The 272,658-nt window shown below is 43.5% G+C and overlaps 1 protein-coding gene, 1 non-coding gene and 1 pseudogene across 5 annotated transcripts; all 3 read right to left on the bottom strand.

The window, feature by feature from the left end:
- Nucleotides 1–29,078: 29,078 nt before the first annotated feature.
- On the bottom strand, nucleotides 29,079–238,673 carry SASH1 (SAM and SH3 domain containing 1). Of its 4 annotated transcripts, none has more exons than XM_054570086.1 (20): nucleotides 238,655–238,673; nucleotides 153,370–153,498; nucleotides 116,390–116,440; nucleotides 116,206–116,255; nucleotides 96,183–96,223; nucleotides 93,905–93,991; nucleotides 91,472–91,584; nucleotides 84,533–84,634; nucleotides 61,770–61,902; nucleotides 56,521–56,867; nucleotides 51,181–51,255; nucleotides 48,891–49,034; nucleotides 45,870–46,005; nucleotides 44,945–45,114; nucleotides 44,000–44,209; nucleotides 43,065–43,215; nucleotides 38,550–38,663; nucleotides 33,510–34,636; nucleotides 32,107–32,238; nucleotides 29,079–30,959 (listed from the first exon to the last, which is right to left on the bottom strand). In XM_054570086.1, the coding sequence occupies exons 2-20, from the start codon at nucleotides 153,412–153,414 to the stop codon at nucleotides 30,696–30,698; spliced, it is 3,492 nt and encodes a 1,163-aa protein (XP_054426061.1). In that variant the 5' UTR covers nucleotides 153,415–153,498; nucleotides 238,655–238,673; the 3' UTR covers nucleotides 29,079–30,695. The 4 variants fall into 4 exon arrangements, with proteins under 4 accessions (XP_054426061.1, XP_054426060.1, XP_054426063.1 ...); XM_054570085.1 differs by lacking the exon at nucleotides 238,655–238,673 and adding an exon at nucleotides 194,164–194,372; XM_054570088.1 differs by lacking the exons at nucleotides 116,206–116,255; nucleotides 116,390–116,440; nucleotides 153,370–153,498; nucleotides 238,655–238,673 and adding an exon at nucleotides 106,809–106,833.
- On the bottom strand, nucleotides 200,834–200,937 carry LOC129067989 (U6 spliceosomal RNA). The gene has a single exon (XR_008528812.1). It is a non-coding gene; the product is annotated as a U6 spliceosomal RNA (small nuclear RNA).
- Nucleotides 218,021–258,534, bottom strand: LOC129066940 (60S ribosomal protein L35a-like; annotated as a pseudogene).
- Nucleotides 258,535–272,658: the final 14,124 nt, after the last annotated feature.

Below are 272,658 nucleotides of genomic sequence, written 5' to 3'. Positions count from 1 at the left end.
TCCATGTCTTTCCCCCATACAGTTAGCTCCCCACAGTTTGCTGCTTCTAAAACCTGAACTCCTTTTCCTTTGTCTTGTCACCTCTGCACACATTTTTTATTCTTTAAGGTGCAATAGAGGCCTCAGGTTGTAAACGCCACTTTGAGTTGCTCATCTCTGAGCACAAATCAACAAACTTGTTTTTCTCTTTTTGGATCTCACTTTTGTCAGCTCAATTTTCAGAGCCCCATTCACAGAACCCAACAGGTAGAGTTTTTTTTTTCTCTCTCCTGCAGTAAATACTATGGGTGTATAAATGTGATAATGGAGGAACTTGGATCTCATCTTTTGATCCTGGAAGGCTTTAAAGATCCTGGATGTGAAAAGTCACAGACTCGATGGCTCATTGGAAGAGGGGGAACTGAGAAAGTTGAGGGAACACTCCAGCAAGAGAGCGATGGACATTCAAAGTTGTGCCTGAGTTCTAGTCTTCAGCCACTCATCTGAGCCACAGAACACAGAGAATTATCTGAGTGACTTTTTTTTTTTAAAGTTCTTCCAAGGATGTTACATACTACTCCCACTGTAGAGGCTTAGGAAGTTAACCCATTCACTACACACAATGGATGGCTTCGGGCATTAGGGCCTAACTAGGGACTTGGACTTGATGTAATCAGGTAGAAAGTGGTTCAATGGCCTTGGGCACTCATTTTGAAAGGAACATACCACAGAATTCTATGCAGATGTTAAGAGAAAAAAAAGAAGATGTGGTCTGGTATATAACATTGAAGTATGTTGTTACTTCCCTTTTACCACAGAGCACAAAATGCCACATTTTATCTTTTTAAAATCCTATATGCAATACATAAGAAGAAAGCAAATTCTGGAAGAATCTACATCAAATTAGAGTAGAGACTGCCCTTGAATAATGGGACTCAAGGGAAAGTAATAGGTGAAAAAGATACATTTTACAGTTTATTTTTACTGTTCAAATTTCTTCAGTGAACATCTATTTCTTTCGCAATTAAGAACATTTTTTTCTTTTAAAAAAAGAGTATAAATTGGTTGTTACAGAATGGTCACGGGGATGTAAAGTACAGCACAGGGAACAGAGAAGCCAAAGAACGTGTAGGCGTGATGCACGGACAGGGACAACGGTGCGGGGGTGGCTGGAGCGGGGGCAGCTGGGTAGCGGGGGACAAAGCGGGGAATTCGGGACAGCTGTGATAGCATAAACAATGCAGTGTCACTAAAAATAAAAATGACGCAAAAAGAATTTTTTTTTAATCCCCAGTTTAGATATGCTCAAAGGATCAGGATGTGAAAAAAGAAGGTAAATTTGCAATGAGAGCTGTGGGTGGCAGGGGCACGGAGTGGTGAGGGAAGCCGGCGGCGGGAGTGGGGGCACGTGTGTTCACAGGGCCGGAGGAAGCCCCGAGCAATCGGAGCGTGCAGGCTGGGACGCTCGGGGCTGGCAGGGGTCCGGACACGGCCTGGGCCGGCCGGGCCATTCGGGAGGAGGACCCATGTGATACAGAAGCTAGCCCAGCACGGAGCACACAGAGACCTTCTGCCTCTGGAACTCCACCGCCTCCAGGGGGCGGTAGCATCAAGGCCCAGGGGCCCCAGGGGAGAGCTTCTCCGCCTGTGTAACCGCGGCAGCTCATCCCCCAAGTCAACCACTCATAGCATCTCCACGGTTTTTGCCTTGTCTTCACAGTAATTCTCTACTCGCTCATTTTAAAAATCTAATTAAATTTGACTCCCTCCTGAGCAATAACACCCATGAAATTAGTTTCCATGTTAGTTATACTTTCTGCCTCAGAAAAATTATTTATTACAATAATTTTTAAAAGGCATTTTCCTACATTGCATCCAAAATCATCAGAGCATATCTGAGGAAATAACAAGTTACATTCTACAAAGTCATCTCTTTGTATCCACGGGGCATTAGTCCCAGAACCCCCATGGATACCAAAATTCAAGCCCCTTTTATAAAATGGCAGGCATAGTATTTGCACATCACCTATGCTTGCAAGGAGGCTACAGCGGGACACACATTCACATCACTTTATTTGTATGGACTCAGGGTAGCTCGGTACACGGCAAATTCAAATCTTGCTTTTTGAAACTTTCTGGGATTTTTTTCCAAATATTTCTGATCTGTGGTTGGCTGAATGCATGGATGGAACACTTTTGGATATGGAAGGTCAACAGCATATCAGATACAATATATGTTATATCACATTTTTATTAAGATCATGGTACTAAAAAGAGGAAGTTAGGGGTTTTAAGTGTTTAAACAGAAAGTATCGATATTTAAAGTGACAACAACTGAAGGAGCCATCACTAATCGCAGGTCAAGTACAGGGCCCTCTGTGCATATGTGTGGAAGTTCCGTCAAGGAAGAGGAACGATGGAGAGTATTGCGGAGCAGGGCTTTCCTATAGAAATTAGACCCGACACAGCTGTGGGAAGAGCTGGGACGTATCGGCCTGACACGGGGGCTGGAGAGTCAGGGACAGTCCCCTTACCAGCCCTCCTGCAGCATTGGTGCCGCGGAGCAAGGTGACCTCGCAGGCGCCTGGGAGGCCCTGGACATGCAGGCCACGGAGGGGACCACCTTAGAGAGCTGGTGGGGAGGTCTGTGGCAAGCTGCTGCTTCTCCACTGGGCGCAGGACCAGGGCGCTCTTGAGGAGCAGCCATTGCGATGAAGACCTGAAGGCAGAGTAGGAAAGCGTGAAGGCAAACTGGCAGTAACCGGCCCCTCAGTTTTGTTTCTCCCAGAGTGTGCTTTGGCCCGCTTACCTTCTTCAGGCCACCGTGACCTCACAGCCATGCTGGGAAGAGGGTTCTGGGAAAGGTAGTTGCAGTGAGCCACGCTGACACAGTATAAAGCATACCATGGGAAGAAAATGCGAGGCTAAGGCATAGGGGACGGGAAGTACAGCCTCCAGCCATGAATGGAGACCAGAGGTGTGACCGTGACACTGTGGTCTCAAGAGGCTGCTTGCTACGGCATGTTTCATTCAGTCCTTTTCGTTGGGCCTGCATGGGCTTTAAAAATGCCACAAATGCAGACATTGTAAAACCTGAACACAATACAAGCAGACAAAGCCAATACTTTCTACTGTGCCTACACATGTGTTCATGTTCACTTCATATCCCTGTAGGCCTGTGTGTTTGTAACCTTACTGCAGACACACTACCCGCTGAGATCATCTCGCCATTCATTTAACCGGTATCCATTGATCACCGATGTGCGAAGCACTGGTCCAGGAGCTGAGGATAGAGCAGTGAACTCAGTAGACCAGGTCTCTGTTGTCCTGAGAAGCAGACAGGCAATAGCCAATCTATGTACCTACCGAATGTAGTATGGAGGGGAGAGCTATGAGAGGAGAGCAGGGTACAGGTCTAGAGTGGGACTAGGGATGCTCTGGTACGTAAGGCCATCAGAGAAGGCCTCTCTGGGGAGGAAGTTGAGGAAGGATGGAGGCATGCCGCTCTCTGGAGGGGAAGTCTTCCAGGCATAGCAACGGCATATGCAAAGGCTCAGAGAGTATAAGACACTTCCCATGTTGAAGCAACCACAAAGGTTCAAGTGTAGTTGAGTGATAATTTAACTTTAAACTGAATGAAAGCACTAAAGTATTGAGAGAGCTCATTTTTCTCCAGATACTTTGTTTTAAAATCATGCCCCACAATTGGCCAAGGGCCTCATCTGTCAGAAATTCAGCCTCTGACTTGAGTGTGGTTCTGCTGCCAGCTGAGAAGTTAGGCCCTAGTTGGGACCTGAGGCAGCTGGGCAGTGACAGCAACTCAGCTTCCTGTCCCCTTGCTCCATGTGGCAGAAGCAGGTGGAAAGAATGGGGTTGTTCCCTCAAAGAGAAGGCTGAACCGGTGAGTGTGAGAGGCAGTGGGGGAAGCAATTGCTGAGTCAGAGTGGTCTTCGCAGAGAGAATGGGTTGTGTTAGTATAATTTGAACTTAAACTTTTATTTCATGGCCAAATGCTAGTTAGTCCTCATGGTCCTAAAATGGGATAAAAGAGTTTAGAGAACTTTAAGGCCTATAAATGATCAAACTGTACTAAGGAGCCTTATTTTTAATGTCTCACAGCTAATGAGTGGCAAAGATAAGATTTGAGCTCAGGTCAATCCATCTGACAAATAAGCTATAACTCATAGCTTCTATGCTATCCTTAAGAAAAAAAAATTATCAGCAATTTAGGTAGTAATGAGAGGTAGTAACTCTCATTACTACCTAAAGAAATTTGTTAAAATGTTTAGAAAAACTATAAAGGCTAATATAACATTTATAAAGCTATTAATATTTTATTTAACACATTCTTCATGTCATGCGTACTATAAGCAGGACGCTCTTCTAGGTGACTTACAAGTATTAACTCATTTAATACTTCTGATAGCCCTAAGTGTTAGTCACTATCGATAGTCCCAATTTGCACATGAGGAAAACGGAGGCACAGAAAAATTCAGTAATTTGTTCGCTACTAGTAGAAAAAGGATGGAAACCTATTAAATGCTACACACAAAAGAAATAATTCAAAAGATAGGCCTCTGTCTGACCTGTACTCTCTCATGGTTTATTGGCTGAAACCCAGTCACGTAACCACGACTAACTAACTACAAGGGACGCTGGGAAATGCAATCCAGTGTGTGCCCAGGAGGAAGAGGAGTAAATTGGATGAACATTGAGCCATCCCTTCTACTATAGACACAGAAAATGGTATATAACATCCTCAACTTACTTGGCAATTGCTGCACTTCATTTTATTTAATTATACCTCTAGGAGGGCTAAATGACAACAGGTGGTACACTTCTCCAGCAAATGGCCTTCTCTGGGCAGCCACGGGCCTCGCGGCAGAATCACAGCATGACTATATGGGCCTGTGCCACAGGTAGGCAGAGTGCAAAAGCAGCTCGTCCTCCTTGCGTTTTCTCCCTGACTCCCGCTCTGGGCCCTGTTCCTTCCACGCAGCCTCATTGCCTCCTCTCCCACTTTCCTTGTCTTCTTTGTTTTCTTCCACTCTGGCCTGTTATATGGGTGAAGCCAGACAGGGTGACCGACCACAGGCAATGCTGGGTCCCCTAACTGGGGCGGCTCTTGAGCGGAAGGAAGGAGACGCTGTTTTCTGGAGCAGAGACAGAGCGGGGGCGGACCAGCGCCCAGCATCTGTCAGCCCCTACACCATCCAGTGCCAGCTGACCTGGGACAGCTTTGCTCTGGATGAACCTCAGTTTCCCCGCTGGTTAAGGTCCAGGTTGCAACTAGACGTTCTCAAGTCTTGGGAGGGGAGAGTCCCTGTCTTATTCGGGGAACCATGTATGGAGGAATGTGAGTGAGCAGTTTCAGAGGACAGGGGCATGAAAATCTTGGAGATGAAATACTTATGGGTAAGAACCAGAATACTTGTGGATAGGCCGCCGGAAGGGGACGCAGCCTGGGCTGAGGAGGGGGTGAGGCCCTTAAAGAAAAACCTCAGCACAGCAATCACTCACTCTACTCTTATGGTGACCGGTCAAGCTCCCAAATATGCCAGGCTGGCCAGGGTCAGGGGTGAGGGGAGGTCAGCAGTGAACTAAGCAGCCCATGTCCGGGGCAGCTCCCGGAAGAATTTGGGGCCACTGTGGTCAGACAGACCAACTTTTCCAAAGAAATGGAAAATGAGAACTTTCTGCAGCTCTTCATTCTAAATGGTTTATATCTATTTTAAACCATGTCTAAAAAAATACAAGTTAAACAAAGCATGTCAGATATTGCATAAAACAATGAAATACTATGTCACACCCATGAGAAGGGCTACTATCAAAAAACTAGAAATAGCAAGTGTTGGCAAAGATGTGGAGAACGGGGAACACGTGTGCTGTTTGTGGGGATGTAAACTGGTGCGGCCGCTGTGGAAAACAATATGGAGCTTCTCCCAAAACCCTAAAATTAGAGCTACCACATGATGCAGCAATTTTATTTCTGGGTATTTATATGAAGAAAATGAAAACACTGCCTCCAAAAGATACATGCACCCTTATCTATGTTCATTACAACATTATTTACAATATCCAAGATACAGAAGTAACCTGTGTTCATCGGTGGATAGATAAAGATGTGGCATATATATACAATGGAATACTACTCAACCATTAAAAATATGAAGTCTTGCCATATGTGACAACAAGGATAGATCAAGGGCATTATGCGAAGCGCAATAAGCCAGAGAAAGACAAATACCATATGATCTTTATATGTAGAATCTTAAAAAAAATTAAGCTCATACATACAGGGAAAACATTAGGGGTGGGAATAGGCGGAATGGGTAGAGTTTTGGTCTTTTTTTAGTATAAATCCATTGAGGAAAAATGTGAGATAACAGTGACGGGAGATGAGATGAAGAGGCAGGCAGGCACCAGCGACCTGGAACCGGAACCCTCATCATCCATACTAAGGAGCGTGAACTTAGACCCCGTAATCATGAACTTTGACCCAATGGCTGACCTGACCAGGAGAGTGGCATGAGTTAGGAGGAGGCAGGCAGGGACCACTGCTGGCAGACTGTTGAACTCGGGGAGGCGTCTAAGCCAGAAATGACAATGCCATGAACCAGGCCTCTGATGGCGCCGGGACTATTATGGACCTCGTAGACGTGCCCTGGAATGTCTCATCGCAGGGACGGTGAGAGGGATCTGCCTTAAGCAAGTAAGATGTCTCCCTCCAGTGCTGTTTACGGCAGGGCTGGGAACTGTCTTCGAAATTCACACTAGATGTGCATAAATCTTCAGTCACCCAGTAACTGATTCAAGACACCTGTTTCGATGGAGAAGCCTGGGAGCGTTTCCCTGATTCCTGGGCATTGCTGGGAGGGGATTGCTGGGAGGGAAAGAAAGTAAATTAACAGGACTAATTAAATGTTTGAGTTTAAAAACAGCAGCAACAACAACCCTGCAAGTTTACTAAAACGTGTACAGGTTGGATGACCCCAGGTCAATAGTTTGTGACAGGGCACAGTCACCTCTGGTGAACTGTCTGTCAAATCAGGAGCCCGGCAGCACCCACTCCCGCCGCTTGGCCATGTGTCTGCTGACCTCCCTTTCCTGAGCGTGGCAGGAATGATGCTCTGGGACTCAGTAAACAGGAGCCAGTAATGATGAACATAATGTGGTGATGGTGAACCGCTGGCCTAATTTTCATCTGGGGAGAGGATTCCTCATTCTTCCCCAAGTCTACAGAGCCCAAGGTGGCCACCTCATTTCCATAATACAACGTCCTCCTTGTGGGCGACAGCTTCCCAGACGCTTTCCCCTGGAGTCCGGGCTCCAGCTTCCCTGGTCACCTGAAGCGCATCAGCTCCCCTGTGTGGTTGGGTTTGGTCAGCTCTGCTGTGGTCAGCGGGATGGATGAGCCCAGAAGCTGAAGTGATTTTTTTTTTTTTTAGTTTGAATTATGGCAATTGGATTGAATTTAACATACACTTAGAAAGGTTAATGTTCATACCAATCCTCTGGGGAAACTTTTTGTAAGTCAAGGAATCTTCTGGGCAAATGGACAAACCATCCCTCCGCTCAGCTCTTCTGATTTCTGGTACACGTTCAGAATTGTGAAATCAGGTTTTCTGGAAGGAAGGCTCCCAAGAACCTCAAACAGGAACATGTGGGCAGGGGTGGGGGTGGCTAGGTGACCTATTTGGACTCCAGTTCAGGCGTGTAATTCCCCTGGCCAACGACCCCCTGACTCTCAGGGTGGGGGTGGGGAAGAAAGCATAGAACCCTATACAAGTAAAAAGGGTAGGCTTTGTTTCAAAAAAAAGTTTTACTTTTAAAACTATTCATTTATAGTACTGTATGATTTCACTTATATGTGGAATCTAAAAAAAAACCCGAAAAACAAAACCCAAATGAACAAACAAAACGGAAATAAACTCCCAGAGAACAAACGATGGCTGCCAGCGATGCGGGGGTGGGGTTGGGTGGAAAGGGAAAAGGGGATTAAGACGCACAGACTTCCAGCGATAGAACAGGTCACGGGATGTAACATACAGCATAGGGAACGGAGTCAATATCGTAGTAACTGTGTACGGTGACAGATGGATGGTTACTGGGCTTATTGCAGTGACTAATTTATAAGGCATATAAGTGCTGAATCGCTATGTTGTATGCCTGAAGCTAATAGAACACTGTATGTTACGTATAACTAAAAACAATTTTTTTAAAAGTACATAATTAATTGCCACCTGGCAAAGGCATTAGTTTGTTATATGAAAATATCTTGTGTCTGTTTCTGCAATATATGTTCATTTAAAAAAAATTGATTTGGTATTGGATTTCCAGTTGGAAGAAGTAATATATTCTTGATTAAATGCGTTGGTTTCTAGTAAAGGGTGTATTTCCTGCCACCACTAGATAGATAGATAGATAGATAGATAGATAGATAAGAAAGACCATTTATTTAAAATTGTCCTGACATGGATTTTGAAAAGTGTTAAATGTATAAAAAACTTCACTTGAGACTTACATTGGCCTGAACTATGAATTTCTGTGACATGGAAAATTCCATATACTTAATTGTTATCAGAGATTGTTTTTCTCCCGTTGTAAGTGCCTCGCAGTTGGATTTGGGACCAGCATTTGTTTAATTATTCCAAGTCCCTGTTTTTGCAGCCTCAGTGTATGTACGGATGGCGGTTCCAAGGAAGAATGACTTGCAACTCTGAGCTGAACTTCAGGATAGACAGTGTCCTTGACCCTGGGTTGCTCTGGTGCAATGACGCACTCAAACAGATTTCATCTTGTCACTTCAACAACTTAATGAAATCCAAACTCCTCATTGTAGCAAACCAGCCGCTGCACAGTCTTGCCGCATTGCCTTCCCCACCCAGTGCCCCGGAACGCCTGGGCTGACACAGGAGGGCACAGGGCTGCAGGGTGAGAGGAAAGGCAGTCCAGCTGGATGCGTGCGATGGAGGGCGCTGGGAGCGGGTGTCTCCAGGGAAGAGCAACCATAGCAAAATGATCCAGCATCTGATAGGCTTGGACATTTAAAGAAAAAAGTCAATGGATATAAAAATAGTCAGATGGGAAACAAATTATCTCAGTGTATAGAAAGCAAAACAATTATAACTCCAAGGAAACAAAGCACTTTGCAAGAATGAAAACATGATAATAGTGGATTACTTGGGTTTTACAATGAATGTTACTTACACGAGTGTACTAATGTAAACACCTATATTAAATACTTAGCTAACAATGGGATAAAAACTAGTGGGAGGATGGCAAAAGGGCAAGTGGGGGAAAACCAAATCTTCATCTATCCCAACAGAAAATTGATAAACAATATCCAATTTTTTTAAAAATGATAATTCAGTAAGCACGCCATTTAGAACTCTAGAAGTAAATCGTTCCCCTCGGTATACCAATCAGAATAGTCTGTTTCCACATTCTAGATGCTCAGTTTGGAAATGTCTTCCTCTTCCAAGAAACTTTGTTTAGCTAATAGCCAATGTCCCAAGTCACAATACACACTTAGGTTAAGGTTGATTATTACCGATAACGGATGTGAATCTCTTTTAAGACTTTCTTAAAATGTTTGAGTTTTTTTATCAATTTCTGATAAGATAGAATTAGATGATCACTATAGATTACTTATATTACAGGATCGACAGAGAAATCATCCTGAGGCCACCTGCTCACGCTTCCCTTTTCTACTCGTCCATTGTACTTGCCTTATCAGCACTTACTTGTCCTTCTGTGAGCATCATCTCACTTCACTTGGGTGACACAGCTTGAAAGCTGCTTCTATAGTCACACAGAAAAGGCAATGCCTTAGAAGTTTTCCAGAGAACAAATAAATGAAGTGCACTGTCACACACACACACATACACCCACCCACGGCCATCTTGTGGAACTCTTTCCTCGAGGTTCCAAGTCACATGAAGCATCGGCCATATGGACCTAAAGATGATGACAATGATGGCTCACATGTTAGTCATGGTTAAGCATTATTAATATAAAAGTTAAATAAAATAGAGGTTTTAATATTTTTACCTTTTAGTCTAGTGAGTTGCCTTTGATGCCCCACTAGAGGGTCCCTAGGTATTTCCTTAGAGGGCTCACCTCAATGAACTCTCTCCTCAGTCTGTCCTAATCGTCCCTGAGGCAGGAGGAGGGAGCATGGGCCAACAGGGGAGGCGCAGGGGTGTCCGACCTGCCACCCACTGGCCACACATGGCTCAGGATGGCTATCAATGCAGCCCAACACAAAATCGTAAATTTACTTAAAACATTCTGAGTTTTTTGTGATTATGTGTTGCGATGTATTTAATGTGTGACCCAGAGATGCCAAAAGGTTAGACACCCCTGGAAAGGAAAGGGGAGCTTTGGCCGGTACAGCACACGTAAGACATTTCCCTGAGTTCTTGTGTTCCATCCTAATATTTTATTCACATCTTGTCCACCTACAAGCATTCTACCCATGCATGTTATGTTCACACGTGTTTGTGTCAGTCACATACATGTGACTCAAAGCCATAATTCAGGCAGAGGCCTGGGTTTGACTTGTTGTTCAAGTACATCCTTTTTGAAGCACATTTGAGGATAAAGGAGTAATGTTGACCTTGAATTTATCATTGAAGAAAGCCAGCTATTGACCAAAGCAGTCACTGAAATGTTCCCCAGGAGGCTGTAACTTCCCAGAAATAGTAATAGGAACTTTAAGCTTCCAGGTACTAACTTTTCAAAGCCACCCTTTTCATTACATAGTAACTGTGGGTCACCTTATGCTTTGATAAGGGCGGTTGGCTGCTTCTAATAACTCAGCAATTTAAAAAATGGATATAAAATATACAGCAAAGGGGGCGCAGATGAGACCGCAGTGCCAGGTGTCAGCTGGTGGGGGGGGCGGCAGAGACACTGCTCAGCTGGCCTGCCACTTTAATTTGCTCTGAGTTAGTATCGCCTTGTCGCAGAGGCCTCTCCTCTGAGAAGTGCGCTGTTTACAGGATGAAGGTGCTAATGGGGAAACAGAAATTGCTCTCAAGACAGAGGCATAAATAATACAAAGCCGAAGCTTAATACAGCATGTCACAATCAAAGCATGGATCCCCTGCTGTGAGGGTAGCAGAAGGAAGCATTTCTCCTGACTTAGAGAGAGGGATGGGAGCGAAATAGAGGTTTTGAAATCTTGAGAGAGGAAGTGCTGAAGCAGATCCAGGGAGGTGAGACTAAGAAATCCAGAAGTGGGCAGAAAGGGTAAAAACATGCAACGAAGGGGTTAAAGCAACGATTTTGAAAAAGATAGGCTATCTTCGTTTTTAATGGATAATTTAAATAGTCATTTATTTGCATGCTTCTAATGCTTTTCAGTTCCTGTAATTGACTACATGTGGTATGGTAAAGACATTTTTATATTCATCACAGTGGCAGTTTACTCTCCAGATACATTTGTAGCCATAAATATTGTAACTTTAAAGCATGATGTACAAACTCAGAAATACTTGTTGCTAGCTCATAGGAGTTCTATTTTTTACATGTTGTTTGAATTAGTCTTTGTTATGGGAAGAAAGAAAATGAACTAGCACTAAATGGTTTATAACAACAAGCAGTTGTCCTCGCCTCACTCCCCCACCTCCCCCACCCCGATTCTGTCCCTCAGAGAATACTTCAAATTCTTTAGCTGTTTTGTTTGACATTTATTCCTAGATTTCTAAGTAGTATGCTTATATGAGGTTTTAAAATTGGACACTATCTATTGACTTTCTGCTATGCTACAGGAAGATGTACTGTTTCTATATTCCTGCCCCCGCTTTCCCTCTTGCCATCTTCCCAGTACTTACATCGCCTTCTTAGCTAAGTCAGCGAAGGTGCTGACATTAGTGTGTTCATGTAAATAACACCCTTGTAAAACCTCAGCGATCTATTATGATGTCTCCTTTCTTGCAAAGTGTTTTATTTTCCTGGACTTATAATTGCCTGTTAATCTTTTCCTTTGTAGTTTTCTACATTTTGAAGGCTTCATTTTCCCCTATAATTTTTAAAGGATTTTATTTATTTATTTTTAGAGAGAGGGGAAAGGAGGGAGAAAAACATCTATGTGTGGTTGCCTCTTGCACGCCCCCTCCTGGGGACCTGGCCTGCAACCCAGGCATGTGCCCTGACTGGGAATCGAATCGGGGCCCATTTTGCTCACAAGCTGGCGCTCAATCCACTGAGCCACACCAGCCAGGGCTCCCCTATAATTTTTTATATTATTAAATTCATTAAGTAAGGAGGCAAGACTGAGGTGGATCTAATGCCGTGGTGGCCTATATACGCAATCCAAAAAATCCATTTTGTTTGTTAGAAACAGACTCATAGATAGAAAACAGACTGACAGCTGTCAGAGGGGAGGGGTGTTGTGAGGCTGGGTGAAAAAGGTGAAGGGATTAAGAAAAAAAAACCCCTCCTAGACACAGACAACAGCACAGTGATTATCACAGGGAAAGGGGGGCTGGAGAGAGGTAGAACACGGTCAAGGGGCGATAAATGGCAACGGAAGGAGATTTGACTTGGGGTGGTGAACACATAATACAATGTACAGATGATGTGTTATATAGAACTGCACACCTGAAACCTATATAATTCTATTAATCAGTGTCACCCCAATAAATTCAAAAATGAAAAGGAAAATACAGGTAAGCCTATAAATGCCTCAACATTAGGAAATCAAAATAATAAAGACAACCAACCACAAATAGCCAGCCAGGCTTCCAGCTCCAGCCAATCAGTTCCCTTGCTTTGCTTCCGCCCTCGCTCTAGGTGTCTCCTCTGCCTCCTGTGGGAGGAGCACAGCTAACCACGGCTGGGCTGGCGCGGCCCTGTGTGACTGACTTTTGCTCAATCTCTTAAAATGTTTAATATGCCTCAGATCATCTTTTAACAGCATCAAGCAACTTTTTAAAACCCTTAAGCCTATCAGATGGTCTATCTAGCTTTCTGCCACTTTTTCCTGGAGACCTCCCTCCCAGCGCCCTCCATCGCCCATACAGTCTGACCTGACTGCTTCCTAGCTCTGCTATGCAGTATCACCTGGGACTGCTCTGCTATTTGGCCGAGTTGGAGCCTCTGATTTCTGGCTGTTCTATTTTCTCTTTCCCAGCCTATTCTCTCATTTTCCTACCACACCAGCGGCCCGCCTCCCGTTGTCCCCAACCCTCCGTGCTTCCCGAGGTTTTTGCCCCTGTGTAGTCCCCTCCTACCCTCAATAAGGACCCACCTGTGTGGCAAGTTGAATACAATGAAAGGGGGGTGGGTGTAACGTCTGAGGCTGAGTCACGAAGGCACCATGACTCCCAGGCGCGCTGCCTTGCTGTCTTGGGTCCCTGGCCTGCCTTGTGGGAAGGCAGCTGCTATGCCAAGTACAGACACATGCCCTGCCCAGGATGAGGAAGGCAGCGTAAAGCTTCGTTTGTCGCCACTGTCAACCCTGGGAGAGCAACAAAGGCACCAGTCGGAGAGCTTTTCATTTCAATGTTGTACCGAGTTAATATCCTTAGATTGGGTGAACGATGAACACATGAATGCACCCTAGTTTCATATGTATTTATTCATTTCTGGGCAAGTCTGGGGACATGGGATATCTTTATATTGCCTTTGGGCACCATTTGGCCTCGCTAAGCCACTGACAGTTACCATAATTTAGTAAGCTCAGCCAATGATGTTCTTCTTCCTTTTGTGACACATTCCAGTGTGCCATTAAACCCAAGCTCATAAATAAACCCTCAAATCTCTGTGTCACCAAAGGCAAATCAAATGTTCAGAAACAAAGTATATGTGTGTATATATCTATTAAATAAATAAATAAATAAATAAATAAATATATATTTTTATATATATATATATATAAATAAAATCAAGAGTGCTCTCATGGAAAATGGCATTTCTGATTGGTGCGAGGTCAAGGGCTATTGGCACCCCTGATAAAGTGGAACAATTTACTTAAATCTCATACTTTTAAATCTTGTTTATGTTTTGTCATGGGTGTAGTATGTTAGTACTGTGACACCCTTACACAACCTGTTAATAAATAAATACGCCTGTATCTGTGGTGTGTGCTCAAAACTTTGTAACTGACAAGCATGCAAGGTCAAGAGAATTTGGGGAGCCCTGATACCATGAAGCGTCCGTTTTCAAGGGTTGCGGAGGAGAGGTAAGGCCTGGCCCCAGGGACTGCGCTCCCGGCTGGCCCCTCGGCACTTCCCCTTGTTCACAGCTACGGCCTTAACATCAGCTGTGAGCTTTTTATACTTTATCTTGTTCTATGAACTGATAATTAGTCCCATTTACCAGATGAGGACACTGAGACCCTCTAGGTGTAGTAAGTGGCACCACGTTCTATAACTAAGTAGCACAGCCTGTATTTGACCTCAGATCACACTGACCCCAAAGCACCTGTTCCTTTTGTTACTCTGCTGCCCAGACCTTCTGCACGGGTGGCTTCCTTACCGCGTCATCTTTTTGTTCCTTGAATACTCCGCTTCGCCATCCCTAGAAGGTACGATGGTTTCACATTTGAAAGTCTGGGAAATCAGGCCAACTCGGGCAGCTGAGGAGGTTTCGCGCCTGCTCACAGCCAAGTGGCAGCCCTAATGCCCTGGTTGCTGCATGTGTGTGCGCTTGGCTGGCTTTCTGGGGTCATGACATGACTGGTCTATTGCCACTATGCATGGTTTTGGTCCCCAAGCCATTTAAGGACCTAGGGATCCTGCGTGCTGAGAACAGTGATCTTTTTTTTCCAGGTTTAACATCTTCCCTTCTTTCAACATTTCCTGACATGGTTTTACCAACAAACTATGCCCAGTCTTCTCTGTGCCTTTGTTCCTGCTCCTCCTTCTGTCTGAATCGTCCTTCCCTCCTTCTCCTCCTGGTTTGCCTGCCGTTCTCCAGGCCTCCGTTCCAGTGCCACCTGCTCAGAGATGCATTCGCACAGCAGCCACCACGCATTCCACCCTTGGCTGGCTCCCCAGGGCGCGTTCCAGGAATGGGGGGCCTCAGCCATGTCCACGGCCCTCAGCATAGAGAACTTAACACACGCTAGTATACACATACACAGCAAACGCCTGTCGGATGAATAAGTGAGCAAATGAATGAACGAAGCCAACAGCTCGTTGGCTTCTGGATGAAGACTGGCCATCATGGTGGGGCTGAGAACAGCCTGCTGGAGGCCTGCACAGACACCTGCAGTACAGAAGCAGCATCGCCCAGCGGAGGGCCCTCGGCCTGGGGGATAAAACAACAGTAACAGCAAAAGTACAACTGAGTTGAGCCTCAACCCTGTCGCCTGCCAACTGTGGCACCTTGGGAACGTTGAACAACCTCTGTGTAAATAAACGGGCATGAGGACAGCACCTACCACGTAATGTTGAGCAAAGATTGAAAGTCAAGTGTCTGACACATATTTGGTCAGTTTTCTTCACTCTCCTGTCAGGGTTCAGTCAGGAGTGAGAAGTTGAACAAAGAGAATAGTTGTCTCGTGCCAAGGGGTTAGCTATAAAGGGGTAAAAAGTTATTCCTAAAGAATGCCCACAGGCCGAGAGGGAGTGCCGAAGCAAGGAGCAAACTTCAGTGGAGTCCCGCCAGATCCATACGTGGAAGTCCTAACCCCTAGTGCGTCAGAATGTGACCTCATTTGGAAATCACTGTAGATGTAATTAGTTGTTAGGATGAGTGTACTGGAGTAGAGTGGAACTCTAATCCAACATGTCTAGTGTCATACCTAAAAAGGGGATATTTGAACACCAACATGCACATGGAGAACACCGTGAAGTTAGAGATCAGGGTGATTCTTCTACAAGGCAGAAAATGCCAGTGGTTGACAGTAAACCCCCAGAAAAGTGAAAGAGTCTCTCTGTCTTCGGAAGGAACCACCCTGTTGACACCTTCATCTTGTACTTCCAGCCCCCAGAGCTGTGAGACCACACATTTCTGTTAAGTCCCCCAATTTATAGCTCTTAGTTATGGCAGCCCTCCAGCTCTGAGAACTACACCACTAGCTTTCTTGGGTCTCTAGTTTGCAGGTGGCAGATCATGGGACTTCTCAGCCTTCCAAAAGTGTGTGGACCCATTCCTCATAATAAATGATATATATCCATATCTATATATATATATATCTCCTTCTTTGTCCCCATATATAATATATAATATTTATATGTACCTCCTATTGATTATATAACACACACACACACACACATATGCATATACATACCTTCTATTGGTTTTGTTTCTGTGGAGAACCCTGACTAATACATATGTTACACAGGTAAGTATTTATGAATGCATTAGAAACAAGATCTACCAGTGAGTCTAATAGTGGCCTAATTTCTAAGTAGCAATGACTTGGAAAGATGTGGGATACCTGTAAAGACTGCAAAGTGATCTGAAAATTACCTGTAGCTTGTATTGGTGGCAGTGTTACGGGCGGTCCTATTATTGATGGTGTTGCTTACATTCATCATTGAAGAAAATGCTAAATTTCAGTTTAGGTTACTGGGAGAATAAAAGGATGTGGTTCTTCTGTTTCAGTCTGTGGACTGTCTGAGTGAGAACCACTGTCAAGAGGAAATTGCAGCACCTGAGGGTGACCCAGGCCTCTCTATGCCCCAGGAAGGCAGTTCTAAGGCTCAGGCCAGGAAGACAAATCACCTCAACACCAGGCATTCCGACGCTCCGTACAATGCTGTTTGTGAAGCCGCGGGTGCCTCCCACTGAAGGCCTCTGCTGCTCTTCTCACTCTGCTCTCATGGAGTCCCTGCCTCCCGCACAGGGCGCTGTGCAAAACACAAACCAATGTGGCCTTAAAGGCGAGGAAAAGGAGGTTCCTGGCTTCACAATGCTTTCTCACATGGGAACACAATGACACACTTCATAGTTTTGGGTGGAGGGGTCACGTGGTTCTGGCTACATCTTGGCCAAATGAGTCAGTCGAAGAGAAAATGCTCGTGTATTTGCATGGGAGGTGCTGGATGGGACAACTGACCCACTGACCACTTGGCTGGTGAGGATGGAGACAAGGGCTGACTTTCCTCATTGTGCTCCACAGTTTGCCAGCCTGTGTCCTGACAGCCAGACCCAGGGGCCAGTGCAGAGGAGCCAGGCTGGCCAGCACGGGAGGGACCACATGCCTCAAGTCTGAGGCTGCGCATCTGCTTGTTGCCCAGTGCCACTCTACCTTGGGGTGGCCTCATGAACACACACACACACACACACACACACACACACACACACAGAGACAAGTAGTTGGCATACTTGACTGGTGCGTTCTGTTCACTCAACAAATATCTACTGAGCTCTGGCACGTGCCAGGCATGGCGCTGGATGCTAGGAAAATCCTGGAGAAGTATTGAAGCCTCTTGGAGTTCAGTCTGATGAGAGAAACAGACAAGAAGGAAAATAACTCTAATGTGATAACTCTATAGGTGCAAGAGTCCACCCAGTGCTGTAGAAATAGGGAGGTACGAAAGCGTGTTCACCCCATTAAAAAGGAACTCCACTTTTAAAAAATGACATGATTTGAAAGTTGCTAAGAAAGTAAATCTTCTTCTTTTTTCCAATCCTTATCCAAGGACATTTTTTCATTGCTTTTAGAGAGAGAGAGGAAGGGAGAGAGAGAAACATTGATGCAAGAGAGAAGCATCTGTCATATGTGCCCACACTGGAGATCACAGGTGCCTGGACAGGGACCAAATCTGCAATCCTTTGGGTTTGCTCCAACCAACAGCCACATTGGCCAGAGAAAGAGAGTAAATCTTAAAAGTTCTCATGGCACACATAAAATATTGTAACTGTGAAGAGAGGGATGTTAACTAAAAGTCTTGTGATCAGTTTACAATATACACGTATATCAAATCATCACGTTGTACACCTAAAACTATTACAGTGTTATATGTCAGTTATATCTTAATAAAATGGGGGGGATATGTGTAAGGGAGATATATTCAAAGTAAATGTTTTCATTTATACACACACAAAGAAGAAAAATGACATGCAAATGCTTTACTTTAAACTATTAAAATGAAACGGTCTAAACCCTGGGTTACTTTCCTTTTCAGGAGTTTTATTTTACCCTGTGAAGAAAAATAAGCAACAGATATCAAGTCCAGAGGAGAAAATGGGGACCGAGTTTCTTGTCATCATCCCTGGTCTACCCCCACCCGACTTCTAACACCCCTTTCTGCAGTGTCACTCCCTGGAAAAGTCAACAAAAATTCCAACAAGAAACAAGGATGAGACGATTCACAAAGTTCCATAAAACAAATAAATTTGAAAACAAATTCTGGTTGCTGTCTCTCTGAGAGAAGTGAGCAAATTATTGTGTGGGGACAGACAGAGACTTCTGCTCAAGATGGAGGCAGACATGGCTTGCCTCCTCACACAACCACATCAAAATTGCAACTAAATTATAAGACAGCTATTACTCAGAACCATCAGAAATTGAGTTGAATGGAAGTGTGACAACTACAGAATTAAAGAAACCACATCTCTCCAGACTGAGAGGAGGGGCGGAGATGCAGAACGGGCTGACCCCACATCCACATGTGGTGGGTAAAAATTCAAGAAAAATATCTCAGGAGTGAGGACTCCCAGTCCCACACCAGGCCCCCCAGTGTCAAGAAGGTAAGTCCTCATAACTTCCGGCTGCAAAAACCAGTGGAGACTGAGTCAGTGGAAGAAACTTCTGGAGTCCAAGCAGTTCCTCGTAGAGAACCCACACATGGACTCACGCAGACTCACTTCCTCTGAGCTCCAGCATTGGGGTAGCAGATTGAAAGGTACCGGTGGCATGTGGGGGGAAACTGAAGGGTCTGGCATCAAGGTGAGAGCTGGGGGACAGCTTTCCCTCAGATACAATGGCAGGCAGAGGCGATTGTCCCTTTTCTGAGCCTTCCCCAAACAGACCCACAGGGCTGGCAGGTGGGTGCCATATCTGATACTCCATCAACCTAACACTGTTTGCCCCCAGAGATCCCCTGGCGATCCCCTGAGACTCTGTCCACCCGAACGGTTAACAGAGATGTTTCCATATGAATGGTTGGTCTTAGCTCATGCTTCACAACTTCCTAAATCCTCTCAAATAAGCAACTGTCCACCTCATCAAATCCCCAGCCCCCATACCTCTTGCTAAGTGGCCCCAGGCCTGGCACTAGCAAGAGGCAGGCAGCAGCCAGCCTAGATTCACAGCTTGGCTTCATCTGGGAATCTTCAAACCCATCACAAGCAGCAGCCATCTCAGATTGTTTTATAGCTTAGGTAGGGTGGACCCAAGCAAAACACAGGTCGGGGCTGGCTTCAGCCTGCTTCACTCAGGAAACCCTTGAGCCTGCACCTCCAGTGGACCACAGACCATAGACCACAGACCACATCGGAGTACAACTACACTGCCCCTACATAGCTGATCCTCCATAGAGGGTGGAGATTGGTGGTCGGTATCACAGCCAGTCCTTGCAGCTGACTGGCCTGAGTAAATCCTTCCCATTGACCTGCCAACAGCAATCAAGGCTCAACTACAAGAGGAGTGTGTATTCAGCCCACACAAAGGGTACGCATAGAGTACCCAGCTTGGGTGATGGGGAGACTGTGCCACTGGACCCTACAGGTCACCTACTACATTAGGCCATGCTACCAATACATAGAAACAAACACAGGGAGGCAGCCAAAATGAGGAAATAAAGAAAAATGGCCTAAATGAAAGAAAAGATCAAAATTCCAGAAAAAGAATGGAATGAAATGGAGGTAAGCAAGCTATCAGATGCAGGGTTCAAAACACTGGTTATAAGGATGCTCAAGGAACTTAGTGAGGACCTCAGAAGCATGAAATAGATCCAGTCAGAAATGGATGATTCACTAATTTAAATAAAGAACAATTTACAGGGAAACGACAGTAGAGTAGATGAAGCCAAGAATCAAATCAATGATTTGGAACATACGGAAGCAAAAAGCAACCAATCAGAATAAGAAGAAAAAAATGAGGAATGTGTAAGCAGCCTCTGGGACAACTTCAAGCATTCCAACATTTGCATCATAGTGATGCCAAAAAGAGAAGAGAAAAAGCAAGAAGTTGGAAATCTATTAGGAAAAAATAGTGAAAGAAAACTTCCCTGATTTAGTGAAGGAAATAGACATGCAAATCCAGGAAGCACCGAGCCCCAAACAAGATGAATGCAAAGAGGTCCACTCCAAGACACATCATAATTAAAATGTCAAGGTTAAAGATAAAGAGAGAATCTTAAAAGCAGAAAGAGAAAAGTAGTTAGTTATCTACACGGGAGTTCCCATAAGACTGTCAGCTGATTTCTTAAAAGAATTGTGGCAGGCTAGAAGGGATTGGCAAAGAATATTCAAAGTCATGAAAAGCAGGGACCTACAGCCAAGATTGATAGCTCTATCCAGCAAAGCTATCATTTAGAATCGAAGGGCAGATAAAGAGCTTCCCAGGCAAGAAAAAACTAAAGGACCTATCATCACCAAACCATTAGTATATGAAATGTTAAAGGGTCTTCTTTAAAGAGAAGAAAAGATGATCAAAACTATGAACAATAAAATGACAAAAATACGTATCTATCAACAATTGAATCTGAAAAACACACTAAGTAAACAAGAAGAACAGAGACAGAATCATGGATACAGAAAGAGTTTTGATGGTTGCCAGATGGGAGGGAGGTATAGGGAATGGGTGAAGAGGTGAGAGGGTAAAGAAGTACAAATAGGTAGTTACAGAACAGCCACGGGGAGGTAAAATACAGTACAGGAAATGAAGTAGCCAAAGAGCTTATATGCATGACCAATGGTGTGGCAATTGCCTGAGTCGGAGGGTGCTGGGTGGAAGAGGGGCAAAAGGGGGAAATTGGGACAACTGTAATAGCATAATCAATAAAATATAATTTAAAAAAGAAAAAAGTGACCAAACTTGGACCTCTGAGCAGTGTAGCGATGCGGACCCCACTCAGGTGGGCCAGCACTCGGCTCCCTGGATGCATCCGGCAGGTGATGCGGGGAGGAGGCCTCCCGGCGAACCGTGCTGGTGTTTCCACCGGCGCTGATAGAGGAACTGCCTCTGAGATCTCTTCTTAATGACATGCCGTTTCCTGGGTGGGAAGGAGGGAGGGGGAAGCTGGGGCTGAGAGCCTAGGCGCTGGCACAGTTGGTCGCCTTCCTAGCACTCAGGCAATTACTGCATGTCGGGGCGGGGCTCTGGTAACGCAGTGGGTCCTGGCAAGTCCTCCTCTCCTCCGCTGCCAAAACTGAAAGAGGGAATTAGTTGTCCAATTTGCACATTTTGAGAGCGCTCTGAGCAAACCCAGCATTTCTGCTTCGGGCACAAATTTGACTTCACCAGGTTTGGTAACCATGAGCCTAAAGCAAAATTTTGACTCCTTGATTTGTGAACATCAGTCTTGCATGTACTTTTTTTAATAGATTCCCCAAAACAAACGCTACACATTTTCTCTAATTTTGGAGGGGAAAAATATCTGCAAGGAAACTTTGAGTATTTATAACATGATGCAACCAGCACGAACCCCTCATCAAACCTTTTGTGGGGCAGCTGTCTTCAACCTCAAAGCTGCCGGAGGAGCAGTTCTGAGGAGGTGAGCAAGCAAGGTCCCCGGAGGCTCGGGAAGCCAGTCTCCACTGGCGATGCTGACAGAAAGCAGAGAATCACCCTGGTGTGTCTCCCAGCCAAGCCCTGTTCCATACGTTCTGAGCCTGGGACGAAACAGGAAGAGCCCAGGTGCCAAAGTAAATGCGGCTCCTCCCTGGCACGGAGCCAAAGCCCCTGGTTTAGACCACAGCTGAACGGGCCCTTGGAAAACTTTTGGAAACCTCCCCTGGGAAGATGGAAGAAATCCACACACTGTCCCTGTATCCAGGGAGACGGCCCTGAACCCGCTCTGCCAGAAGCTGCGGGGCTTTGCAGGGGGTGCAGCCCTGGGATGTGGGGCCTTAGCTGTCCTGCGGGGGTCCCTGATGGGCACTCGGACTGTTCTGGAAGCAGTGAGCAATCTGAGGCCAGGAGCCCAAATCAGGAGAAAGGGCGACTCTCTAGTCAAAGGCTCAGGTCCCAGGTCTAGGACAACTTCTCATTTCTTGCCCTTTACCCTCCTTCCCTGCAACCCTATGAACACCCACTGTTCCAGGCACAGCCCATCGGAAGAGATCCCAACTTGGCACCTGCGATGGAAGCCAAGAGGAGGGCTCTTGGAGCTAAGTGTGGACTGGTGTTGGCCAATAGGGAAAGGAAGGATTGAAGTGAGCCTCAGAAGAGCAATGCGAGAGGACAGTGGGTGGGGTGGCCCCTTTTTCTGATGTGTCCTGCTGGCCCAGAGGTGGCATCCCCAAGCCCCACGCTACCACCTACCCATGTGATGGAGAAGTGAGCGTGGGCAGCCCTGCTCTCGGCTGCTTTCCTGGCCCGCCCCATCCCCACCTGGTCTTCTGAGGGAGGCCCATGCCCACAAAAATGGGGGCTTTCCCAGGTCTATTGTCCCAGACCAGCTGCACGCAAACTATGCTGGATGTTAAACAGGTGCCAGGAGAGAGGCTGGGGTGTGTTTAATGTCCCTGACTCCTACCGTGTGACTCTATCCAATTCTGACCGCAGCTCCCACTCTTGGGAAAGCCTGAGCCCCTTCAGAGTTTACAATCTGAGCTCTTACAAGCCTGGCTAAGCAGGACTTGAAGAAGCTGTCAAAACAAACAAAAAAATCAGTTATTTCTCTGTCTACCTGGATACACCAGACACCCAAGCAGACATCTGATGGCATCTCACAGTGATTCTGTTTTAAAGCAAGTAGTCGCTAATTACCCTGGGACATTTGTGACCTGCACAACTCAGTTGCCTCTCTAGTACAGGCACTATCTTCTCCGTGATGATCCCAACAACAGTAAACCAAGTTCTGGGGGCAGGCCTGGCGATACTCGAAGTTCTTAAGCTTCACCATCATCAGGATATCCTGGGGGGAGATACCAAAATAGAAGAAATGAATGTCCAGGTTCCATCCCTTGAGACGCAGATTCAGGCGCCCAAGAGGCTTACTCTCCAAAAGCCTTCTAGGTACAATGGTGTTTTTAACATGTCCACTTGGGTCGGCTACTGTTACAAACTGAAGATCTGTGTTCCCTCAGAGTTCATGTGTTGAAGGCTTACCCCAGTGGGATGGTGTTGGGGTGCGGGGACTTCGAGAGGTGGATTAAATGAGTCAGAGGGTGGAGCCTTCGTGAATGGGACTGGGGCCCTTATGAGACACCTAAGAGCTTGCGGCTTCCTCCTCTTCCCACCCTGTGAGGACACATCGAGAAGTCGGCAGCCTGGAACCCAGAAGAAGGCTCACCCCAGAACCTGCCAACATGGACACTCTGGTCACGGACTTCCAGCCTCCAGAACAGGGAGAAATCAGTTTCTGCTGCTGCTAAGCCATGCGGTCTTTGGTATTCTGTTTGGTACAGCAGCCTGAACCAGGACAGCTACGGCCTTCACTTCTTCAGTCAAACTCTAGGCATTTTGTAGATATGATTGAAGTCCATGATCAGTTGACTTTAAGTAAAGGAGACTAAATCTGAGTGGGCCTGATTCCAGTTTTGGAAAGGCCTTTCGAGCAGAGCTGAAGTGTTGCTGAGGAAGAAGAAACCCCGCCTGTGGGCACAGCTGCAGCGTGGGCCAGGGGCTACAGCTCGGGCGAGGGCCCCAAAGTGCCCTGCAGACCTCTGCCTTGCCCGGCCGGCCCTCCCTCACGGAAGCCAGCCTGTGCAGCGAACGTCTCGATGCGCATTTCCTATGGCTTCTGGTTCCTGGTGGAACCCAGACTGATACAGCAGGTGATTTTTATCATGTTGCTCAGGCTGAGAACCAGGGGGTTATTCAGGCGTGGCTGAGCCAAAGGGCATCAGAATAAGAGAACCAAGGTCACCCTGGTTCATTTGGTGGGAGTGTCATCCCATACACAAAATGTTGAGGGTTCAATCCCTGGTCAGGGAATGTACCCAGGTTCCGGTTTGATCCCCAACCAGGACGCATGTGGGAGGCGACCAATCAACGTTTAACTTTCTTGTCAATGTTTCTCTCTCTCTGTCCCTTCCTCTCCCTAAAATCAATAAACATAAACTCCGGAGAGGATTAAATAATAATAAATAAAGTACTATAACCAAGGCCAACTCTTATCTCTCCTCTCCACACCTCTGTAACTGACTGCAGGTCCCTCAGCTGTAAAATGGGCCTCACAGTGTCCACTGCACAGTCACAATGTCAATAAAGGTCTGGTGAGCATCTGGCCCGAATGGCGGCCGCCGCTCTTCCAGTGTCAGCCTGTTCTGGGCCACAGCAATAAATGCCATTCAAATAAACACACACAAAATGAGCCTGGTCTCCCAACTCATTGCACGACATCTAAAGTTTAGGACTTTGTTATGGGGTCACCTAAACACTCCCTCCCCCTCCCTCACTACAGCAGGCTGGAGAGCACCTGTGCGCTCACCCTGTGCAGCAACGGGTGAGTCACCCCGATCCCATAGCTAAAGGAACTAGTAAGGCGGGGAGCTGAGAGCTCCACAATGTTTATTAAAGCGGATTTTTAAGTTTCAGTGGTCACTGGTCAATAGCCTCCAGTGATGTATTAATAGGTGCTTTGGTTGCAGGGCTCTAGGTCTTGCTGGTAACTGGGAGAGTCACAGTGGCCCTGCTCTCCTTCTCGACGCCTCATTTTGCTCGGCGGGGGGGGGGGGGGCGGGGCGGGGGGCTGGCGGTGCTCTCTGCTCCCCCTGGCTGTGCCGGTGGGCACTTTCCTACCCGGGAAATTCCTCCTCTCGTTGCCCGCCCTGCAGGCGCTAGGTTCGGCCTCCAGTCTGGCACATCAGTGCCCTCTGGCGGCCACACGCTGCAGCAACTTCTCCGTCTGCAAGGTCGTGCTTGCTGGTAGCAGCTCTGGGAAATTCTGGCTTGCTCTGATTTCTTACGCCGCGGATGCTGACGTGCTCCAGCAAAGCCTTGGTAGGGAAGGTCTGCCTCTTTATCATTTACTCTGTCACTAGCCATCTGAGTGTGACCTCAGCAGCTCCTGCTATCTCTCCGGGTCTCTGTTTCTCACTTGTAAACTGGGAGGATTAAAATAGATCATCTCCAGCTTTAACTTTCAAGGTTCAAGGGACATTCATTCAAGTACTACATGTCAAGTGTAGAGAGGTTCAGGCTCATCAGCGAGCGAGCAAACCTGTGCATTCCTGGACTTTAAATTGCAGCGGAAGACAGTTAATAAGCAATTAGCATAACAAAGAAATGAAGTGTGTGCGTGTGTGTGTGTGTGTGTAATCTATTAGGAAATGACCTATTACATGGGGGAAGTAGTGCAGGTATGGGAATGGGGCGCGGTGGCCAAGGGAAGGCTAGGGAGGGTGCAATTTTAGGTGACAGAGTCACGCGAGGGCTCTGAGCCGTCACCTTTGAGCAGAGACCTGTGGGAGGGGGACAGAACGGGAGTTAGTCCTGCAGATTTTCCAGGTAAGAGCATCCAGGTAGAGGAAAACCCACACAAACGCCTGACGTGAGAGCCTGACTCTACGTGTGAGGACCCGTAAGAAAGCCGTGGTTCCCACAGCCCTTTGTAAACATCTCTTGGGTGGCCCCGACCGCACTCATGACCCACGTGTTGAGGCTACATGGGATGGCGGTCAATTCTGGCCAGATTACTCTTAACCATGGTGGCTCCCGCAGCCACGTCCTGGCGTCCTCCTCCCATATCGGGCTCAAACGTGGTTTGATAGGACTTCTCACGAGTTTTTATTAAAGTGCACCAGAGGCGACAGCTACATTCCCTTTCCAGTGTTCTCGGTCAGGGTTGGAGGGGGGCCCTGTGAACGGGAACGCTTCCGAGTAATGCTGTCCCCAGTCCCCGGAGGAGGGGCCCAGGCCTGCCCCTGAGTGAGCCTCCCTCCTCTCTCCCAGGAAGCACTGTGTTTGCTCTGAGGGGGTCTTCATAGAGAAGAGGAAAGGAAGCCATTATTCCAAGGTTTCCAAGTGAGAGTGTAGTTACAGAGTGACTTCCACCCTTTGCTGTTTTCCCTCATCAAATGATGTTCTTTGTAACTTCTAAGTGAGTGCAACTTTAAGTTTCTATATATGAGGTGAGGTTAGAATAAACACCAAGACTCCAGTCAAAGCTTCTTAGAAATCATAACAAAAAAGTAATTTCTTTGCGTTGAGCTATTGAGTCTTAGGAGTCTCTTGAGATAAGTCAGATCTGATGTGTATGGTTAGTTCTTGAAATTGATGTAGCACGTCAGATGAACATGCTAGATGGCATGTAGATGAAATATTTCCGTCTACAAAATGGACTGAAGGACTGGGGATTAAGACAACGATTCATAAATAGAAGCTTTAATGGTAAAGCTTCCTTTCATAAAATCCACCAGTGGATTTAAATTATTCTATCAAAATTTTAAATACACATAATTTTAACACAGCAATTCCACATGCTAAGTATAAGGATATTCCTAACAGCTTTTTAAAATTTTTATCCTCACCCATGGACATTTTTCCATTGCTTTTAGAGAGAGAGAGGGAGAGGAACATCGATGTGAGGGAGGAACATCAATTGGTTGGCTCCCGTATGTGCCCAGACAAGGGATTATACGGTCATGGACCAGGGATCAAATTTGCAATCCAGGCCTATGCCCTGACTGGGAATCGAACTCACAATCTTTCAGCTATGAAAAGATGCTCCAACCAACTGAGCCACACCAGCCTGGGCCATAAGAGCTCTTTTATATAACAGCAGAAGTTTGTCCTTTCACACAGTACTGGTTAAACAAATTATCTGCATAACCGAATACTACACGGCAATTAAAAGAATTGGGGGTGGGGGCGGGGAGGATTGACATGCCAAGACCTCCAAGAGGTACTGAATTTAAAAGCAGCGTGAAGAAGTGTGAAGAATATGCCGCCATTCCTGTATAGAAAAATATATATACAGTTTAATGTGCAAATATAGAGCATTTCTGAAAAGATAAGCACACACTGGTTGTGGTACCTGCCCGTGGTGATCAATGGGCGGCTAGGCAAAAGGGGGGTGATTTTCTGTGGTTTTGTCTCAAGTCTCAAGAGCATGAATGGCCTACTCAAAATTTTCTATTACAAACACACATTCTCTCAACACAAAACATATTTTTATGCCAAATGTGGTACACCAATGTTGAAAAGGACTTTTGTGTCAAGTTGATTAATTCCTAGAATATCCGAACCTACATTTGTTTTTCTGTCAATAGAAAATTTGGGTTTCGTTAACTGTAATATTGGGAGAGTCAACCACCGATGTGGCCTCAGAACTCTTCGTCTGGAAATGACAGGCTTATACTATCAATGACTTCCACCAGTCTCTTTCTGGTTTAAGATGTGATTATATCACTCAATTTTGCAATATTTGAAAACAACTACAACACATTGGTAAAGAGAAACGGTGCTGTGGCAGAAGCACTTATATACAGCTATTGCTATTTTTCTAATATTTTATTCTTAAACCACACTCTCCCATTCATATTTGAAATATCCCAGGATCAACAAAAGAGGCATATTCAACTGAAGAAATTTATTTACTTTTTTTCCCTAGGTACATAGAGGACAATTATAGACAAGTTTTGATACATAGGAAAACCCTTCCGTCCTTTCTCTTTGCTAAATGAATCGTCACAATAATTTTTACAATTTTTAAAACAATACACAGCTTTCTTGGGCTGAAGCAATCGCAAGAACATATTGGTACTGGTATATTACAGCTACTTACAATGTTTAAAAACAGCAATGGAGAAAAATAAGTTATTTAAATACTGATTTCATATACAGAAAGTGCAATGTTGTTAGTTGTTATATAACTTGCTTGACTGTTTTCTCTATCAATTTAAAAATCAAGATAACTTGGACTCAGACTACTAGATTTATTTTTCTGAAAATAATACAGTACACACATGCAGCATTGACTTGGTGAATGGACTTCTTTTGCTGCAGTTATGAAAGCAAACTTTGCTATGTCAGGAACTGATTACCAATACACCAGTAATTCCAATGCCGCCCACTCCCAGGTTCAGGACAGAGAAAAGGGCCTCTGACTAGGGCAGGCCATGAAAATCTATCTCCTACGTGGTTACTTAGGAATGTACACAGTGGTTGGGGCTGGCTGCATCTCCTTCCAGACAGCTTCAAAGTAAAAATTTACACAATGCACATGGAGCTACCTGAGCCTACCTGCCTGACCAGGTTTCTGTTGTGCTTTCCAAAGACAATTTTCTCCGTTCCTCAACATTCTGTACCGAGTGCAACTCATTCAACCTGGATATTGCTGGCACCTAACCTGTCTTTTACATCCACGGGCGGCCCCAAACCACCTCAGTCAAAAGTCACACGCAAACACTGAGGCTTTTCTATGATCAAATGAAAAGTTTAAAGTAAAAGCAGGCCAAACAAATGCTAACGATAAAAAAAAGGGGGGCGGGTTTTAAAAAAGCACAATAAAGTAAAAACCACCTCAGACCTTTCAGATTAGGAAGACCTTCCCAACGACGATTATTCGTGGTCCCTGAATTGGATTTTTCTCTGCAAAGGCAATGATCTCCGAAGAAGAGTGACAAAAATGTGGTTTGGCATTCTCAGAAGCGCAAGCTCAGAGAATTCCCTTTTCCAATGCCATTTTTACCTCGATGAAAACGTGAGAGTGAAAATGAAGTGAAAGTTGGGAAGTGACACAAGATTTCTCCTTCCTCTTTGTTACCTACCACACGTGTGGTACTTGCTCAGCTTAAACTATGAGATGCGTCTCTCAGTTGTCGCACTGAGATTACTGCAAAAACAGCTGAGAGGGCCTGTTTAGAGCCCTCTTCCTCCCAGTCACAGGAGACCCCTGCAGCCTTTCCAGGTGGGCTCTGCTGACAGGGATGTCAAAACCCGGGGCGACGCATGGGCTGTGTGAAGAGCGCCACAGAAATTCGGCAGCTGTACCTCTTTATTTGAGATTTCCACAACTTCTTCACATGGCATCTTACAGAGGGTATTATTGAAGAAATATATATTAATTTTTTTAAAAAAATGCATGCCGAAGCATGAAAAAAATATATCACCTGAGAACATCCTTTTCCTCAGAAACATGGATCTAAGTCTATAAAGCAAATGCTAAAGATGGCTTTGTAATTAATGAAATCATTTTTTTTTTTTCCCTGAGGGAAATCATTTGTTTCAGTGAGTAGATAAAACATTAAAGAACTTCTGATCAAAGCTTTGTGTTCAAAAGGGTTTCTATTGTAAATGATCACATTCAATGCTTGGAATAGTGCTCATGATAAGGACGTAAAGCAAAATCATTCTGTAAGCAATGGAAATCTTATTAGTTTAGTTGTCTAAATTTCAGTTTGCCAGAAAATCAGACACAAGACTAGAAGAGGATAGAATACGCTGAAATCAGTTGGAAACAACGGGAAAAATGCAAATACTTAGTACATGGCTAATGTGGCTGGTCTGGCTCCGAAATGAACCTTTACTTGAATTAAAAGAATTATCTAACTAAGGAAAGAAGAAAAATAATATCTTAATGGTCAAACTGGAAAAAAAAAATCCTTAAAAACATCTCTTAAAGGAATTCCCTTTCTGAGAACCCCTTTCTGAAAACTTTAGCCTTACGCTGACTCTTTGCACAGGCGACCTGTTCGCTAGCTGATGGCCAAACGTGGAAATGGAGAGATCAGGAGATCAAGTCAACGCTGCAGCACAAGGACCCATGTGGCAAAGACAATAAACCGGTTCAAAGGAAAGGCGGTTACTATAAACACCCACACCCCCCCTCCACACACATACACACACACTCACATGTACACACATGATGTCTCTGGGAATTTCAGACCGTTTTCCACTGGATTTGTAGTTGGTTTAAAAACTGAACGCCAACAGGAAATTTGTGCCCAATAAACACTCCTACAAAATAAGCCATGTTAGAATGAGATAATCAAAAGAGCCCATTGTTTGGCGGGAAACATCCTAGACACGTTAGACGGCAGTCGAAGCTGAAGATATGGAGCTATGGTTACAGGGTAGTGAACACTAGTTCAATAACTGCTTAAAAGCTCATATTAAGGCAAATAAAAGCTGATTGCTAGAAAGCAATTATTAAAATGTCTCTTGTTTACCTAAAGGAGAATAGGACTTTTTTTTTTAAATTTTTTCTAGTGCAGACAGATTTTCTTCTGAACCAACGAGCATGTCAACGTTTCCAATCACTCCCGAGTCTGCTGCTTTGGCCTAGCTAAGCCTGCCTGGTCCTCGGGTGACAGGCAGGAGGGCAAGGGCACTGTCGGAATCGAAACTGGCTGCCCACCCCCCTGCTGCCCCCAGCCCTCTTCCCAGCGCACCAAGACAGACCGGAGGCACGGCGTTTGTGGCAAGTTGGCATCTTGGTTCTATTACGTTCTGGAAATAAAAATAAGTGCTTGTCTTTTCTTTGGGGGTGGAAGAGAACCACACCAATTTCCTCAAAGGGGCTTTTCTGGGTAAGAGAGGGTCACCGGTCCTGTGCCAAGGATTTGCGCTCTGCCTGGCCACACGCTGGGCCGCGCTCCTATATCTGGTCTGCACGTGCAGGGAAGGAGGAATTGCATCGGCGTCGTAAGCACAGTGAAAGGGCGGCTCTCATCCAGGGCGGTCCATTGCGGGCCGGCTACATGGCCTCGGGGCCTGGCGGCAGTTTGAACAGTCTGGCTGCAGACACCAGCTTGCTTATGTGTCTCTCCTCTGTGATGCCGGCCTCCTGAAGGCAAGTGTGGGACAGAGAAGGCACCTGGCCCAGTGTGCTAAACCCCGCCTCCGTGAGGGCGCTGGCATACATGGGCAGACCGATGGAGATCAGCCAATCCGACACGGACGAAACGCAGCCGGGAGAGAGGGGCTTCCTGCAGATCTCCGTGAGCCCGCCACTTGGGATCTGGGCAAAGAGAGAAAGCAATGTGAGGAAGATTGACACATGCCATTGGAGGGCTGCTTCTTAGATGCCTGAAAAGGACATTACTAACATATTACACTGCTATCCTATCAGGAAGTGATGATGTTATATGTCAACAACACAGAGTTGCAGAAAGACTTCTTTCTTGACTTTTCAACTGTGAGACAAATTTTCCAAGGAAGTGTTTGAGGCTCTAGAAGGTACCTGGAATTAGATCTAACCCCAGTTATGTGTCCAACTCTCCAAACTGTGAGTGTGTCTATTTCTGGCTACTTTGTCTCATTCTGGCTCCTCAAGGAGGAATCCCTAAGGAGACCTCCTGAAGAGCAATCCCGGGAACAGTAAAACAACAACGCTCAGTGGCTGGGTGCTTATGAAGCATATTTTTCCACTGTGTTTTCAATCTACAGGAACAACTAGAAGATTAAACATTTTAACAATATACTTACAAAGAATCTAAAATACAAAGTGACAAGTATTGGCCAGGGCCGGGAAATAAACATCTACCCTTGACTTCTGGGAAGACCCAGCGCTATACCTTTCAAAAGGTAACTGACTACCGAACACGCAGACCCCTGAGATTTTCTGTGGCCTTGATGAAGCACGCCCTCGTACAGTAAGGTATCCTCAGAAACGAACCTTAGATGCCTGCAAAGACTTAAGAATGTTTTCACATTGGAAAAACCCTAAATGGTTCACCAATATGCACTGGCACATTCACCTACTAGATCACTTCGAAATATTGATACTGTAACAGAATTTTAGTAAGAGAACTACATTCATGCTCTGACGACTGAAAACAATCAGTTTTCAAAACTATGCATTTACTATTATATATGTGCAGCGAAATGACTCGATGGACTTAAGTTTTTCATAGTACTGGGGATGTGGATAATTTTTCCTCCCCCCCGGACCCCCAAAAACGGGATTTTAAAACTGTGGGCTGAATACCTAGTGCTTCCCCACCAGGCGTCTCCCTTGATGGTTATGATGAGCCCTGGGCTAAGCAGTGGTTGCCAGGGTGGTCGTCATTAAGCTCTATGACCAAATGGACTGAAAAAGCAGCTGTTGGGCGGGGGGGGGGGGGGGGGGAGGAGGGGAAGGGGAACCCCGGAGTGTGGCTGCTCACCGCCATGCGGTGCTGCTTGCGAAGGAGCTTCACCCGGATCTGGTCCATGGTGGCAGCGACGTCCCTCTCAGGCTGCCCCAGGTCTTCTGCGTACCTCTGCACCAGGGCTTCGGGAATCCCGCAGCGGCCATGCTGCATGGGGGACAGAAAGGTGATACCAGGTGTTGTAGCAGGATCTCTCTCCAAGAGCAGCAAATGAAAGGGCGGATACGGCATTTAGGTACTAGGAAACAGCGCCTGAGGTTCTCATTGGAAGTGAATATATTTTCTCTATAGTCAGGATGTTTTAGAGAGAATACTTCTACATCTTTATGTTTCAGGTAGTAATGAGCTCTAGGGAAATGTTCTGAAACTCAATCATTCTACTTTTTGGGGGCCAATGCCCTCCTCTCACACTACCTGATCATTGGGCAGCAATGCTTTTTTGGGAAACCATTCCTGAACTGCAGGGGAGAAGGGCAAATGTCCTGCTCCGCAGATGCCTCCTGCGGGGCGTCATCTATTAGGACCAACACTGCTCACGTCGGTTGGTCGGCCGGCCAGCATTTACGGCGGAGTGTTCTCCCTACTTCCCATTCAAAGGGGTTTATTCTCTAGACATTCAGGAGGAGGAAGGCGTTCCAGTCAGGCATTCGTGGTCGTAACAATTTTATAACAAAGACTCCCAGGATTGCATTATTTCACAGTTTGCATTTCCAGGAGCAATGTACGGCTCTATCTGTTCTCATTTGTCTTCCCAGTCATTGTGGTATTATTCATAGACCTACTCTTTGTTTCAAACGAGAAATGAGTTTTCATTAGAGCTCAGTGTTTTTGGTAAAATGGTATTTCCACATACAAGATAATTATACATTTATTACATCGGAACAGCATTCTACAATTTTCAGAGTAGGTTCACATTTCACTTGCTCCTAATACTAGCTCCAAGAGGTAGTTATGTAGGTTATTATTCATTCCACGGTACATATAAGAAAATGAAGTGTGGATCTGTTCATGCCTAAAAACATGCATGTTGAACTAAGAGAGGAAACCTGGACCTCAGGTCTGTCCTGTCCTCTAAACCAAACCTTCCAGGAGCCAGGCCTAGGACTGACTGAGATTTCTCCCTGTAACATAGAGCCACCAAAAATTAAATATCAACAGGCAAAAGAAAAAAAAAAAAAGAGAGAGAGAGAGAAAGAAAAGAAAAATGCAAAGCTATATCTGCATTCAACTTGGATACTGCGCTCCCACTGGTGCCGCCACCAAGGGGCTGAGGCGCCTGCTGCAGGCCGTCCTGTGCTCCCCCTGCTATGGTGGCCCCCGCCTCCAGGCTGCCCTCTCGGGTCCGCCGGTGTCCTCTCGCCTGGCTGCCTGGCCTACTAAAGCAGAGGGCTGTGAGGCAGGGCCAGGGCCCTTGATACCTTATCAGAATACGGCTCCTCGGTGAGATCGATGCCTTCAGCCCGTAACTTGTCTTCGGTGAGCATCTCCAGATCCACCCCCCGGGCGCAGGAGATCTTCCTGGTCAGGGCCGGGCCCAGCTTCACGCCATGTTCCTGGAGGCTCGCGCTCTCCGGCAGCTCCGAGAGCCAGGGTGGTGGCCTCGAGCTGGGCGGGCTGCCAGGCTCCTGCCTGGAGGGGGGCCTGGGAGCCTGAGGCGAGGGACAGTCGCTGGGGCCGCTGGGGCCGCTGGAGCCGCCCTTTTTCAGGGGCAGGCTCGGTGCGCTGGGGCCAGGAGGGCCGGGGTGCAGGCCGTTGGCCATGGCCAGGCGCTCTTTGCTCTTCTTGGCAGGAACAGGAGGAGGCTGAGTGGGATGTCGGGCCGGCGTCTTGGCCTCAGGGCCTCTCTGCTCACCTTCTTTGGTGCCCGGGGGGTGACAGGTTCCTTCAAAATCGAGTCCTTTTCTGTGACCCTCAAGAGGAGTCCTTGTTAAACTGTGTCTAACTCCAGGCGGTTGAGCGTCATAGTTTTTGGGTAAACATGGGGGAGGCGACAGGCCACGCGGAGAGGCTGCACTCGAGCCACCCAGTTTCTTAGTAGTCGTTTTCTGAGGTTCAGGAAATCTATTGCTTTGGGTCAGTAGCAATGCATTGTCAACGGCAGAATCTCGTTTGGGGCTGGGGACCTTTGTGATGGAGGGGGCTGTCTTTTGTGGCACTTCTGGTACAATCTGAGGGGAGGGTTCTGTCGCTGCACTAGGCACATCTTTTTTAGCATCAGGCTCTCCCTGAAGGTCGTCCAGGGAATGGGATCGGGGCCAAGTTTTCACCGGCTGGGGGCCCTCCAGGGTCTCACAGCTCCGACAGATGGAAACGGGGAGGCTTCTCCGGTTTTTCATCAAGCCAGTCACACACGGCTGCTCACAGCGCTTGAGGGTGTGAGAGGTCAGGCCACGGCCCAGCCTGCTCTCTTCCCCCTGCTGCAGGGTGTCCGCCGACTTTGGCAGCGGCAAGGTGGGGTAGTTGCCCAGCTGGCTCCTGTTGAAAGACTTCAAGCTGGACTCAGTGGATGACTTGGCAGAGAGAAGGCCGGTTTTCCGGGTCTTGCCTGAGAGACAAGGAAATAGGTTACAATCACATCTTAAGAGGCGAGTCACTCAAACTGATGTGGAGAAAGGTGTGCTAACAAAATCGACATCACCAACTCTTATGTCCCATTGTTGAAATACATACACAAAAAGGACTGAAAATCACCATTTATGATGTTGAGTGATAATAGGGTTATTATAGTCTTGTTTTTATTTTTAGAAAAAATTCTTAGTCTTCATAAAAGGACTCATGGAGGCTGAATTAATCGAGTTATGTGGTAAGGAAATATGCTGTGTCAGGCAATAAAATAAATCCAGGCCTCCTGTCTGCTCCGACCCTCCATCAGCATGGAAGAAGGTTGATCACCTGAACCGTACTCGGGAACCACATGGGCGGGATTTCTGTCTAGGGAGTACAATTCCCTCAGGTTGTGGTGCCGGGGGGTGGCGGACTGAGTTCTGGGACAGGTTGTATAAATGGTGCCCCCAAGGTTCACTCCTTACTTCTCCAGTTACCTTCAAGCCCTCCCCTCTTAGTGTTCTGTGTATAAAAACAAATGAATCCTAGAAGCAGTCAAACAACCCTGGTACAAGTAAGCAAGCAAGCTTATGTGAGTATTTTGCCTGAGGCAGTCTACAAAATATTGACACAGTTCTTATTTCCTGTGAAAACATCAGCCCTGATTAAAATAGACTGTCAGACGATTAAGCGAACCATCAACCAGGCATAATCAATTTATGTAACAACTGTTGATTGATATTAACTTCTATCACTGCTTGCTAAGCTTCACTAAGAATTTACTAGCTATGGATAGGTCAGGCACTGTGCTAAATGCTTAGTTTTCACCAATATCTATCTCCCTCTCCCTCCAAAAGCACCCTAATGTTCTCTATTCTATTTTGTCTCACAAAACTGCTGCTTATGATGCTCTAAAATGATTTTGCAACCCACTAATGAATTGCAAGCAGCAGTTTAAAAAGCTTTGCTAAGTGCTCAATAAATATTTTAACCAAAGGGATTCCAACAGCAGCTAAAAACGGTCAGCCCTGAGCATTTTTCACGAAGGCCTTCCAGTGTTCAACCGTAATCTAGGGGAACCCTTCACTGCGTTTCGAATCTTCCTGCAAATGGGAGCTTGCGGGGAACAACAGCGAACCTCAGAGCCCCCCGTGGCAGAACTGAGTTCACCCGAGCCCATTCCCCTGCAGACATCTCTGCTGCTGGAAACAAGTGAGCTCCCTGAAATTTCCCAGCGACCGCTTCCCAACTGTTAGGCTAGCAGAGCAACAAGACGTGCGGCCCTCAAATCGCCCTCTTCCCCATGATCGCTGTGTCCCCAGCTGCAGCTGAGACACTGACGATGCCACTGCTTCGTGACCCTGACGGATGGGCTGCCCAGTAAATTGTTTTCCTTACGGACCTGATAGCTCCCGACACTCAAGTGCTGGTTTTTATTGCGTAAAGGAAAGGACATAGGAGACACACAACTTGGGATTTGCAGCTGCGCGTATTTTAGACAGAATTTATTCACCACACGCAGCAGTCAGGAGGAACAGACATTAGAGGCAAACTACAAACTAGAATGGTAGGGAGGTCAGAAAGGAAAAGATTAGCCCTGAGTTCATCGTGGTAACAGAATCATTCTTTCTCAGAAAACGGGACTGGTGAAGTCAGTGACTTTTAAATGAAGCTTCATTTATATTGTAAAATCAATCAAAACTGCAGGGTGGCTCAACGCAAAAGCCCAGGCACGACCCCACCCCCTCTGTGGACAATGCCCCTCCCCCATCACCCCCCTACCCCCCCCCCCCCCCACGATGGTCCCTGAGGAATGCAGAGCCTGACCACAGATCAGCTGAAAACCAGAAGTTACGAACTGCATAAGAGGCCCTGACTCCTTTAAACACACCTTGCATCGATTTCTCCCTTCTAGGAAAATACTTCCCTAGTGAGAACTAGAACAGAACTGTGCAGCCTAGTTTAATATTCGAATAACCAAAGGGCGGGGCCGGAGTGGGGAAGGTACCATGTCCTTAACTATTAAGTGGACAAAGACAAAAAGATGAAAAGAAAAAAAAGTCAAGTCTATTTTGAAAACATCTTGCTTTTAAAGTGCTTTCATTCTGTCTGAATTATGGACTGCTGGCAATTTCAGACCTTTGTTGTATATTTCACATTGCTTTCCAAAATGAAATTTATGGTTGATCCTGTTGCCTCCAAATGTCTTTCCTGTGCATATAACTACAGCTGGTATATTATATGAGCCACTGATTCCAAGAGGCCATCATTTGCAGTGGGTATGGGACTCCACGCTCCAACTAAGATCAAAAACACATATTCTCTAAGAACCCCTAGTAACTAGACCATAGGTAGGGCTGGCCCAGCAATGTGAGCGTGGGGATCATAACTCTGAGCCCACAGCCATGCTTTCTGAAGGAGAAGGAAGGAAGGAAGTGCCCTATTAGGTGTGAGTTGTTGTGTTCTGTGTAGCTGGTCAGAAATCCTGAGATTAAAAATTAAAAACAAAAGCAAAATGTAATATTTTATGATATAATCATGTACCCTTTATTTTCAGAGATCTACCTTCCACCACAAAATGAACCAATGAATGTTTGGATAAAATCAAGTCTTTTCACTTTATTTTAATATCGATTAGATATGTTCACACTGTAACCTCTGACAGACCACAGCCAGACTCTATCTTTTCGTGGAAGGAGTCACCCTGTAACTGTGATGGCCGAGCCAAAGAGCTTGCCCGCCTCACCAGCCAGGTCCAAACACGGAGGGCCGTCCCTGCTGAGGCTACTGCGTATGAAAGCGGAAAAACCGAGGTAGGGATGGTGACGGTACTCAAGGAACCAAGCTTTCACGCCCTGGCTTGGCGCCATGTTCTCAGAGAGGCTCCTCAAAATCCTCGTATTGCAAACAAACATGCAAAGAGGTCCTCCCTGGCATGTGCTGCCTTTTTTCTTCTTCAAAAATAGGTCCACTTACTTTAATCAATCCATGGTTTTTGAAGGTACTTATTATAATAACAAATTAAAACTACATCCCTTCTGGCTTCAAGTTCAATGAAGCCCAGACACCACTGGTTGATGTCTGACGACACTAAGTAGAGTATGGGCTTGAAAATGCATGTGGTATTGGACAATAAGGTCTAAAATAATGACTGAGAGCCTATTAGGAGCCAGAGTGTTGGCAGCTGAGGAACATGGTCTAAAGGAAAGGAACAATGGCTTCAGTTACTACGTAGTCTCTCTGAACTTTGAAGTCTTCATCTATAAACTGCCTTGCAGGGTTTGAGTGATAATTAGCAATACCTACATAAGCTCCCAGCCCACTGCCCAATTCACAGTCATTGTTCAATAACTGCTGAATATTATTAACATCTTACTGCTCTAAGTCTTACAACAACCTATGAAAGAGAAACTCATCTATTTCAGAGCTAAGGGGGCTCAGAAACATGAAATAATCTGACCGATGTCTTCAGCTTGTAGATGTTCTACTCAGGGTCCAAACCCCAGGTCTCCTTTCTTTCAAACCCCAAGGCTCTTTTCACGACCTACACTGGGTGCTGAGACTCTAAGAGTATCTGGACAATGGCAAGCTGAGGGTCCCTCTGTCTGACGTGCTAGTTTAGTCTTGAACTCTCCACATACGCCCTTAGAGGGTCGGAAGGGTAACGGAAGAGAAGACCGCTATAGTCCTTTCTCAAGACCATCAGTTGCCTAGGTTCTTGAGGGATATTCAATTCTCCTATGGATGTTAATTAAGCACCAATGATCCTGGAAAAATTCCTCCTTCTCTGGCCAGGATTTCCCAAAAGCTCAGGCAGAGGGAGGGAGATAGTCATTAGCTGAAGCGCAGATGGTAGGAAATGACCAAGCGGCTTGCACTGAGGCTGTGCGCCAGGCTACCCGTGATGACATTACCATTTTCCAGGTTCTCGCTGCTTTCGTAGCAGCCTGAGTCTCGTGGCGAGCATCCGCTCAGGCCCTGGCTGTCCACGAGCAGCTTCTCCTGGGACCCCGACTGGTCGCTGTTACCTGCAGAAGGGGAACACAAAGCACGGCATCACAAAGGGAAGGGGAAGCGGGTTTCTGGGTCCACTGAGTCTCGGTCTTACCCTCCGTAATCACCACGTACACCACACATTTTTAAGCCTGGATTTTTTGAAGAACACTAATTATTTCAAAGTAAATGAGGGGGGAAAAAAATGAGTAAGCTCTAAACATTTTTCTTTTCAAAGAAGGTACAACATGAAAATAAATTTGGAGACTGAGAGTACATATTTGGAGTATGTCGATGCCTTTTACGTTACTCAGAGCATGACTCTGGCCTCGGGCCAGTCACCAGTCGCCAAGACAGACACTCTGAGCTGGTGTCAGCAGTGAGCAGGGGTGGGGGGGTGGGGGGGCGGAGACAACCCCAAGGGCTGGGCCCACGGCAGTGCACACAAGCCGAGAGTGAGCATGTCCCTTTCTCAAGGAGCTGTTAGGTCCTATGCCTTCTAAAAATCTCTAAGAGTTCACGCTTTCCAATGTCAAATGGAATAGCAAATCTTAGTCCAATTTTCGAGCAATCTTTGGCCTCGGTGACATGTGCTGGTCCTTGTATTATGTCCATGAAATGAGGCGGCAAAAGGGGACGCAAACTCCACACCAAGGAGAGCCCAGGGGTGAGTGTTGGCTGGATTGAGTTGAAGGTCTTCCTTTCCCTTTGCTTTCTCCTTTTGCGTTGGGTCAGTATTTCTGTTCAAGGGATAAGGCTCAGGGAGCCTTATATCCAGGGCGTGGAGTAATGAATACTCTTAAGATGAACGGTAAATGTCCTCATTCGAAGGAAGCCTTCTAAAGAGAAGCAGATGTTTCTGTGGCATGAAAGTCTGCCTAGTGTGAGTCACACGGGAAGTTCCGGGGGCCTTCTCCAGCCAGCGGTGTCACTGTGCACATTGCATTGACAAGGGCACGTGTGGCCCGATCTGGGATTGAGGTTACAGGAAGAGCATCTTTTTATTATTACGCAGAGTATGTGCATGGTCACATCACACAGAAACAAAATAACTAGTTGCATGATGAATGACTTTATTTTCTTTTTCTCTTCCTTTGTCCTCCCCCTACCATATACACAAAGAAGGAAGAAATCAGTAGACCAGAAATCTAATGCCTTTTCTCAGGTCATTAAAAAAATAATAATAAATTGTGGGAAGGCAGAGGGCTGCCATTCCACATCTGTGCCAGCTGTTGCAGCTGTCCGCTCACCACTTCCTGTTTGTATCTCTCACATGGAAAGCATTTTATAACACAGATCGTGGCAGAAATCATGGCAGAAGAGGCCCTTAAATTAGACCCCCAAGTTAAGAAAAGCTATTTTTAAAATGACTAATGAAAAATAAATTAATTGGAAGCACAAGAGCAAATCCTACCTCCTCCCCTGCACAAAAAGTGGCACATTCTAGGGTGATGTCCTCATTGTGTGCAAGAGTCTGTGGGCTTTGGGGTGGCCTTTGTCCTGGCCTAGCATGTTATTTAGGAAAATGATACTTCTAAAATGAGAGCTCTGAGCTATCAGTTACAACCCAGGAAGAGGAATCCACGTGGTTTGTCCTTGGAAACACAGTTCAATACACTGCCTCGGCTAAAACCAACTCCAAAGTGCTGACCGACAGGAATAACACAGAAAGCTGGGCCCCTGCCACTGCGTGAAGACGCAGGCTGCGTCTGCCTCTTTGGGGATGCCAGCCTCATCAGACACAGCACGGGGCCTGCCCGGAGGGACTGGGTCATTTGCGTTGCCTAGAAAACAGTTCAGTTTATAAAATCAAGAGGCGTATGGCAAGGAGCTACTGCCACGTTTTTTTTCAGTCAGCAGCTACTTAGCAGAAACTTCCATCAGAGAGACTGGAGAGGCAGGGTACCCCCTTGATGCGCAGCTGATTCAAGGCCATTTCCTCTCCCTGCACTTACTAAATTAATGTCAAGGTACAAAGAAGAAAGAAGGTGAGCTAAAGTCATGAAAATTTCACACAGACAAACAAGAGCGGAGGACTGGGTTGTGGGGCTGGAACCCCACTGGGGCATGTGCCAAACTTGGCCCTGAAGGGACTCTGCTTGGGCTAAAGGCCTCCCCCAACCCCCCTCTCACCGCGACACACACATGTACACAGACACGAACGTACACACACACACACACACAGGAAGGAAAACTATGCTAATCCAAACGAGGGCATTTACCTTGGAAAGAAAACGGAAGAGAATGGAATTTTTGAATGGCAGGCCTCACAATGGGCTTGAAACATTTACTTCTTTAAAACAAAAAAAGTATCAAAGCAAAAATGTTCTCTTTAGCTGGACTTAAGAAGTGACTATATGGACCTGTTTTATTTTTCTCTGTACTTTCCTGCGTATTTGAAATGACTGCTCATTACAATTCTTATGAAAATTACTTTCTTAAGGAAGAGAGCTTTCAGCGGGCAGACCTACGACAGTGGGTTTGGGACCAATGTAAGCAACTGCTGTCGGGCATGAAGTCTCTTCCAAATGGAACCCAGCAGCAAGGCTGGCGCGGCCCGGGCCCGGGTGAACAGGACCGCTGGTAGATGCGCTTCCTGCTCCTGTGGGAGGCTGAGCTAGAAGACTTGAGACATCTCCGAAATCTCTGTAGATCTGCGAATCTACACAGTAGACATTTAATTGGACATATATCTATTGTGTCCCGCTAAATTACCAGTTACTTAGAATATGGCTTAAACACAGAATTTAACTGCACTGAATGTAAAACCTTATCATCTGGACCCAGAGCCTTGTCACTAATTAGCACCCTGAGCCTTTGTCTTAGAGCCAAAAGAAGAGGGGCTGCTTCACGCGTTAGGAATGTTGGAAACGGTGGCACGGCATATGTTTGAAGTGAAATTTGTGAAGAAGGAAAGAGTCCTCCTTGGACTTCTGAGTGAGCATCATGATGGGCAAAGATTCCCTGTCACAAACTGTCTCCCAGGGCAAACCACAGGGCACGATTCCAGAAAGGACCCTGAGTCTGAGCCCATGAGATACGAGAGAGACTCAGTGTAGAGCCTGAATTACACTCAGCTTTTAGCATTGCCCCTCCTAAGTTCTGAGTGGTAAAGGAAACATAATGGGTAGGGTTTATAGACCCGCTGTTCTCAGAGTCTGAGGAAGAGCAAATGAGCTATTTTACAGAGCAGATGTGGTCCAGAACACTAGATGGTTTAACTTTAATTGTTATTAATATAGCTGGTTGGCCACACCAGGCACTGGGCCAGGCTCTTTGACACACAGCCTGGCCACAGACCCCCAAGAGACAACTCTAATACTAAAGGAACCTGCTTATAAAGTGATATTCACTACAAAACACAATTCCCTCTAAATCTGTCCCTGAAGGCGGTGTGTTTATCTAAGGTTCAGACATCTATAAGATGGCGTGTGGTCCCCCATGTAATCAGTTAATTTAGAGGGAGGACCTACCATGCAGAAGTGAGTGTAACTGGGCCGAGAGTGTCATTTGCTTCCTTGTCTCCTGGGCCTGATACCTTTGGTAATGTATACTTTTTTTTCCCCCCACCATTAACCATGGTTTTGGTGTGTCTTAACAATAGAAATGCTATTAGCTACTGATACTCTGAAACAGAGCACTTCAAAGAAAATGCATTTGAATTTAGTAACTGGAAATGATGCTTCCTTTGTGATGTGTCATTTCAGGAATATTTCTGATGTCAGACTAAAGAGCAAGAATAAAGAGCAAGATAAGACTAAGTCAATGGAGCAAACGATGCCATGTATTCAAATAGACTTCATGAAAGCTGCGAGCTCACTGACTTCTGCTCATGGGCTGTAAAAACGAGCTATCATCGTGGCCGAGCCTTTGCGATGTGGAATTCTCTGCTCCACACATTCGCTGCAGCCATTTCCTGCTCCTTCAATGGAAGCTGATGAATTTCACTTATTCATGAGCCAGCCTATTCAGTGAGAAAAGAACTCCTCGTGTGCTGAGAAGTAATTAACCTTTGGCTGGGCGACACACTCCCAGTTTGTCAGTCCCTCTTGTGCCCAGGTGCCGTAATGACCTGTGGAAGGCCACACAGCCCACGAGTCCCTAACGTGACTTCTACTGTGTTTCGCGAGAGAACTGTAATTCCATCCTCGGTCACTTAGAGCAGCATTTTCCTCAACGACTACCTAGACACACGCCAGAAAAGACATCAGCAGGAAGGTCTTCCTTTGCTCCCACTTCAGCAGGAAGGCCAGCGCTGGGAATTTATGTCTTTGTGCTATTTGACATAATGCAAAACTGACCTTGGCTTTGGAGAAAGCAGGACCAAATGAGTGACTCCAGGGACCTCAGCATGGGCGGGCCACTAACGGGAGGACAGCGGGTGGCCTGCGGATGCGGAGCTCTGGCATGAACGGCCCTGTGCTGGGGGGACTTACTGTCATACTCCTGTAACAGCTCCACCGCGGTCAAGAGGACAGCTCTGTGCTCCGGGTCCCTGATATTTAACTCATCCAAGTCTTCCTCCTCCAGGAGCTTAAAGGTGTCCAGATCTTCATATCCGTTGAACAGGAAGGTGGGCATGTGCTCCTGGGAGGGAGAGAGCACCAAAAGGCATCAGCGGGCCCAGCGCCATGATCCACAACCCACAACCGGCCTCACACCCCCCAACTTTTTCCATAGTTGTATCTATGCTAATTGAAAGATCAGTAAGTATCATTTGTAAGCTTTGTGCCTCCCAGTCCTATGGCTCAGTAGGCAGGCAGGCGCTGCGTTAATCATGGGTTAAGAAGACGCTCACTGCAGGCTGAGACTGGCTCCCCTGGCTTGCGTTTTAATTGTGCCCTTGCTATGAGCTGTCATCTTTGATGCCACATAGCGCTTGGTGGAGGAGGCTGTTCTTTCATTTCCAGAGCTACTGAAGTCCAACTCAGAAAGGCCTGTGACTTCCCCAGAAACAAGACGGTTTTGCAAGGAGGAAGCAACCTGCCGCTGCAGCCCCCGCCCCTCACTAGGTGTTGGGAACAGTGGTGGGAGATGTGGGGCGAGGGACTCCTCGTGGCCTCTGTGGAGCCAAGGGAGCAGGGGGCTCCCTTCCTGGCAGTAGCTCGATGCTCAGAGTTCTTGGAAAGCTGCTCTTGGGGTGCAAACAGCAAACCTCGACCTGGGGCTTAGCTACTGCCTGCTGCAGAGGTCATGGGCAGTGTTAGAATACTGTTACCTACTTCTGTAGAGCCATGGCTACTCATCACAATAACGGGCCACCGCTGTTGGATGACATAAGAGTACCCCCGCCCCTTCCCCGAAGTGTCCTCTCTGGCGTGCTTAGTTTAGAAGGAGAGGCAATGCGTGACCAGAACAGAACAGAACTGACTTTCAGGTTAATCCGATCAAGGAGATCCTCCACAGATTTGGGCTGGGGTGGTCTTCCTTTCCTCCTCCTCCTGGTGGGGCGCTTGGGCTTCTCCTCTTCCTCATTTAACACGTCCACATAGATGAATTTGAAGGTGCCCACCTTGTTGTTCAACAGGCCCATCCAGGTGCCCATGGGTGGTTTGCTGATTATATCGATGATGTCTCCTTTCTGCAGCCCAGGGAACAAAGATCTTTCCATTAGGCACACCTCTAAGCATGAATCGTGACTTGATGAGATGTATGAATCATGCAGACGTGAGAATACTACAAAGGCCAGAATCAGGGTTCCACAAGCGACCTTATGGATGGGGGTTTGGGAGAGGGCCAGACGGAACCCTCCTGGCTGCAGTGGATACGAGGGCCAGAGACCTCACACCCTCCGCCCTCCCACACCACAAGGTGCGGCATCTCCCAGTGCTCATGGCTCGGTGGAGGTGCCTGGCTCCCTGAATACCTCGACACCATCCAGAGCTCCTAGGGCCTAGAGAAAGAATTTCCCCTGAATCAAATGCCGGCGGCAATCCCCACTCTGTAACTGTACGTACATGTTGTGGAACTCCATCTGCCCCATCTAAATACCACTGACCATACAGAGAAGGCAGTGAGGTTTCTTCAGCGGGAGAAAGCACAGAAATTGGAGGCTGGAGGGCAACAGAAATTCTAGAGGGGAGCTGAGGTCAGAGGTCAGGGCCAGGAGGGTGAAGTGGTGAGGACAGAGGATTAACACAAGACCTGTCTGCCCCAAATGCCGGCCGGTTCTGATCTGTTTCAATACAGAGATCAGCTTATGACAGTAGCCAAGACACTGGCCCGTATGCACCATAGTAGCCCAGCATTCGACAGTAAGAATGGGATATATCTTACAGAACAAAAAGCCCAGGTCTAAGGCCAGAGAGAGACATACCTTGAGCTTGAGCGAATCTGTGTCATAGGGACTGGGGGTGAAGTCGGTGTGCACCCTGGCACGCCCACAGAAGGGGCCCCGGTAGGGGAGCTCCTCGTCATCACCGTCTTCCGACTTGACACTCTCCCTGTTGCTGGTTGAGGAATCGGTGGTACTCACTGTCTGACCGCCTGTTCAGGAAACACGGGGAGAAGGATCAATGCAGGCTGCTTGCAGAGCAAAGCTGAAAGACACTCACTAAACTGCAGGTTAGGCCTCTAGAGCGCAGAGGAGCGAAATCATGAGCCACAGCCACGCCGGGACCGGAGTGAGCCCCAGTCAGGAGTCCGGGGAGGAGCTGAGTGTTCTGATTGTTACCCACAATCAAGCCCCTCATTGGACACGTGGGACTCCAGCGAGTTACCTTTACGATGTGGCAGGAGCCCTTCACATTCACAACTCCCTGGTGGTCTGGCATACTGTTTTTGTCCCATATTACAGATGAGGAAACAAACTCAGAGAAGTCAAGTAACTTGCTCAAGAGCAAGTCCTTTTAAAGTGGTGTTTAACTGTGGAAACTTCCCCCACACCATTCTACAAACATCACCATTGGTCAGAGAGGCTGACTAGTGCTTGTTATCAGTGACATTTATAATTCTCTTCCCTTCCCCCATCTCTTAAGACTTCTCCTTTCTCCAGATCCTTCCTCTGAGATGCTTGCCCTATCTTCTGCAATCAAAACTCACCACCCCCTCTTTTGTGCTACGGCCGTGCCACCACTGAACAAATACGACTCTAGGGCCAGATATTTTGCAGATCTAGCTCTCTATGAGCATCCTAAGGATAAAACTTGGACTTCTTTATCTTGGAGTTGCCTGGACCTGACACCCAGTGAGTCTGATTTTGATTCCGAAAGAAAGGATCTACAATTACAAAGTAGACGTACTCATCGAGCTCTGTCCGCTCAGAGAACTCCGCAGACTCTCTACAGAACCCCCGGCTTTGAGCTTGGGCTTGTCCATGTGCTCACTCTCAGGTTGGGAGGACGGAGGGGAGCCCGGCATTCCATCGAGGCTCGAGTCCTGCAATGGAGTTCAACAAAATTGTGTTTCATCAGTGTGGACGACTGCCATTTGGTAATTCAAAGCAATTTAGCCCTCAATTAAATCAATCAAATTTGATGCCACAGCCAATATTCTCCGACTTTTTAATCTATATTCCTGCTCCATTTTAAAGTTGTGGCCTGTGTAACTATTAACTAAGCCCTTAAAAATTAGTTTTCATGCTCAAATAGACACTTTATTCGAGGCTTAGAGAATGCTAGCACACTCAGCAATCTGGCAATGAAGCTGGACTCCAAGTGCAGGTCGAGCAGAATCCACTAGCGAGGGAATATTTAATCTATTTGAGGGGAAACATTTACACTTAAAAAAAAAAAGCATATTTCTTATGTTAAAAAAGACCACATTTTTATGCTTCTAGTGACACAAATTATTGAAATTGGCTAATGAAATACCAACTCAGACCCAGATACATAGCAAAAACACCATTTTTCAGTCTATGAAGAAGTTGCCATAGGTCCTAGTTGGTCAGTTGTTCCCAGGTTTAGGATCTATCACATCTTTTTTGTGTTGTCAATAAAAAGCTGTGATGCCCCTTTCACGTCACTTTTGGGGAGGCTATGTCATCTGCTTGGTGGCCCCTGGTTTGCACACAGAAGTACAGCAGGCTCATTTGATGAGCGGTGCAACACTGTCTCTCTTCAACAGTCTGCAGTGAGGATGGCTTACTTGCCAAAACAGAAACTTCTCTGGCATATTATACGGCCATGGGAGCACCAAACCGTCTAAACAAAACCTGTTATTTGCATGGTGCCGACTCATCAGAAGGACTTTCACAGGATCCTGTGGGTCCTGCAAACATTTAAGGACAACAACCACGGCTGCTTCTGATCCAACACACATTCTGCTTTACATTGAAGGACAGTAAGCAGATGAACTCAAAAAACCAAACTATCGACGGAGGTACCGTTATTTGGAAGTTACTGAAGCTACAAAGTATGAACCCTTGAATACATTTTTTCATTTCTAAATCATAAGACATCTATCCAATTAAATTCTTTTTAATGCTTCTGCTAAAAGCACATGTTTTTATTTTTAAAAGTGATATTAAACATACCTCTCTGATACTGAATGTTCTTAAATGCTTTTAAAAATTATTAATTTATTCATCACATATTTATTGATTACCTACAAGAACAGGCACTATTCCAAGTAATAGGCACATAACAGGAACAGACAAAAATCCTTACCAGAATCGTTGGTGTATTTACTAAAAAGTTAAAAAAAAAAACAAAGCTTGCAAAATTAATCTTCTCTTCTCAAAAGGCATTATAATGGTTACTTATTCCTTCTCTCTTTCTTCACTTATGTGAAATGACTGCTTTAAAACAACAAAGAACTAAGAATACAAGGTGGGCATATAGTAGTAAAATTATAGAAAAATGCTCAAATGGCATTAAAATTCTATGCTCATGATCCATAAAGCAGAAAACCCTTACGGGTGTTAAATTTACATGAGCTTTTAGGGGAAAAGCCAACGAAATGAAGCAGCTTAAATTAGAGGTGCCGCTTTTACTGGCGTGCCGTTGGCTTCCAAGGAGAGTGCAGTGCGCTTCGTTTCTGGTCGGAAATACCGATCGCCGCCTCTCCTACGCCAAGAGGGACTGGAAGTGCAAAGAATACAGAAGGCAGCGGTAGCGAAGACACCCTGGGGGTGGCCCCGACTTCCCCTGAATGTCAAAGAAGCTAGGGTTTCTCCACCTGAGAACTATGAGCATTCTGGATGAATGATTCCTTGTTACAGGAATGCTGTCCTGAGCATTATAAGATGTCTTCCTGGTCTTTATCCACTAGATGTCAGAAGCACTCACCCCACCCGAGCTGTGACTGTCCAAATGCCCCAGGGGAGCAAAATCACCCGCAGCCCCTGTGACAACCACTGCAATAAACTGAAGATGTTGTGCAGGCTTTGTCTGAATCCCTGTGGCTAGTTGGTGTTCACAGTGATCCAAACACGGTGATGCTTGGATTTTTGCTTACTATGCCCACCAGAGGGCAGCAGCTGAGCCACAAAGTCTGCTCTTCCTGGTTTTATCTGGTAGGTAAAGCGGCATTACCCACGTAGTTCAAGTAGACAACCAGCGCACGCAAGTACTTCAACAGACTACAAAGTGAAGACCACAGAGGTGCTGGAAGAGGCTGCTTTGAAAAATCTAATGGTCAGAATTAGCTAAAGGCTCAGCTCTCCACACATCTTTATTCCCTCTACCCACACAATTAAGATAGAAACTGGCCTTTCTAGTGAAGGGATTATATAGAATTGGATGGGATCAATTCTGTGACATCTTAATGGCTGCAGGTAGAGCCAGTTAGGGAAAGCATCCCCATGGAAACATGATCATTATCAAAGTCCTGTAGCCAGGAAGCATTTTCTGGGGTCACTGCTCAGATTGGCCGTGCACTTCTGCAACAACTCGCGGTGTATTGGAAAAGTCTGCTGCCTAAGAAAACTCGAGTGTCTTCTTTTGAGATTTGATTCTGGTGACAGCCACTTTGTAGGAAGGGATATTTTAGAAAATTAAGGTCCTTCCTTTGTGTATAAATTGTAGTGCTTATTGCACTAAAGAAGAATCATTTTTTCATAGGTCTGTCTTTCCTCCTGTCTATGCAGAGAAGGTCTGCATTTTGTATTCCCAGCGCCACGCATGGTGCTAAAATGATCCTAAGTGCGCACTAAATGTCCACGGTACCAAATGTGGGTCTGCGGAAACCCAGCGTGGTGGTGGAGCTGGGTTAGTGCCAATGAATGTCTGTATTTAGCGCCCTTCACGATCTCAGGCTGACCATCCTCGGCTCTCCTCACTGTCAGGGGGAGCCGAAGGGCTTTCTGCTCGGTGGCTGCGTACCTGCTCAGAGACAGGGCTGCTGTATTTTTTAGACATTCTCTTCCTCATCGTCTCTTTTACCGATTTGACCTTTTTTCCAAGAGAGATGCGGGAGGCAGTAGGTGATTTGATAACTTCCTTGTACACAAAATCTCCTTCTTTACTCTGCAAAACAAAACACATACCTTTAATCACAGAAAATAAAGTCCCCAAAGAGACTTTATTATCCAAATGGTTTTATTATCCAAACCATTAATGTTCTCTCTCTCTCAGAAAAATACCACCATCCCCCAGGACTTGGAAGATTTTCCTATTAACTCAGGGCTATCTTAATTAATCACTGGTTAACTTTTCTTTTGTTTACTTCAACTTTTTTTTAATTTTTCAATTACAGTTGACATTCAACATTATTTTATATTAGTTTCAGGTGTACGTTATTTGTCTTTTTTATTAAAAATTGAAAGCTACTCACTACGGGACTTTTGTTTGTTTAAAGTGGGATGTGAGATACATTTTATTTTATTTAATCTTAGTACATTCCTCTCCTATTATGCTTTTTTCCATCATTTTAAATACCCAAGGGGACTGCAGTTCATCAATAAAGAGTGATTCAGATGAACCGATATTCACATAATCCCAGCAGTGGGGAGAAGAGAAGGACAGTATTACGAATCGCCCGGGAGAGTGGCGAGAACACAGCGGGGAACCTCAGTCATTACAAACCAGCATCTGATCGGATCTGCATCAGGGCAGCACGCGGTGTGGTCAACTCCTAAGAGTCAGGGGGTGGGTAGGGAAGAACTCATACTTCCTTTTATTGTTTAAAAGATGGGCTACCTAAAATTACTGGTTTACAAATCAGCCCTGGCTGGTGTGGCTCAGTGGAGAGAATGCCGACCTGCAAATCAACGGGTTGCAGGTTGGATTCCCAGTCAGGGCACATGCCTGGGTTGCAGGCCAGGTCCCCGGTAGGGGGCGCATGAGAGGCAGCCACAGACTGAAGTTTCTCTTTCTCTGTCTCCCTCCCTTCCCCTCTCTAAAAAACAAATAAATAAAATCTTTAAAAAACCCCAAATCAATAGAACTTGATATCTAAATAAAATAGTTTTATTCTTCCAGAAAATGCTCAAACACTTCAAAAATGACAGATGGGTGTTTTAAGCTGACACTTGATCACAACAATATAAAGTGGTTTGCTGACACAATGCATGAGGGGACAACAGAATGTTATGCAAAACTTGCCTACGTCCCGGAGCCTTAGCAAGTAAACCCAGGGAAGGAAACCTGTACAGACCAGTCCCCAGGAATCTCAGCCCTCAGGGCTCTGCTTTGCTTTGTCCCCAGGGAGACTGGGTTCATTTGGGGACATCCCAGAGCAGAAAGACCTGGGTTTAATATGGGGCTAGGAATTGGCCTCTGATAAAACTGGTTTTTAGAAATTCTGGCAAATACTCTTGAACCCAAATCACAGGGCTCCATCCCGCTGCACTGCTGGAGTGTAGCAGCCATGAGCACTCAAACCTAGTGTGAGGCCACAGAGGGCAAACGCAGCTGGAGCCGCGACTTGGAGAAAACTGGAAACACAGGCACAGAAGGAATGATGCTACCCGTAAGGACAGAGATGGAGGCCAGAGGTGGTCACAGCTGAGCCCCACAAAGAGAGGGGTCTCTAAGGGGAGAGGGCGGGGGGCTGGGTGCGAAAGGTGAAGGGATTAAGCAAAGAACAACCTCACAGACACAGACAACAGTAGGGTGATTACCAAAGCGAAAAGGGAGGTGGGGGGAGATGGTAGATGGAGACTTGACTTGGGGTGGTAAATGCAATATAAGATGAACTCTGGCTGGTGTGGCTCAGTGGATTGAGCTCTGGCCTGCGAACCAAGGGTCACCAGTTCAATTCCTGTTCAAGGCACATGCCTGTGTTGGGGGCCAGGTCCCTGGTTGGGGGCATGCCAGAGGCAACCAGTCGATGTACTTGTTACACATCGATGTTTCTTTCCCTCCCATTCTCCCTCCCTTCCAGACTCTCTAAAGATACATAAATAAAAATCTTTAAAATATATCTATAGATGATATATTATAGAATTGTACACCTGAAACCTATATAATTTTATTATCCAATATCACCCCAATAAATTCAATAAAAGAAGATTTCTTTCAATAGGTGACATAGGTCTTCTTTTCAAATACAATTGAGGATCACCAAGGAAAAGGCTACCCAGTATCAATCCTCAAAAACACTGGATGTGAAACTATGTCAACCACATCGCTTGAATCCAAACCTTTGGCTTTTCCGTGGATGGGTACTCACCATTGGGTCAGAATTATTACTGCCAATGTGCAGAGAACGATTTGTCAAGTCAAATCCTCCAAAACTGCAGGTTCTCTGTGGAAAGGAGAGGGCAGGACCATTAGGCTCAAGGCAGCCGGCAGCGTGTCAACCCAACACAGCTCCCATTTGCAGGATGTCACTGAACCACAAATGCCATACAGGATGAAAGTAGGACGAGAAATGATGAGGAAAAAAAATACATGATTCATGTTATAAGGAAGCTTCCCTCATTTTACCCTTGCACAGGCCGCTGGAACGGTGCCTACACCAGAGGTCCAGAATCCCCTGGTCATGCAAAACCAACTGGTTAAAAAAAACACACACGCAACAAAACACCATCCACGTGTTAACCGCTCCAAGTTTCCGTCTCTCAGCAACAGACTTCCCCTCCCAGCCCAGCTAACGTCAGCTGCACACAGTGGTGGCGAGGAGGGAAGCCATGTGCTCAGAAGGGTCTTGGAGCCCCAGGTCTGAAATCCTATGGCTCTGCAGCCGACGGGCAGGCTTTCCTAACAGACTCTTTTGTTTAGTTTTAAATCACTAAGAAGGGGGAAAATGGGGTATGTTTACAGAGGCCCAGTCAGGCCAAGGGGATTACTCACTCACTGCTTTCCTGACGGAGCCAAAAATGCTGGTAAGTTTCCCATCTCACTGCCCAACTTCATTAATTATGACCCTTTTTTCTTGGTGGATGAAGTGGAAATGCCACATGTGTCCAGAAAGAAACAAGTTGATTCAGTGACTGTCTTTGACCACAGTCCGTAATTTCAACAGGAAAAACACAGATGTTATGAAAAATGAAAACTTTAATGTTCTTCCTGTTGGTTTCGCATTTTGTGAAACTGCATATATTTCAGTGATTTTTCTATTTCGAGAACTTGGGTTGAATTCCCTTTCATTTTTCTAGCAAAAGGTACTCAAGGACCATCTCTGTGATGCTCCCTGCACCAATAAATATATAATAAGAAAAGAGAAACTTAAAGCACACTATTTCTATTACAACTGATTATAGTTTAAGAAACTGGTAATAAAAGCTGAATAGCAGATTTGGGTTCCATTATCTCTATACTGTTTCTCACATAACTCTAGTCAACAGCTATTAAGTAGAAGAAATGAACACAAAGCACGATGTATACTGTTTATTTTAAATAAATGCCCTTTAGATACATATTGAGTTGCAAAAGAACCATCCGGAAGGAAAATGCCTCTGGATTTTTGAAATTACACAGAGGTGGATTCAGATCCTAGGTTCTGCCACTAGACGTGCTGTGTGACCAGAGGTAAAATACTTAAACTCTGTGAGCTTTGGTTTCTTCAACTGCAAAATACTACCTATATCATATAGTTGAAGACTTCTAGAACGCTACCTGGTACAAAGCAGACACCCTTCCGAATGTTACTGTCCTCCATTACTTCTCATTTGGGTTAACTGTTATACTGAAGTTTAGGCTTAGACAACATGGCTTAGACGTCATTAATCTGCAAATGACGGACCAGAGCTTAGTTCTGTGCCTTACATTCTGTGAGCCTCAACGGTAGCACCAGAGCATCCCAGAAATGGGTCCAAAAGGGAGAGTGAGCAGGTGTAGCAGAACGGAGGGCCCAGGGAGGCAGGGCGTTACAGGAAGTGTTTCGGGGTCTCCGACGTTCAGGGCGTCACGCTGCTCATCTCCTCCCCTGCAGTCGTCGCTGCTGTTTTAAATAATCTACCACAGACAGGATGTCCAGTGAACATTATTCTAACTTTACATTAAATGCCAATGGGCAATCTGATTTCCCCTAGAGTCATCTGAACTAGACCTGTATCTATTCTATAAAAACAGACAGACTTCTTTATGCAAAAACATTCACCAAATCCCCTAACCTGGGGAGCAATGCTATGAATACCTCTCCCGGCTAATTTTTAACATTAATTTCCCTTTCTTGCTTATAATGTCAAATAGATATTTCTCATTTTTGCAAAGGCAGTAATTGTCTTCCAGCTCTTTTCCTGTGACTCCGGGCTTCACAGACACAGTATGGCACCCAGATGCCGCCTCATTTTATGGCTTTTGCACTTTCCTGCTTTAAATTCCAGCAGTAACTGCGACACTGGAGCCCAGCATGTTGTTTCTGATGCATGTGAAATAACTGACAAAGAATTTATATGGAAACTGTAACTGTAATAAATTAGAAGCTCATTTATATCTTCATATGCCTGCTGTATGCATTTATTCCTTGAATAAAAGTCTTAAGAGTGGACCGGTTTTCATAACCTCCAACTAAAACCTCTCTCAGCAATATGCTAAGATATCTGGAAATGATTCTTCTTTATCATTGTAGGAGAACAAAGACTGTAATCAGGAACATGACTTGAACTAATCTCTACTTTTTCAGTAACATTAAGTAGTTCTCAAAGCACCACCCCTTCAACAGAGAAAAGAGATTCCAGACAGAATAGTGAAAGAAAGTAAACCGATCTTCAACTTCGGTGGTCTCCATCAATTAAGCCTAAATGAGAGCTGTAAAGTTCATACTTCTCATGCGTAGGTAATTGTAAGGACATTTTAGAGAGATGCTTGTGGATGAGGAGGTCCAGGCAATGGAATGGTCATGCGGTTGAAAACATGTTTTTGGGGGGGCAGGGCTGAAGTTTAAAAATGGACGAAGTTCCAAAATGCCATGCATGTCTGTTCCACCAAACGAAAACTGAATGACCAAATAAAAAGCGAGACGTGACCATTTTCAGTGAATATACAGCATTATCATTTCCCTGAAGTTTCATCAAGCAAATATGGCACTTTTTTTTGAAAGACAAAAAGATAAAGGTTGAAGATTAAAGAAAACTTTGGATAAATGAAGGAGCTATACGACAGAAGAATAGAAAGAAACTTCCAAAATAAACCAAGCAAAGAAATTTTCTCAATCTCTTAAAAATAAAAGTATCTTTCTGATGTTTAACATTATTTTCCCGTATATTCTCTGAATAATTATAAAATTTTGTTTTCCTGATTGTACTACTATGCTTACAATAAAAGATACATGTAAATTTCTAATTTAGCACTGAACACATTATTTCAACAAGTATCAATACTGCCCAGTACTGCCTTGAGTTCACGGCACCTTAGAAACAGCCAGCCTCTGGCTGACACTTGGAATAGAAACTACATACACCACCCTTACAGGGGAAACAAAAATGCTCAGGTGTCCTTATTCAATGTCAGTGGAGAATCAGTGACTGTCCTAGCACATTAGCTCAAATCTTGCAAAGAGAACTTCTGGACAGAAAAAGCTCAATCAAATTGTATCATTAACTTGGTAATAACCAACAGGAGGCACACACGAACAACTCCAAGTGCTCAATGTGGCAAACTTCTCAGTATTACATGACTTAAACTCATGAGAGCTGAGTCATCAATTAACAGAGAAGAGGCGGATCTGTTCTATCAAGGCCCTGCCAGACAGCAGAGAGGCACAGAGGCTGGGCAGAACACTTCTAAAGGTAAAATGTTAATCACACCGAGACCGGTTAACCACAAGTATTTTACAAAAGATCTGTGGGTCAGAACTGAATGAGTGAGAAAAAAGAATTCTGTTATTTTACAACAAAACAGAATCACCAAAAATGGTTGCCATGATGTTGAAGGAACTAGAAGAGAAGTTGCTACTGGCAGTTATGAACAGTACTGTAAGACTGATAGGAATGTGAAAAGAAGGACAAGTATTAGCAAGATGGTCAGCTCACGTGGGAATATTTGGAAAACGGAAGGGCTATGGTCAGACCGAAGGACCTTTTGGAGCAGAGAAAGCCACCTTAAGGATAGCACTGGCCAATCAGCCTCTGTTTCCACAAAAGCAGAACTTCACTGAATGAATTTAAGTTACAGTAATCATCTGCGGAGAGCATCTTACTCGTGCATGTGGATGAACCCTGGAGAAAAACCCCCCAAGAGGCTGCAATGCAGACTGCTCCTTAGGCCTTTAAAAAAGGGGGACAGAGCCCGCAGTCCCGCGGAACTCAGCAGTGCGCCCAGGCCAGCAGGGCCTGGAGGACGGGTGGGAATTTCAGGGAATAAAGTACCAATATTCTCAAGTTTAGAGTAAGTCATGCCCTGAAGATAAGTTTTACAAAGTTGGAAAATTCAGTAATAAAACTAAAAAACATTGCATTATTTGAAAATAAGTACATTATTCTTTGCCATGTACAGAAGAACAGAGCTGTGCAGGGCATTTTTGAATATTCGTTCCTTTGACTAAAAAGATTGAGACCATCCACTAGGCTTAAGTAAAAGAGCTTGAATTTTTTTGCCCTTTAGAGTTAAGAGTTTTCCATTTGCTTCTATTGATAAAAGAAACATACTTGACAACGTTTCCAAATCACCAAACTGGTGCTTGCGATGATGGCAATCTTTCCATGAGCTAGTTCCTATTGTTTTAATTAAGAAAAACAATAAGCATCTCTTTTAAGGGCAAAACGTCCTCTGTTTTGAATCAGCTTCCTTGAGATCAAGTGACATGATGGCTGGGAAAGAAGACAGCCCCTCCTAGGAGGAGGTCAGACTCCACCCCACTACTCTGAAGGCCCTTCTCTGGATCAGCCTCACTGTTTAGTTTTAATTAAAAATCAAACAGCGTCAACTGGAAAAAGGACAATGGGGAAGAAGGAGAAGCCGCTGCTAAATGACAGCAGGGTCGGAAACGGGAGAGGATGGTGGGATGGGCCCAGAAGGGAGGAAGTCAGAAGTAGAAGCAGGGGTAGGGATACCAAGCTCCACAACAGAAAGGCCATAATGCTTGACTCCACATCACAGAAATGACAAGGCCGTCCTGGGGACCCTCTTGGAGACTCACGGACTTCTGGTGGATTCTCAAGAGAACCCTCTTAGTACAGCGGTCGACTGTGGCGGCCCACTTCCTCTTGGCCTCCTCATCCTCCTCCAGCAAGCGCCGCCTCAGGTCCTGCTTCTCAGCCTTGCTCAGGCTCCTGTCTGAGGCAGGACGCACTAGCTGGGCCAGGTTCAGGTGGCTGTACAGGCTCCGCTCCACCACGTAGGTGATATTGAACTCGCTGACTGAGGGGCGCCCGCGCACCCTCCTGCTGGGGGCGCCACAGCTCCCTCCCCCTTTGGGTCTCTGCCGGAGCAGCTGCAGGTCACAGGTCGTGCTGTTAACTCCTTTTCTGGAGGGACGCTGGCAGAGGAAAGCTCTGGAACATGAATAATTAGTATCCGTTTTCTTCAAGCGGATTTGCTTGCGGACGCTCTGAACCTCCTCCAGGGACACTAGAAGGTGGTGCCTACGATGGTGGTTGTCATAGAAGCAAATACCATCCGTACTTACCCCGTGGCTCAGGGACCCGAGGCTCTTCTTCATCTCGCCCTCAGTGAGGGAGCGGGACACCTTCTGGGCCTTTTCTTCTTCTGGATAGGAGAAGAAGGTCCCCATCTTCTTGGGGGGCTTAATGAGGCCCCGACTTTCGCCTTTGCTGAAGGTTTTGACCAACTTCCGGCCAGCTCCCCAGGTCTCCGGGTTGCCAGATGATGGCGAAGTGGCGACAGAGTCTGAATCATCTTCCGGAGGTTTCTCGGGGGAGCCATCAAAGAAAAATGGCTTCTTGTGCACTCCAGAGTAGAGGGCAGACCTCTCATCCAGCACTGGGGAGTTCTCAAACACAGGCTCCTCTCCACCTGGAGAGGAATCAACACAGACACGGTCAGGGCCTCCCAGAAACAAACCTTCGTGTTCTCTCAAGACCTTTATTTATGCACCCCCCACAAAAAATACGCTAGTCCGAGCAGAAACCCCAGGGATCCCCCTCCCCGTATCCCTTACACTCGTCATAAACCTGGCTCCCACTTAAATAGAGGCATGTAAAAAAGAAACAATCCAACTGTGCAAACGTATGTTTTCGCACGGGTGTCATGTTAAAAGGTTTCGGGTGTGTTCCTTTTTCTTCAAATATCTTTATAGACCAAACACCTTAACAGGCCTATTACAAATGCCATGTGGACAATGTGAACCAGTCATTAGCATGATACGTGTTCCTTAGCCTTCAAAGGCAATTAGTCTCCCCAGTTTAAATGCAGTGATCCTCAGGAGCTGAAAATCAGCATCTCTCCCCTTCTGAGAGGCCCTCCTGTTGAGGCTGGCTGCCTTTTTATGCTCGGAGTGTGATGCATGCCGTGCGGCTGACAGCGATTTTTTACTGGTGCATATGCTGTTTAATTAAGTCACCGAGGCAGGCTGGGTGCGGAAACACCACGAGGGGTTGTGCCTTGCAAATACAGCCGACAAATGGTCCCCAGTTGACAGGCCAAACTGAAAAAGTGAGGGAACTGAGTGATCCCAGCCAGACGTTCCCATCAGCTCAGGCCCTGGAGCAGCAGCAGGGGCATTTCAGGGCCGGGACATGCAAGCAGCCCCACCGGGCGGTCTGCTGCGTCTCGAGGCCTCCAGCCCCCGGAGCCCTCGCTGGGGCCAGGTATCAGGCCAAGCCCCCCGGAGCCCAGTGGAAAGGTCTGGGCTTGCTGGCAGGAAAACTGAGTTCTTTTCTGCATGTGTGATGTGAACAGATGTGAGAAAAAGAAGTAGGTCAAACTGTGGGTGTAGTGACCCCATCTGGCTGCATCCCTTTAATTATAAGGAAACTTTTGAGCATGGCAGGTTTCCACCAGCTGAACTGTGAAGGGGAAAAAATACAAAGTTTCCTGGAGCAGAGGGATGGCGCTAAATATACCAGCTGGGACGAGGGTGCCAGTGTGTGGAGAAATGTCAGCGACCAAGGGAAAGGACTGCTCACTTCAGAGCGGGGAAAAGAGGAGGGAGTTGGTAGCAGTCCTTTAAAGTTCCAAAAGTTCCCTACTTTTTCAACTGATGGGACTTAACAGTTAAAAACATGAAGGAAAAAAGGTACCACTGCTATTAAGTACAACCCAAGCTTGGCTCAGATGTCAAGGAGATGGCGGTGCGAAGGGACCGTCGAAAGCTCTCTACAACCTGCAGCACAAATATCCTCACGCAAGATTTATTCCCGGATCCTTCCAGAGAGTTTGAAATCAGGGTTAGGACAGGAATTCACCAGACCAGAGGCAGTGAGCGAATCTCGTGAAAGTCTCCCGCTACTTCCTCAGGATATCTGACTAATAAAGTGTGCACACCAAGGGTCCCTGTGTTGCCGGAAGTACAAATGGCAACCTCTTCTAGATGGTCCATTCTCATCGGCCAAGACGAGAGGCACAGCCTTCTCTGCAAAAGCAGTCCAGTCACAGATCACGGCTTTACCAGCAGCCCTGGTGTCTGCGGGGGCGTGCAAAGGCCCTTATCTACCCACGACCCTCTGGGGCTTCAGGGAAATTGGGTGGGTTGACTAAATAGTTGAAGAACCTGTCACTCAGCAATGGGCTGGAAATTTTCTGGGCTCTGCCTAGGGGCTGTCATCGGAGATTCCAATTCTTCCATGTCACATTTGAGTTTGGGACCAGCTGGGGCACACATAGCCATGACATATGTAGCTCTACCTCCTGGTCCTGGAAGTCGGCATCTACTGAGAAGTTGGGAGGGACATGCAGCCGATGTTTCCAAAGTGGCTGCACAAGCCGGTGCAGACGGCAGGCCTCCCAGGTGTCGGCTCCCCTGTCCGCCAGCTTCAGCCTGAAATCCCAGCCCGGGCTTGACTCCTTGGGCTCCGAGCACTGCATCCTTGATTCTCCTCTGACTTGACAGTGCAACTACCCTACCGGGAGAATGACGCTCGAGAGTGCTCACTCCGTCATCACCTGGTGTGATTTGCTTCACATATTGACCTTTATCTATTTTCTGCAGCTGAGATCAGAATACAGAGGGAATCCAGAGATTTATGCCCTGGATTCCAGCCCTGGCTTTGCCACTCAGCATCTCCGTGACCTTGGGCAATTACTTCAATCTCAGAGTCTGTTTCTCAGTAATACTACAGGGGCATGGAGAGGAAAAAAATAAACAGAAAGATATCTGTGAAGGGACCCTATAAGCTGAAAAGCGCCCTATGTGAGCGAGTGATTCACTACCAGGTTACGGATAAGCTGGAGCAATGAGGGAAGGGGATGGGATGGTATCAGCTCTGGAAAAAGACACAGAAAAGAGCAGAAAAAGGGCACCGGCCTGGCTCACAATTTAATATTGTCTAGGGCCACCTGTGCCCCAGATAGGGGCTTGAAATTCAAGTGACCAGGTGAGCCTGGGTGAAGGATTTTAACTGTCCAGGGTTTTCGAAGCCTGCAGAGCTGGGGGCTGAGGGAAGGCATGGGAGCAAGGTGGGACCCAAAATGCAGAGGATGCAGGCTGCCCGGACTTGGCTCTGGGGCTTGTGCTGGCTGGCTTGGTGGGGTGCCCTGGCGTAAATTACTTCACCTCTTGTTGTCTCAGTTTTCTCATTTGTGAAATGAGCATGGTATGAATCCTGCCTCTGCTGGCCATTGGGAGAATGATTGAGTAGCAAGAACATAAAGTCTAAAGTGTTTAGGAAATGCCTGGCAAGCAGAATGCTCTCAGTAAATATTCAGACAACTTAGTAAGGGCACAGGCATGCAGGAAGTCAAAAGGATCCCATCACTGGAAGTCTGGGGCAGGGGTTATGGGGAGTATGAATCTTAACTGCTTGCAGAAGCAGGGGCCAAAGTAGCAAGGACCACTTCTTTTGCTAATGAGGAACCACAGAAAGTTCTATGCAGGGGTTGGAGGGAGTTCTTGTCTAGCAGGGTGTTGGGGACAGCGCGATGCAGAAGTCCTGAGCCACACACACACCTGGGGCCTCTGTCCGGGATACCCACAAGCCCGGCCAATGGCGTCCCAGCTCCCCAACTCAATCAGGACTCAGCTCACTGAACCCACCGTCCACCAGAGACATGGAACTCATACCAACATGAATTCCAGTTCAGAGTAAGAAGTCCACGTGGTCATTATTTTTACCCTAGAGCTATCTCTTTTGGTATATATTTTTCCTTTTTGCACCTACATCTCTCAGAGTTGGTTGAATTATTCATTCTGAGGGGAATATGTGAGTTAGAATATTTCCGTGTTTTCACAAATGTTATCCTAGTGGAAAGGCTGCCTCAACACACATGACTATCATGTACAAAGCGGTCAACACTAACTACTCCACACACTGTATCTCATTTATGAACAAGATGTGCCAATTAAGTTGTGATCCTTGAGATCTGAGATGGGTTGAGTGTGCATGAGGTTTTAAAATGCGATGCCCCCAAGGTTCAATGATGGCGACCCCATGTGATTCTAGCTCATGTTCCTAATGGACACTGTGCAGGTGATTTCAGTACGAGCTGCCGCAATGAGAGGAAGCCATGTAAGTCTTCCATGTTGAGAAGACAATGACTGGCAGGCAGATATCAAAACAACCAAAGGTAAAATCAGCATTGCATCCATGCAAAAAAGACACCCAAACAAAAACCCAGGTAATTCAATACAACTCTAAGTTTATGAAATTGGCCATATAGCAGGTTTCTTTCAATTTCTACTTCTTCCCTTTCCCTTTTAACTTCCACTCTCCCACAGTAACCACTTTACCTTCAATATTCCTCCAGAGGATTTAAACTGATAATCGCAACAAATTAAAATAAGAAACAGCAATAATGGCAGCGGCAAACTATCATCTACTTAAACAAAGAGAAATTCAGTTCCCACCACAGTTCGACTTTATCTATGTACCAAAAAAAGGTCCCTACAATGGTACTTTCTAAATCTACACGTTAAAATTTTTAAATTCTTCACAAGGTAGGTGTGACATTTTAACAACATGCAAAAACAAACAAACAAAAAACAAAACACAACAAAACCCCAAAGGGACGTTCTTTCCAGTGTTTTTTCCAAACAGAACATCTTATTCTTTTATTTTTTGGGGAGATTTTTACAAGATGCTGCAAATGCACATTACTAACAAAAAGGGAGACAGATCCAATTGTGATTTAAACTGTCATAATTACACTTGAAAGGTTAACTCTTCATTCCAATAAATGCAAGCTCATTGCCCCTTTTGACACTATTGCTTCATCTAACAAGTGGCTTAGGCAGCAGTACAGCTCTCAAAGATCCACTTAGCATGGCAGGTCCTTAAGGCCCCATTTGAACTCAGGCTTGATCACCCCTCAGAGGTCAAAGAAGAATGGGAAGTGCCTTAATTGTCAGATGTTTGTTTGAAATGGATGTATATCAAACTTCGACTAAATCCACTGGGCAAGAACCAACCACTGTCCTTTTCGGGGCAGAGGCTTATACTAAGAGGAAATTATAAAATCAAGTTACTATAAAATGATATAAGCTCAAAATGAAAGCTATGCCACACCTTGAGAAGATTTCACTGTCACATACAAGCCAGTTCCCAGATCTGCACTATTTTAAAATACCAAGCCCCCAAAATGCTGGATGCCGGGCCCTTCACCCCATAATGTCGTGAGCACCGCCTCGCAAATATGCAGAACCAATTCTCCTCTGCCAGAACTCAATCCATTTTCCACTTGAAATCATACACTTTTTTCTGCTGAAAAACAGACCCCACATGATTTGCTTTGGAATAAGCAGGGTGGAGTTTGCGTTTTTACCTTCTGTGCTGGGTTTTTTCATTTCTTCCACTCTGATTAGTTTCTTCCTCACTCTGCGAGTGGAGTTCACCAGCTTGTGTAACCTCTTAAACTTCACCGACTCCTCCGTCTCATCATCCGATTGTTCTCTTGACTGGCAAAGAAACAGAAGAAAAGTTAATCATATAATTGGTTCAGAGCTTTGCTCTTGCAGCCGGGCGCAGCCCAGCCTCACCGCCTGCGTGCACCCGGGCAGTGCTGCAGCTAAACTCTGGGCTCCAACGAATTTGCCCAACAGGTTCCCGAAGCTCCACCTACCATCTTAAAGTCTAAGGAGTGGAGAATCAGGTCCTAAGCAGCACAACACACACCCTTGCCCTTGACCGACATGGGGTACATTTTTGTCTCAACTACTTCCCGGTTGGTTCTCTTTTAGGAGAACTCCGCAGGACTCTCTCCAAGGCCGGCCCTGTAATTCCCGTTTCACTGCTGTGGTTTGGGCCAGGCTCTCATCAGCCTGGCCCACCAGGACTTGCTGTTTAAACGTGGTCACCAACTACTTCTCCAAACCAAAATTCTGTTGACTTGTTCCAGTCCTCCCCGAAAATCAAAACCGGCACGGCCGGAAAAAGAAAGAGATGCAAAAAAGCTGCCTTCTACCTTGCTTGTGAGGCCTGCCTGCCACATCTCAGCCATGCCTACAGCCTCTCCCAGCTCCCTCCAAGAGCTCACCAGGCAAGCCTGAGGACAGCCCCTGCATTCCTCCAAGAGGGACAAGGGAAAAAGCTGACCTTTTCAGCCATACGCTACAGTCCATATTCCCCAGCATCCCATTCCGTTGTGCAGTGATTCAAGTATGCTCAGCCCAGCTGTTTTCCCTCAAGTATCCAACATTACAGACAGAAAAAAAAAAAAAAAAATCTCTCTCCGCTGCAATGACCCAGGCAAAAAACAATCCTTTCCTTGTGAACGAAATGAGGGTTTCACTTCCAAGTCAGCTCCAACATTCAATATGCAGCTTCCTCTGTTTTATCTGTTCAAAATGTAAAAAGGCAAAAGAAGTCTCCAATGAATTGGGCTGTTGCACGGCTGGGCTCCGGCGTTCCCGGGAGCACAGAGCCGGCGGCAGTGCGCAGGCGCGGCACACCCTAGGCAGCTGGTGCGACTCCAGCCCATACTGCACGTCCTGGCAACAGCTTTCTCTCCGTTTCCTCAAACCTACTTCACTGAAGGGGTCGGGAGAGGACTACACTGAATACACAGGACACAAACAAACCGGGTCTCCGAGCACCAGTTTCATATGGAGACTCCCCCCGCAAGAAGTGAGTTCATTCATCGCAGCATTATAGACAATCAAATAGGTAAGCAAGAGTAGGCAGAGAAGGGTTCAAGAGGAACCACCGTTGAGATGATAGGGATTACCGTATTGTACCTTGTACAACGCGCTCCCGTGCATAGTGCGCACCTACGCTTTTGTCCCAAACTTTCAGGGGGGGAAAAAATCTTTCTTCTTAATTTTTTTAATTCAGTTTTTTACTTATTTATATTTAGGAACAAAACCAATGATCACATTCCAGGGTATTATTTTACATATGGGTATCATTACTGCTTTCTAGAGTTACACTTTTTGCCACATAGGCATAAAGAAAAGAATTAAAAACACATATAGATATGGAATTAGTACTATCCATGTATAATGTGCATCCTTAGTTTTCCCGCAAAAATTTGGGCAAAAATGTGCGCATTATACACGGCAAAATACGGTACCTAGGTATAAAAATGGTGCATGTTGTGAGACTAGAATCATTTCCGCAGCACTTCGGCTCTACGGAAGGGGCAAGTACAAGCCAGTTCCCGGCCGCCTTCTCCCACTGGAGGTCCCAGCATTGAGCCACTGCACCTTCTTTCTGTATGACCCTGCGCAAGTCATTCACCCACTAAAGATTAATTAACATTCCCCATGAATGACAAGTCGTCAGAAGGGGATTTCTCAGGCTTCAGTTCCATGAAGAGTATCAACGCTCATGTACAATTTCTCTAAAGTTCTCAGATATAATGTTGCATGCACTTTCCAGAATCTAAGTTGACTACTGGTTACCTGGTGAGTAAGAATAGAAATTGCACCCCCGGGTAATGGGGGAAGGAGGCTACACTGCATGCCAGTAATTAGGCTTACTGCATTCGGCCTAAAACTCAAAATGTCAAATAACTGAAATGAATATAGCTCCTACTCTATAATGATTTGTCCAGTTTGAATTTCTTTTTTACTTGACTGGACTGTTACATGTGATGAAAGGGTTGGAGTGGTCAACCAGAGGAATGAGAACTTGCTTAACACTCTTTCTGGATAATCAGCACCTGAACAAAACCACAATGCAAGGAACTACACAAAAACATTTTAAAACATCCTGCCTTCTTGATGTGTCTCAAAAGCCAGGTAAGTCTCAGAGAAGAAGAATCAACCTTAGATTACAGAAAGTCTCTGTACATATCAATGGGACAAACCTGTGTGTCCGTATATCTATAACCCCCACGTTAAAAAATTCTGAAGTGAAAATGAAGTAAGTATAGGTTGTTTATAATCAAGATATAGGAAGCTACATTAGAGAATGACAATCGCTGATGCATTGGTGTATACACCTCACACCTAGTTTGCGGGCTGCTGGGGGCAGTGGGGCGCGTGCATGTGTGCGCATGCGTGTAGGAGGCGGGGACGTCAAAAGGGAAGTAGAACAGAGAAAGAACTAATACAAAAACCTTCAGTCCACAAAGGCATAAATCATATGTAGGAAACAGGCCATCACGGGGAACTTTTCAGGGGGAAATAAAAAAACTTAAACCAGGACAACAGATTTAAAGGCAATGACCCTCATTCCCCCTCCCCGTCAGCCCCAACTTCCTCTGTCCAGAGCCACGTGGTGAGAAATAACATATTCCAGGTATTTATTTAATTGCTTTCACATGTTCCATCTATTTTTGAGAAACAGAAGCTCTTTAGAACTCTGCACTAATATTTATTTTTATCTTTCTAAAAAAAAAATAAAGATTTTGGAGGTGTTTGCCTCTAACAAATGACAAATCATGGGAGCCAATAAGTTTCTTTTCATTAATGTATTTTGAACACCGGACAAGATAGGTGCAGCACAATTTATATAAAGAAAAACGTAAAATAAAACTAAATATATTTCTTTTTTAAATGTAAGATCCCTTAAGTAGCCTAGAAGTTACTAGAGTGGAACAGTATATTCCAAGATGTTTTTTATTGATAGAGAGGTGTTGACTTCTCACTTCCTCCTGCATCCAGAGGAAAAGAGTTGTGAAATATTTGCCTTTATAAAAATTCTCTCCAGCTGTTTTAACATAAAGACTCTGTAAAGGCATTGCATTTCTTTTAAACTTAACTTCCTTTTAAGCTTAAATCCTCCACTTCGCATCTCTCCTTTTAAACAGGAAAACATATGCCACTTCCCAAATGCTGGAAATGACATGTTGAGTCTTTTCATTCAGAAAATACACCCCCAAATATGGGGGTGTGAGAATTTACAATTTCCTGCCTAGAATATAGTAGAAGATGAAGGAAATCTGCACTGTATATAAAATGAATGACTGATTCTAAGAAATAAATTCAGAACTACTATAAGACAGGTTCTAAATAAACTACAGTGAAAAAAATAACAGTAAATATTTACATACATTCAAACAAGAGATGGGCTCTGCTCCCCTCGCCGCCCCCCACCCCACGGAGTAAAATAAACTTTAATTTGATCATCTTCTAAATGAGGTGAAAACAATTATCTGCATAAAAACCCCCACCTTTAAACCTTTGATTTAGAAAAAGGCAACAATTTATCCCACCAAAGGATGTGAAAAACTGGCTTTACAGTATTGTAAATAGAAACATTTGATTTCCAGCCTCTCTCCTGCAGATTTTTCCACCAGAAAGCCCATATGGCTCAACTTTTAATTACTTTGGCTAATGCTATATGTAGTGATTCTGTGGTGAATGCTTAAGTGTTTCATTTCTGGTTTCCACAGCAACATTACATCAGATTGCAGACAGCTGGCTGCACATTTTAAACCATAACAAAGTGGCCAAGCCAAGGCACAACACTGTAGCTGCTTTAAAGAGATAGTACGCTGCCTCCTGCCAGGGTGCGGAATGAGGAACCTAGGGGGCCTTCTGGCTCGTGAAGGAGGGTGGAGCCTCCTTCCTCCTCAGCTTCTTTTGGAACGTGTGCATCCTTGACACATCTGCAATGTTCTAATAGGAAAGACATGGAGCCAGCGTGGAGAACTTTTTATAACACAGCTACATGAAGGATGATCGGAAAAAAGAAACGCGATTAATAGCATCTGTTGATACAAACATTTGTGTGCTGGCGCGAACTCAAAGCTTCCCCGCACTGTTCAACTTAAGCCTGCCACTGCAGGTCGGCAACATATACTTCCCCGGACCCTGTAACAATTCTTACAACTCTGACTGGATAAATGCTTCCCAAAAGCTGCATGGCACAGTGGTGCAGGCAAGGGAGTAACGGGCAGTCAGTGATAAAGGTTAAACCGAACTTGCAAGGAGCAACTAGAACTCTTTGGGGGCTGCTTGAGACCACGCTGAGCACGGGGTTACAACGGAGCCTTTTCAAGAAACCCACTCAGCTTGCTTCTCTAGCTCCAAACACCCCTCACGCAGCCTCATTTAACAGCCACACTGAGTCGACTTACCTCCCCAGAGCCAGCACATACCACTATAACATATGTAAGCATTTCTGAAAAGTATTCTGCATTTGGGAATGTAATTCACTTGTGAAATTCACACCACTGTTACTGGTTAACCCAGCAAGTAAGCAGACGTAGGCGCTTCACCTTCCTAGGTCCTCTTTACCAATGGCATTAACCTTAAAGTTAAGGGAAGGAAGCCGATCGGCTGCAGCTCTATGGAAAGCGGTGTGCCATGCTGTCTGAGGTCAAGTCCTCCACAATTGGCAACTGAGCTGCACACTCAACCCCTCGCATGCTCCCTGCATTCTCAAAATAATATTCACTTTTCTCCAAAAGAGAAGCCTTATTATTAGGTGAACAGGCTAGAAAAGAATGCTCAGAATTACAAGGTAGGGAATTAAACAAGGGAAGAGCAAATCCAGAGGAATCCAAATAGAAAAGAGAAAAGCGTTGTAGCCAGAAGCAATCCAGAGCTGCTTCTTGAAGAGCCAGAAAGCACATTATCCCTTTTGCATTAAACACACCAGTGAACTTACCGGCTTCGGCATTGAGCAGGCCTAAGGGAGCAATTTTGAGCACGTCCGGTACCCCCACCCCCTCCCCACTCTGAGAGCGTCTTCACTCTTGTTCCGTCAATTCCGATCTCAAAGTGAAGATTAGGCACTTCTGGAACATGCTCCTTGAGTTACATGTACAGACAGGCTCCACCAGCGCAGCTTAGGATCCGAAGGGGAAAAAAGTGAGGATACTGGATTCAATTAGCTGCTTTTTGCTCGCCGAGCTTCCAGTTACTTGCTAACTGCATAACTTGTAAGAAAGGCATAAGTCATCAGCTCTAAGCAAATCTTCTATTCACCACAAGGAAAAAAGAGAGTGTTGTACGTGGCAAACAATCCCTGTTTTCACTGACGAAGGCTCCCTGACCTCCCCCTGGCCTCCAGTTCCTTAATTACTGTCTATGGAATTCCAGAGAAAGGAAAAAAAAAAAAAAAAAAAAAGGAACGCGAGAATCTGAGCAAATCCGGACAAGGACTAACCCTTCCAAGCGACTGGACTTAAAAAAGATCTCTTTTGCAGATATTCTTCTCAACACCGCCTGAAGGAAGTAGTCGCGATTGAAAATAGACACCTTCCAAAGGCTATTTTGGAAATTACTGAATTAAAACTTATGATTGTGGTTTTCTCCTAGAGCTCTCACTTTCTCACTGTCTCTGTCCCCACGACTCCTTCTTCTATTTTAACCATGAGTGGCAACACAGGACGTCCCCCCTTCACGGACGCTTCTCAAACTGTCTTAGCAGACTGTTCCAGTGACCCTTTCAGAGCAGCTGAGTTCTGGATTCTGGAAATGGGAGCACGGGGGGCTGTGTCGCAGACGGTCGTTTCTTTTTCTCAGGGGCGTCTGGGAGCAGCGTGCACATGCTGTTACTTAAACAGAACAGCGTCTGAGCAAGGCAGGACTGAAAACCCCTCAAGTTTCCATGTCGTGGGCTGCAAGTCATGTCTGTATTTTTGGAGCTAAATTCATTCATGAGGGAAGGTCATCGGTCCTCACTGAGCCGTAGGGGCTGCCCTTTCCTAGGTGCCTCTCTCGTTGTGTGGGTCTTATGTTTTATGCAAAGTCCCCTCTCTTGAAAAGACACTACGCAACACAAATGCACACTGACCACCACAGCTCACCTCCTTCTCCCGGGCACCTGTCCTGCTGTTTCTGTGGGCCCCAGGGGCATCTCTCACTCTTCAGCAAGAACCCCACCTGCCCCCATTTTCTGTCTCAGAAATGTGTCCCCCGGCCCTTATGAAATTTCCCAATTATTTCTCCCCGCGAGGGTTCGCCGCACTTCCCTATTCTGCCCAGTTCCCCATTTCACGAATCTTCACCAACACCCACCTTGGTTTCACACACACCCTCTTCCATCCGAGGGCCCACAAGTGCCGCAAAGTGTGGCAGGTGTGTTCTCCACGTTGTACTCCCAACCCCCATATACATCAAATGCCCCCAGTTCCCAGGCGCCGTGCTACGCATTTAGGGACGATCTCGTTTCAGGTGGTGAGTGGGGGAGGCCGGTTCCGAGACTCTGTGGCTTTGTCCCTGCACCATCCCACTGCTGTGGAGGCTTTTTTCACCCAAGACAGACAACCACACTATACGCAACACTATGCTGAAAGTTCCTTAAAAATGTCAGGAGAAGTACTCGTTAAATTTGCTGCTTGAACAAAACTAAGACAATGCGGATGCCCCCCTGGGAGTGAAGTAAAGGGCAGATGGAAGCCCAGTGTCTTTGCAGCCAGAAGGACTTTGGCTTAATCTCCAAGTTCTCCAGCCAATCACTTCTCTTCTATGGGTTTTAGTTTTCTTCCGCATGAATTTGGTCAGATAACACTTATCTTGGTTTGTTGTTTGAAAAATTGTCTATGTGTAGTCGATGGTAAGAGCTCAGTCAGTGCTTACAAGCTGTCTTTCGCTGACTGGAACTCAAACAAGACCCGTTGTAATTCTTAGAAATTGCTGTTTTAGGTGCTGTGTAAATAGCAAAAACAAAGGAAACATGTAAAAACTAGTGGTATGGCCAACTTTTGAGGCTCAGTCTGCACAGTTTGATTAGATGCAGATAAGATGCTGAGCACAATTAGGAACATGGGATCTGGGGCCCTTATGCTGCTTGTGGTCTTGGGTGTGTTTCTTAACTTCTCTTCTTCTTCAAATAGGCAAAGGTAAGCCTCTGATGTTCTTGAGGAAATGAAAAGTGACCTTGGATGGAAGTAGCGAAGCCTCTATCACTGGCGGATCTGCAGGAAGCTGGGCAGAAACTGAGCCAGGCTCTGTGAGGAGGGTGGAGGGAAGGACACACTGCTCATCTGTCTGGAGGCCACCTCCTCCTGTACACACCTTTTTAACTGCCACATGGGCACCCAACACAGGCTTGTCTTTCAGAGGACAGGAAGGTCCCCAGGGACAGGGACCCCTCCTGGTATTCAGTGCCCAGTGAAGGTCCCACCAACAGTGGACCCTCACTACATATATGCATCATTAATGTGGAATGAAGAGGTTTACACTCTCCGGCCCCATAGCTCCCAGCCCTTACTATGCACCAGAATAAACTGTGGGCTATTTGAAAGACTAGGCCAGGCCAGGCCACCCTGGAAAGCTTCTTGGTGGAGGGAAGGTAGAAACAGCAGGGACTGATTTCATGAGGACAAGGTATGGCTGGTCTTGTTCACTGGATAGCAGACCTGAACTTACCCAGCACCCAGTAGGTGTGCAATCTGCTGAGGACAGATTTGACTCCCACCCTAAGGCCTGTTCATTAGCTCCTCAGGGTAAAGTCCAAAGGCCTTACTTATCATGCAACATGACTTTGCATGGTCAGAGCCCTACCCTTATTTCCAGTATCTTCATAAGCAGATACTCTGTGGAGACGGCCTTTCATTGTACCTGGTTCTCATCCTCAAAGCAGCTCAGATACCTACACCCTCACGTGCCTGAGTGCCTTTGCACTTGCTCGTGGTAAACATCTCTGCCCACCCCGTCCACCGCCCTAGCCGCTACGCGCCCTTCAGTATGCAATCCCACGCGTCACCTCCTCCGGAAAGCCTTCCTGGCCTTTCTCCTCACTTTCCTGAGGCTGTGTGGTTGTCCAACAACCTAAGCAGACTGTGTCACAGGGCTTAACACAAAATATTCTGTAATCACGGTATCACTTAGCCCCTCAATATACTTCATCAAGACAATGAGCAATGTCATATTCATCTCTGTGTCTGTATTTTAGTAATATTTATTGTTTAAGTTCGATGGCACATGATATATATTTAATTATAGACAATTTGGAAAATTCAGAAATGCAAAACAGAGAACGAGAAATCACCCATGTCCCTTTACTTCGATAGAAAAGTTAGTAATATTTTGGTGTACGCTCCCTCACTTGTTCCAGATACACACACACACTACACACTCTTGCGCTCCTGCGTTTTGTTTTTACAAAGAATGATGACCTCAAGTTCTTCAACTGCTCCCCCTCCCAAGGTCACTGCCAGGGTCTCCAAAGTCTCCCTCAGGTGAACACAGAGTGTAGGAAGAAATAAAGCATTCTCTTCAAATCTTGACCATCTTTAGAGAACCCCGAGGCCTCCATAAAGACTGGTCAGACTGTTTTATAACCTGTGTTTTGAAATTCTGACCCTTTCCCTATGTTAATATTCAACAAATAAGTACATTAATCATTCAATAGCAGTAATTCATAGAAGTATACCATAATTTATTTAAACAAGACCCCCATTTTTGGATATTTGCATGTTTCCATTTTTTAAATATTGTAAATAATACTCTGATGGACATTTTACTGTAAGATTTCTAAGACATCTAAACATCTTTTTATAGCATAGGTTACTAGATTATAGAATTGATGGGTAAACAAATGGACATATCGTTAGATCTTTTCATACACATTAACAATTTGCTCAGAAGAAACAATGTATTATTTTTAAATCTCAGAGGTAATATAAAAAGGGTATCTGTTTCCCTACACAACTGCCAACACTGAACATTACAATATTCTTTTCCATTTGAATAGTATCTATGTACTACCATACTAAGTAAATCGTACTATCAGAAATTCAGAAATACGATTCATATACATCATATCTGTGATAAATGCACGTGATAAATGCATATTTGATAAATGCATGAGAGGAACATAGAGGGACAGGGACTGGGGACATGGCAGAACTCATCTTTGGCTGGGAAATGGGGGTGTTTCCGTGAGGCGGAGGGCACTTGCCACGGGTTGGGGGTATTCCCATGTTCCTCTAGGAGCCTACATGTCCAGCGCGTAAGTGGCCATGGGGCCCCACTGTTTTCTCCTCCCCTAACCTCAGATGCCTGTCTATCTGGACAGTCAAAGAAGAGCTGGGCTGATGCTGTTGCCTTTATAAACAGCATGTGACAACAATCAACAACAGTTTTAGGTCCTCCTCTTCTCCAAGTGGGATTTCATAATCTCCCCAGCATTCTTGATCTCCTTCCACTAGGCCAAGAAGTGATGCATTCACGGTCACTCCCTACCTTGGGGCACATTGGCTCCAGGCAAGCTGTGGCAGGGGCCTTCTGGTCCCAGCCATCAGGTTAATGGTATTCTTTGAGTTTATAAAATAATTCTTCTCACTCTTTAAAGAAGCCAGAATTATTTTAAAAAGTGTTTATGAGTTGTCAGAGTAATAAAATATGAAACACATTGCGAGTTTTTTTAAAAACTTATTTCACAAAGGATTAAGGGAAGGACTCGTGTTTAGTCAGAAATATTTTGCTCATTAGCTGGTGACATCATTGCCCTCTGAAATTAGGAGATTTTTGTCAGCTTATGGAGAAAAAATGAGATTCCATTCTTTTCCCCGAGGTGCAGTGTAACACTGAAATAATCTCTCTGGCAGTTTCAAAATTAACTAGTTGTCGCCAGATTTGAAGGAAAAGGAGGAGGAGGAGGAGGCAGAAGAGGAGAAAATTACATGATGCTTTTATTTGTAAAAACATGGGAGAATTTGAGGTAATATTACCATCCCCTCGGGGCAAAGGCTTGTCAGCACTTAATTCACTTCTGTTTAGAAAACTGTTTAGAAAACTATAAAACCAAAGGAGCAGCAAATGAATGCTACCTTCCACAATAACCTTTATTTCTTAAGCTTATGAACTCTGAATTGCTTTTAATCACCCCCCAAAATAATGTTGTAAGTTTCTCCATGAGGAAGAGAAAGAATATATAAGACCTCTGGAGTCCTAAAGCCAAGCAAATGTAGAGAAACTTGGATTGCAGGTAACCCCCCTACCTACACTCTGCAAGTCGCCTGGGGCAGAGCAAACGTCTTTCTTTCGCCTTGAAGGCGAGGGGAAGGGAGAGGCGGGGAGGGGAATGGAAGGGGAGGAAAGAGAACTGACTTTCCCTTCACTCTGTACATCTTTGGAAGATTTTTCTGCTTGAGATTATGTTACCCTGCACATAGGTCAGAGAACTCTCTTGCTCATATAAAAGGTGAGTTAAGGTAACAAGGAAGTGTTGGGAAGGCAGTCCACAGCTCTAGGGGTCCCTCTGGTTAAGAAGGGGCTGTGTTACCAAGAGGAGATCGATGGTGTCGGGACACACTGAACTTCGGCAAAACAGCAAACCCACTCACTCCCCAGTGCATTCGATTCTCACATCGTCCGTGCCATGGAAAAAGGATGATTCACAACAGGACTGCCAAGTAGGGCAATTACACATGCGTTGGAGGCTCCAGCTGCTGGAGCTGATGGGAGTTTTCATCCCAGAAGCGGTCAGTGTCCCATGGGGTTGGGTGGTGTTCCCAAAACCACATTACTTTTATGGCATCTTAGACGGACTGATTTACGCATCAGGCACGATGATTTCTTGGACAGAGCCGCCAGACAACCTGGCCTAGGCGCACGATGGTGTGGACGTGTGGGGAACCGATGAAGCCCCCGGGTAAGGGAGGGACGGTCCGGACACCATGCCCTTTCCTCCAATCACAGCACAGGTCGCCAGGTAGGCACAGTCATCTGTGGAAGCTGGAGGCAGGTGGGCCGGTGCCCTGTCCTAGCGTCACAATCTACAACCTTAACATACTTCTCCTTTTGTTTGTAGGATAATAAGCAAGTTACCTTCAATTGAATTGCTTCAATCAGCAAATTTACTTTCAAATTATAGAAATCTAGGCTGAATCCTCAGAAAAAGGATCACAGTTAGAGAGGTGGTTTGAGGTTACCTCAATGGCAAAACTATCAGGTCTGTGATGATTGCTGAAATGGAACCACAGAATATGCTTCACAATTAACAAAATGAGTAATAGCCCTCATCCACAACACACACACACACACACACACACACACACACACACACACTGCTATAAAATATTCTATCAAGAGCAACCAAACAAGGAAAGGAACATAAGCAAATACATTCAACTGTAAAACTCCATGATCAAAGTAAGAAACAAATTTCTGAAGACCAGCAGAAAAGGTCCTCACTTCTCCAATAACCAGATTGATGGGAATCTTGAATATTATGTCATATAACCTTAAATTTCAAAAGAAGCAAACTGTGTGGCCTTTACTTTTTCTGATCTCGGAGCAGTGAAAATCACTTCAGGAGAGTCATGAGTGAAAAGAAGGAAAGTCAATAGTAAGGCTGATCCTGATGGAAATAAAGTCCCTAGAAATTCACCAGGAACTGGAGAAATGAATTAAGGCAGACTGCCTATGCCCCACCTATTCCCCCTATCCGTAATCATGGTGCAGCACATTTAACAAAATCTTAGGTGGAAGAAAGAAGAGCCCAGGTATTCCAGTGAAGAACACTGACCACCTCAGCTGGGTTTCCTTCTTTCCTGGCCATTACCTCAGGCTACCGCAATAACAAACATAAATGGACTTCCAAATAAAGCTCTCAGCTGTGGCTCAAAAGAAAGAAAAACAATCTATTGTCAGATAACATGGGAAAAAGGTCAAAAAGTAGTTTACATTATATCATCACAAACAGAAAATCTGATCCAAACCGCGTAGGCATGAAATGCATGAAAACTATTCAAACAAACTAGAGCAAGGAGGAGAGGGAAAAATAAAACTAAACTAAGAGGAAAAACATGAACACCTCAAAGATCTTATCTTTTGATCCCATCTCTCTATCATGAGAAAATATAACTCAAGGAATGGAAAGAAATGATTCCTGACAGTTGCTTCACTCTATAAAATAATTTAGTGAGAACATAAATTCAATTAAATGAGACTGCAGAGACAAGATGAAAAACATGAATATATACTTAAAAATTGCAGTCATAAGAAAATAGATTGCCCTGGCTGGTGTGGCTCAGTGGACTGAGTGCTGACCTACAAACAGAAAAGTCGCTGGTTTGATTCCCAGCCAGGTCCCCAGTTGGGGGCATGCCAGAGGCAGCCAATCAATGGATCTCTTGCACATTGATGTTTCTCACTAAAAATAAATGAAATATTTAAAATTTATATTTAAAAAAGAGAGTAGATCAAAAGAACCAATTATAACCAATTTTAATTAAATGTGTACATAAGAATGAGCAAAGAATAGAACCCAGAAGTTAAAATACTGATACTGAGAAAAGCTGTATTATTTGAATCCACTTTCTCTTATGACCCAGGTTTTAAGACAGATCCAGCTCTTTACCTGGGGCTTTGCCCTGCTGCCCCCTCTACCTGGCCTCTCACTCCCTCTGGTGAATTCTCGCTGGGTTCCAGCCGCCTTCTCCGGGAAGGCTTCCACACCCCCTCGCTGGGGCTCCCAGGACTTGGGGACATGTGTGCGTACTTCCGGCACTACACAGAAACACCCCAGTTAAGACCCCACTCATGCCGTCCATTTGTGTGCCTCTCCGTCTCAAATACAAGCTCCTTGTGTATAGGAACCGGCAGGCAGTAGGACCTGAATAGATGCACAATGTATAAATAAAAGAGTGTTCAAGATGATGTCCTTTCACCTACACTCTGGATCAAAAGTGCAAGGTAAGAAGCGTCCTGTTAGGACGTGAACACGCAATGCTGCCAACATCCTACTAGTAATAGCACCATCACCATTAGGACATCCATCAGAAGGTGTGGTCTGGCACACAGAGGGAGAGGGGCAGGGAGAGAGAAGAGAACAAAGGGATATTTCTACAGAAATTACTTTGTGACTAATTTGTATTTGGTTGTTAAAATATTGCTTTTCAAATGAATGTCACTGTCTGATCACTGACTACAGTGCTAAGAGTTTTGACAGAATGGTAACTGGGGGGGGTCTTAAAATTCACATGGGCCGTAAAGGGACAGGCGGCCCATGCCTTCAGCCAGTCAGCTCAAGCTGTAGGTGGCCCTCAGCCAGGCTCCCACTCAGGCACCACAACAGGGCCCAAGTATCTCTCCAACCAACCTACCCACTATCTGAGATCTGTCATTAGGAATTAACCTGTGATGAATCAACAGCCTTAAACAAGTGACAGAAATCCTCTCTTACCGTCAGCCCCCTGAGGTTACTGCCGAGACCAAAGTAAGAAACTGACATTGCAAAACCTAAATGCCAAACTTTAACCCAGATTCTATCACAGACATTTGTACATAGATATAATCAGCTAGCAGGGGAATGCGGTATGTCCTGTTTGCCATTCAGGTATTAGGTTGAACAAATGAAATTGCCACTTTTACAGTTCAAAAGCTAGTATCTCCAGTTTCACATGGCTCAACCTACTAAGAGAAATGAGAGAAACAACAGACCAGAGTGTATCAAAAGGTATCTTAAATGTAAAATTTTTCAAAAATAGGTACCCGAGTATTTTGTTGTGTGGTACCTGGGTATTTTGCCGTTATTTATTTTTGTTCATGGGGCCCTGTGTGTGTTGAGGTGAGCCAGCAGGCAGCACCTTCTACTCCCTGCAACTGTACAAACCAGCAGAGACAGAGATGTGCCTGGTTAGTCTGCTGGGTGCAAAGAGCAAGGTTTCCAGTTATTTCTGGGGAAGCCGAAGGCATGCCCTCCAACCCAACAGGTATGGATGCCCATACTCACACGGGCGATGGGACGACCTTAATTAGCACTAGATGACCCTAGAGAGTTTCTGTACAATTAATTGCTTCTTCTTCCCAAATAGCACTCCTAAGGCCAAACACACTAACTGAAATCATGTCGGATTCCCCCCCCCCCCGCCGACTCTAGACCCACTTACATAACAATACCTTCTGAAACAGAAAATAAACTGATTGCATGATTGGTAAAAGCATAATCAAGTGAACACGCACTATGTACATTAAGCTTTCTGACAACTCTAGCCTATCTGCTGTTAAGTATAAGCATTGCTACCATGTTAATGGTATGTACCAAAGTAGCACTTCTACAGGAACCCAAGTATTTTAAGAGTAGCAGTTAACGGAAAGGTAGAATACCTTCGTGTAACGTAACAGAAGCTGGCATTCATTGGGTATTTTGTGCCATTTCATCCTTGCAACACCCATATGGGATAGAGAGCAAGGAAACTGAGGCACAAAGAGCTGAAGCATTTTCCCCACAGATGCAGAGTTAACAGACAGTAGAGCAGGGATCTGAACCCAGCATCTGACACAAGTCTGTGAGCGTAACCAGCCGCCTTGCCTGCCCACGCGGGGCCAACGCCTGGCTTTCCTGAGGCCAAAGCCTCCTTCTTGTCTAACTGTTTAAATAGCATGATCTTTAGGACTCACAGCAAACACATGCCTCAAACTCTGGCCCTCGTCCCAGGGTGAAGGCTGGGAATAGGAGGGTGATGTGGAATAAATGACAGGTCATCTAAGCAGTGGTTCTCAGTCAGCTGTCGGCCAGTTAGAACAACATTTTTCTCTAAGGACTTTGCTATGTATACTGTTCCAGGGGGATGTCTTTGCCGTACACTCTCACCTCCAGCTGCCGGTCGAAAGGATCATTACTTTTACTCTTCTAATGAGAATTTTAATATCCCCTTATTTTACTATCATTTTAGTCTCAAAATCACTTTTATTAAAATTAAGAGTAATATTTCTTCCTTTGCATTCCCACCCAGCCAAATAAAAAAGAAAAAATTATAGAAATTATCCATAAAAGTGAATAATCACCTGAAGGCTTTAAGTATGTACTAGAAGACAAGAATCAATAAAAGTTGTTTTAAACTCACCTACATTTAGAAAGATTTAGAAAAGTGTTAATTTCTCAAGCACATTGTAACAAAGCATGTTATAAAGAATCACTGGTACGTGTCCCAAGGACACCCAGTATAAATGCCCTGTGGTGAATTACTGCTAGGCCATGTTTCTCTCTCTTTCTCCTGGTCATATTACAAGTCAAATGGGTAAAGCTCTTCCTCTATTCAAGGAATAAAGAGCTGAAGCACACATCCTGCCGCCCTGTGTTCCATTGTAGCTAAGACAACCATTCAAGCTTCAACAAGGAGAACCATTTTCTAGCCCCGATCAATACCGACCTTGCCAATTAGAATCCTTTTAAGCTCCAACCTATATATTAAGAATTAAGGCGGGGGGAGGATTCTGTAGCAAAAGAGATTTAAAAAAAGTAAAGCAGTTTATTTAGGAATATAAGTTATTTTTATGCTTGGACTTTACCCTCTTAAATTTTCTTATAAAACACAATAATGTAAGAGCCTATAAAAGTAAAAGGAAGGTCAGCCATTTTCATGTAGATACCTTTACTATACCTACGTGCCAACTCTAATACTGTGGTATCTGTGAATCCTCTCATGATTTATACACCTAGTAAATCTTCTCTCAAAGTCAGCAAAAATATGAAAATCCTGTATTTTTTCAATTGCTGAGAATACCTAAAGGTGGATGAAATTTTTGTATATTCATCCAGCATCATCATTTTTTAAGTTTTCTTTAGGGATCAGATGTCCCCAAATGAGAAACCTAATGATACTTGGTTTATTTGTATTCTTTGGAATATAAAAAAATAAAATTTCTGATATATTTATTTTATAGACATTGTCTAGAAGTTCAACCTGGTTTAAAAAAAAAAACATTCAAAATAGCCAACACTTTCAAAATCTGGCTCAACCCCGAATACCTAATATCTAAAAAAGGCACCGTGGACAGAGGCAGGACACACTGCTCTGCTCCCAAGGGTCACCTCGTGGGCCCGAGCTCTGTTCTTCCCATCTTCTGTACTAAGTGACTGAACTGTTAGCCTTTCCTTTGGCCATAACAGAAATTAAGCCACCAAGAAAGCAACCTTGTGGAAGGCTCCCCTGGCTTTCAGCACATTATCTTTTAGGAAGTTCTAGGTTAGACTAAGGCTACGGCAACCTTTCCTACCAGAACCTGAAACTTGAAATCTCTGGCTTAAAGACAATGGCTGCTGTTCTCTGTGAGCCTAAGTAAAATCCGTCTGCTGGCAGGAGACAAGTTTATGGTTTATAATTTTAGAAAGCCCCAAAAGATTTAACGATCTTGCATTATGCCACCCAAAACATCTCATAATACGGGGATATTTCAGTTGAGACCTTGAAAGACCTCAATCAAGGAAACACTCACTTAAAATAGTATTTTGCAAAAAGTGGAAAAAGTAAACCACCTGGCGCTCTGTCTCTCTGTTACCCAGAATTTTAAACACAGTTCAATCACATGGCTCCCCTGTATCTCAAACCAGGTTCATGGCAAAGATATATTTATAGGGGGAAAGAAAGCTATAAAGAGATGCACACATTGATGTAAGGTATTATTATAACACCGCAGTTATGACATTATTATAGCATTCTATGCACAAATATTTTCCAGCTCTGAATTTCCCCAAGTGTAAAAGTATTCAGTTATGAAATGATGACTCGCCTTACAAAATAACTCAGTCACAAAATAGTTCACCATCGTTGCTTCATCCTAGCAAGGAGCTCCAGCTACAGAAACACAATTCCAACTTTCTCTGCAACATATTCTATGTGATGTGGAACAGTTGAATGGGACCAAAATCGTTGTTTGCCATTGGCCTCTTAACAGTTTTGGTGCTTCATTGGCAATTTTGTTACTCTAATTTTTCTTTAGACATTACATATTAAAAAAAATAACTTAGCACCATAATCAAATACTTTGCAATTTGACATTTTTTGGAAAGATGCTTCTTTGCTACAAGCATTTTCATTAATATTTAAGCACCAGGTACAGATCACCAACTCTTAAGTGCAGATTTTGTAGAAACATAGAAGCTATGATTTACTCAAACTTATGGCCTGAGAAAAGAAGTATAAACCCCAAAGAGGGACAGCATAATTTCCTCCAGCATTTTGTTAACCAGAAGGTAAAATGAACCTGAAGGCACAAAGTTGAACGCTTAAAATGAGAACTCTTATAACTTTATCCTGAAGGAGGCAAACAAAAACAAAACATACAGAAAAAAAAATGAAAAAAAAAAAAACAAAAACCAAAACCAAAACCAAAAACAAAACCCTATTAAAACAAACATTCAGATATTTACAAGGAAACAAGTAAAGTACTCAGCCGGAAACTCTTTTTAACAACTCGAACACTCGCAACAGAAGTTTATTATTAGTGAAAAGCAGCAAAGAAGACATTCTCTTCTGGCAAAGACAGAGCTATTTTTCACTTCCCTTGGTCACTATCTTTAGTACTTTACATTCTTGGAAACCAGGAATGTGAATATGGATTTATTGTGAAGCAACACGCAATTATCTAATGCCAGTTATGGGGGTGGGGAAAGCCTGTGAAATCAATGCAAATGAAATCCTAAAGCATGACAGACATCAATATAGGCATTGAGGTCTGGTGACAAAGGCCTTATGGTCCCTGAAACTTCCATGGCCTGGGCATTCCCGACTAAGGCCAGTGAGCTATTTACATCTCAGTACAGAAAAGAATCGATAGAAAATGGAAAAACCCTGGCTTTCACACAAAAGATAATCAAAGTGCCTAACCCACGGCGGCCGCAGTGGGACATGGGGGAATTATCTGAAATTAATTACTCTGTTCTCAGGCAAATCTGGAAAAATTGAGAAGGAATATTTTGGATGGAGTTTCTTGCTGAGTCTCTGTAAAAGCACAGGACAGACGACCGTCAGGGTAAGAGGAGTGAGAGTCACGTACGTAAGGATCCCAACCCAGTTCAAGCCAACTTCAGTGTCCGTGGCGGCGGGCTGTATAATGGCCAGCGTGACTGGAAGGGGCCGTGGTGTCTGCAGAGAGTCAGCTAGCACAATACACAGGGTAAACAATACTGCTCCAGCACACTCTCTCGGTCGCTGAATAGTCACTCTTTACCTACATCCCTCCGCAGAAGGAGACATCATTCTTTGGACTCGCACGGGACACCCTAACCTTTTGGCATCTCTGGGCCACACTGGAAAAAGAAGGGTTGTCTTGGGCCACACATTAAATATACAAACACTAACAAAAACTGATGAGGAAAAAAAGGTTTTAAGTAAATTTATGATTTAGCATTGGGCCTCATTCATAGCCATTCTAGGCTGCAGGCTGTGGGTTGGACACCCCCGTGTAGAGCTTCTGGAAGACTGTGCTAATTGGAGGAAGCATATGGCATTCCTGGCCCTTTGTCCAATTTTTGAGCCATCTATGAAGGCACAGTTTGCTAAAAAGCTAACAGAGCAAGTGTGCACGTGGTATGTTGAGTCTCTGTGGGGGTGATTTTACCCCCTGCGCTGCAGTGACTGTGTGCATGTCAGGGCACGTCTGTCCGTTTCTCCTGCATGTCTCCTTTGGATCCCAAATGTCTAGCACCGTGCCTGCCTGGTACATAGCAAGCACTTTGTAGATGTCCCCTAAACCAACAAAGAATTGCTCAAGGAATGAAATGCCTACCCTTTAAGAACCCATTTCATCCTGACAGTTTACGTCAAGGTGGTGGTTCTGATTCACAGCCTAAAAGGAGTCCAACAAACCCGTATTTAATGCTTTCTTAGCGGCTTGTTCAAAATGCCTACTAAATTTATATTAACTTTTTCCTAGGGAGACAAGCCTCTCTCCTTGCCGTCTAAGTGGGTGGGGTTTTATGACAGTCTTGGTTCTCTGAATGGACAGTCTTATCACCGCTCCTTGACTCAGATGCTTTTAATCAGGACAGTGCACTGTGAGTCTGATAGTAAAGGACCCACTATAGACAACTGGGTCTTTGTGTTCTTCTCCGAGTTGGGTTTGACTCACATTAGCCCTGAGTAGTGCACTTATTCTTCATCATTCCTTAGGTTCATAATTTACATTTATATTACATTAGTCTTTAGGAGTTGGGAATAAGAGACCCAAAAAGGCACACTGAAAACCACGGACATGGTTCTTTTGATTACCTCATAGTCCCAGGACATGCTGCTGGCTACTATACAATACATTTATTATTATAAATGGCAACATCTTGGTCACTTTCACACAACAGCGAACCAAGTAGAGGCTTCGAAATTAATAATCTTTTTTTTTTCTTAGCTGCCATGGAAATCTGGTGCTTGATTCCAGAAATCATGGAGAAGTAGGTAGTAGGAGGGTTTTATGTACTTCTGATAAGCCATCATTTGTTGCTCAGATGCAAAGAACGGCAAAGACTGAGTGTAGTTGCAAAACATAAAACATGTTCTAAAGCAGCCAGGAAGGATGAACATTCAAATACAACTTTGTGCATTCAACATTTTTCAAACATGCTGTACGAGCTGACACTAAGTGAGGCACTCACTAGAGGCACACAGTAACACAGCGTGCCTTTCCTGCTCAAGGAGCTCACAATTTCCAAGGAGAAAGGAACATGTACCATTTATTCTGGTCCTCTAGGGCAAATTTAGGCTTCATGTCTACATCTAGTCTTGCAAAGCACAGACTAGGACACAATCAACTACACAAGAGGAGGTTAAAGAAAGTTTCACAGGGGAGAAGGCAGCTGGGCTTCACCTTGCAGGAGGCACAGGTGTACACCTGAATACGTTTTAGGGGGAGGAAATTACATGAATGAAAGCAAAAAGAGTGAAAATACAAGCTGTATTCAGTAACATGCAGTGTCCAGTGTGGCTGGAGGGGGACTTCCTGGGGGAGGAGCGGACAGATGAGAGTGGAGAAATTGATTAAAGCAAGATCACATCCGGTTTTGGATGTGCCAAAAACTTTGGGAATGTACCTGATAGAACTAGAAAATAACCAGGCCCCCCCCCTTTTTTTTTTTTTAACAACAACACAAGATTGCAAGGAAAAAGGGTGTGTTTCAGAAATATGACTGGCTGCATGGGTCATAGGTGGAAGGCAAAAGGCTGACGACATGAAGGCCAGTTGCTTCTAGATTGTAAGGAACAGATGACCAAACAAACAGAACAACTCTGTAACAGAAGACTTCACAGTTTGATGATGACACCATGGAATGTAAGTTTGCAACTCTGGAATCTTAATTCCTAAAATCTCTATGGAACTCCTAGTTTAAGAAGCACTGCTCTCATTAAAGCAGCGTGAATAACAAAAGACTCCAACATGGGAAATAAAAAGTAAGATTATCTCTGTTCATAGGTGACATGATCTTATCTGTAGAAAGCCCTAAAGATTCCACATATATACACAAAAAAATATTAATGATAATAAACAAATTTAGCAATGTGTGAAAATCAGTTCCATTTTTATACTGTAACAATGAACAAATTTTAAAAAATAAGAAAAAAATTTTGTTTGCAATAGCATCAAAAGAAAAAATACTTGGGAATAAACTTAAGGACGTGAGACTTGCTGAACACTGAAAACCACAAAAATTGTTGAAAGAAATTAAAGAAGACATAAATTGAAAGGTATCCTGTGTTTGTGGATTAGAAGACTTCATATTGTTAAGATGAAAATACTACCCAAATTGGTCTGCAGATCCAGTGCTAACCCTGTTAAAATCCAATGACTTTTTCTTTTTTGCAGAAATAGAAAAACCCATCCTAAAATGCACATGAAATCTTCAAAGACCTCAATAGACAAAACAATCTGAAAATGAAGATTTAAGTTGGAGAGCTCACAATTTCCAATCTTGACACTTACTACAAAGCTATATTAATCAAAACAGTATGACACTAACAAAAGAATGGACACATAAACTAATGGAATAAATAGAAATCCCAGAAATAAACCCTTATATTTGGTCAATGAATTTTCAAAAAGGGTGCCAAGACCATTTAACGGGAAAAATATAGTTTTTTCAACAAATGGTTCAGGAAAACTGGATATCTACCTGCAAAAGAATGAAGCTGGACCCATATATTACATCATATGCAAACATTAACTTAAAATGGGTCAAAGCACTAAAATTACAAAACTCTTAAAATGAAAATATAGGAGAAAATCTTGATGACTTTGGATTTGGCAATGATTTCTTGGATATGATACCAAAAGTACAGGCAACAAAAGAAACGTGGACTATGAAGAGAGTGAAAAGGCAACCCATAGAATGGGAGACAATATTTACAAATCATGTATCTGATAAGAGATAAATACCCAGAATGTCCACAACAACCAACAACAAAACAAACAACCCAATTCAAGAATGGGCAAATAACCTGAATAGACAGTCGTCCAAGGATACACAAACGGCCAATAAGCACATACAAGATGCTCAACATCTCAGTCATTATGGGAATGCAAATCAAAATGACAATGAGATACTAGTTCACCCCCATTTGGATGACTATTAGCCAAAAAAGGGGGAGAGAGATAAAAAGTTTTGGTATGAATAGAGAAATTGGAACTGTTGTGCATTGTGGCCAGGAAGGTAAAATGATATAGTCACTATGAAAAACAGTATGGAGGCTCCTCAAAAAAGTTAAACTCAGAATTACCTTATGATTCAGAAATTACACTCGTAGGTATCCTTTGGGTATCCAAAGGAACTGACCGCAGAGACCCAGGTACTTGCATGCCAATGAGCACAGCAGCATTGTTCACAATAGCCAAAGAGCAGAAACAGCCAAGTGTCCATAAACAGATGAATGGATAAAAAAAATGTGGTTTTTATGTACAGTGGAATCAGTATTCCACTTATTCATACATCAACAAGAATGAAGGTCTAATATATGCTGCAACATAAACCTTGAAAACATTGTGCTAAGTGAAATAAACCAGACCCAAAAGGACAAATATTTTATGATTTCACTTATATGAGGTACCTGGAATAGTAAAATTCACAGAGACAGAAGGTAGAATGGTGGTTTCCAGGGGCTGTGCGGAGAGGAAACTATGGAATTATTGTTCGATGGTTATGGAATTTGTTACAGATGATGAAAAAGATGGTTGCACAGCAATGTGACTATACTTAATACTGCTGCACTGAACTCTTAAAAATGCTTATAATGGTAAATTTGAAGTTATATATATGCTACTACAACTAGAAAAAACCCAGCATGAATAGCACTATTCGTACTACATGTGTTTCTACTGGGTAAAGAATACTGAGTTAACATGTAAGAAGAAGCACTCCATTTCAGCTCCTGGTGGGAGCTGAGAATTGCTAGAAGAAATCGTGGGGCTGAAATTGTGCAGACTGCCCCCTCTTAGCAGAGGGGATCAAGATTTGTCGAAGAGAAAGCAAACTTACATTGCAGTTGGATGAGCCGTCAAATGTCGGGCAAGAACTGTCGGGCCAGTCGGTGGGGTCCAGGGCAGCTGACTGCCGGTGCTGAGCCTCGTACTCCTTGAGCTGCCACAAGAGGAAACGGAAGATTGAAATGGAAATAAGGGCCAGCACTGTCTACCAAGCAGCAGAGAGAGCATTTTGGCACCTTTTTCATGCCATTGTTGCACAAAGTGCCAGCCAAACAAAGGTCTCAGAGTCAAAAGACCCACTCTGTGTCCTGTGGGTTTTCATCTAAATTAAACCAACACAACCAGCTCTTTGTATTCTATTATCCCAAAAAGAACCTCACCCCCCCCCCCAACACACATCAAAACTTATCTTTCACAGTTCAACTGTAAATTCTAAAAAAAAAAAAAGTGGTCTACAGTTTGGCCTCAAATTACCTCTCTTTGTAGGACACACAATGCCAGTAGACTATGAACATTTGGGCAAAACAGATGGAAGCCTGAACCTGATTTTTAAATATCACTTGCTTTTCTTGTTCTAGACTGCTTCAAGTTATCAGGTCAGTGTCCTTACCTGATAAATACAGTGGGGCTTACTTGGGACACTTGTGGATGAGAGGAAAGGAACAAGGGATCTAGAATATGTGCAGAGGTGCTTAAAGTTGGGGGTTTAGAAACAAGGTTTCTCCTTTTTTGAAAAACACAGGAAGTGACATGTTGTAGGAAATTATCAAATGGAATGCAGCAGAATTAGATAAAGGAGCCTTCTGAACGGCTAATGGTGCATTTTCATAAAACACACAGAAATGTAACTCTGTTATATCATACGATGAAACTGTCATTGCATTAAAATTCAACTATAAAGCGGTTTTTATATATGAATTTTAAGACACTGATCAAATCATGTTCCATGAGTAAAGCCACCAAAAAACCAGAAGCGATCCAACCTGACAGCCGAGGCGATGGGGCAACACCGTCCTCAACCGCTGGGGCTATGTGGGTGGGTATGGCCAAGCCGCCAAACTGACAATAGCCTTCTCACAACTTTCCAAAGCATTGCTTCTCCTCCGGAATCCTTTTCTGTGTACACATGTGACTGGAGGTGCACAGGGCAGGGGGGCACTCAGTACTGATTAATGGGTAAGAGCTTAGTTGCAGAACCAGACACCAGCTGAGGAGCCCGTGGGCAAAGTATTAACCGCCTGAGCCTCAGTCCCTCCTCCATCAGAAAAATGGGGATGACAGTAAGTCCGTCTCATGGGACTGTTGCCAGAATTGAGATAAAACAGCAAAGCTCTTAGCGCACTGCATCTATGCCAGAGATGTATTATCCAGCATTATTATCATCACGCTGTGGTTGCAGATAAATGAGAGCTCAAAGTTCAGTCTCCAGGTATTTGCTCTTTTGCTATTAGCAGCAGTAATCTCATTTTAATCTTTCTAGGGTATTAGGGCAATAGTGTGGTTCTACTTTTTGTAGTTCACTGAAGTTACATATTAGAATGCTCTCTCCTTCCAGATATATTAGTTTCTGCAAGGCTACATTCTAGCTGTATTCCGAACAGCTGCCAGCTGAACAATGGGGTTGGCGCTTCCTCTCTCCCGGTCTTGTGTTCCGCTTTTATACACAACTTGAGCCCCAGCTCCTAGGAGCCATGAAACAAACTTCATTGTTGAAAACAAGGCAAATTCCTAATTAGTCAATCATAAACAGAATTTATATTTTTCTTCTGCCATCTGTCCATTTCCTTGTATCATTTCCTTTGGAGGGCAAGAGTACCTGCATTTCTCCAGATGTAGATTTACATCTGTGTCCTACCCAAATTTGCCACTTATTTAATTGTCCTAATTTCAAAAGGCTGCATGTTTTATGAGAGATCCTGTTACAAAACACAGTCCCTAAAATGTTCTTCTTATTTTTTTAATCCTCACCCGAGGACGTTTCTTTTTCTTTTTCATTGCTTTTAGAGAGACAGGCAGGAAGAGAGGGAGAGAGAGAAACATGGATGTGAAAGAGCAACACCAGCTGGTTGCCTCCTGTACACGTCCCAGCCCAGGGATCAAACACACAGCTTTTTGGTGTAGGGGATGATGCTGCAACCAACTGAGCCACACCGGCCAGGGTTCTAAAATGTTTTAAAGGGAAGGAAACCCTGGTTTCATTTATATAATTTTATTTTTTTATATGCCACTCTGCCCCTGAAGAAGTTATGACTTAAATATAATTTCATGAAGAAAAGACAACTGTTAATTTAATTTGAGAATTTATATATTTAAAGCAAATTTATAGAGTTTTAATTTAATTCCAGAACTTTAAAAATAATGACATTTTACTCTGTGTGTGTGTGTGTGTGTGTGTGCGTGTGTCTGAGGAGAAAGTCCTCCCCTAACCCCTGCCTTCCTAGCCTGACGGCTTTCTTGTGCTTGGAGTCTATGCCATGATTCTTACAGGGGCGGGCCATCTTTACTAGATTAATGCATATTCTACCTTGAAGATTTCTAGGGAGAGAGATTCCAGAATGTTCCCATTCCTAAGAGCACTTACTGTAAAGAACATTATATTACATCTCCTCCAAATCCCCGCCAGCTGCAGTTCTAACTCATTTCCTTTCATTCTGTCCTCAGTTGAGATTAAAACAAAACACTCTCCAGTACATCCTCAAGATGTACTGTTTAATAATCCCTCATATATACTTGAGGAAACCGATTAAACTCTTTTCTGCTTCTTCTCTGAGATAAATCCTTTCCCATTTCACCCCATGGGACCTATTTAAAAAAAAACACAAAAAACCAACACCTTAATCACTTTGTTGCTTTCCTATGGACTCTCTCCATGAGCCTCTCTCATTGGCCAAATTTCTGGGATTGACACTCAATAGCTGCTACAAGGGAATAATTCGACAACACATATCAATTCCCAGTTCATGGTGTTGTTCTCTAGTCCACCAGACGCCCAGGCTCCCTTTACAAAACCGTTCGTTCGCCTGCTCCCCGGTTCCTGCAGAGACGGGCTCACATCATCCCTCTGCTCCGGAGAACTACCCTTGGCTGACAAGGCACTGTCTCCCCGGAGGTGCCCAGAGACTGCTCCCTCCTCCCCATCAGGCTGCAGCCTCTTTTTCTCTGGCAGGACAAGTCCTATAATGTCCCTCACCTCCCAGGGCTCCCCCTCCCCAGGGATGTGGGCTGAGCCTAGCCTTCTCCTGAAACCCCATTTCTGTCCTCTGCCTCTCCTACTTCCCTCTCTCGATGAGATGTTTCTCCTGAAAGCTACGCCTAAGAATCCCCATCTCAGGCCCTGCTTCCAGGAACCTGATGGAAGACCCTGGCCTTAAGAAAAGTTCACCATGCCAAACAATCAGTCAAGTCAGTGACAAACGTCACATGCTTTAAAAATATATATATATTGTAAGGACTTCAGTTTGAACTTTCATACATAATGTGACCTTGTGGAACCAGACACGTATTTATCAGATGGCTAAATATGTACTATTTTGTAATTAGATGAAGTTACATGAGCAGTCTTTAGTATTATTATGTTATTTTTTAGAAAATATTATTACATCATGGTCACAGATCTATTTCCTAGAGGCAGTTCTTCTAGATAAAATGTCAAGGGACATATTTCTGTACAACACGGCTCATCTTTGCTGGTGCCATCACGCTAAAACAACAGTGTGCTCTTTCATCCAAACCTTTACAAGTGAGTTTATTCCATACTCTCCCATCCTCACTCACACGCCACAAAAACTACCCAGATAAACGAACACCCTGTGGCTTCCAAACCTTCCAGAGCAAGTCCAAGGTTTGAATACACTAAACTTACTTGTCAAGAGGAAAATTAGCACCTGGAAATTGCGTTCTTTAAATACACCAATTACCTAGATCCTCCTAAACAATTTTTTTTGGAGCTCTACTTCCTTAAAGCATGTGTTAAGTTTTCATCATAAAACTATTAGAAAATATTTGAAATGCCATTAGATTTGACGGAACTATTTCTTTATTCAGTTAATAAAATTTTAAAAATCGTAAGTTAAGCTGCTGTCGTTTTTAAATTATACACTAAAAAAACCCCTACAAAACAAAAACCCACTGTGATTTGTTTCATAAACCTTCAAAGGCCTGTGCAACTTAAGAGTGTTTCACACATTAGTTCCTTGCAGTCTTTTTCATTTTGACCTGGGTTCCTTTTGATAACTAGGTTTTCAGGGGTATGTATCATGGAGTATACTTTACAGTGCAAAAATATTTATCAACAAGACTAAATCCATGCAAACAAAGCATAGTAGACCAACTTGTCTTCGCTGGCACACAGCCAACATTTTCCCCAATACAAGGATGTGCTGGGGGCTGTACGCAGCTCCAGGTGGCACATGGACAAACTCCCCTCCTGATGCTGGCTTGTTCTCTCAGGATTAAAGTCTGTGCGTGGGTCTTCACGCCTCTGACCGTGGGAGAAACGCACCCTGATGCGCTGGAGGAATATTCTCTTTATGGTCATTACAGGAGGTCCGAGTCTTGCTGTTTCCTTTACACAGCAATCATGTAGATCTGGATCCTTGAGCTGGTCCTAGGTCCTTAGGAAGTCTATCCTCTCTGCAGACTATTTTGTGCACTAACATTTTTCTTGAAGTGATTGCACTGCAGCCCATAAGAAGCCCTCGTAGCCACCAGTGGCTGAGGATGTACCTGCGCTGCCAAAGCAGATCACCCAGCTTCCCCTCCTTCATCTGTCCAAGGACGCCCATCGCTGTAGGCAGAACCAAGTAAAGTTTAAAGAATGTCATCAACTTTTTCTTCTGTGTTTCTGGATTGTTCTATAGAAAATACTCTTGATCTCCTGATGAGCTCCCTGCTGAGGCTTGGCCAGGCTGCACAGCTACAACCTCGGCCCAGGTGTGCACAGGGACTTGACTTCTGATTTCCTTTCCATGCAAGCAATGGCTTCCTGCTAAAATTATGTGCTCAGAAAGAGCTTCAAACAATTTTTTCTCCCCAACTTTCAAAGTATTCTGTTGTTTCTTTCTCAATTATAAAACCATGCTACCTTACGTGGACTACGTTAAGGCTATTTTTAACATTTTCTTCTGCTCCAAGAAAACAGGATTCAGCACTTCACATGCAACCCCCTTCCCAAACACAAGTGTTGTCAGACAACCTGCAACGTCTTCTGCATTCGGATCTTCATTTTCACCATGAAGAAAGGAGTGCGCCGGGTTGCTCCCCAGAAAGTGGCCTGCCTCTCAGGGTCAAGCTACCACAGGTCCCCATTTCTCATGCGCCTTTTCTAGGAACTCAAATGGACTTTTCCCAAATGGGATGGCGCATTCAGGAAATAGAACTGGAGAGAAAATGCATGGTGGATGTTTCGCCCCAGCTGGTGGCCAGGCTGGGGGGTAAGAGGCGAGGTGCCGCGGGTCCGGCCAGGCTGAGGACAAAGGGGCAGGCATGGGTGATCAGCAGCACGGACAAGAGGCTGCCACCTGCCACCAGCTCCATCACTGCCCGAGGGACGCTGGAGGCGGAGGCGCCTCCGTTCCTGTGAATCGACAGCGTGGGAGAAGCCAGCAGGTGGCCATCTGGAGGTGGCCTTGGCCCTCAGGACTCCCGCTAAACCCATTCCCACCTTCCATGCCCCTCAAGTATGTTCCTGTGTTTTCGCATTGTCTCAGCAACAAATTAAACTTCTTTTTAAACTGCTGAAGTTTAGAGCCAGGGATGCTCAACTAAATTAAGTGAGCCTGTCACTGTTCCAAGGTGACAAACCTTCGAGATTCTACTCAGTGATAAAGTCATAACTCCTTCAATGGCTTTTCAGTTGACCTGAAAGTTTTCATTAATTTCTCAACCTGTCTAATTCATGACTTGTCCACACAGTAACCAACTCTTCAAAGTGAAACTCCAAGGATCAGTCAGTGTGTTGGGCAACAACAAAGTAGGAAATCTCTTAATGATTGCAATCTCACTGCCCTGAATGCTAACCCAGCGTCCTAAGGGTTAATTTGGCTTCTTTCAGTGTCTAATTTAACTCAGAGCAAAAAATATGGCACACTAACCTGTAATTAATATCTACTTAGAAGTGAAAGTAAGCAAAAAATTTGTTTTCTGAAAGTAAGCAAAATTTTAAGGCATCTCTAAAGTTTAACTTTTAGATCATTCAAAATTGAATTTGTAAAGGTATCTTAAAGAACCGATGTTTATAATGGTCGTAATATGTTTAATTTTTCTTTAGGCTTCACTTAATTTTTACCATTTATTACATTCTTAACAATCATTTTACAAGGCTTGTGCATTCTGCAATGGCATTCAGTCACTTTCCTTGTTAAATTGGTCCACCGCCCACATACATCTGCCGTTCATTCATTCATTCATTCATTCATTCATTCATTGAATAGAGAAATGTTACCTCACACCATGTAATGCTTCTATTAAGCAAATAGAATGGAATCGCTATGTTATTGGACAAGATGGGTACCTGATGACTACCAAAGTCCCATCAAAATACTACTGTGAATATATCTCTATACTCTTTGATGATCTGTCTCAGTCTCTTCACATTGCTGTAACTAATTACCGTAGACAGGCTGACTTATACACAACAGAAATTTCTCATCATTGAGGGTGAGAAGTCTGAGATCAAAGTGCTGGAAAATTTCGTGTCTGGTGAGAACCCACCTCCCAGTTCACAGCCTGCTGTCTTCTCAGCATGTGTCCTCACGTGGGAGGAGGGGGGAGAACGTACCCCGGGGCCTCTTTTAGAACGTCACCCATCCCGTTCCTGGGGGCTCCACTCTCAAGGCCTAACCACCCTACCTCCAAATACCACCCCGTTGGGCACGAGGATTTAACACATGGATTGGGCAGAGGGACAGGCACGGAAACCCAGGTCCCCAGAGCTTTCTCGGGGAGAGGAGGCCGTGTGCACCCATGTGCGAAGCGCGTCCTGCCCTCTTACCCGAGCCAGCGCCTCCTCGATGGTGATCATCTTCTCCTTGACCATCACCATCAGCTGAATCCGCTCCTCGTCACTCATAGTTATCTCACTCGCCACATAGCCCACATCTTCTCCTGGAGAGGGAAGATAAAGAAACGGCAGCAATGAAACGAGACAGCTAAACCAGAGGCCGATCCTGACTAGGTCATCCTCCAGGGCTAGGAAGAAAGAGGGTGCCATCTCATATGACTTTTCCAGGAACTCAAATGTTGTGTCTCGTTGACAGAGAACAGGCGCTCCACGGGCTGCTTCGTAGGGAACCAACAAGCCCACCTCGCTGGGGACGGGCAGCACGAACACACACGGATGTCAGAGCATTTATGATGATGGGTCTAGTGGAGGAGTCTGGGAAGAAAGCCCACAGGGAGTATGAGGTGGGCAGAGACCTAATTAAAAAACCCAGCAAGAGCGGACTGTATCCCAGACTCCTTCAGCTGAGGCTTCCTCATATCCTCCCATTTGGAAAATGCACGAGAAGAAAATGGTTGGGGGAAAAAGTGGGATGGAGCCCTCTGCTATGACGAAGGAAGGTCACAGAGTCAGCTTCGTTGCAGCCTGAGAAACCCTAGATGCCTGCCGAGCTCTCTGACTCGTGTTCCTCAGAGGATCGGTACAAATAAATAAAATCACGGATGGGAAGCATTCCGGGTCATTGGATGGGAAGTTCTGTAAATGCACACATCTGAAAGTTCCACTGGCATAAACGTTTCCAAACCATGAGGGGAACTCCACTTCCAACTTGAAACTGAAGGCAGCCAGAACCGCAGGGGAAAAGAGAATCCCGGTTAGGTTTCTCCAAGTGTTCCCCTACAAAGTAAACAGGGTGCCCACGCCCCTGACGTCTGGGGCCACGTTAGCTGCGTGCCTCTGGCCAGTGTGTGGGTAAAGGTCTGTCAGTCTGTCGGTGCAAGCAGGCTCTCATACGCACGCTGGGGGTAAGCCCTCAGATTAGTCCCTCATCCTTCTCCATCTGCCCTGTCTTCCCCATACAGGCCTCACCAGCCTGGGTGTCGCTAGGATGCTGGGCCACAGCTTAATTTGCCCTTGGCGTAAAGGGACGGGGGACAGAGGCTGCCCACACATCTGTAGGGGCCCTCCCATCAGGATCTACCCTGGAATCTATGTTCCCCTGTGTTTCCCTTTCTCATTTCCATTTTGTAACCCATCAGTCCAGACATACCGTTCAAGTTCCCTTTGCCCCTTGCCCCCCTGCACGGGAGGAACGATAGAGCGGGCTGGGTAAGGGGCAAAGCCCGCTGGTTGGACTCACGTTTCTCTCTGTGTCACCGCCAGCGGTGGCGGTTGGGGGTGGGGCGTGGGGTGCTGAGTTGGTTGGGTTTTAAAGGAAATCTACATGCTCTGGTTAACTTCCAGTGCCCTCCCGTGTTCCCTCCACCCCTTTCTCTCTCCCTCTCTCCTTTTCTTTCCCCCTAAAGACGGCTCTGTTAGAATCCAAGGTTTACTTTGAATCACAAGTGATTCTGGGTGTGTACCAGAGGAAAAACTCAGAGTGTTTAAGAATAACTCTGTTTAAGCAGGACAAATTTAAAAAGAAAAAACCCACTGAATGTCGCCAAAGAAGCCAGGTGCACTGCTGGCATGCATACTGTCTGCGTCCACTCTTCTTGTTTCCATGCGTATGAAAACCTGGAGAAGCCTTCTGAACAGGGTAGGATGCTAACATTTTGGAAAATCGAGTAATGCCAAGGGTGAGCAATGAAAAATGCTCCTGTACGAATTACCTCCCCCAGCAGGACTGGAGTCTGGAAGTGGCTTTATTGCCATTCCCCTCTGAAGGCCTGGGAGGCATAAATTATGTAACTGGGCCTCAGAGGGATGACATATTTACTTACTGTATCAACAACAACAAAGACCCAGCCAGGAGGAGGGCAAGACTCCCTTCACAAAGCAGCTCTGGACAAATTCCCATGATGTCAGACCATGAGATAGTTTCCAGGGGCAGCAACCCTGCGACCGTCCCTTCCGCAGACGAGCGTCTGAAGTTCAGAAGACGGCAAAGGCCCACGGGCGGGGCAGCGGGGAGGGTCCCCAGCTAACACACCCTCGAATTTCGGGGCCCATCTGGGAGAGTAAAGATGTGCTGGAGGTTTGGTGTGATGGAGAAACCTAAAACTTCGGTCTTTGCTGTCAGATCTATGCACAGAGAAGCCTGCCAGCTCTCCCCATTCTGTTTCCTTTGATTAAAAAAAAAAAAAAAAATCCCCACTGGGATGAAGTTTTAAAGTAATGATAGGAATGTCAGGAAGTTGAACATTTTATGGGCACATGCGATGAGTTATTCTAACTTGCAGCAACCGTTTAGATTAGAGACATAGACATCTTAACATCCGAGAGCTAAGAGGCCCTACTGTCTGCCAGCTGCTTCAGTGGTACCTTTTGAAGTCTGCCTCATTATTCCTTTCTGGTTCTTCCGGAAGTTCTGCCAGAAATACTTATTTTTCTTCTTCCAATCTCCTTTTCCTTTAAAAAAAAAAGACACAAGCAATAAACTCGTTAATAACACAAGTATAGCCCCTTCCTTCTCATTCAAAGCTTGCAAGAGTACTTTGATTTCATGAAGACAGTTTTTCACTTTCAGTTTGTGATAGACTTGAAAATGCCTATAAAGTTGTTTAAAAGAAATGCAAATTTCCTTGTAGGAAGAAATGCTGCAGTAGGGATAAGATGAGCAATAAGAAATCATCAAACAGGCAGGCAAAATATGCATTCTTATATTCTCTTTGATGTTTGTTTAACTAGTATGTCTAATTCTGCCAAGTCTCCTGGTATGTCCCCCACCCCCTTCGGTCTCAGCCACAATTAGTTCAACGAAACCACAAATAGGATACTTTTGGAAGTTCACTCTGTTTTGTTGTTACTCTTGCTGTTGATCTCCCCTGCGTTTGCTTCTGTCACCCGAGAATGAATGACAAGAATGGTTAGTACGCCCTGGGCACACGGGTCCACGGGGCGGCTCCCAGGCCTGTGGGGGGCCCCAGGCCACTTCTTCAAAGTGTGGTGCTCACACACGCCCAGCAACGACACAAGTGGGGTAGGGTTCCCAGCTCTGCGGCGTGAGGCCACCTGGTGACCTTCCTACAGCTTACCCAGGGCACAGCAGCAGAACAGCAGGCTGCCACCCTGCTGTGACATGCCCCCCTCCCCCTCCCCCCCAGGCGGATATGGATGGGTGACTTTCAAGTGAAAGCAAATTGTCACAGCTAGACATTTTTAATATCTGGTAGGGTCCTGGTCATCAATACGTAATAACTTTTAAAGAGCAACAAGAAACAAGGTGAATAAAATAAAAGGGTAGAGGGACCCTTTGTTCTTTAAGAACAAAATGCAGCAGCACAGCGACCCGTGGTCCCGTGGAGACGTGGGTCGCTCAAGGCGGCTTCATCTCCACTTGGTGTCTGGTGGCCCCAGAGCCCCGGAGAGGGCCCGGTAGAGGGCCACACTGTTGGTTTCCACAGTCTGGACTGGTGGTGCCAGGCAACGCTACAGAAAACAGACACGTGGGAACCAGAAAGGGCAGCGCCTGTCAAAACAGGATGCGCTCATCTAAGCTCCGACACCCTCTAGGGCCAAGGAACGGAACCGGCGCCGGAGCCTGAGACTCTGGTGAACTCGGAAAGTCGCGGGGACGCCTCAGGGCGCCCGGCTGCCTCTGGGTTAAACGCTAGAGCAAATGTGGGCCGGGAAAGGTTAAAGCAGAAGTAGGACATTACTCATTCAACCTTCCTCCAGGGCAGTCTGGAACATAACGCATTTCTTTGACTATAAACTACACTCTCCCTTCTCCCATTTTATTGTTTCTGAAGTGAAGATACAGCTTAAAAAAATAAATGGAACCAGCTAACATTTATGTAGCACTTCCTGCATCCAGGCACTTTGCTATCTAACAACATGTCTCATTTAATGTTCACAACGAACATATATTTGAACATATTTGGTGGATAAGAAAACCGAAGCTCCGAGAGGCAAGGGCTGTGCCCGGGGTCCTAACTATTAAGTTGGCAGAGTTATGAATCAAATGCAGATCAAAGCCTGATTTGAGCACTCGTGCTAATGCTCCTGATCACGATTACTGTGCCATGTCGCCTCTGACCCAAACAGAAAAGGTGTTCCTAAATCCAGAGTGGGTTTTATAATCAAGGAAATAGAAAACTTATAACACCTCCATTGTGTATAATCTTAGATTCAAAAGTTCCAAATCGAAGGATTTATCCTAAGAACATGATCAGGGATAGGCTCAAGGATTTTTATGGGAGCATCTTTCTCTGTGATCAAGAAAAAAACTGGAAACTAAATGGTCAGCAAAGAAGCAACTGGTCGCTAAAATGAAGGCACATCCAACATGGCAGATTCTCATCCTGAGGTGAAAATTTTACTGTAAACAAAGCTCAGCCATTGGGAAAATGCGCCAGACATATGCAATTGAAAAAAATTATAAAATAATATGTAGGCCATAATCCCAACTATGTTTTTTGTAACCCACCCAAATACAGTGAAAAAGAGGGGGAAATTGGACATCAATACGTTAATGCTGTTTATTTCAGGGGAGAAGGCTTCTTTACGGTTTTTGTATTTTCACATATTTATGGATTCTATAAACTATTAGAAGAAGATAATTAATTTTAAATAATAAACCTAGAAAAGAGGTACTGACCTACAGAGCTGTCTTCTGAGTTTGACTTCCGGAGAGAGTTCCTAGAAAAGAGAAACAGGGCTGATTACCAGGGAGCCTCGCCTTGGCGGGAGAACTGACAGTGCCCCTCAGCACGTCGAGCCAACATCAATACCACTCAGCAGAGCCAGGAACATTTTTATAGGATATTTACCAATGGCCTTTTCTAGCCATCGACTGCCTTTCTAGAAACACACACATGCATCATTTGTCAATGTTTATTAAGGACTCACCCCAGGGTAAGACCTATATTAAATAAAGGGAAGGGACCTCACGAGGTGATCACTGAAGTATCTTCCATTTCTGTGAACTATTAACAGCCCATGAAGTTACCACCATTAGGAAGTCTCTTGTGTAAGTGGAAAAAAGAAGGCATAGAATGATGAAAATACAGACCAAGGCCCCACAGATGCCATTTGGGCCAGGTGAGTCAGGTGGTCGGCTGTAGAAGAAATAACTGGGGTGGCGGGGGACCCACCCAGCAAGAGTCTGGACACCCCAAACAGAGAGGGCAGCCAGTGTGGAGGTCGTCCAGTCGGCAGATGCCAACTGGCAACCGCACTATGCGTGCTGCTACATCGTCCAGCGTTCACAGAGAAGTCAGAACGCTGCTTTTTTTAAAATGACAGCTCCACATTTTTAAGTGATGGCAAATAACTCAATGTTTCTAAAACGTGTCCAAGTTAATCAAGACGTGTCTGAGCGTGAGATTTGGTCCACGCCCGGCCCCAGCCCAGTTGCCAGTTTGATTGCTGACATAGATGAACCCCCAAAACCTGAAACGTGAACACAGCCCCAAACCAGGTAATTAAGCATTTCCCCGGCAAATCTACAGACTTACAATTTTTCCATTATTTATATCTACTTTCTTCAAATTATTATACATTTTGAGTAATTTATCCTTGGGTTTACACTTTGGATTTTTTTCATTTTGTAAGCGGTGCTTCCACTAGACATCTCTTGCATTTCCCTAGGACACCAGCAGATGGCACTGTAGATTCTTTATTCATCTTGCCATGGCCAGTGGGGATTTTATTTGTAAAATTTCACAAGTTCAGTCTAGATACTGGCCACAGAATGGCAATGTTTCATAAATGTGAGGCTACCCAACTCATCAATTTGCAAAGGGGGAAAATGACACCACATGAAGTTTGATTTGGACGCAGCGAACTGTCCCCGCAAACAGAAGCTGGCAGAGCAGCGATGCGAAATGCCATCTCCTTTCTCCTTGAGACTGATTATAAAATTCATCCAGCAGGAGTGAGAATCAATGAGGTAACCAAATTCCAAATTTGGATGGCAGCAGGTGGAAGGGGTCATTTACTGATCTCCCGGTGGAAGAAATTAATGCTCAGAAGTCAGTTCCAAAGGCCTCCTGGTAACAAACACATCCCTCCAGCCAGACGCTAAGACCTGAAAATGGCAGTTCGGGAAGCAACTGTCAGGCCCTCTCTGTCCGTCACGTTCACTGCCAACGGGGCCAAAAAGAGGGGAACTTCCACATGGATTTCGATGGCTAGGAAGCAGTAACAACATTCTGCTGCACTTTGAAAGCCGATGTAAGCATTTAAAAATCATGAAGTTTTGCATTAAAGTCTCTGAACTCTATCTTAGTGCCTTTTCATTAACAACTATGGCTATGAGACTCCACAACAGCATGCATGTTAATGTTTTCCCTCAAGATCCCCAAACTCCTTTAGCCCTCAAAAAAGCCCTAAAGGAAATTCATAAGGAATTCATAAATTAGATTTTAAAAAATTAAGACAGCATCCCTAGAACTTAACCAAGTCCTTCTATCCTACCTCAGTGTTTAGTAAATTCTATGTTAAATTGCTTCCTCCATTTTCTTCCGCCCTCCGTCCCTCCTTCCCTCCCTCCCTCCCTTCCTTCCATAAATATTTGTTTGGCCCCCATTACAGTCTGCCTTCCTCTCAGGCACTGCAAACAGTGATAAAGAAGACAGGTAAGATCCCTGTTCTCTTGGAGCTAGGATGGGGAGAGGAGCAGGGTGCGGGATACAGATTAAGAAGTGGGGAGAATTTCAGATGGAACGGACAGAGAAGCCCTCTCTGAAGAGATGACAGCTGAGCAGAGACCTTAATAACGTGTTGACATAACATGCAGTCCCCCAAATGGGGGGACTGGGTCAGGAAGGGCAGAGGAGGAAAGGAGTTTGGCCGTGTTGCTTATGAGCATCCTTGTGGGGATGCAGGGGAGATGGGATGTACGGGATGCGAGTTCTGGGGAGTTGTTGAGGGCTGTTGAGGAAATTTGGAAGTCGCTTACATATCAAAAGCTAGGAGACACACGAACCTAATGGGGAGAAGCTGTATTGAAGGATGAGCTCAGGGACAATCCAATTCTCAGGGGCCAGGAAAAGAAGATGAAGCAGGCAGTGGGACTTAGGGGGAGTGGTCAGTGGGGGGAATGAAGAGCAGGAGAGCACCTTTTACCTTTTCCAACTCGGATAATATTAAAATCATTTTTACACAAACGATATTACTGACTCAAACGTCACGAGAAGAGTAAATCCTAGGTGGCCCCTTTTTTTACTGAGTCTATGGCTTCTCAGCAGAGAGCCTCGTAAGACCACAGAGAAGGAGAAACTAACACATGTCAAAACTGAATTCTTTGCATCTGTATAAAATGCTGTCCCTTAAAGAAAACACACTCATTGATCCTCCCATCACAGAACAGGATTATCAGAGAGACCTGGGAAGATGACCTGCCTGAAGACCCAGACAGAGCTGGCCAGGGGCCGATCCCGGTGCAGAAGCCCTGGCTCAGACCCGAGTTCAATGGCCTGCCCACGTCGCCATACTGTTTCCTGTTTACAAAACAGAAATTCATAGAGCATGTTCTGGCCCTGTTCTTGTAAGTTACTGAGGTGATCCTGAGAAGAACTTGTGAAGACAGAGCATGTTTTCAACACCAAATTCGAACATGGCCTACGGGTTTATTAAGAGTAAGTATTTCAACAACACCTTTCAAGATTTGGTTGTGTTGTAACCGCTTGATCCTCTTGTGTGCTTGTGGAAGGAGAGGGGGCCAACCAATTTGGCTCAAATTCACTTTTCTTCTCATGTCTATTTATATACAAATAGTCGGAGACACCTCCAGGCAAAGACAACTCTATCTCACTGGTACACACTTAGTCTGGCACACCAGGCAAGTAGAATGACTGCCCAGGCACAAAGGAATTCCTAAAATAGACTTCATGTTTTTGTTTTGATGGACTGTCCAGAAACATCATAACAAAAAAAGAGAAAAGAAAAAAGAAAGAAAGGAAAAAAGGGGTGGAAAAAAAGAAAGGAAAACTGTTATAACCCAGTGTCTAAGACAGGAACATATGTTATGCGTTACTAGAAAACCTATACTTGAGGGACTTTTTTAAGGTTCTTTATCTTGAGTCTCCGGAAATACACTTCTCCATTAGTTTCTTTCCTGCTGAATTCTGAATCGGGGCTTTTGCTGTGTGTCTCGGTCTTTTCCTGCACCATCCCAGGCCTGCCAAGGCTGTCCCCAATGCCAGCAGCGTTCTCCTGAGGACACAGAGAAAGGGCTGAGACAGCTGTGCTACTGAATTGTGCATGTCCAGGGGGACGTGGAGGAAGGTAAAGGTGTTGAGCAGCGTTTAATAAGTTGCTATTTTCCTTTTCTTTATGACTTAAACATAACTACTCATATTCATATTTTGCATATTTAATGACAAATAATTTTGTGTAAAATAAGTAATTCCTTAATTTGATATGTCTGATTACCCTTTGGGTATCAAAGGTATTTTTCATCCTAGGAGTATATATCTCTCGTCTATTTGATAGAAATATATATGAAACAAACTCCTATTTACACTATCTACTGCCTGTAAAAATGCAAGGGCCGGCCCCTTTCTCAGCCCCAGGGCCAGGACTCGGGCGAGGCAAGAGGCACAGAGCGTCCACAGCGCGGGAGGTGCTCGCCTCACGGGCAGGTGGGTGCACGGGGTGAGCGCCACCTCAAAACCCCAGCCTGCGTGCCTCTCTCTTTCCCTTTGGGATCGGGCCCTTCCAGGCCAACAGCTGCTGCATTTCACACACAGGATAGAATTCAGCTTTGCAAAATCACTGGCTTGGATGGAAAGTAATTCTATTGCCAAAGTCTGGCATATTGTTAGAACTCCCTGGCTATTCAGTATGAATGACAACGTGGGTGACATTTTGTCACTCTGGTGAAAATAACCCCACGGAGGCTTTTTCTTTCATTTCCCAGTCTGTTTCCAGGCTGTACTTTCTGGCTTTTATCACAAGGTCACCTTCCTAAACGAACATGCAGGTAGGTGTCTGAAGTACCAAATCCAAGGCCCAAGGCCAGGCGCTCACACACTCAGGAGTCAGGCGCACCTGGGACGGCCCTGCCACAACCTCAGCCACACTTCCCTTTCATGTGATGTGATGAAGATACAATCAGTACCCACCTTAATGGGCTATTAGGAGAGTTACATGAGACGGTGAATGGAAAGAGCTTAGCACAGCGCCTGGCACTTGGTAAGTTCCCCAGAAATGTGACCTCTTATAACTCTTCTCCGGAGCACGGCCGCTATGCAGCTCCCAGAGGCTGGCAGTTTCTGCATTGCCCAGGTTCCTCCTTTTTTTTTTTGTTTTTTAAACTTACTTCTTTCAAATATTTTGGATGGATATAATAATTTCTTTCTCTTCTCAATCACACTTCACACCACAATTCATGTTTTTCTTAGAATTAAAAAGAAAACCCACACCAATGACTGAACATGATGTCAATGCAGAGTCACATGGGCCACTTACTGGTATCTAGACGTGAATAACGTTATCTCAACTGTTTTCCTAAGGCCCACTATCCAGGAAGCTGCCCAGAAAAATGACTCCCAACATGGCTTCTGGAATCCAACCCCTAAGGTTCAAAAGCCCAACTCTATCACTTACTAACTAGTAACTTTTGGCACAAGTGACTTTGTCCCGTTAAATCCCAGTTTCCTGCTATGCAAAATATAGACAATAATGTTACTGATGGTGTAGGTTTTCTAGACGCTTCAGTCAAATATGACTTATGTGCTATTTGGAGCAAGTCTGCACATGCAAGGCTGCAAAAGAAGCCAGTGAGTCTAACTGCCGGCCTTTTCTTTTAGTCGGCTCCCCCTGTGGAGTTAAGTCTACGTCCTTCTCAAAACGCACTGCAGTTTCTTAACAGGGAAGGGGCCAATTCCCTGGCACCCGGGATGGCCAACAAGCTCTCCAGGCTGAGAACAGGCTCCAGCCAGGTTGAAGCTGAAAATCCTTCACAGAGGTGCACGGAAAGAGACTTGTGTCCTTTCAGTCACCAATCGGTAACTGGTACCGAAAGTTAATGATGCAGGGCACCGGCGGAAGCTGAAGAGTTTCATGCCTGAAAAGCATGCAGGAGCCATCTCTCCGCAGTGGAGGCCCACGGCCTGGTTGTGGCCGGGCCTCAGCTTCACTCGATACCAAGTGCAGACGTGCAGAGCTGAACTTGCCCGCGACGTGGGCCCGGGGCAGGGAGAAGCAAAGCTGGGGGAGCACACATCCATCCTCCACAGTTTCCAAAGACCTCTTGTCTACCCAGGCCGTATTATTATTCTTCATTCGTGGCCTCGTGGGGGCTAAACTGCCTAAGACCTCGATCAAGCCTTGCTGTGTGGACGCCAGCTTTGATGCGGATAGCACTGCTGAGAGCCCTGGAAGGTTACAAATTCCTTCCAAGTTTTCCAATGCAGTGCCTAATCTTCAGAATATGCCCACGGCATACTAGAGGGCATATAATATTATTTTGCATGTAAGATCGCATAAAACGGCATCAGTAACGGACCAGTCTTATGTGAAAACAACCAGTGATGACTGTTTATGTTCTATTTATTGCTTGGTGGAGATGACGAAGCCCTGTTCAGCTTGTGAGGGACGTGTACACACGGCCCGTGCCTTCGAGGGGTCTACAGTATCACTGGCCAGATTATAGGGACAAGCTGCGAGACAGCAGCGGCAGAATGAGTGGCTACAGCAGGCGAGACCAGATGCCTCCCCTCCTCATATCCATGCTCATCTCCTTCCTCACCACCAAACCCGGGCTCTGTCCGGGGGGATGGGTACCCTGTAAAATACTCACCTCCCCACACTCCTTTGCAGTTAGCCGAGACCAGGTACCAGCCTCTCCCCAAGAGCATGGAGCTGGAACTTTACAGCAGGGTTTTTCTGGGAAAGCTAGTATTTGTATAATGAAAAGGACTGACTCAGTTTTCACGTGTCTTTTGCCCTTCCCTTTAGTAACTGCCCAAAACATGGGCACGATGCCCAAGACGTGGTCATTTTCTCATAAGGAAGAGAGTCACATACTATGGATGGCGGAGGAAAGAAAATACTTCCTTGAGCAGCTATATCAGCCTTGTTATATGAAAACCTTCAGACTCCTTGATATGTGAAAAAGAATATGCGCCCATGTGCCTCAACACGGCGGTCAGGTTTTGGGTGTGTGTAAGGGAACGGAATCCTGACTCAGCGGCTGAGGGATGAAAATGACCAGCTTTTCTCTACGGCACCGGGGCTGGTTTATCAAGTAGAGTCATGTAAATCGCACTGCAGTTCAGGCTCACGGAGACTCCAAACAGAATGAGCCCATTACACAGATGAAGAGACTGAGGCCTGCAATGTTCATAGGACTCTTCTTATTGGAAGTTACGGAGTTGGGCTTCAGCTCCGCTCTTCTGACACCCACACCCATGTCCTTCCCACTAAAATACCTGATTCATGAAGGGAGGGGGCTCTCCTGTCTGTTCCTCGCTGTATTCACAGGGCCGGGCACAGCACTGTGAGCCAAAAGCCAAAACACAATGCATTTTCCCTACACACAGGCACTGAAAGATAGGGCAGGCGAATTTGTGGCTGGGCCCTGGAGTCCAAGGCCCCAGGCGAAGCTCTGACTTTGGAGGTTTCCTCCACACGGGCATGCAAATTCAGGTATTTAAAAAAGGAAAAGGCCTTGAACTCCACCGACTGCTCAGTCTGGGTTCGATGGAATCAGTAAAAGCTAAATGCCTTCCGTTTAGGGCCTGGACGTGAACTTCACGTTTTATTTAGGTCTTTATATCTTAAGAATTACTGAACTGTCAAAAGCAAAATAAAATAAAACAGAGTTTTAGCACATTGTTTTTACCACAAAAGCTAGTTTTTATAACATGAGCAAAATAAAGTGTAAGCAGCTTTGTTGACCTTTTTTTCCATGGCTGCTATTTTTCTGTAAAGGGAGTGAAATTATCCCTTCCCTCTATTTCCCCTTTAAATTTACTGCATACGTGTCATAAATACGTGGTCCGAGCAAGGCTTTTCAGCAAGGAAACGTGGCTGAGATTTGAGGCGGGCTGGCTGGCAGGAAGCTTCTGCTGTTTCTCTGCAAAGCCACTTGGTTATCGGGATGTGTGCCACAGGCCCCAGCTCAGGAATGGGCGTGATGAGGGCCCCGCCACCCTGACGGGACAGGCTGCAGTTGGGGTAACTCATCCCGGGGGAGGTTGGCACTCTCAGGAAAAACAGCCTTTGCCGTTCTTCTCAGATGCGCCTGGGCCTGCGGGGAGAGGCTGGCTGCAAAGAGCTGGCCTGTGCCAGCCTCAGCCTCAAGGTGGGGACAGGGAGAGGGGCGAAGGGAGGAAGAGCGGCTCCGTTCAATTATCTCCCCGGTCTGTTTCCATGGAGATGGCACAGGAAGCTGGTCAGAACTTTCTCAGTGGAAACAAACAGCAGCTGCCATTCACCACGGCCCGAGCCACGCTGGCCATACTGGCTGCTGGGCTGTGTGGCTGCAGAGGAAGCCGGGGAGGGATGTGGGGGCCGGGGCGGCCAGCGTGTCTCCTGCCAGCTGCTCTGAGGGGCGCGGGAGAGTCCGTGAAGCCACCTCTGAAGGCCAAAGTCGGAGGAGCGTGGGTGCAGGGCACCCTTCCCAGCCTCGCTGACAGCCTGCTGGAGGCGCAGCGGCAGGCCACCCTCCAGGGTCTCCTGGTGGCAGCACAGAGGCCTGGGTGGGTTTTTTCCACGGTGACCACTGCCATAAACAAGCCAATTTAACCCTCCTTTCGTTTTTGTTGCTTTTCATTCCTTCAGAAATAGCGGGTGGAAATGCTTTATGTTACAAATACTACGGCAATGGGAACTCACAGTCACCTCTCCTCAGATCTCATTTTTTATTGAGGTATAAGGGACATACAGTGTTGGTTTTGGAGGTACTACATAGTGATTTCATATTTGCGTATGTTGGGCAATCACCACAGTAAGTCCAGTTACCATCCGGCGCCGTGCCCATCCCGGTTTTATTTAGAGTCCTGCACATCTCTGTCCCATCCCTGCGCCCCCCAGCTCCGCACCCACTAAGCAGCTCCCTGTATGTACTTTGTAATCCCGCTGGCTGGTCTCCCTTTGCCCTCTGATGGCTTCGCATCCTCCCCCCGATCCTGTGGCTTTATCTGAAGCGACACACCAGCATGTGCTGGAGATGAGTCCACACCAGGCGGCACACTGCCAGGGCCACCACGATGACACATGACCTCTGCCAGCATCCAGCGGGGTGGCCCCTGTTCCACCAGTGATTGAGATGTGCAGCAGAACCACAGAGCTTCCATCTGACAGACAAGAAATGGGTTTTGGCAGAGACTCACAAAAGCAAGCAGGCTGCTTGAAAACCTCCTGGGGCAAGTGTTCAAGGCTCCCGGGTTCCCCATCTGGTCAAACCAAGTCATTGCACCTGGGCGGGGCCTGAGGGTCTGTCTTTTCAAGCTCTGCAGCTAATTCGGGTGCGTGACTCCACTTGAAGCCGCTGACTTAACTCCGATACTGGGAAACACATCCTCCTTCTCCATCCCTCCATATCCTTCTAGTCAACACCTCCAAGACACAGACAGCAGTTTCATAAGTGAGAATTTTTAAAAAGAATGCAAGAGCACTGTAAGATGCAGAACGAGCAGTTAGCATTCCTCCAGTGTTAACCTGACTGTAAGGTTTTACGAGGACCAAGATTTTAGATAAGAGGTTGGTGGCTGGGTTTAGTGTTGAGGAACGTGAATCCATTCCCAGTGCCTGGAATGCAGGAGACACTCCTTAAGGACTAGATGTCAGAATGAGCCGATGGATGGAAGAATTTTAAAATCAGACACATGATAAAGAAAGGCTCTGCCCAGTTTTTGGACCTTCAGGATCTCTCCCCTGAGCACTGGTCTCCCTGTCTCCTGCGGGGCATCCAGTCCCACCTCCTCACTTAGACAGTGGTCCTAATATGCAAAACCCACTGCCAGGCAACGCCTGAGCTGCTCCGGCGAGTGGGTCCTTGGGCCGCGCGGATGCTCAGCCCTGGGCCCGCCCTCAAGGGCCACACCTGCACAGCTCAGCATGCCTTGTTTGTGCCCCACCCCGTTTTTTCCCTAGGGAACTGCCCACTCAGCCCTCCTGTGCTCACTCCTTTGGGAGCCCACGGTGGGCTTTAGCCCGTAGGTTTAGCTCAGCTGGAGGGTATTTCCCAGAGTCTTCTCCCTGCACAGTTCTAGGTCAGTGTGGGCCACACGGGATAGTCATGTGAGATGCGGTGGGCGGAAGAAGAGCACTAGCCATTGCCTTTCAGCTGAGACGTGTCATTGCACGTCCCCTGGCTCACGGTGCACACGGGGCAGTAGCTAGGCCAGCAGTGGTCAGATTCCTGCAGAGTCCCCTCCTTGGACTCTCCAAGTCCCGGACCTGTGGCCTACTCTGCTCCAGAGGAAGGAGGGGCGCCGGGTGCTTCTGCAGGTTCCTCGCGCCGGTCAAGGCGGAGGTGGGGAGATGATGTGGGTTTCAGCCCATTCCTGCAGGTGGCCGTTTGTCCTCTTTCCCCTGCATCTGTCCTGCATCTTTTTTGCCCCAAGAGCCAGTCCTGTTGACTTCACGTCACATCATCAGCCTCACCTGGCTGCAGAACCAGCCCCCACCAATGCGTAAGGTCAAAATGCCATCACAACGCGCCTGAACGTCAGCTTCTCCTACAGAACCCTGGCTAACATGGAATCTATGTGGTGCCCAGCTCCACACCGCCCCCCGGGGGACAGGCTGCCCCTCCTCCGGCAATTCCCCTGCACTCTCACACAACCTTGTACCAGTTCATCTTCGGGCTGCAGGACAGCCACCCTTCCTCTTCTATCCACCCTTCCAGGACCTAGCACACTCACCCACGCAGCAGAAACCTGAAAAAGGTTTACCCTGGGAAACCTCACCAGCGGCCGAGCCCATCACCGGTCTCCCCTTGGCACATCGGTCCTCACGCGGCCCCTGTGGTGGAGTGTACCGACAGGAGGCCTGACTCCACCAGATAAACAGGTCTGGGTCAGAAGTCCACCTCTGCCTTGCCCCAGGGCTGTGATCCTGATCTTGGAAAGCCATGGAGTCTCTCTAAAGCTCGGTTTCCTTAACTGTAAACTAATGTTTACATGCCATTTTTGTTAGAAGGATTTACACATGGAAATTGCAGGCATGGGTCTTCCCTTATCCTTGCAGCGATGGGAATCCATTAATTTACACACAGCCTCCCTCCGATCCCCCCTCCTCCCTGGGCCCCATATTCCAATGACCTCACCTGCAGAAGAGAGAATAACCGGCAGCCACCCGCCACACTGAGTACTTCCTAGCCATCGCGTCTGTCTCCCACAGTCGCACAGAAAGGACGCGGCCCGGGCGTGCGGACTGGAGCCGGGTTGGGCCAGCTGGAGGCTCACTCCCCAGACGAAGTAACAGGCGACAGCTGAGGTGGAGGATTCTGGCACAGCTGCCCCCAGCCCTGAGCTCCTGCATTCTGGAATGTTGAGCCCTTCAAATATGCTGTGAGACGCAGCACGCACGTGAGCGGGCACGGATCCGCCCGCACAAACACATACCTCAGAGCATGCTGGACCGCGAGGGCTCTGTGGGAACGGTGGCTGTCCCCGACCTCCCCCTCTCTGGGGCATGGAAAGGAAAGCTCAGGTGGGAATGGCGTATTGTAAGTGGCTGCGGCCATCAACGAGCTCTGTGCGCGGACCCGCCTGATGAGACTGAGGATAAAAGCTACCGCCACACTGCCCTTGTCCTGGGCAGCGCCCTATAGTGCAGAGGCGGTGGGGACAGAACAGGGGAATGCATGCGCCTATCATATGCCAGGCTCCATGACTGGCATGTCACACAATGACCCTCAGGAAGAGCTTTCAGGATGCTTGTTTCATCAATTAGGAACCTGAGGCTTAGAGGAGTTAAATCCACAACACGCAGGGCTTAAATTCAGGCCGAGGCTCTGTCCACACCAAAACCGACGCCGTGACAGCAAGCTGCATACGTGGACAGTCTACACAGAGCTGGCTGGTGCCAAGACGTGCTTTGGACTGGGTCAGAATATGAAAGGTGGCTCAGGAAGAAGGGACCTTGGAGACCACGTGACTCACACCCATCACTGTGTAAGTGAGCTGAAGCCCGAGGTGGAGGAACGGGGGCGGAGGGGGGGAAGTTGGGGCGTGACCCGGAAGATCAGTCACAGATGGGGAGCGCCCTGAAGGCGCCAGGCCCCTGGACGGTGACCTTGCCCTCGAGCCCACAGCCTTGGCAGATAGCGACTGGTAAACGGAGTGAAACAAAAGAATACATAATATACATCACATACTGATGCCTGGTTCTTGGTGTGGCCCATTCACTTCGTGACACCTAAGCTTGCTGCTCTCTGCCTGTACCTCCCACCCTGGTGAGCTCCAAGGACCAGACACCAGTGGGCCCTGGGCCCCCCGGTGCTGCTCTAACAAGAGGACGGGGCACTCAGCGAGGACACATCCACCAGAACCAGGCCAATCCCACATGTGAACTATTCTAAAGGACATGCCTCCCCATGGCTTCCTCATGCCAGTGTACATGTGGCACCTTCCCCATGGAAAGACCCGGTGTTCCCTCCCCATCCACAGCCCTGCCACAAACAGGATGTGGAAACAGGATGCATTGGTCTCAGCTGCAGGAACGAGGCTTGACCTGGATTTCCTAGCAAACGCACAGACCTCATCAGCAGTTCTCACCGACCCGGCCTGTTCCTGAGGAGGGCTAAGGATCCAAGGGATCCAGTGCCCGCGGGTCTCTACGGCTCACTTCTGTGAAGGAGGACGAGCTTGGAGAGTCCCCACTCGTCACACAGGAGGGGAGGCCCATAGGACCGCAGGCGGCAGGTCCTCTCTGTTTCCAGAGACATGACGCTGGAACCGCTCCCCGGCCCAGTCTCCAGAAACGAGCTCACTGAGGAAGACGGAGGACCCACCCACTGGGGAAAGAACTCACTAGAGGAGACTTTCTTACACATCTCAAGGAGGCTGAAGACAAAGTTTCCAAAAATTAACTCACAATTCTATTCTTAAGGGAACTGTAATAAACAGACTTTCTTTCAAAAATGCACTTGAGCCTTGTGTGTGAGTAGGCAAATCTATACAGACAGAGAGTAGGTCCGTGGTTGCTTAGGGCTGGGGGTCATGAGGAGACAGAGGAATGGCTGCCCGGGGTGACAGGGCTCCTTTCTGAGGTGACGGAAACGTTGTGCATTGACTGTAGAGATGGCGGCACATACCCGTGCACACCTTTGGGTGGCACACTTTCAATGGGTGACTTGTATGCTATGTGCGCTGTATCTCAAATAAGTTGATTTTTTTAAAAAAAACTAGAAAACAGACGAGCACACAAACCTTGGATACAGCTGTTCAGGGCAACACTATTCATAACAGCCAAAAAGTCAAAACAATCTTAAATCTATATCAATCAACAAACAAAATGTGGCATATATACAGCAAAAAGGAATGACCTAGGGCTAAGCCTTGAAAACATTATGCTAAGTGAAATAAACTAGTCACTTAAAACACATATGACTCCATTCCCACAAAATGTCCAGAACAGACAAATCTATAGAGGTGGAAGGAATGCTGGTGGGCAGTTGTTCAGGGGTGAGGGAAAAGGGGCAATTTTATGGAAAGAAGATAAAGAAGATAAAGAGAGGGTTCTGCACAGCCTGGGGTCACAGCAAAAGGAAGGACTAGGCATCCGGCAAGAGGCTGCAGCAGGCAGGTCACCAGGATGGGAAATGGGACGCGGCAGAGACAGGGAGGTGTGAGGGAGGCCCCAGACACAGCCGTTCAAAGCCACGGGCGCGGGTGTCTGGGGAGAGCTGGCAGGCCGGATAAAAAGCCCCAGGGGAACACCACAGTGAGTGGTGGGCAGACAAAGGGGAACTGTACAAAGTGGGCATAATACAAGGAGGAAGCCACCATGTCACAGACAGCAAGAACGAAGGGAGAAGTGTGGCCCAGAGGGAAGTCAGTAGTGCCCAATGCAACAAGGGTAAGTGGGGACTAGACCCAGAGGGGTCTCCGGGGCAGTTATTGTTTCTTCATTGACCTCCGTAACTGGGGGAGGAGAGAAACAGAATTACGGTTTGGGAGAACAGCAAGATTTTCTCGGGGTGAAGAAGGAACTACGCATGCTTGTGTACATTCACTCATATGCATCCGTTACTTAAAGTCTTTTATGTAACAGATCCAGAGTGCCAAGTGGGAGGGGGGCCCCCTACACACACACGCACGCCCTCGTTTACTGTGGTCCACTGCAAAAATGGCAGCAAAGCCCAACAGCAGGATGTTTCACCTCAACTCTGCGGATCAGCGAAGCTCTGGGAGAGGCCAAGACTAAAGCTGAATTTTTTTTTTTTTTAAGATCTTATTTATTTTTAGAGAGAGGGGAAAGGAAGGATAAAGAGAGGGAGAGAAACATCAATGTGTGGTTGCCTCTTGCACGCCCCCTACTGGAGACCTGGCCTGCAACTCAGGCAGGTACCCTGACTGGAAGTCTACTGGGGACTCAATCCACTGAGCTACACCAGCCATGGGTATAGTGGAATTTTTTTAAGTTCGAATGGTGCTTCTCCAGGTAAGAAAGGTGAGAATACGGGGAAAGTGGGGGAAAGACACGCTTCCAGAAGGAGCCCCAATTTCAGAGGCACAGTGTGCCATGGGAGAACATGGGCCACCTGAGAAATTGCAGGAGCCTCACCCCCCAACCCGAGAGCAGGTCAGTGGACGAGACAGGTGCACAGGCAGGCCTAGAGCAGACAGTGGGGGCCGGGTCGCGAGGTGGGAAGGAAGGAAAAGGAAGGCAAAGTCAGACATGCAAGCAATCCAGACAGTTGCAGATGAGTGAGAGGAACTGGAACATGCCAACACATGCAGGGGCCTCTTCCCTGGGGTCTGAGAGAGAAGGTGAAGACCGAGGTTTTTGAAGGGGAGAAAAGAAAGTTGACACCATCAAAAGAATAATCAGCTTGCCAGAGGAAACAAATCCGAGAGCAAAGCACCGTCGAATGGAATGAACGCCTGCACTTAGAACATCCGTCAATGGAGTCCATCTGCTTTACCCTTCTCCAGAACGCTGCTCCCCTGGCTGTCCCTCCTTTTATTTATCTTTCCTCTTCCATCATGCTATATATATTTTTGGACTTTTTCACTGTAAAATAGTTCAAGTGTAGTCATAGGTAATGAAAAAAAGTGAAACTTAAATCAGCGAATGTTCAACTCTGGTGAAAGACTTAGTAGGAAAGAGCTTATAAATATTGGCTAAGGCGAAGCTTGGAGATTTATTTTGGACCTTCTTGCCTCTGTAAATAAATAACTGAGATCTTGCTTATATGTGAGGAGAGGAAAACTTGCTTCTACCTCCCAGAGAACCGCATGTTTTAAGTGCTGCTGTTTATAGGATGCTCAACTTGCCTCTAACCTCTCCATTTGCATAAGCAATACAATTATAAGCCCTTGAGATTATACCTCAGTGATGAAAAGAAAGGGTTCCCCGCTGTGATCAAATCTGGGCTCTGCCACTTTGTAGCTATGTAGCCCTGGACAACTCATTAGCTTCTCTGTGCCTCAGTTTCTGCTTTTGTGAATGGGAATGATATCCTACTGAACCTCACAAACACACCCTACGAGGCTGAACTGAGCCAATGTTAAGTGCTTAGATCAGTTCCTGGCCCATAATAAGCACCCAGTAAACATTATCTACTATTTCCTTTTTCTTCTCCAGTTTTCAGTCTGTAAGAACCAACCCCATAAAGACTACTTGCAGCTAGAAACACCTAGAAAAAGCCGTGGGTTCCCCCACAGTGGCTTCCCTGGAAGTAATGAATCTAAATAATCCCGACACAGAGCTTCTTGTTAAACAACGAGCTAATTTTTAGACTACCTTGTTTTTATATATGTGTACACATACAAATAATAGATTAAATGATCGTGCTAGTTTCCTACACATTGTCAATTCTCCCTCCTTCCTTAAGAAGTCCATTGTGTTCTGGGCAGCCATGTGCTTGGCTAAAAACTCACTTCTCCAAACTCCCTCTGGCTGTGGTGGCCAAGCACCCAATTCTGAGTCCCCATTCTTTGCTATAGTTTTCTCCAAAGCACCATTTAAAGCATATAAATATTTTCTGCTCCGTCTCCCTACACACGGCTTGTGTCAGAGCCTCATCGCATGATCCTAGAACCCAGGACAGGGCCCTGCACACAAGGCCAGGGCGCACTGAGCGGGAGCTGCAGGAGGGAATGCGTGGGACGCAGTGGAGTGAGTCGCAGTTTCTCGGAAAGCTTTTGTAAAATGTACCTGTGGCCTTTGGCCCTCTTACCTTTCTCTCTTCACCCTGTTTCTCTCTCCTTCCCACCTGGAAGACGCAGCAGCCTCTTTAAAACAGGAGGACACACAAACACCTCCTCCCCTCCCCCCAAAAAAGACAACAGTCGGCTCCTGAAGACTTGCCTGGGCCTCAGTGCCAAGCATGGAACAAGGCTATATCTAACGAACCTTGGATTTGTTTATGTTGCTATTGTCCCGCTTTATGTTGTTCGTAGCTAAACTCATTCTTAATGGATAGAGTTATAAAAATATTTCCAAGCCAAAAAGCCTTGTTTTTTATAGTCTTGAGACTAGCCGGTGAGTAACAAGAAATTCAATGAACGTTCACCTTTCAGCCAGTTGACACAAATCCAAGATTGGTACAATAAAGTACGTAGCCTCATCAACAGCCGATGTAAATAGGTATAAATGGAAGAAGTTCAAATGAAAGCTTCCTTGGTCTTACATTTTCAGTGAAAACGAGTGGAGGCACCAGACGGATTGCAAGAAAATAAGGATGAATGGAGCCTGTCGAACCAGTCAGGGGAGGGTCTGTTTCATATCTATTATCTGTCTGTCTATCCATCCATCCTTCCATCGTGGGGGTCAGCCACGCCTCCAGGCCCACCAGAGCCTGGCAGCCCCACAAGGCAGCGTGTCCAGGCGCAGTGACGTTGGGTACATTGGACCTCTCACTGCCTGTCTCCTCTCCCCTACAAGGCCCTCCTCTTTGGCCTCTTCTGGTCAGACCTATATTCCTGTCATTTAAGGGTTTAAACCTGTGAAATGCTAAATACCCCTGAGAAAGACAATGCATTTTTTTTTTTTTTTTTAGGAAATCAGACATTTGTATCATCCCTAATGCCTGACTCCTTCCTTAAGCAGGTTTTAACTGGAGGAGAAGGAAAGAAGCAAGTGGTGCCCAGACCCCGGGACAGCTGGCGTGGAAGGGGGGGACTGTGGGTCTGGAAGGCAGGGGCCGCACAAGCCAGCGGCGCGACTCCCGCACGTCAACTCCCGCACGTCAACTCCTGCAGGTCCACTGCCATCTACTCCTCTGCGCCGAGGGGCAGGCTGCCGCAGCATTTGTCCACTTTTGTTCGCTGAGCTCTCTGGCCTTACAAATAAAAAGCAGAAGAAAACATCTGCCCCTAAAACAACGCTGCTGCCTCGGAAGGGCATTTTGGTTGGCAGGTCATTTTCCGGGGCTTGAAAAGCTACCAGCAAGCATTTTGATCTGAAGAACAGCAGGATTTTGCCTTTCAAGTATTTGCGTTCTTAAGTACACAAAGACAAATAATTCTATATAAACACTATTCCACCTACTCCGATCATCATCTGACCTACAGTGTCCAGAGCGATATCTCAATCTTTCTAGAAAAACCTTTTTGGAAGATTTAATCCAAAATAATTATCAATTTAAGAACGAGTATCACCATTCTGCAAGTTGCCATAAAAATCAATTCAGGCAGGAATCATTAAAGGAATCTAAAACCAGTAGGTAAAAGTTTGATGAGGAACAAGATATAGACATAGTTTCAGATGCTCTCTCATAGGATATGTTTTAATTGCAATGGGAAAATTGTAACTTCTCAGCAAGCAGGCAGACATCATTAATCAAATGATTCAAATTAATATCACTATTGAGGAATATTTCACAAAACTAGCCTATATCCTTAAAAAATATCAATATCATAAAGAACAAAGCCAAGAAATCCTTTCAGATTAAATGTGACAAGAGACGTAACATGTAAATGCATGCAGTGAATGATTTTTTTTTTTTTTTAAGTGTTGGATTGGGCCCTGACTGGTGTGATTCGGTTGGGCGTCGTCCTGCAAAGCGAAAGGTCAGGGGTTTGAATCCCAGTCAGGGCACATGCCTGGGCTGCAGGTTCAGTCCCAAGTCAGGGCACCTACAAGAAGCAACTGATCCATGTTTCTCTCTCAAATTAGTGTGCCTCTCCCTTTCTTCCTCCCTTTCTTCCCTTCTCTCTAAAAATAAAAATAAATAAAACCTTTAAAAGTAAATAAGTAAATAGACAGAAAGTGTGGGAATGGGGGGAAAAGTGCTGTAAGAAACATTGCTGGGACAATTAAAGAAACTTGAACATAAACTGTACATTGGGGAAGCCAGCATTAAAATTCCTCTATTTGGTAATTATACTGTGGTTCTGTAAGAGGATATACTTGTCCTTAAGAGAGATATGCTGAAGTGTTTAGGGGTGTGTGCCATGATGCCTGCAACTTGCTCTCAAATAGTTCAGCAGTAACAATTAGTGATTTATGTAAGAGAGATAGAGGGCAGGAGAATGCAAACTGGTGAGTCTAAGTAAAACTTATACGGAAGTCCACTGCACAATTGCAAATGTTCTGTAAGTTTAACATTTTGTCAAAAGTTCTTTAAAGAAAAAAAGAATTCCACAATTTTCAAAAACTATTCATGAGAAAATGAAGGACAAAATGCATTAAAACTTTCAATTTATTTGAACATCTAAGCTTAACTTAAACATTTAAAAGAACAAAAACAAAATGGCAGTATTACAGATGAAAAGGTTGGGGTTGTGTGTATGTTTTCAATTTTTTTTGTTTTTTGTTTTTTTTTTGTTAACCTCAGAGGAGGCTGTCATTCCCTCTCTTGGCCACAGGAGTCATGCTACATTTCACTAAGTGAAGGCTATAAACACGGAAAGTATGACTACCCATAATTGAGGGGAAGAAGAAATGCCCAGCCTAAGATTAGTACAAATTTGGTGAGTCACTTCCGCTCAGGAGGAAAGACAAACAACTCTTTATGTCCTGAAGGATTCAGAGATGGAGAGAACACCTGAGTTCTCAGCTTGAATTATGCCACACAGGCAGTAAACTAGGTCAGGTGAACCGACAGCCCCTTCACTCAATACTTCTGCCCATGCTCAGTTCAACACCACCACAGTACCTCCAGTTTCAAAATCAATGTCAAGTCAAATTTCTTGGCTGGTTCGGCCTCCACATGACTAAGTTGCTGGGAGAATATATGCAAGTAAAACAAAGGAAATTCATGTTGACTGCACAGCGACCCTCTAAGCTTGAGTGGGCAATGGCCTTGGTTTTCTTTTGCTCGTCACCCCACGTTCCTCAGTCCTGAACCAAACCTGCTGAACCTCTTCAACGGAGAGTGGGAGCTTTGGCGAAGCAGCCTCCCCTCCTCCGAGCTGCTCCGGGCGAGCAGCTCACACACGTGGACGGATTAGGCGGAGCTGTGCTGCAAAGCACACACACGCTCTCCCAACGTGTGCTTCTCATTCCAGAAATACTTTGTTCCTGAACCACTTCTATGTCTCTCTTGGCATGAAACGGCCCAAGTGGCCCTGTGCCAAAGGAAGTGTCTGTTTAAACATGTGGACTTTCTTAAAATTTCTTTACCTCGGAAGATCACAAATAGAACATTCTAGCATAATTATAATGGAATAAAGTAGAAAAGAAAAAGGTTACAGGTGGAGGGAAAAAACAAAACAAAACATTTGTTTTGTTTTATAAAGTTGCCTAAAAGAAATACTGGAAATACAAGATATAACATAGAATTATCTTCCAAGACAGTAAAAATTACAGGGTCCAAGTTAGGACAAGGAAGCAAAAATATGACCTTCAAGGTTAGTGAGCATTTGCCATCTTCTGTCACAGTGTTCATTCCTGTGTTAAGGTCAACCACCCAATCACAATGCAGCAAAGTGTTTCAATCGTCGTTTGATTCTGGAATATTTCCATTGTGTACCTTGCTTCTTTAAGATTTTCACTGTATATCCAAAACTAATAACGTAAAAGCAGCAACCCCATTTTGGTTGACTTATCTGTCCTTCCCCTTTCTCCAAGAAATACCTCCCTCCAAGCTTTTCTTTAGGACGCACTCACAGTATGCAGTGTGAAATCAATAATCCTTCACAGAGTTGTCAGGCATCACCAACGGAATTACAACTGAAAACACACTTGTATTATCTACCTACACACAGGGTTGGGCAAAAGTAGGTTTACAGTTGTGAGTACGCAGAACCGCTTCTTCTTGTATTATTATTTATTATTTTATTACTTACTTGTATTATTTCTTTCCGTATTATTTCACATCCTTACTTATGATTTATCTTTTAGGCAACGATGGCTGGTAATTGAGCCCACGACCAACAGAAGTGGGTACTTAAAGCCTACTTTTGCCCACCCCGGTATGTGTACACATACACATACCATGGAAGGAAACTGACATCAAGCACCACAGAACACACACGACACGATCACCCATGAACGTGGACCTAAAAGACATCTCCACTGAATTTCTGGCCCTGGGCAGGGCGACTTACTTTCTTTCCACTTCTGGTGTTGACGCGGCGCTGCAGAAACCAAGCGACTCCTAGGAGAGAAAGGTCACAGCGTCAGTGCAGGCGGCACGCAGCCGGCTTCACCGGGTTTGTACAGAATATCACTTAAGAAAAAGAAAAAAAAGGGGCAGAAGCAAAAAGAGACGATTCAACTCATTGTGCTTACTTCAATCTGGGACCGCAGCTGAAGTGCTGTGGGGCCGGCATCGGGTTTCTCCTAAAACAGAACAGATGCTGCTTTTAATGAGACTTCCAAACGTGGCACAGACCAGAAAGACAAATAGATGTGTAACAAGAGATGGGGGAATTTGGGAAACACGAGGGTACAGGGGGAGGAGATGGCAGGGATAAACACATTTTCTGGAAACACTAAAGTGTTTTTAAAATGAGAGCTCTAGCCTCTTCAGTAAAATTGAACTGTTTTCCAAACTTCACCACTTGACACCACTGACAATTTTATAAGCACAGTCTAGCTGAAGCGCACGGACAGCTAACGGTGAAATAATTCTCTGGGTGTGATCAGACCCTCACTAAGACACAGAATTTACAGTGACTCATTTGTGTTCGGTTTCTTCTTCAACAACAGAGTCTCATCTGATTGTAAAGTGCTAAACAGTTTCAGGACATTTGGGAAGGTGGGGCTAGTTGGAAGAGTCTTTAGGAAAGTGAAAAATTAACTTGGTATGACCTCACAGACCTAAAAATCTCCAGGCGCCTATAGTACAAATAAATGAAGTAGCCTAGATGAAAATTTAAAAATGAAAAAAACAAAACAAAAAAACCCTCAGCATCCAGTTAGCAGATGAAATAAATGCAAGAAGTACTACGCTGAAAATCATTAAGTGAAAAGAAGCAGAGGGATCAAACAATGTTAGAGATAAAGCCATGTAGCATAACACTCTCATCTTACAGGTAAAAAACAACAACACTGTATCCCCTTGGAAAGAAAAAAAAGGAGAAATAAACCTTTAATGAAAGCTAACCTGTGATGAAAATAATATATCGAAATAAGCATTGGCAGCAAAACACGGCAATTGCACTATTACATGTGATAGAATGCACCATGGGAAAATAAGGGATATACCACCGAACGGAGCACCACATTGATATTTTTCCTTAGTAGAGAAACATTCTAACTGTAAATGGGTGCTGACGCGGAGGTCCTCATCAGAGTGGTCCACCATCCAGGGGGGGTCCCCACCTAACCAACAAGTCACAAGCAGGACAATGGGCAGTTTTAGTACTGTCACTAACATTATACAACTTTGAAATATCAGATTAATTCTGAGTTCTCCAATAACCCTATTGTGTTAGCGATTGCTACGTTCTTTGGGATTGCACACGTGCTATATAGGAAGACTATTTTGTGAGTCTTGGCTAACATACGGGAAATAGGAGCAGGTCATCTCAAATATGAACTCTCACTTTGCCATTTAATTGTTCAATTTACTAAAGTTGCCCATTTCATCATTAGCATGATGACAAAACTAGATCAATGTTTTCAAAACTTAGCAATAAAATATGCAAATAAGTATAACTCAGAGTAAATTCATGAATGTAAATAGCTACCAGGAATCTAGTACCAATACAGTCTACAGAGTGAATGCGCCAGGGCGAGTCAACCTGAGAATGGGATGATGTTGGACAAGGCTGAAAAAGTGTTTTAACGGACTGGCAACCCCCTGACCCCTAGTCCAAGGGCCTTACTTGTTATGAAAAAGAGTAAGGCGTGAATCCATAGAACTTCTCTCTGCTTAGCATCCTGGTTTTTATTGCCACCTTTGTTCATTACAGACATGTTGATCTTTGTTTCAAACTTGATACACCTTTTTATTGACACGATGTATAGAAATGTTTGCATTGCATTCCAAGCCCAGTTGATAGGATGGTCAGATTCAGATATAGTAACAAAATGGGTATGTATTTCTGAGGTTCCCAGTGTCGAGTCCAGTCACGATGCCCTGATAGCTAACCACTTCGCATTGCGTAGAGCAATTTACCAACTTAAACAGCAGGGGGTTAAACAAAGGTTTATTTTATAATTTTCTCATTCTACGTTGTCCAGTATGAAAGCCTCAGAGTGACAACAGAACTCAATTAGGCCTCCCGACATTTCTCTAAAATTTCCCCTTTAACACCCAACTCCAGTAAATTTCCTTCCAAAACCATCAATGACAACAATAAACAAAGGCTGATTCAATTCTCTCCCCTTCTTCAGTTCTTAGCGCTTCTTCAAAATCGAAGTCCCTACCTCGCTAGGTAATAGTCCACACTAGGACATTTTCTGCCAGTACTGTATATTTTTATCTGCATTTTCCCAATAAATTTTATTTATTGAGTACATCCTTTGTCACTCAGTATCATAAACACAATATTTTGGTATATTATGCAAAACATAGAGGTTCCTGCATAAGGATCAGGGCCTCGTTAACAACCATATTAAATGTTTGATGACCAGGAAGTGCTCTGGCTGGTGTGGCTCAGTGGATTGAGTGCCAGCCTGTGAACCAAAGAGTTGCTGGTTCTATTCCCAGTCAGGGCAAATGCCTGGGTTGCGGGCCAAGTCCAGCTGTGAGAGTGTGAGAGGAAACCACACATTGATGTTTCTCTCTTTCTCTATAAATAAATAAATAAATAAATAAATAAATAAAATCCTTTAAAAAAAAGTAACATTCTAAACAATTCAACTTCATATTTAAGTGTATTACTTATAATGAACATAAAGTGTTTTAGCCACTTTTTAGGAAATTGAAGGGGGGTGTATTTTGATGTTCAATGTATTAAAACTCGTTCCTTTAAAATAATGGACCCAGTGAATGTTTCCATGCAGAACATCAGTTTTATCAGCGACAGGAAATGTTAAACAGGGGCATTTGTACAGTGATGTTTCCAGTGGTTCTTTTTTCCCTACAACATCCCACAAAATAATGTTTTTCGAAGCAAATATTAATTATATCAATTAAAGAAAGACTACCATCTTTGTCAAGAAGCATTTCTTAGACCAAACGCATCCTCAAGTAAAAAATATTACACAAATAAGCAGCAGCTGGTAACACTGTCTCCTAAGTAAGGACCTATATGATGTTTGGAGAGAAAACAGAATGGGCTATTGGAAAATTCCATTATGACAACACTGATGGATGTCACAAGATATCCATGACACATGTGCAGTAATTAATCATTGTTATCACGTATGAATAGTATAAAATATTTACAGCATAAAAATATATAATAAAAAAATACAGCAAACCCTGTGGACCCACTGCTGGGCCTGAGAAATGGACCAGCACAGAGTTTAAGGTAGCAGGTGTTCCGATACACACCGGGACAAAGCACCTGTGCGCAGAGCATGACACGTATCGTACTAGAACCATCACACAAATATACAGAAGAGTGCTGGACAACTTTTTATTGTTTATCACAGAAAAAAAGGTTGGATTTTTTTTTTCTTTCTTCATGGCCCAATGGGGAGTGGAAAACCATGACGGAATCAGACAGAAGGTGCACCAGCCACGTGTGCAACAACAAAGGGTGCTGCCTGCCCAATAGAGAGGCAGGAATTCGGGTCGGGGGGACAGAGAGAGGCTCCCTGACACCCCCTTCCACGGCCAGTGTATAGTTCAGGCCCCTTCTCCACTTCCAATTCAACTGCCACCAGTTTTGGGGAGAGGCCAGCAAGCCCCTGGGTCCTGGGTTCCGATAGAAGGAAGTCCAGATGAAGGAGAAGGTGGAGTAAGAAGAATGAAAGAGATGACGTTGATGGCCTAGCCCCAAACCACTTTATTCGGGGAAATACTGATGTTCATAATACAGCTTCTGATTTGGAAGTCACTGTGTTGTTGAAAACAGTAAAAACTGTGAAAACCACTAAACCCCGGTCACTGAGTATATATGTACCCTTGGGGCATGTTATGGAAAGACATGAGCACTGAGAAATAAGATTCTGCTCTCCCTTATCAACATATTGACAGTTTTCTCCCTCAATAATGTATGCAGCAGTCAACTACCGCTGTGTAACAAATCAATTCAAATTTAGTTGCAAAACAACAAGCATCTTATTATGCTCACAGATTCTGTGCCTAAGACTTCAGAAAGAAGACATCAGGAATGGCTTGTCTCTGCTCCATGGTACCTGGGGCCTCAGATGGGTCGGGGGGGCTTGATGACCAGGGTCATAATCATGAGCCCTGCTCGCTCACATGTCTGGAGGCCTATGCTGGTTAACAGCTGGGACCTCAGCAGTGGCAATCAGCTGGAAGACATACAGGGGTGCTCCACGCAGCTGCAGAATACTGGTTTGTAAGAGCAAGAGAAACATCGATGTGAGAGAGAAACACCCATCAGTTGCCTCTTGCACATGTCCTGACTGGGACTGAACCTCCAACCCAGGCGGGTGCCCTGAGCAGGAACTGAACCAGTGACCTTTCCCTTCCTGGGAAGACACCCAACCAACTGAGCCACCCAGTCAGGGCTGTGTTGCCTTTTTTAACAGAGCCTCAGATGGTGTCACTTCTGGAATCAAAACCTCTCCTAGATGCAAGAGGGTACACAGCCCCCACCTCTCAAGGGGCAGAGTGTCAAATCTGTGGTAGGAGGAACACTGCAGCGGGAGGTACCCTCATGGCAGGCTTTAGGAGTCAGTCTGCCACTCTCGGTGCTGAGGAGACAGGCCCTCCCCTGTGTTCTCGGAAAGAGGAATGAGGTGAGATCTTTTCCATGTGACAATGTCCATAAGGATTCTTCTGTGACTTTTATGGTTTGCTCAAGTAGCATATCTTGGCAATATATTTCAATCTTAACCTACCACGTACAGGTTGAAATATCACAATGTTTCATACTAAAATTATTATCTCTCTCATTTCAAACTTATTATTAAAGAAAGCCTCAAATACACGAAAGTAAAGAAAACCGGATAATGAACGTCCAAACTGCTATTACCCAACGTCAACAATTGTCTACTTAAAGTCAATTTTGTTTTATCTATACCTTCACCTATGCTTCAGCCCCACCCAATTTTACTTTGAAGAAAATCCCAGACACACGATCATGAAATATCACAATTGTTTTTTATGTTAATAAGGTTTAGTAAACATGGTTGCTTAAATCCCAACTGTGGTTCATCTTGAGCAAATGCTTCAATCGTCAAGAATTTGACCCCTTTCTCCAAGCACTGGAGAACTTTCTCTGGTCATTGCAGGGAAAAAAAAATCATATTAAGTAAATTTAGATATTCCATCTAAATGTTGCAAAAGAACATAAAGAAATGCATTCAAAATTGAACACAGCCAAAGAGTTCATTAGAAAAGTACTCACTATTACCCAAAGTACAAATACATCATCCTAATACTTTTTTGAATATGATATGCTCATTGACTTTGCACTGTGCAGAGTATGTGAAGCAGTATTTAGTGAGAAGTAACTCTAAAATCTGGTCCATGTTCAGTATCCAGAAAGCCAACAACACTAGTGGCTGAACCTGAACCTACAATTCTAAGTTAGGTTATTAAGACTTCGTGTACATTTAAAAAGTTAAATTTAAAATGAAAGTGGATGCATAAAGTTTGCTCTATGGATTAAACCAGTCATCATTCAGCCACATGTGGACACCTTAGTAAAAAATGACAAATATTATTAATACTAAGAACTCTTAGTTTGTACATTATTAACGCTAAAGGGACATTTCTACTTTAATGAAGTATAACAAGGAAAACCAAGCAAAAATATAAATATAGGTGACAGTGTGTGAGTGGTATGTAAGTGTGTGTGCAAGGGAAAGTTTTAGGGTGGGCACCAAATGTTAAGTTACTTATGCTACTATTCTCTTTGTGCCTTTTCACAAGCATGTAGTCTTGCATTACTTTCATTATTTTTTCTAAACAAGGAAAAAGATCAGCTTAAAATATAATCTCCAAATCCTATACGTGGTTTTAAATCATCTACATCTGTATGTTCACAAATGAATGAGAAAATGTCTGCAAGGACCCTCACACGCCCAAGTACCCTCCACAAAGGTTGCTGTGCTTCTCCATTTTTAACATATTTCCGGAGCATTTATTACTTTTTTATTAAGGAACATAACAAAAGTCCCCCAAATTAAATTTGATAATTTTAGTTGTTCCCAACAAACTTAAAAACTCAAGAAATATTAAAACAATTTCTCAAACTGGGTTATGTCCTGTATTAAAATACTCTGAGGTATTAAAATCTGTAATAACTAATACCATGAAAATACTATGCATGAATTTTATGATTAATAGGGAACAACCATGTTGATTTTAGAAATCATCTCACATTCCTATTTGGGCTGAAGGAGGTTAAACCCTACTACTGTATGTTGTTTTTTCCTAAGGAATCAGATAACAAAAAATGACTGGTGGGGGAACCTCAAATCCATTCCTTGTCAACATGGACAACCTCTAGAAACAGTAATTCCTTAAGATGTTTATTATGTCTAACATAGAAGCAAAAAAGAACAAATGTTTCCAAATGAAATCAGTGGTTTGCAGAAACCCAAACTGAGCCTTCGAACAAGTGTATGCACCCACCTGTGTGTGCATGTGCACACAATACTTCCAGACTCACTCTAACAGGGCGTCATCTACTATAAAACTAAGGCCGTGACCCTGAACGACTGCATTGTCACTTGAAAGGGACACAACCCACTGTGCAATACACCAGCGTAAAACCCCACTGGGGCGGAGTAAGGTCCTGGAGAACAAACATCACGCCCTCTTTCTCACTCCAGCTTTGTTCCCACCTTCTTGTGGAAATCCACACCTCTCTGGCCTTCAAGGCTGCCAGTGCTCCGAGCCAAATGAACTTCACAGCTGCGAAAGCAGGAGGGAGAAACCCCTCTCCTGTTCCAAGCAGAGAGGAAGGGCAGGCACCCACCCTCCCCCACCCTGAGCACAGGAAGGAGGAGGTGGGAAAAGCCAGAGGACCACATGCTTAGCGAGTCAGCCTACATGGAAAACACCCCGTGCTACTACTGATGCACGCGCTTCAGGAAGAAAACCGAGCTCTAAATTGCTGGCGGAAATTGCTGCTGGTGATAGATTTCAAAGCTCATGTGGCCTCCACCACTTTACAAGAAGACTCTAAGGTTGTGGTATTTCCCAGCTGGCAAAGCATGCTCCCCTCATGTTTGACTTCTCCATTCCCGATGACCAATGGGGTGTGTGTGTCCATTTTACCAGGAGTGAAACCTCATCGTGTTCTTGGAAGTTTCCTCACTCCCCATCAGGTCACCTACCAGGAGCTATTGCTTCTTCCTTCATAAGGTTTCCTATGTCTGTCCCACCATTCCATTCACATACACCAGCTTCCTTGCGGTCCTTCACCTCACGGGTACCCGGCCCACCACTGCAGAGGGGAGTAGGAAGCACAGACTGCCAGCTAAGAGACAGACTTCCAGTCCTGCTCCCACCAGAGTGAGATCCCAACCTCAGTTATTGTTCAGTGTTTCCAATGGCAATGAAAGAGAAACGGACCATTTGATTGTCTTTAGGTTCCTTTTGATTCTTAAAACATGTAACAAAGCAGTGTCATGCCCATCCAATCATTATTGTCAAATAAATCTTGAAATAGTACTCTGTGTCCTTGCCCTTTAAAGTGCGGTTTATACGTGCTGAGCTTAGAAGCACCAGGGTTGTTGCAAAGGCAGCCTTGGGCCTACCCTAGACCCAAATAAAAATCCCCAGGTGACCTGTATGCTCATTTTGCTTTGAGAGGCACACTGCTCTGTGCTCGTGTTACTCCTCTGATCCAAAGTCTTCCCAAGATTGTGGCAACATAACAGAGACAGGAGGAAGTCCACATTTCTGAAGGAGAAGCCCTTCCGCCAACTGGTCCTGTCATACACTCTCTGCTTGGAGAACGGGTCCTGGGTCCACTGTCCGCTGGGCGCGTCCTGTCCTGGTGTTTCACTTTCGCTCGTGCTACCTGCAATGTCCTCTTCTTCCTGTCCATCTTTACTCCAGCTCCAAACCACAACCTGTTCAACCCTCCCTGCCCGCTTGGGTCTTACATGTTTGGTTGTAACAGTAGCTACCTTGTCTGTTTGTTAAGTGCACCTATGAACAGCAACTCTTCTACTCACTTATTTGTTTCCTATTCTCTCAAGTAGACTGTACATGCCCTCTCCCAGGGATACACTGCATGCATGCGCGCACACACAATCCAACTAAGACTTTTAGCACTCAGTATGCACCAGGCCCGCTGCTGCACAAGGCAGGGATCCCTGCCCTTGAGGGTGTTTCCTTCTAAACACTTGCACTGGCTCCTTGCACAAGGGGTACTTGGTGGGTATTTATAATTTGTTGCAATTGGGTCACTTTGCCAATAATTCTGACTCTTCCTAATATTTGTAGTTTCTCTGACTGGGATGTGTATTTCCATGTTTTGATTTAAGATTTACATTGGTAAGTAAAAGCAATTCAGCAAATATTTTCAAGAAGATCTTTAACTCAGACCTATGAAAACCAGAAGGGTGTGTAATCACCTGAAGGTGTGTAATCACCTGAGCAGTAAAACCAGCAGTGGCCCATGTGTTCTAACGCCAACCCTAGTTCTCTTCACCTTTTCAAGTCTCATTTCACCCAAATCCTTTATAAGTGAAAACAGGAAATCCTGGTCATTCATCTGGCTCCCATAAGTTCATGGTCTGGCAGAAGAAATTTTTTTCTAATAAGTGAAAGTGAATGGAAAAGTAGTCTTATCTCACCACATGAGAGAAGAAAAATTCCAAGGAAAAACATTTTTTCACAGTTGAGTGCTATTCTAGTGGGTGCAACATTAAAACCTATCCATAATCAACAGGTCAGAAATACCTAGAAGCACTGATAAGAAAACAAAAGTGGCAATTTCCACCTTGCCATTAATGCTCCATGGTAAAATAATTGCACCTTCTTGCTGCATGTGTCTGTGTTCTGCAAATATTCATTACGTACATATTCAGACCTCACCAAGTTCCAAAAAATCATTTCAGGTGGCTTACAGAATTTAAGTTCAATGTTACATGATAAAGTTAAAAAAAAATAAAACAAAGTTTAAAAACTAACGCATACAATGGAATACTCCTCGGCCGTAAGATAAAATACTGCTATTTGTGACAACATGGATAGATCTGGAGAATATCACACTAAGCAAAATAAGCAAGACAGAAAAAGAAACCTACGATTTCACTACATGTGGAATATAAAACTGAAAGTAACAAATGAACAAACAAGAAAAACAAAACCTTATAGACACAGACAACAGTATGGTGGTTACCAGACAGAAGCGGGTGGGGAGTAATAAAGGGTACAGGGGGTCAAATGTATGGTGACGTACGAAGATTTGACTTTGGGGGGTGAGCACACAATGCAATGTGCATATGCTGTCATAGAACTATGCACTTAAAACCTATATAATCTTATTAACCATTGTCACCCCAATAAATTTCATTTTTTAAAAAACAAATGTAAATAATACAAAAGGGAGGGAATCAAGATTGTACAATAAAATTGGTCCAGGAATGAGGTTAGTTCACAAAATGTGAACCATGGGACCCAGCGCCAGAGAGGGACCACACATTTTGGGCTAACCTGTCTAAGGTTTAAAGCAAAGGAGGAAGGAAACATGACCAGTTACGAGACTGACGCCAGCCACACTTTTGTATTTAGAGGTATTCGCACATTAATGGACCGCTCCTGCGAGTGAGACTTGCCTCTCCGGCTCAGGCAGAGCGCGCACTGCGTCGCGCTCGAGGACGGCACGCAATGCCCCTGCAGAACTCGTTTTGCTTTGTAGGCACTTCAGTGGTCAGCAGAACTCGGCAAAACCCAGAGAGCTCCCAAGGGGACAACTTGAAGTGCGCATGCTCTTACCTCTTGGAAGGAGCCCTGGGAGAACGCGGGGCAGGGGCAGGACTCACTGCAAGGAGATGGCAGGGTGAGCCCCGCTGTCGTGAGGCACAGCTGTGGTAAAACGCAGGGGACTCAGTGAAAGCCTGACGAGCTGCTTAAATGCAGGGATAATTAGAATCTAAGGGTGTCAAGCTGAGTGCTCTCATGCCTCATTTCAAACAAGGTAACAGGACCTTCAGTTTCTAAATTGTCCCAGGAAACAATGTACTAGATCTCTTAGGCTGTAACTTGAGCAATGGTGAGGACATACCAGGTCCCAAGCATCTTGCACAGACATAGAAATAGATGAGGCCTAGACCATGACCTGACAACAGATCATCTCAGTAAGGTGAGTCACGTTAGAAAACTATATTTTTCACTAGGAACAAAACTAGCCCAAGAGTGTCATGACATATAAATCTAAATCTTAAAAGGCAGTGTCAGTAATGACATTTTAATTATCCTTAAAAACAAAGCTAACAAGTTGTATAATTCACTTTTTCATTTTTACTAGCAGGGCTTGGCTTATCAACGGCAACATACCAAAGGCCTCGGCATTTCCCAGTGGTGGACAGGACATCCAGCCACTCAGGACGCTGTTCACCAAGTTCACCCGTGAAGTCCACCAGCCCCAGGGCTGTGATCTTCTGAGCACATCTGGCTGCTGACTGGGATTGTTACCACGAGACAAAAGTGACAGGAAGCGACTAAATGCCCCCACTTAACCCTCACTTTCTTTTTGTCTGTCCTCATCTTCCCTTTCATCTGATTAGCCCATAATCTTAGAAGTATTTCCTGGGCACATTCCATATTCTAACTAAGCACTGTTCTAGTCAACAAGGATAAAACAGTGAGAAACACAGCCTGTGCCTTCGAGGGGCTTGCACTCTGATTTCCAAGGTCACTCCCAGGAATCATGTCACTTGGTGTCTGAATCACCACCGGCCCTTCTGCGCTGGCCCGAGGCAGGAGCCATCTGGACAGCTGTGCTCAGCTCTGGATGCCACGCTTTCCGGAGGAAAATGAAAACCGGGAGAACCTTCACTAGTGTGGTGTATGGAAACGGGATCGTATAAACAGGAGCAACTGGAGGAACTGGGGTGTTTACTCAGAGAAAGAAAGGCATCTACAAACAGTGAAAGGCTTCCAGGGAGCTTGGGGCCAGACTGCCCAGGGCAGTTCCCATGGTGTGGTGGGCGCTGACGGCATCCTGAACCCTGGGGACACAGAGGAGGATGTGAGGTGGGAAAACACTGAGTACATTTTTAAATAACCGACGGTTATAAAGAAAATAAAATCCAAGTATTAGGGGAAACACTAAATATTGAATTGGTGCAAATGCTCCAAATAAAATATTTTCTATTAAAAAAAAAATCTTGAGCTTACTTACTTGAAAATAACCTTTTAAAATATTAGGTTATAAGGAGCACTTTGAGATCTTGCTTCCTGGCATGTTGCCAGTTTGGTTTACGTAAAGTCTTATAAAAATTTAAAAAAAAAAATTAGTTTATAGGCTTGAAATGACTATAAACCATTCTAGATCAAGACTTTTAATGATGAGCTCAGTGCTTTCACTGGTCATTCCTAGAAAGGACTTTTACTCACACACCTAACTTATAAAAATTGAGTGGGTGCCCTGACTGGTGTGGCTCAGTTGGTTGGGTGTCATCCCACTATGCAAAAGGTCACTGGTTCGATTCCCAGTCAGGGCACATGCCCAGGTTGCGGGTTTGGTCATCAGTCGGGGTGTGTAAGAGAGACAAGCCACTGGTGTTTCTCTCTCACATTAATGCTTCTCTCCCTTTTTCTCCTTCCCTTCCCTTCTCTCTTAAATTTTTTTTTTCCCAAAAATTGTGTTGGCCATTTTTATAACCACTGAAATACTCACGGCAATTTTTATTTTGAGGATCTAACAGCACTTTATTTGATTAACGTCAGTGAAATTTCTTATGAAAATGTATCAGATTTCAAATCCAGTTGAAATTTTTCATATTAGATAATAGAAATACTGACAAAGTTCTACTGTGCAGACTTGCGCATCCAACGTCCCCCCTGAGGCTGGCCTGGCCACACTGCACCAGTGCCCTTGTGCTCCACACCACCACTACGTCTGACACTCCCCTTGGACTCTACACCTAAACCTTGAACCAAACTCTCGCAACAGCTCCAAGGCGCCTTGACCATGAAGCACAGCAGAGGCAAGCTGGGCAGCTGGCCACTGAAGGTCACGCTGCCATCGTGTTCGCTGCCCAAAGGAATTAAAGACTAAGATTCCACTCTGGGATGACAACCCAATAAGCCTTAGAGCAGCGATTCTCAAACTTAGGACGTTGTGATCACCTGGCGGGGTTATTCAACACGGAGAGCTGGGCTGCCCTCTCCCCCCCCCAACCCCGAGTTTTCGACTCAGCCGCCCTGCTAATTCGCATTTCTACCAAGTTCCTAGGTGATGCTGAGGCTGCTGGCTTGGAACCACACTCTGAGAACCGCCGCCCAGACCAGGCTGCTCAGAGCGGCCTCTCCTCTGGGACTCAGCGATCTGGACGGTGAAGGGTTTAATTTCCATACCTGAGTCACACCTGAACTCTGGCCTGGTCTTCAACGCTCTAGAAGGAAATGGTCAAGACTAATAATGTTAAAGTAAAAGAAAAGAGCTGGGCTCAAAATTATTTTTTTTTTAAAGAAAGGAAGAAGAGCAAGTAAATCCACGTGTCCAAAATAAGATAAATTATTTCCAAAATGTGAAAGAAACCCTTATCATGGGAGGGTTCGAGCATGACCACAGGACCATCTGCTGCCTGGGATGAGAGTGCTTTCCGGAGATGGGTCAGACCACTGTCTGACCACTGTGATTCCATCAGAAGAAATCAAATAAGATTTCTTGGAGTAATTTACCTTTTACCTTATATTTTAATGGCAAAATGAACTTCGAGTTCTAACCCAACAATTCAAACATTTTAGGATGGATAACATTCAGAAGCTGGTGACAGCACATTCCTGAATCAATATTCATGTATTCATTTATTCAACCATTATTTCTTAAGTGTGAATTCTATACTTAACTGACATGCTAGGTATTGGGATTATAAAATAGGCACTGACCTTCAGGAGCTCATGGTTAAGTTAGAGAAACAGGTAACTGAGAATGTAAAAACCCAAAAGCTTCCATATTATCATATAAATAGCATCTGAACTGATTAGTAAGCAGATTGGGTATTGGAATATGGGTTTTATAAAATTATGGAGCCTGACCAAACTGGAAATGCTAAATTTTAATGAATCCTCTAATAAACTGGTTCACATTTTGTCCTAATTGAGTATATTATTATTGGCTTTGTACCTATAATATCAAATAGTATTATCATGACATTGAACCCTCTTCTTTCTCACTCTTTGAATCATATTTTCAAACCATCTTTAAACCTTTTATAACCATCTTAAAAAGTTTCAGCATCAACAGTTCAGTACACACTGAAATCATCAGTTATAAACTTACTTCTAAAATAAACTTTTGAATTAATAGTGTTACTTAATGATGTAAAACATTTTAAAATACATGAAAGATGCCATAATATTTTGTAAAAGTAAGAATAAAATAAAAATTAGGATCTCAGAAAGTTCAGATAAATGCCAAATTTCAGCCTAAGGAAAACTTTTTATTGCTGTATTATAAATGCCGGAAACTTCAGGTTTATAATGGAAACTACAGGCAGACTAAGCCCCAATGTAATATACATAAATAATATGTTTCTGTTCTTGTATAGTGATTTTCCTCCCTTTTGAGCATTAATCTTTAAATGACTACTCTATAAATTATTGAACTTAGTTCAAAAGCAAATGAAATTTAAAATATCCATTTATTGAATGGCTAAAGTGTCATGTTGAAATTCCTGTGATTTATCTGTTTCTTTAACAGTTACTGTAGCGAATGTACTTCATTGCTCAAAATTATTACCTGGTTGCATAGTTTACTCTGGTTTAAACATAAATCTACATCCCTGCTCAGAACAGCAGCTGTTCGTCAGAATCTTGTTCATCGCTCATTCATCCACAACCACAATGCCCACCTTTTTCTTTCTACAGCCTGAACGTGCTCTCTATAACACTGAGGTACTTACAAACAGCATTCAATTAAATTCATGTGCACCAGGATCGCACAGGGTGGGGGGGCGAGGTGGAGCGCCATTAACCATTTTGCTAGCCTGCTCACAAGCCGGCTTGCTCCCTGCTCGGCTCTGGCCCCGCAGGCACTACCGGCAACCCTGTCTGTAGAACTGACCTGTTCCTTGGGCATTACCACTTGCAGGTACTGCGATCGCAGCAACTGAGCCACTGCCACTCTGGTGAGGGAGAGAGATTCTGGTTTAAAATCCAACTTTTCATGATTCGTTTGGCAGAAAAGTTGGAAAAAATACAAATTCTCCATTGAGGTAAAAACTTGCCACATACATGAGAACGGACTAAATGGCTCAATATATGAGTGCTGACAAATAAATAAATAAACCCCGACACTACTTTAGATAGAAAATGGGCAATTGACTGTAAGGGATAAGTCAAAGAAATAAAGACACAAAAATGTGTGTTCTTAGAAACAATCAAAGATACACAATTTAAAACACTATGAGACTTTTCATCAAACTGGTAAAGTTTTCTTTTTCCTAATAATATTAAATACTAGGGAAGTATGAAATTTTAAAAGGAGCAGAGACATGTTGCTAGTGGAAGTACAATTGGTACAATATATGCAGATGGTAACTTAACTCTTTCTGGAGTCTTTAAAATGTTCCTACCTTTCAACCGGCTAAACTCATACACAATTAATTACCCTAAGAAGGTAAGTTAGGAAGGTGGAGGTACACCTTTAAAGATATTCATGGTTACTTATTGTATAAAAACAAAAGATTGAAAAACACCTAAATAGCTAGAGTTGGAAGATAAACATAGTATAGTCACAAGGTAAAAGGAAAAGGGTACATAATCATTTAAAAAATCACAATACTTAAGAATATTTAATAAGAGAAAAGTGCTCCTTATAGGAGGTTAAGGAATATGAGGTGGGGATGGGGGCGGGGAGGAATTATCTTCCGGAGGGCAGGTCCCCTGTAGTACAGGCTTCCCTCGCTGGGTGAGTGTTCTAGGATCTCATCTGTATCAGTGGGCCAGCTGGCATTGCTGTGAGAGGTGCATTCGGCTTAGGAATTTTTTTTGAGGACTCTTTCAACGCGTTTTCCCATTTAATGATGGGTGATTAACCAGCGCATTTGCCCACATCCCGCTGAGTGTTAAGCAGTTTTTGACCAAATAGATCAAGACCCCCGTGCCCCACCCTCCCTATTCACCCATCTTCACCCCCGGCAACGTTTTTTGTTTGTTTCCCTGATGAAAAAAGACCTCAAAGGGAAAGAGTTTGCTGATGTGGAAAAGGTGAAACAAAAAAATAGCAGAAGCACTAAAAGGCATCAAAGTCAACGAGCTCAAAAACTACTTAAGAGCAGTGGGAAAAAAGTCTTGGTAGGTGTATTGCATTAGATGGAGAGCACTTTGAAGGTGAAAGAAGTTTAAACATGTAAGAATACACAATTTTTTATAAATAAAGTCTGGGTTTTTTAGCGCCCCCTCCCCTTGTATAAGCAAACACACTGTATATACAGCTTGCTCCCAATGTGCATTTGGGTACATGGGTGCACATATTTAGAATGTAAACTCTTCTGGGACAGAAACTTTTGTACATTTTGTTCACGGGTAAATCCCCAGAACTCAGCAGAGGGCCTGGCACTTGGTACGCCCTCAATATATGATGAACAAATACATGTACAGACAAAAATCTGGGAGGAAATAAATGTTTATATTATATGTAGTTATATCCGAGGTGGGAGTGGGGGTGGGGCTTAAGCACAGTCATTTTCAATTTTTTCTGTATTTTTCTGTAGTTTTTTTTTCTGTTCTTTCCTAAAATGTGGATGTACTAACATTACAGTCAAAAAGTAAAACAAATTGTTTCTATTTAAAATGTATTTTCCCTAATGTTATTCCTTCCATAGACCTAGAGTCAGATTTGGTTCAAAATTTACAGATACGCATAGAACACTATGAAGATTCCATACCATAACTGGGACGGACAATATCCAAAGCATAGACGATCTATGTTAATTTTTTTTATTTCACATGACGATGAATTTCTTTCCTACAAATAGATTTTTGGGGAGCCTGTGTCATTTAAGGACACATTATTCAGTGCGCGTGTATGCGTGCGCACACACACACACCCTAGTACTTATTTTTTAATTGTATTACATTATTAAATTCTAAAAATCAATAATTTAGAACTCTCCCCACAGAAATTCTGCTTTACTTTCCCTCTTTTCCTTAAACTGCCCTGTCAAATCTTTCTTTCCTATAGCATCAAAGGAATGACTTCAAAGTATTTTCTTACCATCTCAACTTGCCTCAATCACCTAAATATCTCCAGGGTGTTAATTAGAAAATGGTTATTTAGTATAAGATTATGCATATTATATGCAGAGAAAATCTGCATGCACACAAAGGGTAAGCCAGTTTCCCCCTGGCAGATAGCATTTCCCCCCTCAGCAACAACAAACAAACAAAAGCCTCAGAAGAGAACACACAGGAAACACAGGCAGACCTGAGCTCCAAGGGCAGTAAACAGATGGCCGGCCTTTCCAAGCACCAGCAGCAGGGCAGACAAAAGCAGTTGAGTCCGAAGAGGATGACCTATGTGCCTGGGAAACTGGACAGGAGAGCTCGCTGTGTCCCTGAATACTAGACGCCCCTGCAAAAAGGCTGACGTGAACCTAGAGGTACAACTGTTACTTAGAAAATCAGTAGAATAAAAAGTCTTGTATGATACATTAAGCTCTGTTAAAAAAATTTTTTTAATGTAATTTCTGTAGTGAAAGGGTCTCACTGCTAAATCACCCACATTTTCCCTATCTAGCCCTAGAACAATGTATGCAAATTTAAGGCACTGACACTTAAGAATTTTTCATTCAGCCTGTCAAATTCAACATAAAGAGAACCCAAGGATCAGAGTCCTCACCTCTGCCACAATAAAATGTTATACACTTTGAAAGCTGCCATGAAGAGTCTCTCTGAATATTCCAAATTCTAATCACCAGACGCATGACCTTAACTCATGAAAATGCTAACTATACTAAGGAGAAAATGACCTTTGGAAATGAGAGGATTCTTCAGTTCTCCACCATGAAGTATTCACAGAGCGGTGAGTAAATCCCCCACATTTCCCCAAACGTGTTGTAATGCTGGGATGAGCAGTAAGAATGACTGAACAGGCACAAGATGGGAATAGCTGAGAGGGAATGGTAAGAGGAGGGAGTAGTTGCCGGGCAAGATTCAACATGGCTCCAAAACTGTAGAGGGATTTAACAGCCAAGACTTGGCGTCTGTAAGTTTCAGTGAATATTTTTAACAGAACTTTAGGAAAACTGAAAATGTCACCTGCTCCATGGGCCTCCCCTGACCCACTAAGACTGGCAGGTGTTCCCACTGTAGCACGTACTTGTCTGCGAAGACTTTGCCATAGGTTTCTGGGCAGAGCCTGCTCACCATCAACATCCCAAGCCCTAGTCAAGGGCCTGGCAGAGATTAAGTATCTCAATAATAATAATAAACATGTGAATAAATGAATAAAGGGATGAAGTGTAGCAGAGGAGATGGGTAGTGGACAGACCAGGGCACGGAAGGCTCAGTGCCTTGCATGTAGTAGAAAAATCAATACACATTAATCAATTAAATTAAAATTTCTATAGCATTTTTAATTCCATGGTACTGCTATTGTGTGATTCAATCCACAAAACATGAGACAAACAGTGTGTTGAGCGGCAAAGCAAAATCAATGGCAGACTCGTGTTCGAGGAAGGACTGGAGCTGCATTAAGCTCTCTACACATCTTCTACCACATGTCTCAACAGTTCTGTTAGGATCGCACAGCCTGCCGCTTGTCCTTGTTTACCCTAAATCAGCAACCAGGGGAAAAACTGAAGAGTGGTTTAGAAATACATAAAAGCAAGTAATTGTTTTCTTTAAAATCCTCTCTTAAATAATTACATTCAACTTATTTTAAAAATTGAACTGAGGGACTGATTCGGTTACCCATGCCAAGGTGTTATCAATAAACGACAGAAAGAGCAGCGACAAACCGGTCAGTATAACCCCCAAACACCGCGGGGTGGGGTGCTAGTTCTCACCCTGCACCCCACTTCTCTACCTGCTGGCAATCACTGGACTCCAGCTATAAACTGAGTACACGACTCAGGGCCAATTCTGTCCTGCGGAGCAAGCACTTCTGCTGTGCTTTCTATTATCACCATCAGTATAATCATCAGCAACATGATTATCACCACCGTCATCATCACCATCATCACTTCGCTGGCTGCCACCACTGCCAACATTTACCAAGTGCCACATGTCATTCTAAGCACTTGATATATATATATATATATATATATATATATATATATATATATATATATTACTGCATTTTGCCTTGTATAATGTGTCCTTCTTGTCCGAATTTTTGAGGGAAAAATAATGATGCACATATACATGGGTATAATAATCCTGTGTATAATGTGCACCAAAACGTGGGTGCACATTATACATGGGAGTATGTTATACATGGCAGTGCGTTATACACAGCAAAATCCAGTACGTCATTTAATCTTCTAAAAATACCTTGAGGTAGGGGTTTTTACTATTTCCACTTACCAACAAGAAGACTGAGGCACGAAGGGACGAAGTATCTTGCTAAGACCACATGCTGGAAGGCGTAGAGCCCATCTGATTCAGATGTGCATCCTCTTAATTGTTAGGTTAACACTGACTGGCCCTTCTGGTCAGTGTCCCTGTACTGACCACTAAGCTGCTTTTAGCTTCCTAAGTCCTTGTCCTCCTTCCCTACTTCTTAGCCTGCACCCAAGTGCTTTGTTTTGTTGTTTTCTTCCTTCTATGGCTTTGTTCTGATAACTAACCACACAATAACTCTGCTCTTCTCCCACTCATGGCCAGCCTCACACTCATGGCTGAGTCCCTTCCACCTGCTCACAGACCTAACAACAGCAAAACACCCAAATACGGGCTGCTCTCATTTCCCGTCGGCTGCCCCCTACCCCGCTACTCTGTCTTAAGCAGCCCCATCCCCTGTTGCTTGCCCAGACCTGAACTTCTACTGAAGACCTGAGCCTCTCCAATCAATTCCTGCCATGAAGCCACCCCAGTGGGTGGGCATATATCCAAGTTCTGGTCTCTCCTGCATATTTCTGATTCTGCTAGCAAGCACTGGTCTTGTCTGGTAAAAATCTGAAGTTGCTACAGGTGGTAATGAATCTCACTGAATACCTACCATGTCCCAGGGAAGCTCTTGGGTTATCTAACCAGTTCAGCTGCAGTCCAGTGAAGACGCATTCTCTCCAGAGGCAGCACCGCCCCAAAGCACAAAGACACTGTTCTGAGCTGATGGTGAATGCACAGTAGCTCCCTCTTCCTACAAGGCACGAAGGGGCCTGCCACCTGTCAGATACTGTGTAGTTTAATTAGGTAACACTTGTCGTGGGTTTTGCGACATGTAGCACACATGTTGTCCCGGGAGCTCACACATGGCATTCCACTGGCAAAATTCAAGAGCTATTTTTAAAGTCCATCTACCAGTTGAGCAAAACCTAGAGTGTTTCCTTTTGCAGACTGTTGTAAACCCGTTTGTCAGTCTTTCACTGAGAATACCTCAAAAAGAGCATACAGCTGGTGAGGATTACTGAATGGGATGCAAAGGACACCGTTCAAAAAAAAAAGAGAAAGAAAAACTAGGCGGCATCAATGCCAAGTTTTCAGGGAAACTCAAAGAAGGAATGGATCGCATCTCATCTGTCCAGATGTCATTCCCAGGTAGGGGCGTGAGTCACAGTGCTGGTGGCACAGCCGAGAATGCACTGAAGAGACTTCTGGGGGTGTCCTGGACTCTGTAAACACCAACGCCAGCGTCCCTGAGGCCCCGGCTAGACTTGCTTGGTCAGTTAAGCAGAGTGCTTTGCCTTGACAGGTAGAGGTGTAAGTGTGGGATCACCTTTACCTCTCTAGACTACAAATTACAGAAAGCTTTTCTGGCAACAGGAAATAGAAAAGGTTTCTTTTTAATGAACGAGGGTAGGTCCCTCCTTCCCTCTTTTAAGAATGCCTCCTTTTGCCAATGGGAGCCCTGCAACGGAGGAGGCAGGCTTCAAGGACTGCCTCTGGCTAAGGGGGGGTCCCCCAAACTGTCGTATTCCCCTCCGAAGACACAGCCAGTGGAGTCCGCCTCTCTCTCACTGGGCTTTCTTTTCTACCATTAACACACCACCGGGATGGCGGTGGTGATGGTGTCCTGCTGACTCGCAGGCGATGCCGTCCACTTTTAAGTTCTTGAAGTGAGCAGGGGCAGGTGCGGGCCTGTTCTCAAACCCACGTGTGTTGTTGTCTAGTATCTAATCTACGCTGAGACAACAAAGGCCGATGGGACCAGGTGGCTTAGTCGACCTGGAGCAGCGATCCTCCTTTGATTTAAGTCATTCTCATTTTTTTTAAAAGAAACCTGCCCAGTTCTCTATTTCCTACAAACTTAATAGTTTTTGTCAAGTATGGCTTTTTCAATCTGGTATTCTCCCCCAGACCTGTGACATCACAAGGGAGCCCTCTAGAGAAAAGCCTGTGTCAAAGCTATCAAATGGCAGCAAAGCAACATTCCTCCCCGGTGCTTCCTATCTAATAGGCAGGAGAAGCACATTATAGGAAAATCAGTACCAGGCCCCTTTATAGTAATCAGGCTCTTCTAAGCATATGAATGATTATCGCTGGCTACCATCTACGTCAACAAATTGTCCAGCGGACATGCACACAATAGCAGTCAGTGATCTCCTCTCCCAAATTAAAAACATGCAACACCAATTTCTAAATTCCTCTGCCAGTGGAAGCCCAACCCATTTATCATCATAAAAATAAGAAAACATTCTGCTCTTTGAGATGCCGATGCTGTTGGCTCACATTAAGCACAGCCAGGCGTTATGACTGGCACTTTACCAATACCACATATTGAGAATCATCAGTTCTTCCTGGAGCCTGTAGAATGTAAGCTCCATGACAGCAGACACCCCCTGTTTCCTTCACTGCTACAGTTCCAGTGCCCAGCACACAGTAGGTGTTCAGCAAACATTTGGCACACAGTAGGTGCTTGACACATTATTTGTTGAATAAGTTTTAATAATTACTTGCTAGAGTTCTCACTACAACCTTCAAAGGTAGAGGTTATGTTTATAGATGACCCTTGAGCAATCCAGGTTTGAACTGCGAGGGTCCACTTACACATGGGTTTTTTCTTTAATGAACCCTTGCAGTTCAAACCCAGGTTGTTCAAGGGCTTCCTGGCAGTTCGGCATCTGCTTATGTGGAGAACTGTAAGTTATACATGGATTTTTGACTGTGCCGGCTGTCTATGCCCCTTATCCTCATGTTGTTCAAGGGTCAACTGTACCTCCGTTTTACAGAAGAAGAAACTGAGGCTCAGAGATTAAATAACATGCTCCCAGTCACAGAGCTAGTTGGCGCCAATGCCGAGATTTCTACTCCTGTCTGCCTGCCTCCTAAACTCACCCTGTACTACTGTGCCTATTGCCCAAGAGTCTCCTACATTCAGTTACTTCTTAAAACCATCTGCATCCAACAAAAGGTCCATGTGAATATACATTCAGGAACACTCTGGAAATTCTTCCCATTATACGCTTTACAACTATGCCTTATAACCTAATACTGAGCATGTTTTGGCATCTCAAACCTAATTATTTGGTTTGCTAGTTGGTATTCTACTTAGTATTATCTGGTGTTATTTCCTCCCATAATTACATCTCTTTTGAGCACGTATCACACTGACAAAAGTAAAAAAGCCGACCTCCTGGGATGACTCTGCCTGCTGCCGACATTAATGCTGAGCGAAGGGGGATCAGAAAAGCCACCCGCGCTTTCGGCACTTTTAATTCTCCGCGGAGGGAAGGTCACACTTCTTCCAACTGCCTGGACACAAATTTCCAAAACAGGAGGAGTACCTCACTATATATTTATTTTTCATTGATCATCACCGTCCTTCCTTTCTCCTCTTCCTCTTGGCATATGAACATGTTTAACTCTCCCCCATAGAAAGAAAAAAGGAGGAGAGAGGAGAAGAGGGAAGAAACCAGGAGGGGAGCGAGGGGTTGGGGGAGGGAAGGGAAAAGAACGGTTGGTTCATTCTCTGCTCATTCACGGCATTCATTCCTTCAGAGCCAAAGATCAAACTTCTTGAATGAATCCTCTATACCCACTGCCTCCATTCACATCATACTGACCCATTCATTTAAGGCCTTACATCGAGGTAGGTGCTGAGAAGACAATGACGACTAAGTCTCAAAATGTATCTCTCTCTCTCCCTCTCTCTCCGATTGCTTCTTTACATCAGAGGCCACCGTGCTTACGTCCCTGGCTGCGCAGCCCACGAGACAATCCAGACAAGACCTCAATCTCTGCACACTGTAAAGTGAGCTCCGGATCTCCCCACACCCAGCCTCCTCGCTCTCTCATCTGCTAACAGCCATGCCAGCCTCCCAGCATTTTCCCTTATCCCTGTCCCTTCCATAGATCCGGTCAAGTTCTAAATCCCTCCAACAACGTGTTTCTTGCGTCTGTGTGCTCATTTCCATTTCTACGCCTCTGTCTTTGCTCAGGCTTTCGTCACCCTTTCGTCGGGACGGCAGTGACAGCCTTCTAACTGCCCTTTCTCCTCCCAAATAATTAAATGCCCTTTTAATAAATCGGACTTCCCAAGGACATAATTCTTGTGTCATTCTCCTAATCAGAATCGTTCGTAAGTTCCCGTTCAACAACAGAACAATGACAAACTATTAAACTGGCATTCGAGGCTTTGACAATACGGGCACAACCCACCCTGCCAGTTACTTGCTCTCACTAATTCAATGGAAACTGAACTGCACTAAGCTCCTGTGAACATCCAAACGTGATTCCAACTAATACTAAAGCAGCTTAAATCACTAAATTAGATATACTTTGTGCATTTCCAAAACGGTAAATCTTTTCCTGTAGAGTCTCATTATTGAAACCTGAGTATTATTCAGAATCATTGAGTTGCTTTAAGAAATGCCTCTTTCTCTTTTTCCCACAATAATAATTTTCCTATGATTCTTTCCCTCTCTCTATTCCTCCTGATATAATATTCTCGCCTTTGGGACCCCTAGCACACTGAAGTAACTGGGGTACAAATTATGAGTTTAAAAACCAAACAACCACTATTTCATTGCATCATTTTACATTGTTTTGAAGCAATGCTTTTTCTTTCATTCATGAATGCTTTATGTGTAACTGTAACATATTAAAGAATCTTTATCTCATCCTGACTTATGTGGCTCAGTGGGTTGGCATCACCAAGCAAAGCCAAAGGTCGCCAGTTGATTCCAGGTTAGGGCATGTGCCTGGGTTGTAGGTTCAGGCGTAAGAAAGGCAACCAACAGGTGTTTTTCTCTCGCCTGGATGTTTCTCTTCCTCTCTTTCTCCCTCCCTTCACCTCTCTCTGAAAATAAATAAAATCTTAAAAAAGAATCCTTATCTCAAAGTGCCAGCACCTAAGTTGATACCTGTTACTATTGTCAGGAAAGAGTGAAGTACAAATTGAAATTTATGTGAAAAACAAACACTGGATGCTTGGTTCACCATTTCTTAAGTGAACTGTGATTTCCTCAATCCCTATGGCAAAATCTAGCCCAAAGGATCCCTCTTACTTGTAAAAACATAGCCCGTTTAAACATTTTGAAATATGATGATTCAGACATATATATGCTTCTTTAATGCCTCCAGTACAAGTTATAACGAGTCAAAAGTAGCAACGTATAGTCTAGCTGCAGGACATGAAGGAGTTATGTAACATGAATTATACCAAAATAGAAATTAAGAATCTGAGCCCTGGCTGGTGTGGCTCCGTGGACTGGGCACCTGAGAACCAAAAGGCCGCCGGTTCAATCCCCTGTCAGGGCACATGCCTGGGTTGCAGGCCGGGTCCCTGGGTGGGGTCACGTGACATGCAGCCGCTGTTTCTCTCCCTCTCTTTCTCCTTCCCTTCCCCACTCTATGAAAATGAATAAATACAATCTTAAACAAATAAATGAAAAATAAAATCTTCTACGTATTAAAAAAAAAAGAATTTGAAAAACTACTGAAAAATCCACCAAGAATGCAGCTTGAATAGCAACCAATATTCCCCTTGTGGTATATAAATTCTAAACAGGGAATTTTAAGATGATTTCGAGCTTCATTTAATCTAATCAAGTTTTACATTAAAAAAATAATCAATAAAAACCCAGATAACATTTTTTATGCCATATTTTGTATCCTGCACACTTTTAGATACAGCCTTGCACATAGTCAAAAGCCAGTAAATGTTGAGTTCTGGCTGTAACTGCATAATGCTGAATTACATAAAATCTTGTCCTCTAATACTTCATGTTTATTTTGTGGAAAGAAATTTTATATTACATACCTCTTGGACTCCAGGACACCTCATAAATGCTCAATCAATACTCAGTGACTGTCTGAATCGCGGGACTTTGTATTTAACTAAAATTCATGAAGTTGCTGAAATAAAAATACAGGCCCCGGAGGCAATCTTTATGCCTGTGTCGCAGCTGTGTGGGCAGAGCTCTCTATTGCACCTCTGGGTCACTTGTGACACTACAGCATGTTCCATTAGTCTATAATGAGGTCCTCCTCTTAGCAAGTCCATTTTAGACGGAACACTTAATTACCTCTCATGCGACGTGGCTGTTCATTACCTCATGAGGTTCTGTTTACTATGGAACATGACTGTATGTGCAACTTACAATTAACACGTCCCAGAGAGAAAACGTAATACTAATAATATCAAGAAACTGATTGAGAACTTTAGGAACTTTCTAAAGGAAAACCCAATTCTAGATTATGGGTAATTCCTTCTGTGATGTGAACATGCAACCACGATAAAGATAACCAGGAGCACTGTTTTCCACAACATGGCCTCCTTCTTAAGACAGAAATGCACCCACCTCCATGTTGAGCACTTTCTCATGGTGAGTGCGCATCAGGATCTCTTGAAAAAACCCTCTCTAAACTCGCTGTTACTCCGCCATTGATGTGTTCAAAACCTCCAGCTCACACATACCAGGACTTTCCTAGAGGCAACTTCTTGGTGGGGAAGTAGGAGTATTCATGTCAAGCTAAGCGTGTGTTCTATTATAGTCTGTGGTGAAATGACTCTCCAAGGGACCAGACTTGGTCAATTGATGCATGTTTTGTGATTGCCTCCAACAGCTCTTAGAGGCACACGGGACCTCCTGTTCTCTGGCTTTAAATACAAATTGCAGTTTATAAGGACAAGTCTGAAATCACTTAGACATTAAATTTCTTACATAACCCAAAGGTGCATTAGTATAAAAACGCCTCGTCTCTTATTGTCTTGTTCTTCTCTAATTCTCTTATTACAACACTGAATGTAGTTTTCGCAGCATTTGGACACTTTAAAGAAAACATAACTGAAACTTGAGAATTCATTTAAGCAAAAATTGAAACACAAGAATGTTTACTTTCAATATTGCTATTTGCTTACTATCTAATTACAGCTCTTTATAATTGAATATTCAGTTAATAACCAGTGGATATTTAAAATGGTTAATACGGTAAATTTTGTTACGTTCTGTATTTTATTACAATGTTTTTTAAAAAATAATTTAAAAAAACCTAAACTAAACTAAAAATGTTCAATGCCCTTAGTTCAGTACCATCTCTGTTCTGAACAACGCCCTCCTAGGCCTGAGAGGCCGGTCCTCCGAGCTGGGCTGCTGGCTCTCCCTGCTCCCTGCTGCCATCATGGAGGTTCCCAAACACGCACGGTCTGGCCAATCCCCTGGGGGACCTGTCCTTCCTGGATTCCTAGGCCCTACCTCTTAGCACTCAAGCTCCACAACCACCCATAAGTTGCCTCTAAGCACTGAATTTAGGAATCTGTATACAAACAGTAATATTCACATAACCCAACAAATTAAAACAACATATGCCAACTGTGTTTATTTGTAACTTCTTTCTTATCTCTTGCCGTTCCAAAACATATTTCACTCCTAGCAGCAATATCCACACTGGGCCTCCCACTGAGATCCTTCAGAGGTATTCTTTAAGGTTCATATGGTGACAATTCCAGTCAAAAGAGAGAAAGAAAAGAACAGGACCACTGGAATAAATTCACAGCTGACTAAAACACAGGCTTACGTTCAAAATGTGCATCTGCTGAGGTCAGGTCAGGTGACCGGCACCCAGCAATGAGAAGCATGCACTCTGGCCTGTTCTACAGCCCTGTCCTACCTGCTGTCCTGTCCCCAAGTCAGTGTGACAGGAGCAGAGACGCATCTCCACCTGGAGAAAATATCTCCAAGTTCTCCAGGACCTTGGAGGCCACCGCCCTGCCTAAGTAGGGTTGGGTTCCAAAGATGACCTTGTCAATCTCTGATTTTTTTTCCTGAACTTTAATGTCAGCAAACGTGGACACCCTGCAAGTCAAGCTACCCAGTCCTGTTTTTCTCATGATACACTGGGATACGGAAGGCAGAGCCCACCTGCCACACAATATGTATGTACTGTGTGCTTCCACATGGTAGGTGTTCAATAATGTTTCATAAAGAACACAATTAGCTGTGGTATTTAATTAAAAGACAATATCTACTTGGAAAAAAATACATAATCTTAGTTTTTACTCTAATTGGCACTATCTTTCTAATAACCATAAATGCCCTTCAGAAGTCCAGCCCAGTTAAATTCACCTTCAATTGTAGCTGTTTACTTCTGTCAGTACAGTTTATGGCACAGGATAAGCTGAGCAATTGTACAAGTTCTTGTCCCAATTACTCACAAACCAGTCTTGCACTTGATTTTACAGTGTAGAGTCCTGACCCTAACCCAAGGGACCTGCTCTTCCAGACCAGTTTGACTAAGCTTTCCAACCAACACGCATCCCTACCTTTTACCTCTTCTATTGTCCTAACGCCTAAAGCATGCCCACGTGAACCAATAGCAAACTAGAATTTGTGGTCGGTAGATCTGTACCGCCCACTTATGATATGACTAATATAATCTTATCCTTGGCTTTCCTATTCTATTGCAACATAAGCTTCCTGAAAGGAGCCTCCTCTTTTCTGTTACTGATATCTTCCCCATGACACGGAGTTACTGAAACACAGCAGAAAACCAGTCAATGTTTGTACTTTGCTGATTTTATCAGGTCCCTGCACTGACTTCCAGGAAGAATACCACATGCCATCCTTTAGCCATGCCTAAAACAATTATTACGTAATATATAAACTAAAATTATAAAAATCCTCTAACATTGGGTGATTCTGCTAAAGAAACTGACTTTTCAAGAAAAGGCTATAGGTAAAACAGTAAGATGTTTTATTTTACTTCACTTACCTATTTTATTAATTTACTTTACATTTTGTTTTATTTTTGCCTTCTTGAATGGAATTCTTCTAAAGTCCATTATCCCCTGCCTTCTTCAACAATGTAAGGGCTATTACATTGCCCACACAGATTCTCTTAAATACAAAATTTTACATACATTTTATTTTAAATACAAAGATTTAACAGATTCTCTTAAATACAAAATTGCCCACACAATCTACAAAGTTTCCTTGCCCCTGTTCTAAATAATCCAGGCTGTGGAGCTTTTTGAGTCCCTCTATTTACTCTTAAAATTTTCTGTCTCTTCATTTGCTAACATTTCTTACCACTATCAGATGACTATCTCTAGCAACCATCAACCCTCTTTTAATTTACTGCTTCAAATCTGCCAGCAGAGTAAGACATCCTGCATGTTTGTATGTGAGTGTACATGCAAAGACAGAAAGGAGAGATGAAGTGGTTAAGAGAAAATGGATAGAAAATGTGAAATTCAAGAAAGCTGTTTAAAACCCAACTATTTAGAACTGTTATCTTTCTTAAATGGGTATTAAGAGACTTTAAATGTCTACTTTGAGGAATTATGTGAGGTTTTCTTTTTTATTTTCAATTTTTTTTACGATGAGTGCATCATTGCAATTTGTATAATAAAAATTATTTTACATTATACTATGCTTTATAATATTATACCTTTACATTATGTTACCCAAACACATAAACTAATCTGTGAAACAAGATTTATTAAGGGAAGGAGGAACCGTTGTCCGAGGAATCTCCTGAGAATAAAATTGAAGGATAGTGGGTAACGTGGGGGGAATCAGAGATTTGGCATTGACCTACCTGTTTACAATCCTCTCTCTGACACCAGCTACTTACTTGATTTTTAACAAGTCCTAGTCTTATGGCTATTACTCTTATCAATACATAGTATTTCTATTATAAATAACAATAACAACATTTATTGTAAATATTCATTGAACCCTAGCATGAACCCAGGAAGTCTGCAGAGTGTTCTAGAAACCAAATCTTACTTAACCTTCACAACAACCCTGATGAAGAAGCCACTGTCATCCCCACGTTGCACGTGAACCGTCCAGACAGGTGGGCAATGCAGCCAGGTCTTCCCCACCTAGTTATGTGGCCTCCCTTTGGGAGCAGTAGTTTCTGCCTCTGCCCAACCAAAAGCATAAGATGACTCATACTCAACTCACAGGGTTATTAAAAGAACTACAGGTAGATGTGTATGCCTCATACTTTACCCTTCCTATTTAGTTATTGACAGTACTTGAGCTAGTAAGGCAGATAAAGTACTGAGTTAACACGTTAGGTTATACTGGTGATCAATGATGCACACAGTTTAACTGATAATTATAATATCATTGGTATTTAAAAGATTCATCAAAAATATTAAATAGTAAATTTTCCCTCAAGTTAACATTCTCCTTTAGGCAGAAAGGTTTAATCTTCATGAGTCAAGTGACTGGATGTGATGAAGAATTCAGATAGGATACAACCAGATCTGGAAAGATGAAAGCGATCAAAGGACTATCTTGCAGAAGCAAAACCCAAACCCCAAGGAGAAAGAACATACCCATATAAACAAAAATACCCTTTGAAATCACAGCTGGAAATCTGTCTTCCTCCTGGCATCTTTGTTAAGAAGCCACATTTTTGCCGTCGCACGCGTTAAAAAAAAACAAACCCATACACTCCCACAAACATATCCAGATGTTCTCGAATATTCATGATGTGCTTCCAATCTGGTTTGGACTTGCCCTTGATTTATTTTTGATTAAATTCCATCAGCTTCTGCTGGGACCCATGAGATGGATGGCACTGCTGTGGTACAAATTTCAAACATCTTCATATTCTAAGTAATTGCAGAAGGTCTCACAAGGACTTACAAACAAGCTTCAGAATAACCAGGGGCAGAGAAGCTGGTTGACCCCGGAACCGAACTTGAACACCATTGCTACAGTTGGTAAATGGAGCCTCCATTTCTAACACACAGGTTGACAGGACAGGGGAGTAGATCCTGATATTCTGCATTGAATAATATAGTGAAACATTAAAGGAAAGACAATGGCTGTGCTCTGAGGTTACCAAGATGTCTTTTCCAGTCACCAAGTGAGTTAATTTTTGTCCTGCCAAATACAGAATGGTGGAAAAGCCGGAATGACTGAATCGAACTGTATCGAACAAATTAGCTCAATTTTTTACCATCTTGCTTTCTTCTACTCAAAATAAAATTCTCAAAATCTCCGAACTGGACGAAAAGGCAGCTCCTAATCAAAACATACTTCTGAAGTGGGTATAATGATCTACTCACAAAAGGTGGACAGAGAAAGCTCCAAACCATAGGTTTGGTGTTCTGGAGCTCAATTCTTTCTGTCTTAGTAATTTCAGTGCACAGGAGCTGTGCTGAAAGATACATCTAAAACATGGATCTATAGGGCAGGAGTGTCTAAAATATGGGCCTATAGCCCTGGTGAGGTGTCTCAGTTGGTTGGAGTGTCGTTCAATTCCCAGTAAGGTCACATACCTAGACTGCGAGTTTGATCCCAGGTCAAGGAGCATACGGGCAGCAACCAATCTGCTTCTCTCTCACATCGATGTCTCTCTCTCTCTCTCTCTCAAATCAATAAACATATCCTTGCGTGAGGACCGATTAAATAAATAAACAAACAAATGAATGAGCGAATAAATGAAATGTGGGCATATATAGAGGTCAGGAGGCCAATGTCAGCTGTGTGTACCGGCAAGAGCCCTGCTCCAGGTGACTTCCTGTCTGTACCCTGCATGTATCTGCCTAATCCCATTCCAGACACCTAACCCTTGCCATGCCCAAGCCGGTCCTTAGAGAACAGGTGGACCTTGGCCTGGGCTACTCAGTCTTCGCCAAGTGCCTCAAGTTTAGACCTTTGGTATTATCGTCAAATGACATTACAGATACAGCTGCAGAAAGAAACCCATTCTTGGGGCCTGAAAATAAGCAAACATTCATCACACTCCTTTACATTTTGCCTCATATCAAGACCACACAGGCCTCTAACTACTACAAATTAACATGTTTAAATAGCCTATAATTAGCACAAATAAATTACACCGTAATCTTCCACATCAAGAATGTTTAGCAATTGTGAAATTGCAAACATTTGGATTTAGGTTTTGGTAACACGGTTTTAATATCCCGAGGCTCCAAAAAGGCACCTGGCCTGGGCCCCATTCAACTCTGAAAAGCGCTGATTCCAAAACCAGAGCCCCTCCTTTCCCCTCCCAAGCCCTGGCCAAGCCCACATTCTACCATCAAAGAGGCCTCTTTTACTTTAATTCCTTGGCTTTTCTCCCCAGTTACTGTCAATTTGATTAACATTTAGGAATTCTCTCTGTTGTATGTAAATGAAAACCACTACAAAGTGCAGACTCTTTCCCCTTTCTGGTAAGCATTTGTATTTTAAGCAGGACGCTATTTTGGTTTCTGATGCTCCAGGAACATTGTGCTTTATAAACACAAACAAACACAAGTCAGTCATTTCTAAATGCTCAGGAGCAAAAACAGATAAAGCAGCTGACATTGTTGAACCATATTTGAAAAATCTGATGAAGACCTCTCAACTCAGACTACTATGTCACGTGTAACACATCTAATCGATTCTTTTCCATCACTGTACAAACCATCTACAAAGGCCTCTACGTTTCAGAGGATAGAAGCACACCTAAATTGACTGTAAGTATAATAAAAAAACCCTCTTAATTATGAGAAGTATGGGATGCCATGATCAAATCTGGCAGCCAAGGGATCTGTTTATGTCCATGTTAACACGGTGCAATGTACAAAAACTGCTGACTAAATTGGGACTGGACATTTGACTGTAAATGGGACTTTGTCTGAGAGGAGCCAGAGCAGAGAACTGTATTACCATCTGGCTTAAGACATAAAGCCTCAGTGTATTTTGACATCAAGTGTGTGAATCCCACAGCAGAATATAGCTCAGACTCCCCCCATCTAATGCCCACTGTTTCTGAAGGCAATCTGCAAATCAACAGTAGCCCAAAGCTAGCGAATAATGTCAGTTCAGACAAAATGAAATGAAACAAAAACAAATGCCCTTCAGAGCAACAAATGGGCTTTAGCAGTTGAATATTTAAACACAGGACAATCTGCAACACAGATCGCATTCTTATCCTGTGGATAATGAGGGTAACAGCTCAGGATGTTTGCCTCCTAAGCATCTATGCACCTGCAACAGGCCAGCATTTCCCAGGAACATCTTCCACCTGAGCACCAAGGTGGGGGCAACCTTGCTTTCCTTCTGTTCTTGAACATTCAAGGAGCTCAAAAGTACAGGAAGCTCTCTTTCCTTGTGTGCTGCTTACTGTAGCAAATAACAAAAGAAGAGCCAAAAAACAAAACAAAACCCCCACAGAGAGACGGAACTGGGTTTGCGTGCCCACGTCAAATCAGAAGTTCACCTTGCCCCAGCAGGTCAGCTATTGCAAAATGGCAATTGCTTCTGTTTTGTCCTAGGAATGGTGATGAGCCAAAACATCTTCTTTTTTTTTTTAAATTAATAATCAAAAGGCCTGTGAAAGAACAGCATGTAACTTTTTTCAGCACATCGTTTGTACCTTAGATTCCAGCCACAGTAAATCTGTCCATAGGCAATAAAAGCGAGATTTTCTCTCTCAATTTTTGACCTTTTTCACAAACTGTGACTTCTGCCTTAAATTATTCTGCATGGACCTCACCCTGCCCCCTACCAAGTTAATCTTATAAGTGGGCCTGGGTATCACCTCCTTCAGGAAGCCTTCTCTGATTTTCCTAAACTGGGTTAGGGGTTCTCTTCTGTATTCCTGCACAGCATTGAATAGAGGTTACCCTAAATTGTGACCTCTTTGGGAACAGAGAATACATCTTCATCTGTGTTTCTGGAAGGGCAAAGTGTCAGATACAGGCTCAACAGTCATTAAATATTCTTAAATAATTACATGCATAAATGAATTTGAGATACACGAATTCATACTTATGGAGCACCTAGAGTGTATCATGCATTGTTCTCTACGCTGGAATACAGACGTGACCGAAAGAGACCAAAAAAAATCTCTGCCCTCAAACCAGGACTCAAATCATGCCCTCAAAGGGACATGAGGGAACTGCTGGGCGACAGCTATGTTCTGCACTGTACTGGGGTACGGGCGGTATGGGTGTGTGCCCTTGCCACAGTCATGTAAGCCAAGGCTTGTGCATTTCAATATGCAAATTTTGACTCACAAAAGAGCAAGTTTTAAAAAAATAATCAAGTGGGCCTGAGGGGTAAAAATGAAATGAGAATGACAGAATGCTGGGTAAGAAGCACAGGAAGCTTGGTATATGTTGCCCTTTATAGATGTTTGAAATTTTCTAAGATAAAAGCTAAAAATAGCTTTGCACTCATGTGAATAAATATTAACGGATATTACTAACAAGCTAATACCAGCTAATTAATATAAATCAATATCAACAAATTAATATTAATAAATTTAACAAAATTACATTAACAAATTAAGATTACTTGATATTCACTAGTTGATATCATTAATATCTGCTCATTGATATTTATCAATATTAACAAATTGATAACAGACCCCCTTGGAGTTTTTGAACTAGAAACAAAAGGGAAGGAAAAAAGAAATGAACAGTTTATAGATCACATACGATGATATACCAGGTACTTTATAACAGTTTCCTCATTAATCCTCGTAACTGCTTTGAGATATTTTTAGCCCCACTGATACATGGGGAAATTGAGGCTTAGGAAGGTCACACAACTTGCCAGAGAGTAAAACAGCCAGGATTTGAGCACGAGTCTGTTGGACACCCAGCCACTCCCCGGCAGTGGCTCCCACCCACACCATGGACCACTACCATAGGCTCAGAGGCTAGGATTCCAGCTTGCGCCAGGGTGGCGCTGGTGCCACATCTCACAGTGATGCTAGGCAATATTTTCATTTACATTCCCGGTCCTTAGAGACCTGGGTCGGTCTCCGCCTGGACTCCCGTTTCCCGGCGCCCACGCACACAGATGTGAGAGAGGTCTGATACGGAGTCCACGACAGGCTTCGGCTGACGTGGTAAACAGGGTCCTGCTCCGAGTGGGACCCCTCCGTGAGGGCCGCGCCGTACCAACAATCACGTAAACCTGGGCAGAGTCAAGCTCAAAGATGCTGAGGACGCAGATACGGCCAGCAGTAAGAGGCCACCTTGTGTGTGTCCCTTTCCTGGCCATGGTGTCCCTTTGACAGATGTCAGACTTAGCATCACTAGAGATGGGCCCATTATGGACTTGAAAAGCTGCTGTCATTTCCAAATGCAGCTTCTCCCAGCCAGAAACACACACGAAGCTCAGGCATGCGCCAAATATGTGGAAATATGGGCAACTTCCCTGCTGTTCACAAGCACTAATGACCTAATCCCCAGCAGAGGCCAAGGCTGCGGTCCAAACACACCGTTCCTTTAGGGCCCATTTGGTACTAAATAAAAACTCTCACCATAGTTCTCAATTTAAATCATAATTCCTGTTTATACTGTTGAATTTTCACCCATCTGTGCTCTGTTGCCTTCATCTAAACTAACCAGCCCCAAAAACCCTTTATCAAGTTAAGTGTTTGATTCCAGTCGGGAGCCGGGTGCCGAGGTACTGGAAAAGTAGCTGGCTATCCAGTCCAGAACGTTAATCACTAACATAATTATCAAAACCTTTAATTTTTCAGGGTTAAGTCAAGTATCTCTGTGGGCAGGCTGTCATTTTGGTTGGTTTGTTCTCTAGTTGACATGTAATTAGCTCTTAAGGACAATGCATTTTTGGATTTTTTAAAAGCCAAAACACAAATATTTGAGTATCTATTTTGTCTACAGAATAGTCTTTTGATCTCTAAAAAAACAAAGTCTTAAAACCAATTTAACCCACCACCCCAAACTCTCTGTACTCGACGCTGCCTCGAAACGACTTTTTATACAGCAGATAAAACAAACTTCATGCTACTTTTTTCCCTGTAAGATGTTTTAGGCTCCTAATGTTGTTTGCTCTTAGTGCTTTTGGTGGACTATTTCTTCTCCGAGAACTCTCACGTTCAGCCTTGATGGGGCTGCTTATGTGCACAGAAAGGAATTAAGCTGTAGGTCCCCAGACCTGAAGCTACTCTAACACCCAAAGAGGGAAGAAGTTTGTCTACTTTTCCAAAGGCAAGGTTCAAAGTCAAGAAATACAGAGATTATCTGAGGCAATCAAAGAAAAGCCTTATGGGCTGAAAGCTACAGCTTTTTCGGAAAATTTAGTTCCTATCAGGACTCAATCTGTGGTGAGATCACTGCCCTGGGGCCGGGGGTGGATGGGGAACAACTTTACGCAAGTCGCCAGTGTTGCCAGTGTTGCCAGTGTTGTGTTCGATGACCTTAAAACCGATGACCTTAAAACCGTCTCATCTAGCCCCCGGGTCATGTGAATGACGTGTGAAACACAGGGCACCCACCTGGCCTTTTCCAGTTAGAGACCTTCCCTTTACCACTGCAACTGCCTCAATTTCATAGAAAAAGAACCTGAATGTATCGATTGGGGATCTTATTTCCCCACTAACCACTGTTTACAGGATGAACAGAGTTTCCAGCCTGGCTCGAATTAGCTCGCATCAATTTTACCCACCACCATGTTACCATATTCTAGCACCTTTGATGAGAACTAATTAAGCTCATGCGGTGTTTTTCCTCCCCAGACTGCTCTTTGCAGCTCTGGAACAGAGCACACCAAATTAGGCCCATCTGTCTAAATGGGAAGAAGTTACTTATCCTCATGCCAGGCAGCCTTCCTTTCCTACCTAGAAGCGGCCTTCTGAGGCTCCCAAACACCACGGGATGATGATGGCAACCCTAATTCTTAACCAGCTAGAATTCTGGGGAGAGCAGTTGAGTGTGGTATCAAGGATTACCTAGCAATTTGTGGCAAACATTTCCTTGCACGGTGAAATGTCCAAGGAGGCCACAAAGCAGGCTACCAGACTATCACACGAAGTCAAACTTGTAACATTCGAGAAGCCAGTGCAATATTTAACTGGTTCTGCAGCAATCTTGCCAAAAGGAAAGTCTTTTTTCGTTAACTCTGCCACCATCAGGAGAGCCTAATTAATTTTAACGAAGCAGAGGAGCCTTTTTGCCACATAACGGAAAGAAATAAAATAACCCCACGCTTCTCACAAGCCAGGAGACAGAGTTATAAAAAAGAGGCCTTGGCAACAAAGACACCCACGTGTCTGCCTGGACCATGGTGTCAGGCTCCCAGCGGCCCCCAACTGGTGCTTCTCAAGCTTCAATTGACTCTATTATACTAACTCCCACCCCCGCACACTGCTGAGTCAGTGAGCAAAAATCTAAGAGAATCAATAATTATTTGACAGTCATGATATAATATTACTCCTGACCTAAGTTAAGAAAAGAAATATAAGTGTATAAGAAGGCTAACGTCCTACTCAGGTGGAAGTGGACCACATCTACTGATAGAATATACAGCAGCAGAACCTAAACCACTTGCTGGGTCCCTTTAATAGGTCCTTTACGACATAAGATGAATTATTAATAAAAGAATTACCCATTCCTAGTTACTTACTGTTTTTTCATTCCTACCCTAAGTAGATTGACAGAAAAAGAATTTTTTTAAAGGATTCAATTGAATCAGCAGTTTTCAAACTTTTATTTAAAAAAGATTCACATTTCAAAGATCTATTTTAAAACAGATCTACAAGGTCCCCCGATATATTTAAAAAATGGTCAAAAAGGAGATGGTCTTAAGGTGACCACAGTAGAACAACACAATGTGCAAAGCACAGAACCAAATGAACTCAAGTGTGATATATGGAGCAGATTTCAATTAGTAATGTGTAAGTTTCAGTAAGATGCTTTATAATAAATGCACAACATGAAAATACTAGCACACATATAGATTATCCAGAGACCCCCTAAACTATTCAGTTACTATTTATCAGATGCAAAATTCAAATGCTCCACTATTCACATACGTAAAAATCCTTACAAACAAGCCAAATGGATTTCAATACACCTGAGTGAGAGAGGAGAATGTTGTCATGAAAAATGGTGCTTACAAAGAGGTCTTAATGACGTGAAAGAACTATAATAAAATGTTAAGGAAAAAGCAAGAGTTATATTGCTGATATTAAAATGCCCAGAAAACCACTGAGCAGAGATCTGCTGTATAACACCAAGGTGGTTATGGCTAGGTGGGAGATTAGGGTGGTCTCTTGTTTCTTTAAATCTTATTTTGTTTCTAGAATAAGGAGGAAAAGAAGAAGAGGAGGGAAAAGGAGAGAGGAAGGAACAGAGGGAGGAAGAGAAAGGAGAGAAGAACTAACCTACACATCCTTTGGGCTTAAAAAGTCAAGAAAAAGACAGTACTGCATATAGTGGCCAGCAATAAAAACATCTTTTTCCCTGAAGTTAAAGAAAAAGAAAATCCAGTCTTTCAATGAATACAAAGTTTTCATCCTATTGCCCCAGCCAATATTCATTCAGTCTGATGTCTGCCGAACTGGGTGAAAGGGATCTGAAGTTTTTACCCCAAACTAGCTCAGTGGCCTGCAGTTAGATGCTCCGAGCAGAGAGAAGACCATGAGGAGGCCCACAGAGGGGGAGCTGGACCCAGAGCAGGGCCAGGAGCCACCAGCCGGGCAGCGGCACAGCCCAGTGCCACACACTCACCACATCCAGGTCCTGCGAAACCCGCCGTTTCCGCAGCTCCTCCATCCTCTCGCACACGTCGGAGAAATAGGTATTGTAATAATCTGCATATTGCTGCGCCAGGTCATCAATGTTGCCCAGGGAGCCGTCCTGAGGGTGAGGAGGGTGGGAGGAAGAAACAGGGAAAGAACAAAGGCGGTCAGTCCACTTGCAAACACCTCACATCGTGTTCTCCCCCTCTGCTCATTGTTTACAGTAAATAGCTGACATGTATTAAGCGGTGAACGTGTACCCGGTGAAGCTTCACGCGTGACATCTCCTGACACTCAGGACAGCCCTATTTCCTTACTGTACAGATGGACAAACAGTGGCGCAAAGAAGCTGAGTGACGGCCCCAGGAGGGCAGGGAAGCCCCAGGGAAGCCCCTTCAGCCAAGGCGCTGTGTCAGTTCAAGGCTCCCCTAGAGTCCAGTCGGGCCAGGGCTGCATCAGAACCTCCTGGGAAGCTTTTGTGGAATCCGGACTCCAGGACACCACTCCCAGAAATTCTGACTGGAACCTGAGAATTCAGGAACCAACAGGGAACGCTGCATCTGAGAGGTACCTGAAGCAGCCCCTCCCACAAGACCCTCAGAAAAGTAGTCATTCTAAGCACAGACGCAGAAGTACCCATTACAAATTCTTCTAAGTACATGAGGCTCTTCAGTGAGGAAAGCGCCTGGAAGCTGCTCCGGAGCCCACGCTCCCGGGTTCACAGCCACTTCGGGGTGGGCGACCTTAGGCACGTTCCTAGCCTCTGGCAACAGTGGGACAGGAACGGCGCCTCTATCACGATAAAGAGTAATGAAGTCACATAAAATACGTAGAACTCAGCTCCCCAGAGTCTGCCTGCTACATACCCAGTGCATAGAATGTACTTAGCTAATCATATTCACTGCAGATGTTTCAGACTAGAGTCTTCCTTCAGGAGAGCCGACTCCTAAATACGTGTCTGAACACACACACACAGGCTGACGTGCATCCATTTGTAAGTTAGGCCATTTCTTCTGGTCATTCATTCCTTCCTTCCCTCATTCAGAGAAAGGTCTGCCCTGCCCCTTGTCGCCTCCCAACACGTCCTTTCTTTGGTATGAGTAAATGACTCTACCAAGACAACCAAGGAAATCCAACCTTCAGACAACCCGAAAGGTGCACACATGCTTTCTATTTTACACACCTCTGGCCTGTCTCCTCGCATAACTAACAACAGCACAGCACACACAGCAAAATGGGTCTCACGCAGAAAAATTCACTGAAGACACCGTCAGGGTTTGGGAGTTTGGGGTTCTCTTAGCGCCTTCGTGCTGGTCAGGACGAGCCATTATCCCCACTTCCACATTCACTGATTTTACAGAACCAAGTGGAGAAGTGGAAACAGAAAGCAATGATTTCTTAGAAAATATTCTTCCTTTCCCACCAGTAAAATGTCCTATGTTTGTGGAGATTGCCTCCAAGTCCCCAGAGTAGGGCTAGGGGTGAAAAGGGCTCTTATGTGACCAGTGAGGCATCAGAAAGCGCGTCTGGGCAAAGTCACTCCCTAAGTGTCTGAGCCACAGGTTGGACGACAGTGCAGAGGAGGTGGGAGCCGCCCCTGCTCTTCAGGTGTTTACTGGCGAGTCAATGAAGAAATAACATTGGTCAGGACGGAATCTGCGCTGAGCCGACCGGTCTTTGCTTTACTGTCTTCAATAAAGGAAAATGCCAGCAAAGAGTCACTCCTGGGGAGGAGGAAGCCGGGCTAGAGTCTCTTAAGTGCTGGTTGCTGAAACATAGCATGATCAATCCAATCATGATCCTAAGGTTTGCCCTGACTCGCCTCAACTCAGCAGCACATGCCACACGGGCCACTGCACGAACATCTACAACCTCCCCGCAAGCTTGCCTGTCTCCTGCCCCACTTTACCTCACCTGCATGGAACTGGCCAAAGTGACTGCTAAACAGAGATCCGAGTGGGTCTCTCTCTCCCGAGAATCATCCCAGCCACCCCCACCATCCATCCTACAAAATAAGCCTCACGCTTGCCAGCCCGGCTTTCAGGGCCCTTCACCTCCCTCCCCCAACCCAGCTGGGTTGAGGAAGGAGCTGAGGTCTGTAGATTGGGGGGACCAAGCAGCCCCCAAGGTGGCAGCTTTCCCTGCAGAGGAAGTCCTCTCCAACCCCGTGCGCCTCAGCCCCAACAGCAGGAGAGAGTACTGGATGCATCTTTAGAAAAGAGGGGTAGCATCTGAGATGCTCCCACGGAAGCATCGGTAGCAACCATCAGCCTGGACTATGAGAGCCAAGCGCCCACGGAGGGAGGTGCGCAAGTCCACAGCCGCCTTCACCAGAGAGGAAGCACCTGGATGGCTCCTGGGACACAGGGAACAGGGCTGTCATTGGCCTGGGCATCTGTCTTCTGTTCAGCCTGCGCTGTCTGCTTATACTTTGAAGGAACAAAGCCCTCACCATCCCTCCTGTTCTCTCCCAGAACCTCACGTTTGCTCAGCTCACTCCCCCAGACTGAGAAAGACCAAGGAGCTCCCTCTGCAGTGTGCGTGTCAGAAGGTGGAGGAGACAGGTCGTTCAACAACTTCATCTGAAAACCCATTTTTATGAGTTTTTGCCCTGCTCCTGCTACTCCCGACAACAACTAGGGCCCTTGGAAGATCCTGGACTCTCTACAGTGGTCTTGGTCTTGAGAACACAATGCAATCCTCATCCAGAAACTTCAGTCTTCACCCAACCAGGCAATGAAACCTACTTGCCACCTTTGACTAAATATGAAATCCACACCTTCTCATACCTGAGTGCCTGAGTGAACTTGTTAGATGTGTTATATCTGTTCTTAATGGAAATTAACATCTATCTATCTATCTATCTATCTATCTATCTATCCATCTATCATTTACAGAGGCACTAAGAGTGGTAATGTCCAAGCCATGGCACTCTAATCTTGAATTCCTGCTTCTCACAAAAATAACCAGCTTTTCTGCCAACTGTACAACTTATCACCATCCATTCTCAGCTAAATCAAGGTCACTCCAAAAAAATTTGAAACAATTCTTTATATAGCTTTGTTCAACTTCCTTTTTACCTTTTCCCCTCTTCTCTCATATATCCTAGCAACACCTTCAAAACCAACTGTTCACTTCAGTTCCAAAGTTTCCAAGCTGTTAGACAAGCTTCGTTTCCTACTAGGGAAAGTTTAATTGCCCAGCCCTCACTCCTAATCACTGGAGACTTCCTAGTAATTTGGGGGCCTCATAAATGTATCCATTGCTCATGAGGAAGAAAGCAGTTGCTCAGCTAACTCAGGCCAAAGACCGCGAATGTCTTACACCCTGCCTTACGCTGCAATATTCACTCCACACTTGGTGCTCAGCAAACAGTTTACAACAGGGTGGCTCAGCTGCCTCTGTGTTTTCCCAGACTGCTTTCCAGATGTGTACTAAGTCCCAATAATTAGCACTTACATCAGTCTTGGCGATTTAAATGCCAATAAAGGAAAAAGAACTTTCAGAAGTATGTTTTTAAAAAGTAGGTCTTGTCTGCCATCGAAAGGGGCCCTTCCCGCCCACGCTCTACCTGACAACCTCCGCATCATTTCTGCCCCAGCGAGTTCTCACTTGAGATAGTACAGGCCTACCCAGTAAAAATATTTACTTCTATGAAGAATGTTTGCAACATTAGTCTGTAGGGAATTTAAATAATGCAGTTGTATTTCCTAGCACCACACCTAGTATACGTCTTTCTTTTTGGATTGTGAAGCTCATGTCTGACCCAACACCCTACAATGCTAATGTCTGGAGGCGCTGATGTTACAAAATAAACTTCTAACTATAGTAACTTGAAACCATCTGTAATGTATTATAATAAATACAATTATGAAAATATTGAAACAAACTCCTTTTTAACCTTTTCTTTTTCTTTCAAATTTTCTGCTCTAGAGTTTACTACTTGCCTAATTTGTTTCACTTCTTCTTTGGTTCTCATGCATTAGAGGCTGAAGCAATGTTAAGATCAAGTTTAGGAACATGGGAAAACTTCATTTCCTCAAAATAACTTTTTGAGGAAAACTTTGTTTCCTCAAAATAACTTTTTGAAAGTAAATTGTGAAATTTTGTGTCACGTTATTATTTTACAAGAACTTTTCCATCCCTGTATTTAAGAGAAAGAGAAAGATGCAAATTCAAGTTCTCTTCCTTTTTCTTATCACAGAACCAGGTCACAGCATCCTTCCATGCGGCCATCCAGTTCACTGGTACAGACTTGATTTAAATCTACGGTCCCACTACCAGTGTCAGCTCAATGGAAGACAAACCTGCGCAACCTTCCCACGAGGCCATAGTGCATGTTTATACCAAACACCCATCTTTTACTCACCAGCATAAAAATAGAGATGAGGGGTATTGTACCAAACAATTCAGACTGGTAGTGAGGGGGGAAGGCCTTGTTGTTACAACTAAGGAGGAAAGAAACACTCTCAACAACTGATTTAACAGTATTTCTGATATTTGTATTCCAGTGTAGTTCTGTCTCTGTTAAAGGTGAAAACGAAAAGCTCTGAAAACAGAAACGTTTGTGCCATTACTTTTGCTACTTTTGTTCCTTCTTTTCCCAGATGTCATCTTTGGTTTAGAGTATCTTCACAGACTTAAGGGGGGAAAAAGACAAAAATAATCTCTGAAGACACCAGGAGACACAACATAATCTGTACAGCTGTATGCAAATTATATGCAAACAAATGCAAATAAACTTGAGGGCCGGCTATTTTAAGTATATATACAAACAGCCTCTAGGGAAAATTCAATGTGTTGCTCTGAGTGCCCAAAGTTGAGAGGAAGAAGGGGAACAGACTCTTGGCTTACTTATTTAGTACGTCTCTACCTTTTCTGTCCATAATAAGAAGTACATATAGGCTATATGTGATGTAATATAAATTTTATGTGATCTTTACATTGCTTAGTGTTGTTCTGGACAGGGATAAAGACATATAAGTATTCAAGTCCTCTACAAGCTAAATCCATTAAAAGAAATCACTATATACAAGACAATGAAACCTAACTGACTTCTTGACTGACTTCACAGTATGTTTTCATTCTTTCTTAGCTTCTTTAAAGATTTTGAGGCGATAAACACTTGCCCTATCATTCTGAAGAAATTCACTGAATCCATAATAACTGACCTCAAATATTTTTCATAACACTCCCAGCATTTCTGCAGATGGCTTGAGCTGGAACACCGTTTGTCTCAGAAAAAAAGGTTCTGACACATAACAACCAAAAACATATTCTAAAGGGACATGTTAGGTCACGTAATGGTGAGGGAGAGCTCTGAGCGCACACCCGCCTGGCAGGGGGCTGGAGGGCAGCCAGAGTCATGCCATCCACTCCCCCATCTCCAGAAACACCCAGAACCTGCCCAAGCCCATGTCGAATGATCGCCTTGGCAAATGGGACCTTGGTGCCCATGGCCCCCACTGTCATGCATCCGTGGTCCCCAGTTAACTGAAATCCATTGCTGATGAAGGCAGGGTCTCACAGCAGGTAACACTGGCCTCTCCCTCCTCCCCAGCACTCTCTCAGGCAGTAGTCTTCAAAGGTCTGGGCAAATTGGAGTAGGGACTCTTCTTAATATAGTACAATTATTTATGAATATATTATATCTACTTACAAGTATAAGCATTTATTAATATAAAAACTATGTCTATTTACGACAAATACAATTATTTGAAAATACACACAAACATTGGCATTTTAAATAAAAGACAAGTATAACTAAAAAGGTCTACTTCTTTTTTGTATTCTCAAATACACAAGCAACTGCCATGATATTCATCCTGCAGAGCATAACCCATTAGGATTCTATGGGTCAAGGTCAAGTCAGAGCAGCACCACTGCTATGGGTAATAAGCAGTTGGCGGAACAGTCTGTAAAAGCTGCGCCTCTCTCTCTAGTATTGAGTCTAAAGTCATTGCAGGCTGGCCAGGCTGATTGGTAGTTGTAACGGAAACTGGATGTAAAAAAGTGAGAACAAAATAGAGGCCCTGAGAACACTGGGACCATGAGGACAACTGGAATCCACATCTGTTTCTCATCAGCTCCTACCTTGATGGTATAAGTGACCTAGAAGAGACGCATGGGCTCCTCCCGATACACTTGCACACACAGTGGCTCAGGACTCCCCGGAAGATGAAGGCGAGCTGGCAGGACCTGGGCTTACTGCAGGTCTGGACACTGCCTCACGCTCGCAAGGTAAGCTAGCAGATCAGTGGCACCATGCAGGAGCCGCCACAGTGCTTAGGACTCTCCAACAACCCTCAGAGTCTAAAATATATGGCTGCTGCTGATTCATTTCTGGCTTCTAGGTTGACACAGGACTAAGCCACCAGAGTCCTAATTTAGACATTTAAGAACAGCATTTATTTAAGCAACATCGCAGAGCACTGAATAGCATGACCGGAACAGAAATTGGTGGTGGTATATATCCCAAAAAGAAAGGGTACAGATGTTCCTCTCCTTACCATAGGGTTACATTTCAATAAACCCATTGTAAGTTTAAAATATTAAGCCAAAAATGTATTGAGTATTTCTGGTCAAGATGGCGGAGTAGGCAAACACATCTCATCTCCTCATACAACTACATCAAAATTACAGCTGAACTATAGAATAACCATCATTCAGAACCATCAGAAATCAAGCTGAATGGAAGTCTTACAACTATGGAATTACAGAAGAAACTACATCAAGACTGGTAAGAGAGGTGAAGATATGAAACAGGCTGGTCTCACACCCTCATATGGTAGATAAAAATCAGGAGTGATATCTCAGGAGCAAAGGGTCACAACCCCACCCCATGCCCCCCAGCCCAGGGCTCCAGTGCCAGGAAGATGACAGGAAGTATCCTGTAACTTCTGGCTGTACAAACCAGTGGGAACTGAGGCTCTGGAAGACAGAAACTGCTGGACCCCCTGGCAGTTCTTCTTAAAAGGCCTGGTCAGACTTACTCAGCCTCACTCCCTCTGAGCTCCAGGGGGATGGCGGGTGGGGGCGTGCAGCAGATTGAAAGGCATCAGAGATATATGGGGAGGAACTGAAGTGTCCAGCATCAGAGAGAGAACTGGGGGGCAGTTTTCTCCCAAAGAGAAGTACTGGGCAAATGCCACTGTTCCTTTTCTGTGCCCTCCCCCAACAGAGCTACAGAATTGGCAGGCAGGCTCCATATCTGAGACTCCATCAACCTGGCTCACACTGTTTGTCCCACCCTGGGTGATTCCTGTAGCCCTGCCTCACCCAGCTTTCAGACACACCCAAGCTGTTGACAGTGGCTTTTCCATAGGAATGGCTTGCCTTGGCCCAAGCTTCAGGTTTTCCTAAATTCTCTCAAACAAGCTGGGTCTGGCTTCAGCTAGCCCCATAACTCTTGCTAAATAGCCCCAGGCTGGGAACTAGCAGCCACTGGTCTTGGTTCACAGCTGGGCCTCGCCTGAGTACCTCCAAGCCCAGCACAAGTAGCAGCCATCTGTAGAGAACTTCGTAGCTTACGCTGTGTGACTCTGAATGGAACACAGGTAGAGGGTGACCTTGGATGTGCCAAAAGCATCAAGGCTCAACTATAACAGGAAGGTATATACAGCCCACATGGTGGGTGCACCGTGAGTACCCAGCTTGGGTGATATAGGAGGCTGTGCCACTGGGCCTTATAGGACACCTACTATATTAAGCCACTCTACCAAGCCAGGGAGATGTAGCAGCTCCACCTACTAAATAAAGACAAACACACAAAGGCTGCTAAAATGAGGAGAAAAAGAAACATGATCCAAATGAAAGAACAAAACAAAACTCCAGAAAGGAAAAAAAAAAACAACCCTAAACAAAATGGATAGGGTAAGGAGCTTCTGGGACGATTTCAAACATATGAACAGTCACATCATGGGGGTGCCGGAAGGAAAAGAGAGCAGGAAATTGGAAACCTATCTGAAAAAACAATGAAGGAAAACTTCCTTAACTTGGTGAAGGAAAATGACATACAAACTGGGAGCGCAGAGAGTCCCAAACAAGATGAAAGCGAGGTCCATACCAAGACACGTCATAATTAAAATGCCAAAAGTTAGAGACAAAGAGAGACTCTTAAAAGCAGCAAGAGAGGAGTTAGTTTCCTACATGGGAGCCCTGAAAAGACTACCAGCTGATTTCTTAAAAGAAACTTTGCAGGCTAGAAGGGATTGGCAAGAAATATTCAAAGTGATGAAAGGCAAGGAGCTACAACCTAGATCACTCTACCCAGCAAAGCTATCATTTATAATGGAAGGACAGATAAAGAGCTTCCCAGACAAGAAAAAGCTGAAGGAGTTCATCATCACCAAGCCAAGCCAGTATCATATGAAATGTTAACCATGCGGAGGTCATGGCTAATCTAAGAGATGCAAACTCTTTTCTTACACTGCTATATATATATGTTGGGTGCATAGGTTCAAGGTCATGACTAGCTGCACGTTTGTACATGACTAATGTTAAGCCATTAGTATTTAAGTTGTCCGTTTGGTTCTGACACAAACTGACACAAACTGTAAGGGTGTGTGATATCCGATAGTAAATTGTATCTGAGAGATACCGTTTATCAAAATATTCTTACAAGTGTTGTGAAAAGTATTCATGCCTTGAACATAGCAATATTGTATGAACATACAATATTGAACATAGCAATATTGTAATCTAAGCAGTTTCTCTGAACGTGTATCACTTTTGCACCATTGTAAAGTCAGAAAATCTTAGGCAAACCATCATATGCAGTCGGTTTGACTAAGACTGTACTATTTCCTATAATATCTGTTCCAGTCATGCACGTGTACGACTATACATGATCACCTAATGGAAAATATATCTTCCAGCAAACCCGTGAAAAGTGCAATAGTCGAAGGCAGAGTCTGCCCCCCAGGCTGCACTCTGGGGTCCTCCCACCTTGGAGTCTAATCTAAAGTCCCCTGCCCATGGTCTCCTTGGAACTCTCACCACCCCTGTCCACAGTCACCCCTAAACGCAGGTGCCACCCCCCAAGGCGCTCCCTGCATCTTCCTCTTCCTGTGCTCTCTGTTCTCTTGGGAAAACACCATCAGTGTTTGCACGGATTTAAAGTCACAGCAGAAGCATTTTTTTCCTTCTCATCTTCCTCCCTCAGGCCCAGTGCAGCCTACGTGACCCTAGGATATGAAAAGCTTGAGAGCTCTTTTAATCAAAAATGTTATTATCAAGATGGAAGGAATTGGAAAAGCTTGGTCTAAATAGGAACACACTCAGTACACTGCCCTGGAGAGGCGTTGCTACAATAAATGGAATGAAAATGAGGTCCGCGTGCGGAGAGTGCAGGCTGGCCTGTCTCACATCCCACTGGTTGGCAGGTACGATGAAGAAAGTGACGGAGGCTACAAAATTATGCTCTTCAATCATCAACACCAAATGGAGCATTACATTAATTAAAATAATACATACACCTATGACATTCCAAATACTGTGCTAGGTGCTAAGTATACAATATAAAATCAAGAAATATGAACACTTATTACTACTGGGCAGAAAAAAGAAGTATGGTCTGTAGTTTATTTTAATGTGGTCATAGGGTTAAGTCATAGAAACTTGTGGAAGGGACTTTCTAAACTGTGTGCTTAGTATAAGGTCTTTTTGGAAGTAAAGGCTCTGAAAGATCCAATTTGCTGGGCTATCAATGCCTCCAAAGAACACTTCACAGGAACCCTCAGAACTTGAAAATCCAGGGTAAAGGCTGGAACACTGACAATCTGTTCTAAAAAGTTCAAGTCCAAATTCACACTCAAAATGGACATGTGGATTTAGCAGATTGCAATTTTAGTCTGAAATCATTTCTCGTTTCTAAAATGTCCTGAGCTTAACAGAATCACAGATTTGGAAGGAACAGCAGAGTGAGCTCGCTGGGTGGGAATGAAGTCACAACTTCAGACCAGATTCAGCGATTTTGATGAGAATGAATCACACATTGCACTTTCTCTGACTGCCATTGGCACATAATCATGCGTGTATGGACATTCTCAAAATTCGACCAATAAAGATCTGATTGGGGAAAAAGTGATCCACAATATTCTTAAGGCATTTGGAAATAATATATTAATCTCAGAAATATCCTAAAATTCCTGGTTATGGTGGTAAAACTTGTACCATCTGAGTGTACTGTGTCTTATGGAAATTATACTCTACCACAATTTGAGCAGAATCAGGCAGAGTGACTATATGTGGAGGCAGAGTGGAAGGACTCCAGCTGATTTCCTCGGACCACCCCTGAGTGCTAAGTGCAGATTCCTGATGTTGTGATCAAAACTGACAACAGGCACCATGCTTATCACTACTCACTGTTACAGAACCAGTGCTGATTAAACGCTTTTTTGGTGATGTTGCCTTAAGAACGGGCAGGTAATACTTAAACAGTGTTATCAAAGAAAATGCACATGACATACAAACCTGAGGATGCTGTTCACATGGCCCAATACTGGAAAAGTTGGATGCCCAGAACCTGCACTTCGATAATTCTCAAAACTCTTTCTGTACCTCCTTAGCTACACACAAATGCCGGTGCCTGCTCCTCCCAGACGTTCAGTCTGAACTCCCCATCCCCACCAAACTTTTACTCTGGACTCCAGTATTCCAGAGATTACATCAACCACTCTCCATCATGCCAGACTCTCAGGAGTCATTTGCTCTCCCCCAAAGTAAGAGGTCAGCAAGTCTGACTTATTATAATGTGTCATTAATAAGTCTGTGTTACAACATTTCTTCTCTAGTATTTCTCAACGTCTTTAGGGTCTCCGAACACTGTCCATCATACTCCTAGCAGTGTCTCAAGCCACTAACAAAGCTCCCCACCTATTCCCCCTTTCTCCAATCCCATGTCATTTCCAACCCGCTCTCTACCCCACGCCCCCTGTAACTTCCAAAATATAAATCTTGAAAACTATAAATGTCTCCCAGTGATGATTTAACAAAGTCGGTCTGTTGCCTGCAATACAAGAGCCTTTTCATCTTAACTGTTAGCCTTTCTACACTCTCTACCATGGCTCCATCTCTCCAGTTTTGTACTTGTGGAGAACTCGAGCTATTACATGCAGCAAGCGCTACAGCGTCCTCACTCTCCTGTGCTGTATCTTTTGCCTGGAATACCCTTGTCTCAACCCTACTGACCCACAGACACCAGCCCATCCTTCGCAACGGACTCTGTGGGGCACCTAATCTTCCCACTACATCACTCTAAGTCCTCCATTCCCCATACAAACGAATGACCTGATGTCTTCCCCTTGCTTCAAGGTCACACGGGGGGAGGGGGGCAGCAGAGTGGGTGCAGGTAGAGAGGGAGGACTGACCGTGATTGGTAAACTGTAGTGCTGGGATGTGGGAGTTCTTGAAAACATTCCTCCTTACTTTTGCAGTATTTGAAATTTTCTATTTTACGACATTTTTAAAAAGTGACTTTACTTATTCACATAGTTGTTGTCCCCGGAGAACTTTAAAGTCCTTGAAAGTTGGAGCTGGGTCTTACTCACTTTTGCGAGCTCAGCACCTAACACCATCATGAAACACCTGACACTGAGCTATTACCTGCGAGCTGGCTATCAACGCATAAATGAAGGATGGTGAAATGCATGAAGGAAAAAACGGAAGTCAGGAGAGCTGATCTCTGCCCTTCCTGAGGCGCCGTAACATCTACCCAGTTACTATGCAACGACAACCTGTCCAATAAGCTGGCATGTTCACATATAATGGTGAGCTTTTACGGTCTTGTTCCCTGTCTCCACCAACCTTACATCAGTAATTCAGACCAATGAGTGAGGCATTCAAACACAAAACACATCATTAGAAATGACAAATGAAGAACTGGGCGAGAAGGTGAGGAACGTTTCCAAGCAGAAGAGCCAACACATGGAATGCCTCTGAGTCAGGAGTCAGCCGAACCTGTTTCAAGAGGAAAAGCTACCCGGGGTGGCCACAGGGTCAGCGCGGAGGTGTGGCAGGCAGGGCGGGGGGAGGGAGAGGAGAGGGGAACCAGGTTCGGGGTTTCTTCACAGATAGTACTTACTGATTTTTAATTGTTTCCACTTACTGCTGATAATTCTTAACATGTCGAGGGTCACAGATCTTGCTAGGATCCAATGTAAGTTTCTTGGACCACGAAAATTAAAGGGAAAGTTCCTTGGTACAATGGACTTAAGGTCACTAAAGTCTCACGTTCTTCTCACATCCAGACAGAAAAAGCAAGGAAGTGTTTTGAAACAAAGGCAGACATAAAGAAAGGCACTGACTGCACTGTGGGCTACCTGGCTGGATCATCCACACTCGGCTGCCATCCGGAGACCAGGAGGAAGCCGCTCCAGATGCCACGGGTTTGCGTGTTGTAAGAGCAAATCCCAGAACGATGCTGTGGCCACAGAACCATGCATATTCTCTTTCCTGGAATGTGCAGTGATGAGCTGAAGGGAAACCTGTTTGTCCCCTATTTACCGGACACTGACTGTTTAGGGCCTTTCATTCATGTGACACCAATTGGGTAGTTTCTTTCCAAAGTCAGGGAGAAACCAGTTCACCGACTGCCCTGGAAAAACTCCGCGTGATTCAAAAACATCACTTTGTTGCACACCTAACCCTCCTCAAGCACATTCTGTGACTTAGTGTATTTTGCCATGTATAATGCGTACTTTTTTGCCCAAATCTTTAAGGGAAAAGTGAGGACATGCATTATACATAGGTAGTACTACTTCCACATTTATGTTTTTAATTCTTATATTTATGCTTATGCTCTAAAAGTGTAACTCTAGCAAGCAATAATGACTTTTGTATGTTCAAAACTAAATGGTAAAGTTCCTTTATAATATAAAAAACAAGTATCTAAATATAAATAAATAATAATGGAATTTTAAAAATCAAAATGAAAGATTTTTTTTTCCTGAAAGTTGGGCCAAAAACGTGGGTGCGCATTATACACAGGAGCACATTATACATGGCAAAATACGGGTAGCTTCTTTTTTCCAATTTTTTTGTTGTATTTTTTCCCATTACCATTGAGCCCTCGTATACCGCCTCCCCGCCCCTGCAAATGACTGAGCTTCTGACTTTTGCTCTTCTGACCTCCTGGGACCCTCGGTCATTCCCACAATAGCAATCAGCGCACTAAGGGCTGCATGTGGGGACCAGAGGCCCACTTGTGAGTGTGCGGTAAACAGAGAACACCTGTTGCCTTCACGCTGGACCACATTCCTGTCCATAACGTCGGAATGAGGAAATTCTAGAGAATGTCATCCCCACAAAGTTAGTCTTCGTGTTCCAGGCACAAACGTGTCACCTGTTTCTCTACCCACATATCTGCCCACCTATGCATACAACCATATAAAATATGACCTATGACATGACGGCCATACTTTTATTTCAATTCTTTGGGAAGAAAAGTTCTTTCCTAACTACATCATTTCCCCTCAAGACGATCTCAATTTTCATCATAAAAGACTTTCGCGTTTGCCAAGAATATATTGTGAAAGTGTTCTGCAAGAGGACCCTAAGCACATAGTTCTGTTCTCATTCATAGATTAAAAACATCTTGGAAGTTGAGAGTGAAGATTATCTGCTTTGTGCCACATTCTATATGGGGTTATAGTGTCATCTTATGCCTAAGAGAACAACAACAAAATGAGAAGGATCCACATCATTCTACCAGCCAATTATCACACATGAATAAAAATATTCATTTTTCCAATTTGCTGAGGAGCTGAGAATTCACTAATATCACCACTGGCTTTTTCGCAACATCTGATGTTTCAATTATCTAAAGTATACTTTTTTGAAGAAGCAATTCACTGCATCCGAAGAATTAACATTTTTTAAATCTACTCATCACCCAAATCTTGTTTATTTTAACAGTTTACAGGTCAGCATTTGCTTGGACATAGTCCCCTTCTTCCTACCCAGGCTCTTAGATTTATGAGGAAACAATCTCATCAAAGGAAATAAACGAGTTAAAACATGTCTCCCACCTACCTACACTTTATTTATGTTTCTCAATTGCTCTATTAAAAAGGGCAATTTCACTTTTTTCTCTGTGATGTGAATAGGACAAATTTTTATTTTAATTGCTGCATGGTGGGGAGAGAGCCTACAAAGACAATTAAATGTACTATCAAGCCTCTCATCTAGTGTTTTGTTTTTTTTTTTTCTTTAAATGTTGATTCTGTCAGAACGGGTCCTGTTTTTTTATTTGCAAAGCGTGGCAATCCGACAGCTGTTTTATGCTAGAAAATCAAATACCCAGCTGCCTCCAGTGCACCCTCCTGACACAGCAGTCAGAGAGCCTGTGAGAACCTGTCAAGTCCTGCGCTCCGCTCAGAGCCTCCCTCAGTCCGCCCTCGCACTCAGAGTAAAGGCCACGGACCCGCACGGCCTGAAAGGCCCATCCCATCTGCGCACCACCCCCACGCACACACACACACTCCAAACCCACCAGCCTGGCCCAGCCTTGAACTTGCTCCTCCCCTGCCTGTACCCCTCGCCCCGCATTATCAGGCGCATCTCCTGCAGAGGTTAAATACTCTCGTCTCAAAAGACACCCTCTCTAAAATTACGCCCTCCCTCTCCTGCACAACCTCTAACCCCATTCTCTGCCTTATCTCTCTCCTTACCACGCGTTACCATTTAAACTAGTTTGCACATTACTTGTGTCTTTGTCTCCCTTCTCCAACTAAAATATAAGGTCCATAGTAAGGGCAGAGATTTTTCTAGGTTTTGATCATGTCTGGGTGCTTAGGACAGTGCCTAGAAGACTCTCAATATAAACTTGTAAAAGAATGAATGAATGAATGATTAAATGAATGAAATAAAATCATCGATCAACAAGCATTGTGCCAGGCACTACGCCCTGGCCGTTTGGAAGAGAAATAGTAGTAAGAACTATTTACGCACTGCTTATGTTTTAATTTATTTTCCTGTAAGTAACAGATCTACTCCTCAGACTTGAAAGTAACTGGCAAGTTTTAACTTCTAAAACACCTATGACTTCATCATAATTTAAAAAGCCAATATTAACTATGCTGGTGCCTTTTGTATGTGTATCATCCTGTTCTCTGTATGATTTCAAAAGAAACAAATGGAATATATAGTTCAAGGTGTTAATTACATAAGCTTATTAAAAGCAAACTCCTAAGAGGTGTCAGTTTTAACACTTAGCGCTTTTATGTTTACGTAGTTTATTAGTTTTATAAATGTGAGAAAGCCCAATGTAGTAAGCATAATATTGCAAAAGAGCCACTACCCAAAGGGAAATTACTTCCCTACCTAGACGAGCCTTTATAAAGAATCTTAGTCTGCAACTTTGAAAGGGAAAACACATGGCAGTGGAAACAGGTCTTTACATGACAGTGTTTCTGAATTCATGGTGAGGCGACGTGCTTCCTTATGTAATCTGCAATTATGTAATTTGCAATTTAAACATTTTCACATAATCAGAAAAGAAGTGTTTGCAGTATTCCATTTTGTAAAAATGGGTGCAGACTATTTCAAGACAGTCTGCATGTCCAGGGTCCCAAATGATCTAGTCTGATAACTGCAAACAATTTCTTTTTGTATTACATTTAGAGAGAGAAGGTTCTGTGGACAGTTACTAGTGGGGAAAATGGGCTCTGTTCATGAATAATCCAGAATAAGACCTGACCTCCAAAGGCAAACCAGGCCATGCACACAGGAAATAAAGATTCTCAAAGGGCCATCAGAGGTAGCAGTTGTCCACCAGCAGGTACCCCTGGACCCCAGAGGGCAGGTGTGCTGGGAAGCATGGGGAGTGGAAGGCTCCGCCCCCATTCGCCTTTCCTTACTCTGCCAGCACCATGAACCCACACGGTGTCTGGCCCTGTGCCTAGGCTGAGATCAGGTCTTGTCCCCATCTCTCTACAGACAAGTGTGGCCACAGAAGTACACGGCTTCCAGACAAAAAAAATGCAGAAAAGCCTATTTAATTTTCCATGGGCATAATTAGGGAAGTGTCTAAAAAGCTGTCATTTAATTTTAACTTCATTTTTTTCCTAAACATGATCCCGGTGACATTCGGCTCATCTCTCCCACCCCATCTGTGGCAACAAAATCACTCAAAGGTATTAAAAATGGAAGACGAGAATTAGCCATTCCTGAAGAATACAGTTCCCTGAGGCAGGTATTCGGACAGCAACACTGAGGGACGTAACCAAGGCATGAGGCACTTGGCAATGCTCTTCTTGTCGACTATCTTTCAACACCCGATCACGGTTAATCATCTACTTGTTTCTAAGAATTGCATAGGATTTGGTCCATAAACTACAATTCGTTAATAAAAGATGTCCAGATAGCCCTGACTGGTGTGGCTCAGTGGGTTGGGAGTTGTCCTGTGAACTCAAAGTTCAATTCCCAGTCAGGGTACATATCTGGGTTCCAGGCCAGGTCCCTGGTTGGGGGCTTGTGAGAGGCAACCCATCGATGTTTCTCTTGCACATTGATGTTTCTCTCCCTTTCTCCCTCCCTTCCCCTCTCTCTAAAAATAAATAAATAAAATATAAAAAAATATCCAGATAAACTTAAAAGATCACAGAATACTTTGTCTACAAGGGGACATTTGCGATCATTTGATCTATCCTTACACGCCCTTCCTCACCTCCATCTTCCATCTGCAAAATAGAAAACTGTTATTTGTTATTAACGAATTCTTGTGGAGGTTTCTCTTGGTTTCATTTGGGTTTCTTTCCCTTTCTTTGTCAAGGAAAAAGAAGAACCAGTATGGTACAATGTTTAAGAACTCAGGCTCTAACCTCTAAAAAGCAAGTTATTAAGTTTCCTTGTGTCTCAGAGAGAGGTGTCTGCCCCCAGGCCTATCCTGCTGAATAATTGAGATAATCTGCAAGAAGCGGGCTCCAAACAGCATGTGGCACCCAGAACTCAGTAATTACTCTTATCTGTAACAACCGCCACTGCCACTTACAATGTTACGGAATATCATGACCAAACCTAGATTGTCTAGCTTAAAAAATTTTATTTGTTATCATAATGAAATATTTGTCCAGGTAGAAACAGTTTCAAAGTGTGAAGCAGATACATTACAGACAAAAAACAAAAAACCAAACCAGTATGCAGAAGCCATACTTCCAAAATGGCTTCTTTTGTAGCAATTTTGTAGCTTCTTTTGTAGCAGCTGGATAAATCCAGCTTCCAAAATGCTCTTTCCTCTTTTGTAGCAGGGAGATGTAGCTAAGAACAGGTCCCTCATATGCTCTGCACTCCCCTAATGATGATGCAATTGCCCATCAATAAATTGCATGAGTTTATTCCTAGTTGTCTCACATGTGCACATCCAGATATTCTCCCCAAAACATATCAGCTCTGCCAGACCAGTGCATGTGTCTTTTTACAATGTAATGCATCCTGTAACTCTTTGCAGTGCCCACAGGGCAGCACATGTAGGCCTTTAATAAAAACTCAACGATTGAACAAATTCTTATCCTCCAGACTAAGAAACAACATGCAGCTTCTTACATGATATGGGTACCTTTAAAAAGACTGGCTTTCGTTCCATTTGATTAAGTTTGTAAAATAATGTAAAACTAGAAACGGGTGTATGGGTGTGTGTTGGGGAGGCTGAAAAGATGAGGGGTTGAGGGAGAAATTAACATTTAGTGAGCATCCACACACCTGTATTACATGTCAAGTATTCTCATGTTGTTTCACTGAAAACATACTAGACTTAATGCAGGTTTTACTAATTGTACAATACCAGTGAGGACATTAATATTCAGGGAGATGAAAGACATGCCCACTGTCACATGGCTAATAAAAAGCAGACCCAGGCATCAAATCCATTCCTGTCTACTCCAAAACTTATCTTTATCACCTCAGAAATACAGGCTTACATCAGCTGGGTATATAATACACCTTAGCTAACCCTGCCGCTTACTTAAATTATATAGCCATCTGCTGAGGTCTTCCATGGAAAGTAGCTTCCCACTTCCAATTATATTTTTAAATAAAAGTGAATGTTAGTTCTCTCGAGCTGCATAGGTGCACAGTTAAATAATTCATTCAGCCACGTAAGAGGAAACGTACGTCTTGTGCTTGGCCAAGCCAAACAAATTAGGACATCATCTGATTGATCTATAATCTCTTCCTGAAGCTGGCTCACCGCTGACCCAGCAGCCCTTGGGTGACCAGCCGTGGCCCTGCAGGAAACGCCTGGGCTCAGAGATGCTGACACAGGTGCTCTCGGGGTCTTCAAGGGGTGCCCGCCTTCCATGCTCTTTACCCCAGTACTAGTACTGCCTGAGAGAGCATGAAACGAGAACCAGGAGCCAGGTGCAAGGGGGCAGAAACCCACCGATTCCCACCCAACCTCCCAACCTGGAGCAGGAGAACGGGCCTTGAAACTCACACTAGAAAACATGCGCCCAGAGCACATCCAGGCCTGATCTCAGTGCAGCTCCCAGAGGGCAGAGGGGGCTGCATCTCATCACATCCTGCTTAACGCTGGTCCACCCTCCACAGGACAGCTTCCCCAGGAAATCCTGCCGGCTACAGAGAAATGGGTAGCTCGGCCAAGGATGTGGACAGAAGCAGCATATTTTGTTCTGTGTCCCTGCACACCCGAGCAGGGCCTCTGCGGAACAGTTTTCTTTCTTTCTTTCTTTCTTTCTTTTTTTTTTTTTTTTTTTGGCAGCAGAACTAAAATGCTGGGCAGGGCCATGGCTCGGATGATTACGACAGAAGATTCAAGAATGTACATGATTTGACTCAACTGAAGATTGCAGTAAGGATTGAAGTATTCTTGCCTAAGCTTTTAGCTTAAAAAACAATAATGACGATCAACAACCAAAAGACACACAGAACTCTTCAGGGGCGTTCCCTCGACAAGATCAAAGCGCTTTACAGCCCAGGACTCGTCTCCTCAGGGCAAAGCCGCCTGGCTAGAGATGACATTCCAGTCAGGACCATGTTCCCAGGGGTCTCCTGGGGACGGATCAGCGTGCCTGGCATGGGGCAGACACTCAGTGAAGGTTCGCTGAAGGAAGTTTTTCTCTCTGAAGATAGGAATTCCCCCCAGTTGGCTATACACCCACATGTGAGTGTACATGCACACCTACAGCACCGCTCCGAACACTGGAGAGGAAAAACAAGAAATAAAGAGGATAAGCAGAAAGGATGCTGGCCTTCCCCACCCCCACCCCCTTTGCTAACATCACCCCCATCCAGCAGGCCTTACGTCCTGGGGCTTGTCCTTAATACTCTCCTTAGCGCCAGGCAAGTCCCATGGCCACCGGGGGCCCAGCCCCTTCTCAAGGGGCTTCTCAATCCTGCCTTTTTTGTAACTCAAAATGTCAGACACAGGACCTTGATATAGCTCTGTCCACAAAGCATCCAGCCATATACTATGAAAAATGGAGACATTTATTGAAGAAGACACAAAACACAAGAAACACTGTACATAGGAAAATGACACCTCAGTGCCCTTCCAGGTAGGCACCTCGGGACCTCACATAGTTCTCCCAGTCACCATCAGCTGTTGAAGAATCCCATCGACAATCTGAAATCTCTTCCCTTTCAAAGGTGATCTTAGTTTTGGGAAAAGCCAGAAGTGGCAAGGCACCCAATCTGGGCTGTAGGGGGACTGAGTCACCTGGGTGATTTAATGTTTCACATAAAAACTCTGCACGAGACGTGATGGATGAATGGGAATGTTGTTGTGATGAAGCTGCCCATCACCAGTTGCCCATAGCTGCGGCCTGCTGAATTATCTGACTAGTTTCCATAGGGGAATGTTCAAGCTTCGTGCAAAATTTGACGCAGAGTCGTTGCTCTACCTGTTTAGTTATTTTGAATGTGACGGCCACACAGTACACATCTCACTCCATGGCATCTACCAACCCTACTGACCAGTACAGTGAAATCGTCACTGTTCACGCATGCACAGTCCAGTCCGCTCTCCTTGGCTGCCAGGTTACATCCATGCCATGCAAGCGGTTCTCACTGTTATACTAACAATGGCTGGACTTTTTCCAAACAGAACCTCCCATGGAATCTTTTCTCGTATGGAATCTTAATCAATTCAGGATCCTGGGAGTCTGAGGGAACTTTTGTTCATTACACTCGCAGAGAACACTGTCTCCCTTTCCCCCACGCTGACCATTCTCCTGTCCACCCATCTCACCAGGCAGTCACACAACAGGAAGCATGTCGCCAGATCCTGCCATTACCAGACGGGACAGCAGGCCAGTACCTGACCATCACAGACACTGCCACGCTTCCAGGGCAGCAAAGCCTCAGAGGTCTCTTAGGAGAGAGGACTATTAATAACATAAGAAAGATTTATGGATACCACGGAGTGCCGTGGAGACCAACATGGGCTGCGAAGCCAGAATTCCTGGGTTTATGTCTCACTCGTTGCACTGTGTGGCTTTGGACAAACCCTTGGCCTCACTCAGCCTAATCTGCAAAATGGGGTGATGACGACAGGTGCTGACCTCATCTCCGAGGGCTGCATGCAGACTGAATAACCCGTGGAGAGTATTTAGCACAGTGCTCGTCGCACAGTAAGCATTCAATCGACCTTAGCCAGCATTACTAAGTACCAAAATTCGAGAGTTCTCCAAACAAGGCCCTGCGATGGATGGAATGCCTCTATTCTGCATTTCATTCTTAGGATCTTCTGAAGTATTTGCGATTTTTGAGGCATTTAATTAAGTCTGACACATTTATCACCCTCCCCCACCACAGAGCTTTTTAAACACAAAGCCTCATTTAAATACTTGGAATCATACTTTGAAGTACCCGAACCTGCACGTGTGCTATTGTTTATGCCAACTAGAAACATCAGCACAGGAGGAAGGCTCCTCCGTCCGCCATCATGAGTCGGGTGGACTGCGGGTCTTGCTGCCTTCGCCCCTGCCGTGGTTCGACGTCAGAGCCTGGTTTCCTCCCACAGCTGAGGGCAGTCCTGTCGGCCCACGTGGGTCAGCGAGCCCTGGGACTGCGGCCGAATGCCCGCACCTTACACAGGGGACTGTACCCTCCTAGTCACCACCTTTGCTGAGAGGGGCAACGAGGTCAACATGAACATGCATCTTGTTTTAGAATATAATACGTGGTCATGCCCCATGAACAGGGGGAGACGGAACACTGAAGGCCTTTCCTAATTGATCAAATGCCCTGGGGAATTTCAAGACAGAAAACTGAGCAGACCGACTCAGGCTGCAATTTAAACAGGTAGCTGAAGAGGTACCCACATGAAAGCTGCTCATCTTTTTTACTCCCACGACCACATCCCCTGCACCCCTGTCCCCAGGGAGCCTCAGACTCGCTGAGGTGCAAGCGCTAAGCCGTTCTCCTCCCTCCCTCCCTCCCACCATCCCACCGCGAATCAGCTGCCAAGTCCATGGTTTCCCTCCGACATTCCCAGATCCATTCCCTCCGCTACCTTGGCGTCCCCCCTGTCATCCTACCAGGGAACCCACATCACTGTGCCTGCGGTGGCCCTGCATCCTCCACCTCTGCTCTACAACACAGGCCGCACTGCCTCTTGCTTAAAATAAAGAGCTGACCACGCCCGCCCTGGCTGGTGTGGCTCGGGTGACTGGGCATCATCCCATAAAGTGAAAGGTTGCCGGTTCAATCCACAGTCGGGGCACATGCCTGGGTTTGGTCCCCGGTCGGAGCGCATGCAAGAGGCAACTGACGGATGTTTCTCTCTCACATCAACGTTTCTGTCCCTCTCTTTCTCCTTTCTTTCCCTCCTCTCTAAAAATAAATAATTAAAACCTTAAAAAAAATAATAATAAAGAGCTGGCCATGAGGGACCAGGCCTCAAGTGCCTTCTAGGAAAGGCGAGCAGTCTGGGCCACTCAGAACCTGGCTGTCAGCAGGCGGGGACACGGGTAGGATCATCAAGATGTCCCAACTCTGTGCCCTTCCGGACCAAATTATATTTCCCAAGTGGACTTTCTTACAGGAAAGGGAATGTCATGGAGGCCAGTCTGCTTGGCCGTTTTAAATTCTCACTATCAATGAGTTGAGCGCTGTTGGGGTTACCTTGATTTCCCTCCCCCCACACTCACAACTCAAAACAGCCTACCCAGCTGATCGGGCAAAACACCGCCTGCCAGCCTTGGCTCTCCTCCGCCCTCCTAGCGTCCAGCCCAGGGTATACGCTCTACCTCCAAAGCCCAGTCCCCATCTGTGCGCTTCTCTCCCACTCAGGACGGCAGCCTGGTCCCACCCACTAGCACCTCGCTCTAACTCCCATCCCCTAACACGGCAGGGGAGCTTTGAAACACTGTCAACTGAAATGCTCCAATGACTTTCAGTCACGCTTAAACTAAAACCATATGGCTGACGTCATCTAGCCTGACCATCTCTGTGACCCTCTCTCAAATCTCTGACGCTCACTAAGCAATGATCATTTTGGCTTTGTTTCTGTCCCCAGAATTTACCAAGTGCTTCCCTGGTGAGAGTCCCCAGTGTTCTCTCTGCTTCAAAGGCACTCTCCACCGTGACATTCATTTGCGTGGCTTGTTTTTCAGCTCCTTCCTGGACCAGCCTGTGTAAGTCCAGCCCCTCGGGGAAAATGGATCGTACTACAAACTCAGTCTTCAAAGGAGGTGACAGTTTCATACGGAAGAGACTGCAGAAATGGAAATTATATAACATGTATTTCTATCCAGCTTTGTCACCGTGAAGTTGAAGTGGTGATTCAAAGTAGTAAGTGGTGAATAGTTTTTATAAAGGCGCAAGTGAAAAAAGAGCCACCCTGTATCCGTCTTCCATGGATTAGTTCCAAGGAACTCAATTCCAATGCGGTCATCTCCCCAAAGAATTCACAGTTCCATATACCACAGGATGTTCTCTCTCAGAGAATTCACAGTAAAAAATAGGAGTCACAGACCATGCCAAGGCAGGATAAGAAATCCAGAATGAGGATTAAGAGCTACCCACTAATTCCCAAATCCATCAGAGCCATTATACAGATGATGAGAAGAGGGGTGGGGGTGAGTATTTGGAGAAGATTATCCTAAGTGGAAGCCTATTTTGTTTCATTTTCAGAAATGGCGAAGTTCAGGTCCAGACCTAAATGCTGGTCAAGCTTTTACTCAGGGACCAGACATTTCAAGTCAGACACTTAGAAACCTGCCTTCACCTCACCAAGTCCAGACAACACTTTTGGGTAAGTGATCTCTTCTTGGTCCACCTGATACTTCATTACTTCCAAGTATCCAACACCTTCTTGTGCTTATAACTGACAACTACCTTCCTTGGTATAGTCCTTTCCCTTCTGAAATTTCCACTCCTAAAAAATCATCTCTATCTTCCTAGCCCCACCTCTCCCTGTAACTGATTCACATCAGTAAAGGACAGCAAGATGTACATCAGCAAGGGACAGCAAGATGTAGAAGGTCCCTAAGGAAAGCAAGGATACAGCATTTGAATTCCTGGCAAGGAATGCAGTCACGGGGTGGAAGCGAACCCCTGTTGCCCCTCACCTCCTGTGCTCTATCAGGACAACCAACAGCATCTTTGTAGGGAGCTCTGTGGCCCCAACAGGTCTCAGCAAAAAATAAAACAATGGTCCGAGTTGAATCATACAATGAAAATGATGGCGAACAGGCCTCCTAACTGTGAATGTCAAATGAGTAACACAAATACCAAGTGCAAAAGCATACACAGAGAGAAATACTGATTTTGCAATATCAAGAGACCTACTTAAGAAAATAAATAAACAGAGAGTCCAAAATTGTAAATCACAAGACAGCCAGGAACTTGCCTGGTCAAAATGGGACACAGTAAAATGGTTGGAGAAAATGATTTTACTAACCACAGGAAGTCCTCTACTTTGTAAAACCGATACCCTTAACTTCATGTCTCACTTTAATTCTTCTGCAATGGTTCCTATGGTCAGAGCTCTTGGGGACAGGGCTCACCCCATCCTTGTGCGCCCCGCTCCGCACCCCCCCCCGCCCCCGCCAGCTCTTGTGCCAGCGAGCCTGCCAACTTAGGCACACCCGCCGGCCAAAACTTACTCTCTCCTTGACCTTCCATGGACACAAATCTTCCTTTTGCTCTGGAGTCATTTCCTGCCCCAACAATAGCAATTTCTGGTTTTCTGTTCTTCTCAAATATTAAATCATAAATTCTAAATGTACTCAGAACAGCCAACTTTTGCAGTTTTACTTCCCACTCTGCCCTAATCAGGTGTCTACCCCCTTTCATACCCACCGCTCCGCTGGACTCCAAGTTACTGATTCCTATGACATTCTTTCAAGGGACTGCACTCTGATTGACATGCTCCCTTAACTTTCTGTGGCCGCTTGGTATGTTTCCAAAGGAAGAGGTGGCACTTGTGGGCCATCTCCCAAAGCTTTGAGGGCCCTATTCCTTTGGGACAATGAATCACCTTCCTTTTCAAACTCAACTTTACAACTTTCCTTTTCCACTGAAAAACAAGTTTCTTAATGTCTGCGGGGCTGTGGAACAGTCTCCAAAAGGAAGTGATGAAGGTTTTGGCTTGAACCACTGATGAGAGTAACCCTCAGCAACCCAACAGGAAGCGACTTCTGGCTCCCCAAATCCTGCATTAGAGCTTGGATGCCTGCGGCTTTCTATGTAACCTCAAAAACCGGGGGAGTGAAGGGGTACCAGGAGGATCTCAAGCAGAAATGAACGTTTTCATCTAGCAGCCTCTACTACTCCTTCCCTAACACAGCCCTTACAGCATTTGAAGGATGAGGCCGAGAATTCAAAAGGTAAAGCAGTACAGCCTTATGGTTATCACAACTAACACTGGGTAGGGGAGGGGGAATCATACACCCCATCCCCCAAAACCTTCTGCCAGAATCACTGAATACTGCCTTCCTCCCCACCAGTTTATCTGCTTCATCCTAGAAGTCAGTTCAAGAAATCCAGCACCAATGGGATTCTGATCTGTGTTGAGCTAAGACTTCTCTCTCCACACCCCCCTCCCACCAACTCTGTCCAGGGCAGTAGCTGAGATTGGGGGTGGGGGGTGTGTGTTATATTTTTTCACTTCCCAAAAACATAACAGTAAAATTGGAAAGCATAAGAAGGAAAAGCCATTGGCATTGGCCTGAAGCCTTATCTGGGTGGGAAGATGAAACAACGCATTTCGTTCCCTTTCCCAAGCCTACATCATCCCTCCTCACCCATAACCTAATAAACGCTGGATGGACCTTCCCCCAGGAAACTGACTGCACTTCCCTGTGTCTTTGCCTCTTGTTACTCTCTAAAGAGCACCTCAAAGAGGAATAGAGATATCTGTCTTCCCTGCCCCTGGTGGAACCCACCCACACCCATCAAAGCTTTGCTGGACAGGTGTCTGTGCCACCAAGATTAAGGCCAGGTTCTTACTGAGGCTCGCTGCTCACCTATCGCTCAATTTTCCTTTTGCTGGTCAAAATGTTAGTCCATGCAAAGTGCTAAAACTAGAGAAAGTTTTGCTCTCTTTATACTTTCCTCCTTTTCCCAACAGCTGCTCCAAGGAGAATCATAAAGTATCCACCCATATCAGTTCCCCAGTGTTGCCATATCAAAATACTACCGCCAACTGGGTGGCTTAAAACAAATTTATTGTCTCGCAAGTTCTAGAGGCTAGAAGTCCAAAACCAAGGTGTTACCAGGGTCATGTTCCCCCTGAAACCTGTAGGAAAAATCCTTCCTTGCCTCTTCCTAGCTTGTCGTGATTTGGTGGCCATCACTGGTGTTCCTTGGCTCGGGTTGGATACATCACTCCAAATCTCCGCCTTCATATGCCTCTCTCTGTGTGTCTCCACATTGTCTCCCACTTGTGCATGGCTGTGTTGGTGTTCATATTGGATTAGGGCCCACCCTAACAACCTCAAGTCAACTTTATTAAATCTATAAAAATCCTATTTCTAAATAATGTCTCTTTCTGAGATACTGGGTATTAAGACTTCAATACCTCTTCTTTTGGCGGGGGCGGGGAAGGAGACACAATTCAACCCATAACACTATCTCACAAGGTTATTGGAATAATGAAATGAGATACTGCATGGGAAGAGCCTAGCACAGTGTCTAGCACATAGTACATGATCAATCAATATCAGCTGCTCACATTAATATTCTTCTTATTATGACTGCTGGGGCATACTGGCTTTCAGCCCCATATAGCATCTTTGTTAAAAGGGCTTTATAAAAAGTCTTTATGGCAGTCAGGTTTCAGAGAAGACTATTCCAACTATCACACAAGAATAAACCTTCAAACTCCTTGGAAAAAGAAATAATTACAATGGTTGACTGGAGGGCAAATTGTAGAATGTTCTTTGTTCTATCCACTGAGCTCCGGAGCACCAAGAAAGATGGAATGTGTGGTAGAGCTGTGAAGGAATCAGTTGAGGAAGTCTGTCGAAGAATGTGTTGCCAACTGAATTTCTAAGTTCCTCTGGTTTGCAGGAAAAAAAAAAAAAGATTTTACCCTGCACTCTCTCCCTACATTACCACAAAACATACATGATTATATAAATATTTTTAAGTAAAAGTCCATAATACGATAGATACACATAGCATTAGAAAACCAGGAGCCAAGGAACCAATTAATTGACTACTAATTAATTGGTCTAAAGAGAAGTGACAAATTTCAACAACAAAAAGGTGCTCACTCTTAGTTTTTAAAGCTATTTCAGAATTTGGCTATCTCCTTTACATTTCAATAGTGACCATCCATCTCAGCCAAGACACTGTTGTTACCTAGCATGCTTTTTTTTGCACTAATAAAGCTTGTTTTGATTTGGACTATCACGGTGCAACAGAAGGTAGTGTGTTCAACAGAAGGTAGTGTGTTCCTCCCCCTCCCCCTCACTTATTTTGTTGTCATTTTCCTACCAAAACAACATTCCAAGCCTCATCAATCCTGGCTGTCGACAACATTGCATAATTCAGTAACTACTACTTATCTTGACCTAGCTAGCAAATTCCAGATACATACCCATCTTGCTTTGGCTTGTTCACTTGTTCTTTGGCTGATCTTCTAGAACCATCTGGAACCTACTGTCCTTAAGAAACTCTTGTCCTGGATTTTTTTTACATGCAAGGACTTGGTACAGAACACCCTCAAACTTGTCTGCAAGTCAGTCCATAAACAATAGGTTTGTATGTCTTTTTCTTTTTGAAGATTTTATTTATTTTTAGAGAGAGGGGAAGAGAGTGAAAAGAAGGAGAGAAACATCAATGTGTGAGAGTGACACCCATTGGTTGCCTCTCACATGCCCCCAACTGGGGACCTGGCCCACAACCAAGGCATATGCCCTGGCTGGGAATCAAACTGGTGGCCTTTCGGTTCACAGGCCAGCACTCAATCCATTGAGCCACACCAGCCAAGCTTGTTTGTCTTTTAAAAAAATCTTGATTAAAAAAAAAAAAAGTCCAGCTTAATATTATAAAGCCAAATTCCTTTGTAGCTTGAAAACCTTTCTGACAACAAGAGGGTTTGCCTTTCCCAGTGTTGTGAAAGTGGGCCTTCCTGTTTTCCACAACCAACAAAGAGACAAGCTGCAAGAACTAAAGTTCCGCAGTTCTACAATTTGTGGCAAGCTGGTGACAGTGAGACACCAGGCATTTCTGCTTCTCTCTGCCTCCTGGGAAGAGGTGAGTCTGCAAAGTCTTGAGTGCATGCCCCACTGACCCACACTATGGCGTCCAAGACCTAGGAAGCAGGCCACCTGGGTAGAAAATGGGGAAACCCAGACTGATTACTTCCTGGCTTCACCCCCAAATTCTGCACAAAGAACAGCAGGGCTAACATCCATCTGAGGCTGGTCTACTTCAGAGGGCACTTGCCAAGATTTGCAATAATACAACAAAGAATATATGTCTTTAGAAGCCCCAAATTTGCCAAAGCCAAAATCACCCAGCAATTGTTGAATTATGGGTATTGAATATGGTCAATGAAGTGTATGTTTGAAAAGGAAACCCAGAAACCCTAGATCACTCTCAAGAACAGTAGCTGCCAACAAGACGGGCTTTCCGGTGGCTTTCAGAGCATTAAACCAGTCAGTGTATGTAAAGACACTAAGAAGTGCAAGGAATGATACCAATGTAAATATTATCTTCTCATCTCTAACGCAGCACTTCTTAGAGTAAGAGATGGGATCTGCTGAAAATCTCTTGATGTTTAATGAGCATCTTAGTTCTATTTGCCTCCCTCTCACTTTCTGCAGAAGCCCTTCCATCATAGATAGAAGAGCATCCTGCCTTCTGAAGACACAGAAGGCTCGGAATGCTCAGCCCTTCGGTGGAACAAGAATTCTTCCATTCAGGATGTTACACTGGGGTTCCAGGGTGGGGCATCTGTGAGTACCTGAAACACAGAGTTCATTCTTGTGTACTATTTATTCATTGTTGTATTATTTTCCATATGAACTATAACCCTACTTTTGCCCCATCCTGTACTTCTTTGTTAATACTAATGTTAACATCACTTGGATTTTACCCTAATCGCTCATGTATCATTTATGACTCATTTGACACCTATTTTCTTTAATGCTCATCATGTAACCTCAATTTTGTAATATCCCAATCAGGGCAAATCACTACCATGCGCATCAGTGTTATGAGGCGTTTTCAGGAAGTTACCACCTGGACGCCACATGTTCCCTAAGTCTGACTGACAGGCTGGAGAAGGCAGTAATGAACTTACCCCGGTAGACTGTCCTCACACTATGCTTTCATGGAAAGTTTTCGGTAAAACTCATTTGTGATAAAAAATGCTTTAAAAATGAAATGTTTTCTCTTTCCAGCATAAAGTGTTCATGGTCTTTACAGGCTTTCCTGAGGATTTCAGCTTCCTTCAGGTTTCCTTTAGATGCATAATGAAGTTATCCAAAAAAGAAGCCATGTAAGTGGCAAGTTTATTTATGACAAGATTACAATTCTTCCTCAAACCAGTGAATCCCATTTTCTACCATATTCATACTGAAATGTGTTTGCAGACTTCTTTGGGCTCTGGTGAGGACATCCATGTAAAACTTGCAGAAATGCTTGATTGGAACCTGAAGACTCCTAAATTAAGATGCAAAGATCCAGAATGCATAATTTACAACCCCGGCAGGAAGGGTGGTTAATTCAGTAAGACTCTGGGAAAATATTTTGCAAAAAAGATCAACACTCACATAACTCCAGCACTCAAAAAATAAACTCATTAGTTAAGTGGATGCTTTCAATATTTTATGTTTCTAATAAGTCAGCTATTAAGAAGACCTCATATTATAGGGCTACTTAGTCACAAAAGAACTGAAAATACAATCTGAACACCATTAAAGCAGAAAATATGTTTTCATTACAAACATCTTGCCTCCAGAAACCCCTGCTTACTCTCAAGTTTTACACATTCTCTCTCTTTAGTATAAATAAATATTTTTTTTAAACACCCAATTCCTAGCATGTCATCTGAAGGTTAATATTTTGAAGGAATTTATGCATTTCTTTTTAGGGCATTTGACATAAATTAAATCAATGGTTAATATCAACCCTAAATTCAACATGTAGAACCAGATCATCCCTCCACTTAAAGATGAAAATGAAGGAAAATTAATTTGCACCCTAACTAATGGAGATTCAATTATTACTAATTCAACAAACATTTATGATCTGCTCACCATATGCCATACAGTTCTAGTGATTCAATTAACCTCACCAGATCCAGGAATGTGGATGGCTATCACCGTTATTTTACAGGTGAGGAAATTGTGGCACAGAACGGTCAGGGCACTCGCCCAAGTAACACATGTCCACTAAATGTTGAAGCCAGGTGTGAGCGTCCACAGTCTGAACGACTCCTTTTGCTCTTAACTGCTCTCAAAACAACCTTTCGGTTTCCTAAGAGGTGTTTATTTTTATTTTCGTATTAAATGTACTGGGGTGGCGTTGACTAATAAGATTATATAGGCTCCAGGTGTACATTTCTATGATACATTGCCTGCATGTTGCAGTGTGTGCCCATCACCCAAAGTCACATCATCTCCTGTCACCATATTATTTGTCCCCCTTTACCCTTTACTACCCTCCCTCTCCCCCTTCCCTCTGGTAACCACTATACTGTTCTCTGTGTCTATGAGTTTCAGTTTTATATCCCACATGAGGGATACCATATGATTCTTAGCTTCTTCTGACTGCCTTATTTCACTTAGAGTGATAGTCTCTTAGTCCATCTGTGTTGTTGCAAATAGCAGTATTTCATCTTTTCTTATGGCTGAGTAGTATCCATGGTATATATACCTCATCTTCTTCATCTGGTCATCTATCTAAGGACACTTCTGTTGTTTCCATTCTTGGCCACCATGAATAACTGATAATTGCCATTTTAACAGGTGAGAGGTGGTAACTCTTTGTAGTTTTGATTTGCATTTCCCTAATAGCTAGTGAAATTGAGCAGAGGACCTGAACAGCCACTTCTCCCAAGAAAACATATGTGAAATGATGCTCAATGACTGAGACATTTAATTCATTTTTTTCTAATTGTTCTTATTTAAAACAAAAAAAAATTATGATTTATTTATTTTTAGCGCAAGGGGAAGGGAGGGAGAAAGAGAAAGAGAGAAACATCCATGTGTGGTTGCCTCTCGTGTATCCCCTACTGGGGACCTGGCCCACAACCCAGGCATGTGTTCTGACAGGGAACGGAACCAGCGACCCTTTGGTTCACAGTCCAGTACTCAATCCATTGACCCACACCAGCCAGGGCTAAACAAAAAAATTTTTATTACTTTTTTATTAATTCATTTTTTTAATAGTTAAAGATTCACAGCAAAACTGACAGGAAGGTGCAGCGATTTCCCATGCATCCTCTACTCCCACACATGCACATTCCCGTTTATCCATAACCCCCACCTGACATTGTGATTTATAATAAGAAATATATACTTGGTCTTTCCAGTCTTGACAAAGATAGGGCTCCTAAAACTCTCAGGATTTCTTGAGTGATAGTATCTTTTGTCATTCATTAGGAATCCCTTTCAAGTACACCTAAATTTAGGCTTTTAAAGAGATTTAGGGCGAGGCCCCTATATAGCCTTGGGATGTGGCTGGTCACCAGAAAGACAGAGTGATTAGAGGATAGGAACTTTCAGTCTCAAACCTCCACCTCACCCGCAGGGAAAGGAGAAGGGCTGGAGATTGAGTCCTATCATTAATTTAATCAACTCAGGACTCCATAAAACCCCAGTTCATATAAAACCTCTGAGAGCTTCTGAGTTGTGGAGACAGATGATGAGAGAGGGGCCGCCCAGTGCCCCTTCCCACCCACCTGGGAAGATGCATTTCTTCCATCTGGCTGTTCCCGTAACCTAATAAGGAAACTGGCTAGTAGTAAGTAAACTGGTTTCCTGAGTTCTGTGGGCTGCTGTAGCAAATTAATCAAACCCAGAGAGGTGGTTATGGGAACCTCCAATTGGCATAGGCAATGGAGGCAGACTTTGGGACTGAGCCCTTAACCTGTGGGACACCCAGTCAAGGTCCACCGAGAACTGGAGAACTGCTTGGTTGTACTGAAAAAAACCCATTGTACACACCAGAGTGGTATTTTGTGAGAACTAATAAACCTACACTGATGTATCATAATCACCAAAATCCAAAGTTTACATCACAACTCACTCTTGGTGTTGTACACTCTGTGGGCTTGGACAATTTATAATGACTTATACTCAATGATTATAGACAATACTGTCCTCTTTCTATTCATCCCTCCCTCCCCTCTAACCCCGGGCAAACACTGGTCTTTTCACTCATCTCATCGTTTTGCCTTTCCCAAATGTCAGTCATGTAGATGAAGAAAGAGATTCTATGATAAAGTCACTCCACAGGGCGATGGGATCAGAAGCTCCTTTGGGGACATGTCAAGGTGGTTTGTCGTGTCCCAGGCCTGCACCTTCTTAGTGAAGGCTTCCGTCTGCCTCAAGCAAACCCTGTCCATTGTTTCTGCGCATCTAGGGTAACACACTTTTGAAATGCCTCTTATCAGACTCCTCCTTCTACTATGTGACCACCTTTTAAGACTCCTCCTTCTAAAGCATGAGATCACATAACTATCCTATAATCCAACTCCCGCCTTGCTTTCTTCTTCCTTCATATAACTCTCTTTGCACCCTCTCCTTAATTTCCAATGCACAAAAGAAACTGCAGGACTGTCGTAATCCGGGAACATCTGAGATCTTGCTCCCCAGCTTATGTTGTCAGTTTTGGCTCAAAAACAAACTCATAAAATTATCTACAGATTTAGATGTGGCTTATGTCAACAGTCAGAATCAGAAACCTTGGCAGATTGGCTTTTTTCACTTAGCAATAGGCATTGATGCTTCCCATCTTTTGATGGTTTGATAGCTCATTTTTTAGTAATGAGTAATATTCCATTGTCTGGGTGTACCACAATTTATGAATCCATTCACCTACTTGACAGACATCTCGATTGCTTTCAAGTTTTGGCAATCATGAATAAAGCTGCTATAAACATCTGTGTGCAAGTTTTTTCATGGAACTAAGTTTTCAACTCCTTTGCGTAAGTACCAAGGAGCACAACTCCTGAATTGAAAAGATTCGGTCTAGTTTTATAAGTAGCCAAACTGTCAGCTGTACTACCCTTCACTCCCCCAAGGAATGAACAAGAGTTCCTGTTGCTCCATGTCCTCTTCAACATTTGGTGCTGTCAGTAGATTTTGGCCAGTGTTATAGGTGTGTAGGATTATCTTATGGTTTTCATTTTAAACATATTTTTTTCAACCCTGGGCATTTCCACATAAGGACATTTGTAAAATTGTTAATGGTTTATTTTAAGTGAGGTCTTTAAAATCCTCTGAAAATGGATGTCAGCCTATAGCAAAGATACTTATTTTTAAACTAGAATATTCATTTCTTCTGTAACTTTATATTGAAACACTCTATTTTTAAAAGTGCCTTAAAAAGCATACTTTTTTAGCTCAGGTGAAAAAAAATTGTTAGTCGACAGGAAGTCTTAGGCAAAAGTATTACAGTCCAGAAAATTAACAAGGGTGAATTTCAAAAGTAACTAGGGCTCAGGACACATACCAAGATTTTATCCTCGATGGCACTTTTATAGTTAAAATGACAATTATATGCATTTATTTTTCTTTTGCTTTTGGTATTATCTGCATGCCAGTGCAGGGAATGAAGCTACAATCAGACAGGGTGATGGGCAGATGCAGTGGACCTTCCTCACTCGCTACTTGTTATAAAACCAAACCAACAACGGTAAAGCACCAAAATCAACTATAAATCAATGACATATCATAATCAAGGAGAGCTGCAGTGTATCTCTCTGGGACATGGAACAATAGTCCTCAGACCATGCACTATAAATACAAACATATTCATGTTTTCACCAACTATCTTAGAAAGGGGAAAGACAGCAAGAGATCCCTTCAGAAAAGAAAGAATACAGGTTACAGAGAGGAAAACCTATCTTGTTACCAAGCTTTTGTCTTCTAAGTCACAGAGACACCATAATGCCTGCATCCCCAGTCTCCCTGCTGGAGTGGTCTCTATTACATGACTTGACATGCAAGAAAAAAAATACAAGACAGGTTATCTCTATGAAGCATCTTGCCTGATTAATGCTACCAAGCGAGACATATTATGCAACAATACAAGAGACACTAAACAGCTGGCTAGGGGCAAGGCTAACGAGGAACTCACCCTCCATTTTCAGGTCTTGTTACCAAAAGTAAATTAATAAGTAAATGAGCACACCATCTGAAAAATGACAAACCCATGTGGTCATAAATACATATTTTTACCTCATAATTGGCCTGAAGATTTGGTTAATTTTCACAGTCTTAGTCTTTACTCACTGGTATTAAATGGTATAGATTAAATGGTATAGTTAATTCTTAGCACCATGGCCTCTATATCCATTTACATTCACTATTTTGAGATCCATTTTATTGCTACTGTAGGATAAGAATGTGCGGAAGCCATGGGTAAGCACATCATGCATCACAGTGGGGTTATAAAGGCTAAGTCTGAAGCGGAAAGCACTCTTAGAAAGAGTACATTAAATAAACCACCACTTATAAGGTTTCCTCTTATGTCCTTCATAAAACTGAGCTACAGATTTGCTTATGAATCAATTTGCACAACTGAATATTTCCTCTACTTTGCTATCCTCCAGAATTAGCTTTGAAAAGATGGAATTAAAGATCACTTAGCTACAGTATTGTGCGCACATTATTATAAATAATAATTCCCTTCTTTAAGGACGCATATCATTCCTTCCCGTATACAGTGACACATAAATATAAATATAAATATAAATATATCCAGGTAGGTATTTCTTCTGAATGAAACAATAAGTCAGAAGACTACCACATGTTTAAAAATCTTTCATTAACCCAGCCTACTCTTGGCTTAGAAGAATTACCAAAAGAAAGTTACCATGCAGCAATCCTTGATTACTTACAGATATTGAGTAAAATATTGGACCTAATGGAAGCCAGATGATAGATAACTGATATGTTTCATCAGCATTTAGTCCAGGCCCTCATCTCCTCTTGCCTGGATCACTAAAGTAGTCTCCCTCCAAATTCATCACCAGCTCATCACCCACAAATGTAACTTTTCTAAAACACAGGAGGGATTGCGTCATGTGCCAGCTGAAGATGCTGCAGTGGCTTCTCCCCAGAGCATACCTCAGACTTTCTCACGCTTAGGACCTAGTTCCCCGGGCCCCCTTCAGCACCTTGATCTCCCCGCTCTCATTCCCTCTGGCTCTGCCCAGAAGGCACTTCCTCTCTCCTGTCCTTTTTAACCCTCAGGGAGAACGCCTCCCCACGCCCAGGGCCCAAATCAAAAGGCATTTCTGGGAACTGACTTCCCTGTGCACCAGTCTGCTCCCACATCCCCGCTGTGCTCCAGCTCCCTGTCCATATTTCCCCTGCCACCAGGGGGCGCCCTGCCCACTGCACTGTGGGACAGGAAGGGGCAGCTGGTGGGACGCCTGGTTTTATTACAAAACTGTCTTCCTAGAAGCCAGGGGCACATGTTGCTAGTGCTTAGCTCAATAGCTCAGGCCAAATATGTGATAGAATGAAATATAAAATTGCAACTAGGAATTACGTTCCGGGAAATAACACGTGATCCAACTCCCGGCTCTTGTTTTCTATCTGAGTGATTTAGGACAGGCATGTTTACCCCTGCACTATAAAGTGGGACAATAATGTCCACTGGTCCCAAGGAGAGATCGAATGCGGGAAGGGCCCAGCAGAGCACTGCCCAGCACAGGGATTCAGGACAGCGGGACCGCCTCCTCCCCCTGGCCATGTAGCCGCCTTCTATCATTAGATGAAGTGAACAATGAAAAACAGGATGTCAGTAACAAGTCAAGAGGGAAGAGTTTCAAAGCAGAGAATGGCAAATGAAGGGAGAACGGGGTATGAAGGGGAGCATGAAAGGTCGCCCTAGGGCTCGGGTCTCTTTCACTGCAAAAGATTGAGCCGGGCCAACATTATAAAAGCCTTGCTCGGTCCCCTCCCTGCTCTGCTTCTGCCTCAGCTCCCTCGAGCCCTTCCGCACCTCCTCTCTAAAGCGGGGAGTCGAAGGCTCACTTCCAAGGTCTCTTCCGTCCCTCAGCTGCATCACCCTGCAACTTCACTTATAAAAGGCCAGAAGGTTTTGGGCGTGTGGGAGGGCTAACAGGAACATAAAATTAAGATGAAGCCAGAAAATTTGAAACTGAGGCTGACTCTCCAATTCCAAGACCTAAAATTAATTAAGTCAGTAGCTGATAGGCTTACGGTAACACACCACCCAGTATGTAAATTACTGCCTTCCAAGGAGTTTGCATTTTAAAAGCTCCCTAGGGATCTCACCAACATCTGCCCTCCCCCCACATCTCCTAAAACTGCAAGGCAAAGGAGGGCTTTTTTTTTTTTAGGGACTTCGACAAATAGCAAATCATGATAAACCTAACATTTGACGTACTTTTCTGCAGGTTGCAAAGGACTCAGAGGAGGGAGAAGGTCCAGAGTATCTCTATGCAAAGGATATTCCCTAAACATTGCTAGGAAATGGGTGTAAACTGTAGAATCGGAGCGGGGGACAGAGGAAATATAAGGTTGGGGGAGGTACCTCTTGCAGGATCTTGCAAACAATAGTCACTTACAAACTCTTTTCCCCTCCATTCCCAGATAACAAGTAGCTTTGAAGGCCTGGCTCAGCTTTAAGAGGACCTCAAATTCTGGAGGGAAAAGTTAAGAACCAGCCAACTTACCAAATGGATAATCAGTGCTCAAAGACTCATCTACCTTATCTAACCACATCTTAATTGCTTTAGCAATTCCTGTTCTCAAAAACATCTAACCTGCCCCGCCACAAAAGGAAGGTAAAGGAGGAAAGGAGGGAGGGAGGGAGAAAAGAAAAGGAAAGAAAAGAAAAGAAAAGAAAAGAAAAGAAAAGAAAAGAAAAGAAAAGAAAAGAAAAGAAAAAAAGAGAGAGAGAGAGAGATGTTATGTCTGCAACACAGACTAAAGATAAAGGGTAAAATCCCACAGGATTCTAACTCGTTTTGCACTTCCAGGCAGAAGTCTAACCTTGTGATGGTGGAAGGCGACATGGTTTGAAAACCCAGGTGGGCCACAGGCGGCAGAGTTTGAGAACAGAACAGCACACTTCACAAGAGCTCCGTGGTTTAGCTGTGCAGGGTTTACACACATTTCACAATTTGCTCTTACCATTTCCAATAAGCACCAGGATTTTAGTTTATGTGATGAAACTGTCCAATTTACTGATGCAGGTAACCTGAGTCTTTACAGAATTGTATTTTGATGTGGCTTCTGCATTTCAAAGTAAGAAGCATGTTTTTTTTTTCTTTTATATTTAATAAAACCATGTTCTCAGCACCCAATCAGTCCCACGCTCTGGAGACAGAAAAAATGAGTGAAATATTGACCCTGCCCTCCTGGCATTTACAACTGACAGTGTTTCGCTAAGTTCATTTCCTCCTAATTCTCAATTTACATATTCACTCATTAGCATTTATTCATTAAAGCACAGCTCAAACAATTTCATGCCATAAATTATACCATTATTTCTTCTCTAAATAAGCATTTTGTTAACAAGTATCTAAAAGCAACTACTTGGTGAAGAACCGAATGGCCTGAATTAATTTAAATGCAAAATGAATCCTGATAAACTCAACCACCCTTATTTACTGAGTGAGACCTCGCCTCCCTGCCAACACCTTCCCCAGGGAGAGCCTAACAAAGTGACTGGGGACAGAAACTGTGCTCATTCACTTAAAAAAGTTTTAGCCTAACAGGCCTTGAGGTTTGTTTCACAGCTTAGAAGACACTAAATGAATAAAGTAGCAACTGTGCCTGAAACCCTGTTGGTACGTTTGGATGCTTATTTCCTCCACTAGCTCTACTCCCCTCCAGTTCAGTATTGAAAGACAATCCTTCAAACAGCATTTCCCTAAAACACTGGATGAAATTACATTTCTACCAAGTTGATGTGGGACAGTTAATGGTGGAGAATCGCGGCCTCAGCCTCCTGATGGTGGGGGTGGGGTGGCGGGGGTCCCAGAAGCGGAGTGCAGTCTGACGTCGCCAACTAGCCAGCTACACATGCCAGTGGGCAAGTCCTGCCTCCTGTCTAGGCTGATAGATGGCGGAGTCCCTTATTTTAAATACAAAATTAAGGAAACTGTGTTTTTAAAAATCTCAGTAAGAATAGAGAGTGGCAACTGTCAGTGTCTTGAGATAGCCCCCCAAAGATGCAGTTTCATATAAACAATTAGATGACAGCTTTCTAATCAAATAGAAATCCTTCCTGTCAATCTAGGTGAGTTTCTCCAGGCAGGCACAAAGGAGGTAACCCGTGCCTTCTGAATTTTACAAAGGAACAATTCTGATGTTCAAGTTTACCTCAAGGGAAAATACTATTGTATAAAAAATGGATAAGACCCATAGATTCCATTGTTGGGATTATACCCTAAGAATCCTGAAACACCAATTCAAAAGAACCTATGCACACCAATGTTCATAGCAGCATTATTTACTAATAGCCAAGTGCTGAAAGCAACCTAAGTGCCCATCAGTAAATAAGTGGCCCAAAAAACTGTGGCATGTTTACACAATGGAATACTACGCAGCGGAAAGAAAGAATTCCTACCTTTTGTAACAGCGTGGATGAAACTGGAGAGTATTATGCTAAGTGAAATAAGCCAGGTGGCAAAAGACAAATGCAGTACTATCTCAGCTATAACATGAACCTAATGAACAAAACAGACAAACAAGCAAAATAGAACCAGAGGCATGGAGACAAGGAACAAACTGACAGGGACCAGAGGGGAGAGGGGAGCGGGGATAAGGGAGGAAAGGGGAAGGGCCACTGACCCAGGGACCTGGGGAATAGGGTGGGGACTGACTGTCGGGGAGGACAGGCAGGGCAGGGGACAGCGGCGGGGGTGCGGGGGGACAACTGTAATATAACAATAAAAAATATATATCATATAAAGAATAAGATGTTATGTTGTTAGCTTTAATTGTGCTCTGAAGTTGGTTTCACTATTAGTAGTAAATAATAAGTTAAAAAAAAAGATAAAATTGATAAACATAAGTGAGCATAACCTATTTTGAACATTTTTACATTCTTGCCAGCCTCACACTGAGCTGGTTCCATAAAAGGTACATTATTTCCTGGCACTGGCCGGGTAGTTCAGTTGGTTATAGCGCCATCCCTCTATGCCAAGGTTGTGGGTTTGGTCTCTGATCAGGGCACACACGAGAAGCAACTAATGAATGCATAAATAAGTGGAACAACAAATTGATATTCCTCTCTTCACCCTCCTTCTCTGCTCTCTCTAAAATCAATCAATAAATTTCAAAGTACATATTTTCTTTTCTCCTGTATCTGCCCTTTGAGTAGCAGGTCTGAGCTTCTTGAGCCCCACCCCACCTGGTAACCTGGCCAAAAGAACACTGCTACAATTGACCCAGCAGCGCTCGGATCTGCCAGGGAAAGACGGGTAAGTTGTCAGGAAGTACCACCTGCCAACCTTCCCCTCCAAACAACCCTGAGCCCACACTTTCATTTAAGTGAGCCCCTCCAGCTCTCCCTTCCCCAGCCATTGCCCTAGCAGGGAGGCAGTGTGATGTTATCAAAGCCACTTTCTCAGTGACTGATAATTTTCAATGAGATCTAAGCCAGAAACGAGATCAGCTTCCTTCGTGCTTGACGAACTTAAAAAACAACCTGCCACCACAACTTTAAAATGTTCATTGGGTTTCTGGAATTTCACTGAAGGACTCTACCATTAGTAATGTTTAGAGAATACAAAGACAGGACGTTTAAAATTTAAAAGTACATACATTTTTAAAATATTGGGGAGTGGAAAAAATTTAAAAAAAAACAAAAAATAAAATATCAGAGAGTGAGAAGAGCAGACAGAAATCTTGGACCAACCTTCCCTGGTTCTCTGTACACTGATAATCATAAACACCAATGGACCCCTGAGAATGGAAGAACTGGGCCTTTGGCTAGCAAAAATCAGGCACAAGGCCATCTGCAGGGGGAAAAAAGAGAGAGAGAGCATGCTATCATTTTTTGAGCACCTACTATATGCCATGCAGCATACAGAGTACTCCACATACATCAGATTAGCTAAATCTGGGCAAACATAAAAAGCAAGGCTCCTCTGCCTCACTTTTCAGGTGATGAAACCGAAGATCAGAGGGAATGAGCACCTTTGTCACCTATCAGTCAGTGGAAGTTGGGACCTGACCCAAGCTAAGTCACTGTAGAGCCTAACAGCTTCATTACTGTGCTAAAAACAATACATTGTTCATCGTTCCGAAAAGGGAGTTTCTTTCTAAAAACTACACCATCCACTTGAAAAACCAAAGATCCCAAAGTAAATCGTGAGCCTTTTTCAGTGATCTATACAACTGCCAACTCCAAATCTTCAAGCAAAAATTGACTTTTTAACATGAGGATTAAGATGTCTAATGGTAACAGTCCCCTCAGCTGATTCGTCTACCTGACTACCCACAGCTCCATCAAAGTAAATCAAATACCCCCAAGGCATCGAACCTTCAGCAGTTAAAGCTTCATTCCCCATGCAGAACTATTTTTCAGAAATTGTGCCAAATCTATGGGCGGTTTGAAAACGTTACTGGACATTTCAAAATACATGACAAGACATTTAGCAAAATAGATCCCTTTGTTTTTAGTCCCAAACATATAACAACAAACACCCTCCAATTCTACAAGTTGAAAAACTGCAAACAGACTACGTAAACTTTTTGGTGGTGCTGAGTAAGGCTATGGTTGTTTTTCTCTCCTGGTAGGACAACAAGCGGTGAAAAGATAAACATCAGTCAACCTCAGCCTCTTCCCAACTCCAACTGTGACAGTACACCAGCCAAATACTATTTATTTACATTTACTCTTTGAAGGACTCTTTCCAGCCTTCTCCACACCAACTTCTCAGCAGGTGTCCCAGATTAAACTGTTGACTACCACCGGATTGTTTAAAAAGAAAAAAATCTTTGATGTGATCTGTGGCTGGTTATTTTTTAATTAGGGTTGAAATCCTATACCGTTTGTAAATTTAACCCCCTAAGAACCGGAGCCAGAGAATGACGACTCCAAGGAGCGGGCTGGCCAAGTCGGCGCGCGCGCAGGGGTCGCCGAGGGGCTGCCCTGACCCGCCGGCCCGCAACCGTCCCTTCCCGAGTCTCCTCTGATCCAGGGAACTCACCAGGATGCCCATCACATCGGTCCAGAGCCGGGAAAACGTCTTGGACATGCTGGCGCCCGTCTCGGGCTCCGGCTCGGGCTCCTCGGGTTCCGGCTCCGGCTCGGGCTCCGGCCCCGGAGCGGCAGCTCCCGCATCCTCCATGACCGTGTCCCGCACGCGGGCCGTGCGTCTCGGTCCCTGGGACACTCACGCCCCTCGCAGGCGCGCGGCCGGCCCCCGGCGCCCGGTCCCCGCCCGCCGCGTCACTGAGCCGTGCCCCCGCGCCGCATCCCCCAGCAACCCCGCGGGGGCCCTTCGCAGGCTCCCGCACCTCGGCTCTAGGCGGCGGCGGGGTGCGCGACTGACAACTCCAGGAACTTTCCCACCCCGGCTGCGCGCGGCCACGGGGTAGCAGGAGGCAAAGTTCGCACCACTGAGTTTCACGACGGGGATTTCTGGCAGCCCAGAAGCAATTAAATCCTCTGCAAAGGCGTTCCTTCCTGTGACGGGGACCGACTCACTCAGCCACGCGACTCACTTCTGCCAGCAAGTCTGAGCACGGCCCGGCAGGGGTGACCGCGGTGCCTCTGGAGCTTGGAAGGAACTCCCCAGGACCCCTCTCTTCAAAATGAGCTCTTCCAGCTCCACATGACTCTCTCCCCTCCAAGCTACAGAAAGCGTTTAGCAACAAAAGGTGCTCTGATGTCAGGCTCTTTGCATGGAAATGAGCCACAGACAGGAGAACAAATCGCCTGTTGAAAGAGCAGCCGCGCTGCTGTCTCCCGCCCGCACAAGTTTCCAATCTCGCCATTCACTGAAACATTTTGGTCCCAGAAACTCCAAAAGTTCATCTTTAAACTACTCCCGCCGAAAGAGTTCACAAGCAATCAGTTACAATCCACACCTCACCCCTCGGGAACTCGGGCGACCTAAGGAATTACAACTGCCTCTGCCGGCCAAGACTTGGTTAAAAAACAAGTGTGAAACCTTGGGCACGAGCCATTGTTTGTATCATTTTCATTAAGAGTTGGGATATTTTGGTCCCTGGGCGCCCGCAATGCCGCGCACTGCTAGGGGCTTCAGCTAATTAGAAGAAATGGCCTTTGGGTTTTGATGGCTTCTTTACAGCAAGGACATAGGGAAGGGCCATTTTCAAAACTAAATGTTATGGTCTTAGCCATTTAGCCAGTCTACACTGGGGCCCCGAGCGTGTTTTTCCAAGGACGAGATCCACGGCAGATTTGTTTTATGAGGGAATAAGCCACATTAGGGGTCTTACCCCTAATGTGATCCTTTTTTTGTTTTTCTTAACACTCAGAATTTTCCCTGGAATATGACAATGCACATCAGCTTTGATTTGGTGACTGATCACTTTGTGAAACAGTTTAGAAACCACCAGGAACCCGCCCTTAAGTGAAAGGGCTGAACGATACAAAAGGGAAAAAAGCAGGTGAGGTGCCCCAGGGGAAGAGAGCCCTTGCTTGTTCTAGAGGCCTCTCCTGGTGTTGCTTTTTTCTTCTGAGCCCACAAAAAAAGGAAGGGATTAAGAGCATGTCCTGAAATCCCCTTACTAAAAGCATTAATTACTGGGATTAACTATCAGTGCAAATGAATGAATCGCCTTTATAAAAAAATTCAAATTTTAAAAACTTTTTTGAAACTAATTAAATTTATAAGCATAATCCTCAAAGACAATACTTCTGCAAAGGAAGAAAAGGGATAAGAAAGGCTTCCCTTGATAATAAGGAGGCATTGTGTTGATGGAAAAAGTGCACTGGGAGCTGAAAGAACGTGGCCAGGCCTGCTACTGTCTTGTGCTGATACCGGAGATGCTCGTAATCCAAATAAATTCAGTTAAAGTGGGGCAGGCTTATTATTATTACATTTATAAAGACATGAAAATAAGTAAATGATGGAAATTTGTAAAATACTCTTTTAGAGTTGATTCTATTAGTATATTTAAGAATTTCAGTGTACAGTGTTAGCCACTTGGTACTTTATTAAATTCAAGGAAACACAAAGAACTGTGCTGCTTCTACCAGCAGGCAGCTTGTTCTCTGCATAAATACTTTCTCCTAAGTGACTGAGCCCAGAGTCAAGCAAACAGCCGGGTGGGGACTGGGCAAGGGGAGGGCTGACTCTCCAGGACCAATCACAGGTCTTTCTCTTAACGCATCAGTTGAGGTGGGGGGAAGCACTTAACCTTTGGAGGATGAGGGGTGCAGCGTCCCAGTCTTAGCTGAGGCCACACTAACTGTTGCCCACCTCCTCAGAGATGATATTCTATCTTAGAATCATCTAAAGATAGGTACCTTTTAGCAGCAACACATACATACATGTTGATACACTTAAACCTTAGCCAGCATTTTTGGCATTTACAGAAATCAATCTACTCTAGATATTTAAGCTGCTTTTCCTGGTGCTCCCTAATAAATGGATAGAAAAATGAGATAAGTAAATTCAGGGAGGCCGGGTAAGGGGAATGTTGATAACAGTAATTTTTTTTTTTGCTTTTACTTTTATCAGCATTTAAGCTGAATTTACTCCTAGGGCATATGTTTTTGTTTCTTCAGTTTCTTCTGGGACATCTTTTTCTTCCTTGCAGCCTCCTCTCCTGGTTTAGGACCGTCTATCTCAATGTAGCAGGGCAAGCTCATGTTGTGGGTGAATCCCCCGATGAACTCTGTAAGTTCTACATTGCATCTTGGGAGCTCTGTTCACCTGGATGTGCTCAATGGCCAGAGAATGTACATGTAAACCCTTAAGTTCAGCATTACTTTCTGCATTTTTAAGCATGTGCAGCAAAAACTCAGCCCTCTTTTTGTGCCACCGACCACGTGCCCAGCCCCACTGCTTGGCTTGGGCACACCTACCAACTCCACCATTGTAACGATGGAATGGAAAACATTGCTTCTGCAAAGTGACGTCCTTTGCACACTTGGTGGCTTTTTGGATATGCATACCCTTGATGGCTTGGGCAGTTTCGCAAGTGTTCTTAAAGTGAACATGAAGGGCTGAATCTCTTGATTTGCATGATTTTGTGGAGTTATCTGGGTCAAGTGACTAGTGAATCGTTTTCAGAGGTCACCTCTGGCCGCTTTTGGGAAGAGCTTGATAACAATAATTTTGCTGTCTGTGCATCAACATGAGATTTTGAGTAGTCACTTTTTTATTTCTGGAACATGAATAGTTTTGCTGACCATTTAAAAAATGAAGCTGAAACTCTTCGCTCATCAACTTCATGATGCAACCCTTCAAAATGAGTGTGATTACTTCTTCCAAATTTTAGTCTTTTCTTCTTGAGTTAATGCCAATCTTATTTCCAAAACTTCCTTCAGGGTTTTTTTTCCCACAAAATATGAAAGAATAATCATCAACATCACAATCATCATCACACTATTTCAGAGTCCCACAGTGTACCACTTAAAACAACTTTTATCATAGCGCGGGATAGGGCCCAGGGGGTGGTCTTGGTCAAATCCCTCGTTTCTCAGAGAAGAAAGAAGTGAGCTCCAGAGAACTTGAATGGTCAGTCCTAGTGAACACAGCTACATGGAACAAAATCAAAGTCAGACAATTGGATAATTTTTAACAGTACTTTTATCTAGAATGTGATGTGTTTGATTCTCACAAAGCTCTGGAAGATAGGCGAGCATAGATGCTCCATTAAAGATGTGCGCACAGAAAATCTGCAGGAATCCTGCTCCTCTCTATTCCCTTTCCATGGGTTTCTCTCTCACCCAACTCATTGGTATCGCTATAATGTTAGGGGTGTTCCAAAGGATCCGTGTCTGGAATCTAGAAGAGGATTTTTCAGGCATCTACTAGAGACTCAAAAGTTGACTGTGAAATCAATTCTGTGGGTCCCAGTGAACATTTGTTACAATGAATGAAAAGAAAAATCAGAATGCAATCATTATCATTAAGAGTAAATATAGATAATGAACTTAATGTGTTATTTCATCAAAATTAGTCTCAGTCATATTGTACATATATGTGTGCAACACATATGTACATACAGTTACACATGTACATATAAATGTAGATACTGGCTTCCTTTGTAAAAAGTGGTTCTTACTATGAGTCAGGAGTACAAAAGATTGAAAGCCACTAATCTAGACATTGGGGAGTGTGCCTGCAACCTATTTAGGTCATCGTTCTGACATAAGAAAGGTAACAAGTCTATTGCTTGGCAGTCGAGGTAGCGTTTGGTAGGAGGAAGCACAAAGATAATGGGGTCAGGAAAGAGCTGGTTTAAATTTTTACTCAAGTTTCTGTAAGACATGGGTGAAAGAACAAGTGATTTATTGGGCAAGTTATTTATCTCATCTACATGATAGAATAACTCCACTATTTAGTACGGCTGTTGTAAGGTTGTCTGTGAGAATGCAGATGATAGTTCTCTATGAATTGAACTTCTTTCCCCCTTTCCCTTTACGTTGCTCTTCTTTCTTTTACTTATACCATGAGGTAATATCTATAAAATTTCCTTTTTCATATCTAAATCTCATGAATTACACACAGGAGTAATTCCTAGCTCTGGAACGTGATTGCTGAGTGATGAATTTAGGATGTTATTTCTAGTAGTGTGGGGTTATTAGGACTATTCAGTTTTAATAGTAAAGGTAGTAATAACAGCAATATCAATATCTATTATGCATTGAAAGTCTACACTATGTCTGGCACTGTGTTTGACTACGTAAAATTATTTCATTTAAACTTTAAATAGAATTTATAACTTCTCACTGTGACCCACACCTCCCACCCTGCTCATTTCCCATTTCGAGAGTATTCTGTTACATCCATGTATTTGTTCAAGCCACCAACCTCAGAGACATGCTCAATTCCTTCTTCTTCCTCACCATGGAAACCATGGATAACCCCTATTGATTCAACTTCCTAAATAGTCGTTAAATTCATCCACATATCTCCATCTTCACTGCCACTGCCTTAGTCCATACCACCTCCATCTTTGACAGGAACAGCGCTTCTCAAGTGTGGACTTGAGAACAGAAGCATTAGCATCACCTAGGAACTTGTTAAAATGCACATTTCCACATCCTCCATCCCCCCCATGAAAGCCTACTGAGTCAGACACCCTGGGGGTGGAACTACTGGTCTGTATTTTAACAAGCTCCTCAGGTAACTGTGATACTCGCTTAAATTTGAGAGCCCCTTGGAACCATGAGACTCCCAAAATAAGGAAAAGGGACACATTGTTGAGGAAATGCTAAGTTTTAAAATGTATTGAAAAACTATACCAGTAAATTATTTCTAAAAATTAACAAAAGGAACTCTCATGAGATAAGTGACTAGAGATTGAAAAATCAGATGTTCATAGTGAGGAAGAGAAGGGGCCACGTACTAAGCCCGACAAACTCAGGGGAGGCCTGCGTGGCGGCCTCACAAACTCAGAGACCTACAGTAACCACATACGATGGTCTGAAATTAAAAACTTTCTAACTAAAAGCAGGTCACAGTGGGGAGCCATGGGCTAGGCTGGTATTTTTCCATGGCAAAGGTCAATCTTTACCTCAGCTGAACCTGTCTGTTGTTCTTTTGCATCTATGATAACATACCTTTAGAATGTCAAAATTCCTTTTCCATACCCATCACAGCACAGGCACCACAAGAAAGGGAGACCACAAATCCCCTCATTGTTATCGTTCTCATGTTAATTGCTGACTGCTGCTATCCTGTACCCACCTATGTAAAAGATGTGTCTATCATTTTACTTTTTATCCAATCCCAGAGGACCCCCACTTCCACTTTGCTTTCTCCCACCTCCTCAATCACCCATGGAGTTCATGTAACTCCCTTACTCCTCCTCTTTTGATTGTAACGTAGAAAATAAGGTGCAAAACTGCCGTTCTCCAGAGCATTATCTCAACTCCTTGAGGTTTTGCTTCCTGGCAGTTGTCAGTTTGGCTCAAATAAACTCATAAAAATTCTTACAAGTCTGGATGTCTCTCATGTTGACAAGAAATGCTTGGTTTTAAAGGGCAGACAATTAAATACAGTCATGTGCTGCATAATAATGATGTTTCAGTCAACAATGGACTACATACACAACTGTGGTCCTGTAAGATTATAATGGAGCTGAAAAATTCTTATTGCCCAATGACACTGTAACATCTATGTCACGTAACCTAGTAATGCATGACTCAGACGTCTATGTTTGTGGTGATGTTGATGGAAATATACCTACTGCACTGCTCGTTGTACAGTGCAATTATATGCAGTCCATAATATGTGATAATGATTCTAAATGACTACGTTACTCGTTTGTTTATAATTCACCAGAGTTTTTATCATTATTTTATTCTACTTATACAAACAGAGTTTACCATGTTATGCTGGCAGCAGCAACATGCATCTCGTGTTTGCTGCATCTCTGGATTGAGTTATTTTCTCTCGTGCCTGATTTAGTCCCGTGCTGTTTTGTTCAGTAACGTGCTGTCCAGGCTGCATCTTAGGAGCAGTAGGTAACTAAGGGCTATGAGTGTGGTTAGGCCACGCCATCTAGGTTTGTGTGAGGGTGCTCTGTGAGGTTTGCACAACAAAATCACCTAATGGTACATTTCTCATATTGTAGCCTCGTGGTCAACCGGCACATGAATGGCTGGATGGGAATTAAAATGTATGATCCATAAGAATAGCTCATGATTCTTTTTTAAGATTTTATTTATTTAAAAACATGGAATGCTTCACGAATTTGCATGTCACCCTTGCACTAGGGCCATGCTAATCTCTGTGTCGGCCCAATTTTAGTGTATATGCTGCCAAAGTGAGCACAGAATAGCTCATGTTTTAAGGGACCAGATTCATTTAAATACTTGTTATATTTTAAAGACAACACATTTTTCTGCAGAGAAAATGGGAGATTAAGCAGAGATTAAATCTGGACAATTATAAATAATTCAGTTTATTTTTTTTTACCATACCGCCTTCCGAAATTGAGCAATGGAAATAGATTGGCCCATTGAATTTGTGCCAACCATCAGCAAACTTCTCTGGCATCCCAACCCTGGGCATTCCACAACGCCTCAGGGAACTAACTTCAAGGAGAGACTGAAAGCCTAAAATGTTTTTTCCCTAAAAAATCCCAAAGAAAATTTTTTCACAAATGCCCTTACGGTGAGCCAAGCCCATGTTAAGGCATCGCCTGTTTAAAAGCTTCTTCTCTTCTTTGAGGAGTATTTGATAAGAGATTAGAAAAGAGCTAAGAGAAATTAAAACAAAGTAAAAACAGGCCAGAAAGAGAAGGAAAATAAGCAAAATGAGGATTCAGTGTTATAAATACTTTTCTCTGAAATCTCTTCCTCCACTCTGATAAAAATTTTATTAGCTTAGTCATTTGGGTTTTCATCTGTGTTGTTGCTATGAAGGTTCTGCCTGAGTTTTTCTATCAGCCACGAACTGCCTTCATTTTACATAGCAGGACCAGCCTAGATAATTTCTAAAGCCTCTTGTAATTGTGAAATATGAAGATTTTGAACTATTCAGTAATCCACATTATAGACAAGAAGCAAAAAGTTTTGGGTGGGCTGCCAACATTGAATTCACAATGTTTGAGGCAAAGAACCAAAAGACTTGAACTCACCATAAAACTGCTTCTGAATTAAGAGGAGAGCAGTGTCCCCTGTGGAGGGCTGTCAGGTTATATGAGAGCAGCTTGACACTTAGGGAGAGAAATGAAGGAAGCAGGGAGAGGGACCCATCTTTGGAATCTTGCTCCCTGCTATTTACCTTTTCAGCATAAGAGAGTGTAAGAAAGGGAAAAAAAAAAAAAAAGGAATGTGCTAATAAGAAACCAGAGATTATAGTAAATGTTCCCAAATTATGCAAAACAAAGCCTTAAAAGCACATCTGGGAGGTATCATCCACCAACCAAACTGCTTCATCAATCTTGTCTAGTTTATAAATTTTACCCTACTTGGCTGTTTCTATTGCTTAAACATGCTTGTGAAAATATTTTTTCCATTAAATTTAAAAGCTCTAGTTAAAACTATTGCTCTGCTTCTTTGAGGTGCCATAATATTATGTACATAGAATAAAAGCATCTCACTTACAAAAATCCTGGTAACCACAGAAGGTACTTATAATCTTATCTAGGGTTGAGGTATTATCAAGGAGACTGGCTGAACAACAACCCTCCAAATAATTTATGTTACTGACATTTGCATATAACCATTTAAAAGGCAGAGTATCGATCCTAGTATAACATTCTGGGGAAAGTATGTGTTGACTCATTACAACAAAGGAAAAGCGTGATATCCTTTCTCTGCTCATTTTTAAAGAGTCCTATATTCACTACGTAAATTACTTGAGGAAGAGCCGTGAGTCTGAATGCCCTGCCAGCCGGATGCTACCCCTGTACACGGCTCCCCTCCATTCTGCTCTCTGTCTTTCATAGAGGAGCAAACATTTTGGACGACAGGGAACACGATTCTTATACTAAAAATTTCTGCCAGCTATTAAAAAGAGACACTCATCCCTGTTCCAGGTAAAAGGAAACAAAACAAAACTCATTCACTTTTCCTTCAGCTATAAAATTCTATCATTTAAAATCTCAGAAACATTTCTTTCTCTTCTCACGCAAGCTAAGCCCCCTTCTTTCCATGTATAGTAAGTGTTACAGTCCCCCTCCATTCACTCAAGGCCATTTTCCTCCCTTGGGTACTTTCTTTCAAAATGCATTTCCTGTGACACGCACACAGGCCTGGGTGTGTGGGCACGCACAGTGCGCATGCACAGCGCACACACACACAAAGGCTCAGTTATCTCAGTTTCTCTGTGCCGCTTTACACAATTGAAGATATAAATAAATGCACTTGGTGAGGACCTCATCAAAAGAGGTGGCGCCATGTGAATGTCTCAATGAGCTTCTCACACAGGGAGCTAAAGTTTGAGTGACAGGACATTGGGGTCATGGCTACTTCTTTAAATAGTGCCTCGGCCAAGCTTGGTGAAACAATTCCCTGTTTAGGGAAGCATATAGCATGAGCTTGTGGTTATTGCTGACCCGAATGAGGTTTGAAATCTAAAAGAAATATTAATATGGGAAAGCAGACACCAGATTTTCTGCACCATTTCCCTCTCAATGAACACAAATATTTTTCAAAGAACAAAAAAATAGATTGCCCAGGCATCTTTTTTTTCCCTTTGCCTTATAAATGAAACAACTAGGTGCTAGCTATTCTTTATCTAATGAATGTCCTCAAAAATCAGATGATGTTGATTTCAATAGCAAAGAGACACTTCACAAAGGATCCTTGTTCTAGAAATGAGGTCATTTGGACAGTCTCTCCATTAAGAAAAAGCCTATTTTGCTTTGAGAGGTCACCTATTGGGGCAGGAAATCCATCTTTCAGCCAGTAGACTAACATCTGGCCTAAGTCTTCTGGGCTGAAATATCAATTTCCTGGTCTAAATAGAACACATATGAAAGAAAAAAAGATGAAAAATACCAATCTTCATATGCTAAAGAATCCTTCAACAGTAGCATAGATAATAAGAATTCTCAAAAAGAAAAAATTTTTTAAAGGAGCTACTCTTTAGTGATCAACAAATTAAAAAAAGTTTAAAAATATTTTTTTCTGTAATAATTACTGCAAGGCAAAATTAAGAGACCGAAACTAAATGGTAGTGAAGAGACAAATTAACCATTCACTGGTAAAGTATAAATAAATCTAACTTAATCTAGACCAACTAATCACAATATATTATGATTCATTTTAGGCTGGGCCAGATTTGCTTTTGTACTGAGACAGAGAGAGAAAGAAGTTTATTAACTAAATTAACACTATAAAACTTTAAAAAAGACAAGTGGGAGGTTGTTTAACCAACATAGGAAAAATAATCTTTTAAAGCTTAAAGTATCATAAAACGTTTGGTGTATAATTCTTCTAAAGAAGCCAGTCATTTATACTACTTTTTCTGTTCTTTGAGAATATGCCATGATTTTGTCTAGTCTTTCTCCTACTGGTTGAAAGTAGAGAAATATTTTGTATTCATTCATTCATTCATTCACTCACTCATGCATTTATTATGCAACAAATATTGACTGCTGCATTGTGTCTGACATCACATTAGGTATTGGCAAAAGACACCCTTTGTTTTCAGGAGTATCTAACCTAGTAAGAGAGCTGGAGAAATAATTAGTCATCATATAGACACGACAAAGAGGTGCTCAGGGGAGAGAATGGTCTACCTGGCGAAGAATGGGATGAGTTCACAAAGGAGGTGATGCCTATTAACAGTTCAAAAACCACCCAATTCCCTGGCCAGTCAAGGAAGTAAAAGAAAAAACCTTCAAGGCAGAAGGAAAAGCCTAGAGGATCTAAACAAGTGGGTAAAGTCCTTGTGTGGAAGGTGGGACAGGCTCCTGGAGATAGGAAGCAGTAACCTGACTGGACAACCCTGGGAGCCAAGCTAAGGGCAGGGTTTTATGACTTAAGCCTCTTTCAGGAGGGTGACTTGCTCTAACTCCACCTCTCTTCCAATCAAGAAAGGAGAGTAGAAATGCAGGTTTGTGATACATTTTGATTATGTCCTATCAGTTACCTGTGTGACGTAAACAGTATGGAACTGCTGAAAGTTTTAAGCAGGGCAATGTTAAGCTGTCTGATTTAGGTTCATGTTATAATTAATGGCAATGTGGAGCCTAGAAGAGGTGAAATTTGAGGCAAGGCAGTTTTTATGAGTCATGCTCTTCATCTAGGCAAGTGGTTACAAAGATTAATAACAGGACACTTCAGCACATGCATGAGCAGCCCCTGCTTGATCCCACACTGCTTTTCCAGCTTGATTTTCTGTTCTGATCCAACACAGAACTACTCTGGTAGGCTCTTATCTACTTTTCCCCACATTCCCTATATTCCCTGTCTTCTGCTTCTCTATTTGTTCAGTCTATTTATTTTTCCTGAAATACTCCTGCTTTCCCCCAGTTTTATTGAGATATAGTTGACACATTACATTGTGTAAGTTTAAGGCGTACAACGGGTTGATCTGATACATTCATTGCAAAATGGCTGCCACCATAGCATTGGCTAACATCGTCATCACATCCTTACAATTCCTTTTTTTGTGGTGAGAACATTTAAGATGTATTCTCTTAGCAATTTCCAAGTATATAATGCAATCTGGTTAACTATAGTCACCATGCTATACATTAGGTCCTCAGAAATAATTCATCTAATCACTGGAGGTTTTATCCTTGACCAACATCTCCTATTATTCCCATCCCTGGCTCTTGATAACCACCATTCTACTCTCTGTTTCTATGACTTTGGCTTTTTTAGATTCCACATATAAGTGATATCAGATAGTGTTTGTCTTTCTCTCTCTGGCTTACTGCGCTTAGTAAGATGCTAGCAAGGTCCATCCACATTGTTAAAATGGCAGAATTTCCTTCTTCCTCCTGACTGAATATATAATATAATATAATATATTATTATATATTATATATTATATATTATAGACATAATCTTCTTTATCCAATCATCTGTCAATAGACACTTAGGCACATAGGTTGTTTCTATGTCTTGGCTATTGTGAATAATGCCACAATGAACAGGATAATGCATCTATCTCTTTCAAATCCTGTTTTCATTTTCTTTGGGTATATACCCAAAAATGGGATTGCTGGGTTATATGGTAGCTCTAGTTCGAATGTTTTGAGAAACCTCCATACTGTTTTCTGTAGTGCCATTTACATTCCTACCAAATGTGCACAAGAGTTCCCTGTTCTTAGGTTTCTTTGTATTTTGAAAGAGATGCAAGTGTTTACGATGGACAGTAAGGAATAAAATCCATGGTGTAAGTAAGAATGGAGAACTGGGGGAGACAGGACTCGAGAAATAGGAAATGACACAATGTCTGAGTGAGAGTATTCCCACAGGTAGGAGGAGAAACATGATGGCACTATGTCAAAGGAGGAAAGAATTACAGGAAGGAGGGAGTGATCAGCAGTGTCCAACATTATAGAAAACTCAGAAGTAGTATCAACTGAACATTCATTTGCGGGGGAGGGGGGTCCACTGGTAACCTTATTTAGCCAGTGCAATTTCAGTGGCAGGAGGAGAAGTAGAAGGTAGATTGCAGGGGAATGAAGAGTGATGGGAGAAAATGGATGAAAATGATGATAGAGGGGACTCACAAGGTTTGAAGAAGGGCTTTTAAAAATATGAAAGTATTGAACAAATTTATTTTTATGTATGTATGTATTTTAATCCTCACCCAAGGATATGTTTATTGATTTTAGAGAGAGGAAGAAGTGGGAGAGAGAGAAACATCAATGTAAGAGAAAAACATCGATTCATTGGTTGCCTCCTATATGTGACCTGATAGGAGATCGAACCCACAACCTTTTGGTGCACAGGATGGACAACGCTCCAACCAACTGAGCAACCCAACCAGGTGTTTGAGCAAATTTATTAGTTAACAGAAAGTAGAGAAGGAGAGATTGAAAAATTTAAAAAGGGGTATGCCTAGAATAAGAGCCTAGAGGAGATGATGGTGACGATAGTAAGTTGTATTTCTGAAAAATTATGTTTCAGACCTTCTCTTGAGGCCAAATAGACTATCCCTTTCTTGTCAACACTTTTTTCCTACTCAATAATACAACAAGATGGATCAGATTTAAGCAGTACAAGTAAGAATTGCATTCTAGTCACATTTCCCTGATGCTATACCCAGACCATCGTCGATGGATTTTAGGGTCTTCACAAGTTCCTTATCATTTATTTAAGATATTACAGTTTAACAAATGTTTGCTAAATGTTTGTTCTGTACTAAGAATAAGTAACAGATTCTTCTAATATTGATGAGCTTAGTCAAGTGACATAGATATTCTAAACCCAATGTGAGAAATGAATACACAAGTCCTCTATGAACAGAGAGACTAAAGAGTCTTTGCAGCCTAAAAGCATCATGGGAGACTTCCCACAGAGGCTTCATCGGAGTTAGTTAAGTCTTGAAGGAAGAGTTGAAATTAGCCAGCCACGTGGGGGTTAAGCTGGTTTCACGTTATGAGAACAACAGGAGCAAAGACACCAAGACATAAAATAATAATGTGTTGGAGAAACTTGAAGCTCTTTATTTTAAGAAATGCTAGGTGGTCAGTCACACTGCATCTTGTATTCCATAAGTTAAGTGGGTTAGTCTTAACCTCTGGAAGAGCTCATCCTTTGCATCTCAATGCTTCTGATTTCTTGAGATGGTAACCTTCATTTTACTTTCAAAGTGCATGTGTACCACTGACAGTCCCTGGGCTGTGTACGTAATTCCATAGTTTGCAATAACAGAATGCACATGAAAATCCACGGGCACTTAGGGAGCGTGTAAAATTTGGGACACCTCACTAATGTGCAGGTCATGCTTCCCCGAAGGCCATGCTCATGTTTTTCTTTGTCTTTCCAATATTAGTATTTATGTGCCACCCTCCCCACCCCCTCGGTGTTTTCTAGCAGTGCTACCAATCAGCTGTACGGAAAGACCTCATCCCAGGTCTCCCCACCCACTCTGGGATATGGAGTAATTCACACTCTTCTTGGCTCTCAGTATCTTTAGCTCTAAAATGAAGATGGTAATAAGAGATAGTTGCGGTCTCTTCCATTTGTAACACTCTGTAATTCTCAAAGTGGGTGTTTAGGTATAGCAATTGGATTATGGAATGAAAATAAGGAAGTGAGGAGGCTCTAAAAGTCTGGGGAGCAGGAAACAGTCTTCCCCACTTAATGGACATCATCTCTATAGGGGCTGGGTTAGGCCATCTGGAAGATAATCCACGCAAGAAATGGTTTATTTGGGCATTCTTGATTAGACTAGAGTGTCCCTCAATTCTCCAGCTAGAGATCAATCAGTATCTTCACAGAGGCTGCAATGAAATGTGACTAGTGTAAAGAAAATTATAATCGTCAATTGATACAAGATTAATAAATTTGGCATGAGGCATCAAAATCTAGAAAAATGTTCATATCCTCTGACCTAGTAGTAAGACTCCTGGGAATTTACCCTAGTAAATAATTAGAAAGGAATAAGCTCTATGCTTAAAGATTTATTTTAAATTTTTTTCAATTACAGTTTACATTCAATATTATTTTGTATTAGTTTCAGGTGTACAGCATAGTGGTTAGACATGTAACTTACAGGGTGATCCCCCAGATAAGTCTAGTACCCACCTGGCACCATACATAGTTATTACAATATTATTGACTATATTCCCTATGCTGCACTGTACATCCCCATGACTATTTTGTAACTACCAATTTGTACTTCTTGATCCCTCACCTCAAAGGTTTATTACTGTATTTTTTTATAATATTGAACTTTTGGAAATAAGCTTCATATTTTGCAAGAGAAAAGTGGTCAAATAAATGATGATATTGATAGAATAATATCTACTGATTAAAATGTTAATATAGCCCTGACTGGTGTGGCTCAGTTGGTTGAGTATCATCCCACAAAGCTCACAGGTTCGATTCCCGGTCAGGGTACATGCCTAAATTGTGAGTTCAGTCCCCAGTCAGGGCATATACAAGAGGCAACTGATCAATATTTCTCTCTCATGCCAATCTTTCTCTCCCTCTCTTTCTCTCTCTATCCACCACATCTCTCAAAACAATTTTTAAAAATTATTAAAAACATTAACATAAAGAATATGTAACAGCATGGGAAAACATCCTGTGTATGAGACGCTTAACTCAGAAATTAGGTGTGCGCTTGCACAAAGGTAAGAAGAGAACTTGCAAATGAGCTATTTCAGTGTTCGCAACATAATAGGAGCTCAAGAAATATTTTTGGAACAAATACAGAAATAAACATAGAATGAAAACTCGTGATGCATTAGGATGGTGGGATTTTGAATTAAATTATCATTGAAAAACTTTCTATGCTGTTACTACACTGTTTAATGAGAAACACATTTAATGTTAATAGCTAACATTTATTCAGTGTTTACTGTGTATAGAAATTATCCTATATATTGTATATTTTGTAACACTACCCATTTATCACCTTCCAAAATATGTTCACTACTTTTCCACCTCCATATTCAAGTTTCCATGGAGCCAAATTCAATGTCAGCCCAACACAGAAGTGCTCTAAGAGTTGAATGAATGAGTGAATGAATGAATGAAGAATGAATACCTCAATAAATGAGAGTGGCAGATACTGAAGCACATAATACTAGTGCCTTAAACCACAAGGTCTCTGGTGTAAGGCCTGGGCAGGAATTCTCAGTACTCACTCCAAGACCTAGATTCTCTATGTACATAACTGCAAGAACTGGTAGAACTGAGTTTCTGAAGCTGAGAGACAAAGAAAGAGTTCTTTCTTCTCAAAACACTGTCTCAGAAAGCATAACCTTTTACATTGCTTATGATAATTCTTGAATGCCTCACTGTTAAACAATGGAATGTGCTGTGAAATGTTTACATATTGTAGTATTTCCAAAAAGGAACAGGAATGTACTACGGCCAATTTTTAAGGAATGGAACCTGAATGGGTCCAGCATCCAATAAAAGCAAGCAGGAGCTTTTGGGAGTCACATTTCAAAGAGTTTTTCTCAGTATTTCCTCGAACCTCCTTAATAATAACAAATATTCAGGAGCTACCTCTTTTGATCCACCCAAAGTGTTTAACTTTCCTAGGTTTGCAGGTTTGATGATAAACATGGCATCACAGATTAACAAGAGCTCTTTATGGGGCCAGATTTTATGCACTCCAAGGTTCTGTGGAGACCATTGGAATTGCTCTTCTGTATCCAAGAGAATTATTAGCCTTTGGTCAGCACTCAAGCAATTTCAACCTTTGATTTTTCTTGGATATAGAATCTACCTTCCTTACTGTTCATCTCAAGCTTTTCCACTGAGAGACACTATTTTTAAAGTTGCCCTGTGCCGTTGGCTATTTCTCCTAGCTCCTCCCCTTCCTGGCTGACTCAGAAGCGAGTTCAGTCAGTCAGGTGCCATGTCTGATCCCTGTTCCGCTCCTCGAAGCACAAGTGGCAGTATTTTTAAGCACAGCAACTTTGAGGGGTTTATTTCAGGAGCTCCTGTGACTTAAAGAGCCTCACTTTGATATTTCACTCACACAAATACTCAAGATACATACCTCTGCCCATAATTCTATTGTATAATCCCAGACTGTACCAGACTTGGGCACCTCAGCAAAGCAATAGTAAATAATACCTGAATCAATCAAACACGGGGAGGCTGGTTTCTCCCAGAAATATTTATGATCTATGAAGGAACACCAGCAAAACATTTCATAAAACCAGTGGTGTCAAACGCTGCTCACTCTCTTAGTCTATTAAATGCCCAACTTTCAGTGCCCATGAGAAGAAAAATTGAGAGTCCAAATGCACACTGCCCAGCACTTCCTGAGAACTCTTTTCTAATTGTAGATGCATTTTGGGCAAGCCAATTAATCTGGGCACCATGCCCTCAAGTGGGCCATGTGCTGATGGTGTTAATAACAGAATGACATATATCTACGCCCTGTACCCACTGAATTTGTCCCTGGCTGGAATACATGAACTTCTATTTGTGCTATTATCATCATATCCTGTCTAGACAGAAAACAGCTACAGAGCAGCTTCCTTCATATTCAGTGAATAAAAAAATAAAGAGTCTGCCCTGGCCCACACTGCCTCCGCCCAGGACTCTGGTGGGTTTCCACTCAGCCCCTCCCATCTAAAAATGAGAGAAACAGAGGGAAGACCATGGAAGCTGGCTTCCAACTGCAAAAACCTAGATAAGGGAAAAGCTTGTTGTTAACTAGTAACCATGGTGATCTGGCTCCAATAATATTATATTTTAAGTAAATCACTTGGAAAAATAATGAAAGTTTAAAGTCAAGTTAGACAGAAGTCACGTTAGGACTCTGTTTTGATTCTAGTTCGAAAATACTGGTGTGCCAGGAAATCACTGAACAAAAGGATTACTGTGTCCTCAGAGCTGTGAAGGGGAAGAATCTGCTGGTCCGCAGCACAAGGATTCTGGAAGGCAGAAATGCCCGGGGTGTGGCAGGCTCTTCTCATATCTGAGAGTCTGACAGGCCAAGAAAGCTCCTACAACCAAGGTAAGAAAATCCTTGAAATTTAAAATAGTTTGAATTTATATAAGATATCAATCAGTGCAGTCACTTGCATCAGAAAAACTCAAATGGTCCATTTAAGGATTCATCAAAAAACCAAAGGTAATGGTTGAGCACATAAGCCTTGTCTTCCCATGTACCAAATTCAACTTTCAGCACATCTTCTCTAAGCCTCACTTTTTTCAATTATAACATGCAGCTCATGATCACGTCTACAACACAGTGTTGATGAGAGGAATAAACAAGTTTGACGCTATGAGTGGCACATAGTAAATGATCCATAAAAATATATCAGCTACTTTTATTATTATTGGGTGGAAAAGCACTTAATATCATATCTACCTGAATAAATGATAATAGTGGTTATTAAGATTTTCCTTTCACCTCTGTTTAATACTAATAATAAATAGTATCCCATTTAATCCCTTAAATGTTTGCAGATAATTAACTACTTTCTTTTTTTAAAGTCATTAACAGACTTGGGACTGAGAAGAGAACAAGGTATTCTAAATCCAGCATCTCTTTTCTTGTCCCTCCTTTTGAGCTAAGACACTGGAATGATGTTGGGTGGAGAAGAGAGACGAAAAACAGAAGGAAATTTATTTCCAAAATGTGTATGAGGGTCTAAAATGAAAACGTATGCCATCTATTAAAGGGAAATGAACATAAGTGTCTCAAAAATAACCCCTAGACTCAGGAACAAAATAACACACTCAGAGGGCCCAGTAAATTCCTCATTACCATATAAATTGTTTTCAAGTCTGAGCTAATAGGATATGATTAATAATTGGGATTTGTTTTCTTTCGAGAAGCTAAATGATTGAAGGGAACCCAACACAGTTTACAAGACCACTCCTAAACTGATCAAGAAAGTGTTTTCTGCTTTGTTGTGTATGAACAAGAGTATTTGAATTAGCGTGCAGGGCCGCCAGGGAGGCGGAGTGAGGAGGAGTGTGGCTGTAACTGGGCGCTGTGTGTGTTCACATTAGGAAGCGGGGCTGCAGCTACTCACCATACGGCTTATGAAATGAGAACTGCAACAACTATGGCTGTCCAAAGACAGGCTTCCAAGCCTGTGCTGTTTGTACTCCGAGCGGAAGACCTGCTAGGCTCCAAGGGCCGCTTGAGGGGTTTTCCAGTCCCCTCCACGTCCTCTTTGGACCATTTCTGGGAAACTCCAAGCTTGTTTCCGGTGCAAATTTAATGCAACCTGAATTGCTTATGAAAATTTAGACAGGAAACACAGTTTATGGTAGAGGTAATTTTCAGAGGAACAAGGTTTCCTTGTTCAAGTTGCCCAAAACTCAGAGCTATGCAAGAGGGAGGGAAGGATTGGCAAATTAAAGGAAATAAAACCAGGGAAATAAGGCCTCTGATTAAGAGTTAACACAATGTGCTGTAGCCAGTCCCACAATTTCAGCTCTCACTTTGCCGCCAGAAGGAGCAGGTAGCAGTTTCTGATTCCCTTGCCCACCCTAAGCCAGGCAAGCAGCCGCACGTGCATCGCCCCCAAGGCCCTCGTCAATTAGAAACCACATTATAATGACATCCCATCTGCTCTACAAATGTCAGTGAGCTCTGCCACCTGTTGAGGGGTTGTGGGGACAGTAGAAGGGCGAAGAGTCTCAACATAGGTTTGTATATTTATACAAACAAAGAGCCACTTCATCCAAGCCATTTTTTTCACTTCCACCCGCTTGCCCCCTTCTTTGCCAGAAATCTTTCGAATAGTTTTGCAGTAGTATTTTGCACCCAGAAGAGAGTCGGTTGTATTTAAATACGACACCCCAAGAGGCACAGAGCATTGAAAAATATGTGCTGTACCTCAAAGAGTAGAAAAATTAACAGCTTGAAGTTATTTTTGAACCACCCTCCTCAGGCATTCACGAAATAACCACGAATAAAAACTGCAGTTAAGATGTTTTAAACTTGAGCTATGGAAAAGAGTTTTCTCAGGGTGAATCTAAGACGCCGGAATGGGTGTAGAGGAAAATATGAAAGTCCTTTTTCCCAAAGATCTGGACGTTAGGAGAGTATGTCAAAATCAGGGTGTCTTGTCAGCTTCTGTGAGTTTCCATCCATGTTCCCAGCCTCTGCTAATGTAGTTTCCCTTCTGCAACAGCTAAGCCCAATTTTGAGATCGGGGGCCATTGGTGTCTCCTTCCTCTGTCACTAATTTCCAAAGATGGTTTTCTTTTCAGGACAAGAGGTGTTTGTTTTTTCTGGTTATCATTTGGAGTGCTTCTCTCCTCAATCGCTCCACACATGACTGGATCACTGTCTGCTGACACTTCTACCTGTCCTTCAAGGCTCGGCCAGATGCCACCTCCCCTGGGAAGGTTTCTGACAGCACCACCATCTACCCTAGTCCGAGCCTCCTTCTCCTCTTCCACGTTCCCACAGAAGTATCCCACAGGCCCTACTCGCCTACCATTTATCACACTGCACTTCAATCATTCGTTTGCTTCACTGTCTATGAGACTGTGAGCTGCTTGAGGGCAGGAACTCCATGGTTTTTCCCTTGGTTATTCTTAGTGCCTAGCACAGTGCGTGGACATAAAGGTTCTCAATAAAGAGTAATAACAGTCAACACTTAGGGAGTATTTCCCGTATACCAGGCACTGTTCCCAGAAAGTTAAAAGTAGAACTTATCTCCTAAGGTTTTTGAATCAACTTAGACAATGAATACAAAGGCACATCCAAAGCCTGGTCCAGAGTAAATGGTCAATGAACCAGCTAGTTTTATTTCACGTGTCCTGTCATTTAACTCTCATAACGTATTTTTTTATATGGTGCTACTACTATTTTTTTTTTTTCATTTTAAAGTTGAGGAAATGGATATTTATAAAAGTTAAGAAGCTTGGCTAAGGGCACTTGGTCAGCTTTAAGTGCCAGAACACAGTTTTGTTTTTAGTATCATCTTCATTGTTTTTGACAACTGGGTACAGTCTGCAGTGTGACTCCTTTTTCTTCTAACTCACATTTGTAGAGTTATAATTTACACACAGTACATTTGAGGCTTTTTCCTGGACAGACTGTAGGTTTTATAGTCATGTAACTACTACCACCACCAAGAAGATAGAGACTGGTTTCATCGCCCCACGAAAGCCCCGCAGGGGTCGACTCTTTCCCCTGTTCCCAAAGGCTCTGGAATCGCCACTGTGATCTCCATCCATTGGTTTTGCATTTTCCAAAACGCCTGTTGAGTCTGGATCAATTCACTTAACATTTGAAGTCTGTGAAGCGTTTGAAGTTCATCCATGTGGCTGAGTGCGGCAGTGGTTTGTCTCTTTTTATTGCTGAATAGTATTCCGTTGTAGTGATGTGCAGTAGGGCACTCATTAACCAGCTTCAGCATGCTTGGAGATTTCCCCGTTTTTGTGTGTTCCCTGTTTTTAAGTGTTTTTGAACATAAAAACATTCATGGACAGGTGTTGTGTGAACTGGTTTTCATTTCACTTAGGTAAAAACCTAGGAAGGGAATTGATGTATCACTAGGTTAGAGTGTATTTAATTTCATAAAAAATTAGCGAATCGTTTCTCTGAAGTGGCTGTATCATTCCGCATTGTGAGAAGCAATGTGTGAGAATTCCCTTTCCTCCAGAGCCTTGTTAGCAGTTGGTATTAGCAGTTTGGGGTGAGGTATCTCATTGTGATTTTCATTTGCCTTTCTCTAATGACTACTAAACAATGTTGGGTACCTTTTCATGTGCCCTGTTCCATCGTTTTCCCATTTTAAAACCTGGGCTCTAATCTTATTATTAAATTTTGAGATATCTGAACATGTATTCTGGATACAAGTCCTTTATCAGATACTTTTTTCTCTGAGTCTGTGATTGTCTTCACTTTCTAGTGTCTTTCAAGGAGAATTTTTACTTTTGGTTAAGTCCAACTTATCCATTCTTTCTTTTATGCATCTTATTTTGATGTTTTACCTAAGGAATCTTTGCCTAGCAAACTCATATTTTTTTTTTTCTGTTTCCTTCTAGAAAATTTTCTAGTTTAGGTTTTACATTTAGATTTATCATCTATTTTAAGTTCACCTTTGTGTAAGATACGATGTATGACTTGAGGTTCATTTTTTTTTCACCATGGATTTCCTATTGTTACAGAACCCTTTATCAAAAAGACAGCAGAAATTTGAGGTCATGTTCTTACCGTGTACTTCCTTGTATTATGTTTATGTTTATGTTTTTAATCCTCTGCTAGATTCTAAAGTCTTTGACAGACTTTTCCACATCCCCCGTAACACAGTGCCTTGAAAATATCATGCCCTCTCTGAATAAACCTGGACTACTTAAATGGAGAATGGAATAACAATCACTCAAAACTGGTCAGTTTTGTTTTCCCTTGCCCAAGAAAGAATCAGTGTTCTTGTGTGCAGTGCCTATGTGTTTACAGCTCTGACCCACCAGCAAGCAGGCAAAAGTCGCCTGTCCAGCATTTACAGTTGGCCTCCATACCCTAAGACTTTTAATACAAGGATAGAGGAACTAGTCTTACAGCAACATGAGTCTCAGTCTACCAATGGCATGAGGATACTCATGTTTTTTCTGACTGCATTCCAGCCCGTTGCACAAGCTCTGGCTGTCCTGAGGAATGATCATTTGTGGGCCTATTCTGGCCAGTGGGCAGGGTCAGCTCAGAAGCAATTTAGGGCCAGAACTAGTGGGTGGAGGTAGGCAGAGGCGGGAAATGTGCAACACTAGTATAACTGGGATTAATCAAGGTCATGCCTCTGATCCTAGAGCATATAAGCTCGTGTGGGCAAGCCCTTCTCATGACCTTCAACTCCATAGATTTACAAGCAAAGGCCTTCCTGAAACCCAGAGTGAGCAAGGCCAGCAGACTGATGCTTGGTCTTTGTCACTGAAAAGGCAAGAAGGTCTTAGAATGTCCACCTTTGAGGGTTTTGTATTTTTACTCTTAACACTGATTTTTGATTCTAATAACTTTAGTTTTCATCCAATACTCCACAGTCTCTCTTTTCCAGCTTAGCATAAAGACAAACACCAAATCATTTCTGATGAAGCCATGTAGAGGGACAGAATCTCAGACTGAAAAGATGCAATTCCATTTTGTTAATGTGAAAAACTGGAGAGCAAGAAAGTAAAGTAGAAAATATTTAAAAAAGTGATATTGATTTTTTTGTAGAATAACTGATATACTACAAATACTACAAGAAAGGTTTTTTTTTCCTTGTCTAGTGCCCATCATAGACTAAGTTCTCAGAAATTCCATACTATTAGCCATTATTAACATGTTTGCTTTTTCACAGTCTTTTTTATTATGGTAAAAATGCTACTATTATATCTACACAAGATGCAATACACATACATACACTTGCACACATTTGTACATATATAGACACAAGACACTAGAGCGAGAGAAATATAGAAGGACATAGAGATTAGGGACCCAGAGGAAAGGACAAATTCATTTATCTATCTATCTATCTATCTATCTATCTCTATATATCAAAGAAAAAAAATAAAAAGATAGTGAGAACCACTGTGGGCGGTTGTACATTGTGTTTATATCCATGCTAAGTCTCCGAACCTTCAGGCTACGTCTCTTCCATGTTTTTTATTCTCATATTACCATAGAAATTCTGGGATCATGGCTCCTCTTCAGCATTTGCACATCTTGAACATTCAGAGTCAGCTGGGTTATTTCGGGGAAAATTAAATTAAATGTATTTGTTGAATAAACATTAATGGAAAAGTCATCAAACCCTGAGCCAAGTGACCAATTAAATAAAATTCTACTAGTCAAGCAATTTGCCTTCCACCAAAATAAAATAAAGTCAAGTTAATTGGACTAGGAGCTGAGCAGAAATTTTAACAACCTAATTTAAAAAGCAACTGCCCATTAGTAGGAAGTGGGAGATGACAGGCCATTCTGGTAGGGCTGGATTCTCAGGACAAATCGTGCACTGTCCTTTGAAGCCTGAGATCAGCAAAAGGTGAAAGAGCAGTAAACACCGTGAGGTGCCCGAGGCACTGGGGCGGACAGGAGCCTGGCGGATGAATGTCCTCTCCAGGAAGATGTCATCATTCAGTGGGCTTGGTAGCTGGTTATACTGTAAGCTTTTTAGGGCAGGGCTCCCAGCTTCCTCTCCAGTTGTCTATGAGGGTTGTTTGTGCCGGGGATGTGATAAGCGGCCAGCTCTCTGGGGCACTCGAGGACAACTAAGGTAAGGACAACACCAGGTATGTTTAAAAATACCAAATGTGGTCATCTGGCCCACCTCTACTCGAGCACATGGCACACAGTGAGTCCCTAGAGCAACTGACCAGGTCCTGTGGCCACAATGGAGTTCTCCCAAGCCTTGGGTGTGGCTGGTTTCTGACGTTCAGTAGGCTGACGGCTTGTGACACCATTGAATGAACTCAGACCAGCTGCCCACAAAAAGCCTCCTCTCAGACAGTAAAACAAAAATAACAAGGCAGGTGTATCAATCATAATCCAAAGTTTACCTCCAGTGGTGATGCCCATTGCTTAGGTACTGTAGAGCACCCACACTGAAACACACTCCTTGTCCTACCTTCATATACCAGCCCAGTGGTTCTAAAACTTTAACCTGCATTAGAATCTTCTGGATGGCTCCCGGAGGGGTCTGATTCAGTAGCTCTGCGATAGGCCTGAGAATCTGCATTCCTTTTTTCTTTTTTCTTCTCCTCCTCCTCCTCCTTCTCCTTCTTCATCTTCTTCTTCCTCTCCTTTTTTTTTTTTACAAGAGGAGAAATTCACTTTATTTATTTACTTTCTGATAAGCTTAAATCCTTGATGGGTACAGCATTACATGGATTCTGCATCCAATAGCCTTAGCAGGAAGGTTGCTGCGGAATTTGGCACGAACCATCCACTGTTTCCATGAGCACGAGTTACCTTTCCCCAGATGACTCTGGTTTTGTTTGCTTTACAACCAGGAGTCACTGTGCTGTTCTTTGCCTTGTACACATAAGCACATCTCTTGCCTAAATTGAATTCAGTTTCACCTTGAACAGATACACCTTTAATTTTAAGAAGAGCTATGCATTCTCCCTGGTTCCAGAGACACTGCTGATAGACAGCAGAAATGCTCTTGGACCACAGCCTTCCAGAAACATTTGTTGCTATAGAGTCCTGTTCCCAGCAGGACTCCCCAGGCCCCCAGATGGAGGAAAGGGGAAGGCAATGCCCCGAGACTCTGCCTTTCTAAGGTCCCAGGTGGTGCTGATGCTGCAGGTTCAGTTTGAGAAACTTTGTATCAACATTTACTTGTATAACACTTCTTACTTCTATTTCTTTAAATTTGACACACAGTGGAAGCTTCAGAGTTCAGTAACTACTGATGATTCCATAGTATAAGAAAACAGTAACAGGGAAGCCAACAGCCTTTCAGTTTTACAGAAGTCAGATGTTTGACAGCCTTAAGGTTTTGAAACATAGATGCAAGCTCAGAGGTAGAATAAATAAGTCTTTAAATTGTTAAAATAGGGCTATGAAAAAGTTATGGTAGTCTGTGGAGACCTTTCTGGTCTGAGTATAAACAAGTCAATACTCATGGAACAGCTAAGATGCATTAATTGCAAGATAGTGTGAAAGAAAAGTGAAGGCATGGGCATTAGGCTATACATAATCTGTAGGAGTGAATTGTAGGAGTGAATTGTCTGATTTGACCTTGGGTCAACATTACATTCCAAGCAAAACACAATAACTGATTTTCAAAATACTAAGATTTCTCTTATAGCAACCCTGCCCATTACTCCACAGTGTCAAAGAAAATGTAATATGGCTAATAAGAAATCCTCCCTGGATGCAGGAGTGGAGAAGGACTTATGGCTCAGCTTAGGACACAACAGTGTTGTCCGCAGGAAGAAGTGGCTGCTGAATGACGTGGTCCACAGCCTCGTTCTCAGGGCATTGGAGGAATGGAGAAGAAAATCTGCTCTGCCTGGGGGACTTGTCCATGTACCTGGGAAGGGGAGGCTGTGAAAACGGAAGGGAGAGACTACTTTTGTAAACCAAACAAAGGGCTGAAAGTACTAGTGGGGAGACCGTCTCTTCTATCACAGCAAGATCAGAGAGTACCTGGGGTTGAAATAACAGCTGTTTTTGAAAGGGCCACACCATACTGGGAGCAGAGCAACCGCCATAACAGGGGAATGGCAGTGATGACGGAGGTACCTGGACAACCAAGGAGCAGCTTTCTGGGACCCAACTAGCAGTGGGAACCTTGGAGCTTAGATGCCAGTGACTCCAGAGGGGCAGGGCTTGTGCTGGTCTGTGTCCATTGGCCCCTCTAGATCCATCTTTGCCCTTTCTGCCATCTGTCCCCTGACAGACAGGGGCCTGATCCCTGGTTCTCTGGCTTCCTTAGGGCGGGGTCAATGGTGGGGGATAAGAATGTTGAAGGAGAGAGAGATAAGTATGGTACTCCTGTCTGTCCCTCCCTGTGCCTTATTCCTACCAGGGTTGGAGCAGTTGCTGTATTCCTTTAAGCCTGGGGCTAGTAGGGGTGAGGTTATGGCTCTTCGTTTAACAGCTTTCTCCCATTTCCCTCAGGCTTACAGGTGGTGAAGTCTTCCTGCTATTTATTGCTAGTGTCTGAAGTGTCACCTTCTCTTGTTTGTTCTTTAATCCTGTCCACACCACTGTGAAACCTTGCCTTCATTCAACCCTCGTCAAGCCCTTTGAGCTGACCTGCTGTTTGCTGCCTGGACCCCGACTGAAAAAAAGATCAAAGTCCAAGCTTCTGAGTTTCCACCAATGGAGCGTGAACATTGGTGAGCTCCAGATTATAAATGCAATCATCAACTTCCCTCAGGAACCATGCAGCAGGAGAGCCATGTTTACAGCTTTTAATTAAGTTTAAAGTACAAAGGTGCCTGGAATTAAACATATTTTCGTCTCCTTCACCTTATCCACAGTCAAAGTGGGAGAAGAAAAATAGTTGCAATCATTTGTTAGTGTATAGATAGATACAGATATAGATATAGATATAGATATATACATATATGTAGATGTAGAATATCTCTGTAACGTGGAGACTTATGAGTTTGAGAGTAAGGAAGCATGAAGTAAGGGAAACACCATGAGTCTAAGATTTCAAACTCTAACATCTTGACCCAAGAAAGAAGGCAAACCCTAGAAAATTAGGAGTGGATTCTATCATCTCAAAGACCTCCTCTAATATTAAAATGATAGGAAATTACTTGACTTCTCTGTCTCTAACTTTGGTCATCTCTATTAACCAAGATCATAATAGCATAATAGCACTGACTTTTTAAGGGTCTGGTGAAAATTAAATGATAAATATTGAATTCAACAAAAAACAACATGAAAGTGACCTAGCACAATATTGGGCACATAATAATCATTATAGTAGTTTTTTTTTTAATGTAGAGTTATTATTTAGCTATAGAATAGAGTCAGACCTCAGTAGTCATCCGCTTCAGAACTTGTCATACCCTGCACTCAGGTTGCCTTTTGACGAGAAAAAAATGTTTCAGCACTTGGCGCTTGCTCGCCACTCAGGGCCCCTCTCACGATGAAACAGAGATGTGTCAGCCTCATGGGAGCTCGTGAAAGAGTTTAGTACTTGTGGGATTTGGCACTTGTCACAGGTTCCAGAATGAATTAACGACAAGTACAGAGGTACCACTGTATTAGTTAGTTTTAGCTATAGAATGGCCATTACTGCTTATAAAGAGGGTTTACCAGCCTTTTTTTCTTCTCTCAAGTAAAAGATACAAAGCATGCTTCTTTAAAGTGCTTTAGGGTTATGGAAACTCTGGACTAATCTTGTTTCCTGGCTTTAAATGAAAGAAACAGAAATCTTATTTCTGGGAGACAAAGCAGTAATTTTTTTTCCTGTTTCTTTAACCCTCTGAAACTTTTTCTAGGGCACCTAAAAATGTTGGAGTGCTTGGTGAGCTTGCTATAGAGGGAAATATGCATCTGATGGGTGCAGGAAGGTTAGACTGGATGACCTTGAGCATCCTTCCAACCTTGAGTTTGCTGAGATAGACAATAGAGGTTATGAAAATGAATATTAGCATAAAATCATCTTGTGAATCTGATCATACTAATGAAAAAAGGACACATTAATCAATTTATTTCTTGGAACTATATTAATGTTTTTAGCCTTCCATATTCAGTTTACTAAATCACTTTTGACAGTATGTTATGGTAATGTAGTCATAGGAAAGAGTTAATTCATTTCTACCCAAAAGCAATTTACTATCTCTCAAGTGTAGAATAAGAACTACAATGTGTGGCTAAACTGATATCCACGCATCAATGGAAACAGGCCCTAGGAACTTAAAGTTTCATTTCCTCCCTGACATCTTGCCAACGTTCTCTGTTCCTAGAAACCTCCACCCAAATGTAGGGAGAGGAGAGGACAGGCACCCTGTAAAATATATTCAGATTTAAGAGTTGAGACTTTGTAACTAAAGATAACACCCCCAAATTAATGTTTTGCTTCTTGTGCTCTCTTAATTCAGTTTGACTTTTTACCCCATAGGCTTTTAAGTTTATACAGTTTTCAAGCATAAAACACTGGAGAACTTCTTAATGAACTGGAATGATGTCAGGATGTATAATTCTTGTGGCAACAATAAATGCTGAAAAATAAATATCTACCGCTACGTTATAAGAAAGAAATCTTTACAATTGGGTTGTCCCACAAAATATGACTCAGCATACTGGAACGGGCTACAGTTTGAAATTCGTACATCCTCATGGAACTATTCTCTAGACTGTAAGGCCCAAGGGGACAGGGAAGTCCATTTTCTGCCCTGATGCCCCCGCGCACCTTCAACAGTGTCTAACACAGAGGGAGCACTCAGGGCTATTCGGTGGATGAATTCCCTCCTCTAACACATAAACATTTACATCCAGAGTATTTTAGATGTTTGAAACATTTTCTATATGCTTTATGAATTACTTAGTATTTCAACCCAGTGTAAAATAAGATTATCTATTGGTTCTCTGCTAGTAAATTTATAGATTTATTTAAGGTGGGAAATTGCTAAATAAAAAATTATGGTAAAATTTGTTCTAAGTCAACAGTCCATTGTATTTTCTTTTAATAAATGTTCCCTTAAAACTTGTAAATTATAGCCATATGTTAATTTTTACCAATGGTAGTGGTGTTGTGTTACCTTGATGCTTCAATAGGGTGATTAGATCAAATATGAATGACTTTTAGTATATATATCCCAAATATCGCATGGTGCCTACATATACTAAAAATTTCGTCATTGTTTATCTGAAATTCAAATGTAAGTGAACACCGTATTTTTTTCCTTCTAAATTTGACAATCTTAGCTTCAAAGTAAGTGTCATTGCTCTCATCTTCAAGTGTTGTCACAATCAAATAAAAGGAGCTAACTGCATAAACCCACAACTGTGTTCAAACAGAATGCCTTTAGCCCACGCTATTTTACCATCGACTTCCCTGAGAAAATAAACAGACTAAGGGAGAAAATGGCCTTGGGAGTGATGGCAGCGTGTGACCCTCCACAGGGCCTCTCCTTTGTAGTTCTCGAGGTCAGTGGCTCCGGGGACAGTGACCCACTGTGCCCTGAGTCCTACCCTGTGTGAAGAATGAACTCTGTCTCACATTACAGGTTCTTATCAGTGCTCTCTTCCAGAAGTTTCTTCCCACCTCTGGAGGAACAGCCCTGACCATGTGAAAATGCTAGATATTCTAAGAATGCAGCACAAAGATATTTTCTTCCTGGAAGACCTCTCTTCGGTCAGGTTAACCCCACGCGGAGGTAAAAGCCTCTGCAGCTGTGAACCTTTGCCCTTTGACTCTTGATCATACTCTTCCTAAGTATAGAAATGTGTGTCTTTAATGTTTTGCCAAATTCCCCAAATGCTTCAAATGAGAAAATCAGCGGCTCCATGCAATGACTCCTGTTCTCAGCATGAGTCTTCCCCTTGCCTTTGTCCCCTTTCTCCAAACTGTCGCCAAATGGGCGTTGAACACCACATGTGAGGACCTTGGGGTGAGCAGGCTCCGTGAGGCTGTAGGTCCCATTGTGCTACCTTTAGAACTTGACAGAGCAGCATTCTAAACTAATTGTCCTTGAGTCAATCACTTAACCCCACTGAGCTTCAATGTCCTCATCTATAAAATGGGGCTCCCAATACCATGCAGCCCGTAGGGTCAGGCACACGAGATAGCGTAAAGCACCCAGGAATATGGCAAATGCTATGTAAATGTTATTCTCATTAATATAAAAATATATTTCAGATTGTGCAAATATCCACAGAAATTTGCTTTCTAACAACTATTGTTTCCTTTACAGAAACAAGGATTTTCAATAGCTTTTTTCTAATTTTTAAAATTTACTTATTGATTTGAGAGAGAGAGAGAGAATGAAACATTGACTTGTTTCTCCAATTATTTATGCATTTATTGGTTGATTCTTGCATGTGCCCTAATGGGAAGTCGAACCTGCAACCTTGGCCAGTTGGGACGACACTTGAACCAACTAAGCTACCTGGCCAGGGCCAATAGGTCTTAACGGTAATTAAGAAATGGCTTAATAAAGTAGATACATATCATAAGTGGCATTAGAATAAAATGAAACTGTAAATTTCATTTTTTAAGAAGAGCTCTAAGCAGTTGGCTTCCTAACACTTACAGGGAGACCACAAGAACTGCACAGAATTCTTGTCTCCACTGTACTACTGCACAGGATAGAACACAGACTGTCACGGTGTCAAAACTGAGTCATTTCCCTAGGGGGCAAGGTATGGGCAAATCAGCAGCTGTCCCCACCCACCAGGTGAACTACTGCTGGCAGAGGGAGAAAGGCATGCTGGGAGCAATTTTGTACTATTCTGCAGGGACAGCGTTTTCGCACATGGGGGAAAGTGTACTTCTGCCAGCCTCCACCTCTGTGCTGACCTGAGTTTAGCCTGAACGGACCACAGGCCACTGAGAAAGCGCCTCTCAGCCCAGTCGATCACACGCAAAAGGAAGTCCAGGAGTTCTTGTTAGTAATATGGTTTGTTTCCATTTTTCTCCAAGGGAGAAAAAGCTGAGTTAAGAACAGAAATCAGAATCTGGAATCTGCTCACCCAAAGAATAATGGATCTATTCTGTTCCAAAAATGCCTTGATTGTTGATTTGTTTACTTCAGCTCCTTCTGTGAAGGAGAGTATCAGAATTTTGGGGACAAAGCAAAACTGGGAGCAAGGGGGGAGAGAGAGAGAGAGAGAGAGAGAATGCACAAGTGTGTGAACAGAGTTCCTTTATCTAAGGCTTCCAAATGCTTTTGTAATGAGGCTGCCCACTGCCTGAGGCATCAAAACTCAGGTTACTTTGCCCCAAAGCTATATTTAAGCCACCTTTAAATTGGGTGACCTTGTCTTCTGAGACTTATTTATTTCATTATCCTGGGCCTTTGTTTCCTTGTCTGTAAAATAAACATATTGGATTAGACACAATCTGAGATTGTTGCAATCTAAAATGTTCTCTTATTATGTTACTGAAACAGGGACAAGAGACTAGGATTCACCATGAGCCATGTAAGGTCAACACTCTGTGTGTGTGTGTGTGTGTGTGTGTGCGCGCGTGTGTACATGTCTTATTAGTGCAAAGGACTTACTCAGCATTCATGACATTTTTCTTTGCCGATTTTGAAAGTGGGAACCAGGTTCTGTGCATTTTAGCAAAATGGCTGTGCTAGTGAGTTTTAACTCCTAACTTTGGAAAAGGTAAATGTCAATGTGTAGCACAGAGAACCAAGGCTGGGACACCATACTGTTATTGAGCCACTTTAGAAAGAAAACTGGTTCTTTCTTCACCCAATAAAATATAAGGGCAATTAAAATTGTCAAGTTTTTTTTTTTCTTTGTCCTCTTTCTCTATGACAAGTAAGGGCTTGGGATTTGGTCAGAGAAGCGGAGGCTCACAGTTCTCTACTGCCATTTACCAAGTATTATTTAAAACATGGGACATTAGCAGTTGGACATTAGCACTTTCATACCTCATACAATCCTTTCTGTAAGAGTAATAATAAAAGCAAGGGCAGCAACCATGCATTGAGTGCTTAGTTATGTTCTAGGCAGGGTTCTAAGTTAAGTGTTTTACCAACTGATGCTTAATCTTCCTATATCCTAGTGAAAAAGGACCTATCACCCACCCTATAGGGAGGGTGGATAATTTGTGCAGTGTCTCAGAGCTAGTAAGGAAAGGATTCAAGGTTTGTACAATTGTGAATCCAAAGTCCTTGCTCTCAATGATTCCTAGATTCTGCCACTGATCTCCATTTGATTGTGAACGCTGAGACAGTTTCTTGCCTTTATGGCCTCATTAGTATTCTTGTCTCCCTTCATTTGGCCAACAACACATCTGCAAAGGAATTCGTAGCCACGGAACGGACTTCCTTCGTGCAAATCTAAGCGCGCCACTTCCGGAACGAGCAAGCGTTCAGGGCCACCTGAGCATCTGTGTGCGCCAGGGCTAGCCCAGGCACAGCAGACATTGCCATGACGTGCTTTTCAGAGAATAGCGTTCCCTTGGTCTCCCCAGAGCTATGCCAAGGGCCCATTTGCAATTCACAGGATTTTCTTTGAAACATTCAGCCATCCCAATTAGGTCAAGGACTCTTTCTCAGGTTCCTCTTGTTCCCTGATGAATCTTAATGCTCTCTGAGTATGTGAGGGTAGAAAATACTTCTCAAGTTCTGATAAGGGACTAGAACCTTCCCTTGCCTCTTCTCAGGATAGCTGGCACAGCTGTATTCAGGTAAGGACTGTAAGAGAGCACAGTCGGCAGGAATTGGGGGCATAGTATCGTGTGATGGCGGGACGGCTCTAGTGGATGACTGCCCCAAGGATTCTAATTCTTGGACAGGCTACAGGGTGCTGGCATGCCGATTTTAGAAAATGCAGATCCTAACTTCAGTGACATGAACGAGAGCCTCCAGTCCCTCCCCCCGCTGCCGACTAGCTGCTCTGTGCCCCAGTGTCTGCCCAGGCTGCCTGGGAGAGAGCAGCTGTGGACAGGGGCGGGGGTGCCAGGCGCCGCTCACAGTGCTGCCCAGTGTCCCGGCCGAGCAAGTGGAATTCCAAGACTTCTCTGAAACCCTTGCAAGGCAACCATTGCAGAATGGAAGGAAAGCAAACAGCTCAAGGACTCTTGCTCAAACCAGGAATTTGTCCGACAGCATTGCAAACCCACTGGGGATATTTCATAGGCTGCTGATTTCTTGCGGCAGACAAGAAGCCACGCCTAAGGAGACAAAGGGCCATGTCTTTGCTCACCTTTAGTTGATGGGTGATCTGGCTCTGAGCACACCTGAAGAGCCATTGCCAGCACCACTGACCACCTATAGGCTTTGCATCATTTCAGGTTTGCAAGGTGCTCTGTGGCCCCTCTGTAGAGACCTACATCCAGGTTCAGCGAGCCCTTACAGATTACTATAGATTGTGGTTGATCTGCCCCAACTCTCCGGGTTGCTGTTGGTTTATAAGGACTTTCTATAGCCTGGTACAGAATCTATGGTTGATGAATTCACATATTATTTGTCTTTTTTTCTCTGCCCTGATGTTAACTTGCCAGAGAGAGAAGTGAGCTGCCAAAACTCAGCCACATCCAAGTGACTGTGATCCCTCCAGATGCAATGTGTGAGTGGGACATCTTTCCCAGCTCCCTTCCAATGCAGAGTGTTCTAGAGACTACACAGGAGTTACAGAGCCCAAAGGCCAATACACTCGAAAGTATGGAAAAGAAAATCCTGTTTCTGTGGAAGACTCTATTAGCCCATATCCCAGATGAAGCAGAGTGGGGACTGGGGTACATGGGTGTTACCCTCCGCCCATGGTGGGTGACAGGCAAGCTCAGAACTTAGGCTAGAGTATGGTTTGAAACCTTAAAAAAGTGAAGTGGATAATCGTTCAAATAAGATGGCTTCGTTACATAGCTCCCCGAGGCAGGAAGTAAGAGTACACTTTCAGCTGCATGATTCTATGGAAAGATCATCACAGAGGACAGTTTTGTGTGCCTTCTAATCCCACGTAACACTTAAACACTTCATTAAGTACATTTGATGAAGGTCATTCCTTCCTGTTCCATATTCCATATGAAGTTTTTTTCTTTGCCTGATATTGTTACAAGTGCTAAAGACGCTAGCTGCCCTTACTTAGGAAGAACTTCAAATCACCAGATTCTTTTAAATGTGAGTGTCTATTTTCCTTGGTTCTAAACTTTTCTTCTTCTCCACCTCTGGATGTTTCAGTTCTTTTCCTTTTACTGATTCCCCAGCAGCTCCCCGGGAAACCAGCAACAAGGAAAACAATTAAAATAAGTATCATATGTCCCAAGCTGTGGCTTTCTTATTCTTGGCTCTTATTTTTGGTTTTCATTTGATTTGAAAGAGTATTTCAATTTGCAATAGATCAGTCACATCTTGCCCGGCTCTCCAGCTCTTGTGTTTTTTCCTTCCAAGAGCCTGCTTTGCTTAGCATTCTTGGAGAAGCTCAGTCTGCCTCATCAGAGGGGGGAATGCCTCTCACAATTTCAAGGTGCTCAAAATGAACGCATGTGAGGATGTGACTGCTATTCCTCTTATTAGATTGAACCACATGAAACTGATGACCCTGGACCATTTTTGACCTATAAAAATAACTTCATATGGTTTAACCTAATAGGCAGGAATTTGAGGCTCATTTTCATACAGTGAACCACAATTCTTCTCAGATAGAGAGAATAAGATTTTCTTCCCCCTTTCCTAGACTGCCTTTGGACTGAATTCACACTTTTCTAACGATGACCTAAGAGCTGGCACTCCCTGGCCAGTCCTGCAATCCTCACGTCAATTCCGCGAGGAGGGAATGTTCCCATTTTACCTATCTGGATATTGAGGCTCCGAGAGGTCTGCTCTCTCTACTCCTTGCCCTCTCCCCTCTACCATATAGTCTCCTCTTTGCATTAGTTTCACAACCTTTTTAAAGTTTTTCCTAACATGACTTTTCAACTAATTTTGCCTGAAACAAATGTGGGCAAATTATCCACCGCCTGCTTTTCATTGTGTCCTAATTGCACGAGACAGGATGGCAGTGCCTCCCTGTTGATAAGGAACAGTGCCTTTCTGTATCCATTGGTGGTCCCTCATTTCCTCGAGTAGACAAGCTTCTACTTTACCCGGTTTTTAAAAGTTGGAGGCAGGTGACCCATTTTTATGTGTTAGGAACAAACTGGGAAGCCAGAGCACAGATACATGGTGCTTAGAGATGCCATCAAATATAATCTGAGAAATCAAATTAATCTGACATGTACTTAATGAAGTACATAATCATTATTATGTCTCATGGTAATTAGGCATAAATGGGATGCCTTCCATATAAATGACTGTAATTGGTTTGTACACAGTCAAACCAAGTGTTTAGGTTTTATTTTTTTCCTGATCACATTCAGTTTTATAAGACCTATAATGGATATCAATACGGACAGCATTCCCTGATTCTATGTATCGTCATCGTCATCATCATTGTCATCATCATTATCACACGCATAGGCCAGCGTCAACATGGATCTTGCACCTTTCTCCTCAACAGTTAGGTTTTCTCTGTTCTCTAGCCTGCGGTGGCTGCGTCTTGCGGGGCTGTGCCCCTGGCACCTGCCAGCCTGCGAAGACTCACCGTCGGAAGGGCTCCCTCAGCAGCTCCTGAAGCTGTGCTCTTCTTTCCCCTGACGTGGGTGTCCTGCACGCCGAGGGCCTCCTGTGACTAATCCCTGGGCTCTGACGGGTGAGTGCAAGTGGGGCTGGGGCTGATACGAAAGAGGACGAAGCAGCTGCATGAGGAGAATTATTAATACCATATTGATACCCATTCTAGATCTTCTCAAACTAAACACAGCTGTAGCAAGGCTGAGGCCTGGGCTGCTGGCCGAGTGTGGGATTTCTGTGTTGCAAACGACGTTGTTTATATTGCTTTAATCTAAAGGGAATTCATTGGCTCCCAAACTGAAATGATGGGGGTGGACCCAGGTGCATGGGGTTGCCTCCGGGTAGCTGTGCGTCCCTGTACCTAAGTCCTGCTTTTCTCTGTGCTGATTTAATCTTCGAGGAATTTCTGCACGGGGAGAAGATGGCCATCCGCAGCTCCCGACTTAAATCGACCATCTCAGAATTCACAGGAGAAAGTACATCTTTTTCAGTAATTTCAGCAAAATTCTCAGATTAACTCTGATTTGCCTGGTCCATACCTGAACGAAGCTGAGAGGCCATGAGAATGCGAAGCCCTCGTCAACAGCCAGGCCTCCATCGCAGGCTGTAGGTAGACACAGTCCACTAGACTATTAGACCGATAGCAGCAAGAGTGGGCTGCAAAGGCAAATTGGATCTTGTTACCAGAAACGGGAGAAGAGAGCTGGGCCGTGGCGATTATAGACGTCCGCTATCGTAGCTGGAGCAGAGGTAAAGTACTCCACAGGTAAAATGGCCTCAGAGCCCCCGTATTCAGGAGATATGGCTCAGAGAAGGGGAAGTGTTAGGATTAAGGTAAATACTGTAGAAGAAAAAGGAGTAGGTATGATATCAGTGACAAATTCTACTTATTAAGTATGTCTCTTAAGACCTTAAGCCAAGCCCTGGCTGGTGAGACTCAGTGGATTGAGCACTGGTCTGTGAACTAAAGCGTCACTGGTTCAATTCCCAGTCAGGGCACATTCCTGGTTTGCAGGCCAGGCCCCCAGTTGGGGGTGTACAGGAGGCAACCACACATTGATTTTTCTCTTCCTCTCTTTCTCCCTCCCTTCTCCTCTCTCTAAAAATAAGTAAATAAAATCTTTTATAAAAAAAGACCTTAAACTGAGTACAAGTTTTACTTTTCTATCTCTTAAAATATTTCCCTCAACTGTGTGCTGTTATTTGAAATAATTGTTTTTTAACCATGGAAAACCCTTCATTCTAGAAATAAAGAAAACAGATTAAAGTTCAGCTGCCCTGGGAAAAGCAATACAGAGGTATGCATAAGCTGTATACAAGGCGAAGTAGAAATAAACACATCTACTTCCTATTTTGAAAAAGAAAGAGAATTACAAAGAAGCAGGAAAGAGGATGCATTCAAAGAAGAAAGAAAGAAGATGCTAGTTGACTAAGGACAGAAGGTAGTCGAAACTGACTTCTCAAATTTGTCATCATCAAGCCATTTGAACACAAATATTGGCCACAAGGCTCACCTTAGTGGAAATTCTAATGTATAGCATGTCTTCACTTGGATCTCTTGGCTTCTCAGTTTATTGAATGAGAACCAAACTTTCCATACTTAGTAGTAGCTCTTGGTTGACAAGTCTCAGCAGTCTTGGCCCAGTTAGGTCATAATTCAAACTAGTGAGAAGAATGCAAGATAAAACACGCCATACTGGAAACTCTCTGGCTCTTAGCCATATCAAGAGCCTTGGATTTCTTAATAAAGTTAAACATTTTTTTTTTTCCTTTTCTGATGCAATCTGCATTTTGCTAAGCAGGACTTAAACTATCTTAAACTTTATTCTAGAAAAAAAAAAAATAGTCCAAGCTCTGATATCCCTTTAAGCCTCTGAAATTGCAGAAGTTCAGGTTTATTCGATATGTAAAACACACTGAAAAGTGACATATTATGTGCCCCTTAGTGCGACACCATCTTTCTTAAAGTGGAAAAAAAAGAACATTTGGGAAGCTGACCCCTCAGGTGACTTGGCTCCAGACCTGACCACATGGGTCAGAACACTCACTTTAAGGTATTCGGAAGATTCCCTAATGGGGGTTGGTGGGGGCCAAAAAAGCGACTTCACAGTCAAAAGGGGTTCTATGATGTTCTGTCTTCAACATGAGAAATATTTGAAAGAATATGAACATAGATCAAACAATATTCTAAAAATACCAATAAAGTTAATGCCACAAGACACCACAGAAAAAATTAATTACTTTGTGCTTTTATAATTAGTGGTGATATTATGGTCATTTCTGGACCACCCAGCTCTGACATCACAAGTAGAATGAAAGGAAAATGTCAGGAATGGAGGGGGAGAGGATAATGGAGAGGAAAAAAAGATGCCTGGAAGACAAGATGACTTTTCTTCTCTGTTATAAAAACATCTTAAAACTCGTAATAGTAACTTTTAAATTAGCCCTGGCTGGTATGGCTCAGTGGATTGAGCGCTGGCCTGCTAACCAAAGGGTCACTGGTTCGATTCCCAGTCAGGGCACATGCCTGGGTTGCGGGCCAGGTCTCCAGAAGGGGGTGCACAAGAGGCAACCACACATTGATGTTCTTCTCCCTCACTTTCTCCCTCCCTTCCCCTCTATCTAAGAATAGAAATAAATAAAACCTAAAAAAAAAAAAAAAACACACCTTATAAATTAATCCCCTGTTCTTAACTAGGAGAGAGAAGGGGAATTCTTACCATATATCTGGGAATCAGACACTAAAAATTAAAGGTGTTGCTTGTAATCACAGATAAAAACTGAGCACTGCATTAAAACTTAGAAGTTCCTCACAGAATCCCTGGCTTTTATTTCACTCACAGGATAGAAATCAAATTACTCTCTGGTTGTCCTACCCTGTCTGAACCTGCAATACTCATTGTGCTTTAGGTTCCTATATGTTTTTCAAATGCACTCCAAACCAGTAGCCTATCAGTAACAATTGTCCAGGTCTCTGAAATAGCCTATCAGTAACAATTATCTGTATCTCTGAAGATAGGCTTCAAAAGAAACCTTTGTCTACAAGCCTCTCTTTAAGCTTATTCTGGACAATGGCAAAGGCCACCATTGGCTACTGTGACCTCCCCGGCGCCCTCTCCCAGACGGATCCACCAGACAGGCCCAGTGACTCTCACCGCTTCATTGCCTTTTACCCTCAAGTCAACAGGAAAGGAAAACAGTGACAAAAATGAGGTGAGAGGTTCTAGGTTGAGATTGTGAGGCATTTGAAACCAGGTAGGAGGGGTGGGATCACACCTTCACACGTGAGTGGACAAACGGCCACGTTTGCTCAAGGTTAGCCACCCTTCCCCTCCTTGAGTCAACACTCGCGGTTTCCTCAAAATATAAGAAATGCTGCTGGAATTATGGATTATGTCAGGTGAGCCGGGGTGGGAATTAACCCAAACAATCCCTTAGCACTGGCCTCATATTCTGTTTTTCCTTTTTTTCCCTCACAGTAAAACAGGAAAATTGTACAATGTTTGAGTTTCAGCTCCAGAGAGCTGCCTGTCTAGTAACCTGGAGGCTACAAGGTGCCGTCTCCCCGGCTCCTTCTTCCTTTCGTAGCAGGGGCTTTGATGTAAATAATTTGGGCAAAATGCTGTGTTCGCATTTAGAAAGAAGCGCAGGCTCTGGGCCAGCTGCTGAGAACCAGGTTGGAAGTCTTAATCTAATTGCTACCAGGCCATATTTGTGATAGCCCCAAACTGGTGTGCGTGCGTGCGTGTGTGTGTGTGTGTGTGTGTGTTCTGTGCATGTCGGTGTCAGCTGTAGGGTTGACATGGGATTTGCTGAGAGGCAGGACATTATAGAACTAAAATATCACCCCTGAATCCAGGGAGAGGTGAGTGAGGAGCACCCGTGTGGTGGATAAGAAGTAAAGCAATGGGAAGGATTTTCTAAGCTGGGAGATGGCTCCTGTTTCATGCAAAGATGAATATATAATTCAATCCTTCCTCCGTTTATTTTATATTTTTAATTGTATTCAGTTTAACATGGATTTTAGAGACATCTTTGTGTGGTTTCTTTGCAAATTTCTATCACCGGAGACAGACTGTGTTTCTGTGACTGTGGGCGGGGTGGAGTGTGACTCCCATGATCCTCTGCTGCGGGGGACGGTACCGAGGGCTCATCTCACAGGCAAATCCCAGGGCTGCCCTGCCACTTACTCTGCTTTCTGTACGTGATTGAAAAGCGCACTTGACCCGCACGCCCTCTTTGCAGATGAAGTTATAATTAAATCCAGGAAAACTCTCTGACAGCTGGAGCCCGCAGGTTCTGAGTTTGGTGTTTGTTCTTGCAAAAGCCCACAGCTATAGCTTATGTCGCTGCCACATGCATGACCAGTCAGGGTGATCATAAACTGTTTGTTCTGTCTGCAGATATTTTGCTCAGGGAAAATGAAAGCCCACCAGCAAAGTGGAGTTGCTTTGAATACAGATTTAAGCATTTTCTTACAAAACTGACGCCCTGCTTTTTCCAGGCGGGATTAAAGGTTAGTTTGATATTGTGCCAACAAGCAAGAAACCATAACTAAGTGGTTAAGAATAGGTGAACACCAATGCTTGGGAGAAGGGGAGGTGTCTGGTGGGGTGCCAGTGTGGAGCCCAGATTTAACAGCTTCATCAAAGAAAACATGTTAAATGCTCATTAACCAAATTTACAAATGATCCCCAACTGGGAGGTGTTGCAAACAACAGAGGAATAAACACACACGCACACACGCACGCGCGCACACACACATACTAATTACATGCACACATGCACACAAAGCAGGAAATGAAGGAACATTTCGCGTAAAAAACAGACCCAAGATAAAATAATTTTAAATACAGACATTCAAAGAAAGCATTAACACGGGTTTAATACAGAATTAAGGCAACAACTCAAGAGTAGCAAGTCACCTTTCTGATGAATGTTGTGGGGCAGTGCAGGGGACAGGAGGGGAGACTGTCCCCACAGTGGCAGGGGGTGTGCACCTCCCCAGAGGGTCCTGGAAAAGATCTGGAATGCACCCTGAAGGAAAGGGAGCAGAATCACGGGACACCAATAGAGTAGTGATTAGAGAATGCTTGGTGGTAACATACTAGCGAAGTCTAAATATCTGTTCTTAAATCCCTGAATTTTTTTAGGGCTTCAGGAGCCATTGACCCAGACCACACTGTAGAGTTTAGTAGTGGAGGAAGGATCACACTGGACCACGCTGGCATCCCACAATCATTCCACTGACCCTTAAGAAGCCACCAGGGACAGACTTCTTAAGGTATTGTTTTGGGTGTTGCACGGCCATCTTGAAGAAAAAAGAGTGTGCTCTAGAACTTCAGCCCCATCCTGATGGCATCAGAGACCCGAGGCAGGAACAAAACCTGCACCCATGTCCCAGCCCTGCAGTCTCATGCTCTGGACCTCCCTGTGGACTCGCAGGACAGCATGCCACCTCTAACAGCATGTGGAAAGAAGGCAGGTGATGTAGCCGACCGGGCAACAGGACATCCGGGCTGTAGTTCTGTCTCTCCTGTTAAACATTGGTGTGACTATGGGAGAGTCCCTGGATCTCTCTGGGCCTCAGTTCCCTAACAAGATCAGTATTTCTTAGTGGAGGATCCATGAATGGTCTTCAGGAGGTCTCAAATCATAGAGAGAATCGTATTTTGAAAAGATGTTCTTGATGCAAGAAGGTTAACCGGCATGGACTATCACTAGATTATTGCTAATGTCCCTTCCAGAGCTAAACTTTAATCCTAATCTACATAATCCCTTGATGTTTGTAAACATTTTATGTGAATGTGCATACATGCACTTTTTAGAAGAGGGCGTATTCTTTAGGTGAGAATCATATGTTTAAAAGATGTTCTTCATGCAAAAAAATTAACCACCATTGACTATCACCAGATTATTGTTAAGGTTTCCTCTAGAGCTAAACTTGAACCCTAACCCATATAATTCCTTCCATCTCTCACCCATATAAGCACCCAGAAGTTATGATAGTAGAGGAAGAAGCTGAGGCACCTGTTCATTGTAGGACATCAATCCTATAATCCAGAATCTGACCACCTTCATTAGGTGTGTTTGGACTGAGAACTGTTGGAGCCTCTTTGCTCAATTGATTGAAACATAAGAAAAGTTAAGTTCAGGATTGTCAGTATGATACACACATAGGCCATTTCACTTTTCAACAGAGGAAGCAAGCACACACAATGGGCTAAAGAGAGTTTATTCAATAAATGTCATAGGGAAAATTGGACAGATATATGAAGAAAAACAAAACTAGACCACCTTCTTACACCACACACAAGAATAAATTGAAAATGGATTGGACTTAAATGTTAGACATCAAACCATAAAAATACTAGAAGAAAACATAGGCAGTAAAATCTCAGACATTGCTCGAAGCAATATTTTATTGGATATAACTCCCCAGGCAAGGGAAACAAAAGAAAAAAATAAACAAATGGGACTACATAAAACTAAAAAGTTTTTACACAGCAGAGGAAACCATCAACAAAATAAAAAGACAACCCACAGAATGGGAAAACATATTTGCTAATATCTGATAAGGGGTTAATATCCAAAATTTATAAAGAACTTACAGAACTCAGCACCAAAAAAATAAAAACAAAAAATAAAAAAACAAACAAAAAACAACCCAATTAAAAATCAAGCGAAGGATCCAAATAGATATTTATCCAAAGAGGACATGAAGATGGTCAACAGACATATGAAAAGATGATGCTCAATGTCACTAATCATCAGAGAAATGCAAATTAAAACCACAATGAGATATCACCTCACATCTGTCAGATTGGCTATCATCAATAAATCCACAAATGACAAGTGCTTGTGAGAATGCAGAGAAGGGGGAACCCTTTTGCACTGTTGGAGGGAATGTGGATTGGTGCATCTGCTGTGTAAAGCAGTAGGGAGATTCCTCAAAAATTTAAAAATGGATCTGCCTTTCGACCCAGCTATCCCACTTCTGGAAATATATCCGAAGGAACCCAAAACACTAATTTGAAAGAACATAAGCCCTCCATGTTCATTGCAGCGTTATTTGCAATCAATTGCCAAGATTTGGAAGCAACTGAGTGTCCATCAGTAGATGAGTGTATAAAATAACTATGGGGACATTTATAGAATGGAATACTACTTGGCCATAAATAAGAAGAAAATTTTACCCTTTGCAACAGTATGGATGGACCTTGAGAACATTATGCTAAGTGAAATAAGCCAGTCAAAGAAAGAAAAATACCATATGATTTCACTCATATGTGGAATCTAATGAACAAACTGAACTAACAAGCAAAACAGAGGCAGACTCATAGGTAGAGAGCAGGATGGCAGCTGACTGGGGAGTTTAGGGGGTGGAGGGATTGAACAAAAGGGAAAAAGGACTCATGGGCATGGGCAACAGTGTGGTGATTGCTGGGAAGGGGAGAATACGGGGACTAAAATACAATAAAAAAAGATGACAGGAAGGAAAAAACAAAGATAACCACTGTTAACAATTTATTGTGTTTCAACCCAATTTTTATTTCTATCACGTATGTGTATGTGCTGAGACTTTGTGTCTGAACTTCATTTCATTCATTTCATTCTGCATCAAACTTACTGTTATATGTATCATAAGTATTTCCCCATGTCATCAAAAGAAAAGGAAGGAAAGTGGGAAAAAAACTTCTGCTGGAATTACCTGCATGAAACCCTACTGAGAGACCTTGGAACCCAAGGAAAATTGTGGAAAAGAGAAAAACACACAATTTCTCACTGGTTTTTGAAAAAGAAGTGTAATGTCAATACCACACCCTCAGCAAAACATTGTAAAGGGCTCTCTGGATACCACTCCTGGAACTGGCTTTCCTTGGGCCCCTGAACACCCAGAGGCCACACTTAAATGCAGTATTATCATCTATCCAGGAGGTGCTAGGTGCTTGTCTCATTTAACCCATGTCACAGCGGTAGCGGGTGGATAGTAGTAGCTTCATCTTCATTTTCCAGACTTTAGGAGTGGTTAGGCAACTTTCTACGGCCATAGAGGGCAAGTGTGGGAGGCTGGATTCAAGTGCTTGCTGCCCTACCAAAGGTCTTGCCAGGCCGCTCAACTATTGTGTTTGATTCCTATGAGGCGGGAGGGGAAGGGTGGGAAGGAGGTAGCATCACATATGTTTAGTGTTGAGTGAATGTCCTGTCTCCTATGGGCATCCCATAAATACAATACAGATTAGATACAAAGCTGCTTGACTTTTACCTCCTATTTCCGCAGAAAATTACTCCAGGATAGTAGGGCTCAGATCGAACAAGTCAGTCTCGATCTCTCTCTCTTTTCTCTCTCTCTCCCCTTGTCTCTTCCCATCTCCCTCTGCTTCTCCCTCTCCCTCTCACCTCATTCTGTCTCTTAATCTCTCTCTCCTTCTATCTCCCTCTCCCCTTTCTTGTTCTTTTTTATTCTCTAACAAAAAGACCCTATGTCCTTGAAATTCTGCTCCTCAAAAAAATCTGTGACAATACCAATTCAGAACAACAGATAACTCTGAAGGTGAGGGAGGGAGAGGTGATAGAAGAGAGGTACAGAGTGGCTTTAGATGTAGAAATAATACTCTTTCTTAAGCTGGACCATGGGCATTCACTTGTTGCTTTATACATTTTTGCCTATGAAATCTGACTATTATTAAACAAAAAATTTCACAGTCTGTCTAAAAGAAGATTTGTTTAGCCTTAAAAATGTTCATGCCACTTGACTGAGAAGCGCCATTTCTGGGAATCTATTCTGAGGAAATCATCTCAAATGAGTACAGATTTATATGCCAGAAGTTCATCACAACATTATTTTTAATTTGAAAATCTTGAAATAATTTAAAGAGCCCAACAAAGAAGAATGATTGGGCAAATTATGCCACATCCGTGAGCTGGAATATTACACAGACTTCAAAAAAAGCTGATTACAAAGAGTCTTAAGAGTATGAGGAAATGCATTTGATGAAATTTTAAGTGGAAAAACAGGATATGAAATTGTGCATAAAATAAAATTTCAAAGCTCTGGAAAAGGCTGCAAAAAATGACTGAAATAAAACACAGCAAATAGTGCATCCCTCTGGGTTGTGCCATTTTTACTTTTGTACTTGTTTCCAAGTTTTAATTTTATACAATTGAGCGTGCGTTACTTTTGTGTGATGGAAAAATTAATAAAAAATAGTCTGCTTATTGGTTCTTGTCATTAAAAATCTGGTAGGTCATATTTGTCCCTTAGTCTGAGTAGATAATGCTGTTAACAGACTCTGTAGCTGACGCACCGGGTCTTTGAGCATCATGGTCCATCCTGGTACTCACTATTTACTGCACTTTATTATTTTTTAAAAAGTATTTTATTTACTTGCTAAAGAGAGGGGAAAGAAGAAAGAAAGAGAGGGAGAGGAACAACAATGTGCAAAACAAACATCCATCAGCTGTCTCTTGCAGGCCCCTACTGGTGGCCTGGCCTACACCCAGGCATGTGGCCTGACCTGGAATCAAACCAGTGATGCTTCAGTTCGCAGAATGGCGCTCAACCCACTGAGCCACACCAGCCATAGCTGTTTACTGCACTTCAAAAAATATATGTAGAGAGAATAATTCCCCCTCTGAACAATTCAGCGTTTCCTGTGTTGCCTCACCTATCCCAAGACTAGATGTAGATGAGGAGGGCCCAGCGAAAGCACACACGCACACACACTCACCTCCCTGCAGTGTCCCTGCTACATTCTGCCCGGCCTGAGCTCCGGGGGCGGAAGGTATGTGGCAGGAGTCCAGGGGCCTCTGTGGCAGCTGACACTGGCCTGGGGGGCTGCAGGACAGCAGCCACAGCTGCCAGGTGGTGGGGGTGAGGAAGAGGAAGGAGCTGTTCTGCAATCATCTCTTTCTTCTGGATGTCCCCTCCTCCTTATTCAGTCTGGCCAGTCATGCAGGAGGAAAGCATTGGACCAGTGGAACCGGCTGCTGATGTCTCAGAATAAGGAAGAAGTAAAGCTGGGCTTAGCTGTTAGGACACGGAAGCCTTGCAGAGTGGGGTCCCAGATAAAGTGGGGAAGCAGTTGGTTTGGATCTTTTTGGAATCTTGGGATACATGGGTGCCCTTCCCTGTCTCCCGTTGCTGTCTGGATATACCTATAGCTGTGTCCTCTTTGCAGAAAAATGAGCTGTATTTAGAAGCAGAGGCTGTACCAGGTTTTAACAACAGGGAGAGGTGAGCTGGGGAGAGGCCAGGGTTTGGCTGTAGACTGGGGAGCGCACACCCCAGGAAAAGGCATCTTGTCCCAGTCCTCACCACAGTCTTGGTCAAGCGCCCTTAAGTGTATATATTATGTATGTCTTTATATATATATTTAAAAATACATATTTAAAGCATATAAAATATTTAAAATATGTATTTATATATTTAAAACATATTTAAAGGTGTTTGATTTTATATTTGATATATATCTTTACATATTTTAAAATATATATTTAAACTTTTTTGAAATAGTATATGTATATCGAAGTTTGATATACCTATGTTTGATATATGTATCTATGTTTGATAAAAAGCATACCTGTATCTAATGCTTTTTATCATACTAATATTAGGCAGAACTTAGTAAGCAGAAGTTCTCACGTCAAATAGTACTCAAAACATTACTCCCTGCCCCCTCCTCCAAGAGTTCCCTCTTCACCCTTCCTTTTATGGAACAACCACTCTTAGCTCTTCTAGTTATTTCATTTGTTTCTGGCATTGGCTTCCCCATTTCTAAATCATGTGCTTGTTCTTCTATTTCTTGTGTTTCTCCCTACCCCCCACCCATTGTAGACATGCAGACATTATGCATTAGCTTTCTAAAATGAAAGATGATGATTTATCATTCCATCTTGCTCCCACCCCCACCCCAGTTTTCCTTCCTCGAACCTCCCAGTATAATGGTCATGTTAGTTCGGTTCCTGTGAGAAGCAGAAACCCAGGCAGAATGAGACATGGACAAGGTCTGGGGCGGCAGATGCCAGTGCAGGACGAAGGGGCAGCTCCAGGGCCGATATGACACTGTGAAGGAGGAGGGCAAGGAAGGGAGGTGGGGAAGGAAGGGCCATAGACTGCAGGATAGTTCTGGGAAGTTCAAGGCCAGGCTGAGGAAGAGACCCAGAGTAATGACTGCCCATTGGAGAAGACCTGCATTGGGCAGCAAAGATCTTCTCTACTCCCCTTGCAGAGCTCAGCCATTGGCTGGGAGTCCCAGAGCAGGACCCTCATCTGTGAAAACAGCAGTGGTCCCTGGAGTGGCATACACTCCCCACAGCAGGTTGGCCTTGGAAGGGAGGGCTGACTTGTGCATTTCCATGGCCACCATATTTATATTCTAATTTATGATTCTATTAATGTTCTGTGCTCCCATTGTTGTAACTAAATAAACATTGGCCACAGCTGAGTCATACTGTGCACTATAACCACATTTCTTCTTTCATTAGTTACTTTTCTTTCCTTAGAGTTTTCTTTTTTTAAAAATTTGCTTCTTTTTCTATGTACCGGTCCATTATTTTGCTCCAAACTCTTTGGCAGAATATAAAACACCTGGCAATATGGTAGAACCCATCCATATGTCGATCAGTTTCATGTCTTTCTTTTTCGGGTATGTTCCATCTGGAGCCCCATTCTGGGTTGGTTGCACTTTGCTTCTTCCCTCATTTTGATGGAGCATGTCTTCCCAGAGCTTGCTGGGAAGCCACGTATGTGATGCACATGTTTTGATCCCTTATATACTCGTTGTGTACCGCCACACGCGGCAGTTTCTAGGTCAGAACTCATTTGCACCTCAGCATTTGGAAGTTGTTGTTCCCTGGCTTCCAGTGTTCCTGCTGAGAAGTCAGTGCCATCCAGACTCCTGATGTGACCTTTCTTTCTTCCTGGCAGCTTTTAGGCTATTCAATTTATTCCAGCATTCTGAGATGGCACAGTGATGTGCCTTATTCTCTCTGCCGGGTACTAGGTGGGTCTTTCTAACCAGGAAACTCATGTCTTTCGCTTCTTGGAAATTTTTATATTCTTTCATTGATTTCTTCCACTCTGTGTTTTCCAGTTCTTTCTTTCTAGAACTTTTATTATTTGGACATTTGATCTATTGAACTGGTCATCTAATTTCCAGAGAGAAACTGACTCTGTCCTGTCTCCTAGCTGGTTCTGACAGATTTCCTTAACTTTATTTTCTAAGCCTTCCATAGATCATTTCTGTTATCGAGATATTCCTTGTTTATTGGATGTTTTTCGTTTTGTTTCCCTCGTCTCCCAGAGAATATTCATTGTCTATTTTGGATGCAGTTCTGGCCCCTGCATTGTCTGGGCTGCCTCTGAATTTCTTTTCCCCACTCATCCGCGTAGGTATGTCTTTCACGTGCATAGCTTTCTCCTACTGTCTGATGATCCTTTCTTCTTACTTAAGACAGAGGCATCAGAAATCAGCCTGTAAGCCCTGGTAGGCCTCACTGTGACTGATCTGGCAGAGGGCTCAGCGTCTTGTAGGGGATCCTCAAGTGTCAGTATTTGTAGATCTTCACGGTTGGGCAGGTCTTTTTCAACACGGAGCAATCCTCCCAACTCTCTTTCCAGTGGTGGTGGTTGGGGTGGGGAGAAGCTGTGTGAAACCCTTACGGCCAGCATTCTGGGAGCTGCGTTTGGGAAGGTAACTGGGAAGCCTTGCCTTTCAGTATGGAGATTTTCACATAGTTCCCCTGATTTCAGGCTAGCCCCTGAACCCTTTCCTCAGCTCTTGCCAAGACCAGAGCATTTCTGGTTCAGCTTCTCCAGCCTTCTGCTGTGATCGGGAGGGAGCTAGCTCTGCTTCTTGGCTGCCCAGACAGACTTTGGGGGTGAAGGGGAGGGGGAAACTGGAGTTCTGATGACTCTCCATACAGACTTTTAAACCATCCCCCTGTGTTCAGCCGGTCCCTGCCCCTGCCCTCGCGGAGGGTGGGTACCCTGTCTCCTTTCCTAGAGCCTTCCTAGGATGAGTGACTCCAATGAGCTTGTTTTTACAGGTATTTTCCAGACCCCACACCCCATGTAACTGATTTTCAGTTTTCTCCATTGTAGACTAGTATTCAGTTGCTACTGTTTCCCTCAATCTGTGTTCAACCTTCCCAACTTTCATTGGCATTTCTCATTTCTGTTGTTCACCCACCCACTCAGACACCCCCCCCCACTTCCATCATATTGTTCTTGTAGTTTTATTTTTCCCATCTTTCCATTTTACAGGGATTTGAGGAGGGAGTGGGGACACAGAGCATATGTTCAATCTGCTATGTATAACGAGATGTCACACTTCTCCTATGTTCCGTTCACTTTCAACTCTCTACTTGGTCACTACGCTACACAAGAGGAGAAAAGGTACCTCTTTTGTAGAACGTGCTCAGAGGAAGCAACTGCTGCTCAACTCTTTATTCCAAGATGTTCTTCTTCTTTGACCCTCTTTTGATCTATTTCTTCACTGAAGTAATAAAGGGATACCATTTATTGAGGACCCACTATATGTCAGACACTGTGCTTAACACTTGTTTCATCTTCAACAAATCCCTGCAAGGTAGAGATTATTATACTCATTTTACACACAGGGACTGTGGCTCAGACACTTTTCCCAAGAAAGTCAGCTGGCAAGATGTGGAGCCTGGATTCAAGCGGGCATCAGTTTGATGTCCAGGGCCCATGCTGCCCAACCTGAGGGACGTGTTCAGTGCTAGGTGACTGCAGAGCTTTCACACTGAGTGCCTTGTGGGAGACTGTAGGTTCCGTGGAGGCACAGCCCTCCTCTGCCTTGTTCACCCCCATCTCCTAAGCACGAGAACCATGCTCACCACACTGAAAGCACACAATATTTTTTATAAGAATCAATGACTGAATGTGATCTTATTTAATCCTCAGAGCAACTCAGTCATAACTCTAATATTACCTTTCTGCAAAAGGTTAGGAAGCAAATCTTGGAAATTTGGGACTTTTTTTGTTTTCTAGGGGTTTGTTCTTTCCAGGAAGTGTTGTTAGTCTGCAATGTGTGAAATAACCCATGACGAGGTATAGCTAGGATGGAAGGAAATAGCTGAGTTGGCTTGGCTGAGTTAGTGCAGAATTATTTAGCATTCACTCGACAAAATATTAGTGAGTGTCCACTGTGTGCTATTGGACGGGGAGATTTATATTCATTAAGTCTCATCTTCACAATAGCACTGCCAGGGAGCTAGTTGGCCTAAAACCAGTTTTAGAAAACATTCATTTGCCTAGTGAAGAGTTTGCTTAAATTCAACCTCTGTTTGAGAATCTGGACTTCATTTTAGTGACCTATATTTTCTTGGCATTTTTGAGCAGTTTAATGATTAAAAGAAACAACTTCCTTTAAGGGCACAGCTAACTCAATTTTGTATTTCTAGTAGGTATTTATTTATTGAACTTGCAGAATTTTTTTTTAAATGATGGGATTGTTTTGGATGCTTGAAAAGGCCTTTTTCTATTTGACCTACTTTTGGATAGTTAAGTTCTTTTTAGTCCATTTATATAAAGCCTTTTATTCAGAGTTGAAATTAAATTAAAATTTAATTTAATTTAATGTTTATTTCCAAGGCACCTGAACAGATGCAAAAATGCTCCAAAGGGGATTGAATTTTACACAAACGGGTTTTCGGGTAAGATATTCTCCAGTCAGGCTGTAGTGAGACAAAAAAAAAAAAAAAAAAAAAAGAAAGAAAAGAAAAGAAAAGAAAAGAAGAGGAGACAAAGACCTAGGCAATTCAATTACTACCCTCTCTTCCTCTTTTCTTTCCTCTCCCTCCACTGCTCTCCAAGGAGGAGGAGATTGGGGCTCCTAATTTTTATGATTCTTGGTGTCAAATGCTATTTTTCCTGTTTTCTGGAGTCAAGGTATGAACTTAGGTGGGTCATTGAGTAGAAGTGCTGGAGGCAGGCAAAACTTCTGGCAGCTTCTCCAACAAGCCTACCTACTGGTCATTCAAAAAACCATGCCCTTACATATCAGTGGGGCATGGGAATGGCTTAAAATAGGAATGACTAAAGTAGCCAGAGAGTGAGATAACTTTGTAGCACTTGCACAGTGATTGTATTAATTATAGAAATGCTTATAATAATTCAAACAGGTAGAAAAATATGAGAATTTACATTTTTTCTAGCTGCCTAACACATCCTTGTGTCAGAATTTTTGAAATTTGTTAAATATGTCAACTAGTTAGAGAAAATACAATTAAATTTCTCAGAGGAATTCGAGGGAGAGGTGTAGTTTAGGGATAGGCATCAGAGTAATAGAATTGTTTTAGAACATATGAACCTGTCAAAGCCAATCTAGGAAACATCAGCAGAGTGCTCCAAGACTGCACATTTTTTGCTTTGTTAAGAGAAGGTAAATAATTGATGATTCTTTAAAAAAAAACAAAGTACAACTGTCTCTGTTTTCATGTTTGGAAACCGATGGGTGTGTCCACATAATAATGTCTACAAACTTTCAGAAGGGACTTCTTTAGAATTCCATGGAATTTATCTGGAACAATGGATGATGTCCTCATGCCACTGCAGTGCTATGTGGGTGGCTAAGGTCTCTGGCCCCCGCCCTGAGTCTGTTCCCAGGAACTCTGGCTAGTGACCCCGAGGCTGACTTTCCTTGGACACTATCAGCATAGGCAGCTGGCTGGTTTGGGTATAATGAACCAAATGTCCCTTTATGCCATTAAATTCCACCATTCTAATTTTTCAGGTGTTACAACTGTATTTTGAAAAGTGTATCCACAGGGACATCCACCAAAGTGAACTTTATGGTGCTGTGGGTATATCCGCGTAGAGGCAGGGACATTCTTGCGTGACATGTGCAAACTCTGGGGCCAGTCTGTTGGGGTACAAACACCGGCTCCCACCCTTCCCAGTTATGTGACGAGTTGTGCGCTCTCTTTCCCCATCTGTAAAATAAAGATTTTATGTATCTACCTTACAGGGTTGTTGTAAGGATAATATGAGTTAATACGTGGAAAATGCTTAGAACAGTGCCCAGCCCCTGGTAAGTGGTATATTAAGTGTTGGTTAAGAGTGTATTACTATCATAATTATTTATATGAAGTACTTGAAATTTTATGCAAGGCACTTTTTGGATTACAAATGCACAAGAATGCACTCACAATATATATATATATATATATATATATATATATATATATATAATTTCCATATATATATGGAAATTAATAGTTGCTCCTTTTATAATCCTGAAAGTGCAATTTCCCAACAACGTGAGCTCTTTTCTCTCCCTTTCCCTTTGCCGCTACCTGCCACCAGCTTTCTCATCACCCCCACCTCCTTATTTTTTGCATGTCCAAAATTCCGTCTTCCTCTGGCACCCTTACTGAATTCTACTTTGGGGAATTTGTTTACTGTGTGTATTCACACACCTCTGGAACACTCTTCTTTTCTTGCACCCTTCCAAGTTTATTTTTTTTTTCCTCACACAAGACAGGAAGTGGCTGGTAAAAGGTAAGCCCTGGTATTGACCTGCTGCGTCAGAGCCATGGGAGCAAGTGGCGATGGGAGAGAGTCCGAGGCCCAGCTTCCTCCTGGTCTCAAAGTGCTGAGCCTGGCACATCTGATTTAGATTCATATTTTACTGCCATTTACCTTCCACCTTGTATGGGTTAAGCACTAGGTTGCATCCTTTAGATGGACTGTTATTTTATCTTTACAATAATTCCTCAAAGGTATGTGTAACTCCCATCTTACAGATGAAGAAAAGAAACACAGAGAGCTAAATAACTTTCCCATGACCTCATCATCTGAGAGTAGAGAGATAAGAGTTAGAACCGAGAAGTTCTTACTCCAAACTCAATTCTCTTCCCACTACTTATAATACTACCCTTACATAATGGTGGAAGCAAAATAATAATGGCCAAATCCCAGCAATATTATGCCCTTAAAACTCCCATTCAGAATTCCATAGAAACTTCTATATAGCTCTTCTCCCTTCTGCAAATAAAGCAACTTCTTCACCAGCAGGCACTCGCTCACTTCAGCTATCCAACCGTCCATCCATCCACCCACCCATCCAATCATCTCTCCACTCATTTATCTGTCCTTCCAGTCACATATTCATCCATTCAGTCATCCATCTAAACATCTATCCGTCGTTCTTTTTATTAACTATTCACTATGTTTCAGACTTTGTTTCTGCTCTCGTGACTGTGTTAATGTTTAACTGTTGTACCTTAAAGCCGAAATCAGTAACTATGCATCCTGTAAGCAAGATATTGGGCTTACAGAATCATTCATTGTATAGAGAATTTTAAATGTTGTTGCAAAGTAACGAGTTACACCATTTTTACAATTTCTTTCTCTCCTCCCCCCTTTTTTGCCCAAAAATGATACTATAATGCTTGCTAAGTCAAAGAACAGGCTAAACAAGGGTAAAAATTTTAACAGTACAGAATTTGCCATCATTTCATTGCCTTGATTCTAACTGTTTGTGTCCTACGATGCAAAAGAAGTCAGTGGCTTTTAACTGTTTACAAATAGAATGTGATTGTAAATTGTACAGTTTGGTTGTGTTTAATTATGAAATTTCTTCAAATATAATAAACCATGACTTTTTGGCTGCTCAAAAAAAAAAAAAGTTATGAGGAAATCCCTGTCTTTAAGGAGTTCTCAGTCTAGGAAAGGGGACAACATGTAAATAAATAATTGTAATATAACGCGTTGAACAAAATACATAGTGGTACTTATGAGGTGTTATAGTCATGCAGGAGAGGTGGGAAGGAAGATTTCTAAATTTTCCTAGGGGAAAAACATTTTAAATGAGGGTACTTGGCGCTTTAAAAGGTCAGTGAAGGAACCACCTGAAGTTGTGCGCAAAATTTTCTTAGAGGGGTATGTAGCCAAGGGGGGCGGGCGACAGGTGGGAGCTTGTCTGAGGTATCACAGACGAGTTTTAACTGTGTTAATGTTTGAACTGATGAAGAGCTTGCTAGGAATCAGAAGTGGAAGAAGACATTCTTGGCAAAAGAAACCACAAGTAAAAGAGTACAAGCAAATAATTTGCTAGGACTCTAACCTAGAGTAATGTTTGAGAGAGCAGCAGGGGATGAAGCACTTAGGACAGGTCAAGAAAGGAATGGTATGCAAGGCCAAAAATTAATTCTCGAGGATACTGAAAATGCTCTCAAAAGCAGTATCAATATTCACTGTAAACTTTCTTTTCCAGCGAGTGCCATTACACAAAATGGTAGAAGTTCGTTCTGTCCGTTTCCAGAAACTTGTCACAGATTCTCTGTATTTGTAGATAAATTTGCATTCAGGAGTTGAGCTGGGGGCCTAACCTTGTTTCTGAGGAACAGTGTGTTCTGAATTCCAAACAATGGTTTACAAAGCTTCTGGAGAGCAAAAGCTGTGAATTGGCATGGTGGCCTAGGCTCTTAGGGACATGCCTGATGTTCAAATACAGGGCAGGGAAAGAGGATACCATCCTAAGTGGAAATTTGATTATTTTGTTGCTCAAAATGTGGCTGAGAGCTTTTTGGAGATGAATTTTATTTGAGGTAACAGTAGTTAAATTTATGATACAGATTTCACCCTGAAAATCTCTGCAACATGTTTTTAGTTTCTTCCCACACCTCTGGGGTTGAGATTAAGAAGGTTAGCTAAATTAAGATATATGCACAATCATCTTCCAAAGAGGGAGCTGTCTAAACTGGAACCGTTCCTATAGATTTCAAGGCTCATTCGCCAGTCTCCTTAGATAGGACAGAAGCAACGTTTCTAAGCCTGAGAATTCCCCTTTCTGTCTGAGTTGATCAATACATCATTTTGCATCCCCCAGCACAAAAACCCAAATGTGCTTCCTTTTCTAAAAGGAAGCCCTGTCTTCCTGGGATTAAGGGGGCATAGTCCCATGACACAGTTTGCAGTCAATTTTTGGCATCTGAAAAAACTTCCTTCTTTCAAGAACTGTGGGCAACCAGTCAAGAGGGAACAGTATTTTGGCATTTGGACTGAAAATCTTACCTGCCAACTGGGCTGTCCTGAACGTATTGTTTCTGAAACCAGGGGAAGCACATGTAACAAGAACAGGCTTTGTGGTGTCGGAACAGTGTGGATGAGCACAGCTGCTCGCGTGGAAGGGAGCGCGGCCAGCTGTGCTCGCTCGCTTCCTCCGGCCCCGGCTTCCCTCAGCCTCCTGAACGCGCGGGTGGGGCGTGCTTGTGACCTCTCGAGGCTCCTATTTCAGATTTTTTTTACTTCATTAACACCCTGGCCATGGAACCACACACTTTATATACAGTTGCTCTGACTGGCACTCTAGCGCTTTTCTCTCAATTACCCATCACTCTGTTCTTCACTTTGCATGTCAACCTTAATGGGAAGGTGAGTGGAAATGCAGCCAGACAGGGCTCATGAACTCAAGATGTTCAAACAGACATTTCTTCTAGGTTTCCTATTTCTGTTTTCATTCCACAAAGATTTTTATTCAGTATTAAGTTTCCTCAGTTTCTCAGAGAGATGGTGAGTAGAATGGACTTCTGGATGTAACCCAAAAGGCCTTCACTCCCCAAAGCCTGGTCCAGAACCGAACCAGGAGCCAGAAGGACCCTGGGAGCCAGGCTGTGGGCTCAGCCTCCACGCCTCAAGCTGCTGGACCTCAGACCTTCGTTCATAACCACTGTACCCTTCTCTTATCTAATCATCTTTAATGAACAAACCTAATATCCTTCTCAATGAAAAAGAAAGAGAACTGCACACTCTATAATATACAGCTTCAACAGAGAAGATGAAACAAAGTTGTTCAGCAAGCTAAGAGAACTTCAGTAGGATATTAAATGCTAAATAGTTAATCAGATGGTCCCGGTCCCCTGAGGCTTATTTGATGAAGCACATAGTTACATCCTTCATTCTTAGCATGTGTGGAGATATTCTTAAATAATTTCATAGATAAGCGGAGAGTGGAAAGCTCTGGCTTTGTAACAGTAAAAACTTTTCTTGGCTTATAAAACCATTTTAGAGTCTTGGCAGGGGGGAATTTTTATATAAATATCTACATAATTATGTGACTCTATCGTATATAAATGATAAGTCACAAAAATGGCAAACCTGGCTGAGAAATTTTAAAGCAGCGGAGGCTTGCTAGCCTCCTGGCACGCCGATCAATTCATTGGTAGCACTGAGAAGCCCAGAGACTGACCGGTTACTTCTACCTGTTAGCCACAGTTGTCCTCTCCCGAATATTTCTGCCTCAATAGCAGAAAGACATTTCCTTACAGAAAAACAGTCTAAAAATTCGAAAATGAACAGCCTACATACCCTGCAGTCTTGATCCTCCATGAAGGGGCTGCCGTGTTGCTATCAGGCCATATGTTCGAATGTTCTCTGACTTCCTTTCTGACTCAGATCGAATGAATCCGCAGCACTGATGTAAGGCTCTTAATGGGAATCTGTTTTCAATTCAGGGCAGATGTGGGACACTCTTGTAGCCCTAGGGATTATCAACTTTAAAACAAATCGCCCTCAGGATGATAAGTAACTGCTTCCTGAGGCCTGCTTGGGGCTCCTTCCAAATGCTTCACATATAACACAATGACTATGGCACAAAAGCAGGCTTTGCTCTCGAGGTTCTCAGACTTTAAAACAAAGCTTGCAAATCCTCCTCAGAAACAGAGCTTGTAAATTCATCTCAGAGCGTTTACATAGAAATTCAGATGTTTTTAGTAACATACAAAAGTGATCATGACGTCCCTGGCCCCCGTCCACACCCCCCACCCCCCAACTATCTTAGCACTGTGTTTGCAGCATATAGCTTTTCCATAAATTGAAATTGAATTGTTCTGGTTCAGAGTTTTCTTGGCTCAAAAAGAGGAAGGGGAGGACTATTCCAAGACTTCCACAGAGAAACATCCAGAAATCAATTTAACCCAAGTTTAACGCTCTAGAATTAGCATTCACCAGGCAAGAACATCCTGTATCTTCTCTGCTCTGAGACCACTGTGTAGGGCTGGCTTCTTGGGCAGGATTTTAGGCCCAAAAAACATAGTTCGGGTGTAATATAGATTAACTCAATTTAATAACACTGAAAAGAGATTAAAAAAGCCCACTAACTTGTAAGAACCCTTAAGGAAAAATTTTAAGATTTGCAAGTAAAACTTCCCTTTTGATTAAAAACTTTTATATAGAACTTTAAAATATTAAAAGTTAGTGTGCATGATATTTCCCCATAAAGCTCACACAGATAAATTTAGGTATGAGTAACCTTAGTAAAGAATCACAGAATAGTCACATTAAATTATATATTTAGAAAACACAGTCAATTCTTTAAAATTAATATTATAAATGTGACAACAGTGCTGTGTGACATGGGAAAGCATTGCGTCACCCACCAAAGAATACTAGGGCTGCTGTTTCTCTTATCTTAATGCGAAAGCCAGATTAAACTTGCAGTACTTACACATGTGCTGAATAACCACTGGCAGCATTAAAAGGGATGTTAAGAGTATGGGTGGGACAAAAAGGGACCTCTCTGTCCCCTGATCTCTTTAACTGAGTGGCTCTGGGTGTGCCACTGCCCAGGGCCACAGGTTCTTTATTTGTAAAGTGGCTGAAATGGGTCAGTGCTTTCTGACACCCAAACCTCAAGCATCTGTTCTACTGCATTAACCAAGACCTGGTAGAACAGAGGGCAAACAGCTTTTTTTTCTTTCTCTTCAAGGGTAATCATGAACTGCCGTTAGCTGGACATCTCAGACAACACTTTTTCTCCTTCTTAAAGCATATATTTTATAATTATGACCAATAAGGCAAGTTTTAGCTAAAACGTTGGATCCGAAGGGTGAAGGAACCTACTATTTTATACAAATTATAAACACATATATGTTTACATATTTTTATTTTTGTTTGATAGACTCCTTAGATAACAATTACTACCAAAAGCATACTCCATAAAGAATTACAGCCTGCTCATAGGCATTAATAATGTACTTGGCAAGTTTTTTAGGACTAGTTGAAATTTTTTCCCCTTTTTTTAATTAAGTGGGGTAAGCACAGTAAGATGTTGTCAGTGAGCAGTGGGCAGTTTTTAAAAAAATTTTTTTTATTGTTCAAATACATTTGTCTCTATTTTCCTGCCACCACTTTCCCCTGCCCACCCACCCGCACTTCCCACCCCCAATCCTTCCCCACTTTGGCTTTGTTCATGGGTCAATTGTACATGTTCCTTGATTTGACCCTTCCCCTTCTTTTCCCCGTTACCCTCTCCCCTCCCCTCGTCTCCTCTTGTTACTGCCAGTTTGATTTTCTTTCAATGTTGCTGGTTATATTTTTCTTGCTTGTTTTGTTGACTAGGTTCTACTTATAGGTGAATCATATGGTATTTGTCTTTCGCCCCCTGGCTTATTTCACTTAGCATAATGTTCTCTAGTTCCATCCATGCTGTCGCAAAGGGTAGTAGCTCTTTCTTTCTTTCTGCTGCGTAGTATTCCATTGTGTAAATGTTAAAGCTTTTTGATCCACTCATTTATTGATGGGCACTTAGGTTGCTTCTGGCACTTTGCTATTGTAAATTGGCTGCTATGAACCTTGGGGTGCATAGGTTCTTTTGAATTGGTGTTTTGGGATTCTTAAGGTATAATCCCAGCAGTGAAATTGCTGGATCAAAAGGCAGTTCCATTTTTAGCTTTTTGAGGAAAGTCCAAACTGTTTTCCACAGTGGCCGCAAGTGGGCAGTTTCAATAGATGGGGTCTCATAGGCGACACTGGTGTGGAGGACAGATAGTAGGGCATGGGGAAAGAACAGGGAATTATGAGTTGGGGCATCCAAATACCATTTCCAGGGCTGCTACTGGTTAGCCTTGGCCGCTTCATTTCTCTTTTCTAGGCCTCTGTTTCCTTGTCTATACAATGAGGCTCTCTCTCCCTCCTGTTACTTGCCCAATAATTAAGGGAGAAGATCTGCTCCATGGGATGTAGCTTCTGTGTTAGAGTTTGACCCTCAGGAGCCCTGACGGCAAGACTGTGTCATCAGGAGTTCGGTGTATGTCAGGTAACAGCCGCAGATCCGGCCAAGATCTGCCGCTAACCTGCAATGGGCTCTTTCTCAAAACTGTGGGAGACACCCACCCAACTTCAGAAAAGAGCTCAGATAACCCAGTGAAGTACTGTAAGACCATCATCATAATTAAGGGTTTCCCCCCACAAATCTATTTAAATTTCTCAGCTATGATTTGATAAAATATGAACATTTAAAAAATAATCATGTGTAATACTGGTGATTTGGGGTGAATTGTGTCCCCCTCCCAAATTTACATATGGAAGTCCTAACCCCAGTGCCTCGGCATGTGACCTTATTTGGAGTTAGATCTCTGTAGGTAATTAAATTAAAAGGAGGCCATTGCGGGAGCACTACACCAATGGGACGGGTGTCCTTATAAAAAAGGGGAACAGCGTGTGAACAGAAAGACGGCCATGAGGAGGGGGCCGGCACAGACCTTCCCTCACAGCCCTCAGAAGGATCCAACCCTGCGACATCTTGTTTTTGGACTTCCAGTCTCTAAAACTGAGAGGCAATACATTCCTGTCATTGAAGCCACCCTTCTGTGGTCCTTTGTTACAGCAGACCTGGAAGGCTAACACAGCAGGCGTCCTCTGATCAAAGACTGGGTAATTACATCGTGCCTTCCACTATGCGTCCCACATACCCCACAGAGCCAAGGCAAGGTACCCCACAGCTAAAGAGTGTGAGAGCTGGAAGGAAGGAGCGTTGGGGTGGGCTGACCATGGGGAAAAGCGATCAGCAGCGATATTTTTTAGTTAAAAAATTTCCTACCATCTCTCTGTTCCCCCTGCTCCAACATACAACGTAGAACACAAATGATTCAGCAAAGCACACGAAATGCAAAAACGAAAACCTAAAGAAGCTGGGTGACGGGAGGGCACACACCTGGGAATGCCCGCGGCCCGCATCCAAGGGCCGGTGCGCGCTGGGCCACCGCGAGGGCCGCGTGCAGCGCCGTTACCCTGCCAGCCTCTCCACGGAACCCCGCTCCAAGCACCGATGATACAACCTCATATTAATCCTAAGGACTTGCGCCCCACCCCCGCCGCCAATAAAACCAAATCCAGAAATAATGTGTTAACTCTTACCACAAAAAGTTAGGCTACACTGACTCTCGCCGTTAAAGCGCTGTATCGAAAACAAAAGGAGATGCTGAGGAACGGTCGTGGTAAATGCACATTCAAACAAGCACTCATTACATCGAGCAATTGAGAGAGTTTCCAAACATAAAATTCAGACCGGATCCAGCATCATTATTCCCAAGTGCCTTATCTGGCAAAGTTCAGAAGTGAGCACAATTTACAAAGCCATTCTGAAGGAAAATGCACATGTTCCAAACCTATATATTTATTAAAATCTATTTCTATTATCTATGTTTTTTAACAAGCTTAGAATTAAACACAGTTTCTAAATACTGACAGTATTTATGGCTCAAACAATGCTGAGACAAAGGGCGGACTCGCAGAGCGCAAGAAATAGAAAGGACAGCCTTTAGAATCGACTGGGTTAGGCAAGTGCATGCGGCCCCAGGGGAAATGGGATTTTGCGAGACTTAACTTTTCATAGATAATGTTAGAATGTTTGGTGGGAACTGATAGACCAGTGGTTCTGGAAGAGTTTGCTGCTTTCAAAACAGTGAGGAGGAGTGGAAATATCTGTCGCCCTGCCCAATCAGGGCCGAGTCGAGATGTACAACTTGGATATGAGCAGTTAATGAATTTTTCCCCCTTCGTATTTGCCACGTTTCATAGTTGCTTCTCTGTATGTTATTTACATTAAACCTGATCTGCCTAACTTTCCCATGAGAGCTAAAAGTAATAACGCAGGCTTTAGAGAGCTCTGCAATATATCCTTTCTGGAGGGGAATACATAAAAATTTAGTTGTTGGTCCCATTCCCATTGGGCACACCAAACTTGAGTTTATTATTTTACTTCGTTAATATTCAAACATTTGTAAATGAGAAATTTCTTTTTCCAATGCATTTCTTGGCATTCCAACTTGTTTGATCAAGAAAAAAGTTTCAAAACACTGACAGCCTTTTCCATCAGCAGGATGTCCTGAACTGCAAAAGAGCTGGGGACCATTTCCTGCACAAAAAGAAAGGGCTGACACTTGTATTACTCTTTGTTCACATAGTTAACACACATTCATGTCCATTCATGGGATCCCTAAAGTTTCACATGGTTGAGAGATGAATCAAATATGAAAACTTTAAACAATATCCCTTCCAACTCTCAGTCCATAATTCAACACAGCGGTTCTCATAATTGCCTGCTGAGAAGAGGCAGCTGGGGTGCTTGTTGAAAATACCGACTCCCAGCCCCTTCCCCTGGAAAGCGGATGCTGTAGGTGGGATGGGCCTTTGGGGCTCTTTATCATCTGGCGAGTTGGGGAAATACTTTAGTCCCTCACACTTAACCTTGGCTGGATATTGGAATCACTCGGGATTCTGACTTTATTAGTCTGGGCTGCGGCCTGAGCATCTGGATTTTTAGACACTTCCAGGTGACTCTAATGGCAGCCAGGGTTGAGACCCATTGACGCGATTGAAACAACAGTCGGTTAAGTGGAACATGTGGGAAAGCAACACCTACCATTCCCGTTAAGGTGCTGAAAGTGCTTTTACGTACACGTGTCTCATTTGGGTCCTTGGCAACCTGTTGTGGTGGGAAGAGTGGATGTTATCTTTTATAGATAAGCCAACCAAAACACAGAGGGGTGAAGTGGCTTGATGGAGGTCCTACTCTAACCAGAATTATGGGATTGGTCAGATTTGTTTTAGTTACTCTGCTACCTTACCTGTGTTCTTTGGCTCCTTACTAGGTCTTCAGCTTTCAGAGTCTCCCCTTAAAAGTAAAACTAGCAAGACAAAACTTTTTGGTGGCCTGGAGCTTCTTTTACATCAAAATTGTTATGAATAATAATATTAATAACAATCACAGCAGCAGCTTACATTGGACACTTTCTACACATTATGTTAAGGGCTATCTTAATTGTCTCGAAGACCCTTTAACGTGGGTTATTTTTCCATTTTACAGGTAAGAAAACTGAGGCTTAGAGAGTAACTTGCCAGAGGTCACATGTAATACTCTTCACATTCCACCTAAACCTCTTCTTATTTTCCTCATAGCCAATCAAATTTCAGCAAGTGACAGAGAGGAAAGAATCTGATAAAGCAATTAAGAGAAAGTTATTAGGGACAATTACAACTTTTCTGAATTGTATTGCCACTTCTAATATAGGGATTGAATCTTTTAAGAAACTTCTAGAGCCAGCCATTCAAAACTATGAGTACCTAGCATTTGAGGAGTTAAGATGGATAATCATAAGTTAATTCTTAACTACCTGGTTGTCTGTGCCTAAGGTTAATCCTGCCTTCCCAGACATAGTCACAGTGGACTGGTTTGGCATCAGAAGGCTTGGACCTGCATCCCAAATGCTTTTTATTAGCTGTGGGGTCTTGAGCCAGTCACGTCCAGGATATGGCTTAATGCTCTGAGAGAATCAGGCCCAGTTGGAACATTAATCAATATTCTCAATATATAGTTTTCTAAGGTTTCCAAAGTACTGACTTTTATTTTTCTTGGCTATGTCCATTGTTGTTGCTATTGTTCTTATAAACATTATTATTGTTCCTATATAAATGAGATATATTATCCTCAATACTGGGCAATAAACCGTATTTGTATTTTATTTATTTATATATTATATTTTATTTATAAATCAAATGTTTTGTACAGAGCCTGGTACAGAATAAATAAATAATTCTAGACATCATCACCACCACCCTCATCATCATTAAACTTATTTAACTTTCATGATCATTAATTATGATTTTGATCATAATTAACCACCAAATAGTGCAGGAAAAACATTAAAATATTAATAGGTGACACTGTCTGTACACTTACTCCTTTACGTGGACAGAATTTATTTTTATTATTTCAGTACCCAGAGCTCAAAGTAAATGAGGGTAAGAATCTGATTCCTAGAAGTGCAAGATCTATTTAGTTATATAAACCATAGAAATTAAGTGCTATTTTATGATACTATGAAGAGGAAAAAAAGATGGAAAAGAACAGAATTTATTTGTCTCCTCAATTTTGAAGATTGAATCCTTCCTGCAAAGTGTGAGGTTATGTAAAAATTAAGGAGAAATTTTTCTTTTATTTATACTACAAAGGGATTAAGGCTACTGGGTCAACAAACAGGAACTTAAACTATGCACCATCTTATATGCGTCTTGATTTATTTAACAAATAGCAACTGAGCACTTACTATGGGCTGGACACTGGGAATCCAATGAAGACAAAGGTCTCTACCTTCATGAAGCATACGTTCTAGTTGGCACACAGACAAAGGACACGCTCATGAAGAGATTACTAAAACAACAGCTGTGCTAAGATTCTAACTGTTGGAGAGGTATCCACTTCCGATAAAGTAGTCAGGAGAAAATGACATTTAAGCTAGGAGAACATAAAGAGACCAGCTATTCTAAGTGTGGTTGAAGAAAAGCATTACAGGCGGAGATTCGTAAATACAAAGGCTCTGAGGTAGCGGGGGAAGGTTGGTGCAATTGAGAAGCTGGAAAAAGTCAAGGATAATTGGAGTGTCTAAAGCATGGGAGATGGGCTATGACAAGAGGCTACAGGCTCTTCAGGGACCCAGGCACAGCCTTTTTTGGGGGTGGTAAAAAGCATAGTTTTTAAGTCCATTAGGAAGCCATTGAAGAATCTGAAACAGAGAAGTAGCACGATCTGATTTGTGCCTTAACATAAATCCTATCATGTGTGAAGAAAGGGTATTGAAGACAATGATGCTTTTTCTCTTCCCAAGCAAAATTTGGTAGAAAAGCAGAAGCCATTAAATAATCTGTGTAACAATGATGTGTGAGAGAAACATCGGTTGGTTGCCTCTTGCATACCCCCAACTAGGGACCTGGCCCACAACCAAGGCATATGTCTGGCTGGGAATTGAACCAGTGACCTTTCAGTTTGCAGGCCAGCACTCAATCCACTGAGCCACACCAGCCAGGGCTAATCTGTGTATTTTTAAAACAATCTTCCATGGACCTAATCCTCCATATTTTTGAAGACCAGTAGTTCATCTACATTCTAAATATACTGGTATATCTACATTATAGATAGGTAGATCATCAAGCTCTAACCTGCCTAGCTGAGGACAGGAATGCATTTCCCAATCCTTTTTGTCAAAATAAAAGATAACAGTTCTTTCAAATCACTGTCCATGAAGTCCATGTCTTCAGGTGTCTCTTTCATCAGAAAAAGGTGATGTGATGAAAGGGAGCAAGGTCCAGCCAAGGTGTGATCTCACTGAGTCCCAGGTGGAGCACTAGGCATGTGAGCTTTTGTTCATTGGACAAGCACAAACAAAATGCATAGGCGCACACCTAGGATAATTGACTGGCATACCGGTGTCACCGCCCTGCCTAATAGGACTCTTAGCATACCTGATATACATACAAGTTAAGGCACTCCCTGTGCCAGCTCAGAAGTAGATCCTCCATCCTCATGCAGCCTCTGTTTCCATTGTCCAGACAGGGGCAGGGAAACAGTCACGCTCCGTATAATGCAGAGTTGAACATGCACAGATGTGGTGGACAACTTACAGACTTTCACAGCTCTAGAAGGCAAACTCTCCTTACCCCATGATAGTTTTCTTTTCAGGTTTCAGTTCAATGCAAAACACATTTCTATGGTTGAGTTATGAACTCCAAAAATAAAGGCTTGTCACGGAAATGCCGACAGACGCCTCACTGCCGCCGCGCTCCTGGGCATGGCTATAGTCATCGGTTTTAATGAGAGCTGTTAATATCACCTCCATCAGAATGGTTGCCCTGGGCTGGCGTTCTGGGCTGTGCACAGGTGCTCTCGGCCAAAAATGTAATGTGGGTTATTACATTATCAACGAGGCACAGATGCGCTTTCTGTCTGAACCCAAGGTGGTGTTCCTGCCAAGTGCATAAGTCTTTCAATGGGCCCAGGTCTGTCGGTATCAGACGGCTGTTCTAGCTCAGTGAACCTGAGAGCTGCCTTCTGCTTCCCCAGGACACAGGTTTAGAAAACACGCCTAAAGAATGCAAGAAGGCTGGGCTCTCAAAAGGCAGGAACGGGCTTTTTAAGAATGTGAAACTCATCCTGCAACCTTCTGGGTTGTTTTTTTTTTTTTTTTTCAGTGAAAGTGTCAGCCACCACACAGTCATTCATTGACTCATCAGGTTTTTCTTGGGCACCAGCCCTGTGCCAGGCGCCCCGAAGGAGTCAAAGATGATTCTGCCAAGGAGTTTGTCCCAGGGCACCCTGCAATGATTTCTATTGGTTCTGATCATCTTCTCTGCCAACTTCTTCAGGATTGTCTTTCCAAATTCATGTCTCCATTGCATCTCCCTAAAGTGCCTGTCCTAACATCATGGTGTTTTTCTACAAAGATGGATATTTACCTGGTTATACACCCCTGGCATCTCCTTTTTCCAAGCTTGAAACCCCCACTCACTGAGCTTTTTGTTATTCATCGTGATCTCTGGGATCAATGTGACTTGACGCCAGATATTCCTTAAAGCTTGCCACTGCGAGTCCTGCAGTTAAGCTAGTGTCCTAAGTTGGCACTGCCAAGCCAGTGTGGAAGCCTGGCCACTGAGAACTGGCTTCAAAATTTCCCAAAAGGACCATCAGCGCCATGGTGCTGCGCTTGCCTGTATTCTTAATGTGGAGTCACCCATCAGGGATAGAACAGTGGCTCAAGGAGGAAAAGCAGGTTCGGCCCTCTGAGAGGGAGTGGGTTTTGAATTGATCTTGGCTCTGAGAGTGATACTGCCTTGCTGTCTGGGAAGATTGCTCTTATATAGGAGTTAAGTGGTGAGAAAGAAGGTCAGTACACTGGCCACGATGCGGCCTCCCTGCTCTTGTTTCTATTTTAAGCACAGAGATGCACAGGCACAAGTAAATCACTGGGGGATGTGTGTGAGTGTGTGTGCAGGCATGTGCTTGGAGAAGTGTGTAGTGTTTTTGTGGGCATCTGAGAGGACCCAGCCGAGGGGAAAAATGGGACAAGCACAGTCATGACATAGAATTATTCAATCCTCTGTCCTTTTGCTCGTTGTCTATGCCTCAACTCTTAGCCACGGATGACAGACGGATGCCGAAGATAAATGGGAGCTCTTCTTCCCCATTTCCTTTCCACCTACACCCTGCCCCTGTGTCTGACTTTGGCCCCCGCCCCTCCTGTCCCCATCCCCATTGCTTTTTTGACTGATGGTTTGGCAGTGGCAGCATGAAGGGCTGGCCGGTGCATTTACCCTGCTGTCTGTCCCCGCACCCCCCAGGGATGTGCTGTTGCTGGGGAGCCCGGGACTGTCATTCCTGCAGCCTGATCGGAGCCCCAAAGACTGGGGCCAGCAGCAGTGTCTTCCCGGCGCGGCGCTGTTCTACATGGCTGACCTCGTTATGAAGTGAATCCCTTGACAGGCAATTTGCTTCTGCCACTTGTATCTAGAAAGCCTTCCCTACAACTGTGAGATGCATCTGATCCTCTCTCTTCTCCCGGGTTTAGCTTTCATGATGTGCTCTGCTTCCATTTACTGGAATTGCTCAGTTTTCATTTCCATTTGGTACTTGAACTGTTCTGATCACCTCTCCTTTCTCCTAGGCAGACAGGCACATGTTTTATAAGTGGGAGGAAGGCAAGGACATGAGAAACCAACACATGATAATAGAAAGGAAATGTTAAAATGACATACTTCTGACTCGGGAAGATGTAGGTGGCGCGGCTACCACTCCATTCCCTCCACTGAGATCTGAGTTTGTATGAAATACAGAGATGGAAGCATGGTATTCTCTCTAGGGATTTACCATTGCCTGTCTTTTGTCAGATAGAAATTTTGGACAACATATTAATACTTATAAAGCCATTTTAGGAGCGTTACTCTTATGCAGATTCAAAACAAGGCACACAAGAAATTGATTAATGTTATATTTTATATATCAAATGTATAGACTATATTCTTAAGGGGAAGGGGGAGGCAACTATAAGATGGTTATTATAATAAATTGATATTTTAAAATAATTTAGATTCAAATAGGAATCCTTTCTAATGAATAATTCATAGTTGAAAATTAAATTCTTCAAATTTCATGAAAATTGAAAGGAACATTATGAAAATAGTATCCCCCAATCTCTTCTTTAAGTATTTTAAAGCATTATATTATTCAAATAGATATACATATTATATTTAATCTTGGATTAAAGAAAACAGTTGGTTCTTAAACATTATTTTGTTCATAAATTAAAAACCAGCCTCTGACCAGAGGGGCTTGGTTGGTTGGGCATCGTCCGAAGTGAAAGGTCACTGATTCGAGTCCCAGTCAAGGCACACACCTGGGTTGCTGGTTCGGGCCCCTCTTGGGGGCATTTGAGTGGAAACCAATTAATGCTTCTCTCTCACATCAATGTTTCTCTCCCTCTCTTTCTCCCTCCATTCCCTTTTGTCTAAGGTAAATAAATGAAATCTTTAAAAAAAGAAATTAAAAACCAAGGAAAGAATAATGGAAAGAGCCAAGCTTTACAGTACTTCTAAGTGCTGTTGAAATGATGAAAAGTGCCTTAATCTTTAAAAGATCTTACCATCCCAACTAAAGTCTTTCCCCAGAGGACAAAGTTTTGAATCATTCTTAGTGTAAGGAGCACCCTCCTTGGGATCCAAGATCTCTATGACAGGGGAGTCTATTCCCAGCCATGCGTTTGCCAGGCACACCTTCTTCCCCACTGACTGTGTAATTCATTTATGTAGTTAACAATCATGTACTAAGCCCGGTGCGTGTTGGGTTCTGGAGGTACAACGATGGGGAAGCAGACCTAGCCCTGCCTTGTGGAGTGGACGGTGGCAGGCAGTGAGATGTGCAAGAGCAACAGAACCAGAGGCTGGCTGGGAGAAGGATGTGTTATTTATGGGACCTCCGACAGGAGCAGCTCACTGACCCATGTGTATTGGTGAGGACCGTAGGGGGTTGGGGGCTGTTTGCCCCGGCTCTGAAAGAAGATGTCTGACAACTTCTCTCTCTGTTGATACCATTCATTTGACATTTGAGGCCAGTTAGCACAGTTGGCACTGGCAACCCTGTCCGTTCCTAGAATTTCAGCATAGTTCTAGACACAGTGAACACCCTGTGTGAGGTGGGTTAATTCTGGTTCCATTTTAACTTTCCTCATCACAGGTATGGGTCTTGAATACCTCCCAGTTCTCCTGGAACAGGAGTTGCCCCTCTTTGGGCAGGAGCAGCACCCGCCCCGCTCACAGACAACAGTCCTGGAGTGCTGACCAGTCATAACACATACACGGCCAAGGAAACAGAGGTGAATTGGAAAAATACCAGGCTGTTTGCATCGGGACATGGTAACCATGAGATGAGCAAACACTGAATTGTTATTGAGGTCAACGTGAAACCTGTTGAATCTCTTACAACAACTTCCATGACATTTGATGCATGCCTTTCTGAAACACCTCAAGCGGAGCTTGTTCTGAAATGTCAGAATGTTCCATCCTGGTAAGCATTCAACTCGTTTTGAGTTCTCTCTTTGTGAAGGACTCTGTCAAGTGTGGCTAAAATGTATAAGGGGAACGAAAGGGTATAAAATGAAAACTGGAAGCTGTGAGTCAGTAGGTAGTGAAAACAATCTGAAAAAGCTTTCTGGTTTTGGTTGATTACAGGCTGAATGGATGATCAAGGCAGAGAGAGACTCGCCCATACTTTCTCTGCATGCCTTATTTTTATGGTCTCCTTCTCAACACAAGGAGCTGCTTGGGCAGTAATTTCTACCTATAGAGCATGGTAATCTCAGAGCCTTGCAGCCTGAGTTTGTGAACAAGCTGCGTGTGATCCTGGCAGGGATTCTCTAACCTTTGAAGTCGGGAAGACTTCAGACAGGGCTCGAAAGCTACAGGATTAATCTCAAGCCACAACTCTTGCTTCCTTTTTGATTTACCTCTGATGAGGGTACACTGACAAAACAAAATATCAAGAAGTCCTAACTATGCAGAGGAAAGGTGCACAGGATTGGGAGTTCTGAATTTTGAATCATGGCTCCACTTTTAACTCGGTGATTTTTGGGCAAGTCACTTAACCTCTATGAGCCTCTGTTTCCACATCTGTAAAGTGGAAATAATACTATCTACTCAGGGGGTTATTGTGAAGATCAAATGAGATAATGAATATAAATTACATAACATAGGGCCCAGTCCATAAATGTTCAATAAATTATTATTATTGATAATTATATCAACTCAATGGAAAAAGAAATTCAATGCTTCCATAGGTTTCTTTAGTTTTGCTATTTCCAAAAATGGCTTGATCCAGCATAAGCAAGTGGTTACGTGCATTCAAATACGTTAAAAATGGCAGAGCCAGTCGTCATTCATTCACTCACTTAACAAATGTCTATGGAGCATTTTCTATGTGCTCAGCAATGGGTGACACGGGGGTGCAGAGATAAGAGTAACAATTCCTATCTTCCGGGAACATGAAGTCCAGTGGAGCAGATCAGTAAGTAAGCCGACAGTGACAGTATAGCATGTGTGCTTAACACATGCAGTTTGGCAGACCTGTGCTGTGAAAACACAGAGCAGAAGAGAGAAGAATACCAAAAGGATTACATGCTCACTAGAGGTGAACATTCTAATTCTAAAGGAATGGAAGAGGAAAGTCAGGAACATGAGACAGATCACTTCAGACCCTGCTGCACAGCCTGCCCGGGTCCCAGCATGAGGGACTCTGTTCTCCCCAGGCTGGGGGGTGGGGTCCTTATTTGGTGACTAAGATGAAGGCTGGCCTCCGGTTCAAGCCTCGTTGGCAGCCAGGTCAGCCTTGACCGTAGGCCTCAGGTCTGACACCTGCTCTTCTGCCTGAATTCCTTGAATGTATAATGTTTTGGATGAGAACTGGGTACTTTCTTCCTTCTAAGTACTGAAGGCCTGCAGCAACTCCATGCTTATGAGTGGACTGCCATACCCCTTAAAAGCTGAACTGATGATCTTCCTGCCCTCTAGGCTTTTAAAAATAACAGCTTTTTTGAGATTTCACATAACATACAATTCACTCATTTAAAATGGGCAACTCAATGACTTTTAGCCCATTCACAGCTTTGCTCTACCATCACCACAATCAACTTCAGAATATTTTCATTATCTCAGAATGAAACCCCACACCCCTTAGCTGTCACCCCAGTACTCCCATCCCCTCAACCTCTGGCAATTATTAATCTACTTTCTGTTTTTGAAGGTTTGCTTATTCTGGAATGTTATGGACTGACTTATATTCCCCAATGTGACTGTATTTGGAATTAGGGCCTTGAAAGAGGTAATTCGGGTCGAATAAAGTCATAAGGGTGAGGTCCTGATCCAGTAGGATTCGTGTCCTCATAAGAAGAGGAAGAGATACGAGGGACAAGTATGCGCACAGAAAAGGCCATGGAAGGGCACAGCAAGAAGACAGACATCTGCAAGTCAAGAAGAGAGGCCTTAGGAAAAACCAAACCTGCTAACACCATGATTTTGAACTTCCAGCTTCCAGAACCATGAGAAAATAAACTTCTGTTGTTTAAGTCACTCAGTCTGTGGTATTTTGCTATGGTAGCTCGGGCAGATGGAAACAGTAGATTGATACAATATGTAGACTTTGTTCCTTGGCCTCTTTCACTTAGCATAATGTTTTCAAAGTTCAATCTACCTTGTAACATGCATCAGTACTTCATTCCTTTTTTGATGACAAATAATATTTATTTATGTCAATGGACCACATTTTGTTTTCCCATTTATCAACTGGTTGACATTTGGATTGTTTCCACCTTTTGACTATTATGAATGATGCTGCTATAAAGTTTTTTGTACCAGTTTTTGTGTAGACATGTGTTTTCATTTCTCTTGGGCATGTATATCAAGGAATAGAATTGTTTATGGGTCATATGGAAACTCTATGTATAACCTTTAAGGAACTGCCAAACTCTTTTTAGAAGTAGCTATGCCATTTTACATTCTTACCAGCAATGAATGAGAGTTCCAATTTCCCTGTATCCTGGTCAACATTTGTTATTGTCTGCCTTTTTTATAGCCATTCCAGTGGGTATAAAGTGGCATTTCATTGTGGTTTTGATTTGCATTTCCCTAGTAACTAATGATGTTGAGCATCTTGTCATGTGTTTATTGCCATTTGTGTATCTTCCTTGGAGAAATGTTTATTCAGATTCTTTGATCCTTTGCTCCTTTTAAAATTAGCAATTAATTTTTATTTTGACTTTTTTTATTATTGAGTTGCAATCATTCTTTATATATTCTAGCTACAAATTCCTTATTAGACATATAGTTTGCAAAAAATTTGTCCCATTCTCTGCGTTCCTTTTACTTTCTTGATAGTATCTTTTAAAGCACAAAAGTTTTAATTTTGATGATGTCCAACATACCTATTTTTTTCTTTTGTTGCTTGTGTTTTTGGCATCTTATCTAATAAAATATTGCCAAATCTAAGGTCAGGAAGATGTATTCATCTATTCTTTCCTCCCCTTCCTTCCTTCCTTCCTTCCTTCCTTCCTTCCTTCCTTCCTTCCTTCCTTCCTTCCTTCCTTCCTTCCTTCCTTCCTCCCTTCTTTCCCCTCACCCAAGTCGATTTTATAGAGAGAGGAAGGGAGAGAAACAATGATCAGTTGTGCACTCCAGCTGGGGATTGAACCTGCTACTTAGGTATGTGCTCTGACTGAGGATTGAACCTACAATCCTTTGGTGTAAAAGATGACATTCCAGTTAACTGAGTCACCTGGCCAGGGCTCTTGTTTTCTTCTAATAGTTTTACAGTTTCAGCTCTTATATTTGGATCTTTGATCATTTTTGAGTTATTTATTTGTATATTGTGTGAGGTAGGGTTTCAACTTAATTCTTCTGCATATGGATATCCAGTTATCTTAGTATTACTTGTTGAAAAGACTATTCATTTCACTTATTGGGTTGTCTTTGAAATCTTGATGAAAACCAACTGAACATAATGTAAAAGTTTATTTCTGGATTCAATTCTATTCCATTGATCTATATGTCTATTTCATGTCAGTAAAATATATACACTGTCTTGTAACTGTATCTTTTTAGTAAGTTTTGAAATTGAGAAGTGTGAATCCTCCAACGTTGTTCTTTTTCAAGATTGCTTTGACTATTCTGGGTCCTTTGACACCCCATAGACTTTTGAAGATTCATTTCTCTCTGGTGCCTGTTATCAGGATCTAGCTACTGGCTGAGGCATCTGGGGTTGCCTTGCACGCATTCCTACTGACCACATGGCCTGGTCTCCTCTGTGTGCTTCAGCCTTTTCCAGTCAGCCGGAACAGACTTTTTCTAGCCCTTAGAGCTGGATCTTGTGAACTCAAATTCTTGACATGTGCCTTGTAAGGGAGGGGACTGAATTCTAAGGCCAGCTCTAATGGTGTTTTAAATAGGATTGATGTGTGTTAGGTCTGATAGCTCACTGTAGAATCTTAAGAATTCATTAGCTTTGATGGAGAGCTTTTTAGTATAGCTATGTTGTAGCTGTTATTTTGAAATTATAAGAGTATGATAGCCACATCCTGAATAAATGGAAAACATACAAAATTCACAATAATCAGAGCCTACTTGTTAAAATAATAATGCAGTTATCAAAGCCCTAATGCATTATTGTAGATATCTTTTTTCCTTTGTAGAAATAAGTTTTTGTATCATTTTTGAAATTTGAATTCAGAATTCCACTAGGGGTTATTTTGTTTCTCTGTGGTTTACGAGGCCAGACAGTGTTTTTGAGACATAACCAAGCAAAACTTTGGGCTTAGGAAGCGTTTGTTACCTCATAAGCATGCATTTACCTGGATTTACTTTGAAGATAGACTAAGACTGAACATGCGTTTGTCTTTGTGTTGAACCCTTTCCTCTCTGAGAAGACAGGAGTATTTCCAGGCACATCACCTCACCCCCACCATGGTTCTGAAGGCTGGTTACAGATGTTTAGGTTAAATCATTTTGGCTTCTTACCCATCTGAACAGGACATACCACGTCGTTTATTGAAACCTGGACTTTGACAGTCGCGATGCTTACGTTTTCTTCAGGTTGACCAGCAAGGGGCACTAAAGCATAGCGTCTCTTCCCTGACTCCTCCCAGCCACAGCAGAGGTTTCAGTAGGCCAGTAATTGGGCAGGAATCTGGAAGCTGTGCACCCGTATAGTGAGATCAAAACACTGGTGGCAGTCTCTTTGATATTTTTCAAGGGTACTGTATTTTTTAAATGAGAAAAATTCTAATTGGGCAAAAAGACAGCAAAAACAATTCCAAATACAGACTCACTCTTTGCTTGCAAACCATGATTCTCTTGTCTAGTCAATACTGTTAGGTAAATCAGGAGAATCCTGTCATTGCTTTTCTGTGAATTACTGTGTTTTTTTTCCCTCCAGAGAACATAATGGCCTAGCCATATAACGAGTTCCTAAAAGGATGAACTGCTTGATGTTACAGTGACAAGCAATTATTATAGAGGCCTACTGGTTGGTCTTTTTTTCTCCCTTTTAAATTTTGCCTGCCTATTTATTTCCATCAGCTCCTAAGAATGAGTCTTTTATTGTTCCAAATAAAAGATGTGATCTATATGCTAGGCACATATTATGAATAATTCCTTGTCATAACAAGGCACGGATGCCCTTCAGAGACTGACAAGAAGTTACGGAAGCTGTTTAGTATTTGGCAATGAGCTTTTCTTTTTAATTTTAGCTTTTATCCATGCCTAATCACCTCAAGGTGCTGAAACACTAAGAATGGCAGCATTCAATAAGTAGTTCACCAAGCTGGAAGCAATTACCCAATATCCTTCCATGCTAAGTCAAAGAAACAGTTTTTGGGAAGCATTGTCTACTTATCAATATTGTAAAATGGTGCATGTAAAGGTAATTTATTCAATATTAATGTCCAATTATAAGTCCATGTATAATAGTTTGAGTAACATTTTTATTAATTTTTTAAATCAGTTCTCTTTGAAGACTAAGGTTTTTTGGGCCTTGTTATTTGCAGCACATGAGAATTGCATATTAAAATGGATCACAGACTCCTTTACCCATCTCATTATAGCCCTCTTCTCTTCAAATACAATTCCAAGCCTCAAATGTCTGATTACTTCAGAATCCTTAAAAAGTCATAGCTAAATGATGGACAGTTCAGAGTAAGATTTCTAATATTTTTCCCTCCGCTAACCAAAATTAGAAGTTGACGGATGCAAAGCAAAGGCTTTTTTAGGGCTGAGGCAGATATCAAGAGTGAAATGAAAAAGACAGAGCAAGGGAAAGGAAAGATCATAGAGCCCACATTCATGGTTAATAGACTTAGTGTGTGGCGTGCAAATTCTGCCTGTGTTACTCCGAGCAAGATGTTTTACTTATCTAAGCCTCCGTGAATTCTTCTGCACGGTGAAGATTCATTCATTCATTTAACAAATATTTATCAAATGCCCACTACCTGCAGACACCGTTCTCAGTACATATGGTGGTTCTGAGGGTCAAATGAGAGAATGAATGTAAAGCCCTTAGCCCTGCGACGATAAATAACGGCTGTTAGTATCTACTGAGGATTTGCTATGCACAGGCCTTCAGCCATATGTCTCAGGCAACTATGTAACCTCTGTTTGCCTCAGTTTTCCTCACTTGCAAAGGGAGGTTCTTGTCTCATATGGCTCTTGTAGGATTCAAATGAGGAATTTTTAGAAAGTGCTTAGAATCATGTCTGGTACGTAGTAAATATTATATGTGTTTCTCAGTAACAACCTGGACAGGAAAGTCCTATGACCAGCACTTTAAGGAGGAGTTAATTCAGGCTCAGGGAGGTAAGGTAAATGAGGCAAGGTCAAAAGCTGGTAAGCTGCAGATTGGTACCCTTGCTTGCTGGTCTCTAAAGTCTGTCTTTGCTTTTCCCACTGAACCCTGAACCCTCCTAGAAGCATTGAACACCCTGCTTGGGACCATGAAGACTCTAGGCACATGTGTTTCCTTGTAGCTCTGAAACATTGCTTCCTGGTTCCATGGGTCTCTCCTATCAGTGCCACTGTGCACATGAGTGCACACACATGATTGACACACACCTGTAGTGTTTGCCCTGAGCATTCATTCTGAGCAGTAGCATCCCTCATAGAAATTGTTCTGCCAGTTATGCAGGGAGCAAAGTTGCCATCTACCACTTTAGAATCTCTGTCCTTTTTGCTAGGTGATAAGTAAAAAAATGTAAATTCAGTTTTTCAACCTGTGAACTTTTTCTGGGAGAAAGCTGTTTTTGCTGCCTTGCCCATTCATTCATTCATTCATCTATTCATTCATTCAGTCATTCATTGAACATTCACTATGAGCCAGGCTCTGTACTAGGTTAATTCTTAAATATTTATTAACAACACATTGTGTTTTCTCAGTATGTAAAATATTAAAACTTAATTGCAGATTTTGTACAAATTAGTTTAAAAGAACAGAATGTAAAAAAGACAATGTGTTTGCTTTTCCCATCCCTTGCTGCTGTCAGAAGAAGATAGTTCTATCAATATATCACAGCTGAAATAAGAAGCATATTTTCTCACAGTGTCCTTTGTATATCTTCCCCTTGGGGAACACACAGTTATAAATTATATGGAGATGGTTTAGAGCCAAATGAATCTCCTTCTGGGGCTCATGGGGAAAGTGACTGCTTCAATAAACTATCCTGTTTAACTTGATGAAGTTGAACATGTTGCAAATTTCTAAAGAGCAACATTAAACTGAGCTGACGATGAATTTGTGGAAAACTAAGTTCCATGGTCAAATATAGTAATTGCTTCTTTAAAAATAAACATATGAAAACATTTTCACTGCTACACCCCACCCTCGCCCCCAACTGTACCAAAATCAGGAGGGAGTAGATTTTTAGTATTTGTACCCAGGGAATGAACTCTCAATTTTATATCCCCAAAGAGCTATAATTTTAGAGAATAGTTTTGCTGTTTGCTGTTCAACTGGGCATTCATTCTTCTTTTAATAATATTTCAACTTTCCCCTGAGAAAAGGTTTGTACTGGCTCTTGATTAAAACACAAAACAAAACACAATAAAACAAAAGCCAATCAAACAGAAAATACCCTTCTTACTTTCTCCCTTGGTCTTTTGGCAACTCGAACTCATTGCCACATTACTGGGCTTCCTCCTTGTGGCTTCTGGTTGGGAATGCTCTAGAAGGTAGTATTGCTTAAGAGATAAACGCTTCTACTCAGCCTCATTATTTGGCAATATTCAGAGCATTGTAAAGGGAATTTGAAATATTTCTGACTTTTATTAATAGCGATTCCATGAGGTTTCTGCCAAGAATTTGAAATAAGGATTAACATTGAGAGGTTGGTGGCAAAGTCGATATATAATGCATTAGATCAGAGATATATACAAAGTGCCTTAAAAAGGGAGACCTATTAAAAATATTTACCAGCCACCACAATCAGAACAGAAGCTGTAGTCCCAGGTCTGAACTCTCTCACTGCTATCATGGGCCAAGGATAGGGTTTCTCAGGGAGGAGGGGTCAAGTGGCCTGGGTGACAGGAGTTAGAATAGCTGTGCTTTATTGACTAGTATAAAAGTATTTCCATAATTTAACAACTGGTTTGCAGAGGTGGGTTTCCTCAGTGAATGAGCTCCCACTTGCATGGGAATCTTCCAAATAAATCTTCACTTACCCATACATAATTTTTATTCATAAAAGTGTACTGTTTCTTGAAGAGGTCCCACAAACTTGTATAAGCTCTCGATCCCCACAAAACCAGCTCTCAATCCTCGACCAAATCTTGGTATGGCCGTAGCTGTGCACACCAGGCGACTGTCAGCCAGCCAGCGAGGCAGGATGGTCCACCTCGCGGCACCCATGTTGGTCCTCAGCTGCGTCCACTGCAGAGGACGCACTTGCCTGGGGTGCAGCTTTGTCCTGCCGGAGTATCAGGTCTGCCTGCCTGAGGAGATGGACTCATCAGGCGGTCGTCATGATTATAAGCTGTGGCGTTATGATAATTTCTTATAAATCACAAAGGTTTTATGATCTTTCATCATTCATTTTTCCAATTTCATGCCTAAAAAGAGATCTTCTGACTCTAATTGAGGCCCCGCCATGGCTGCCTAGGGTGGTTGGCTGTTGGCCTTATGGTCCAGTGCAGTGATTTTCAACATTTTCATCTCATGGCACACACAGCCTAATTACTAAAATTCTGAGGCACGTCAAAAAATATATTTTGGCTGACCTGGCAAAAAAATAGGAGTAACTTTGATTCATTCATACCAGATGGTTGTTGTCATTTTTTATTTGACAATTTAAGGGAAAAGGGGACCGTGCCCCTGAATAAATGGTCAGGTATTGCATGTTTTAAAAATTCTTATGGCACACTGGTTGACAATCACTAGTTCCTTGAGCAGTTCTGTTTCTCAGGGCAAATTTATAAACTAGAATTCCAGTTTACTAGTAACTATTCTAATAACTTGCCCAATGTGAGTCCAATTCTGAGAGGCCATCTTTGCTAAGGTTTCTGAACCTATGAAGTTAAACTTCAGAGACTCCATGGGTTTGCCCTTGGTCTACTTTCTTTATTTTCAGTAGTACTTTATTGGAACTGTTAATTTGTCTTCTTACTATAGATTGTAAACTCCTTGAGAACAGGGGCCATTTGTATACCAATAAACTCAATAAATATTTAGTAAATGAGTGAATGGAATAAAAAAAGTGTGTGATATTCTTTGGATGCTAGTAAACTAGTAGCAATGCAAACTTTTAGCTTAATTTATAAATCACTTGGTATTTTAAACCAATTTATTTTTTTCATTACAAAAGTATTCATAATGCTTTAGGGGTTGGCTATCTTTCATCTGTTTGTTTACAAGTCATATTAGATATATTATAAACAATGGCCATTGTTGACATAAAGCAATCCCTTCCATAAAACATTTTTTTTTTCACTATGGAATAGTCTTATGCTTTATGTTGATCATATCTGCAAATATTTAGGAGGATTGGAAGTTATTTTGCTCCTGGCACTAAAAGCTAGAAATGAGAAGAAGCTAGTTACATCAAGAATAAACCAGTCCTGTGATGAACCCCTTTATTAAAAAATGTGCAAAATAACCCAAATGAATGGTATTGATGCTATTGCAGATTCATTTTTATCACCCAGAAAGGCTGCTGTTGGTTTTAAAGCACATACACAAAACATTATCTATCCCATTACATTAAAATGTTGAGGCAGAAGTTGAGGTGAAGAAAATAGTTCTAACAGAAACAGCCTTTTAAAAAAGAAGACCGCCTAGAGGAAAATGAATGAACTGTATGATGATAAGGAAAATACTAATGAAAAGACTCCTACTTATCTATACAATCCTGTTAGCTCTTGTTTCTGATTCAACCCTCAAGGATATGGGCAACCAAAGGGAGAAAGCGACAGGGAAAGGGAGAGGATGAAGCAGAATAAACTATGAGAGAGAGAGAGAGAGAGAGAGAGAGAGAGAAAGCGAACGCGAGAGAGAGAGAGAATGAGAATGAATTAGACACAAGCAGATGCTTCACAGCTTAATTCTTAACAAAAGAAAAAAAAATCCCTCAGTTACTATGAACTATATTGCTGGTTCTGTAACTTTTACCAAAGAACCATAGCAAAGCCAGCCAACAATATATATTTTACTACGGGGTAATTAATTACTCTAAGTTAATAACTAATGTTTCCAAATCAGTTGTCACTTCTGTTAGATTGACACTTTGTGCCAAACTGTCCTTCGAGATAGGAAAATTTCTAGGCTGGAGCTGAAATCATCTGGTTTCTGTGTTTGTATCACTTTTCAGTTGTAGCTTAGTGATCAACTCTACCCACGTTATAACATCAAGAAGTGATTTCATTAGCAGCATCTACAACTTAATTCCAGGTGACCTGGTATCATCTCTGCTTTCTTGGTAGAACTGAGTTTGGAAGAGAAGTGGTCTCTTGGAAATTTTGTTTGTACTGAGAAACAGAGGAGTTAATGTTGTTTGTTTAGATAAGAAGAGAGGAAGCTATCAGCTCTGCAGATCCTAGAATTCTAAACCTCAAGAGCTTTTAATATTTCCTCTTTAAAGCATCAAGCAGCTGTTTCTCTTGGGAGGGCTCTTGGAAGCCAACGGAGTTGAACGTGGGGTGATGGAATGTGGGCTTGAAAAAGAATGCTGAGATCCAGCTTGCCATCACACACGCACGTGCGCGCGCGCACGCGCTCAAGTGCCCCAGGCCTCAGGACCTGTGAGCAGCTCCAATGAAGTTCTTTCTTCCTTATAGCCCACAAAGCAAGAATCCAGCTTCTCCTTCATCAAGTGGAGCGACCTTTCTCATGTCGCCCTCCAGGGGCACATGCTCAGAGGAATCCTGGGTGGGGGCAAGAAGCACAGCTGGGATCCAGCTGCTTTGAAACAGCAGCCACCAGAAACACAACCCCAGGAGAAACAACAGCAACACCACCACCCACAGCAACAGCTCCTTCTCCAAATGGCCACGTGAATGCATCGAGTCCTCCGTTCAAAGAAATTGGAGGCCCTTAGGGTGTACAAGTTGCCCTGCTTGGTCCATGCCATAGTCCGCCTC

This window comes from Pteronotus mesoamericanus, unplaced genomic scaffold (genome assembly GCF_021234165.1).
Source record: "Pteronotus mesoamericanus isolate MK-2021 breed Mesoamerican mustached bat unplaced genomic scaffold, CSHL_Meso_final contig_20, whole genome shotgun sequence".
In the NCBI taxonomy this organism is placed as follows: Eukaryota; Metazoa; Chordata; class Mammalia; order Chiroptera; family Mormoopidae; genus Pteronotus; species Pteronotus mesoamericanus.
Note: the sequence above shows the minus strand (reverse complement) of the source record. Positions and strands in the feature narration are given on the sequence as shown.

What these genes read in the sequence shown, in the direction of transcription:
- SASH1 (XM_054570085.1), bottom strand. Translation starts at nt 194,304, where the DNA reads ATGGAGGATGCGGGAGCTGCCGCTCCGGGGCCGGAGCCCGAGCCGGAG. An exon ending in AGCTGCGGTCCCAGATTGAA is followed by an intron (nt 116,256 to 116,389) that starts GTAAGCACAATG and finishes TTTCTCTCCTAG; the next exon opens with GAGTCGCTTGGTTTCTGCAG. An exon ending in GTAATAATTCTGACCCAATG is followed by an intron (nt 49,035 to 51,180) that starts GTGAGTACCCAT and finishes TTTGTTTTGCAG; the next exon opens with AGTAAAGAAGGAGATTTTGT.